This window comes from Cyanistes caeruleus, chromosome 1 (assembly GCF_971803275.1).
Source record: "Cyanistes caeruleus chromosome 1, bCyaCae1.hap1.1, whole genome shotgun sequence".
Taxonomy (NCBI): domain Eukaryota; kingdom Metazoa; phylum Chordata; class Aves; order Passeriformes; family Paridae; genus Cyanistes; species Cyanistes caeruleus.
In genome coordinates, this window is record NC_141701.1 from 96,500,793 (window position 1) to 96,747,558 (window position 246,766).

The 246,766-nt window shown below is 38.4% G+C and overlaps 3 protein-coding genes and 3 long non-coding RNA genes across 10 annotated transcripts; 3 read left to right on the forward strand and 3 right to left on the reverse strand.

Annotated features, from left to right (window-relative positions):
* The first annotated feature begins 61,807 nt into the window (after window positions 1-61,807).
* On the forward strand, window positions 61,808-203,281 carry ADCY1 (adenylate cyclase 1). Its single transcript, XM_086843586.1, has 20 exons — window positions 61,808-62,612; window positions 104,177-104,326; window positions 125,259-125,377; window positions 140,493-140,604; window positions 148,391-148,518; window positions 155,584-155,742; window positions 157,213-157,354; window positions 169,607-169,762; window positions 173,083-173,277; window positions 173,952-174,049; window positions 177,292-177,376; window positions 180,722-180,811; window positions 183,652-183,908; window positions 184,529-184,655; window positions 192,533-192,649; window positions 193,795-193,941; window positions 194,321-194,419; window positions 198,391-198,505; window positions 200,333-200,457; window positions 201,293-203,281. The coding sequence occupies exons 1-20, from the start codon at window positions 61,944-61,946 to the stop codon at window positions 201,629-201,631; spliced, it is 3,429 nt and encodes a 1,142-aa protein (XP_086699712.1). The 5' UTR covers window positions 61,808-61,943; the 3' UTR covers window positions 201,632-203,281.
* LOC111923699 (uncharacterized) lies at window positions 80,475-88,723 on the reverse strand. The gene is made up of 2 exons (XR_002861220.2): window positions 88,638-88,723; window positions 80,475-80,663 (listed from the first exon to the last, which is right to left on the reverse strand). It is a non-coding gene; the product is annotated as an uncharacterized LOC111923699 (long non-coding RNA).
* LOC111923698 (uncharacterized) lies at window positions 183,633-239,304 on the reverse strand. 3 transcript variants are annotated; one of them, XR_015274391.1, is made up of 7 exons: window positions 239,214-239,304; window positions 237,682-237,748; window positions 236,495-236,581; window positions 234,657-234,773; window positions 231,571-231,644; window positions 185,402-185,524; window positions 183,633-183,712 (listed from the first exon to the last, which is right to left on the reverse strand). It is a non-coding gene; the product is annotated as an uncharacterized LOC111923698 (long non-coding RNA). The 3 variants fall into 3 exon arrangements; XR_015274389.1 differs by lacking the exon at window positions 183,633-183,712 and adding an exon at window positions 232,705-232,875 and having other exon boundaries at window positions 185,447-185,524; XR_015274390.1 differs by lacking the exon at window positions 183,633-183,712 and having other exon boundaries at window positions 185,447-185,524.
* Window positions 215,667-218,527, reverse strand: LOC147655759 (uncharacterized). Its single transcript, XR_015274409.1, has 2 exons — window positions 218,441-218,527; window positions 215,667-215,768 (listed from the first exon to the last, which is right to left on the reverse strand). It is a non-coding gene; the product is annotated as an uncharacterized LOC147655759 (long non-coding RNA).
* Window positions 219,020-226,652, forward strand: CCDC201 (coiled-coil domain containing 201). 3 transcript variants are annotated; one of them, XM_086843608.1, is made up of 4 exons: window positions 219,020-219,090; window positions 220,347-220,458; window positions 222,145-222,714; window positions 223,603-226,652. In XM_086843608.1, exons 3-4 carry the CDS (start codon window positions 222,166-222,168, stop codon window positions 223,687-223,689), a joined length of 636 nt encoding a protein of 211 aa, XP_086699734.1. In that variant the 5' UTR covers window positions 219,020-219,090; window positions 220,347-220,458; window positions 222,145-222,165; the 3' UTR covers window positions 223,690-226,652. The 3 variants fall into 3 exon arrangements, with proteins under 3 accessions (XP_086699734.1, XP_086699741.1, XP_086699749.1); XM_086843615.1 differs by lacking the exon at window positions 219,020-219,090 and adding an exon at window positions 219,759-219,969; XM_086843623.1 differs by lacking the exon at window positions 219,020-219,090 and adding an exon at window positions 219,840-219,969 and having other exon boundaries at window positions 220,347-220,467.
* Window positions 237,063-243,156, forward strand: IGFBP1 (insulin like growth factor binding protein 1). Its single transcript, XM_086843600.1, has 4 exons — window positions 237,063-237,471; window positions 239,235-239,413; window positions 240,962-241,090; window positions 242,239-243,156. The coding sequence occupies exons 1-4, from the start codon at window positions 237,078-237,080 to the stop codon at window positions 242,368-242,370; spliced, it is 834 nt and encodes a 277-aa protein (XP_086699726.1). The 5' UTR covers window positions 237,063-237,077; the 3' UTR covers window positions 242,371-243,156.
* Window positions 243,157-246,766: the final 3,610 nt, after the last annotated feature.

Here is a 246,766-nt window from a genome sequence, read left to right on the forward strand (position 1 = left end):
CAAGGTTAAAATGACAAGGATATTTATGCTTATGAGTCTGTCACACTCCTTTTCTGTTAGAATCTGCGTTTACTCTTACAGCAACAAAAAAATGTTGAGAGGGAAGGAAAGAGGAGCTTGGTGTCATTCACCAAAACAAAAAAACATGTGTGAGCATTTCTGTCACTCAAATGGTTATACACACTTTGTGCTGAGCCCCCTATTTCCGAAACTTACACCAGCTCCAGGCATAGCAGTAGATTCTCAGCACACATTACCAGTGACAAAGGAGCATCTGTCTTCCATGGGGTATTATGAAAGGCAATACTTTCCTTGTAATATTGACAGTATTGCTGGTAAATGAGGGGTTTGATATTGCCATCTCATGTGATAAGACCCTGTTGTGGTTTTCCTAGAGATCTCTTGTACTGCAGTGAAAGGTTTGGGCAGCACATGAACAAGACATCAGGTTCTGGGTGGCATCACTATTTGAAGTTATACCAGCTGATGTTATATAGCTAAGCACATGTGTTGTTAAGTTCCTCTGCTGTAACCTATTTTTCAGTTAGAACATCATCTGAATTTCCAGAAACAGAGGGGAAAGAGATGGGGAGTGTTTCCTCATTTGTGTGCAGGGCCTCTTCTTTATCAGTTTAAATAAATAAATAAAAAAATAAGTCTTGTTTTGATCCCTGAAAGCAGGTGGCTTATTTACATTCAACAATCTGAATTACTCTGAGAAGGTTTTAAAATGTTGACAGAGCTATTGATAAAATAGGCAACCTTCACTGAGGAAAAGTAATTGTGGCAGGAATAAGCAGGCCTATTCAGGCTGCTGCTTTCGTAATTCAAGCTTTTTGCCTTGGCTGAATGATTTCATCAAAAATAAGTCATCAAGGGAGAGTCCTATGTTGTGCTTTGTTTGTGGAACCAGGTGCAGCACATGTTTGTAATTTTGAAGTGCTGATACTCTGGAATTTCTGCAGTGTAAGTAAAATCTGCTGCAAAACAGAGATTACTCTTCAGCTCATTTTTCCTTCTGCTTTTCAGTAAGGAGCCTTTCTACTTGGCTAGAGTCCTCTGAAAGACCTGACTGTCCAAAGACACATCATACAGAGCAAATCATTACAGTTTTGCTGGTTGTAGATTTGAATCGATTTTGTGTCCATTTTCTCTTCCCTTATTCACATGGATAATGAATCATGTTGAGTCAATGGCACTTTTTTGGTGGAAAGTGGAATGATTAACCTATGATATTTTAGAGATAAATAATCAAATAGTCATCAATAATAATCACTATTGATAAATAATTTAATATCCACAGTTTCTAATTTTCTGAACTTCATAATTAGTATTGACATTCATCTGCAACTGACATAAAATTAACACTGGTTCTTGAAGTCAAATAGTTAATTTCTGGCAATTTGTCAATTAAGAGTTATCCACAACAATGAATAGCACATATTTATGGAGTTATTGCCAAAATAATTTCATCTTTTTTATAGTAAACATCTTCATAATTAAAAAGAACACATAAATGCTCTGTTATGAATTGCTTTATTCTAGACTAAAGTTACTAAATAAGGAAACTAAAGGCTTCACAGCACCAGGTGGAATGGCTGTGGAGGTGTGGAGGCAGGGGGCTGCATGTGAGACAGTCCTGGAGTAAAGCCAGTGTGCAGTGGTTGACAGTCAGCACTGGGCTCTCAGCATCCTTTGGGAGCCATGGCTGCCTCTACACTCTGCAGCACTGTGATGTCCTCAGCATGGGATGAATAAATGGGGTTAGGAATGAGGAAAATGCAGCAAAATTTTATACCAAGAGCAGACACGCACCCACTTGTGGTATGTTCCACAACACATTTTGCTGCACCCACCTTCAGTTTTCCTCTCTCTTTAGTGAAGAAAATTGTTAATTTTATTTTAAAGGATGCCTTTAGAAAAAAAGAGAAAACTGGAAATTTTATTTCTTGTATTGGTATTAGTTACTAAGTCTGACTTCTAAACAAGTCAAGTGCACGGTACATTGCAAATTGTAGAAGAGGTAATAATGCCTGCTTTCACCTTGTGAATATTTATATTGGTGTTTGAGAGTCTCTGAATGGAACAAACTTGTGCGAGAAGCACAGCTGGGTGAGATTCTTTTTAATATTTACAATCATCCGGATATAATAGAAATAGTATTGCTAAGGTTTTCTGCACTTTGCACTGGCTGCAGGTTTTGGGAAAATACTAGAGAAGAAATATTGTAGAGACAATTCTGGGTCCTCAACATTCTGCTGTTTTACTGTGGGTCATACCAGTTTAAGGCTTTAACACTTCTAGGAATGTACCAGAGGGGTCTGTCAAATTGCAGAATAAATCACCTTTTGTCTGGAGTACCAGATATTTTTGACTGTTCTTGTGATGATCTCACTTTGCACCAGTCTGACATGCTATTGAAATAAACACTTCCACTTTGGCAAAGCACCTCCTGCTTGTTTTATTTCTTTTTCTATTTTACTCACAAATGAAGACATACATGCACAATATATGCCCCATATTAAGAATAGTGTTACAACACACTAGGGAGCATTTAAAATTAGTCAAGAGGTAAACATGTATTTTAAATTATCTAAGAAGAATAATTTTAAGTGTAAGTATACCTTCTAAGTACTTTTATAACTATTTCTAAAAAAGGAGTATGTTCATGAGGGCATTAATCATAGACAGTTAAGCACAAATTCCTTGCGGCTGCCAAGGTGTGTACAATTAGATCTGCAAAAATTTTGCAAAATAGGAAGCTAAAGGAAACATTGTCTGAAGCTTGTATTTTTATGCTCATTATGCCTGCTCAGTGTCTGTTGGGAAGGCTGTCTGTTGCAGGTGCTCAGAGAAGTCAGTATTCTAAATATTCACCTAGATATTGTGGGAGTCCAGATTTTTTAAATCCAAGCCCCTAGAAAGCTTCCTGAAATATTTAGCTTGACCAAAATACATTCTGATCTACTACAAACACATTATCATAGCAATTAACATATCTAAGACTCAGTTAAGATATCTAATTATTGAAATCTTTGAATAGTTTTATCACAGGTATGTCCGTGGATAAAAAAAAATCCTTTTTGTACCTCTTTATTAAGTGGAGAAGCAGAAGTACAGAGACAAAAAGGCCCAGTCTTTGAGACTGCTAAGATGTTGAATGTGTGTGATAAGAGATGAGTCTAAGGTCTTCAAAGCTTCAGAGAAGCATTGATTTCCTTGCCTATTCTTTAAGCAGATCTTAGATCTGCAATTATTTTCATCAAATCTTCTGCAATACACAAAAAGGAAAGCCTTTTAATGAGGTTTTTCATGTATGTCTATTTGTGAAACTCCTTATTTCCTTAACATTTCAACCTATTGTACATGTATATGGACTATACAGTTCTGTGGCCTGTTACTGATATGGACAGGAAGTGCTTTAAGTAGAGTGCATCATAGTGCCACAGGCTTTTGAGGTTTCTATTATGAATGAAGAGTATGACCATGCAGAATGCTTTGAATGCTATGCATTGAGGTAAACATCATGTCAATAACAACTCATAGTCAGAATCTTGCCTTCAAAGTCTTTAGGCCTTGAGAAAGACATGGGTTTTTAATCTAAATGTGAAAATGCTGTTATATCATAAAAAAGTATATTGCAGGTAAGTATGATGAGAAAGAACCTAATAAGACTGAAGCGATACACTGTGCGGTCAAAAGTTACCCTTCTTTGTAAGGTTTTTGTTTTGCTTTGCTTTGTTTTGTTTTGTTTTGTTTTGATAAAAGGAGAATTTGAAATTTGTACTTCACATCAGTCAGTCTATACCCACATTATCCAAAAACTGTGATTTCCATGCACAGGAGGTTATTTCCATTTTCATGATGCAATTCAGATGGAGTCCAAAACTCGTCTCTGCTTCTGTTGAATAGGAGTACTTGGCTCTTAGCTCTTTGCTTTAACAAGGCAAGGTGTTGTGGAGAAACCTAGGGAAAACATTTGACTTACAAAATACAGAATCACGGAATATGTCAAGCAGGAAGAGACCCAAGGATCATTGACCCCCACCTCCTGGCCATGCACAGGATACCCCAAGAGTCACATTATATACCCAGGAGCATTGTCTAAATGTTTCTTCAACTCTGTCATGCTGGTGCTGTGACCACTTCCCTGGGGAGCCTCTTCCAGTGCCCAACAAAGCTGTGAGTGAAGGAACTTTTCCTAATATCAAACATAAATCTCCCCTGAAACAACTTCAGGCCATTCCCTCGAGTGCTGTCGCTGAGAACAACAGAGAAGATCAGTGCCTGCCCCTCCTCTTCCCCTCACAAGGAGGCTGTGGACTGCAATGAGGTCTCCCCTCAGTCTCTTCCAGACTGAACAGCCCAAGTGACCTCAGCTGCTCCTCACACAGCTTCCCCTCAATGTCCTTCACCATCCTCACAGCCCTCCTTTGGACACTCTCTAACAGTTTAATCTTTCTTATGTTGCAGTCACCAAAGCTGCACACAGGACTTGAGGTGAAGCTGACCCAGTGCAGAGCAGAGGGGACAATCCCCTCCCTTGCCCAGCTGGCAGTGCGTGCCTGATGCCCCACAGGACACACCTGGCCCTCCTGGCTGCCAGGGCACTGCTGACTCACACCCAACTTTGTGTCAACCAGCACCTCCAGATCCCTTTCTGTGTGCTTCCCTCCAGCATCTCATTCCCCACATGTCTGTACACGCAGGGTTGTTCCATCCCAGGGGCAGAATCCAGCACTTTCCCTTGTCATATGGATGGTGATTGCCCATTTCTCTGATTTTCCAAGGTCTCTCTGCAGGGTCTCCCTTCCTTGGAGGGAGTCAACAGCTCCACTCAGTTTTGTATCATCAGTGAACTTGCTCCAAATCTCTTCCAGTCCTGCATTCAAATCATTTATGAAGATGTTAAGGAGAATGGGGCCTAAGATGGAGTCCTAAGGAACCCCACTAGTGACAGGATACCATTCTGATGTCAACCCCTTCACTACAACCCTTTGTGCCCAGCCTGTGAGACAGTGGCTCATGCATGCCATGACGTGGGCTGGACATTTTTGTCCCAGGGGATACTGTGAGAGAAAGTATGGAAAGCATTAATGAAATCCAAAAAGATTATATCAACATCCTTCCCTTGATTAATCAGGTGGGCTACCATGTCATAAGATGAAATCAGGCTTGACAAGCAGGACTTTCCTCTCAGGAAGCTGTGCCGTCTGTGACCAGTGACTGCATGTCTTTCAGGTTTTTTTAATCCCGCCAAGAATAATCTTCCCAATAACTTTACCATGCACTGAAGAGAAACTGACAGGTCTGTAGTTCCCAGGGTCCTCTTTTTTGCCCTTGTTGAAAATCGGGACAATATTCACCAGTTTTCAGTCAGCTGGAATCTCTCCAGATTCCCAAGATCACTCAAAAATCATTGAGAGAGGTTTTGCGATGACATCAGCTAGCTCTTTGAAAACTCTTGGATGAATCCCATCAGGCACCATAAATTAAAGTAGGGATCCAGCTGGAGCAGCAGATCCCGCACAACTTCAGGGTCAGCTGGGAGGTGATCATTCTCACAGTCATGGTCCTGCAGCTCAGGGCACTGAAACCCCCCTTGATCCGTCACCAATGTTAAAGACAGGCAGAGAATGTGTTAAGCACTTCTGCTTGTGAGGTGACCATATTTTACTTTATGTATGAAATTAAATTTGTTTAAAATCCAAGTAAACGCTCAGAAATTATGCTTTTCCCTTTCTAGTGAAATATGGTAGTGAGGTCTTTATTGTGACTCTTAGAAGCTTCTGGCATAAAGACAAAAGCCTGACCTTGCAGTGTTCTGCTGTTAAATCGCTGGCACACAAACATGCATCCAAAAAGCATCCTGTCAGTACTATTACATTTGTTTAAATTGAAGGGTTTGCTAAAGCATAGACTGATGGAGGCAAAAGTGAAGTATGTATTTGTTTTTCTAGGATGAGCTGAAGAATATCTCCACCCTTTCTTGCCTTCTAAAATGCTAATAAATGCATTAGTCTTTATTATGTAATTACTGTAGTTAGAGGCAAGTGAGTTAATCAAGTTCCGTCTGGCGTTATCCCAAGCCCTTGATCTGGCTCTGCTCCTTGTCCCTTTACAAATATGAATTGAGGACAAGAAGAACCAAGGCAGAAAAGCATTCAGAATTATATTGATAGTCATAGAGAATGGTCATGCGCCACACTCAGAATAAAGCTGTCCTCAAAGATCTCAAATCTATTTTGACTGTTTTAATCAAACTGGCAGAACTGTCACCCAGCCCCCAGTGATGTGCACTGAAACCATGCCATGCTCTGTAGGTAGCATGGTGGTGGTGAAGCTCTAATTGCCCAGTGCTATTTTAACTACAAAAAAGGGATGCAGGGCACAGTTTATTCCCATATAAACATCATTGCTGGTTTTAGGCCCCTGATCCATGACCTTTGACTTGTTGGAGGTGCAGATCAAAGCATTTCCTCCAAAATTATTTTGTCCTTTGTCTAAAGAACATCCCATTTTTTACCTTCTTACCTTTCAGATCGATTGCTCCTCCAAAAATTACTTAAGCAGCTTTTCTAGTTAGAAAGAAAGCAAGCTAAAATATTAAGTATTTCTGACTTTGTTAAGGTTTATTTTCTTTCTATTTAGGACTTTATGAATAATGAGGGGCTTACAGTTGTGACACCTATATTCTCTGCTGTGACTGAGCAGTATTCTGATGCTGGCCAGACAAGTAACTCTCTGACCACTTCAATATGCTGTCAAGGCAGAGCTGGTGTCAGGAGCAGGAGCATCCTAGAAGAAGAGATGAGGACAGAGGTGGAGAAGGCAGTTGTGTATGCTGTGGGGTTTTTCAGCAATGTATGGAGACACTTTCAAGTCTTAATGAACAGAACATATTTTTGAGACAGGAGAATATTGTGACCCTTTCCTAAACTGAGAGCTTCAGGCTCAGAAGTAAGACTGCACCCCCGAGTTTCACTGAATGCTGTCTTCTGTCTCAGAACACTAGCAGAATAGCTCAGCTTTCCAGTACCTCCATCTTAAGATCCTCCTGTGTAGCTTCATAAATTCTAGTAATAATTTATTAACTGTTTTTCTCCCATTTGTGAACAGAATTCAACTGTGCAAAATAAATGTTGCTTTTGTTGTTAACTGAACATACACATTCATAAAACTGAAATAATAATTTTGTTTCCTTAGAGTTAATTCCCTTTAAGCTAAATTCCCACATAAAATATTGCTATTGCTTTCTCATTGACCCAAAATTCTCATAAACATTTCTTAAAGTATGAGTTACATTCAGAAGTACTAAAAAATAACTCTCTCAGTGTCATTCTGGCAGCTGGCTCTCAGCTGATATTTCAGTTTTTTGGAAGTCACTGGGGATAAGTTGACATGTTTGTACATCTTAAAGATCTGTAGATGGTGTAATGGGAAACTTGATTTCCCACACGTCTTGATTTTCTTGAGGAGATTATAACACAGAGTACAAATGGTTCAACTTTCACATGTAGAAATCTCCTGTACCCTTCTGATTTTAATGTTAGGGTCTTGGTTGGTTGGTTTTTAATTTTCTTTTTATATTTTTTTTTCCTTTTTTCTATTTTTCTTCAGAAAATATATTTCCCTGTAAACTCTTAGAACTTTTAGAAGGAATGAAGAGGGAAATTGTTTCATATATTAGAGGGAAATCATAATTTAAAATTTCCCAGTTGCTAAATCAAATCCTTCTCTAGCTTTGCTCTCATGTTCCCATATAGGCAACAGACACGTCTTGTAATCATTTTTATAATGTGTTAATCAACATGAAGTTAGCTACTATAAAGGTTACATGACTTTTAATGTGTTCACTCTCGTTTAGGTTTCATTATAAATCATAAACAGAGTGGAAACAAAACAGCATATGGAAATACCTGGATAGAGGAGGTTTTTTTGTTCTTCTATTAAGCTTTCTTGGTTTCTTTAGTTCTTCTTTTTTTTTTGTGGTTTTTTTTTTTTTTGGGTTTTTTGGGGTTTTTTTTTGTGTGTGTTGTTTTTCCCATAAAGTTCACTACAAAGCATGTGGACCTGAGCATAATATATAGGTCTAGAATTTTAATGACAGGTGAGTTATTCTGAATTCTATAGGCTGCCTGTTTAATATTTTCAACTGATGTGTGTTTGAATGCATTTCCTATCAGTTGCCATTCCAGCCTCTAGTAAATGGAGACGAGCTGGAAAGAACTGCACGTAGAGACAGACACACATGGTGTGTTGTGTACAGTGAAAGCAGGAAGGAATAATTAATATTGTAATATTATAGTAGGATGTGAATTTAGGATCTTGATTATGTTTGCAGAATGTGGATTGATGCGTTGTACACATGGTATTGAATTAAAAATTATCACATTTGGACAAATAAATTAAGATCCACCAGAAAACAGGCACATTACACTTTGCATGGGGGATGTGTGGAGGAAGGGAATATTTTTAGTTTGCAGTCACATGCTATGAACTGTTATTTTGGCAAATTAGCCCCAGCAGTTTTAAGGGTCTTGCTGCTTGCTCTGATATTGTGTACTAAGCCCCTTTACAGCTAGTTGGCTGTGCATTATGTTGCTCACCACACATAATGATTACCTGTAGCTATGAAACCTGCAGTATATCAGAAAGCTCCAAGTAGCTTTTTTCTGCAATGAGCACCTGATAGAGCTACCTGTGATGAAAACAAAATTTTAGTCTGATTAATCTTCAAAAAATGCTAAAACCCTTCAAAGTGATGCATGGAAAATATGTACCCCGGTGACATCCTGTATCTTGTTCCTTCCATCTATTTGTAGCTGCTAATCTGTTAAAAACTGTGTTTTGGTAAAGTCTCTGTACACATCCTGAAGCTTAGAACTGGGGGAATTCCAAGAAAACAAAAATAATCTGCATTTTTTTCCATTCTCAGGAACTCTTATTGAATTATATTTGCGTATTAACCTGCTGGAAGTTCTAATTTGTTTATGAGGCCAAGATTTTAAAAAGAACAGATGTTGGATATTTATGCAGTCATTTCAAACCAGCTCTTGTAGATCCTACGAGCAAGTGCTTAACATTTAGAAATCAGACAGGCAGGTATAAATATAGCAAACCTCAGCTTTGTGCACCTGGTTATATGAAGGTATTAGTTACTCGATATTTGATGATTCCAATAATTCCATTTTTCTTGCTTCCCTATTGTGTCCATTGATGGAAATTAAAAATTGTACCCTCTTAGTAGCCAAATGCAGGAGAGTTGATTACTGGCAACCTTGTAGCCACAGCCACAAGCTGTGCTAATTGCCAAAAACAGCCTTGCCCTTAATAGGTCAGAGCTATATCCAGTGAGGATGAGTGTGATAAAAGGGTGGGTTAGCTGGCTGGGGGAGGACTGGCCAAAGGGAGAGAGAATTGCTGCTGTGAGGGGTCTGCTGTGAGCTCAGTCTGAGCCTGTGAGGGAAGCCTGCAGTGGGAATCTGCTGGAATCAGAGTCTGGGAGGAATTGGAGTCTGTTGGCTGAGCTGTGAGGAAGAGTAAACTGGGACCTTTTCATGCTGCTGAACAAGAGTGTGTGTCTGCTCTCATTTCTATCCCTGAAGTGAGGTCTGCTGCAACAGCCAAACGTTTTGGGAGTGTTTGGGAAACAAAAAATCCTTCTTTGCGTTCTGAGTATAAAACATACAATAGAAAAAATATGCAAAAAAAAATTACAAAAAAAAAAATACAGAAAAACCAAGGCAAAGCCAGAGACTCTATTTAGCCACCTGCCACTCAATCCTGAATGTATTTAGTCACACTAGTGTATGTTGCTGTGCAGAAGAGGTTGTGATGGACTCTCCAGTAAAGTAAAATGCTTCAGGGGGAGAGAGGGAGAAAGCAAGCTATCTTTCTGCCTGTCAGCATTCAGCGTACCTTGCATGACTGCCCTCATATGCTGGAAGAAACAGAAAGAAATCAGGCTGCCAAATATATTTGCAATTGCAATGTTCCTAAAAAAGGCTCGGCTCTGCTGTGTGCAAGTGAGGAAATACTCAGTGTTATTTTGTGTAGGTCACAGATGCAGTTTGATAGACTTGATGATATGGAGAAGAATTGCTTTTTATTTTCTTTCTGTCAATTTGATTAGTTTCTGATTTTAAATACTGTTTTATAGAAGTCTTTTGGTGGTGTATTTTTTTTTTTTTTGTTTGGGATCTTCTACCTTTCTAAACCACAAGAAAGATACTGAATTATTATTTGAAGAAAAATAAGCTGATTTTTTCAAGTCCATGCATTTCAAGTGGTCACATTCAGCATCACAGTTGTGTTGCTTTCTCTGTAAACTTACAGGAAATTTTTATAAGCAGCTCTTATTCAAGTTCACATGTTTTCAACACAGACTATCTGAACACAAAAGAAAGTTATCATATGTTTAACTATGTAAAACAGAGCTCTTAATTTTTCTTAAGACAATGCAAAGCATACTTGAGTAACTAGAAAACATACTCTACTAGCATTTTTGCTCCGTCCACAAATGCAAACTTAGACTTTACTGTTAGGAAGGGATGTTAGAAATAACCCAGATTTTTATTCTGGTTGTCTGGATTAAATCTCATAAATTCTATTTGGTTGCCCACCTCAATATTAATTCTAAAATAATCTCCTGTTCATCTGTTCTTAGTGCCACCTTTTTAACCCTGCACTGAGTCAGCTTCAGTTCTGTGGGGTAATTTAGCAGCTGGGAAAGGACTGATAAATCCATAGAAGTGTAAAAATAATGCCACAAAATACATGTGCCAAATTTGGCCAGTGAACTCAGATGCTGGTAAATGTCAGCTAAGGTTCCAATAAATTTTCACCAATTAAGTAATATTCACTTAACATATTGGAAGCACTGTGAAATTAAACATTTACTGGAACGTATAACCACAGAATGCTATGTTGTTCACAGTTTTAAAAGAAAAATTTGAAAAGTTAAAAATAGTTTAAATAATAGATTGTTGTTTTCTTTGAATTTTTAACTTCATTTTGCCTTTTAATATTTTGTTTTAATATTTTTGGATATTTAGAATTTTAGAAGGGCTTATCTGTCAGGTATGGAAATTCATCTTTAGAAAATCACTAATAGTAAATGATAACCACAGGCATAAAAGGAAGGCAAGGGAGTAACTTAAGAGTGTCTCTGCTATCATCAAAGAGACTGGACTAGAAAGTCATGATAGTGTTTTGTTAACCACCCCTCCCACACACACACATAGCTATTTCTGGCACTGAGAAAACTATGAATTGTCTTTATTGGAATTAAACTAAATACTGGAGAAGTATCTCAGCAGACATCTCTAACAGATAGCAATACTATAGTGGTTATGATATGTAACCATAGAGCATTTAATAAAAATATCTTTGATGGTTAAAATCCAGTGTATTTCCCTCCACCGGGATTATTTGATCCAAAAGGTGTAAATCCAAACCCAGTAATGCCAAGGACATCTAAAGTACCTCTACATAAGTATTTTAGCTTTATTTTGATATTTGCTCTTGAAAAAAAATATCCTTATCATCCTCTTCTATAATGCTTTCTTTCTCATCACCAAGCAGCCTCATGGTACATGCACTGGCTTTCTTTGGGGTTCTGCTGGTTTTGGCTGGGACAGACAAAGAAGTAATTTTTTTTCATAGTAGCTGGTATGGGCCTGTGTTTTGGATTTGTGCAGAAACCAGCATTTATAACATTTTCATTATGGCTGAGCAGGCCTTAAAAAGAGTTTTTCTGCCTCTCACACTAGCGATGCAGCTGGGGTGCAGGAGAAGCTGGGAGGAGACACAGCTGGGATTCCCAACCCCAAATGACCACAGAGTTATTCCAGACCATATGACATCATGCTCTGAAGATGAAGGAGGGAACCTTTGGAGTGATGGTGTTCGTCTTTCCGAGTAATCATTATGCACAATGGGGCTGTGCTTTCCTGGGAATGGCTGAACACCTGCCTGCCCATGGCAAGTGGTGTTTTGCTTTGCTTGTTTGTATGGTTTTGCTTTACCTACTGAACTGTCTTTGCCTCAACCCATGAGCTTTCTCACTTTCATTTTCCCAGTCCTCTCTGCCATTCCTCCATGGAGGTAGTAAGTGAGTGGCTGAGTGGGGCTGAGTTGCTGGCTGGGGTTAAACCATGACAGGAGTGAAACCTAACACCCTCCAAGCACCAACATCCCTTCATGAATGCAACCAGAATATGTAGGTGCTAAATAACCCTTCCCTCTCCACACCCAAAGCAGCTGTCTGCCTTAAGCATTGTTCTGAGAAGGGTGGTTAGACCTGAAAAAAGATCCAGGACTACGCTACATCACTGATGAATATAATTGTAATGCTACAATGATATAATTATGTAATAGTAATTATTATATTAGTTCCCCAGTCACCTCCAGGGATTTTGCACTTATCTTGTGCAAAATATATGCATAATAGTTGCAATTTTTTTTATTTTTTTATTCTTCTGTAGTACATTTAGGACGACAGAAAGTGGTCTCTTTCTCCTCACAGAATTCCCACATATTGAAGCATCTTATATTGCTTTGCTATAATTTTCATTAGCTTGTATCTGAGTATCAAGCGACTGAACTGTCATTTTCCTGTACCTTGTTTAAGCATCAAAGTACTAAAATTTTCAGATGGTGAAAGGAGCCACTGAGAAGTATTCACGCTATAGCTGCAGGGGGATTCAGTGTGGGATTGCTCATTGGGAAGTGGTAATTGTAGCAAGAAGTTTTGAGGGAAGCCAAGAAGTATTTAGTTAAAACAGACAATCTGACACTTGAGATTTTAAGCAGAGTTCTTGCAAGGTTTGGTCTGACCTTCACAAAAATTATCTCTGCCCCTGCAGATATGTTCTGCTGAAAAAGGCTTTCCTGCTTACAGAACCCACAAACTCTCTTCTGCTGCAGTGAGACCTGAACAGAAGTCTGAGGAGAACCAGTAAATGGTAGATATTCACTCAGTTTCTTAAAATAACTGCAATTCTGACAGCTCAAATGCAGGTATTGTATTCTTGCCCTCTGATACGGCTTACTGCTAGAAAAAATACATAGTAATACTTACTAGGCCCTCAAGATATAATACAAATTTTGAACTGTGAGAAAATAGAATTTCCCAAGCTGCTGTAGGTAACTCAGTGTGGCTACACTTTAAACCAAAACCAGCTAGCTCTTTAACAGCTCATTTAGTGAAATAGGGGAGAAAAATATTGATATCAGGTAATAAGAGAATATATAAGCTCGTATGAAGTTCATGTCACATTAGAGTGAAGCACTTTAAGACTGTAATGGTGAAGTATTAGTGGCTTATGTGTAATCATTTAAAACCAAACATAATTATTCCAGCTGGTTTTGATACAGAGTTTATAGGAGTTGAAGGAGCAAAAAAAATCACACATTTAGAAATACAGCTATTTTTTTTCAGTGGAATGACAGTGTTTAATTGCAAATATTTTCAGCTAGGTAACCTGGGAATCTCCTTTTAAGTCAGTAAAACTACACTGATTTACACATGTATGGTTGTGCATTTCGATCTTCCCCATCTTCTTACTCAGATATTTTCCTCCTTTTTCTATATTTATCTTGACAGATTTGTGTCTATATCTTTAAAGCATCATTCCTTTACTTGTCTTTCTTCACAATTCCTTACTTGTAGTCTGCTCTTGGAGCTTATGACTGCCGTGATTTCCTCACTAAGTTCATTAAGTGGCATCTCTTTTTTACCTGAATAGAAGTTCTCAGGGAGTGTTATTTGTCTCAGAGGTGTTGTGACACAGCATCGGTGTTTAATTATGTTACTCTTTGTCTTCAATTGCCCTGGGTACTTACCACTTGATAACAAAGCACTTTAAAAGTTACCCTAAATCAATACTCTTGTGAGCTGCAACAGCAGCTAGTGATGAAGGCTAAATTATCTCCTTTACTAGTAAGTCACTCATTTCCTCAAAGGCTTTGAGCTATGAGCTGTGTTTAGGCACAAGTGTGCCACTCTGTTTGGAGAAAGTAACTTTACCTCTCCAGCCACCTCTCACTGCAGCACAGGTAGATATTTGGGCATTTAAACTCACATTTCCCACAAGAAGTGTTGTAAGTATACCTTGCAACCAATTTTGACACAGTGGAAATTTTTTGTAGCTCATCAAAAAATATTTGGTTTAGTGCTTTTGAAACATAAACATGAGTGATTTTTATTTATGAACAAAATTCAGCATGACACAGAAGAACAACTGTTCTGTTAAATTTCCCTGTTTATAGCTAGCCAAAATGTTGAGTCCTTATTGCATGCCAATGTAGTCTTTCAAACCCACTGTGGAGTTAATGATTGCTGAGTATAAAGAACTAAACATTTTATTCCAAAATAGATTAAATACATCTGTATAGCATAGTCAGTCTGGATTAAAAATCAAATAATGTATCCAGAGTTGAGCAAGTGAACAGGAGAATTCATATAAAACAAAACAAAGTGAAATTTTGTTGTTACCAAGGTTATGTATCTCCACAGAGTAAACAACTTGTGATTTGTGCTTGCCTTCTAGTCCTATTGCTGGGCTTGACCTGTAATGAGATCAGTTTAGCATAAATGTTGGGGTTGTTTTTGAACTTTTTGCATATCTCTAAGTGCTGTGAGAGCTTGTGCACTGCAATCTCTGACCATAGCAACCAGAGCTTCACTTGTCTTGAATCAACTGGTGTCCATTTCCTTTCAACAGACAATTCAACAGACTATCCCAATAGACAGCTGAGAACTGTTTATATATATATACACACACACATACACACATATATATATAAACAAATAAATTATATTCTCATTGTTGATTGGCTTGAGTAGAATGAGAACTAAAATATTTGCTATGATAGGGCCATGTTACCAAGACAGAAGGACTGGACCAAGGGGAAGAGACAAATGTTTGTCTAAATCAATTCCTAGACAGGAGCAGTTCTTTCTGTTCCAGTCTACTCAGAAATCAAAACAAACTCAATTTGTTTGAAAAGGCAATTTATCTCAGAACTTCTGCTGTTATTTAAAGTTATTTCATCTGCAATAAGACACATAGTAAGTCTCATGATGAACTACTTCAACTCACTGACCAAGCAGAAAATGATGTGTAAGTTTTGAGCATATCAAATTGTATTTCTTTCTCTACAATAGCAGAAGACTAGAAATAGATATCATATTATCTAATGTTCTTATACAGGTACATTTTGTTTTTCTTTTTCCTCATTGCCTCCATCCAATAGATATTTGATAACTCTGCCTTTTAAAATTTATATAAAGGTTATAAAGGATGTAAAGAATGTAATACTGTAATAGAATCTCAGGTAGAATAAGCCTGTAGGACACGCTGTTTATTCAGGTGAAAACCTAAGCAAGATGTTACATCAATTCTTTCCTATAGCATGCAGTGGTCTAATGCTAAAGTAAACCCAGGAACAACTATGAAGTGTGAAACTGATAAAGTGTGTAATTATTTGAACAATACAAATACTGACACCATATTAATTTTATACAGATTTTATTAACTTTATTAATAAAAATTGATTCATTTTATTCAGTTAATTTTATTCAGACCCTGTTTCTGATCATATGCATATATTTTAATTAATTTATTTATTCATTCATTCATTCATTAAGCAGAGTAATGTGGATATAAATTCTCTCCATACACAGAAGAGTCACAGTGAAAATTAGGAAAGCGTGGGAAGAATAGCTAATGCCTGGCTGCTCACATGGAAAAGCTCTTAAGGAAGACAGTACAGACTTTTCAGGATGTTTTAGCAAAGTTCAGAGTGAAAGCTACAGGAGGGAAAGACAGCCCTCAGGATCAGTGTAACATTGTCTCACCATCCAAATAGCAACAAAAAGGAAACCTGATCACAGTGCATGGCGTTTCTAGAACAGGCTGTGTTTCTCATAATGTGAGACATCTGCTCATCTGAGTAAGCTGAGTCTTTGTAGTTGAAATGGTGAGAAATCAAGAGATAGAAAGGTTGTAGCACATATTGTTTCATTTTTTAAACATCACAACTGATTTAATTGGACTGACTGCTTGTTTTAGGATTTGTGTCATTCTTTAGTTTGAAAGAGGATTTATAAAAATTCCTTGAAGATTATTTACAAATAATTTTGTCTTGACAACACCATCGAAAGGCAAATACATAATAGCACTTCCCAGTGGGCTCTTCGTATTTAAAATCTTGATTTTTTTTTTCTTCTTTCTCCCAACAGATATGAACAGAACAAGCATATTTAGCAGTCAATAAGGCCAGTTGTTTGACTTCTCTTTAATAAGTTAAGCTTTTTTTTATAGACAAAGGAACTTTTACTTTCAGCAATTGTGCTCCTTCCAAATCACATAAGGGAAAGGAAGGAAATGGGAGAATGTAGAATCTCCTGCTGCAGGAGAAGATCAGGTCTGAGACCATTTAAGGAATCTGAAGAAGCACAAGTCCATGAAGTCCGTGGGACCTGGTGAGATCCATCCACAGGTCCTGAGGGAACGGGCCAAGGAAGTGCTAGAGACACTGTCCACCATATTTGAGAAGTCCTGGGATTGATCTCACCCTCAGCAAGGTTGTCAACACCACCAAGCTGTGTGGTGCAGTCAGCTCCCCATCCAGGGGAGCCTTTGATAGGCTTGAGAGATGGGTCTGTGTGAACCTTATGAAGTTTAACAAGGTATCCTGGTTTCAGCCAAGGACAGAGAGAATTTTCAGTAGTTGTGAGGGTGCAGACCCTGGGGCCCTGTGGTCATGTCATGTAGACATGTCTGTCTAGTTATTCTATACCACTTACATCATTGCCAGGGGACTGAGATAAGGGATTCTCCCAAGAATAAAGCGGGCCTGGCTTCAGATGGAGGAAACAGCATGTGGAGGGTCCTCTACCATTTTGTTGGTTTTCCAGGGAAGCAAGCAGTAAATGGAGTGGTGGGGTGGCACTCATTCCAGCTGTAAGGAATTTCCACCATTGTTTTTTGTTGTCTTGGGCTTGGGGGAAAAAATAGTGTGTGCAGAGGGTACAGGGCCCGTTTTGGTTTTTGTCTTGGGGAGCTGTGTGGTTCAGGTTGGCTTGATCAATCAGTGAGTATTTTCTGTATGCTAATCACCCTCTTTTTTTATAGCTTTGTTATTAATATTATTGCTGTTACTATTAATTTTCTTAGGTCACTGCTGTTTCCTGTAAATAGTTCTTATCTCAGCCTGGGATCCCTGCCCTTAGTCTCTCTCACCAGAGGGGCTGGGAGGAGGGGAGCAGCAGGGTGGGCCTTCACTTCCAGCTGGCCTTAAATCATGACAGGCCCAAGTGTAAAGGGCTGAACCTGGCTCAGGACAATCCCTGGTGCCAATACAGGCTAGGCAGAGACAGGACCGACAGGAGAGCCCAAAGGAGAAGCACAACATGTGAGCTCACAGCACAGGACAAACGTATTCTGGGCTGCACCAAAAGCAGGTGGAAGGAGGCGATTATTCCGCTTCACTCTCATGAGTGCTTCCCACCCGGAGCACCGGACCTGCCTCCAGCACAGGAAGGACATAGATCTGTTGGACCAAGTCCATAGGAGGACAACAGAAATTATTAGAGAGCTAGAATACTTCTGTGGAAAGGCTGAAAGGATTGGGATTGTTCATCCTGGAGAAGAGAAGGCCTTATAGCAGCTTTTCAGTACCTAAAGGAGTCTACAGGATTGCTGGAGAGGGACTTCTTACAAATGCATATAGTGATAGGACAAGGGGGGATGGCTTTAAACTGAAAGAGGGTAGAGGATAGAATTAGATTAGATATTAGGAGGAAGTTCTTTACTGCGAGGATGGTGAGGCACTGCAACGGGTTACCCAGAGAATGTGTGGATGCCCCACCTCTGGAAGTCTTCAAGGCCAGGCTGGATGGGCCATTGAAAAAACTGATCTGGTGGAAGGTGTCCAAAGCAGAGGAGCTGGGACCAAGTAATCATTAAGGTCCCTTCTAACTCAGCCCTATGATTCTATACATGTGTCACTGATATGCCCAAGATAAACGGTGCTATGGGACTCTTTACTTGTTGCCTCATATGTACCTCTTTTTCCCATAATAACAATTTAGAAGACCAATTAAATTAATTAATTTATTCTACTAAGGATGACTGACATACTGTAAAATATTTGAACTCTGTAATATTAATAAGGCAAATAAAGAAACAAAATGATAGCTCCTCTGTCTCCAAACTCTCTTCAGTCCTACAAATTGCAGGGAATGATGGAGCAAGAAACTGGTAAATAGTGCAGATGAATACTTGGCTTTGAGACTGGTGTTACCAGCAGAATTTGGGGGCTTTTGGTCATTGATCAGTTTATACTCTGAGCCTGCTAGCAACAAATGGGATCCACCTGTCTCAAACGGGGAAATGGAGCTTAGCTCTTGAGTTAGCAGGGCTCACTGAGAGAGCTTTAAACTATATTTGAAGGAAGCTGGGGACATAGCCAGGCCTGACAGAGCCTGGCACGGGGAGGACTATAGTGACCACCCAAGAAGTGAGAGGAGGCTTAAGAGGGAATACCTTGATCAAGCACAAGCAACCAAAGACATAAGCACAAGAGAAGAGCATCCCTGTGCACCCCTACTGGGATACTGACATAACCAAATGAAGTGCCTGGAGCAGCACATGGAATATGGGAAGCCACAATGAACTAGAGATTTTTGGGCACTCACAGGGCTTTGCCCTTATTACAGTGATTCTAAGCAGATGAACTGTCTTTCTGTCTCTCCTTTTTCTATTCTCAAGCTTTCACAAAATCTTGCGCAAGTGCCAGCAGAAGAGTAGGAAGCTCATGTGGATCAGAATTTACCATGAAATCATAAAACTTCCATATCCCAGCACAGATAGAAAGCAATATGTGCTTATGAGGTGCTACTGTGTCTTTTCATTATCTCTCTCAGATTGATGCCCACACCTTCTCACCCTTTCCAGTACAGTTCTAGGCAAGAGTAAAAAAGCCCCTATTGAGCTGTGTTCCAAAAAAGAATAAGTGCATTTCCTTCTATATATCTCAAATAATGCCCTTTTGGTATGTATTTCAAATTTTTATTTTGATGCTTATTTTCTTTGAAAGCTCAGGGTTCATGTTTTCTGTAACAATTTTCTCTAGCTTTTAGTAATTAGAAGAGGTCATGAAAAATGTCTCTTCAGATATTTTTAGGCCTTCTGTATATGTATTAGATGTAAGAATATGCTTCTCACTGATTCAAGAATAGGATTTGGGATATCAATGTTTTAGACACTAAATTATCCTATACATTTTTCTATCTGGCATTATCTATAATTTTTTCTATAATCAAGAAGTTGGGTGAAATGCATATATGTGCATGTATATGTGTGTGTGTACACACATATATATATATTTTATATACATATATATATATATATATATATATATATATATATATATAAAACAGTATAAGAGGGCTGTTTGGAATCAGAACTGGTCCTAGTGCAAGATGATATGACAGTGTGAACTTACAGGACAGGATAAAAATAGGCTGGAAATCAAGAGATTTGTCTATTTGTAGCCAGGAAGCAACTATTAAAATAAACACCTTTAGTTACAATTACGTAAAAAAAAGGAAGTATGTTATCACATTGTTTAGACCAGGGCTATCTCTGTAATTCTTAGTCAAACAAGTTTTTCTTTCTTTAGTGGGTACTTCTAGTATTTTAAATAGGACAGTTAATATGAGTATTATTTGCAGTACAAAAATTTCAAAGAATTTGATATAACATGATTAAACAGCTATAGATAGAATTCTTTTCTCTGTGTCCTTAACTTTGACTGTAATGATTGGGATGATCTTTTCCAGTGAATAAACAAGACAGCAAAGAGATGTTTTTATTGATGCATACACCGTTGAAAATGCATTGACTGAAATAGTACTGGGGTAACCTATAAAATCCCGATGCCAGCATTTAAGAAAAACTTAATAAATGTTGCAGCAAATGATGAAATATGATTTGAGGTTTGAAGAAAATACTAGCTTAAGAAGACCGACTTGAAAAATATAATCTGGAGAAGATACAGTGACAAGACTACATTCATACATTCAAGGGTACAGTCAAGCTAATAATAAGTACAGAGTTAAAATTAGGGATCATTTCTGGACACTTCCAGATCCAAGTCTGAGTGAGTGGAAGAAGGAAGAATGTAAAGTCCTTCCTATAAAATAACAGTCCTCACACAGGAAGTAGGAATATTGGGAAATGAATTTGTTGAAGGGAGGTTTTTAAGGAGACCCCTGCATGAACTAGGCCACCTTCTCTCCAAGAAGTCAATTCTGTTTCCATGGGGAGATGTCATTACCAAAGGCCTCTTGGATCTGTCAGGAAAAAGAACCTGAAGGTTTACAAATTCAAAAGGAAAATTAGCATATATTTTATTTAGCAATGGTAGTCTTTAGTCAGAAGAGGAAATGTTGACAGAATTGATGGATTCTCTGTCATTTGATGTAATCAGAGGCTGCCACCTCTCTTTCATCAGCACAAAGCTCCTGGGTTTAGTGTAGTGGCAACAGGTATAAAATGGCCTGAGATTAATTCACCAGATGGGGTAAACTGTGTAAAAATTTACCAGATCTGGACAAATAAATTAAACTTTCATTACTGGTTATTCCAGCTGGAAGAATTAGTGCTTCATTATTTAACAGAACTACTGTAAAATTTAATTCAATTATGTCTGTAAGGCACCTGGACTCTTTCCCATGCAAAGTACCCCAGAAACAGAAGAGATAATTAGCAGCAGATGACTGCACAAATTGGTACTTGAGAACATATCTCCCTTAGCGTGTCCCCATAAGAATAATGCTGCATAAGCATAATTTGGACAATGAGCAAATCATACAGAAGAATTCTTGTTCATGTCTTCAACAAGACACAGATATTTATGGAGACTGAAAGCTGCTCAGTGACTTTCATTTCACCTTTTCAACCAATTTTTGTGTCCATGCCAAGGGAATGAGGCACATTTGGAATCTCATGCTTAAGAAAAAGTGTGTGATTGATGCAGCACCTATTCTGACACCATATGTGCATTCATTCCCACTGTATTCTGCTTAGGGAAAATAAATCTTGACTTAGACAGTTTAAAACTATACTTTGCATAAAATTATAAAGGACATGCTGACTTTCCAATAGGATTACCATCTTTACCTCTTTTAGTGAAGAAGTTTTCCTCTCATCACTAACCACAGAAGTGTATGACCTCTGACTTGAGATCATACTACCTCTTGCCCCCATTTTTTTGGGGAGTGCAATCTATCTCTGTGTTCATGCCTACTAAGATACAGGAAGGTAGATTATTTGGTTGATATGAATGTCTGGAGATCCACCTCTTCTCTGTCAAGATGAAAGAAATACATTCACACATTATTTTCCATGCCCATTCAGTCATTTTTCTTTTTAAAATTCTGTTCCTTCTTTCCTATAGGTAGGTTAGAGGATATCTTGTTCAGGTCAATTGTTTCTGGTTTCCGATGTTCATATATGTTTATAATGACAAAAGTTGGTACTGACATTATTCAAGTAAAAAAACTCAACTCTTTTCTGCTTCACAGCTGAGTCAGTGATCTTTTATAAACATCACACTAAAAAAAGAAAGGGAAAGGTGACATGGTCTATGTCCTTTTACCTTTTCAATGTGCCATGGCAAACCAATGTGTCAATATGCAGTTAAGTAAAATATTATAATTATTTTGTTTTATTTTATACATGTTATAAAGCTACCCTTGCTGGATGTAGCTTGAGATGGCCTGGCACATACTTGGCATAAAGTGATAATTTTTATCAAGGCTTCTTCTGAGTGCTAGTAAAGGTGATGTCTTGAAAATATATTAGAGGCCTTACTGGTACTAATATTTCACAGAATGAGGCAAGGCCATTGCTGTTCATAGTCTAGTCTTTGCGTGATGTTAAATCACAAAGCCAAAAAAGGAAATATGATCTTTAATGAACACTCTTTTCTGGAGGCTCTAAGGGAGAAATCAGAGTCAAGGAGAGTGTGAAAGTTAAGGGGAGAAAAAAAAAAAAGAGGAGCTATCTGGCTTTTGCATAGCCTACCTCTGCATCAGACCCCCTTCAAAAAGAAAGCAGTGCTCCACGTTGCAGCAAAAGTGCAGACATCAAAATTGCAGAAAAGGCGAAGCGGAGGGAGTTGCACATGAAAGGCATCAAAGTAGATGTTTTCACATATAATTTTAGGAGCATTTAAAAAATGCTGCAAAAAACTTATCCAGCCAACTATTAAGATAGAGATAATTGTATGAGTTCAGGTAGATAGTTTGTGTGTAGGTCCCAGGTGCCTGTAATGCTCTCTCTTAACCCTCAGGCCTCTCCATCCAAACTGCTGCAGGCTTGGGTGTAGAGGGAGGCTTGGACTTCTCAGGTACAGTGCCTACCAAAGTCCTTTGGCAAGAATACAGGACTGTTTGCTGCCTGTACTGTATTTTATACTTGTCTCTAGTCCTCCACTCACAAGGCGCTGCAGCCTGGATGACAGAAGAGGCAGCTGTGAAGCAGCCTTTTGTTGCATTGCCAATGGCCACTTTAGTACGGCCTTTTTCAGGGGTGTTTGGATACAAGGTACCATTCCTCTAGGCATCTTCCTGAAAAAAAACATATGCTACCCATTCCAGATCCGTTTCTTGTTCATCCCTTCTGCACTTGACTGTAAGAAGGAGGCTTAGTCTTCTTTTTTAATAATTTAGGGCAAAAAGCTAGCAGAGGGCTCCACAACTGCAGGAGAAATGTCCTTGAACTTGTATGGCTGGATAAAAATAGGCCTTTAATACAGTAAGTCAGTCATCTGAAATATGCTTTCTGTCTGCCACCTCATCAAAGAACCTTTAAAATGGCTGCCACTGCCTCCCAGCCTCCTGTGAGCTGGAGGGGTCTCTTCTATGTCTTCCTGCACCAAGGCCAGCAGCAACCAGAGCAGAGGTGCCATGCCTGTCTTCATTTGATGCTGAATGGTGTCATTTCCTTCTCCCTCAAACTGTGCTTTCGTGATCTTTAATCTCCACGTTAAATCACTTGGGTAATCCAGGTGAAGATGTAAAAGAAGCAGAACACTAACCTGGTTTGTTCAAAGCCATGCAAGCACACACAGGGCAGAAGCTGTGAATAGATTCCAGGCCTTTCTATTCATATTTCCATGTCTGCTGCACCAGAGCTTGTTGCTTATGTTCCACAAATAAAAGACTTTCTTTTGGAAAATTCCCCACTCCACCCTTCTTTCTCCTCCTTTTCTCCCTCTTTCCTTATCTTCTCCAGATGCTGTAAAAACAAAGGTCCTGTACAAACTGTCCCTGCATGTATGAAATGGAGAAGAGTGTGCTCCTACTTGAGGGGGATGCTGTCTGATGTGGTGGCAGTGTGGACATCTTTTTCTGTCTTCAGCCAAAGCTCAAACGGATTAATTACCTTGACCAATACAAAGGGTCTTCTGTGACTCAATTTCCCCTCCTAAGGAATATAACAGGATTTTTTTGATGTTAAATTCAGTGATATTTGTGTGATAGCTTGTTATTAGCGGAAGTTAAGGTATGAAAAGAAATTAATCAGTTCTTATGCAGCTGTCTTGCTGGCACAATATTAAAGCTGCTGATTATGGGTACTTAAATGAAGGAAATGAGAATTACGATCAGTTAGCACAAAAGCAAATGTGTGATCCAAAGCCTGATGAGAATGTACCTCAACAATTCTCTGTTGTGGAAAGAATACTGAGCCATGACATGGACTTTTAATGTGACATGAAGATGCTTGTGAGGTTCTGCAATGCATGGCCTGCCCTGCAGAAAGAACTTGGGCTGCAAGTGCAAGTGCTGGGTGCACCACAGGGTGATGAGAGACAGACAAAATTAAACTGTTCGTGTTTGAGCAAGAATAATTGCTCTTTCCTTACTTGATATGCTACTCACAATCTGATCCCAATCAGTGATCATTGCAGGTAGTGAAATGGTCTATTCCACATTTTGTCTTAAATAAATTGATCTAAAACCTCATTTCCTTTGGTGCTTTCTAGCCCCTTGATTGTTTTCTCTGTGTTTGAGAGACTACAAGAGAAATCTCTAGCAGAGAAATAAGTCAGTGTGTTAGTCTTGTTTCTAGATATACCTGGAGAGTGTTCCAGAGCAACATTTGCCCCTATATAAACACTGTACCTTGCACTGTTGCTTACTGGGGTCTTAACATGACTTTGTCTAGTATGGCAAAGACATAACCAAAGTGTGGCAAGAAGTCTGGGAGCTGAAAGACACCATTCCACAGCTGCAACTTGCAGACTGGGAGTTTGATATCCTTCCCCTATATGAGTACCTGAAATAAGATAGCACTTTGTTTTCCTTTAAACTGCTAGTGAACCACAGGCATCTTTAAAGAGCACAAGAAGTTGTCTTTGAGGATGAAAGGAGGGAAAAAAAAGGCATAGATTGGGTTTTTTTCACATCACTTCTGTCAAGTAGGTATGGGCATTGATGGATTACAGATTGGCTCTGCTAGCCTAATACAGAGAGCATGAAAGCACGGCATTAGCATTTTTCTTCTTGTTTGTAGACCTTCCTACTCCTGTGTCTGTTATTGTCCTTCCTACTCTCCTTCATCCCTTTTGTAGCACAAGGCTATTTCATTGCCCTCTCTTCCTCATGCTTCTCTTAACACTAAGAAATGTTGCAGAGCAGGGACTACTTTAATAGGCTCCATGCTATATGTTTGCTTGTAACTAGTTTAATCCCAGAAAACTTTATAACATCTTCCATTCCACTTGTGTGGAATGCCAAAGACTTCTACCAAAAAGGCTTGTATGATACCTGGGGGAAGGCTTCCAGACACTTGCTGTTATTTTATTACAAAGAAAGAGGAAGGAGGAAAAGGACATTGTCAAGATCTTACAATGATGTTAGTGACTTTTTATCAAGGTAAAATTTGAATTATTTTTAGTCTTGAGTCACCACAGTCAATATTGCATCTGATAGCTAAAAATTCCTGAGATCTTATTTCCATAGTATGTCACTCTGCTCACACTCATTATCTTCAGATGAAACCTGTAAGCATCCCTCAACCTAATTTCATCATCACCCCACCTGTCTTGCATTATATCTCTATTTAACATTGATATAGGTGAGTGTCATGGGTAGCCCAAAAATATTATTGTATTCCATATAAAAATTCTGTCGTCCCTTCCCCCCCGCCCCCATTGGTACCGTCTCTTTAGAGATGGTGACCTGGTGCTATGGCCAGAACTGGAATTTCGGGGTAGGATTCTGCCTGACTGGTTCTTCCCCTGCCCTGACACATCCATGGCTCAGGAACATCAGCAGCCAACACCGTCAAAGCGAAGGTTGGTGGCACTGATGCCACACACACTGGCAATTCTCATCTGTCACTACAGCTGCTGTGAAAGCACCTGCTTTCCCAGGAACCTTGCCTCCATCTTTTCCCTTTGTCTCCCAGACCACACAATTGCATGGAGGGCACTGTCCTGGAGGGATGGTCAGATGCCATTTCTCTCTGTCTCCCCACTGAGGTCACCTGTGGTGTGCACCATCTTGGAAAGGGTATTTGTGCCATTATGGGTGTCTCTTTGTTCTCAAGGAGTTTGTGACATTTAGAAAATTGTATCTAATGATGGTTTACCTTTTGGGGTTGTTTCCTGTTGCTGTTTTGCTTGTCAGCAAACTTATTTTTTCACTTCTATCTACTTGTATTTCATTTCTCCTTGTTGGTGGAAAAAGATTAGTTAAAACTAAGGGGAGGCAACTCATTTTAGAGTGTTGATCTTTTTAAATTGTCTTAAACCAGAGAGTGCTCTTACATTCCATAATTTTTTTTTATTTTTTTTCCCAAGTATACATTCCAACAGGAATACGTACTTGAAAACTCTGAAAGCAAGTCAGTGAGGCACTGGTAATTCAGTGTCCTGATAGCTTTCCTATTGAGTGTGATAATCTTTGCTTTTGTGCTGGAATTCCCACAACCTAATTCCAGGGAGATGCAGAAGAGCAGAGGCTTTGATATTGTGGTCACAGACATGTGCATTAGGTGACATGCACAGCTCTGAATCCCTTCCATTTAATCGGTATGTATGACCATAATAGATGGAGATGGATTGAATTCCCATTCCAGAAACAGCAACTATTTAGAGGGAAGCTTCTGAGGGTCAGTATATCTTGGGCCTTGTTCCAGGTAAATCCATTTTCTTGGTGTTCTTTGATTTAAGCTCTACAAGGACAGCTTAGTAGGAACAAAATAATTATATTTTAACTTGCTTAAAGGTTCTGTGGGAAAAATACACTTCAAAATAACTCAGACTCAGCTTTATCTCTTGAATATCTTGATTTTTTTATATCAGTTGGATTTTCACTTAAGTTTGAGAACTTTTTGTTCAGGGTGAGTGATGAGTACCTACTGGAAGATAAATGCAGAGATGCATCCTAATGCTCTCCAATTTATTCAGGCTGCTGAGTGCAGAGCGGTACTAGAAACAAAGCTTCCTGAACTTGATCAAATGCTACACCTTGGCACAGGGGTAGGAGGAAATCTGCCCCCCTTACTGCAACTGTTCAGGTTTCAGGTTGATTCTGTACTTCATAAAAGCCTGGTGAGATACTAGAAAGATTTTGTTAAGGTTCAGATGAGCAAGCTGGATGAATTCCAACTCTAATTGTTTCTTTTCTTCAGAAAAATGTGCTTCCTTTAGAAAGCTGTGGGAGTTGATTCCCCATTCATAGGAGATTTTTGGCCTTCTGTTCCTCAAGTTTAGGCAGAAATGCTGCAAAATAGAGATTCCAAATCCAACTCTCAAACAGAAAACATGATCACAGGTTGACAAATCTACTAGTTTTCATTTCCTCTAAAAAACTTGCATGTGAAGTTGATGCATGTGCATAAATCTTGCTAGGAAAAACATCTTGAAAAAAGCTGCCTTACAACTGTTACTGAAGAAAGATCTTTTTTTCATTTGTCTTGGAAGTAAACCTCATGTGCTGCTATCTACAGTTTTCTTCCAGAATGTCTCAGTGTTGTGACCACCATTTGGGACAGCTCTCATTTGAAAGCAGCATTCTGCTGAAACGCCTGAATATCCATGGACATATTCCATCACAGCATCTGAACTTTCTACACAGCATTCATTTTGGGTTGGTGGGTTTGCAGAAAATCAAGAGAACGGACAAAGTCTGATTTCCAGTGTCATTTACCGGTGGTTCAAAAGGAAATGAAAGAAAATAAGGAAGGGAGTAATTGTACTGCAGTTGATACATTTTTAGCAGTACAGTTGTGTTTGAGATGGGACAAATGGGGACTGTAGAAACATTGAGGCCAGTAATCTTCTCTGTCTGGGGGAAGGGAGGGTCAGGCCTTGCCCTAGTGAGGGAGTGAACTGCCCTACCATGCCCCAGACCTAGAACCCTGTAGTGTCTGCCAGTCCTGAAACACTGGAGGTGGTGCTCTACTCTCCCCTTACCCCTCTTCTGAGTGGCCAAATGACTGGAAGTCCCACCTGGGGGAAGGGCACAGCAAGGCCAAGGGGTCGAACACAAGGACATCACCCTTCTCTAGGCCCTACCTTCCTCTTGGAGTTTGTATCCAAACACCCCTGGGACCCAGGATTTGGTAGCTATATGTCTCCTTTCCTAAATCTTTTCTGCCTTTCTCTCCTTCTTCTAATTCCTTCCACTTGGAATACTTTGAGTAACTCAACATCAAATGGATTTAAAATTTGCTAAGTTGAATGGGCCAAGTTAATGCTGTGACAAGTGTTTTATATTGATTGGATGTTGTTCTAAACCTTTTGCCAAACTTCTCTGCTTGTTCTAGTTTCCCAGTAAACTTTTGTTTTCTTCTGACCTCTTGGGAATATCTTGTCAGTGTTTCTCCTCTACATCCAACTCAGATTACATGAGCCATTGTAAGCCCTTGTGAAAGTCTCTCCAAACAAGTTGATTGGGGACATATATAAGACTACATTTTGCAAAAAGGGATTCTGGATCTCTCTCAGACTACTCTGAAAATTAGTTGCTCCATTAGTGGCAGAGTTGGTGCTATGTATACTTTTGTGCAGTGAAATCATGTTGGCTAGGTTTGTTGAAAATAGGTTGAGCATTTAAGTACAGTTCACATGCACAACTTTCTCTCCTAACCCATACCCCTCCTGTCAGATTATAACTAGAAGTAAGCTATGCAGAACAGGAATTGTCATTTTGTATAGTTCCTAACTGTGGTTAGATGTCTAATCTTGGTTTAGTAATATCAATCCCTGAATACTGTTAAAATAAATTGATTAAGGTCTGTTATTTCTTGAACCATTGTCATGAATTTGAGTGAAGCTTATTCCCTTCCCCCTCTGAAGTACTCAAGGAGACTGTGATTTTCCTTCTTTCCATCTCCATGTTCTTTCTTTTGGTTTTGTGTATATGCCACTTCATTAGGCCTTTGAGTTTCCTCCTCTGGATTTCTTCACTTCTCATACATCTTCCTTAAAAATGTGTTTTCCCAAAGTCAATGTTATTTTAGCTGAAATAGGCCAGAAATATCTCAATTTTAAAAGTGTGGTTTACAATGTCAGTCTCTGGGAGGAAACTTGTTGAAAATCTGAGAGTGTTAATTCATGTTGGACTTCCGTTCCACTGTAAACCCTGTCTGCTTGTATTGGCAAAACGACTCCCTAGCCTCATCCTGTGTTTATATAGCTGGAGATTCACAGTAACCACAATTTATGATAATACTGAGAAAGTGAAGAGCTTAAATATTACATAATTTCAATTAAAAAGACTAATGAACTGTTACAAACTTGGATCTAAACAAGGATATCTGCTCTGCAGGTACGTTTTGAGCTGCAAATCTCGTCTGTCAGTGGTAGAGTAGAATTTAGTAGGAAATAAAATTTTAACAACTCTGTGGCCAGCAAGCTGTACAAGCAAAGAGGGCAGGGGGAAAAGTGGGTTCAGTAGATCTTTCAGCCACTCTTAGCTCATTATAAGCAAAAATTTAAGGTGTCTTTATTAAGTTTCCAGCATGACCTCAAATTGATATCCCCATTCTGAAGAATTAAGCAATGATTAAGCTGTAATGTCTATGAATTACTTTGAATTAAAGCCTGGTCCAGATGGTCTTTCAAGGTCCTAGGATCAAAACTAACTAATTTTCTAGCTGAGCTGTTCTATTTTTCTGGGTTTTATGCCAATAGAGGATAAAAGAAGAAAATAATTTCTTCAATAACATTGGTGAGAAAGAAGGGGAAGAGAGAAGATGAAGACATCATTGCACTCTTAAGCCATATATAAGTTAGTTAGTTAGTTAGTTAGTTAGTTAGTTAGTTAGTTTGTTTGTTTGTTTGTTTTAACCACAAAGTTTTCTAGTTGCATCAGGTTCTGCTTAACAGAGGAAAATAGAAAATGGCCCACTGTCTGTGCTGAGCAGAGATACTGGTGTATTGATAAATGCAGAGGGATTAACCACTTTACCCACCTGCACATAACTAGTGGCATGTAGGCAAAGCACTGATTAATAGGACCCAGAAACTTATGCTCACCCATTAGGCAAGTAAGACATGTGAAGGCATCCAGCACTAAATAAACCTTGCATACCTCTGAAAAATGTCTCAGACTGCACATTCACTGGTTATCTCAAGACAAAACAGTACGTACTGCTGGGCTCCCAAATATCCTGGTTTGTCTGTCAGTACTGAAAGACTTCCACAGCATAATAATGTAGTAACTCAGATCTTTTGCTTTGTGTCTTCACAGCACAGTGTTTGTTGTTTGGGAGGAGATGGAAAAAAAGAGAAGAGGGAAACAAGATGTATGCTTCTGGAAACACATTGAACTAGAGCTGTAATGGCTGAGTATATGTCTGTGGCAGCTCCTGAAACAACAACACAGACATTGTCTCCACTGCAACTTAGCACAAAATACAGACAAAGCAAAAATCTCCTTCCCCACATAGTGTTACCAACAAAGAGAGGGAATCCCAGTATGACGTTTCTACCTTTTTGGGCTGTGACATGATATATTTATAGGGAAAGAAAAAGCCAAAGAGGTATTTCTAGGTTGAATTAGTCAGTTGTGTGACATTTCAGCAAGTAAGCGTGATCTTCTGTAATGAAGAAGAAATAAGAAGACATACATCCTCTCTGTTTGGGAATCCATTACAGTGTAGCTCATTTGGTTTATATTTTCTGTTTGTTTTGATTATTTTTTCTTTCTTGTTTTATTTCTCCTATTCTAGTGAAAGAACCAGCTGAGACATAAATATTATTCTAGGAGATGGTTTTTGATGTCTTCTTGTGGTATAATGGACCTAGTTCTGTGGCAGGAGACATAGGGAGGTTTTTCCCTCAAGCTCTTGACTGAGACTTGCTGGTGTATTTTTGTGGCTCGCTGGTAAATTGTCTCTGGGAACAGAGCTGATGAAAGGCTTTCACAGAGGAGATGCACACAGGGCGTCCAGCCGATGGATTGCTTTGACCCTTAGTGACAGTGGTGAGAGTGCTGGCCATTTGTCACAACTAATTCCCCTCTTCAGAAACCTTGCAAAATCCATCTAGTCATATAAATTGCTATAGAACCCTCCAGCTTGCCAAGCAGTCAAGGAAACAAAGTGAATGAGAGTAAGAGAAGTGACACATAATTGCCTAAACATGAAATTTCCCAAGTTCAGCTGTTCTTGAGTAATGGCATAAAAATTTCCAGATCAGGTCTTTACACTTACATTTCTAGTGCCTGTATTTCAGAAACATCTCTTGAGACTGCTCATAGACATAATTAGCATGCTTTTTTTAATTTTTGCTAGAAAACATGCTTGAGGATTCTGAGGCCTGAACGAAAATAAGAAGAGATTAAGAATACTGGAAAGAATTAGGTACTGAGTTCAGAATAACAAGAAAGATATTTGCAACAGACACAAGGTTTGTTTTTTTTTTAAATCAAGCTACTCTCTGAGTAAATTTTAATTTTTATTGATTTGGATACTATATCTCTCATATCATGACCTTTATAGAACTTTTTTATTCCACAAAGCCTTTTTAGACAGTAAGGGATGAAAGTATGCTGTAGATGCAAACTGAAGTATTGAAATTCTGAACAAAGTCCCATGTTCCCTTACTGACTATTTGTTTCCAATACAACCAATGACTCAGAAGACCAATCTGTAATATGTAATGCTAACTTAAAGTAATTGATGACACATAATGTGAACACAAGGATTTTTGCTCCAATGAAGATAATTGCATAATTGTATTAATATATGTAATTATACTTGAGTATCATAATCTGGATATTTCTTTTCTATTCCTTTCCTGACTTCTCTTGTTTATGCAACTTTTCTACTTCCTGCCCTGAGAAAAGGATAAGTCCCACTAAAGAACTGCTAGTAAAACACTGTTTCATTGTATGCAAATCAGCAATGATTCTTGGATGCTCACAGGAAAGAACAAGACATTTAAACTGCACTTCTGCTGTTACAGCACGTAAGTGTACTTTCAAGAAAAGTCTGCAGTCATCCAAAGAGAGTTAGCTAAGTCCTCCTTAGGGTAGGAGACTGCTTGAAAATGGGTATTTTTCCCTGCCCTCCACTTAGATTGTTGAGGGCTCTGCCAGCACTTAACACATTCACTGGTTTCTGTCATTTGGTTTGAGCTGGTTTGAGTTCTGTTCTTTGGTTTGAGTTCTGCAGGTTTGCAGGCAGTAGGAGCAGATCAGCTGGTACTGCTGGTGACTGACTGTCTGATAACCCTGGAAACCAAACTTGGGTCTGATATGGAACACCCATTTTGTATACATGTCTGTATGAAGAACAAAGCAGTTGATCCCCATGATGAACTAAAGAAAGGAAACCAGAGAGGAAGGATAGGCTGGGATGCCTGGGAGAGGACGTCAGCCAGAACACTGAAGCCTCTCACTAACATTGTAGCATTCGGTGAATGAAGGTGAGATGGATACCGAGCTGCACAGCCCACACCAGAGGCTGTGGCTACATCTCCCACCATCAGGAGAAGCAGGATTGGACTGTGGCTTGAACAGTCACAGACTTGAAGGAAGGAGGCTGAAAGAGATATGAAACAGGTATTTCCAGCCTGGAAAATTTCAATAATAAAATTGTACTCAAATCAGTGATGATTTTTCATTTTTCTGTTATTGTTGTTTATTTGATTGCCATTTCTCTACTTAAATTTGCAGAGAATTTAGGGCAGATTTGCAAACTTCCTTTGACACTATAAAGGCTAGAGTTTTGTGGTGTTACATTTAGTTTTGTTCTGTTGGGTTTTTTGTTTTGTTTTGGTTTGGTTTGGTTGAACAAACACTAATGTAAAGATTTTTATGCAGTCACTGAACTCCAGGAACTGTAGCTTTAAAAAATATTTGTAGCACACTGGCTATAAAAACTAAAAGGAGGGAGTAAGCAAATTTTTTGCCTTTGTGTTTTCTCTCCTTTCATAGCAGGTAGTCCAAACTGAAAGGCAAATCCTTACAGCTCTGGAATTAGTAATATACAGATAAAACTATTATCCTGCCAACAGTTTTATCTTTTGCACAACTTCCTGGATCAGCCAGAAAGTACTGTTGTAAGTTTTCTCCACATCTTTTATTATCAGCTGGAACACAGAAAGGAATAAGCAAGGGAACTTTGCCTTTCATAAATCTGTTCCATTCAATATCTACATAGCATAGTGTAAGCAATGCCATAGAAATTATGTGCTTTTAAAGAAAATATTGTTCTCCCATCTTTAATTTCTGTGACCAATTCTGGGTTGAGGTAGAACATGCATGTTACAAATAAAATCAGCGTTAAATTTACAGTATTTGGTCTAGATCTCAATTTTATCACACCTAGGAATCAAAGAAAGAGCACACGGAGAAAAAGAATATTCTTCTTGGTTTTTTTCTGGCATCTTTTCCAAGACTGTGCAATAAGTGTGCTGGGATAATCCATAAAGTAGCCAACATCCATATTCTGTTGTTTTGTTCCAATTCAGTGGGTAACCAGTATCATAGACACTTATACTGAAAGAGAATCCTTAAACAGAAAGGTTGCTGCAAGCAATGGAATGTTGTGACCAAGCTCCTATTTCCTTTTGTTACAGACAATATCACAGACTTTTCTTTCTGTAAAAAAAAACAACTGGGTTTTGGAGAAGACAACCAGAAAACACCTGAGAACTTTTCTATGTTACATTTCTGTGTTTCTATGTTATGTTTTCTATGTAACATGGATATTTTCTTTTAATTCTCTGCTATCAATAGTTGAGTAAATTCAGACAAAATTTTAAAAATAAGGAACAGCTGCCTTCAGGGAACACACAGTGTTCTTAAACATATGGTAGCATCATGCTCTTAAAGTGCAAGAAAACACAAGGAGCATGTTTACAGATTGGTACAGTGAAGTCAGCACCATGAAAAACTTCCATGCTGTGCTGTAACCTATTGCACTTTAGTCAGTGTTAACAAAAGTGTTTTTCTTGAGCTCAGCCCCCTCTTGTCAAAGGTTGACTGAGAGGGATAGAGGGTTTGTGCTAGTTGTGCCAGTGCAACCCTTTCAGAATACTGCATCAGGAAATGCAGCATTTTAGTTTGGATAAGAGGCAGACTATGAATAACTTAACCAAGAATACAAAGGAAGTGGGGAGCAGATTGGAGGCAGAGGGGAAGAATTTATAATTGGCAGCACTGATTGTACTGACATAAACAGTTCATAATTATTTGGGGGGTAGGGGTGTTTGATGTATTATCAACAATCGACATTTCTTTAGCGTCCTCAGTCCAGTGATGAAGAAGAACCAGACATCTCTTTGAAATGAGCAGGATTATGTGTTTTTGGCCTGTAAGGATGACATATATTTTTCTGATGATTTTGTAGATCCAGAAGATACAAATACATCTTGCCTGTCCAAGATGGGCATTTGGGAATGATGACTAACTTAATGCCTCAGATTTTCCTGAAAGTTGTAGCCTCTTTAGGAAATACTTCAATACTTTCATAAATCTTAAATTAATTGGTAAATCCTGGGAGACTGGAAAATAGCTACTTCTGTGATTATGCTGAAAAAGAACAGAAAAATGATACAATGAATCAAAGCTTGTCAACAGTTCAGGCAAGATTTGAAAAGCAGATATGGGAGTAATTTGATGAAGAATTAAGGGATTAGACTGTAGCAGAAACCAACCACATAATTCTGTGGAACACAGGTCTCCTCAAAGAAACCTCATTTCATTCTTTCAACTGTTTGGTATCTACAAGCAGACTTTAATAAACATTTGAATGATAAATTCAGAAAGCACTGCTGACTCTGAGTACTTCTAGAACTATTAGTGAAGCTTGTGCACCAAAGGAGATGTATATGCTGCTTGGGTTTCTTCTCTCTTTTGTGTATTCTTTGATATCTACTAAAATATGGGCTCATTTTGAGGCTTTTTTTTCTCTCAAACAAGCATTTTAAAGAAACTGTCTCTTTTTACACCTTAAGGGAGCCTTTCTCCCCCAAAGCTACAGAGTTAATAGAGTTAGAGCATTTTACCCCAGAGAGCATCAAAAATGGTTGAATGTTCCAAAATTACTACAGGCTGTGCACACACAGGCAGAAGAAAAACAGAGTGAGACAGAAGCCTTGTTCCCAGAGCCATGTTAGAAACAATAAATTAATACTAAAAAAAAAACCATACTGACAAATTAAAAAACAGGACAAATGAAAATACCAAATGGTAACCCATACCTGAATGAGATGCAGGATAGCAAATGGAATAGTTATAGTGGTATCCAGCTGTAATCTTTATATGCCAGTGATATTTTTTGTCCTCTTTGGCTACCATTTTCATCAGATCTATTTCTTTGCCTTACATGGTGGACTATCTCTGGTACAGGTGCAGCTGAAGATCCAATAGGCACAGGCATGCCTGTGATACTGCTATTCAAGTTGTGTCCAGGGCTTGACTGACTGGACTTTAGTTACCAATCAGGTGGAGGCTGCAAATTCTCATGAAGTCTGTCACAGTTTAATATGTGAAAGTGCTGATGTCATGATTACACATCCACACTGACTACAAGAATAGGAGGGATTTTTGGTTCTTTCACCTTCGGCTTTAAGTCTGATTACTGTATAGCAGAGGAAGACCTTTACCCCACTGTAGTTCTTCCAGAGGTTTACAACCATCAGATTTATCAAAAAAAGAAAAGGCACCGACCTAGTAATGTGGTTTGGTACCGAAATAATGCAAAAATAATAAAATAATGCAAAAAAAGAAAAAGCTTTAAAAAAGAATCTTGTCACTGAAGCTACTTCAAGCCCCTGTGAAACAAACAACAAATTTTGATGCATATACATATGTGCATATCTATATTGTTTGTAAATGTTTTTTTCAGGTCTATGCCATCATTCTACATGAAGCTGTCAAACAAGAGCATCTGTGACATGCTTTATGCCTGTGACAAAAAGCTCAGTGTAGGTTTGCATGCAGTAATGAGAGGATCACATATGACTCTGAAGGCTCCTGTTTTCTATTTTGAATTATCTTAGTCTTTTCTATAAATTGTAAGAAATAAAGGTTCTAATTTACATAAGAAGTTCAAACTTATTCTGCTATCCAGAAATAGCCAGGGTTCAAAGCTTATGCTGTCTTTACCTGCTAAACTGTCTATGCTGAATGGCACACAGAGCAGGGTTTATTCCTGCTGTTTAGGGAACTTTCTTCTGTTAATCAAATGTAGTTAGGAAAACCAAGTTTATGCCTATTTTTTTGTTATTTCAGCTTTAAAGCAGATGAATCAGAGAGAAAGCATCAGAGCATTTGGTCCACTGTTTCCTGGAATTCTCCATAACCTGTGTTTTCATATGGCTCCTAAGTATATTTTATTAGCAGACAATACTGCTCTGTAAAACCCAAATGTAACCAGCCTGTGAAATGCTTCTGCTGATCAGTGGTTAATGTATTAGTGTTGGCAGGGTCCCAGTAGATTTCTTCATGTGAGTCACTAGTGACAGTCATCCCTGCACCAAGCAGACATGCTGGAATGCATTATGCAGGTGCTAGTCACTGGAAAGATGCTTTGCATATAATGAACCCAGTTTTCCAGGCCAGAAGCTGAGAGAAAGGTATTTATTATTCAAAAGAAAACATATTTTAGTCATATGTTAACTCTTTTGACTATGCTGTGCAAAAAAGGAGGAGTACTTGTATGTTAGACAGAATTTACCTTCTTAAATTCTCTTCCTCTCTCCATAACCTTTTTTTTCAATGTTTTCTGAGTGACTAGATATTGCCAATGTCTGCTTGGCTTGTGCTGTCACAGTAGATTAGTGATGTCAATGAACTAGACTTGTTGGTTTTTTCCTTCTACTGAAATATACGGTGAATACAAGGATGCAGGAATTGTCTCCTAGGGGAATGGGTGGGATGCAGAGAAGCTGAATTTTGCTTGATGATTTTGTGTGTTGGGCTGCATCAGGTTCAGCTCTAAACTGAGTAAAATTATATGAAGCTACTCCAAATTTAGAGTGCTAAGAAGGAATTGGAATACTGGGGAGTCAGCTGAGGTGCAGCGGAGAGTTTGCTTTCAAAGATGGGGGAATTGATGGAAAGGGAAACTTTTCCAATGAGGGACAGTTCTTAAGGAAAATTTCAGCAACACAGAAGCTATCTGGGTTTTTATTCTGGCCGACAGCTACAGCTTCTGTGCAGCTTCTGCATGACTAGCAAATCATCTCACAATTTTTAACAGCCTATACCTAAAAGGAAGCCTCAGGGCTAAACTTCCTCAGACCTTTCCTTCTACTTCTTTTGCTCCTTTCCCAAACTGAGAGCCAGGCTTTCAGTATTTTGACACCTTGTCCTAATCACACTTTCACTTTGAATCATCCTTATACTTGGGCTTTACTCTGTTGATTTTGGGTAACTGTTCTTTTCACCACCGTTAATGTCTAAGTGAAATACTTTCCTTACTTCTTACTTTTTCATTTTTTTTCTAGCTCTCCAAAGGCAATAACAAGAAAGATTGGGATTTCCTGTTCTGTCTCATGAATCACTTTTCACTGGGTCTCACTGACGCATATTGCTGTTTTCATGGCCCTTGTCATAAGACAAAACATTCCTCATACTCAGAAACATCGCTTCACATTTTCTCTGTGATAGACTTTTATGTTAAGTAGCATGCATCTAAAGAAATAAGGATGATATGGTATCTTGACTAGGAAATTAGATTAAAACCTTTCCTAGTACTTTGATTTATTTTCAAAGTCAATTTTTTTTTCAAAAGGAAAAATGCCACCCTTGCCATAAGGATCATAAGTCTACTAAACTCATTCCAAGCATGTCAAGTGTGAACAGAGTGTTTTTGATGCTTAAACAGAGTGTAACCAAGCTGAACTCTTTCAGGAAAAGATCTCTGGCTGCTGACAAATCTGCTTCCTTAGTGTTTCCAATATTCTCAAATGCATACTCTTGATGATGCCTACTCTTATGAGAATTATGTACTCTTGACAACGAGATGCAGCCCACAGTTGATGAGATGCATCCCAGAGTCCTGAGGGAATTGGCTGATGCAGTTGCCAAGCCACTCTCCATGATATTTGAAAATTCATGGCAGTCAGGTGAAGTCCCAGGTGAATGGAAAAAGGGGAAACATTGTACCCATCTTTAAACGGGTAGAAAGGACAACCCTTGGATGCTAAATGCAAAAATCAAGCAGGGAACACAGCCTGTGCAAAACTAATTCACACAAGCTTCTCACTCTGGCCTGAGAAAGCATGAGAAAGAATCCAAACAGTCTTTTGTAAAGGACAACAATCTTTGCAGATGTTGTTTAGGAAACAGTCAAGGGGTGGTGTTCCACTTATCCAATGATGGTGAAGTGTTGCTTTAATGACCAATGAGACTTTTACCTCTCAGACCTTCTCGAACCTGTCTATAAAAGAACTAGGATAATAAACTTTGCTCTCTTGGACAATGCAGCTAAGAGAGTCATGTCGTGCTTCTCACCATTTCTAATATAGTGTAACAAACCCTGGGAACTACTGGCCTGTCAGCCTCACCTCTGTGCCTGGAAACACGATGGAAGAGATCCTCCTAGAAGCCATGCCAAGGCACATGGAAAACAAAGAAGAGATAGAGGACAGACAGCACAACTTCACCATGGGCAAGTCCTGCCTGACCAAACTAGTGGCCGTCTATGATGGAGTGACTACATCAGTAGACAAGGGAAGACTGTGATGGTTTTACAGTGAAAAAAAGACAAAGGTTAGGCATGAATCCCTCCCTCCTTCTCTCCTTCACAGCAGTGGAGGGAAAAAGAAAGGAACAAAAATAAAACTATGAAAGATTAAAAAAAGTTGGAGCCACAATTTTACTAAAAAATCAAAATAAATCAGCAATAAACACAGCAATCTAAATGTAAGAAAGAGGGAATGATAACAAGCAAGTTATCCTATTGTCCCCTTGGAACAAAAACACAAGACAGCTGCAACCCCTGGACAGCCCATGTGGCTTCCCCCAGAGAAAAAATGGGATGGCAGGAGCTTATGGGATGATTCTGATGGCAGATGGGGGGTGCTGGCATTGCCTGGAGCAGATGCTTGCCTGTGGTGCTGGTTTTCCTGCTCCCTCTCCGTGGCAGCAATGGTGATGGTGGTGGTGGGGGTGTCTACCTGTGGAATTCAGTGCCACCCTGATGGACTGTTTTTGGCTCAGCTGGTTAGTTTTGGCACTGTTGCTCCATGTCCTTGTCCCACTGGGATGTGGGGAAATGGTCTGACTGGCAATTGTAAAATTTTGCCCCTGCCCCATTGGTCTTGGCTGCCTCTCAGAGCTTAAGCACCACACCCCAGCAGCAGCTCCACTGCCTCTTCTCAGCCCCTTGTCCTGCAAAAACATCTCACAGGGATGGGAAAAACAATGGCTACACTTGGGATGCGATGTCCACAGATCCCTCCGCTTCCCAGAAAAAATGGCACCACTTCCGTTGGTGGACATGTTCTCCCTGCTGAAACCACTCCTATGGCTGTGATGTAAAATGGAATTATATAAACATCACTGAACACTCCATTTCTCTGTACCCAGGACAAAAGGTTACAGGTATCATTTATCTGGACTTCTGTAAAGCCTTTGACACAGTCCCCCACGGAGTCCTTCTCTCTGAATTGGAGAGAGAGGGATTTGATGAGTAGACTGTTAGATGGATAAGAAACTTTTTGGATGGACACATCCAGAGGTTAGTGGTCAGAGTCCCGATGGGCATCAGTGACAAATGGTGTCCCTCTAGGGCCTTGTGATTTGTACAGCCTGTTTTTTGGTAGCAGAGGGGACACAGAGGTGGTTTCTGTGAGAAGCTGCTGGAAGCTTCCACCATGTCAAGCAGAGCCAATCCCTGATGGCTCTGAAGATGGAAATGCTGCTCACCAAGCCTAGAGAGGCTGGTAACGCCTCTGTGATAACATATTTAAGAAGAAAATCAAACCAAAGTACACAAAGTTTTTTCTAGTCAGAGAAGAGGAGGAGGTGAGAACATGTGAGAGATAAAACATGGAGACACCAAGGTCAGTGGAGAAGGAGAGGGAGGAGCTGCTCCAGGCACCAGAGCTGAGATTCCCCTGCAGGCCATGGTGATGACCATGGTGCAGCAGCTGTGCCCCTGCAGCCCATGGGGATCCATGGGGGATGCACAGATCCACCCACAGCCCATGGGGGAGGTGCTCATGCTGGAGCAGGTGGATGCCTGGAGGAGGCTGTGATCCAGTGGGAGACCCAGTGGAGGGAGACAGGGGGTCCCTGCTTCCAGGCTGGAGCAGCCTGTCCTTGGAGGACTGTATCCTGTGAAAGAGTCACCCACACTGCAGCAGTTTTGGAAGGACTGTGTGCCTGTGGGAGGAACTCATGTTGCAGCATTTTTGGGAGGACTGCTGCTTGTGAGAGTGAACCCACACTGGAGAAGTTCACAGAGAACTGTCTCCCATGGAAAGGGGCTCCACAGTCTCACAAGGGAAGGACTCTTCCCCCTGAGCAACAGAAGAAAATCTCAGGTGATGAGATGACCAAAACCCCCATGCCCTGTCTCCCTGTGCTGTCGGGGGGAAGGAGGGGAGAGGGGTTGGAGGCAGAGTAAGCGTTTTTAAGGACTTATCTTACATCTCAGTATCCTCCTCTGATTTTGTTAGTAATAAAAGGTCATAAAGTAAAGTAATAAAGGTCAGTTTGTACCTTTAGGTTGAGCCTGTTTTGCCCCTGGTGTTTTTTTCCTGGTCCTTATCTCAACTCATGAACCCTTTATTAATCTATTTCCTCTGCCCAGCTGTGGCAGGGGAGGGTGAGTGAGTGACTTTAGTGAGTGCCTGGCTTTTGGTCAGTGTCAAACCACAACAGGCCTGTATTGGGACCAGTGTTATTTAGTATCTTTACTGATGATGAAGGTCATCAATGATGAAAGATGAAAGGCATCTAATGTTCTTGAGCAAGTTTGAAGATGCCACCAAGCTGAGTAGTGCAGTTATCACACCTAAAGGATGCAGTGTCATGCAGAGAGAACAACAAGTTACAAGTGGACAAGTTTGAGAAGTGGCCCCCTGGGAATCTCATGAGGTTTAACAAGACCAAGTGCAAGATTTGCATCTGGATTGGGGCAACCCCAGCTATCAGGGCTAGGGGATGAGCAGATCAAGAGCAGCCCTGCTGGGGGGTGCTGATGGATGAAATACTGAATATGAACTGGCAAAATACACTTGCAACCCAGAAAGCCACACGTATCCTGAGGTGCATCAAAAGCAGCATGGGCACAGTGTGAGGGAGGTGATTCACCCCCTCCACTCTGGTGAGATCCCACCTGCAGTGCTGCATACAGCTCTGGGGTCCCCAGCACGGGAAGGACATCAACCTGTTGGAGCAAGTCCAGAGGAGGACCACCAGGATGAATAGAGAGAGCAATCATCTCTCCTGAGGAAAGGCTGAGAGAATTGAGACTGTTCAGTCTGGAGAAGAGAAGGCTTTGGATTGACCTAATTAGGACCTTCCAATACCTGAAGGAGCCTGCAAGAAAGATGGAGAGAGACTGTTTGTAAGAGCATGTAGTGACAGGCCAAGGAAGAATGGCTTGAGAGTAGGTTTAGATTAGATGTTAGGAGGAAATTCTTCCCTGGTGGGTTTGGTGGGGCACTGCAACAAGTTGCCAAGAGAAATTATCCATGTCCCATCCCTGGAACTGTTTGAGGCCACATTGGATGGGGCTCTGACAAACCTGGTTTAATGAAAGGTGTCCCTGCCTATCTTAGGTTACAGTGTAAGATGTAACCAAAAGGATGTATTCTATTATGATCTTCATAAACTGCTAAAAACAGGTGGGGTGGTGTTCTTGATCTCTTCCATGACTCATCCCTGATAATTCCCTCTAGGGGATGTCTTCTGTTAACGGGCCATCAAGTCTCACTGCATGACTGATAAAATTACATCATCCCATTGTTAAGCGCTCTGCCCAGGGGGAAGAATAAAGCATTTGTACCTGGATATAATCTGAGTTTTGGAACACCATGGGAAGCCTTTTCTACTGAATTCCCAGAGGACAAGAGCTACATAACCACCACTGGACCTTCAGAGAAAGACCAGACCCTTCTACAGGATCACCTCTTCAACAGAAGCACATCTGTCCCTCCAACAGGACTGCAGCCACCATTTAATCAGACTGCTACCATCTCCCTGACCAACAGGGCATGAGGTTGTATCCTGACTCTGCCAGTTTAAGCCAGTGCTTAAACTTTTCTGTTTAAGTCAGTGTTTTCTGCCTTTATTTTAATTTTCCTATTAAATTGTATTTCTAACTTCAAATTTCTTGCTGGTTTGCTTTCGAGCTAGTATGCTGCCCAAGGCAGGGGGGCTGGATGATCTAGATGGTCACTAGATGATCTTTAAGATTTCTTCCACCTCAAGCCATTCTATGACTCCTAACAGTGTCTGTGATTGAGTTAAATAGTTACTATGGCTTCCACTCTGATACTTCTGACTGTAGGAGACATTGGACTAAGTTTTTTTTATGTTGATTTCAGTTGACTCCAACTGAAATGCTAACTATATGGTCGATAGCAGCATGCCATTTGTTACAGATACCATTTCAGTCTAGGTTCGTCTCTCCACTGTGCTAGTGAAAACAAGATCTGTAGCCTTGATGTTGCAAGCCATCATGCTGTACTCAACAGAAAACACAAAGTTATGATGCTCCAGGGCAAGTCAAAATCACCCACATACAGCCCCTTTTTCCAGGGAAACAACTCCCAATACAAACCCCCCTAAACTGCACTCGTGCTATGAAGAATAAAACCCAAGGTCAAAGAGTTTTTGCAGTGCCTTTGATTATGCAGAATGCGATGACTGCTGCTAATCAATGTTTGAGAAAATGACATCTGTTCTATTAGCCAACAAGAGGCAAGTTTTTTATGTCCTTAGAAAGGAGGCAAGCATGTAGCCTTATGTCCAGAAAAAAATAAAATTGCAAACAAATGGGGACATTTAAAAAAGACCTTCTAATAATATTGATGAGAAGTATTCTAACAGATTTCTCTCCTTGGATCACAATCAAGAACAAACAGCAATATAAATGGACGTATCAGAGAGAAAAAGATATCAAAGGAGTAGTTTTGAGACAAATTAAAGAAACATTTTAGTCAAGAGATATTGGAGCAAGTAGGAAAGCTCTGGAAATCTAGAAGTAAGTAAGTAATATAAGGAAGAAACTTTTTGGAGGCTTCATCTCCATGACCATATCTTTCTCACCTTTGGTTACTCAGCCTGGTTCCGACATGTGGACGCCTGAGCTTGAATTGCTTTGTAGTAATTCTTTCCCAAGATTTATAGTAGCAACCCTGTAACCTGAGAAAACTTTGTCCTTACTTGTCTACAAACACCCCCAGCTAGGCTGACCACTATTTACAAATTTACAGCTGTAAATTTACAGCTGTGTGTATACAAGAAGAGAACAGCAAAGACATAGTCTGTAGATAAGGCTTTGGGTACAGCCCACCTGAGAAATTATCCATACTCTGAATACAGAAGAATTTTAACTTCATAAGGATAAAGAGAAAGTCAGTGGTGCAATTGCAACTGCCACTCTTTTTTTATTTATGCAAACTGTGCTGTCTCTCAAAGTCATGGAATTTCCCAAAGGAATTTCATATGTCTTACCACTTTAAGGCATAGGGAATGAACTGTTCTTCAGCTGGAATGAGGCTGAAAGAAAAGGAAGCACTATGAATCTTCTGTAGAAGGAAAACATCAGTTGCCATCAGAAAATTCAATTTTTACCTTGTTACCTTGTGATTTTCCGATCATCTTTTTCAGAGATGAACTGTAGGATATTTTATTGGTCTCAACTTGGCATCATCAGATGAGTTGCTGTAGCTCCATCTCATTAGGAACACCATCAACACTTGTAGCTATGTTAATAGTCAATTAATTGAACCCTTTGCTGAGTTTTCTGTTGTTTCTTCAGTCAGATATGGAACAAGATGTGTATCTCTGCTCCAATAAGATAGGTCTGGCAAAATGGGAACATTTTTAAGGTTTAAGAACTGCATTTTTCATTAGGGAAAATGAAGAGAAAAACAAAAATTGCAGTTTTGACATCCAAACATTTGGACTATGTTAATTTTATCAGGCTGTGATATCAGGCTCTTTCCTGATATCACAAACTAACTTTAAATGTCCATTTTCAAGATAAACTATTAAAATTATAGAGATCATAACGTTCTGAATGAGATTCCCTTTTATGGATTCACTTTAGAATTATGTGCCAGATTTTTAATGTGGGTATGTGCCAGCCAGTGCAAATATAGTAATGTTAGTGAGTCAAAATAGCCATTGAATAGTAATTTTTTCTGTATATGCTGTAACCCTGTGAAATGCAGCTTAGGAATTTACTTTCAGTAATGTGGGCAAGTTAGTGTATTGATTTTCTTCTGGCAACAAAGCTTGCTTCTGATTGTAATGTTACTTCTTTGTCAGACACACTTGGATTTAACACATTTGAGATTCAGGTTTAATGAAGTCCCATTTGTCCAGTTACTACATGTAATCATATCAGCCAATTAAGTCCTTTCTTTCTGGTTTAGCCCTAGCATTTCAAGGGAAGTTTCTAAGAAGATTGTGGGTTGATGTGGGTAATCCAAAATGTTATTGTATTCCATAGCTATATATGCCCAAAATTGTTACTGTCTCTTTAGGACACCTGTAGGTGGAAAACAGAACTGGGATCTTGGTGTAGGTGAGGGGTCACCACAGTCCCTTTAAAAGATGGTAGCACCAGAACTGAACCCTCAGTCTTGCCTGGTGGTCTTTGCTCAAGGGAGGGACTCCGCCTCGGGTTTTTAACCTTCTCTTTTGTTCCTCCCTTGTGTTTTGGACCGCTTTGGGGTGAATTCTGCAGTGCCTGCCCTCAAGGACTGCCATACTGGGGAGGATGGGGTGGCCCTGCTCCAGCCCGAGTCTCTCCATTCCTCAAACAAGGCCTGGACAGAACACGAAAAGCACTGAGCCTGAGACGCTCCAGCCAACTGCTTCCATCATCTTCTGCCGTGAATTCTAGCCCCTCCACTGGACAATACCAGTCAGAGCTCCAGCTGCCAGTGAGATAGGCACGGGGGAGAAGAAGACAGTCTCCACCTTCCCCTTGGTCTTTCAAGCCATGCTCTGGGCTGCAGAGCACCATCATGTGTGGGGAAGGGATTATGACACCATTCCAGGTCTCTCCTGTGAGGTTTGTGCAACTGGCAAGTTTGTATCTAGTAGTTGTTTACTTCTTTGTTTGCCTGTTTCTCTTTTGCTTGTCAGCAAACTTATTTTTTCACTTATGTCTACTCATATTTGCCCCTTATTGGTGGAAAGGAATTGGTCAATACCGTGGGGGCAGGCAATATATTACAGGGTGTCTACCTTTTAAATTGTCTCAAAGCAAGCCATGGGTGCAAAGTGTCATGTTGGCAAGGGGCTAAAGTCTCCTTGTCTTCAGCAAGACCAGCACAAAATTCCAGTTGCTGTACTCTGAGCTGACAAACCTTTAAAGCACCGCAAAAAGTAAATAGCTGTGAGAAGAGGAAAGAAGGCTTCATTCTTCGATGCACCAAACAATGAGTGTAGTAGGGGGAATGAAAGGAACATGGAAGAAAAGGCATGCTTGGGGATTGCTAACAGTGCTGATCTTAAAAACCATCATAATTAGAGGAGAAAGGAAGCTTTAGAGAGGAATAAATGTGAATCTCTTTGTTGTCTTTGCCAGCAGACATATATGTGAAAACTGTCAGTATTTTATATTCTGATAAATTCATAAAAAACAGTACAGACATGCAAAATAATATGTCAGCTCTTAATAATATGATACATCTAGTTATAGATAAAATAATAGCATAATGGGATCTCTGCCAAAAAAAAACTTCTGTTTTAAAGAGAGGCTGCTTTGTTATCTGAAGTTTTTTGTGTGAGCTTAATAGGAATGGACACATCTCTGATAATTGTAATGTAATATATGCACATACAAAAATGAAGCAAAACCATCTCTTTATTGCTGGTAATAAACATTAGTGAGCGCATTTTAAGAATTGTCATTATATCAAACAAGTGTCCAAAGATTAATGAGCTCTAATTTTTCCTTCCTTTCACTGAATGGCTTGTAATACATTTATGAAAGCACACAGTAAAAGTGGCATAAATCATGTTGCACATTATTTTTGTCTGTGATCCACTCCAGCACAGATCTATACCCCTTTCTCTGTATTGCCCTTCCTAAAAACATAGTTTCTAGATCATTGCTTCTTGTAAATGTATGGATGCATATGAATTAATAGAAACAGGAAACATTTTTAGAAACCAGGAAGGTGACATTGAACTAAATATGCAAGCTGAGATAATGGGCTGAGTGGTTGTTGTGGCAGCCTAAAAATGCAGAGTTTTTATATTGAGGGAATGAAGAGAAAGATCAAGCGGTGGCGCACCACTACCTGCGAAGTCACAGATGAATTTTAAAAATCATCTCCCTATATCCAAAACTTAAATTGAAGTAAATTACTTCTTTGGTATAAAATAAATAAATGTTTTCCCTGTGTAAGATGACTTGATAGAGATTATTCTAAGATTTCTTTTATTCATAAATTTTCCAGCACTTAAGAGGTGCTGTTGGGAAAGCCATTGCTCTTCCCAGTATTTTAGTTTCTACACATAAGGAGATTTGTTTACCTTCCAGAACACTGGATTCTTAAAAGCATGATAGATATTCAGTTTGTTCCTGAATTCTTAAGCTGAGTTTCTAAGGAATAAAGTGCAAAATCACTCCAATATAATATACCATCAGAAATTCAGAACAGAGAGCAAAGTAATGATATTGACAGTGTCTTTAAAAAATGATGCATTAGTTTTAGTTCCCTGTAGTTCTGTTTCCTCAGTACATGAAAAAGACCATATTCTCTAAGTCCTTCCTCATTCACATAGCAATTGACCACAGTGAAACCAGACTTGAGTGGAAGATTTAATGCAGTGTGTTTATGGCAAATCTCACACTTATTTAGTAATTCTAGCCCATGGTTTTCATTGATTTTACCATCAGTGCTTGACTCTAAACAGCATAGACATGGGAAAAACAGAAGGCAGATTATTTGAAATCCCTTTTCTTACCTGTTTATTTTTTTTAAACAAAATCAATGGTTTAACAGAATATTCCTTCAGACACTTATTAGCTGTTGCAAACTGATAAGGGGCAACTCAAGGAGGAGATAGTGTTGGAACATTTAGATAGTTATTTAAATTATTTAAAGTGCAGTGAAGTATGTATGACCTAAGTTTACTCTAACCACTTGCTCACGTCTCTATATTTCTGCTTTTCATTATATATGACAAGATTTATAGACCTTGTCTGCTGCCATTAGGCTCTGGAGCATTGTTTTACCAGCTATAACACAAACAGCATATTGATGATTTTTGTCTTTGGGTTTTCTCCTTTATAGTCTATTATTTTGTAGTTCAAAATATTTCAAAGGAAAGCAAAGTTGATATCACTATGGCCTCGCTCAGCAACCAGCCCCTCAAACCCAGGGAAAACTCAATGCACCTCATTGTGATTTATATCTGCTAATTTCCATCTATTACACCTTTTCCTGAAAAGAAATGCCCTTCTGAAACACAGGTGCCCCAGATAATATGCAGTAATGTTTTGCTTTAGTAGCTGGGAGACACATATTCCTTCATCACAGGTTTAGCTTGTTTTCTTCTTTTAGCTCATATGGCCAAACATTTTGGTTATTCATGACAATGAATGTTGTATTTTAGGCTGTGTTGGTTGCTGGTTTGCTTAGTATTACAAATACTGAGAAGTTTTTTTGTAATTTCTTAGCAAGCCACTTGTTGGTCAAAGGATGAGGACCTTTCTCTTCTCTCTAAAGATACGTAAAACTTTGCAAATACAGTTTTCTGTATCAAAATGACAGAACAACAGACATAAATTTCAGAGATAAGGATTTATGATAGTTGAAAAGGAAAAATTCAGTATATTCTTTTCTGACTTGGGTGTTAACACAACTATTTCTGTCCATGTGGTTATGGCAATAATACCAGCAGTCTCTCAGTTCAAAAGCTACTCAAATGTTGATCTCAAATAAGGCTTTTAGATGTCTGCCAGTTGTGTCAACATAGAAGAACCTTTCTCAAAGTAGTACTGATAAACTGGAAATAGAAGAAAGTAAATAGATGGGGGTTAAAGTAGAAGAGATAAGCAACTTTAGCATATATTGAAAATAAATCTTTGCTGGAGGGAAAGGTTAGTCTTGGTGAGGCCTGAGCAGGAACAGAAAGAGGTTAAATCAGACCACTTTCAAAAATCCTATTATTCAATTTTTCTTATGTATCCTTGAAAATCTTTGCCTTGAGGATCCACTGTACTGCTTAAGTCCTAAGTGCAGTGTCAGTGCTACATACATTGCCATACTTCTTTCTTTGTGTTTATGGGCCATTAGTTAGTTTAAAAGTAGTGCTTTTAGATGAGATGTAACCTTACCCCGTGCAATAAGCAGGAAAGATATATTTAACTACTAACTCAGTCAGTATCTCCTTCAATGGTGATACAGCTATTTCAACAATTTTTACTTCTGATAAATCAAAACTGGATGGCTTCACAATGTTAGTTATGAGCAGTCTTCCAGGATGCTACTACCAGGAAGAAGTACAGGAGGTGAAAATGTGTGGTTAAATAGACTGACAATAAGATTAAATTTGGGATTTTAAAGGAGATTGTATAAACGTGCTTATGGTGACATATTTTTACAATGACAGTGGTGAAACACAGGAACAGGTTTCCCTGGGAGTTGGTAGATATCCCACCCCTTGAAACCTTCAGGTTGGGTGGGGCTGTACGCAGCCTGCCCTAGAAGATATCCCTGCTCACTGCAGAGGGAGCATTGGACGAGATGACCTTTAAAGGTCTCTTCTAACCCAAACCTTTTTATAATTCTATAGTATTAATTTTGGTATTATTAAAGTAGAAGTAATTAATCCCAAAGAGTAATATCTGCAAAAATGCCACAGTTTAATGTTAACATTTTTGTGTGAGTAAACAACATTCTATGTGATTTTTGCCAAGACTAAAAAAATAAAAATTATTTTTCCGACATTTCAGACTTCACATCATTCTTAGGAAGCTATGACATTTTATTATCCTTTACATTTTATTATTGCTGGATGTAGATGCTAAGGATTAAAGGAAATCCACCATTTCACCACTCTGAGCTATTTTTATGAGTCCTTTGTGTATTTGATGTGGGTGACAGTGGCAGTGTCTTAAGGTGGACTGTGGAAAAGAATATATGCTTTTACACCCCTTAAAAAACCTACAAATGGACCTACAAAGAGATTAGTGTAAGCAACAAAACAGCCACGTGGGAGTTTATTGGGCCACTAAAATAACACTTTTGGTCCCAAACCCAGCTACAAGAAACAGATGCAAGCTCCGGTGATTCACAAATGATAAGCTCAATACCATTTAGCAACCCCATTAAATATACATAAGGTTGTTCCTCTGGCAAAAGCTCCCAACAGACTATTCTAGTTTCTTATGGGAGACAGTAATGATACCAAAGCAGAAGGCAGAAAAAGGGCTTTGTTCCCCTTGTTGATATGTTGCATCTCTGTGAACAAAATTTGTTTGTTTCTTCTAGGCTATGGAGTTAAGTGAGCAATAAATGGATACATGTAAAAAGGCAACCAAATGGCTCTACAAGTCCTTTTTTTCTTGACTCAAGTAAAATTAAATTTTATGATGAATCTAACCACATGAACTTTGTAAACACAAGAAAACTGGAAGAGCAAAGGAAAATAGAAAAGGAAGTGGTTTTGAATCAATCTACTAGTTTCTAAATATGCTTTACATGTTCCTCCACGCAATTCTGCCATGATTCAGAGTTTCAGTTATGCCTGTTGTCCTCACCTTTGGATACAGAAGACCAAGTTTGATATTGTATGTAGTTATTAGAATCATCTGCTGGAACATACAACGAAGAAACCATAAAATAGTTTGTGTTCAAACAGACAAAAAGACAATCTAACCCCCTGCCATCATCAGGGACATACTCAGCTAGATCAGGTTGCTGATCAAAGCCATATCCAAGACTGCATCTTGATTGCAGTCTCTTGAGATATGTAGTATGCATGAACTCTCACATAAATTGTGTCTACACTCTATCAGAAGAACTTGTTCCAAACTGCAAGTGACTAAGATGATCTAGTTAAATTTTGTTTAAAAGGCAGAGAAGAAAAAGGTAGCAAGTTTTTATTCTAATGATCTTTAAACCTGAGTTTAGCTTGCTAACTCAAAATAAAACCCAAGTGTCTCATGTCCACTTCTATTTTAACAAAGTTTATTTAGATGAAAATCACATAGATTTTCCCTTCTTTAGTGACTCTACTATAATACTCCTAGCCTACACTGTAGGTGTGCTAGCTTTTAAATATTTATGAAGATAACACCAGCTGATCTGTTTTGTATTATGACAGGCATAATAGCTTGTACTCATTACTACAGATAAATGCATAAAACTCCTTAGGTTAAAAAAAAGTTCTCCTTTTCCAAATCTGTTCAAAAGCCACAACAATCCGTTTCAAAATGTGAAATTTTAAAAGGACATTTAATCTACTGTGTATAACTGAAATATTATAAAAGGCTGAAAAGAAACATTAAATATAAAGGAGTGTCTGAAAAATTTCACTGAAATCATAGAAACACAGTTAAAACGGATGCTACTGAAACAAAACAAATGCTCTTCAGACATTCTGAGGGAATATATATAATGTTGTTCACATCTGATTTCTTTTGATTATTCTATTAGTTTAATCACAGGGATGAATAAAAATGGGGGGAGAAGAAATACTGAAAATCTACAAGTGCCATATATCACAATATATTTAAAAGAGAAATAAGTAAATAATTTTCTCTGTAAAGTGCAAAGCCTACAAAAACAGGTCATTACGCATTAAAACTTTTGAAAGCTAGGCTATGGAATTATTTCCAGGCAGAATATTTCAGAATTTGTGAAGGTTAGCTTGACAGTTCTCAGTTTGATTATTTCTTTGCTCATGAACACAAATTTTCACACTCTAGGTCAGACCCCGTGAGTGATTTGACATCCAAGTTAGCCTAAACATGAGTTATAGTTCTTAAATCTTCCATTGAACTGATGTGTGAACTTGGAGTGCTAAAATAATATTTCCATACCTCGTTTCTTTTGGCATATTTTCTAGGGACCAGGGGTTTTCACCTGTTTTCTCAGAACTACCAGTTCTGAGGAAACTAGTTTTGACAGAGTCAAGGACTTTTCTTCACTGAAGCTATGAATATGAATGACTAGCACCTTTAAAGTAATTGGTGCTTTAATTGTTCTTTAATCTCATGAGAAGCTTGTAATACAGATAACCCTGCAGGATCAGGTGTATTAGAAAATGCAGCTGTACTTCTGTATTTTGCAATCGTTAGTTATGTTTTTTAGGGCAGAACATGCATTGCCAAGTCTGCTTTTTTATTCTACAGACAGACTTATTTTAGTTTTTCTTTTTAATATAGTGTAGAAAATGTAGGAGACACCTCTTGCACATACTAACAGCCTAGAACTTGGAATGGGCCAATGCACCAGAGTGCTTAACAGTCCCTTCCCCACATGTGTCACAGAATTGCAGCATCACAGAAGGCTGGGATTGGAAGGGAATTCTGGAGATCATGTAGTCCAACCTGCTTGTCAGGGAGGGCCACCTAGAGCCAGTTATCCAGGACTATGTCCATATGGCTTTTGGGTGTCTCCTAGGACAGAGATGTCACTATTTCCCTGGGCAATATGTGCCAGTCACAGTAAAAAACGTGTTTCCTGATGTTCAGAGGGAACCTGATGTGTTTTACTTTCTATCCATTGACTCTAGTCCTCTCAGTGGGCACCACTGGAAAGAACCTGGCTCCTTCTTCTTTGTACCTCCCTTCAGGTATTTATAGACATTGATAAGATACCCCTGGAGCCTTCTCTTCTCAAGGCTGAACAGTCCCAGGTCTCTCAGCCTTTCCTCACAGTCCCTTAACCATCTGTGTTGCACTTCACTGGACTCTCTTCAGTAGATCCATGTCTCACTTGCACTGTGGAGCCCAGAACTGGACACAGGTGTCCAGATGAGACCTCACCAGTGCTAAGAAGAGGGAAAGAATCACCTCCCTTGAACTGCTGACAGAAGTTTTTCCAGTACTTCCCAGGATACTGTTGGTCACCTTTGCCATAAAGCCATATCAAGGCTTATGGAAAACTTGGTGTCCAACGGGACTCCCAGGTCCATTACTGCCAAGCTCCTTTCCAGCAGGGGAGTCCCCAGCATATACTGTTTGTGAGATGGTGCATGAAATCTCTGTACCGTCAGGGATGGTAATTATCTACATCCTCAGAAAGTGCTATCATCACTTTTTGGATCATTGCTGCTACTTCTCCCCATCAGTTCCTTGGAAAAATTCCCCTGGTGCTCTTGAAGAAAATAAAAACCAGAATCTGCAGATGAGAGTTTTGCTTAGTCAATAGAGCATTTCTCTTTTAGGTTTCCTTGCCCCATCAGTCTTTGGACAAACAGACCTCTGCAAGCACCTTGCTAACTGTAGGGGCAAATCTCACTGAAGAGCTCCATCAGTCACAAAATATACCTTGAATGCAAAGGCCCAAAACTTATAAGCTAGGCATAAAATCGTATGGAGTTGTTTTTTTTTTCCATAGAGTTGATGGAAAATATCCAGTCAGATTCCTTAACCTCTGGATTCAGCCTTGTAGGATAAGTTACCACTGAAGCCAGGGAAATTTTTCTTAGGCAGTGCAATGAGCACAGCTGGCCACCTCGAGGCCATTCATCACTGGGCACTGAGGAGCAGCACCCCAGGCTAAAGGAAGTTGAAGTTTCCCATCAGCTTTCAGCTTCAGTAAGTTTGGTGTGAGGCCAAGAGAGTATGTCAGTGCTGGGAAAAAACTGTAAAATGTACTTGCAAAATTAAACACAAGTTTTATCACTGCAATGGTAGTTGGAAATTCCTAGAGATATTTTATTTTAATGTTAGTATTGATTAGTTTCCCTAAAATCCTTTGGAAACCTTTTAGGAAATTCTTTGGAAAACTGCATTTACCCTTTAGCATCCCCTGATACCTTTTAAGTAATCTTGCAGTGACCTTTCTCCCACTTAACTGGAATACTTAAACTGTCCAGACTACCCATTAACTTGCTAAACAGGATTAGGGGAAGAAAAATAGCATTTAACCTTGTTTAGAAAAGTGAGATGTATTTCAGACAACAGGATAAGACCCAATCCATAATGAATGTAGTCAGGCTTGTACTACTGTGTCTAGAGTTAAAAACACTAAGCTTTCCTTAGAGCAATGCCTCTCTCTGCTTTAAAGTGCCATCAGAGCTGAGGAGAGGAAGCTTTCTCAGGAATTAACTGCTAAGGTGCTAAAAATTTAGCTCCATTAAATATAAAATTAATTTTTTTAGGAAAGCAGATCTATATTTAAACTGCTAGATTTTTTACGATTTTTGCAAAAGAAAAATTGTGAGAAAAATGTCTCCTTTTAACTAAAATATAAATATTGTTTTTATTTATTTATGAGTTGTATCCAACCAGAGATATTCCATATTCAATGAGCTTTTTAATTTCACCTCTAGGTTTTTAAAGATATAACCTAATTTGCAAATACAAACTTGAAAGCAAACAGATTGTTAAGCAAATAAATAATAACACAGAAAACCAAAAGAAGACTGTGTGTAATGTATGAGATGTACTATTAATAATACCAACACCTGACTTGACTACATAACTCTCAACATGTGTCACAAGGAAAATGTAAAATACTTTTTTTCTTTTTCAAAAAAAAAAAAAAGAAAAAAAATCCTGCTTCTCATTTACAAACACATCCACTCGCATGCACACACACACAGGTATACACAAGTATACTAGAATCCCTCAGATATTTGGGATTGTTCTTTTGGCTCCTTTTTCATCAGTTTAGAAAATTTTGTTTCACCCAATAATTAACAAGAAGAAAAACACTTAGAAGTTAAAATTCCTTTTGAGTACATGATCTCTCTTTCACACCTTCACGCACAAAAACACATGCACAGTGTGTAGGCAGGAAGAAAGAAGGGAACAAGAAAATAATTAAGTTGCTTTGCTAAGCTGAATTTCCAGTTCATCTATATATAGTAGCAGTGCAGCATAAGCTAAGTAGCATTATGCAGGCTTATGCAAATTGTTTAGGATGAAGGGGGAGCACAGGTGATAAGGAAATAAATATAGCTTTGAAGTCCACCGGAAATCTGTCTTAATGTTGAGCAAGGCTCCGACTAAAGGAATAGTAAACACACCACAGCATGAAGTTGTCTTTTTACTTTTAACACTCAGTAGTTACCTTAAAGAGGAGGGTAGCTCCATCTTGAGGATTTAAACTCAAAATAGATCCAGTAACATATGTCCTGTTAATTTGACCTAATTAGTTGCTGCTAGTTGCAGGATTTACGTGAAGAATCCCATTACATAGATTAGAAATAAAATAGAGGGAATCTTGGCCCTTGGTGGAGATCATCTGGAGCAGCAGTTTAATGTCTGATACATTCTGTTTCTGGGTACTCTGTTCTTTGCAAGGAAGTGTTAGAGGAGGTGAATCTCTAATAAGTATTTTCTGTGACTTAGCCTTCAGTAACAAGCTTATCTTTCTATTTGAAAAGCATCACTAAGTTTTTTTTTTTTAATTCCACTGGATTTGGGGATGGTTTCCTTGGATTTCTAAAAACAGCAAAGGGTTATATCTGTATTCCATTCAGTGATGAAGTACAAGTGCTAACTGGCAGAGAACAATCTGGTTGTCTGTAGTGTGCTATGTCTTGAAACTATTGTTTGCTTTATAATTATCATCAGAAAACAATAAAATTAGTATAAAGAAGCAGTTATTTTCTCCAGTAGGGAGTGACTACAAATACATTTATTTCCACTGTTACTGTAAAATTCATATTGCCAATGTACTTTTCACTCTTTGACAGGAGGCTCTACAAAGGATGAAAATATGCAGACTTTCAGAACACTTACTCAAGAAAAACTCCCAAATGAAACCAGTGTGAAGTTCTGCCCAAATCAGAAGTCCAGAAGGGAGCCTCATGTCTGGCACTTGAGGCACTTGAGGCAGCTATTACAGAACCTCTAATGAGTGAACCGTGATGAAAAGTCATAGCAGAGCATATTCTGAACATTACCAATGCTAAAAACTTGGCACAACGAAAATATACATGGGATTAAAAAAAATCTTGAGCAACTTATAGGCTTCATTAAAAGAAAAAGAAAGAAAAAGAAAAAAAAAATAATTGTTTACTAAACTTTCAGTTCATAAATTATAATACCATGCTTCAGCATACGTGATTCAAGAATATGTGTACTGCATAACCTAGAGCTAAGTAAAATAGGAGGAAAACACCTCTGCTGAATATTAATTACTATTCAATATTTTTTAAAAAAGTGATATATCAGAAATATGGCTAGGAGTGAATTATGTATTATAAACAGCTATAATTTCTCTATTTTTGTGTACATCTTGTCTTTTTCTTTCAAGAGATTCAAGGGATTAACTAAAATGCTTGTCCTTAATACACATTCTGAAATGCATCTAAACTACATTTCATTAGGCAAACAAGAATAATATAGGCTCTGAACAGACCTTTTACCTTAGGCAACAGCAGTATTAATATAGAGAGGAACAGAAGCCTTCCTTGGGAAATAAGCATGGTTATAATACCAGGGCAAACATAGCTGCAATGAATATCAAAACTCCCTTTGATTTCATGGAACAGGATCAGGTTCACGTAATGTTGTTAAACATTGCCAGCACCCTGGTGCTAGACATTTGCAGAACTCCTAAAATGAGAATGGAGTGTTTGATCTTGGTCTGAATTTTACTGAGTTTCTTTTACAGCTAAGGACTTCTAAGAATGCTTTGGACAATCAGATCACCTGCATAACAGAATTTTTTACCAAATCTTCTAACTGGTCTGGGAATTTTCATTGTTCTACTGCAGGGATGGGTACTAAGATGTAGGGGAAGAAGGGTAGAATTTTGTTTTCTTTTCTTGGTTTTTCCGAAAGGATTTGCAAAATGAGGTCTCTGGGAACTCAACATTTGTATTTTGCCTGAGAACTGATCCAGCTTGATGTAATTTTGGGGGTTGGGTTTTGTTGTTTGGGTTTTTTTTTTACATCTTGACTGTGAATTCGGCTCAGGAAAAGTCTGTTAACCAAGCTGACTGGGAAAGTTACTTACTTTAGAGGAAACCCACACAACTGCTTGGGTGATTTCTTAGCCTGGGATGGGAATATGATTCTGAACATAACCAATGTATTGAAAGATCTACTGCACTGAAAGGAAACCAGGGAAGAGTTTGTCATCTGCTGAAGGCTAACACGATATTTCTAGTCTCCAGACTGCAGTGCAAAGGTCCTGTGGCAGCCCTGAACAAGCTGTCTCCAGACCTGGTTACTTCTCAAGTATGTAAATATAATATGAAGCCTGAGCTGTCAAGCTCTGATACAAGTGTAATGGCTTGGTGACACGGGTGTCAGTAACTGAGCTGGTTCCTCTCTGCATGGAGTGCCATGGCACTGTGAGATTCTACCTTCACTGTGGCATTCTCTGCTGAAAAAGAGTGTTCTCTAACTTACACATTTAAAATGAAATAACAAAAGCAGGTGCTGCAAGTGCTGGTTTTGCAGCTGGTTTGTGACTTCTTGTTTTGCTGATATTTTTTAATCAATATATATCACTGTTGTATACCCCTTGGCAAAGTGCACAACAAATTGTTTTAAAGAAGCTTTGAAACCTTTCCTGTGTCATTTCCACCCTCCTACCATCCACAGGCTCATGAAGGAAAAATCCTGACATTTCTCTGAGGTAACAGGGAGGATAAAGTAGGAAGTGGTGAGACAGAAGCATGGCCAGATGGGGTGTGGTATTTGGGAAAGCTCCTGAGAACTGTGGCTTACTAGAGAAAAAAAAAAAAAAAAAAGAAGCAGTGAATGAATTCCTTATAAAAATGCATCAACCTTCTTTCCTGAAATTTTGCCTTTATAATAGACATTAGATGGCTCTAACTTTAGATGAAGAATGAATAAAACAGAGTTGATACAGTATTGATGGAGAAAATGAATGACTGGTCAAAAGCTGGAAGGATCTGGCTGACCTGCTATGTGTCCATTCTGGCTGGAAAGCACACTGCTTTCTCACTGAAGAGATTCATTAGTATTAATACAGAAGTTCAGTAGGTCACACAAGTCTCATGCTCTCCTGGAAGGCTTAAAATAGAAGAGAGAGGTAAAGGATTAAAATGCTCTTAATGTTGGTACTCCCTGAACAGCAGAGGTCTGGAGAAAACCCATCATCTTTCTCTGCTGGCAAATTAGCCACTTTAGCCATATTATTTTTCTGTCAAATGTCCTAATTGCTTCAGCAGCAGCCTTGTCTGACAAGTGACTTGAGGTCAAGGCCTTAATGTAATTTTTTTCTCATCTGATTTTTTTTTTTTCTCTCCAATAGATTATACAGTTAAATAGATTTCTATACAGATAGGATAGTGATTAAAATAATGAGTGAAAAAAACACTGTGCAGTCCAATGGAAACTGAACAAAACTGCTATTGCTAGACCTGAGTAGAAGCTAAGGCACAGGTTTGTCACTGAGTGATTAGTATTACAGCCAAAATTAACCCTTGAAGGACTCAGCTCTGTTCTCTTGAAATTGGTTCTTGTATGAAGAAGCACAAATAAAAAGATAAAAACAAAACATGATTTTGGAGAGCACTGCTGAGGCTACAGCCAATGTCTCTAATGACTGAACTTGTGGTTGTTGTGAGGTTTTCACTTACAGTAGGTGGGCCAAGTTTATTTCGGCTCTGTAGTAAAAGTGCTCTAGTTAGGTGAATTCAAACTTGCAGATGAAGTTGTTTAACTGTGGAAGTGGTATGTATCAGAACTATTTCTTTCATTTCTTCTCCATCAAAATGAAAGCACCATAAGTCAAACTTTAAAATCACAAAGAATTTTAAGGAACAGTCATTGTAATGCTTAAGAGACCTGTTCAGACAATTTTTCAGCAGCCTCACAGAAATAATTTCTTGAAATAAGACTGTGAATGGAATCCCTAGATTGATTTCAGATGAAATCTGTGCATGATTTGGAAAAACACTTTCACTTTCCAAATCTTTCCTCAAAAATCTAGAAGTTGGGAATCTATTTCAGAGATGCATGAGAGGAGGAAAACACTGTTCAATTTTTATATTTAAACCTGGCCATTTCTACCATTTTGTGCTGGACCCTTTCTGTCCTGCTGCTATCACTGCTTTTCTCTCACTAGATAGATTTCTGTGGTGGCACTACCAAGCTGTGCCTGCTAGAATGAGTCTGCAGAAATTTCTCAATAGCTTTGTGCAGAGTCTTTAGTCTTACTGTCAGAGACAGTGAGAAGAAAAAGAGATTTCTATCCCTGTCTCAGATGATAGAGCATGGCATTCTGTTACAAAACAAGGTAAGCAATACTAAATATGGATAAAAGATGAAAATCTCTACAATCCTTACTCAGACAAAAATTACCACAAAATAACCAAAATCTATCAATGAAAACTTTCATTATGCTTAATTCTAAAATTGTCCTGAATTTGAAGAGCTCCAGTTTTATGAAAAGTATTTCTTTTCAAGATGATCTCCACCTAATGCACCAGGCAGTGAATGCTTGAAACTGTTATAGAAGATGAGATACAAAAAGCAAGTACTGATTTCAGTAAAGTAAAACAAGATTACAGTGAAAATAATTATTGAGTGGGGAATCTACAAGCACAAAGTAAATAAAAATAGATTGGGGGAGGAGGAACTGAATGGGAATTGAAACTCTGAGTAGCTCTTTAATTCCAGACTACGGTCCAGTAAAAGGCAGTGAGACTTGTACTTCATGTAACCAATATCCATATACTGTTTGGCTCTCCAAAAAATTGTTTTTCACTTCCAGTGACTCAAACAACCAAGACAGTTTGCCTCTTAGGGAAAAAAAAAAAAAAAGAAAATTGAAAAAGCAGATAGGTTTTGCAGTTCTAAAGATGATAAATCTGGGCTCTAATCACTCATTCCTGTCAATACTGCATTCATTCCCAGAGCAGTCTCTGATTACAAATGCAAGAGCATTCAACAGAAAGAAATCACTTGGTTCTGGCCAACATCCAGAATTTTGGGGGCAATAACTATCAAAATCAACCTCATATCTTTCTTAGAAATGAGCCAGAAATTCTCTACAGTCCACAAAGTGTTGTTCATAGTTCAAAAAAATCTAGGAAGACTACTGTCATCTGCAGCAGATAAGTCAGAAAATATGGTCCTGTGTCAAGTGCATTCCAGCATTTTTATAGCTGGTTATTTGCTTTAATGGCATGTTTGTCTCAGACAAAGGTTTTGAGGTTTCCTCTTCTTATTTGTGATATCAGGTGCTAAAATTTGGGCTCCTCACTATGGAAGATATGGTGAAGTATTTGCCCTGTGATGTGAAACAGTGTATAAAGGATTGCAGAGTTTCATTAATCACCTTGTGGCATTTCCATACTCCTACAATGTCTAAGGAAGATGAAGCTTCAACAGTTCACTGCTTCCCCTTGACCTAGCAAGAATGAAGATGTATATGTTTCATACACATCATCTTTCTCTGCTTTATGTATGCACTAACTAACCCAACCTGAGGCTGTAAGAAGCATGACAATAATCCAAACCACAGGGTGCCCTGTAGGGAATTACTCACCTTCCATTTCCTCAGCAGCAAGCTGAGAGCCAGAAGAAAGAAATGATAACTGCTAGCGTGACAACTCTTTCAGTGAATAGTTCCTAGGGCTGGGCAACTCAGTGCCACCTCTTATACTTTGTGAGATGGGAAATATTAGTTTATCCCTCAGGATATATGAGCTCAGAAAAAAAAGCTGAGGACAGGTAAAAACACAACAATGTGTGTTTGTCTAACATATGTGTGACCCAAGTGAATTTATGCACTAAAGTAAATAAGGAGATTAATTTATCAAGCTTTTCAAACACACTAGAGATCCCTCAAAACAAAGGAAGCCTCTTTTTGTTTGTCATATTTCATTTCATTTCAGCTAAACATCTCTCCCTGTTTCCAGTACTCAGGCCAGCAAATCCAAGCCCTTTACGTTCTTCTGGAAGGATGTTACGGAAGTCTAAATATCAGCTGTATTTACAGTTCTGCAGTGTTTCAGGGTCTAAGTCACAGGCTAGGAAACCACCACGAGCTGCATCCCGTGAACACAGAGTAACAGTCATTGTCCCAAGTGTGGAATATTTTGGATCTGTAATACACAAACTTCAGCAATGTTGATTAATTCTCTTTTCCTGATGAGGTCTGTTCAGATTCAAAAGAATGACTGCATACGGAGTCTGTAGGGCATGGACTAACATCAAATAGTAAAATATTAATATAAAAAATATGTCACCTTAGATTATGTATCAGAGAATTTTTTAATGCTTCTTTACCATCCAGAAGGGAAGTGCCAACATCATTCACAGCCATAACAAATCTTAAAGAATCCCTGCCTACTGTTGATTCTAACACTCTTCAACCCAAATCTGGAACCAGAATCTGACATCACTGGCACAAAAATCAGTGATTAGATCTCCAACCTATGCATGATAGTAAGATTTTGCTTTGATTCTGGGAAGTATCCCTGCCTTTGAAAAGCCAAATGTTCATAACCTTAGTCTTCCGTTTTGACATTTTTCTAGATCTGAATCTTACTAACGCTTGACCCAAAAGAAACTCTGAAAGAAATACTGCTGTCCTTTCCCTAGTCTTTGGTGAGTTTGAAATCAATCTCATAATCCCAAAATTAGATGCATTGGCTGCAAAAAAAGCGTATTGCAGGTATTCTTTTGTGACAACTTGGTAATAGTATCTGATAGCAGCATTAGAGGCAGAACCTAGGGTTTTTTTTCCTAAAAACACACCCAACATGTAGTGTTACACATTACTTCTTGCTTCTTAATGAGGCATGAAGTAGAATTTTTAGTGGGGTGATATTCAACTCCTGTCACAAGAGTAACCTTCCACATCCTCTGTCTGATTTGTGCTCCCAGACAGGCAGAAGTGTTCACAGAAATGTGTTTTCTCAAAAATTTTCTCATTCACTACACTTTCTCCCACTGCTTCAGAGCTAGGAGGCAAAACAAGTAACACCAGAATATTTATTCAGCCAGATACTACTTTATTTCTGAAAGGAAGCAGGATTCCTCTATATAAACATATATATATCTATATATTTACACATTTACGAATGTATTTATATTTCCATGAATTTCAACGTCTTTATAGGTAGATTTTGTATATTTTTATACACACATACACACATATATAGGTTTGTACGTACGTTTATGTGTGTATCTCTATATATATACATATGTATCCGTGTATGTGTATATATATATATACACATATATATGAATAGCTGCCAGGGCAGGCGGGCAGCAGGGGGTTCCAGCCGTCGGCCGATGCCGGACGCACCCGGAGGGCCGGCCAGCCCCGGGTTCCCGGCAGAGGGACGGCGGGTCCCCGCTCCGCTCCCGAGTCGCGGAGCCCCGCTGGGGACGTGTCCGGCTTCCCAAGCCATGGGCGCGCAGGCGCCTCTCAATCCCCAGCGCCGGTGAGATGCTCTCGGACCTGGGAAGGGGATAGCCCGGCCATTCCCTGTCTCCTGCTTTCTTTGCGGCCCCTCTGCAGCACTTTTCCTCCAGAGTCCTGGCTCAGATTATTTTTTTATTTTTTTTCCCCTAGTCGCTATTTTATTTTTTAATGACGCCCACCTCACGGGAGCCCGTTTGCTTTCCTCTAGCTCCCGCTCCTCCAAATAGCGTTATCTGAAGGGAGAGCCGCCTGTTGATTATCCCCGTCTCCCCTTTTCTGAGCTTCCACCCACCCTTTGCCCCCACCCCTCCCTCTGTTTGATTCCAAACCTTTGGATGGTGTTTTGGTGTCATTAGGAGATTAACATCCCTGGAGCACCAGGGGAGGAGGAGTAGGAGGAGGAGGAGGAGGGTGGAGGGGAAAGCGAGACTGCAGGCTGGAAGGTTGGCACATTAACACGAGTGAGACTCTCCTCCCGCCGTCCCTGCCAGCCCCGGCTCCTGGGTGGCAGCGGAGGGGGTGTGTGCGGGCGCGGCGGGCTGCGGACGGCGGCTGGCGGGTGCGCCCCGGGGCCGCGGAGCGGCGGCGGCTGCCGGCGGGCGAGCGGCCGCGGCTCCTGCTCGCAGCCCCCCTCTCTTTTATGAGCAGCGAGGCGGCAAAGCGGCAGCGGGGGACACCTGGAGGAGCTTTTCTTCCCCGGGTTTATGAATGGCACTGACATGGAGGAAATACCGTTTCAGAAAGTCAAGACCAAGAGGAAGAAGTGCTGCCACTGCTGCTGCTCCCCGCCGGCTGCCGCGGCGTCGGGAGCGGGAGCCGGTTTGGGGGACCCCCCTCCCTTGCTGCTGCTGGATGCCATCGCCTGCGAGGACGAGTTTGACTGCAAGGAGCTGGAGGCTCTCTTCCAGAGCTACAACCTGAAGCTGGAGCAGACGTCCACCCTCAAGGCGCTGGCCGTCCTCATCGTGCTCACCGCCAGCCTAGCCCTGGTGGAGCTGCTCTCCGGCCCCAGCCTGACCATCTCCAAAGGTTCGCACCCGGTGCACTGCATCATCTTCCTCTCCCTTTTCATCGTCACCAATGTCAAGTACCTGCAGGTCACCCAGCTGCAGCAGATCGTCAAGCTCACCTTGCTCTTCAGCTTCACCTTCTCCTTCCTCTGCTGCCCCTTCTCTCTCGGCGCTTACGGCATGGAGCCGCCCAGCGCTCCCGAGCAGGGCATGTGGCAGCTCATGCTGGTAACCTTCGTCTCCTACTCGCTGCTTCCCGTCCGGACGCTGCTGGCCATCGTCTTCGGGCTGGTGGTGTCCGTCTCCCACCTCATCGTCACCGCCACCTCCGTCAGTGCCAAGCGGCAGCGGCTCTGGAGGACGGTGAGAGAGGCCGGGCCGGGCCGGGCCGGGTCGGGCCGGGTCGGGCCGGGTCGGGCCGGGTCGGGCCGGGTGCTGCAGCACCGCAGAGCCGCGCAGCGCCGGCCCGCCGGGGGGAGGCAGGGAGGGAGCGGGAGCGGCCCGGGCGGCGGCCGGGGAGTGCCCGGAGCTGGCTCCGGAGGGAAAGGGGCGAGCGCGCACCTGTGCCCCAGGCTGTGTCTGTAGTTTCCGAAAGTTTCCGGGAGGCAGGTGGGGATGGGGTGACTCTGGGGAGACAGAACCTCTCGGTTCTCTCTCTGTCTCTCTTTGTCTCTCCAAGGAAAACCGGGGACAGGGCAGGGAAGCCCGCGATACCGTGCCTTACTCATGGGGCAAGTTCAGAGCGCCGCATGCACGGTCCGTGCAATACAGCGCGCATCAGTAGCACCACCTGGCTCTGTACAAACTTGGCACAGACAATAAGCTGCGTGTGCTAATAACACCTCCGCCGAGCTGGCTCGTATCCTCGCTGTCTGTCTCAGCCGTGGGCCCTTCGTGCCTATGCACAGCCCATCTGCGGGAGGGGCTCTGAGGAAACGATTTGAAATAGGTGGGACGCTCAAAGAGGGAACCCCACCTCGCTGCTCTCCCAGCAAGCGCGGCATTCCCTCTTCAGCCTCCCCAGGGCACCTGCTGCCCCCTTTCCACAGGCATTGCCTGCTACATCAGTGAACTTCCTAGCAATTCCCTTTTCCCTCTGAATTAATCCAGCAAAACCTCCCTCTGCAGCAAGCATCTTTGGAAACGTGCTGCTGCACTCTCCCCTCCTCCCCCGAGGAGCTATTTATATCCCTGCAGGGCTTTCTCCGGCTCTCGTGGCCTGATGGGCCGCACTGGCAGGGGGAGGAGGATGAGGAGATGCGCGTATAGGAAACGTGGGCCGGCACTCGGGGTTTGCTCCTGAAGGCTCTATTATGTGGTGCGTCTGAACCACTGGGAAAGAGGAATTGAAAAATGTTTGTGTCCTTCCTTGCACGCATTGATTATGCCTGCCCTCAGGAGAAGGACACCGCTTCTGTCGTCCAGATTGGTGCTAAACAACAATTTAATGCGTAATTGAAGTACTTAGTACATTACTACTGCAAAATGCTGGCATTATTCTCCATGACTGTTGTAAGGCTGTGTTGTGATGCTGGAACGTGCACAGTCGACATGGGCATAAACACGGCAGGACTGTATACCTTTGTGCCCAGAACTGCGAATTCCTGGATCCTTCTTCCGTGCTCACACAGACACACACGCCCCAGTGTGACACAGATGCACGGAATAGAGACACAGAGACAATCACTGAGTGGGGTTACTGAGACAAACAGGATTATTGATGGCTTCACGCTGCTGAGCTGGTGGACAAAATAAATTGTATATTTTGAAGGGGAAGAGAGAGATAAGCTGAGCTTTATGATTTACCCAGATAATCTGATGGTCTATTTTTAAATATGTGATTTAGAGTTTCCATGTGAGGAAGAGCTGATGAAATCCAGAAGCACTGAGAGAAGCCTTCCTAAAAAGCATCCGGAAGGATGCTAAAACCACTAGAATATTCCTTTTGAATAGGGCTGAAGATAGCTCTTTTTACTGGAGTACCAATTAGTCCTTATGGGAGTCCAGGCTATCCTGGCTACCCGGGCACATAGGCAGACTTTCCTTGATGCCAAGCTGCAGCTCAGTGTGGCATCTGCTCTTGTAGATGAGTAACATAAAGAAGCTGACAATAACGTCTGCTCGCTAAATTATCTAACCAAGGTCGTGAATGTGAAACATTTTGAAGGGGAAAAAATCTGCTAGCTCTCTCCCTTCACACTAGTTTAACTCAGTTATTCAACTGGCAAGAAACTGACTTGAAGATTCGTAGAAATAGTTGACTAACATCTGATGTAACATATCTGTGTTTCTTCTTCATCACCATCTCCCCCCACCAGAGTAATTTCAGTGGTTTGTACGCAGTCAGTCCCCAAAGCAGTGTGCCTTGCTGATAACAGGAGGCAGAAACCAGCTGATAGTCAAGCAAAATAACTGGTTTGTGAACTTGTGTCACACAGAAATGCACACTGATCTGTGGCTTTTTGGCAAGGAATAAGTCTTCTGGTTTGAAGACCGTCCCCATGTATGGAAGGGAATTTTCCCTTTCAAAGAAGGTTTTTTCCTTTTCCAAGGAACAACTTTGCAATGGTTGGAAGTTTAAAGATATGTAAAGGCCACATCATCTAAATTTTATGTGCTTGGCCTGAGAGTAGCTGAGCCTTTTTTATAAGGGTTAGAATGGACCTTTCCTCATGACTGGTATCTGCTTCCCAGACATTGGGTATTATCATGACAGCCCCCATGCTTGTAGACACAGCATGCAGTTGGCGTGTCAGGGAAGCAAGACTGCTCTGTGCAAAGCTGCAAGAGCATGAAGGGCTCTGTTCTCTCTCCCAACCCCTTGCTCCCTAGCCCCAAGCAAGTGAATTAATTTAAATTTTTAAACAGATATCTGAAGAATCCAGAAATGCAGAAACACCTGCCCCAATCACTGAGACCGGTATTCTGTTAAAGAACTCTGACTTTTTTGTGACTCGGGCAGGGAACCCACTTGGGAATCAATTTCATTTTTGCTTAGCCTGAGCTTTAAGAGACTGCAGGTCTAGTAACTTCCATTGAAGTTACACTGGAAATTTGTCAGCAAGACCAAATAGTTAATTTTTTTTCAAGTTCAATCCATTTACAGGCATAGCTAAGTTAAGGGATTTTTTCTGAAGTGAGCTTTTAGATGCGCATCTTCAATTTCACAAAGTCTGTGGAATCCCCACTTGCAAATCTTTGAATGCCAAAAGCCTCACTAGCTTCAATAGTGCCAGATCAGAACATGAGTGCACCTCATGGCATACTTAATACTTGCATTCTTTCATATGTATGAATTCTCTACATAGTAAAACCAATGCTCTTTTTGGCAGAAGTTTGTCATGACTTCTGTTGAGTAAAGCACATTTGATTTGCAAGTGATAGTTTTCTGACAGCACAGTATTGCCTGTGGAGATCATGCCATGCCATGCCATGCCATGCCATGCCATGCCATGCCATGCCATGCCATGCCATGCCATGCCATGCCATGCCATGCCATGCCATGCCATGCCATGCCAGAGGTGAGACATAGGTATGTCATATGTCATATCAAGGCAAGAGGAGAGCAGGAAAGCAAGTATGGGGAGGTGATGAGAGTCAGGGGAATAATGTGACAGAACTTGGGCTTCAACCTTCCACTCAATAAGTGTTTTGTTCATCAAATGAAAGATTCCAATCTACTAATACGTCATTCTCATTTCTAAATAGAAAAGTAGTAATTGATTATATATATAATTAATGGTGTATATAACCAATATCACATTCATCATATTAGTTGGACTCTTTCCTTCAGAATCGTAGAACAAAATGCTCCTGCCATATAAGGTGACAGGGTATCCATAAAAGAAGTTTTAAAAGCTTTGACTCTTGTCTCTTTTTTTTTTTTTCTTTTTTTTTTTTTTCTTTTCCCTTTACAGATTCCAGATACATGTTAGGTGCTTCAGAGCCCTTACAGAAATACAGAATCCTGCCCGAAGGATCTTAATATAATTTTTATTGTAATGCAGTGAGTGGGTGTTAGAGACATGAGGACCAGATGGGGTAAGGAAGGCAAAGGCTGCTCATAGAAATTACTCAGTGGTGGCATATGCACCATTTCATGTCTTACCATTAAATAACTGTTTTTGTCCCTCGAAATATTTTTGTCCCCTTTTGTTAAAAAGTATGCTTTCTTCCAAAAAATTAAAAACCAAATCATACACTACCAAAGTACCCTCTCACGTCACAGGAGTCTTTGTGAAAGAGCAAATCTTTCACAAAAAACCAGAATTACAGCATGAGTAGCAAAGAGCAGAAGAAAGAATAGTGCTATCATAAAGTAGTGCAAAATTTTTTCAGGATTGTGGTGAAAAAAGTGAGTTCTGGTTAATTTGTTTGGGTTTTGGGGTTTGGTTTTTTTTTTTAGTTTTTTTGTTGGTTTGTTGGGGGCTTTTTTTGCCTGCATTTAAAACTGATTTTATGCATGCATTTATTTAACTGTATGATAGTACCTTCATTGATTCAGCCAGTACCAAAAATTGTAGTTGGGATAGATAGATGTGTAAAGGACAGTGTGGGGGAAGTTGGTATAATTTATTTAAAATAATTAATTAATTAAAATTTTATTTTATATTCTTAACTATTTGCAGGTTGTGATGTTATTATAGAATATCACAAGGAATTGTCATGCCAAAGTTAATCTTATTTCTGCCAGTGTTTCAAAGGCAATTAATGAACACTTCACTGGCAGAACTGTTCATATCCACACCTTTGTCTCTCACATAGAAGGCAGAGTCTAGTAGCCTAATAAAAAGACTTGTACATCAAAGACAGCTCAGCTCCATTGTCATTATTATTCAGTGCAAAATTCCAGTTTTCTCCTTCATGCATATAAAACGCTGGTGAGGGACTGTACTAGTTCATTCCTTGTGATGCTTTTCAAATAATAGTATCAAGAGTATCTCTAGAATTGCAGATATATCTGTGCACTAATAATCTGTTTGAATTCACAATTTTCCTCTCTTTCCAAATACAGGGAGCTCTATTTTTAGAGTTTCTCAATATCTGTGTGTAACTCTTAAGTCTCATTTCATATTTAGTCCATATTGAAAGATTGTTAAAAGTTTGGGGGATTTTGGGGTTTTTATTCCTTCCTAGTCAAAGTGGTATCTTAATTTGTGGCATAGGTTTTGCCAGGTATTGACCAGAGTCACTTTATCTAGGGGCTGAAGCATAGGATTTTCTATGGAATGTAGAGTACAGGATCTTTCCCCACACAGAGATTAGTATGCTCTTGGGTTCCTGAGTCTGCAGACTGCTGACACTGCTGTTCTTCTTGGATTTCCAAAAATTGCTGATGGTTCTGCATGGTTGAGAAACAAGAAGCCTTTGAGAAAGTGTCAAGAATCATATGACTTGGACACATAGTCAACAACTTGGAAGTTTAGTTGTTGTTCATAGGTAATATCCCATTATTATTGAAGAAAAAGAGGACTTCTATTCAAAAAATATTCAAAAATAATAATAAAAAACAAGCTAATACTGTTATACACTCAGCTTCTACCCACTTTCTTTGACATTAGGCTCTACATTCTCCTGCGTCTACAGGTTCTAAGGGTGATAGCTTTCATTCTGCTGGTGGTGTTGCCTATATTGGCAACATCTGGAGTCTTCCACAGGAAGGAAGGGGATGTTTATGTTAATGTTGATAATATGTATTTATCTTCCTTTGTCGTTCTACAGCTCCATGTTTCATCCAAATTTTTAAAATAGTTTTCTTTTCATGTATGTTAAATACATGTTCTTTGTTCTCTTTGTTGCAACTAATACCAGATCTGTGCATCTTCATGTTCACATTTCTTTAACTGACCATTGCGGGGTCTTTTTTATAGCTGTGGGTGTTACCTTCCACACTAATTCTGTGCTGCACCTTTTGTAATCCCATGCTTGTACTCCTCTATCTCCTGTGTCTCCCCTTCTCAAGGTCTATACCATGTTTCCACAGGTCTACATTTCTGCCTAGTACAGTGTTATGTTTTAATCATAAAACTGTTGTGCTAACAAAGATAAGCAAAAGTAACATAAATGAGCTAGAGAGATCTGGTCAATTAGGGAAAAATGCTTAAGCCAGGTAAAACAATGTGAGCAGTAGTTAAAAACAAACAAACAAACCACAAAAACTCAGCCTGAGAAGCTTCAATTTTAGCCCAGAACAAGCCTGACATGACTGAGACTGGAAGCTTTGCAAAGTTAGTGAATAACTTACAGCTTTTTATATAGCAGTGGCAATAGAGTAAGAGCAATGGCAATGCAGTATTACAGGTCTGTATGGTTACGTTCCTTCTTAATGTGTGTGGTTCAGACTGTCTCCACGTGTCCTGTTACTGCTTTTATTTTAATGCTATTAAAGTGAGCCTAAGGGTGTTTTCATTTCAAAATGGCAAAATGTTATTGCCTAGACCCTAGTTTATAGCAAAACATTGCATGTAATATTAATAATTATGAATTGTATTAATTTACATGCTTACTGCATGGAAAAGTAGTTTTCATGTGTGTCTGTGCAGCTCTGAGCTCAAGGGCTGCCAATTTGGTTTAAAAGATTTTTGGTGGTTCTATGGGATAGAATACCAAGGGTTTCTATTCCTTTTTTCCTTAATTTATTTCTTCTTTTTTTTTTCTGAACATGTAATTTTGGATATATCCAGAGCTAAACTCCTATTAGAAAATGTTGATTACAGGGAGTATTTGTACTTGATATGTTCTGCCATTCAGGCTTCTAAATATTTTCCTAATCTTGTTTACCCCAGTTATTAGAATAGTGCAGTGTTTTGCTAGACAGAGCCAATGTAATACAACTAAGGTAGTGCAGATTTCAATTTCTTTTCATCTACTTTAAGCACAGCCCTGAATGTGTGCTTGTCTGTACATGGGCCTTACTAACTAGAACAAAAGTGTTCTTTCTAGCATCTTATCTCATTCTGTCAGTTTAGATGCAGTGCATTCCTTCTCCTGCTATTCCAGAAAACATTAGCCAGCATAAAATAATGTTTTCTGTCTATCATGGTTAGTTATTGTCTTTAACTTTCTCAGATGCAAAAGACAATATACTCCTGGCTTTACATCTCTTTTCTGTGTTAGCATAAAGTGGTACAAACATAACTAAATGTAGGTGGCATGTATGGAAAACCAGAGATGAGCCAGAAAAGCATTGTTTATCGTTCCTTCTAAACTTTTGGTGGTGCCAAGAGGGAAAAACTGTTAGAAAGTCTGTTATGAGTGTGGGAAAGGCATGGCTTCAGACAGACTTCATGTTCTGATTAATTCATAAAGTTATAAGCAAATTTCTTCTAGGACTTGAAATGTTTGTGTTTTATGACAGGAAGAACTCAGGCAATATGAACTCCTATAAACCTCTTGCGGTTGGGAAGGTGAGGAAGGAGTGCAAGCAGAAGAGACTTATTCAAGTTTTGGAGCTGAGCTTTCTGGCTATGATGGATGGGTCTAAAGTATTATCAATGAGTAGAATGTAATATTGTATTTTTTTTTCAAATTATATTACTTTCTTTCTTATTTTCTTCCTCTGGGAAATGTTTCATGGAAGAAATTTGCTTTGCTTCAAATTTTTAAGATAAATACCTAGAGGAATTTGAGGAAACAATATAGTTACTACTTTGTCCAGCTGTTTATATTCTACATGAATTTACCACATGATCTGATTCCTGAAAAAAATCACCAAGTGCTTTATCTATACAGAAAAGCTGTTTTCTCCATCAGTATTTGAAAGAGTGAAAAATCCCAGAAATATTGATCTAGTGTGTGGCTCTTAGACAAGCAATAAAGTGCAAAAAACCCACAAGAAAGATTGTTACTTCTTTAGCTGTAGTTCAGGAAATACAGAAATTCTTTGTCATCCAGAGATGTGTATTGCAAGAAATGTGTGGCTAGTATGAAAAATGTTATAGAGCAATATTTCACTTTAGCATCACCTTTCAGATATTTGTTCTGGAGCAAGATGTTAATTCTTGGGTTCAGTAACAAATGGTTGTATATCTCCTGTATAGAAGTAAACATATTTAACTTTTTACAGTGATTAACACATAAAATTAAGAAGTGCTTAACTTGGCAGTTGTGGGTTTTTTTCATAGGTTACTCATTCATACACTACAATGTAGAAATGTTTGTCAATTGCCATAAATCTGCTTATGATTACCTCTTAGAAGATGAAAGCAATTATCCACCCACACAAAATTAGAAAATTAAACAACACTAATAAACACAGTTTTAAAAAGAGATGTACATAAAGTATTTCCTTAATTTGAGTATCATCAGGTTAAAAAAGAATATTGTGCTTGAACAAGACTTATGAAATTTGTCCACAAGAAGTTGAAAAGAGGCCCTTCCTTCCTTCCTTCCTTCCTTCCTTCCTTCCTTCCTTCCTTCCTTCCTTCCTTCCTTCCTTCCTGCCTGCCTGCCTTCCTGCCTTCCTTCCTTCCTGCCTTCCTTCCTTCCTTCCTTCCTGCCTTCCTTCCTTCCTGCCTTCCTTCCTGCCTTCCTTCCTGCCTTCCTTCCTGCCTTCCTTCCTGCCTTCCTGCCTTCCTTCCTGCCTTCCTGCCTTCCTGCCTTCCTGCCTTCCTGCCTTCCTGCCTGCCTTCCTGCCTGCCTTCCTGCCTCCCTCCCTCCCTTCTCTGTCTGTCTGTCTGTATAAAACACAGTGTAGGAAAATTAATTTTGAGGTAAATTGATCCCTGTTCATTCAAAGGTGAAGGATTTTGGTGTGAACCTCATTTCACTTGAAATGCCAAAACCATCTCACAGGGCTTCAGAGAGATTTACCTGATGTGCCAAAAATTATTCTTGCCTGTAGTAATTTCTTCCCAGGATGTTTCAACTAAAGAGGTACATCATTTAATGTGAACTATATAGAAAGCCAGTATCTGCTTGTTTTTGAAATTACATGGAAGAAGTAATATCAGTGTAAAGTTATGGCCAAACAAGCATGCAAGAGACAGAAGCTGTACCAGGATCAAATTTCCACCATTGCACATTGTCTCTGGAGTCTGCTCTGCAGACTCTGTCATGGCTATCAAAGATATGAATGCTTCTCTCACCTGGTATTATGGATGCCAGAGCTGTGGTGCTATGCCCTGGAAAGTGAGGATTACTCCTCATTGATGTCCTGTGTGATTCCTGGTACTGCACCCTGCAAGCTGTTGTGCTGATCTCTCTGCTGATCCTTGCTGGTTTAGTGTAAATCAGCTGTCACTGCAGGGGCTGTGGGAGTTGAAGAAGCCCAGTTTTAAGTTCACAGTTGGATTAGCCATGGTGAATGTTCTGTCACTCCTATACGCTCTGAAATATTAGGAATAATGATGCTTTTCAAAACAGAGAAACAAACTGAGCACTCTCCATGTTCAGTATGTGAGTTCCCTCTTTCCTCCACCAGTTATGTAAATGACAGTGGTGAATGATAGCTGCTTGAGTTCCCCCAGATGGAAAGATTACAGCAGCTTATTTGGCCTTCTCCATGCAGCTCTCTCTATTTTAGGCAGCAGTAGATTGAGGAGATTGCAGCTGAGTTAATTTGCCACATCTGTTAGTCAAAATAAACTGCTTTATCAATAGTCCATTACTTCTTGCTTGCACTATTAAAAAGATTAGTCTGGTTTTTGCCTTTGAAGAGAACACAGCCTGAAGAGGGGTTTCCTATTCTAAACTGCTCTTCACAATACTGATTAATGTTAACACAATGGCTGAAATGGCTTTGGTAGGAGAGCAGTGTGATTTTCTATCTGGGAGTGCATACTCTTCTTATAATAGCTTCTGGAGTATCCATCACTGAAAGGGATAGTGATGTTCAAGAGGAAAGAGTGGGCATCATTTGCTGGATTTTCTTAGCTTGCCTATTGGCAATGACAAATGCACTTTTCTTACTCTTGAGTCTTAGAAGAATACTCTGAAAAAATCAACAGTTTTTATTTTACAGTTAGGATGACCAGAAGTACTGAAATGGGCAATGTCCACTTATAAAGCTGTGGGTTATTCTCTATCCCTAACTGATATTTTTGTAGCACTGTTAGTGTATCATCAGAGGATGTAATAATTTAATTTTTTTTTTGGTTGCTTGCTTTTTTTTTTATTTTCCTGCTGATGCTTCGGTGCAACCAGTCCCTGTCAGGTTTTTGCTGATTACTGCAGTTCTTGGTGTGGTACCCTCTACTGAATTTCCCTCAAAAAGGAGTATCAACCAGATACAAAAGAGAGAACACTCTTCTAGGGTGAAGATTACTGCAGAAGGAAGGATGATCTTTCCTAATTTCCCTAAGGGTACACAACATTCAGCCCCAAGGTTTTGTCTCTCTTGTCCATTAGCAAGTCTGCAGTCATCTCCTTTGTTCCAAATATTTTTGCCATCATTTGCAAAAGTCACATTTCTTCAGCACAATTGTATGCTGAAAAACTGAGCTTAGCTACTGATCACAAAGATTTTTCTTTCTCTTGGGATAAAGATGTAATACCTAAAGTAAGGAGAAACTGTCTTTCCTACAAAATGTCTTATATGCCCCTGAATATGTCTTTGAAGTTTATTAAGTTTCTGGCCCTTTTTAAATGTAAGGATTTGACATATAAATAAACCATTATCTAACATTCTCAAAGAAATACTCTTCACAGGGATATCAGCTATCCCAGCTCCTTTTTCCCTTGTGTATCACAGTTGCTGCCATTCCACTCATAAAAATAGAAAAAAACCTGAAAAATGAAAGATTTACAGCTACTTTGTACAGCTGAAACCCTTTTTCTGAAGTTGTAATTTAAAAAAAAATGCATTTCTAAAGCTGATATACTTCTGAGTTACAGTGATCTTACTGTGCAAATCCTAGATGGAGATGGCTCTATTCAATGGTGCAAAGCTTGGAAAAGATTTTTTTCTTATTGCAGCTCAGGGGTTCAAGAGTGGAGGTGTATGAGGGAAAAGTCTTTTCTTCTTTAGAGCCACATTTCAAATTTAGGTTTGCAAAGTTCAAGTTTCTGTGTATGTAACATGGCAATAAATGCAGAGTATTTAGAGGGTGTGGGTTTTTTCCTTCAAGGAATGCTCAAGCTATCTGGAAACAAGTAGGTATAGTAGCTTAAAAACTGGCACAAAGCAGGCTGTATGGGAGTAGACAAAGAAGGGAAAGCCATTAGGGGTGAGACTACTAATCCTCAAAAGAAATGTTTCTCTAGCATCTGACAATCTCTCAGTTGTTTTCAGAGTTGGTTAAACTATCTCCAGTTGAAAACATTCCTAGGATTGGTGTAGATGTCAGAGGTCTACCAGTGGCCAGGACATAATAGTGTATCACTCTATCACACGGCTATTGCAATTAGCAATTGTAGATGCTGATTGGTACTATCAGTCTGAGCAGTTTATGGGTTAAACCTTGGGGAGTTTCATGTGACAAAGGAGTACCATAGGAAAAATAGCACCTAGTTAGCTTTCTCAGTCTTTCTTCAGCAGATAGAACGCTTCATTTATTACACCTCTCCTGACCTCCCTAAATGAGTGAATTTCTAGTCTGGTACACGATGAATGGAGGAAATTCTTATCAAGACAAAATTACTGACATGTAAATGGGTAGTAGGTGTCCATTTAATGATTAGTAAACCGCAGAGTCTTCGTTCCACTATCCATTTTGAGGATTAATTTAGTCCTTGGACACAGTGCAATGTTAGTGTCGGTCAAACATAATGCCAAAGACAAGAAACAAACTGCATTTTTCACCAGCCTGTTGATGATGACTGTTTGATGATGGGCATCCGAAGCACACTGTCCCAGTGTTGGGCTCTCCATGTACAAACTGTGCCAGTTTTACAGTGTGTGCAAACAGAACAGGAACTCCAGGTAATACATTTTCTCCTCTGACTCAAGAAAACTGTAAAACAATTCTTTACATTCAAAAGAGGAGAGACATGCTGACACACCTTGGTGCACTCACTTTCTGTCCTGTGGAGTCCCTTTTGTTCTAGGTCAGTTGTGCCTGTGCTTTTCCTAAAGATGGGTAGCACTCTGTACTGTCCCACCTAAGGCATGATTTTGGGAATATGTCAGTCAAGCTTAGTCTGTGACTTTAGAAACTCTGTAACACAGCTAGGTGTATTTTGTCTATACAGCCTTCTAGGCTGTAATCTAATCTCTGTGTAGATCATAAAGTGGCATTAAAGTCCTAATACACAGATCAGATAAAAGGAGAGCTCATGAAGCCTGGTGGTAACTGGTGATGTCATCACATCTGCTGTTTATGTCCTGAACAGTAAACTTGGAAACCATTAGTAGATGTGATGACATGTGGTGCTCACGTAATGTTCTCTGAATAGGAATCAGAAATCTCTAGCATTGAAAAACAATGTCTAGACTTTGCCCAGACTCTAGGAATATCCGATATCTAGAGTCTAGTAGGAAGGAAGTTTCACAGGTGAATGATTTAGGTTAAACAATGTTAAAAGGCCAGCTGTTTCTTTATGGGTTTCCAGAAAAGAGATTTTAACAGCCTAATTTTGCTCTGAATCAGTATTTTAAATCATCATTACCACAAAAAAAAAGGTAGTCTCATACATGTGGGTACAGCCCCCTGTCCACTAGCTTTCACCATGCAATAGCAGTTGAACCCCTGTGCTGAGTGGAGTGGGAAGCCGCCAATGGGAATTAGAACCAGCCAGGTAGGATGGGCTCCTAGATGGATGCTTTCCAAAGTTGTCATCACACCTGCATGGGCTTCTGGCATGAAGAGACTGGGAATAGGAATGGACAGCCAGTGGAAAAAAAAGGTCCAGAAATGTTTTTTTTTTGCAGTTCTGTCAATTTAGGTCCTCATGTAACAGCCACATTGTATTTACTGCTTCATGAACTTCAGCAGGAATAGTGTTAGCCTGATTACATCTTTTGTAATGCAGCCTAACTTTTAACTTTATACTTAATCATATGCGCCTTAATTTAGGTAAGGATTTCTGGAAAATACTTGAAACTGGTGTTATAGCTAAGTGTTGGTTGATTTAGTATAGGTGTTGAAACAATGGCTTTCATCAATGGATCCTGGAACAGCTTTCAGCTTAGGTTCCAAACCTTATTAAGCAGTTTGAAAACATAAATTACTGTTAATGACCAAAAATCCTATTTTCTTATGTTTCAAAAGCACTTGAAAAGTAATCCAAGGACCCACCCTGACACCATGTATATAGGGGAACTAATTTTCTAAATTATACTGAAAAAAAAAAGTTACATTTAAAAACGGTTAGAAGCAAAACAAAGTTGTTGAAACAATTTGGATTTCTACTAGGTGCCATCTTTAAGTGCCTCAAAGCTTCAAATATTGCACCAGTGTCCATAAAGAAGTGGATCATTTATAATCAGTATATTTGCCTCAGTGCATGAGTCATGGAAGTTCTGGAGCAGGTTACATGCCTGGTATCAAGTACCAAAGATACTATATGGAATTTTGATATGGGAAATCAATGGGCTTTGCCATTTATTATTATTATTATTATTATTATTATTATTATTAGCCAAAATGTTAGTTTGGAAATGTTATGTGAATATGTTGTTTCTTTCAGATGGACAGAAACTATCTTCTCCCCACACGAAATAGGCAGATTCTATCTTACACTACTACTTTGGCTATATTTGTTTCTAAACACCTGAGTTACAAAGCAGACCCTTGAAGAAGGCCTTAATTTTGATAGCAAGATGATACCCTATAATAACCTATGCTTTTCAGCACTGTTGCATCCAGTCACAGCAGGAGCTGAAGATTTACAGTCTATTTAAACTTGTCTTGCAGTGTGTTTCAGGAAGAGGTCTTGCATAGTACTGTTGTTGAATGTATTCAAATAAAGATGTCATGCAGAAAATTCATTGGAAGCACAAAAGAATGCTTGCTGAAAATTAGTGGTAGAGTGCTATGAAATATACTACTACTATGTCCTGAAACTATTCTTACTTTGCAGTTGTGTTTCAGGAAGGATCTACCTGCTTAAGGTGCTTCTTCTCTAATGACTGTTTTCCCATTGCAGCAGAGAAAACACTAATACATAGCAAACAAGGCATTGTTTAAATTACAAACCTTACATATCAAATTCTAGGCTGAAATTCACTATGTCTTATTATTATTTAATATTTGACGTTGTGGTAGCATCTACAAGTGTCAATTCTCATGAGCATCTCAACTCAGTGCTTGTTGTCCAAGTGCACAAATAACAGGGACTTCGTATTGCTCTGCTAGACATCGCAAAGAACAGGAAGAAGTCTAAGATGAAGAGAAGTGAGATGATTTTCCAAAATTCACAGGTCAATCAGATTAGATTGGAAGTGTCCTGACTTCAGCTGCAGTTGACTGGGACAAGAACTTAATAAGTAACGACTCCATATTAAGCATCATAATGCCCTAAGGAATAGTTTAAAATATTTCCATTTCCTCTGGGCTAAGATACACTGTCTTGTTTTCCTTTCAATTACTTTGAGATGAAGCTTTTCCTCTGGTCTGCATGACTCGGGGCAGGATGTTCATAAAAGAGTGAGGAGTTTCATGTTACAGTTAAATGGAGCATGTTTATGAGCCACTTAATCTTTTTTTTTTTCAATGTATTTGCTTCAGTGATTTTTTTATTAACTGCAAAAGATGTAAATGAAAGGTTGAATTTGTTTACCCAAAGCAATGGCATGATTAAACACAAGTAAGAATAGCTATTCATCTATATATTTTCCAAAAACAATCAAAATTTTTTAATTTCAGTTTTTTCTCCCTTGGAAACTACAAATATGTTTTTGAATAAATTTCCATCTTGTTTTTTGAACAAAAGATCCACAATTTGTACATTTTAATGTCTATCTGTTGTAGACATTATTGTAATTGTTGTAGACAATCTGTTGTAATTCTGTAGGACATATAGTTTGAAAAAAATAAATGGCATTATACCAGAGCATATTGTGGTTTAATTATGATAATGGTAAGAAACTTACACTAAGCAACGGAAAATCTGAAAAATTCAAATGCCCCCTAAATGCTCACTATTTTATTTTCTGTCTGACCTTTCTAAAGAATTATTAGCAGGCTTTTTGGAGGCAGTACACTCATTTGTCTGCAGAGGATTTGGGCTTCATTTTGTTCCACAACACTAAAGAAGTAGGTATAAGATGGATGTACTTGGGAGAAAGCTTGAGGGTGCCACTGGTTAATCAAACAAAAAAGAAGATGCAAACTGTTCTGTATCCCATTGCTAACAGATTATAATTCCCAGGAGCAGCTTCACAAATCTTGTGAGATTGAAGAATTTTGCCATGTACACTGCAGACCTTTACTTGTGTCAGTATGTTTGGTAGTACATGATTAAAGCATACTTTAGAACAAAAATCAAAATGATCAAAAGATAGATAAAAAGTTTATGATGCAAGGAATATAAGTGACTTTGTTTTATAAAATATTGTGAAAAAATACCATTTTCCTCTCTTTCTATGATTTCATTTGTGAAAATTTCACTGTGCTTTCCTTTTGCAGTTTGAATAATACATTTGAATATTGCAAATGGTCTGTAGTGCACAATCTCCTTCACAGAGACAAAGCATATTGATTCTGAAAGTTATTGAAAGAAATATCCTTCCTGTTTTTTATTTTCTCTCTTTCCTCATTCAGTTTTTCTCTCCCAAAGGAAATGAGTCAGAGGACTCTCAATTTCTCATTCTGTCTGTCTCTTTTCCTTGTTAGTGTTCTTGCACAGACTTCATAAAAATTTTCCCTCAACTCGTCTCTAAGCATCTCTATAACCAGGGGAAGGTCTCTCTTTTTGATATATTTTGGTATTTTTATTACGCAAGTCATAAATATAAATTTCTGGATCTTGTCCTCAACTCCTGCTTGTGCAAGACCCTCAAAAGAGGATTCATCTTGGGGAGCTTCAATTCCTTATACTTTTCAAGAATAGAAATTGATGCAGAAATGAGAAAGATCAAACAGTATCTCTCTGACTGTTCTGCTTTATTCTGCAATAAGCATTTCACCCAGTAACTTCAGGGGTGGATTTGCTTAAGTGTGAGCATCAAGACTCCCTTATAAACTGTTTTTAAGGCCAGAAAACAATAAAATAGCTGGCACTTTCTGCAAGGTGTTCTGTACAAGGTAAGTTTGTGAAGCTGTGATAATAGCTGAAAAGCTGGGGTTTTTTCATAGTTCTTGGAAAATAAAAAGTTCTTTTGGATCTAAAACAAAGAACATTTTGTCACTAAGTATTTGAAATAAAATATTCAGTTTTAACTTTCTGCATTACATTTTCATAAATTTTTTCTAAGGACATCTTCTTAAATCTATGATTACAGAATATGTCCTAATCTGATGGAGGTTTCTGGATGCTGAGGAACCCGAGGGTCATTACTGAACAGCAGTTAACAGAAAATGCTGAAAATACTTAAACTGTTGTTATTCTTTTTATGAATTCTTTTTGCCTTATGTTTGAAGTTCTCTGTGCAACCCTGACCAGCCAGTGTAATATCCTAAGTGCATTGCTTGTGACTCTCTGCAAACATATCCAACTTCTTGAGGTTTTCTTTGTTTGCTTCTTGAAAGATCAGTTATCATTTGCCAGGAAAAAAAAAAAAAAATACACCACTCAACATTCTTAAAGTGAAGCTTGGGTTTTTGTGAATAAATACTCTCTGACAGTTCTTGTCCTCTGAAGCTTTAATGCAAATGTTAAAAGCCTCCAGGACAATATAAGTTACAGCCCTTTACAAATATAGTTTCCAGGGCAACTAAAGGGCCTGCTGTTTCATAAACACTGTTCTCTCAAGCAGAAACATTTGTCTGTCTGCTGGAAGATTATTTTACACTTAGGCATGTTAATTTCAAACTCATATTCCCCCTGTGAAACTATCACCTTCATTCAGATCTGGACCATTTGAAAGTAAGGCATGGAAATGTACCGAACAACTGCACTTGTAGGTGAGGTTTGGGCTGTAAGTGTGACTGGTGTGATATAAGAGAGCTGACAGAGTTCCTTGTGTGCTGCAGCAGCATCCTTCCTTTATCACCCAGCCAGGGACTGACACACAGCTCCTTCTCAGTGTGATGTGCTTTGTCACTCCTGACTGATGGGAGCTCACTGGTGGATCTCAGATCAGGCTTTTATTGCCATTGAGTTATGGAAAGGGGGATTTCTTTGGTTAACAGAATTTGTTTGGGCTTTGGCTATGAAAAAGTGTACACTTTGCTATTGAATTCAACATGTATACTTTCTGGGTGAAAAAGGTGATTGTGTTAATGACCTTTTTTCACAATCTCCATGTGCACTCACACACCACTTGACTAACAACCTCTTTGAACAATTTGTTTGTGATAACCAGCAGTATTTTCAACCTTTGGGCTCTGAATTCTTTGTTGTTGTTCTGCCTTTTTGTGACATACTATTCCATGTGATAACAGCATAACAAGCTTGCTTTTGTATGGCCTAATATTAATACAGCACCAACAGACTATGTGAATTCTACCCTTCTTATATAGTGCAGTCGATGTAGTATATGAGTGGCATAATAATTGACTCAAATGGACTTTAATGATAGACTAGAAGGTGACAGATTAAAAGTCAAGACCAAGAAAGAGATGAAAACCACTATTTGAGTGACTTTCTAATTGTGCTTTGAGTAATGTATTTCCAGTACTTGCAGTGTGATTAGTCTGGGTAAGATTTCGATAACACAGTAAAAACTGCAGTAACTTTATTATTATTTTTCTTGTGCAACTAAAGAGGTCTTTTAGGCACAGTAATTTTGGGAAATGAAGCAGATCTTGTCCTCAGCTCTATTTGCATAACTCTTCCTGATTTCTGCACCAAATGCATTCATGCATATCCAAGTACTATACCAAACAATGACCTAGATTAGAAGGTTGTTTTAATTATGTATACTCATTAGTACATTTTAAAGAGTTACTTCACCTTTTTGTTAATTTTAAGTGAGATGAGAACTCCTGCTTATCTGTTAAGACAATTGCCTCAAATAAAGTTAGTTTACACAGGTTTAGAGACTCCATTATTTTGTCATTATTTTCTGTATGTCTGTCCATCCATTCTTGCTTTCTTTAGGGGCTGGTTCGTTTGTTTGCTGATTTTGTTTGTTTGATTGTTTATCTTTCTTCCCCCTCAATTTTTCTTACTTGGATTCCCCCTTCCCACATTTATCTCCTCTCCTCCCCTTATCCCTGCCCAGTGATAGAAGAAAAAAACCCATTAGCTATTGTCTTCATTTATTTTCTTCCCTCAGTACAAATGTTGATGTCAGTCTGTTCATGCACACTGCTCAGATGAAGATTAACACAAGAACAGCACATTGGAAAATCTGTAGAAAATTGTGCAGGGCTAGACTCTGTATCATTCTGTAGGAATGTTTCCAGTATCATGAATTTTGAGTAGAAAAGCCTAGGGAAAAATAAAGTACAGATTTCAATAATTGCTCTTCTGGCTGCTTGTAGTGTTTCACAGATTAAAGCATTTTAATTTTTGAGACTTGAAACAAATTCCTTGGTTCTTTTCTCACAGAGAGGCAGACCTCTGTTTAGGTTTTACCACCAAACTAGTCAGTAAGTGTAAAAAACATTTAAACGTAAATTTGTAAAAGTGCCTTCTACTCACTTTTATGAAGGCTAAATATCCCTTTAGAAACGATTTAAGATGTGACACTGACTATATCATATATTGAATACTGCATCATCTATATAATCAGTGAGACTTAGACTGCAAGGCACAGGTTAAGGCACCCAACAGCACGTGTGGATTTGCACCCGTCAGCACATGGCTGAGTGCTTTCATCTGGTTCACACAACTACTCCATGATCAGGTCTTTACTAGCAGACAATTAGAAAACCCTGGATAATGATGGAAACTGGTTCACATGGAAGCAAATGCCAAGAATAGATGGGAAATCACATTTTTGTCGGGAAAGCTTAGTTTGATAAATGTCAACTCAGGAATCAGTTGCTGTTTCTCAGGCTCCACATGAGGAGGGCCACATAAAAGCTGTGAAGTACAAATGGATGCAGATAGAAATGGTCCAGTGTCCCTGTTACAGAGGGTTTATAATGGGCACAGCAAAGCAAAAGTGCCTACACCCTGACAAATGGATTGATTGCCTTTCCACTGCAAAGGGATGTCCAACTCTCCCCGTTCCATGCCAAAAAAAAAAAGTTGGGCTTCCTTCTTGCACCTGAGGTGGATACCCTTGGATCACTTGTGCCCCAGAAGCTGTGTTACAATAATGCTCCAGCTGTGCCAGGAGTGCCTTTCAGCACTGCACACTGAAGATGCCTTATCTGTCCAATTCAGTTAGGCCAAAACATCCAAAAGATACCTCATCATGCAACTCCCCATGACCTTGGTAGAATGAAGCCTTTAACTCTAGGCATCAATTTTTGAAATTGGTTAGAAAGGTTCAGAAAGAGCTTTATGAGCCTGAGGTCTTGTTTTGCATAGGAACTTTGTGGCAGGTTGATGGGACTGAGTTCCTGCTGCATTGCCATTTGGGCTGCCCTGCAGTCCCCACAGGAGTCTCCGTGAGCACCAGAGGCTGGTGATTCCCTTAACGTGAACATGAGCACCAGCTGTGCACTGCGGAAATACTGAGTTTGTGATTGGCCTTTGTTAATTATTAGACTGTAGTAAGATGTTGTGTTTCAAAGGTCAGGACAGGAAACATTGGTACCAAACAATCAGACATGTATGCTAAAACGGTACCAGCATAATTGTGCAACTGTTTGCTCAGGCAGTGGCAGTAAAAACATAATGATAGGTGCTTAATTAATTATGAGACACTATTGAAACAGGAGAGAAAGGTATATTTATGCAATCTATAATGAAGCATTTACCTTTATTCCCTGATCCAGAGTACACTTAACACCATAGTTCCAGCGACTATGGCTCCATGTTTGATTATAACTATAATTACATATATTATATTATATTTATATATTTATCAAATGTCAAATATATTTATCAAATATCCCCAGAATACATTGAATTAGTACGCTGAAAATATTTTAGAAGATTGTTTTTCTGGATGTATGCTAAGTAGCAAGAATAATATATTTTTCTATGCTAAGGTCATACAGAGAGGAAAGAAAGATTCTATCAAACAGAATCACACAGATTTTGATTGCTATTTCAAGGTACTATCTTTGCTACCAGGAGGGGTTGTGACTGGGCTAGCATGTGATTGCAACTGCACAGCTTATGCTTTTGTTCTTAATCACACTGATGAACACAAGCAATACAGCATCAGGGCCAGGGATTTCCAGAGCATTAGTGATGGACTGAAGACAGAGCATATGAGAAGTGCATGCTAAGTTTTTGTGCTAAAAAGTCAGACACTATAGAGGGAACTGAAGGTCTAGATGAGTTAATTTGGTATGAAGATGTTTTCCCTTTAGAAAAAGAGAAAAAATTGTTCTAAAATTTTATTTGGCTCCCCTTGGAAGCTGCATTAGAGCCTGTATGCTCCTGAAAGGGGAAGGTTTCTGAAATTGTGATAGAGAAAAGACAACATGGACTGTAGATTATTTTAAAATAAACAGAGGCTGTTCCTTAGTTGTGTCCCACTCAACTGTATATTGCACCACCCCTCATTTAGTAACCCCTATGCAAATAAACACCAAGAAGAGAAATAAAAGGGGAAGAGAAGGTCAGATAGACCTTAATCAGACAGAAAAAAACAACCCCCACAAAATCCTTCTACTTGCCTTTTTTCAATACCTCTTCAGCACTATTGCCCAGAAAACTAAATTTAATGAAAGAAATTTTAAAAATTCCCCAGCAAAGATGTGCATCAGAATTTTGTTGAACTGGGTGGTATGCTGCTGTGAACCAGAAAGATGGTCCTTGACTCTTCCTAGATATCTTCTGCCTCCTCACAGATAAATGTCTTATTCTTGTGCTTGGTGGTAAACAGTAATTGTTAAGGCACTGAAGTAAGATAACAAATTAACATGGTATTTGTATCATTAATGCATCTGTGTTTCCTTAAGGTACATGTACATACACATAGAATGGAACTGATTTAACAGAAGTCAGGAACTGTTCCATCTGTTTAAAAGCTTCCTGTGTCTTTTGGAAATAATTCTTCGTTAGTTTTATTATCAGTCACCATGACACCATGCAACACCACTCCTCTGAAAGTATGCTTTTGGTAGGGAGCACTTCAGCAGAGCACTGCTGGTTCTGATGAAGGGGTTGCTGCATGTGTATCTCTCTGGCACTGATCTGTTCCAGGAAAAGAACTTCTCTTTGTGACTCAAGGAATGGGCACAGCTGCCTAAGTACTAAGATTTATACAGCAGAAAGTGAGGCCAAACAGAGTGTAGAAGGACTGTAGAAGGAAGAAGGAAAGCTGATCCCAACCTGAGTGGTGTAAGGGAAGCATCCAATAAACCAGCTGATTTAAGGGATGACTGCAGTGCTCTGCTGTTTTTCTGTTTTGAATGAAGTGAATCTCACCTCAGGTATTTAAACTGTATGCAGCAGCTGAGGGAGATCTTTACTCACGTCTTAGAGAACAGGAAGCTGTACTTTCTCTGTGTGTCAATATTCTTTGGATATGTGTTTGGATATCTAGAATTTCATATCACAGTTACCTTAATGGAGATTATGGTCAAGAATATGGTATATTTAACTATCAAATAAACTCTTATTTTATGGTCTGTTACCCACTCACAATTTTGTGCTTGCTTCACCATGCCTAGTATTGGGTGAATCACAGATTCACGAGGTTGGAAGAGACCTTTAATGTCATTGAGCCCAACCCATGCCCTAACACCTCAACTAAACCATGGCACTGAGTGCCACATCCAATCTTTTTTTTAAACACATGTTTTTAAACACAGTGCTCAGTGTTGTTTTCAATAACGCTTTTTCCTAGGAATTTTACTGGTATCCATACTCTTGGGAGCAGATTTTGGAAATGGCTTCCCACTCCCTTCCTTTTTTTTTTCTCTTTTCCCCTTCTCTCAACATCATAGTGGGATGATCTGTCAATGAAATCCATTCAGATTCTTGGAATTATGTCAGGCTGTGGCAATTCTTCCACTTTGATCTACCACAGCAGCAAAAATAAGATGCAGTTATGGTTTTGTGTATTTAATAGCAAGAAATTACAGGTTTAGTGATAATCTTGCCCATAATCATCACCAAGGGACCATGTGCTGTGTGTGACTGTATGTGCTGACCATACAGTTCACTAATTAAAATGAGTTGTTGTTCCCCTTGCAGACTGGGCACACTGGTGCTGGTAGGGGCAGGGGGAGCAGGGCAGAGCGTGGCTATCCCCAGCTGCACCAAAAGCAGTGTGGCCAGCATGTCAAGGGAGGTGATTCTGCCTCTGCTCTGCTCTACAGAACAGCATCCAGCTCTGGAGTCCCCAGCACAGGAAGGATATTGACCTTTGAGGGAGTCCAGAGGAGGCCACCAAGATGATTAGAGGGAGAAAATAGAGTATGTCTCCTATGCACAAAGGCTGAGAAAGTTGGGATTGGAGAAGAGAAGGCTTCTGGGTAAACTAATTTCAGTCTTCCAGTTCCTAAACAGAGCCTACAAGAAAGATGGAGAGAAACTTTTTGCAAGGGCATATAGTAATAGGAAAAGGTGCAATGGCTTTAAACTGAATCAAGGCAGTTTTAGATTAGATGTTAGGAAGAAATTCTTTATTGTGAGGGTGCTAAGACTGGAACATGATTGCTAGAGAAGATATAGATGCCTGTCATAATTTAGGAATGGTTCTCTCCAATTTTGTACTCCCACTAAAAAGACCACGAGAGCTGCTCCCCTTCCCCTTCCCTCCAATATGAGGCACACAAAGCAAAGATCAAAAGTTGAGATAAGAACAACTTACTGGCAGGAGCAATGAGATTAAAAAAAAACAAAAATCAAACAGCAACAATATTAATAATGAAATGCATAAGACAAAGAAATTATGTTATGCAAAATAAAACATTACTGGGCTGTTTCACCCACCATGTTTTTTCCCACCAAAAGGAATCCCTTTCTCCTTTGAAGAGTCCCTTTCCCCTGCCCCTGGCAATGACATGAGGTGGTATAAAATAACATCTGGGTCCTGGCTGTGCCCCCTCAGCCATGCTTTGCTCCCAGCTACTGCAAAAAAATGAACCCTGTCCTGAACAAAACTAGGGCAATTCCCAGAAGTGTTCAAAGCCAGTTTTGATGGAGCTGTGAGCAACTTGGTCTAGTGAAAGTTCTCCCTGCCCACTACAGAGGTTGGAAATAGATGTTTAACACCCTCTCCAACCCAAGCCATTCTGTGATTGATTCTGTGATTCTATGAGTCTGTGATCAGATCTGTGGTGCCACATTGCTCACCACAGTCATTGGGGGAGTCAGTGGTGGGGAGTTGGGAGGTCAGTGGTGGGGTAGATACTGTCTGTGCCCTGCAGCGGCTCAGCTTCAAGGACTAACAAACCAGCTCATATTTTCATCATTCTGTGAACTTAGGTTTTTGCACTGTGAATTGTATTCTGTTCTAATTCAGAAGTTCTTAGAAAGACCAGCACAACAACCTCAAACTGGATGGTATACTGTAGACAATTCTGCAGTGCTGCTCTCTTCACCCTGACTACACATCCTCTGGATTCTTACGTAAGAAACAAGGGTAGAACTTAAGTGTCATAGTTTGTTAGAGTGAATGGATGGTTGTTGTGTAGAAATTGGACTTTGTTTAATGGTGAGTGCATCATAAATCCCTTGCCAATGGGTATATTTTTGAGTAGGTGTTTAAGCAGATTTATGTAAAAATTGTAGATTAAAATTTCTTCTATTTATAGTTTGGCAAACACTGCCCTTATTTTGCCTATTTTTTAATTAATACTAAACAAACATGTTGACAAAAATGTTAAATCCCTGTTGTAAACATTTAAATCCTTTCTGATTAATACCATCTGCATTTAGGAGCATAGCATGTGTATTTCCAGGAAGGTGAGAATCATTGCAGAAATAGAGGATCCTGGTGTACACTCATATGAACATATTACATGTGTTCCTACTGCTGCATGGATTGGCTAAGCACTTAAATAGAAAACCAAATAAAGCATGTTAAGGTGTATTGTATATGAATGCATTAGCATCTCTCACTCACTGGCAAATTTGTAAAACATTGGGCAATATGGCAGGGCAGAATGAAAATACAGGTTGAATTGTAATTAAATTAAGGGCTATTGCACTGATGGCTTATTTTTATATGGTTTGTTTTTATGATAGTGTTTGGAATGTCATGCTAAATTGGAGTTAGGAACATATAGGTATATATATACACATATATAAAACATACATGTATTTATACACAGAACACAGAGTCAGACAGAGACATATCACTTTGCAACGGATGACTTTGGAAGTAAGTTTAAATTTAAACTCCTTTAAGTAGGTTAAGATATTTCAGTTATCTGATCAGTAAAGTACAGTGACTGACCTACATTTGTGAGGAAGTAATTTTTCTGAAAATGCTGTTCTGACTTTAAAAGGATCATTAGTGGAACATATCTGGCAGTCTAATTTCCATTTTAGATAACTCAGAATTATTAATTAACATATTATACCCAGGCAAACTTCTAATTTCTGCAGAGAAGTGTCTAGGCCTTCACAGCTTGAAAGGCAATAGCCAAAACCAACTGTGTAACTAGGGATAACTGCACGGGATGAAAGGGATTTGCTCTCCGATGGATTTCCTAGTGTGCTATTTCAAATCTCTTGTCAGGGTTACTGGGCTGGCTTAAGTTCTTTCTCCCTGATCTCTTTTTGGCGTTGCTCTTGGTCCTTTCCCATGCAGTGTCTCACAGTGGCATTTCAGGATTCTAGCATATATTTGTATACATGAAAACTTCAAGCTGACGGTACAAAACACTGTGAAAGCACACTTGTTTACTCAGAGGTAGCGCCCCACACCTCCCTGTGCAGTGACTGACACAGGCCAGATGTGTTCAGCTACCAGTGAGCATCAGCCACGGCTTGCACCACCAGATCAGCCAACAGCCTGTGCAATAGCTTTAGTGCCACAGTTGATGGACATGACATTAACATTCTTCAGAGTTCCAAGCCACACTCTATTTCACAACACATCTGAATTCCTCACCAGGTTCACCAGAGTGCCACTGCACCGTAAAAACTTTCAGAGCAAACTGCTGTTTGGTGAAGAAAGCTGGAGATGTGGAAAAAAGTAAGGATTTTTTTTAAAATAAAAGTTTTACAGGAGTTGAATTAAATATTGCTGAATTGGAACTGTATGGCATATCTTTGCAAGAGACATTTGATTTTTGTACTCTTCTCCTGGGGTGCTTATTTAAATAGAAAAATGTCATCAAAATACTGCATGATACTCGTAACCTTCAGCAACTGCTAAAAACATTGATTTTGAGCTTTGATCTTTTGTGAAGAATTTCTCCATCTGGGAACTGTGGGTTTGACTGTTTCATTTCTTAACTCTTTGTGTGATCTCTGCAGTGATTAGGTGTCTGTCAAAATGTACAGCAGTTAGCTGGTCTTCTGCTCAGCTCTGACAGTCCTAGAAAGGGCTGGCTGGCTTGCCCTGTTTCCTAGCTAGCTAATACTGTTTCCTTCACCTTCATTGGATGGTTGATTTATGGGTTTTGGATTTTAGTTACTTGATTTGGTTTCTTTTTTTTCAAGTGAGCTCTAGCTATCTGACAGTGTTGCTCTTGTCCACCACCTGTCTTTAGGTCATAGGAGTGGGCAGGCTGTCTTGCTTGTCCATCTATCTATGCTTAGAGCATGGACAGGAACATTTCTAGTTTGTAACCATCTCTTTTAGTTTTTTACTTGTGGCTTCATGACTGCAGACTTGATTTAGTCTCTGTAGCTTTCAAATACTTTGGGCCCAACTGTACTCTCTGTTGAAATACAGTAATAAAATTCCCTTTACTTTCAGCTAGGGAAAAATGGAAGAAAACAAACAAAAAAAACCCCAAACAAAAACAACCCCAAACAAACCAACTAAAAACTACCCACAGACTGAAAACCTAACATTCTTCTCAGAGCTTCCTTCCCAGAGACATCTACATTTTTGTAAGGAAATCTAAGTTTTTCTCCCTTATACCCTTAGAACTGTGTAATTTCCCAAAGCTTTCTGCTGTAGCATTCAGACTACACCTCTGATACAAATTGTTAACTCTCTTTGTAGTTAACTATTTTATGTCTTTTGATTCTGTGGTTCCTGCATATTACAATCTTTCCAGAGAGCCTTTAGAGCTTTTCAGAATGTAGATCCAGTACAGTGTATCCAAAGCTTTCCCAGTCCATAGCAACATAGTGGCAGGAGATATTTACTGTACTTAGTTCATAGTTGGTGTCTCTTTGGAGGCTGGAGGCATTTACCTGCCCTACCTTTTTCTACACAGGCAGAATGGATGAGAGCTGTGCAGTCAGGGAACCAAATGTCTGAGAAATCACTGCCAGGTTCAGAATGCAGGTTAATTATTGATTCGAGACACTCTGGATTATTCTCCTGAAGAGGACCTTCTTGATAGAGCTGAGGCTTCACAAAGGCTATCCATTCCACCTTTCTGTTTTGCACCTGTACTGTGAAATAAAGCAGATGTTTGAAGCCCTTTTCTAGGTTCTTTTACCACTGTAACTAACTTAAACTAAGTCTACTTAAAGTCAGCATCTTCACAACTGTTTCCAGCCTCCCTATGGAAATAATCATGGACAACATTCTATGACTTAATAGCAATATCTGTGGCATCTTGCTTAATTCATTTTGTTTAGCTGGAACATATTTTCATACAGTGGTGATTCTCATGTTGCTAACTGTTGAAAAAAACATGACCTCTCATGGGATACAACTTTGAAAAATAAGATTATTTGTACACAGTGGGTTGTTTTTAGTCAGGTGAGTTCCCTGAGTCAATTAAGTTTGTGATTGCTGACTCAAGACAGGAACAAGAGTCAGCAGAAAGCAGCATCAGGGCAGTCTCTGCTTCAGCTGGCTCACATTGCCTTTGTGCGTCCCCGCCACCTACTCCCCATTTCATGTGTTCATAGCAGCACTAAAGAGGATGTAGCACACAGCTTCAAGAATCTGTTCAAACACTAAAACCAGAAGCAATATGAACACAGCACTGCACCTGGAAGGATAAACTCTCTTAAGAGAGAGTTTAAAGTCTTTTGGGCAGAGAGAGAGCTCAGCAGGTGTTGTCTTTGCAGCACTGGTCTGTCCTCAGGAAACATACAAGCAGAGTTCAACGTTATGACATGCACCTTTGAAGGCAGCTGGTGACTGGCTTTCTTGACTGTGCAAAGAAGTTGTAAGTCCCTAAATAAACTGGCTCCACTTTAGCTAAAATGTTGCTTTGCTAGATCAAATTATTGTTCCACTTACACTTGTATCCTATTTCTATCAGCAGCCCTGATTACTCAAAATGCTATGCCTTATTGTGTGTTCACAAAAAAAACCCAGAGAACTGATGATTCCTCAAAGGATGGCAGATGTGAGCTGGTGATGCATAATGTATTACTGGAGGCACCAACCACTAGGTTTCATTAATTGTGCAATTATACAGGTGATGAGTTAGATTTTTGGGGCCATTTGATAGCATTGTGAGACTTAACAGATTTACAGGAATTATTTTGCCTAGCGCGTTGCTGAAAAGCTGCTACTTGAGGCAAAACACAGTAGCTGCTTAAAAGCTGGCAGATTCCTACAATCCACTGAACCTACAGGGGTAATTTAGGCAGGCAAAAATGTAATTACTTGGTGTATTTCTTACACTGAGCTCATTACACAGTGCCTTACAGTGGAAATATATCTCACTCAATATCCCTATTAGCACAGGTCTTTAAGGGTGGAATTGTGTATCATTTATGTAATCGGAACACAATTACAGACATATTAATGTGAATAAAGTTATTCAGAGTCCTCCTTAAAACTTGAATCTTAGTTCTTGTGCTTAATTAATTATATCAAAATAGACCCATTATTTACTCAATATGGAAATTTGCCTCTTTCAAATAAATGTGTTTGGTTGGTTTTTTTTTCAACATGTGAAAGCAAGGCAATATAGTGAATGCAACTTAATAAAAGCCAGAATTTAAAATAACTTTCAAAATATTAGATACATGTGGATAGCCTGGCAATAATAACATAGCTATAATAATTAAGTCTTTAGAACACCATGTGGAAACCTAAGATATTAAAGCAGAAAGCCTGTTATCATTCTGACTTTCATGTAGATACAAAAGTGAACCAGATCATGTGAAGTGGCTGCTGTCATAATTTACTTGGTTATAGACTATTTAGTTGATTATAGACTATGCATTTGGGGTTTTAGTAGAAGTAATTACACTGGGACAATTTTCATTTATGTAATATAAAGAGTAGGGTTATATCTCCAAAACTGACATAACTTTGTGTGAACATCATGGATTTCATCTCTGACTAATGCTTTAGCTGGCATTTGGACTTAATGAAAGCTACTCCTACTTTTAGATGGAGACAGAAGTTTCTGGAGATGCCTAAAAGTGAACAGAAGTAGTGATCCTGTGATTTGAGCTAGTGTTAGCTTAGATTAATTTTCAAATAAAAATACTACAAAGACAGACTTCACGTTCACAGACACAACTTTCCTTTACACATTGCATTGCCTTTTCCTTGAGTATGCTATGTATACTGTAACACCTTCTGCCTTCTAATATGATCTTTCTTAGTCAGTCTTAACTCATCCCAGTTCCCCATTCTGTATTGGGATATAAGCATACACTCGTTTGGTCTGACTACCTACTTTCTACACTGTTTAGATGGGACTTAACTGGTTCAGGCTGTTGGTTTTATTGTTTCATTTGCTTCATTCTTTCTCCCTGCAACTGCTCTTATTCTATCTGTTTTTACTTCATCTGCTAAGGATGTGTACTCTTGAGCTGTGAACTGTACTTATTCTACCCCCTGAGCTGTGTGGTCTTCCACCTTGTCAAAATTCATAAGATTTTTTGTTTTGTTTTCACTCAGCTTTTATATCTTTGAATTTCACCCTGTTTGCAAAAACTCTTCCTGTTTCAAAATCACTAACTCAACACCTCCGATTTTTAAGGGTCTTCACTTACTTACACTGTCACCTCAGCTTTCAGGTACTGCAGGATTCAGTGTTTGATGCTCTTTTAAGAAGTACTTCAAGTGATTTCATTGAGGAAATGAAGATCAGATCACGGGTATTTAGTTCTGAAGGCAGGAGAACTATCACTAGTGAATCTGTGTAAATTAGGATCTCTCACAGAAGGGTTCATGGACTGTTAAAGAGGATACTTTGTCAGACCACTGGGACAATCACACAAGAAAATTTTTGAAGGTGTTGATGTAAAACATTTTTATATTATTTTTAAATACAATTCAAAATATACATAAAACCAGTCTATTAATGATAACAGTAAAGCAGACTTCAGTAGAATAATCTATCATGCACAATTCTCTTCAGTGTCATAAAAAATAATGTAATATGCAGTTGCTGCAAGAATGTATGATTCATATATAATTTTGTTCTTAAGTATAGAAAGGAAAAAATAATGAAAAAATTGAGAGTCTCTTATTTCCTGTGAAATAATAATTACTTATTTACCTTTTTGGTCTGAAAAATTCTAAATGTCTGCAAAATTATTGTGACGCTTTACTTCAGTACCACATATCTTTTCTAAATTCCCTCCTGCACATTTCTAATTTCCAGGATTGTTTCTGGTGTCATCATAAAATGATTTAGGAACTACTTATTTCAGGAATCTACTGTTATCAGCAGACATTAGAAAATATTAAAATGGTTGAAAAGTTTTTAAATTACTAGGTAAGAAGTTTTTTAATCTTCCTTTAGGTATCAAAGCTTTGTCATGGAGTAATTAACATCTCTCCGGCTCCTCTGTATATTGTAGGTTTCTCATACACACATAGCATAACCAACAGTCCTATATTTGCTTTTATTATAAACTCCTCTTAAACACATTTACATTAGCATGATTCAGCACATAGCTTTGTGATGTGTCATCTTTTTCTCTACCTGTGCAGTCTTTATGATGCAAGTCCTTTAAGACTTGTAGGGCAGTGGATGATTTAAAAAAGTGATTTCTACTTTTTGCTGTATTGGGAAGGGGGTGGAGCTGGTCCAAAGTAACCTCTTCCAAAATGCACCTGTCCTGAACACCTCCTCTTTCCAGATGCACATCCACACTTTAGCATTGTTGGGCATTTTACTTGCTGTTGTAAACATAGCTAAATACAGTCCTGGATTTATTCTGCAGCTTTGAGGTCAGACAACAAGCAGAGCCTGTACCAAAAGAAGGCAAAAGTGCAACAGCACTGTAGAGTACATGTCCTATTCTAAATTCATTATTTCTTTATTTATGCAATAAAGAGTGCAATCAGCAAGAAGGAATTTATGTACAGTTAAGGAAGATGTAATATGACATAATATGACATATTACAGTAGTTACAATTGACTTTTACTATTTTGTTACCGTGAACAGCTTGCTTTGGGGCTTAATATATCTCCTTTCTCATTTGTTTTGGAGCAGAAAAAGAAATATTCAGAATACTCAATAACTCAGTTAAATACCACTCTTGTCTTTTCCAGAGTATAAAATTCTGCTGTTTGCAATCTTTTATAACATGTACTTGGAAATAGCACCATTTCTCCTAAGATCATACTTACAATCTTCATTTAAGGGACAATCTTAAGCTAACCAGAACTGAAAAGACATTCAAAGCCAAAAACAGACCCACCAGATAGTTTTTAGGCAGGAGGAAATTAAGTGAAACTTGGGGTGAGTTTCTATTTTGGTATCTATTTTGATAGCTATAGGAGCTCAGAAAATCCTAACCAGAAAGGCACCTTGTTCAGAATTCAAAGAATAGCAGTCTGTAATCTTCACCTGTCTCTTTCATTTAAACAAAAGATAGCCCAAACACTTCTCTTACAAGGCAGACTAAAACATGACATTGGCAACAAAAAAGAAAATTAAAATAGGAAAATAACCCACATCAAACAAAAGAAAAAGAAAATAATAAAAAAATAGCACAGTCTTCAAAACTGTACTAATTTGGCACCATATCTCTAATTTTAGCCCCCTTATTATTCTTCTACTCTTCTGTTCAGAGTAGGCGTGTTTGAGTTCCACTTCACTGTCTTACTCTTTCTTTTCTTTTTGCCTTTTCTAATATTTAATCCTCCTTTCTCCTAAAAAAACTGTCGATTTGTATCCTGTTACACCTTCAAATTTTTGAGTTAATACTTCTATTTCAGCAATTCATCTCCATGTTTCTATAAGACTGGTATTCACAATAATCCGACTTTTTCCCAGAATATTTTTTTTTTTGCATTTAAATGATGTTACATCAAAACAGAACCAGGAAATGTATGCACAACAAGACAATTATGTAATGCAAGAATTTATTAGTCTTGTGCCCTTATGGTATGTCTTTCAAAACCCTCTGTTGCTGACAAAATTGGCTTACTGGTATTTCTAAGGTTCTGATCCAGTAATGAGGTTTGTATGAATCAGTTTGGAATGCTACTCAAACTCACAGCTGTGGAATCACACCTCCATTTTTTAGCACACACAGACTATTTTTATCATTACCATGCAGAAGTTCCAGCACCAAACTTGATTTTTAGGATCAGTAACTGAAAATCAGTAGAACTTGGTCCTTTGATCTTAAATCTTTAGAATTTCTTTGGTTTCTCTTGAAAAAATTGACCGATCGATTAAATTGTTAATTACAATAATTAAACAGAAGAATATTCTCTTGTGTTCTTAATCAGTCTGTCCATCAAGTGCAAATGTGATCAGAATTTGTTTTGTTAAATCTCCTATCAGTTTCTTGTTTAATCAGTTTCTTAGTGACATATTGCATAGATGGCTTCTCATTTCAAAATTAATCTTCAAAGCTGAACAAGAAAATGGCCAACATTCTCCATCTCTTCTTAAGCTGCTCCTTTACAACTCTGACAGTATTAAAGCTCTCAAATGCCAACACTGACAGAAGACACTGTAGCTTAAATGACCCTGCAGAGTGAAAATCTTATTATCTGTAAAGACAGCTCTTGCAAGCTGTAAAGCACAATGGGAGGAAAGTAACTGGGCTCTGTGCAATAGAACATGATTTCCTCAAGGCAAACACTTTCATCTTTTCAGGACAATTGACCAGAAGTGACATCATTCACCAACTGCACCAAATGTCTGCATGGAGACCAAAAAAAGTGATACAAGAGGACAGTTGTCAGGTCTAGCAGGCAATCTTTTTGGTGCAAGGGGAAACTGGCTGAGATCAGTTTAGTCCTGATGCAGTCATGTTTTCATTTTAACAGTTCACAGACAGCCAGGGCACCAGGACATGCACTTTTTCCTCTCCTTATCTCCATCTGGCTTCATTCATCTGGAAAAGGACCAGGTGTTTCAACAGTGAGGGAGAACCAAGTCCTCACATTTTAGTCATTCAATTTAATTTTGAGGTAATTTGTTAGAAGACTTCTGTATACTTCTGGACATTTTGGGAGCAAACTTTTTTTAGTGGCATGAAATAAATATGATGTTCTATACTTGGTATGGAACTGTGTACCTGACACTGCTTGAGTCACAAAAAATTGCTTGAATTTGCCATATAGGATCTTAAGTAATGCATTTCAGCATGATTTCCTGACAATGAGTTCATTACAGTGTATTATTTGGACAGCAGCTTGAGTTGAATCTGTGTTTATTTCCTCATCTGTGATATGTCTTTGATTATACCTAAATGACACACACTGACTTGGGAACCTGATTGTATCCATGGCTGTCTCACAGACCTTGAAAAAGTACCATGAAGCTAAATTCAAAAATGCACTTAAAGGTTTTAGGGATTGGTGTTGCATTTCCTAGGTTTTATGCACCCAGCTTTCTGGGTGAAAAATTCAAGTCCTCTTTGGAAATAGCCTGTGCACAACACAGCAGAGCACCATTTCAGTACCAGACAGAAGGTTCAGTGGCTGTACAGCACGTGGAGAAAGCCTGGGGATAGTATCTCATCCTCAGCAGCACAGGGCTTGACAAGTCCAAGCCTGTACACTAGAGAAGAGAGCTCAGACTCAGAAAATCCATTTTGTCACCAGCTCTGTCACTGGCTGGCAGAATAGCCCTCTGCCCCAGCACTCTTTATTGGCAAAACTTTGTATAGCACTTTTGGGTTTTCACAGAAAACACTTTGAAAACTAAACTAAAGCTGCTGACTGAGAGGACCTAAGTGAAAAGCTGGAAGTGCATTCCAACTGTCAGGACATGTAGGGGCTCAACAGAGTCACTTTTTAGAAAGCCAGTGGCTGGCTAGTCTTGCTCTTTGGGTTCTTACAGGTGCAATCTGAAAGTGCATCTGCCCCTTCTGAACTGAAACCATGGCCTCATTCTGCATCTGTACTCTAAGAGCTGTACTCTAGATAAGAAATGCTTCCTGTCTGCAGCAGCCAGGCGCCAGACTGAGGCCACTACCTGCTGTATCTCAGCCATGCACAGGACTCAAATGAAGAAAAATGGCACTTGAGATCTGAAGGTCCAGTCAGCTAGCAACTATGGTACCACTAAAGGTTTCAAACTATCTTGGATTGTATATCCCCAAAATCTTGATGTATTTAGTTATTGCAGCTTAAAAAAAAAAAAAGAAAGAAAAAAAAAAAGAAAAGATATTTAGATCAATTATCGTGGGGGAAAGGAACCATGTATTTCATATAGCAAATGCAAATAAATTTTGGACAACAGATTGCTGCACTATGCTCAAATTGCAAAACATAGCATTATATTAATAGGAAAAGGGCAGAAGGCTGAAAATTCAGGGTGATACAGAGTAGCTTCAGAGGCTGGTGACCTGGACTCTGTGAAGTTCATAGCATGCATAAATAAATAAAAATATCGGCTACAATTTCTACAGAAATTATTTGAAATTATTTTGGCAACATGTTCCAAGTATTTTTTGATACATAGCAACTATTCACAGTGCTTGGGAGCAATTGCAATGTCCAAAAAACCCAAACACATAGCAAACTCCCAGTGTACAGAAGTGCATACTAGTACACTTGCAGTATACTGAAGAACTGAGGGCTTATTCGTTCTGTGATGGCATAAAAGACACTGCAAGAGAATGCAACAGCTAAATCAGGAAATATAACTGCTCTGGTTCCAGCTAGGACAGGGTTAATATTTGCAGTAGCCTCTAGCAGCATGGCTGGGACCCAGAGGTTATCCTATACCACCCCCCATCATATCCAGGGGCAGGAGAAGGGTATTGCTGGTGGTGAACAATTGCCTGTGAATCATTTGCCTCTCCTGTGTACTCTGTCAATGATATTGGCGCTGTTACCTTGCTTATTTCATTGCTGTTTCTGGTAAATTGTTCTTATCTCTACCAATGATCTTTGCCTTTTGTCCAATTCTCCTCTCCAGCTGCTGCAGGAGGACAGGAGGACGGGAAGTGAAAGAGAGGAACGGGAAGGGAGAAGGAGGGAGGGAGCGAGAGAGCTTGCACACGGCTTGGAGTATTTTCACATGGTTTGGAGTGTTTCGGTGAGAGCACTGAATTGGGGAATCCCACTCCTAAACCATGTCAAGTAACATTTGCCTGTACCATTTCAGAACTAAGAAATACTTGGGATGTGATGTGTAAGGCAGTGGCAAGAATATTTTGGCATTTTTCTGGATAGCTCATTGCATCATCCTTCCACAGATGGAAGTGACTGTGACCATATCATTGCATTTAAGGTATGTGTTTTGCTGAAACCTGTTACACACTCTGAATGCAGTGCACAATATGAGCAAGAGAAAGTTACAGCTGAGGTATCACATCTGTCAATATCTTCTCTGAGAGGCATTCATAGCCTCTCATATACCGAAAAACTGTGGAAAGCCAGTTCTCCTGTCTACCCAGAAATTATTTTTCCCCTCACAGGTAATATTCTTCAGATATTCTCTTCTGAATAGCCCCACTACTGTGGGCTTCGGAGAGAGTTTTTCTCTATGTAGAAGTAACCTCCAGTTACCTATCTAAAGTTCTAGTTTGATATATGGGAAGATTGTCCCTACTAACATCAGTTGGGCTTGTGCATATAAATATGAGACCAAGAGAAATAACTAATATTGTTAACATGATGTCAATAACATCATGTGTATAAGTAGGTACACATTATGTAAAATCAGGGATCAGGTGGAGGTAAATAATACCATTTATTAATTATTTTTCTATCCAAAATGAAACAGCCCAGTGCTTACCTTTGGCAAGTTTCAAGCTGTACTGTTGCAATTTTGCCAACCATTTGTAAAAGAATATTGCTGTGTGTTTTGGTCTTTTTTCTTTTTTCCCAGAAGTACAGCTTTTATGAAGTCATTCATTATTTGGAAAGGTTTGAAGTAATTTAGCAGTTATGCTTAAAGGTATTTCAGCTTGTATTTTCCATCCAGTCCTTTATTTCTTTTTTTCTAAAATTTCACATATCACTGCTCGTTTATGGGTTACCTGTAAGTCTTTTGTATTGAATTTTTCCAATTCCTTAAAAATCAGGTTTCATTCTTCATTAAAAAAAGCAGAAAAGAACAAAAGTTCTTGTGCTTAAGTGCTGCTTTCTGTCTTTTTAACAAGAAAACAACAAAATAATATAACCTCCCAAAAACAACAACAAAAAAAACATAAAAAACCCAAACAATAAACAAAAACCCCCACCCAAAACCAAACAAACAACAACCCCCAAAACAAAACAAAAAAACCCACAAGAAACAAAACAAAACACAAACAAACCCACAAAGAAAACAAACAAACAAAAATACCCACAGAACCGAAAAATCAAAGCCCAGAAGCCTTGGTACCTCAAAATAAAGATTTAATACATTGCTATTGGGAAAGGTATAAATGATAAAATTGTGAGTTCCTTTCAGAAATTCCCTAAAAAACACAGGATTTAAGAATCCTGAAAAAAGGAGGCTGAAATTAATGTCATAGATTCGTGTCATATATTTGAGTGAAGGTATTGACAAGGAGAAAGCTGCCACTTTGCAACTTTGTCAAAATAAATATTTGGTGTCTTACATAACCTTGGCTACATTTATCAGAAATTTGTTTAAGTTTCAGTGTTAGATAAGGTTTAAGATTCAAAATTTATGATTCAATCAACTCTACTTCTGCTATTCCATCATAATTCTCTGCTACTTAATCTCAGAGGTAAATACTTTGGACAAGGCAAACAGCCAACAGTCTATAACATGAGAGGGAGGTGCATTAACTTTCCTCCCAGAGCATGCTTCCAAGCTAAAATGGCCTATCATTTGGAGAAAGATGGAACAAGTGACATTTTTAAGACTGGTATGTTTGGTGGCTCTCAGTGACTCTGCTTTTGTAGAGGGAACTTCCTTATCAAAGGTGCATGGCATGTACTTTAAACAATGTTTTTAAATTATGTCTTTTACTTTGGTCAAACAGGTATGCACACAGAGGGGATTTCTGCAGTTCCACATGCGTGTGTACACTTCAGAAAAACTGGCTGTGATTAGTGAACTTAGCATCCTAGATATCATAAAAAATTCTCTTTACTTATATGGTTATAGACATCCCAGTGCTACAGTGTTTTCCTCAAGAGTGACATCTGCACTCATTATCACTGAAACGACTGCTCACTAATCTCCTTTTAGAGTATGCTGTAGATTCAGGAGGTTACCAATGAACACAGAAACCATGGTGAATTGCACAGCAGAACCACATTTCCTTAGCATGTCATAAGCCAGCAGGAACCAAAACTTTACAAAAATAATAGAGGGATGTTCATTCAAAATGGGAATATGTTTATTTGGAGAAAAAATGTTTAGCTGCCTCCTTTGGTAGGAGGGTGTTCTTTTTGGGACACTGTCAGGAACTAAGGGGAAGTTCTCTTTCCTCCCTTACACTACTTCAGCAATTACAGGGAGCAGATTTAGTAATTAATCATGCTCAAAATGTTTCAAAGTGAGTTGACTAAATGAATTTCTGAACTTAAGAAAACCATGTCAGAATCAAGAGCTGGTTGTGTATTCTCAGTACAGTCTAGCACTGTAAATAAAGCACTGCTCTAATGGTAGTATTTTCCATAACAGGAGAAACTATTTTTGTTTCAACTCTTGTTCATGATACCAATAATTTTTATGAAGAGCACAGTCTTGCCTTGCTTTTCAAGGGTTTTAATGATAGAAGCACTGACTCATTTTTGTAGGCTGTTAACAACTTCTTTAGACATCCTGCACAATAAACACTCATATTTTAAAGTAATACATTGCATTGCCATATCTCAAAGTATTTTGACAGAATGAGTAAATATTGCATTATCCTAACAGGAACAAAAACTGGCACAGAAATTACTTGCAGAAAAATTTAATTAATGGAGAAAACTGAAAGTAGAGTTTAGACCTACCATACCTCTTATCAGGTATCTAAGGATTAAGTTATATGGGAATTGCATTGATCCTTCCTTTTCCAACAAATTTCAATTTTCATATGGAAATGTTGGCCATATCTCCTACATGTTGTACTCTATTTCATGGGTTGTCATCAGAACTCATGCTTCTGAGAATAAATCAAATATTGATATTAGCCACTAAATTATAATTTTTGGATTGGTAACTATTGAAATCCTACTTACAACACAACTCCACCTTTTAGAAAGCACAATATAATTCTGAGTGAGTCTCCTGAAATTTCCTTCCTTTCTTATTTAGCCTATGATTATTTGGGCACTTCAGTAATCATCTATATGAATACCACTTTGTAAAAAAAGTTCTCTGTGATCCAGAAGTCACTTACACCTTTGTGAAAAAAACACATTTTTCTGAGACAATTTTTTAGTACAAAAAGGAAGCTACTCTGCAGTGAAAATCTGCTTTAATTTTGAACCATCTACTATGCAACTGTTTACCTGATAACAGAGCATCTGCTGAGTAAACAGAGTCTTCTTCAAAGGAAAATAATATATAGAAAAATTTTTTCACCATTTATTTGAGAAGAAGCAAGTGCGCCCATGAATGCACATGTGAGCATTCTAGTTTTGAAAGAAAAAGGAGAGAAAAAATCCTATCTGAAACAGGGAAAAAAGTTTCAAAAGACTCTTCAAAGAGTCTCTCAGCTAATCCTGTGGGACTCGAGAAGAGGGAGATGAATCTGAGGAAAAAAAGGAGGTCTTTAATTAAACTCCTCAAGCCCTGTATATGCATATGCATGTTACATATGTCTACTGCTAGAATTATTTGCTCACTCCTTGATGGGTGTTGCTGTATTGCACAGTTCAAGATCCCTTCCAAAAGTGAGTTGAGGTCCAAAAAAATGCAATGGAGAAATAAACAGGACACAGAGAGAGAGACATTTGGTTGAAACAGCTGCTCAAGCCCCTCGGCATCTCACAAAGATTATCTGCATTGGAAGTCTGCCTTTGGTAGCACCCTCACACAAGTAACCACGCCAGAATTTATCCACTGACAGGGACTGTAACCTACTAAGGACTAGAGAATCTCAAAGGATTCATGTTCATACTGAAATGCTGCTACAGGCAGCAAACAAGATCCACTAATAGAGACAAAAAATAATCATTTTGGAAACATGCTTTCATGACCCTGATTGCTTTTTTTTTTTTTTTTGCTCTGGCTGAACTGTAATCTCATTATGGATTGAAAGAGTAACATTGTTTAAAAGTTTAAAATAGTCTTGGAATCATTTTATGTTGCATCAAGTAAATTGTTTTTTTGGTGGTTCTATAAATAGACGGTGAAACCTGAAGATCGCTTTTTTTTTCCTTCTAAGCAGTAGTATAGTAAATAATGTAGTAACGACCTAAAATTGAAACCCTTGATATTTCAGCAGCTCTGAATGCCTTAGTACCTCTTCAATATTCCTTAGTTTTAACAGCAAGTCTCACAATCTTTCCTGGAATTATGGGACATAATGTATGAAAGATATGTGTGTGTGTGTGTGTGTGTGTGTGTATATATATAAAATATGTATTTATGAGTGTAGATATGGAGGTACATATTAAAATGAAAGGTCTGGAAAATGGCACACATTTGAGAAACCTAGAGAGAAGGGCTAGTATTTAGTTGCAATTGGGGGAAAAATAGTAATTAAGTAGAAACAGGTTGTGGAGGAAAGGAGCTCTTACCTCAGGAGACAATCTGCCCTACTTCCTTTTCTCACATTTTGAAATCTATGAATCTTTTACTTGCTTTATCACTTTCCTGATTCCCTGCGGGCCAGAGCTGACAGCTAAGCCTCTGTTTTATCTTAAACTGTTCAAAGCATGTCAGAAAATGACTTACCCTGCTGAGCCTGAAAGTAGCAGGAACCCACCTACTGGTTACCCCTAGACCAGGTGATCACTGTTGCTTCAGTGAAATCATAATGATAGTCCCAGAACAGCTGGCAGATTGTTAGAATACACGGTCTTTTACTGTTTCCAGTTGAAATCCAGAAACACAACTGACCTTTTTTTTTTTTTTTATCATAGATGTAATTATTTATGTCTTGAGCCACTCTGATATCAGCAGAAAAAGACAGTTTTTCACCCTGTGTTGTTCCCAGCTGTTTTGTATATGGACAGGGTCAAGTAGTTGCACTGTCTGTAACTGTCAGCTCTGCTCATTCAGTGGGCTCTCTTCACTGTCTTTGAATACAACCTTTAAAAATCCTTTCTATTTTTATACCATTGCACTGTAAGAATTAGCTTTAAAATACAATGTTGTCACAATATTTTGGCATGATAAAATGCAGGGATATGTGCTGCATTTGTGGCTGTATTAATGTCTCTAAAAATAGGATTCCACGGGAATTTCTACAGTCATTTCATTTTAGTAGGTGTTAACTTGTGATAAAAATTGATGTATCTCAAACAGTTCTCTGTGATCAAGCAAAATAAAGCAGAATAGGAATTGCAGACTATGCTCAACCTGTGTCGTGAAATAATATGCTGCAATAGATGCATTTCATCTTCAAAGTTTTACTATTTGTGTTACCATCAGAAGTAGCATATAAGTAAGTGGTATATGAGATTGTTACATTAAAATTCATCTGAATGCAGCTGAACCCGTGTTTTGCCATTCTCAAGAGGAAGCCATAACACCATTCTTCACTTCTTTTATCTCTTGTGAAATAATTGTTTCTTTTTTGATAACTGGGGAAAAATACTACTAATGCTAAGCACAACTCCTTTTATTATGACAGGTTATCTTTGGATTTTGTGCTGATGAGAAGGTTTGAAGGGAATTTATCATTGGTGTCCTCCTAAATAATAATAATCAGGTTTTGAAGGTACAAGTTGGAGGTCTTGTGAATCCATGAAGGTCTGGAAAACTGACCCAGAATTAGTCTTTCAATTCTTCCCATTATTGTGAGGTCAAGAGAGGTGGGATGTTTATTACCTTTAGCTCTGTGCATCAGAAATTTCCTGCTTATTTTTTGTAGAATGGAACGTTTCTCGAAGTCTCTCCAAAAACATCAGGGATGTAATTTCAGATCTTTGTTTACCATATTGGTATATTGGCTTACCATAAAACCTTCAACCCTAGTCCTGTTAGGAAGCATTTCTCTACACAAAACAAAATCAGTGGTTTTATTTTCCTTTAAATTTGATTTTGTTGTTGGCACACTTTGATTCATTATAGTGTGCAAAGAAAAGAAATGGTGTCCTCTCCAATTAACACTAGTAGACCATGCAACAGTAGAGGTGTACTACCTTGAAATGTATCCCTTGGATTAGGAAACAAATGTCAGTTATTTGGGGTTTTTGAACCATTTCAGATGGATAGGAACTTAATGTGAATCGTGTTACTTGCTATAATGTCTTTCTTTGCTCTTATTTTGCTCACTCTTGGCCAATTAAATACCAGCTCACTTCTTATTTTTGGGAATTTGTGAGTCCCATGAATCCTTATCATGATCTTGTGGTAGGCTCTAGGGTATATAAGGATACTGTGACTGAAAAGACACTGGGTAAAAAGGTGCTATTTCCTGTTAACTAAAACCACATTGCATTGCAGAAATTATAATCTGAGGACGTTTCAGAGATGTGGTGAGAAACTTGGATAGAATTACCTTTGATGGGGAGGTTGTGTACAAACCACTGTTCTGTTATTTATGTTACTTAAGTAACTTTATCACATATTGTTATAACATTTAAAAAACCCAGAAGAGCAGTTGAGTAATTTTTGTGTCCTTCATAAAAGCACTGTTTATAGAAGCAGTTCCAAAGTGATTAATTGTCGCTGATTATTGCATAATGGTGGGCCTTGGCTTGTGCCGAGGACCATCATTTGAAAGGACTCAGCACCTTCTGAGAGGTCTGCTGCAGGATAGAATCAATGATATTTTGGATGATTTCCCAAAAAGTACAGTATGGTTGCTGACAGTGGATAAGGAAACAGATTATACAAATTCAAGTACAATATGAAAATACAATATGAAAGCTTGGGGTACCTAGGCACACATTTTCTGCAGTCATAGGTTTTTCAGTGCCCTTCCTCTCCACTATTAAAAAAGGAACAATAATATACTTACTTTATGAAGGCATAGGAAAACAATTTCAGTTTTCTGATTTGTTTTGAACAAATCCTGATGATATTGCTCTCATTATTAGACGGACAGATCTGCCAATGGGCTGATGAAAGAAATGAAGGTGAATGAAGATTACAAGCCACAGATCATTGTAAAAGAAATTAACTCCAGCAGATTCTGTATTATGCAATATTGCTTGTCCAGATTTGTGATAGCTGCTGTAATTGTTTCACTGCAGGAAGGGGTATCAGTGATGTGGCTAGCAAGGCACAGCTTTCAAACAGTTTTCTTTCAATATATCTTCGCTGAGCAGAAATATAAAATAAAAATCTGTATTTTAAAATATTCATTTATTTTTCTTTCTTTCTTACAGCTTGTGGCCAATGCAATCCTTTTTGTCAGTGTAAATTTGTATGGGGTCTTTGTGAGGATTTTGACAGAAAGGGCTCAGAGGAAGGCATTCCTTCAGGCCAGGAACTGCATTGAGGACAGGCTGAGACTGGAGGATGAAAATGAAAAACAGGTCAGTTTCTAAGCCTTATTTATTTTTCTCTGTTTCTCCTGAGATGACTGTAGTTATGTGAACCACAAGTTAGGACATTGTTGCCAAATTTATGCTAGGGCATGTGTGCATTTTCATTGTAAAGGAAGTGCTGCCTTCCCCCATCTGCTTCAGGTCTTCCTCCCAGAGCATGCACACTCTTCATCTGCAGAGCTCAGAGAAGGTGCAGGCTGACTCCACAGCTACTGTCACCTCCAGTGCCAGAGGAGATCTATTTTAGGGCTGAGTCAATTCTAATGTACTATTGTAATATAAGATTGTGGTTATTTATCTGCATGGATGTTTTTGGGTGGGTGTTAGATGCACTGTAAATATTTGTCTTCTTGCTGAGTGTGCTATAACCTGTTTGCCTTCATGACACCCATAAAAAAGTCAACAATTTGGGCACAAAGAGCTGCACTGATAACTGAATAATTATAATCGATAACAAGAATTTATACATTATATATTTGTACAACTAATAATAAGAATGACTGTGATAATAATCAGTATCTCTTCTCAAAAACCACCTCAATTATTTGATAGTTTACTTCATACAGTTTTATCAATCAGCCTTCCTAGCATATTTGGAAATAATAGAAAATAAAAAAGTGCTATATTGTGGACCTTGCTGTTGTTACTCACAGATTTTGATGCTGTTTGGGTTTTGCCTTATTTTTCTTTATATGTTCTCTGTATTCTTCACACTTAAGTTTGTAACTCTGTCACCTATTGTATTAGTGGCTAGTTTTCCCAGTACTTTCCCATGGCCTTTCCTTAAGCAGAAAGACAAAATAAATTCCAGAGCTCCAAGCCCTGGGAGGTAGAAGACTCTGTACTACCTTGGTTCATCCTGGGAGAACAACTCTTCAAGATACATTTAATGGACAAAGTACAGCTTGTGCTGAACAGGGGGCTCCAGAGAAAAGGCTTGACCTGGGGGGGAATTGTATCACCACTTGTCCTCCTAATTGGTGCTTTTTATCAATTATGTTAATTTCCTAAAACCTATAAATGTGTATTCATCCCTGGCAGGGGTGGGTTTTGTGGACATCTTTCCATAACTGCCTCTGAAAACCTTCAAATGAAGATTGCCTTTTATATTACCTCCTTACTAAAATTACCACGAGTTTCATTTCCAGGTTGCAAAAAAGGCAACAATCTGAGGCTTAAGCGTGTTATGATCTATTTGGACTAGCTTTTTCTTTCTGCATAGATGATAAAAGAGGGTGACACTGGAATACCTCTGTGGCATGGTGGTTACTTATGCCAAACAAGATATCAGGGTCCTCAAAGGTTATGTACCTCACACAGTTTTACCACTCCTCATTTGCAAATTCTTTAGCAAGTCTATTCCTTTGTGTGGAGCAGCGCAGGTCCATAAGTACTTTCTGTTATGAATTAAGTGAATACGTTTTTATGAGCTGAACATACTCTGTAATAAGTAGACATCACTTTGAACACTGCACATCTTTGCAGTGTTTTTTACATTGTCTGTGTAAAAATGGTATTAGTATCAAAGCCTTTAGATTTAATTTTGGTCTTTTGTAATCCAAAGCTGCAGATTTTTTAAAGGCACAAATGTGACGTGGCCTGCCATTTGTGCCTTTGGAAACTTACTTCAGGGCTCCAGCATGAAAACAAAATTGATTGTTTATGTTTCTCTTTTTAACACTTTAGAAATATGTCTTATTTTATATATTATCCATGCATATAGAAACACAACAAAGCAATAAACATTACACATAAATGCCATTATTGTTGATAGTATACCTAGATAATCCTGCAAATGTTTTTCCAATGCAGTTTACTGGTCAGGGAAGAGAATAAACTTTTCTCCTACACTTGTGAAATTACCTTTATTCATTACAGTGTAAAACAGGATGCAGTTGTGAAACGTGATAACTAGCTGTCACAGGTACCACCAAAATACTTTCTGTGGCTGCTCTCACACAATATTAGCATACCTCTAGAACAAGAGTGAGAATTAAGACACAATTGCAGGCTACAAAATTATTCTGCAGTTGCTGTGGCATAACATACCCTGAGTTTCCAGCTGGCAACATTCAAGAGAGTTTTGAGAGGAGAAGAAACGCTGCTGACCTAGTTCAGTTTTTGTGATCAGTCCTATATTTTTGTTCTCTGAAGTATCAATATTACATGTTAAAAAGGACTGAATGTTTTCATCACACCATCTTGTCTCTGCCCTAAAAACATAGCCCTTTGGCACTGAGAATTGTAACCCAAAATGATAAAACTATTCCCTTATATTTCTGTGAAAGTCTCTTACTGGAAAGGAAAGAACATGCTCTTGACTTTTGAACATACACAGCTTTCTGGAGTTAAAAGTGTTGACGGTGTGAAACAGATACCACAGCTGAAATTGCAAGTGAGATTTCTTCCTCTGTGTCCTACTTACAGTGAATTCTTCTCATGGGATATATTTGTAGTAATAGTCCCACATGAGAATTTTGATAAAACTATTTTTGTGAGCAAGAGTAAATATCTTGTTGGCACATTTTTGGATTCATGAAAGCAACCTTGAAAGTGTTGCTGGGGAAAGAGAGAGCAGATAGCTTCTGTTTATTTAAAAATTCAGTGTAATGTTATCTATCACCCTCTTATCTATTCTCTGTGATCACAATGAATAACTGGCCTTGATGGCCAAGAGTCATAGTTGATGGTAGCATCATCCATTTGTTGTGTTGCTGAATGTTAGATTGCAATTCCACCAGAAGTGAAGGCCAAGAACCAAGTAAGTTTTAGACAATGAGCAGATAGTTATAATCATCCTCTTGGGAGAAGCTTCTTCTCTTGTTCTCTATAAATCTCAGCAGTAAGCCATCCTTTGCAGAGCAAACAGCTGAGAGTAATTTTTGTGAGGTGGGTCCTTTTCCCTGGAATTCTGTTTTTTGTTCATGCTCAGTCAAAGCAGGTGAACACTTCCCCTCACTCTAACTGCACCATTTCTCTGTATCCACTTGTTTAATTCCAAATCATCCTTTTCCCATATAGCAAAAAAAAGCATTGTCACCTAGCTCCCTGAAGGACTGTTAAAGCATCCCAGCTGATCTTCCAGCAGTAGTTCAAGTGAGAAAGGAGCAAACAGGGATGGGGAATGGGGGATGTATTCAGCATAGAAAGAGTCTGCTGCTGATTGAACTGGTTGCCATCTGATTAAGAGCTATATGAGTAAGGAAGATGTGGCTCACCATGTATTATTAATTCCAGGTGTAGTAGCTCCTGAAGTGGAGCTGTGCTCCAAGGGAGAGATACCATTGTTCTCCTGAGGCCATCTTAACTTGAAAAGCAACTGGACCACTGTCTTTAAAGACCTGCAGGCTTCTGTTTTCCAAATGTCTCTTTCAGCATCTTTACAATTTTGTTGTCCCCACAGTTTTGTGGTCATTACTCTGCGTACTAATTAATATTCTAATTTTGTGCTGTGTAAAGCAACTTCCTTTTATTTGTCATGGACTTGTTGTCTGATGAATTAATTTTGTGCTTTCCAGATCTTGTTTTGTGGCATTGGTAATCATTTTTCAGTAATCTCTTTCATGCCACACTGTAGACTTTTTTAACCCTGCTCATCTATCTCTCTCTCTTTCCAAGCTGAAGACCTGTCACCTCTGGTCTTCTGATGTATGGAAGCTATATCTTACCCTGGTCTTGCCAACCTTGTAACAAATCTTAATCACATTCCCTCCTTTCTCTGCCCTGATAATAAGAATATTTTGATGCATATTCATGCATTGAATTTGGGGATAAAACACATAATTTATCTTGGTGAAATGCACTTGCTGTAGCACAGGTTGATATGAAAAGTGCCTGTTGCTTTCATATAAGACAGGCTGGGAAAACATTTGACTTCATCAAAACCTTCAAAGCCCACAAAACTACCTCAAATATCTTCACTGGTTATTTAATTTCATAAGTACATGCAAGTATGTTTGCAAAATAAAGACTGTCTTTCATTCCACTTGTTTAGATCTTTCCTTCCCTCCTAAATGTTACTTTTGTACTTCCTCACAATTGGAATTGGCAGTGGAAAATCAACTGGAAAATAGCAAAGTCCCCAGAATTTGCTATCTTAAAAACAAATTGTGAAATTACATCTTGTTTTTCAAACCATTGGGACTGGAGAAATGTATTTATTGGTGTCACCTATCTTTCAAGAAGTAGTTGTGTACTTCACTACAGTGCATGAAATTGATATCTATTTAATATAAGAAACTGAAAGAAGCACTTAAAAATGACCGGGAGTGAGGAAGCACGGAGCTGAGACATCTCTGTGTCTAGCTACAGGACCACAAGACTGCCACTGCAGCTAGACTAATCACATTTGCTGAAGTATTGTTCAACACCATGCTACTGCAGTAATGCTGATTCTGGGAGACAGACTAGAACTTTGGTGGTGGTCTGCAGTTCCTTCATACATGTTCACCAGATCATGTGCAGCTAGCTAAATTTTCCTTATGCAATGCTGAATTGTGTGTGCAAATATCTGCATACATATGCATCTGCATTCTAAGCGTCTTCTGCAATTTAGGGCAATGTCCTTAACATTGTGTGTAGTAACTGGGTCACCACTGAGTCAGAGATTTGATTAATAACTATTCATAGAAATGGAAAATGTGTCAACAAAAGATACCATGACTCTGACTGCACTTTGAACTACTGCTTAGGGTGTCTTGCGTTCAAATTCTCTGCTGCATTCAGATTCTCCTTCAAAACAATTTGATCTAGACATCACACATTTTGGATATGTGTACTACCTCTTGTACATTTGAGCAAAAAGATGACACCTACAGAAATCCTCCAGTGGTTTTGTCTGCTGTGATTAATGTCAAGCCCTTATGAAGAACAGGAAAAAATTACATTAACTTTGAATAAAGCAAATCATGTTGGATTTTGTTTTGGTAGTGGATAACAAGTTGCGGAGGTTTTCATCCTTTCAATTCAGCAACCAAACTGAGGAATTAGTTATTTGCACAGCCCTAGGCAGAATTAATTTCTAGAGTGCCTGACAACGTGTTTATCAGGTTCTCCTCACGTCTCCCATACTTTTTATTTTCAGAATCTTGCATGGGTTTTTTCAGTGCAGAGGAATATGTGAAGTTTATAATTAAAACTCACGCCTTTTTTTCCTAACCGTTCATACTGGCTGAATGCATCAGCAAATTGCCCTGCAGCAAAAATTTCACCTGGATGATGTGTGGATGCAAAAACATGTTCTTGTCAAATTATCTAGTGTGCAGCAGGGAAGTGATACTGATTTTGCACAAAGTGCAAGGTGTGTGATGATACCTGATCCTCTGTAAAAGCTACCCAGTGTGATCTTTAAAAAACATAGGTGGACTAATTTTAGCTAGCAGGGTGAGCCTTTACCACATTACCACTATGTTCAATGTGACAGGACAGCTTAAAATTGTATCTATTGCACCACCAAATCACAGTCTTACACAGGAAATCCTATCTTCAAAAACCTATTTGTTCTTTATTAGGATCAGAAAAACAAGAAATAAGAAGTGTTGCAATTCAGGCTGTCAGGTTGAACTACTGGACTTCAGGCCCCCTTGTGCAGGCTGACCAGTGTCTCTTAGCCAAATCACAGATTGGAAATTGTCTTGCTGTCTGCTTCCTTTGCCCCATTTGGCTGTTTAGATCCTTACACAGAAAAAAAATACATAGCATCCCTGGTCCATCTTCCACCTTTCTCAGGTAAAAAAGAGACATGCTCCCACACAGCAATAATTGACCTGAAGCTTTCTACTGACCATCACCTGTTAGTCTCTGGTCCTGCAATAATCGTGCATGTGTCTACGCTTCATAGAGCAGATAATAAAATTCAGGGCTACTCAGATGAAATGAAAAGCTCCAGATGGAAGGCTTCAGCTTCAACCTGAAGTCATCAGGAGTTGCTTGTAACCCCCTGCAAGGAAAGGTATAGCAAACAAATAAGTGTGTTTTAATTTTACGGATCTATTGCACCTCTTGGTTTGCAGAATAAACATCCCATCTGAATCCAGTTAGTCCAAGAAACTACACTGCTTGGCATACCACCAGGACTCTTCTTACCTGAGTTTGGCCAAGTAAAAGTGAGGCTTGTAATCTAACCCTTTAACCTACTGGCAGTAATCCCTAGTAGTAACAGGCACATCCAAGGGTAGTTCAACCCTTCTACCCTAAACTCTTTGTTAAACATAAGATGAGGTTTTTCTTTGGAAGTGGTTACAATAGGACACCTCAATTTAGCTGTAGGAGAAGAGAGAGATGCACCTTGCTACTAGACTTACAATTCCGAAGTGTAGAAACCTATAGTAAAGTGCGTAACATACAATAAAAACACACAATTGTAAATCATATAAAATTCATATATTTTAGTTGCCTTGTAATTTTATTACTCTAGCTGCATGCCTTTATTTTACAAAATGAAACTTTAGAAAAGTCTAAAAAAAAATTTAAAAACCACACACAAGAACAGGCCAGATCATTACTATAACTATTTGGTTTGACTTTATTTCATCCCCTGAAAGCTTTCTGTTGCTAGTAAATGTAGTGGTTTAACTGCAGGCACAACTAAGCACCACATAGCCCCTCCCTCCCCCTCTCCCTCCATGGTGGGATGGGGGAGAAAATAGAAAAAACAAAGGTGAGAAAACTCATGGGTTGAGATAAAGACACTTTAATAGCTAAAGCAAAAACTGTGCATGCAAGCAAAACAAAACAAGAAATTAAGTCACTGCTTCCCGTTTGCAGGCTGGGGTTCAGTCATTCCTGGGAAAGCAGAGTTTCATCACACGTAATGGTCACTTGAGAAGACAAATGCCATGACTGAATATCATCTTCCACCCTTCCTCTTGTTTCCTCCAGCTTATATGCTGAGCATGACATCATATGTTATGGAAAATCCCTTTGGTTAGCTGGGGTCAAGTGTCCCGGCTCTGTCCCCTCACAGATTCTTTTGCATCTAAAGCCTCCTCCTTGGCAGGATGGTGTGAGAGACAGAAAATCCCTTGACTTTGAGTAACGTCTTATCAGCAATAACATCCCTGTGTAATCAACACTGTTTTCAGCACAAATCCAAAACACAGCACCCTACTAGCCACTGTGAAGAAAATTAACACTATTAACTCTGTGTAAAAAAATAAAAAAATAAAAAAATAAATAAAATATGTCAATTAAATTGAGTCATTCATAATTTGAATAAATTGAGTCACATGTAGTCAGTCATATTCAGGATAAGCAGGAAGATGTCTCGGACTGTAGTTTGTTGCAGTTTGTTTTCTTTCCAATAGATGTATGCATGTTATACAGTCATGCCACCCATGTTAAGTTCTTATATACAATGTATGCTGGCTTACTTTGAGTAGAGTAGACAAATTTTTGGGTGAGAGTATTCCTGCTAGAGAACAGGAAGGATCTGCAAGGGGATCTGGACAGGCTGCATTGATGGATCAAGGTTGAACAAGGCTAAGTGACAGGACCTGCCCTTGCAGTGCTACAGACTTGGGGAAGACTGGTTGAAAAGCTGTCTGGTGAATAGGACCCAGGCCTGCTGGTCAGCAGCTGAACATGAGCCAGAGAGCGCCCAGGAGTCTGAAAAAGAAAAAAGGCAGGCTGGCCTATATCAGCAATAGTGTGGCCAGCAGGACCAGGGCAGGGATTGTCCCCAGGTACTCAGCACTGGTGAGGCCACACCTTGAATCCTGTGTCCAGTTCTGGGCCCCTCACTACAAGAAAGACATCCAGATGCTGGAGTATGTCTCGAGAAGGGCAGTGTAGCTGCGGAAGGGTCTGGAGAGTACGTCCTGTGAGGAGCTGCTGAGAGAGCTGGGAGTGTTTAGCCTGAGTAAAGGAGGCTCAGGGTGTAGATCTCTTATAGATCTCTACAACTGCCTGAAAGGAGGGTGTAGACAGGTGGGGGTCAGTCTCTTCTCCCAGCTAACAAGTGACAAGAGGAAATGGCCTCAAAGGTTCAGGTTGGACCTTAGGAAGAATTTCTTCATGGAAAGGTTTGTCAAGCATTGGAATGGGCTCCCAAGGGAGATGGTGAAGTCTCCATCATGGAGGTGTTCAAAAATACCAGCTGCACGTGGCACTCAGTGCTGTGGTCTAGTTGACAAGGGGGTGTCTGGCCAGAGGTTGGACTTGATGATCTCAGAGGTCTTTTCACACCTAGATGATTCTGTGATAAACTGTCAGCTTAAAAACTAGTGGTAATTCTAATTCTAATTCTATAATTCTAAGCATCTTAACACTTTGGCTCTTAGGAGTTTTGGCATAAATAATGGAAAATGTATAATATGTTCTCTTTCAAGCAAATGTCAATCAAATATGCTAGTGTTTGACTCTGAATTTTTCAGTTTATTTTTCCTACTTACATTGTGTATTTTCAATTAGAGAGAACTGAGGAGGAAAGATGAACAATCTCACACAAACCTGTCCTTATTAGATGATTAAAAACACACAACCATACGGTTTTCAGCAGATAATATCATTGATAACAGTTACTAAGGCAAATTATCATAATTAGGCACACTGGCTAGAGTGCATCAGATTCTGAAGTTAAATTGTAAGACAAATAATTCAAGAGTTTCTTATAGTTGATTTCTAAATTTAGAGTAATGTCCATGACAGAAGTGCTGTTTGAAAACTAATGCAATGTTATTATGCATTTTAGTAGGATGCCACAGTGTGAAGTAAAGCAACCTCAGTCGTGAATACTGATGTTCTTCCCTCAGCAGCAGGAATTCATAGAAAGCTTTAAAATGTCATTAGAAAAGTCCTCTTACATGTATTTTTACTGCTGTTCACAAAATTGTTTTCACTTCTAGAAGTGTATTGAGTATAATAAAAAAAGTTAGCTAACACATAACACAAGTTTGACACTTTTCCTGAGCCAGTCTTCAAACACAGGGTGGTTCCACCATAGACCAGCTATGTATAGGTGACCAACTAGGTGACAACTGTATTGTCACCTAGGTGTTTCATGTCACAGCAGCTGGCATTGACACATGTGCAGTTTGCCAAATGATATGTTACCACTTAAGCGCAGATTATCTTCTTGAACAGGATACTACTGAGCTGGGCACTTCCATTTCAGTATATGAATGAATATGCTGCTGGGACACGTGTTCTTGTGGATTTTTTGTCGGTTTCCTTCGGCCAACTGTCTGTGGAGGAAAAGAGTTAGACTACATCCCACTAAATGGCAAAAGAAATACATTCTAAGGAAGTATTTTTGTCAGGTTTGCCATTCTAAATGAAATTCTGTCTGTCGTGTGATTTAAATTCTTTCCAAGGTTTCTGTTCCCCATTACCTCTTCAATATAAACTTAGTTCATTTGGGGTTTAGCTCCCCTTCAGGCACATTTGATTAGGAATTTCCCAGTTTGACAAGGAAATAATGAACTAAATCTGAGTCACACTTGCTACTTTAAGTGGGTGAATACACTCATTGCTTCCTTAGCATATTACTGATTGGTCCTTGTTTTTCCATTCTGGAAGGCAATGAGATTTTTCCCTATGGGTTAGGGCTTACTTCCCCATTCTGTAAAGAGACATAATGAGGAAAAGTAACAAAGGACAAAGGCTTTTAGGTTTTTCTAATCTAAATTAGGAAAACATCCAGATTTTTCAAAGCAAACCATATTTATATCTTAATCTTTAGAGATTCAGACATTTATTTAATTTTACAGTTTTATGCCATGATTTTCTTTCCTATTGCTATATTAAAGGCATTTATAGCCTTTGAAAGAGAAAATGCTAACTGCTTGCCACTTAATATGTCTTAGGTTTCAAAATTGCTTTTATTGACTTCAGGTTCTTGGGGGTTTTTAATTCGTTAGTTAGTGCTTACATCCATTAGTCGGCTCAGTATCTATCTATCACTAGCAATCAAAAAGCTTATCTTTACTGAAGATTTCATGCTTTCTCTGCTACCAGCAGAGATCTGTACTGAAAAAGAGCATGTGCTGATAGTGAGTCGCTACCACAACTCTAAATGAAATATGTGATGCTGTACCAGACAGTAGCAGTGTGTGAAGCACTGGTGCTAGCACAGAATTGTATCCTCAAATTTCCACTGATTCTGGACTCTCAGCTGCAGACTGTGTCAGCTCCAGCAGCACGCAAAGAAGACTGAACTGAAGATGTTAGTGGCCTTTCTCTCGCTGCTTCTCTATGTTGGCTCCATTTCTCAACTAGGTGCCAGAGGAGATCACAGAGATTTGCCACATATCTGTGTAGAGCTGGTGGAGATATCTGGGGTTTGGAGAAGGAGTGGGGGGAAGGAGAATGCCATAACTCATGGGCTGGAAGAAAATCAGAGTGTGACACAGTCCCAGTACCAACTTGAGCTGTAACATGTAGCATGTTCTTCAAGAAAAAATTCAGTTGAGGGCTGGAGCATTAATGAGGGTGGAAGAGGGGGATGTGTCTGTCTTGCAGAAGGCTGAACTCTGTGACATTCCCTTCCTGAGGAATACATCCTTGCCTGATCAAGATATTCAGTGTTACATTAGTGGAAGAAACCAGACATGGATGTGGATTTGAAAGACGTGCTGTTGGAACCATAGAGGAAACTTAGTACACCATGGACAAGCCAATAAAGATCTGCCTGCTCTTCCATTTACTCTGGAAGGGGCAGCATTGGCAAAACTGACACTGCTTGTGAGTCCATCTGCCTAACATTTCAGAAGAAATCCAGGTTTGTTGTCCCAGTCCTGTTCATGATGGAACAAAGGACTCTGTGTGGCACTTAAGCCTCTAGCAAAGCTGAGCTCACAGATGTCTCATCTGCAGGCCAGCCTAGGAATTGCATTAGCACTTCTGTGTTCCCTCTGATCATGACATTAGCAGATGATTAGTGCTCTTTGTGATAATTTTTAAGACCCCTCTTTATTTGAATCAGAAAATAATTTCAGCAAATAGATTATAGTTTTTGAATTTGTGCTTTAAGTGTGTTTTTTTTGTTTTTATCATATATACTTAAACTACCTATGCATACAGTCAGTGCTACCATGAAGGGATATTTTCACTGAAAGATGAAAACTAGCCTTCCTGACTCTGCAGAACAAGAGGTAAAATGTTTTCTTTCCACATAGGAAGATTTACAAAAGCATGTTTGGTGTCTCTTCTGTGACACACAAAGTTTCATCTTCATTAATATACCCTAAAGAACCTACTTATAAAAATCCTACTGAAGCATGATAGAAACAAAGATATCTATTAAGCTAACACTGCTGGAGTTGAGAAATACCTGTCCCTGGCAATGTACTCCAGAAATGCTCTTCCTTCTTTCCTGCCAAGCATAAGGAATCTTTCAAATTATCTGCTCTATAGAACGGTTTGATTATATCTGTATGACTACTTGCCTGCGCTAAAATAAGGCAAATAAATATGCCTTAACTATAAAGGCACTATTTGGTTGTGAGAATTTAGCTTCTTCTCTCTCAAGTTTACTTCCAGTAAGAAGATTTCTATTAACTGAAATGAGTATAATCTTTTTCCTGTCAAGTTTCTATAATAGTTTTGTGAACACATTGGATATTGCCAGTGACTTTTCAGAGGGAGTGAATATTAAAGATGAAAGGTGAAAGTAAAAAGACTAACAGTAGCTTGGATTCTGCATGATTTATTCATTGCCAGTTTTTATCTGGTATCAACTATTGGATAGCCTTTCTAATGATTAATCTTTATTGATGTATTTCTAGAGCACTCTGATTTAATATATATGAAGATAACTAGGAAGACAGCTTTTGCTTTTTATGTTTTCTTGTATATTCTCATAACCTTTCTCAGTTTTTGTTCCTATTTGAACAAGATTTGTGGAGCTGATCTCAACATAGCCCACTATAAATCTTCTAGTCCATTCAGGAATCACACTTGCCTTTTTAGGATAGTGTCATATACATTTTCCATAGATATAGAGAGTATCTGTGTTTCTTTACATGCAGAGATTTCCAACTTACTGTTACAGTCCAGTTTTAACTTTATTAGAAATGTGTCTGCCTGTATTAAGGTACAAACAAGACTATATGTCAAAATCAATAGTATGGACTTTATTTGATAGCAAATATGAGATAAAGAGACAGAGAGAGAAAGAAAGGAAGAGGAAAAAATAGAAGAGAGGTTTGGGAACAGAAAAAAAATATCACCAGTCTGTGGATCCCACTGTCATCCTGTTGATCCTCTCCAGCTCGTCTTCTTGGTGGTGAAGGTCCCCCTGAAAAGCACAGAATCCGATGAATTAAGATGCTCAGGCCAGGTGGGAATTCCCAGGTACCTCCCTGGGGAGGGAGAAGGGGTGCAGTTTGACAGAGTCTCTTGCAGCAGACTGGATCTGTTGCATCACTTCACATCAAGTGCAGTCCTGTGGTGCCAGGCCTCAGGAATATGTCTGGGGAATGCCTGGAGGGTCTTTGATGGATTATGACACCTCCTCAGCTGCCTCCCAAATTAATATCCAGTGTATGAGGCCTGTGGGATTGGGGGTTTCACAGCTGGGCTGATTCGTGTAAGGCAGGATGGGTGCTCAGTGCCTTCTGAGCAATTATGCCACACACCTGGAACCTCTTCCCCCACCCTCAGTTGCAGGGGGAGTCTGTGTAAACCTCTGTGGGCTGTGGTCTGTCCCACCCAAAACTCAGATGATTCTCAGCACAGCTGCTGAGTTTGGCTTTCCTGTGGGTGCATTCTTCTCCCTCAGCCTGAGATGATCGAACAATAGTGTCCCCTTTATCTTGTCTGGTTGGCTTAACTCACAGTCCAAAGTTCCAGTCAGGCATCTTCAAGGAGTGGTGGGCTTCTGTGGTTGTCTTTTTACAGTTTTTGTTATAATGGGTAAAACTTCTTCATAGCAATGTTTAACTCAATCCCTGATACTTATTTAGCTCATGTGTTTTTCTGGATGGTACCTAAAAAGTACAATGTACTACCGAGTTTTTCTCATTCTTATCATGCTACTTCTTGAATGCTGCCTTATGAATTGTATACATTCGAGCAGTTTTATGGTTTCTTAATGCCCACTCTCCATACCAAGACTTCTGCACTCCATACAGACCAACACCTTCTGTTTTAGCCAAGACTTCACATACTCCCAATTCTTTCCCAAGGCCTTACTATCTCCACTGTGACAAACAATGTTCTATGTGGAAACTATCATTGCCTCATTAAACACTATTTTCCTCATGCATCGTCCCTTTCCTTTATTTAAACAAAAAGAATCACTCCACCATAGAAAGATGTTAAAATGGTCAGGTATAGTTGTATTCAGACTGAATGCATCATGCATATAGAGTGTACTGATCATCTGCTATAACTGTGTTGTTAGTCATTCTCTTACTACTCAAAATCTGTGCATTATGTATCTGGTCTTTTAGGGATGGTCTTTTATGATTACTATTATAGTAATGACTTGCTGATAAATAGAATTTTCCAAGAAAACTCAGGACTGTTCTGAAACATTGCCACCTTGTGGCTTCTGGAAGATCACCGTCTTTAACAGCACTAATTCCTGTACTTAGTTGGAAGAAAGGACATGGCATAGTTGAATTTCTAATAATTCACTCATGAAACCCACTGCCTTTGTTTTCCAAGAAACAAGAAGTATAAATGAATCCTAATAGTTGTGCACAAAATTGTTCTTCCATGCATTGCATCAGGCTTCTCTTCACTCTACTTTTTTTTATTTTTCCTTAAAGGGAATTAAAATGGCTGTGAAGTGTAATGTAAGGGTGACAGAGACTGTGAACCCACTAAGATGTAGCTTTTAAAATTATACAAAATTGAGCATGGTATTACTAGGTAGCAGGTGGTAATATTTAGGATATACTTTGGAGTCCCTGCTGACTAACTAGAAACTGAATCTCAAAATTATATAGATGAGTTGACTCTGAAATTGTCTTATTAATGTTTTACATGCATGTGTGATGCTTGTCTTCTCTAGGGAGAAAAATTTGTTTTAAAATATGGTGGCATTTTCCTCTTAAGTATAGCAACAACAAAAGAAGATCTGTGATAGGCTGCAAAAATGGTTGGGTTAGATTTCATGTTCCATATTGTAAAAGGATTGTGTACAGTAGATGATCAAAATCTCCTTTCTTCATGAGCTCCTTTTCCTATTTCATCATTGTTGCACTATTACTATAACAAAAATATTTATGTTTTAATCAGCCAAGAAAAAAAATATGTCAAACCTGGTTTTGTCACATTTTTTATTTTTTTTTTTTTACTTTCTTCCTTCCTAAAGTTGCTATGAAAGTGCAGAAAACAAGGAACATGGGCATGAAGTCTACCCTGGATAATGTGGTTCAGTGCTAGGGAGGGTGAAAAAGGACCAGAATCTGGAGTGCCATCCAGACTTACTGCTTTCTCCAGCATGAGATTGGAAATCACCAAGTCCCATTTAGGGCAAGTTCCACAAGACAGAGCTCTCTGCCATCCAGGTGGGGCCAGACTCCCTGATGGGTGAAGGCAGTGCCAGCATGCTGGCTAAAGGAGCAGTTCAGGAGGAATTTAATGAAGCTGGCTGAAAGGGATGGAGCTGTGTCCATTACCACCCTGTTCTCATGGGATCGAAAAAGCAAAAGCAAAGCAGTACAGTTTTCTACATGGCCCTTCCAGACTGTAACTTCATTCTCAAAATAATTTCCAGCAGATGTGCATGTACAGTAGGATGAGAGGACAATGAGCAGTGAGATTCAAGGAACCAGAGAAATACTGAGCCTGCAGCTCTGAGGCAATGCTACAGTTCCCTTGTTTGCTTCTCTGAGCTTGGTTGGTTATCTCAGAAAAAAATGACAACTGTTTCCTTTGATAAAGTAGTCTGCTCTGACTATAAATAATATTGCTATTTTGTTTTCTTTATATCTCACATTATAAACTATAGGAATACAACTTCGTATTGGGAAGCACAGAAAGTGTAGCCAGTTTTTGGGTAGAAATTTGTGAGGAGTCTTTTAACTTCACACTGGGTAACTGGAAAGAAAGAAAGAGGATACTGGCTAGGAACATTTAAAATATTTATGTGTTTTTGAGCCTTCTTTTATTATGAAAGGTGTATGGATTCATTTGCAGTCTGCTGAAAGAATTTGAAAATGTATCACAGTCATTTTCCATACAGATGTCAAAATGAATAATTTTGTACAATAGGAATATCTGCATAATGTTTGGGCAACTGCATGAAATGATTCTAAATCAAGGTGAAAATTTCAAAGGATTTTCAGTATCATGAAAGTGTTTGGAATGATCAGTAAAATGAAAAAAGGGTATGATTTTCAAAATGGGAAGGGAACAGGCATCTTCATTAGGAGGCAAGCATGAGAAATGTTTTAGGAATATGCACTGGGGACTCCCATAAAAGCAGAGCCAGGATGCTGGTAGGAGGGGCTGTCCAGGGCAGGGATGGGAATAGAAGAGGGAATTGTGGTGAGAAGCCTCCAAATTGAAGAAAGTTGAAGAGAGTGTTGGGGCAGAATAAAGCATGCAGATGATGGGGAGTTTTTTCTTCAATAATGTCTTCTTGCTTCTTTCCTCTCCCTTCTCAGAAATGAAAAAATCACATAACTCCTAAAGGGTACTGAGCCTTGAGCTTCTCTTCTATTTTAGAAGCCCCACTTGTGTGTGGTGAGATAGCAAAATAGCTTCAGGCCTCCCCAGGGGTCTTCAGGCCTCTCCTGGTCCTTGTGTACCAAGGGAGACACCTTGATACACAATGGTCAAAGTGGACCTCTGGAGATCATTGAGCTCAACCACTCCCTCAAAGCAAGACTGCCAGCAATACCAGGTCTTGGCTTTGTCCAGTCAGCTCTTGAATAACTATTAAAGTTTTTCTTTGGGTCCAACCCAGAATGAAAATTGTAGTCCAGGATTAGGTATTTGAAAATAGGGTTGAAAGCGTTCCAAGTAGTCATATAGGGTCTTTTTGTCCATTAACAATGGGAAGCACTTTTTTCCATTTTGCTTGGCTTATTTGCATATACCTTGGCATATTTGCCTTATTTGTCACATGCATAATGGTACTAGTTATTGAATAGGGCCAAGGTAGCAATCCCTAATTGGTTTGGTATGCACATTTTGACTTGCCTTAACATTCACAAAATGAATGTTTGTTCGTCCTCTATTTTCAAGTGATGCTTCATTGCTGTGGGAGAAAGAAATTTGAATGTTTTTCTAAATTGACTGTTCTTTTCAAAAACAGTTAAGTCTCCATTAGTAGTGCAGTAATCATTAATAATCAGGATGATGTATTTGGCAAAGGAAGTCCAGTTTGGCATTTGAAATCCCAGAACAGGACTGGGAATGTAAAATGTTGTGAATGAAGGAGATCTAGGTCCTCATCTATAATTTTTTTTTTTCTTAGTGAGATTTCTGCAGGTAATATAAAATCATTGACTGACAATTACAATCTGTGAAAAGAAATTTTGTTTTCAGCATATGATTTCACTTTAGACCATTTTAATGCTGTATGAAGATTTACAGCAGGAGAAGAGTGTACAGATTCCTAAAATAGTGTAAGCTGGTTGTGTGACCAAAATTTAATATTCTTTATAGAAAACAGCTGAAATAATCCTAAAAAACATTGTGAATAACTGAAAAAAAATGTAGAAACATTTTGTTTCTACTAGACCTTGTGTTTAGGAATATATCATATATGAGGCTACCTCAACACAAAATAATTTGTGACCAATTAGAAAGTTTGCAACATGGGTGTTGTTTAATTTTGGTAAAAGTTGTTACTGATTGAATAGTGTTCCCTGTGTTACTCTTTCTATTTTTTCTTGTAATCACCCTCTCTGTTAGAGGGGCAACAACCATGCAAGCATGAATGTCACCATAAATGTGAGCGGTCTTCCATTAGTTTTGTCACTTGTTCCATTTAATTCACTATCCTACACACCTAGTTTTCCTTTTAGCCTGGTTTCCAGGTTATTTTTGTAATCAGATCAGCCATATAGGAACAAATGAAAAAAACTGGACAAAAATTGTAGGACTTGCTGAATAGGGATCCAGGCAGAGCCCTTTCCCAAACCCTCCAGCTGCTATAATTTGTGTACATGAATTCACTCTTGCTACTCCAAAACTGAGTTCTTCAGCATTCCTTAGGCTGACCTGAAAGGAAATACTGCTTTGCTTGGCAGATGAGATTTTGCTGTAAATAGAAGAGACTTTTCTTACATTCTTTCTAGAGAGCTGGATGGTGTCTTTCATTTACTTTCAGTGTTTTGATACTTTGTATTGCAGGGTTCTTTCTTACATTTCCCAGTCTCCTCTTCTGGGATAAATACAGTCAGGATGCGGCTTCCCTTCTTGGTATGAAAGGTTGAAAGGTCAGCAGTGGCTGCCCTTTGAGAAAGCCATAACTGAGTCTTTCCTCACTTGGTGAGTCTGACACTGCCAGCCCTCTTTGTATAGACTCTACAATTATTCATCAGTAATCTTTTTTTCTTTTTTTTCCCTCATCTTTAATAAAAAAAGCAAGCCATCACAATTTGATAGAGGATTTTCATATGTTCCCTTCAGGTCTTGTTATAGTCAACTTACACATGTATAGGAATCATTATTTTTGTAGCCTCCCTTAATAAATCTGACATCTGCACATTTCAATGCTGCCAGGTGCTGCATCTTACAGCTCTCCAATGCTGCCCTCACAGTAATGGTTCTTGTTACTTCCCTGGATTCCATATTACTTGCCATGCACTGCAGCCACTATCTGTGAGCTTTTTATTCAGGTATTGTAATTGTGTTTGCAGGCCATAGGAGAACTATTCAGTTAGCCCTGCACTCTGGAAGAGTCTGCCAATATATTTTTTGTTTGCTTTTTTGTCTGGTTATGTCTGACTTTCTAGGAAACAGAAGTCTAAAACCCACTCTCTCCATAACAGTTTTGAAATTTACTAATCCATTTCAGCAAAATGGTGAAGATCTTGTTTAATGTGTTCACTAAAAGAAAAGCTACAAAGAACATTTAGTCCTTATCAGACATTGTAAATTTCTCATCCATAGCAATACTCATGAAATTCCAGCATCACTTATGCCATCTTAAGTACCAGAGAATTTGGCCATCAGTCCAAATTCCTCTCTTGTATGGATTCTCTGTTGTCTGGGAGGTGGTCAGCTCACTTTATAACACCAGTTTATTTCCTCTTAAAACAGTAAATCAACTTTAAAACACAAGTAGCAGTCAACAGACCATCATAACATCCACTGTGGACAAAATACGTGTTTTGGATTATTACCCAAAATTTGGGTTACCCAAATACAGTTCTGCTGCAGAAATATACTTAATTAAATGTATTAAATACTGCAGAGTATACTTAATTAAATCAACATAAAATTTACAGTGAATAACCATTTTTAAGTGATGTGAAATACTTTGGTTAATTGGAAATTGCTATATGTGTAAAGTGTGAACAAATATTTAATTCCATAATATTATTTGCAAGATTCTTGTACATTGTTAAGAATATAGAGGAGAGCTTAAACAAGTCCTGCCTTTGGCTCAGATTTCTGGCAGTAACTCTGTTTGGGGTAGCTTGCACCCCAGATCACTCTCACTCATAGGTTCTTAACGATGGTTGATTAGGTCTATTACAAAATGAATTATTTATTTAATTGACACAAATTTAACAGCCATAAGACTTTAACAGGTGACTTACTACACAGGATAAACAAAAGAAACACTTAGTAGATAACACAATAGTGTTATCTAGTAGATAGTAGAAAAAAAAAATAGTAGAAAACACAATAGTAGATAACACACAGTGCACAACTGAGGTACCTAACATTACAGCTAGTGAAAAAGTAGTATAGATTAGGATTCCATGTAGTTTACCATCCAGTCGCTGATGGGGCACACATAGGATCCTTCCTCTCAATTCCCTGGAAAATAACCTCAGAATTTGCATCTGAACTTGTGGGAGAAGTCCTGCACATTTCCAGGGTGTGTGTAGGAGGCTTCTACCTGCATGAAAATTTGTGTAGCTTTTATAGTTAGTAATGTGTCTCTCAGTTAGGAATTCCTAGCTTATCTCTCTACATCTTGCTCTCAAGACAAGATGTTTATTGTCAGCTGGAGATCTCACCTCCGTTGTGCCAGAGATAACTCACTGCTGGACATCTGTGCAGCCTGGGTTACCTCACCAATTCGAGTCGGGGGTGGAGAATGTCCAGAGCAATGCTCCAGCTGTTGGACAGAGCAGATAAGCTCTTCTTTGGCAGGGAAGAATGTCCTGCTACATATATATAAGAGTAGGAAATAGAGTTAGCTAATGATCCTTAGTCTCAAGACAATGTGGCCACCACAAACATATGACAAAATTTTAGTCTAAAATTCACCAGGACAGCTCTGCAAAGTTTTACTTTTTCTTTCTTTCAATGTGTCTTTCAGAAGAAACTGTTAAAATAAAAAACCCTATGAATAAATTTTGAGTATTATTTGATAGCTTTATTTGATGAATATGTGCATGTTAGCAACACAAAAGCACTTGCAGATACCCTCTTCTCAGTGTTAATTTTTTTCTCCTTATTTACTTAATATGAATTAAAGAAAAGGAGGATGTGGTTGGCCCAAAATATGCACTTCTGTGACATCTTGCAGCTGCCATTACAGTGGGTCTTGACTGTCAGATAACAGAATCACAGAATAGTTGAGGCAGGAAGGGACACTCTAGAAGTCATCTAGTCTGACCACCTTGGTTTCAAGGATGAGATGCTTCATCATTTTCAGGACCAGAGATGAAACCAACTGGCCTGAAGCTCCCTGTGTCCTCCTTTTTGCCCTTCTTGGCTAGAGAAGTGACATTTGCTTTCTGCAGTCTTATGTCACTTCTCCCAGTCACCATGGACTTACATCTATCCAGTTTGTTTAATTATTGACTGACCTAATCCTGTTCCACCAAGGGTACTCCTTCCTTGCTCTAGGCTCATCCCTTATTGTCTGGAAACTGAGATTCCTGAATCAGATTTGATGTGGTTATATGAATTCATTCAGATTCTTGCCATGGATGAAACTAGCTGGTCTGATGGATAGACTTGGAAATGCATTTTAAAGGGAAAGCATTTTCTGGGTGAAAACACAACTTGTGTAGGTATCTAAGGATACCTTACAACACCTAAGAACAGCAGCTGCAGATTTTCCAGATGGCACTTGCGAATGGGCCAGAATATGTGGAAAAACTACATGGGACTTGATAGTCAATACTGACAAGATCCATAATATTAGAGACCCTTTTTATGCAGGTCAGTGACCCACGCTAAAAATTTGTCTGTGGCTATAGCAAGAAGGCATGTTTAGCCAGTTTTTTGTACTGATGCAGTTCATTAAAGACACTGCCACACTGGCTAAGATGCCATTAAAACTGTGGCACTGTTCCACTGAATTTGACAGTGGATAAATCCATCATCCACTCTCACTGCTTAGTAACCAGCTGTCATAGTCCTTGTAATATAACACTTTCATTATATCCAGGAAGAAATAAGACACACAAAAGGATAACAAATGATCCTGGGAAGTCTTTCCCAGACAGATAAATGCTGCTAAGAATAAAGTAAGTTGTTATTATTAGAACTGTGATGTTAATGAAAAATATAGAGAATTATATGCTCTTGAAGCTGGCTTTTTCTGTCTCGTTTTTTTTTTTCTGTTTTTTTCTTGGGGGGGGTTGGGGTTTTTGGTTTGGCTTGGTTTTTATTTTTGCTTTGTTTTGGGGTTTGTTTTCTTTTAGTGCAGAAGACTTAAAAAAAGGTACACAGTTTGCAGGAATTTGAGACAAGTGGTTCATATTATTTATGCAGCAGACATTTTAAAGAAGCAGATTAAGAGGAGATTGTCCAGTTTGGTAGTTTAAAATTTTGGGAAAATGGTCACACACTCTACCATGAAACTGATGTTGTTTATGTTTTCTTTTAGGAACGTCTCTTGATGAGCCTTTTGCCCAGGAATGTTGCAATGGAAATGAAGGAAGACTTCCTGAAGCCTCCTGAAAGGATTTTCCACAAGATTTACATTCAAAGGCATGACAATGTTAGGTAGGATTGAAGTAGCCCGTGAAATAACTAATGAACTAAGAATATTTAGTATAAGGACAGTGATGTATAATTGCAGTCAGGTTTTAGAGAAAAAAAAAACATGCAATATAGTGAAGATTTATAATTTATACAGAGTAGAAGAATGGGTGCACTAGGATGATTTAATAATATTCTCAAGAGATAATTAATAAATGTCTTAGAACAGTAGTGCTGGGAGACTGACAACTTTTTCCAAATGACTAGTCATTGGTTTTGGGTAAATAAGAGTATTTATTCTACATGGTAGTTTTTACACATTTATATTTTTCTGATAGTAAGATGAATTACTTCTAAATTAATAAATTTTCCTGGGTAATAGCATGGAAACACAGAAAGAAGGTGTGATATAAGCTTAAAGAAATGTGTATTTGTCCACATCACATGAGCATTACCTCCCAGAGATTATTGACTCAGGCTCAGTTCTACATGCTCTTGTTCAGCAGTTGACTGTGTGCAAGTGCTGTCATTTATATTGCTTTTTCTTAAAGCACATTCTCATTTGTTATTCTTCTTTGCCTCCAGAACAAATTCAGTAAAGACCTTGTCTGTGTTTTATCACACTACTGCCAAGTGCCTTGCTTCCACATCAAAAACAGCATCAAAGAAGTTCAGGTGGTGTCACCCTTTTACTAAACAAGGTGCAGTGTTAGGAAGAAATGCCACAGAGCTGCCTTGATTTGCATGGTGTACTCATGTAGCAAAGAAATAAATTTCAGCACCTCCTCCTCTCCCTCATTCACTGCTAAGTTTCTTCTCTCAAGATTTAGTCTACCTCCCATTGAGCTGGCTTTAATATATGCAAAGACCACTTCCTAGTGACTAAGTTGTTGCAACTAAAAGCATTTCTGTCACTACGGAAATCAGAGGTGTCTGTGATGGAGTGTTCAAAAAACTGCCAAATTAGGTCAGCTTTATGCTGTAAAATTTGACACTGCTGAATTAAAAACTAGTAGTTTACTCCATGTTAATGGCTAAATGTTGCATAATATTCATCTCATCAGCTTGCATACAAAATTTTAATAATCAGTTTAAAGTTGGTTGTAAGTGCACACTACCCAGAGCTGATGCTGAAAATGACGATGTTGTTTACAGTATCTGATGGTTCTCAAAGTCTCACTTGAGAGCTCCTGAAGGACACATTCAAAATCCAAGTGAGCTGTCTTACCCCTTCGCTTTTCCTTGTTTATGACACATGGTTTTATTCTGTTGCATTCCTCACCAACTCCTCACCAGAACTGCTTGAACTTTTTATTTTTCTTGCCAGACTTCCATATTTGAATGATAACCTGTCTCTCTATTTGCAGTCAGTTTTGCTAATCAAGTCTCAGGTATGCCAGGTTTTGGTGCTTGGGTGTCTTCTACTTTGACCATTTAGTGATAACATTCCTTAATATACTTATAAAAGTTGTGTCTAAAAATTATGTCCTCACAGTGCTGTGAAACACTGTTGGTTGCCCTTATATTCAGGGTCAAGGTAACACTATTAATTATATCATGATTAGTATATTTATATCTTGTATGTGACACAAGTCTCTGCATTTGTTACACTGTGTATAGTCATCTTAGACAGTATTGCTCTGCAGTTGATTAGAGTGCTTCTGAGTCCTCTCTTTTGCTAACATCTTTGAAATGTAGCCTCAGGAGTAGTCTTTTTTTCTACATGACACATTTTTTTCACATAACTACTAAAACTTCTGTGGCTTATTCACTGCTTTGATGCGGAGTTCATACAAGTTTTTTAATCCAAACATCCTGTCTGGAAAGGTGAATTCATTCCCTGACATTAAGAAGGTACTTTTTGGGCAAATGAAGCTCAAGTAAGACGGGATCACTTTAATGTCACAGGTAAGATCTTCAGGGAAGAGAACTGAAAATAGCAGACTCCCTTCACTGTCTGTACTTATAAGAAACTGTATTGCCTTTTATTTCAGTAATGCAAATACTCTACAATTATAATAATGTAAAAAAAAAAAAAAAAAGGGGGGTGAAATAGTGTCCAATAAATACCCAACAATCTGTGGCTAGCATGTGCCAGTTGGCCAGAGTTTCACCCTGGAGTTTTTGTGGCTCTGTAGATCTGAAGGATGAAAGAGAACTCCCAGCAGGTGCCACCCTGACACCAGTGTGAAGAACAGCACTACAGCATCCCTTTGGCAGGGCTGATGGTGCTCAGTGCCAATAATAAGTGCTTGCTTTACTTTCTTAAAGAGATGAAAACAACTTTTTTTTCTTCTGGGAAGTGTCAGTCCAGTCCTATAGCAGGTAAACCTTAGAGACCATTCCTATATTCTTGTGAATTGTCCTCTTCACCTCAAGTGTTCTGTAAAGTGCTGCTATTAAAACAAACCAACAGAAAATCCCTCTATAATTCTACATTCCAGGGGTTTTTTAACTCCAGAGCTACACAGTGGAAAATAGAAAATGAGCTGCTCTTTTACTTTTCCTCTTGCAATGCTTTCTTTTTCTCCCTGCAAATACCTGGAAGTATCAGAGCATTATTCTTCAGAAAAGACAGTCTGAAGGAGGCAGACATGCAATTAGTAAACTACATCATTTTTCCATTCCTTATCTGTTGAAAAACCAACAGCAAAAAAAAATACTGTCATAAGTATCAGAAAGCATCAGTTTCAGTTTTCTAAATAGCTGCCTAAAAAAGGACAAAAAATATTTAATCGTACACGTGAAAAATGTGACATTCATACAGCTACCTTCTTTACCTCCTCCCACAGAAAAGCACATTACCGTGTAGATACATATACCTCTGTAGGAAGTGGTTGATGGACTGAGAAAAAGTACTGATGTATTTCAGATAAACATGACAACAGTCCTGGTTTATCAATTAGTTGGTGAATATCTTTCCAGCTACCCAATAGTTGATGAATGACTGCTTGCAACTCACTGTGCCTCTGGAAGGGAATGTGTCGTGCTTTGATCAGCTCTTCCCAGATCTGCAGTACACCTGCTATCTTGTAAAGTTTTTGAACAGAATTTCTGTGCAGTAAGAAAGGAGGACATGTGTTTTAAGTGGAGACAAATAACGTAATGCAAATGCATTTTGCAAAACAAGATATGCAAATACACATCCAATACAGCATTAGCCCATTGAGGACAATAAACTCAAAAATCAGGAAACTAAAATAATTGCAACTAATATGGTATCTGTGGTTTATCAGAATGAAATAACCTGTATATAGTCCACAAGCTGTTTCAACTCAGTACAAGTATTATTTTACTGGGGTAGTCCCAGACAAGGACACCATGAAAGATGTGGGAACCAGATGTCAAGTCATCCAACAGACCTTCTGTGGTGCTCAGAAATATGTTTTGTAACATGAAGGAAACATGCTTTTTCTAAGATTAGGTTAAGAAATTTAAGATTCATATTTCCTTGTTTCCATATTCCTACAGGGCTGAGAAATTTACAGATCGCATATGTAGGTGGAGTGTCAATTGCAAAAACTCACTAGTCCTGGCTGAATCTCTCCATGGACCCATAATTCAATTAAGAAAATTTCAAATTGAGTTTCAGCTCAAATATATGCCCTGTATGGAAACCTCAACACATTTTGTTGTTCATCTCTTTTGGAATGGACATGGGATATTCATGAAACTGTTTCAACTCATGGATGGATAAGGATATGGCTGACTTCCTATATTAACACACAATTTTTGCTTCATTCTGTGAACAAACAATGTTCTCAGTGTTGAAGAGATAAAAACAAAGTGAACATTGAACAGCTAAAAATTTCTTGGGCTTCTGGTACAGCAGTTTCATTTAGCCTTAATTTTACAAGCATGAAATAGAACTGGATGCTTTGTAAGAAGAGATATTAATTTTAGGAAGCACACTGCCTGATTTCAAAGCTACTAATAAAAAGATTCCTTCTGGCATTTTAGAGGTTCTTGAGAGTCAATCTGAAGCCAGAGCACAATCTGCAGATATTTATGAGCAAATATTTCTGGTCTGTCCTGTCTTTCAGAAAACATTAGAACAAGTAATCAGAGTAAAGGCCATCATAACAAATAATTTTTTAATTTAACTTACCCATTCCAATGTTTAAAAAAACTGTGATCATGATGCCTGTGAACGGGTATATGTAGTCTTTCAGAACTTGTAAGACTTCGCAGTGAACTACTTCTCATAAATTATCATTATGTAAATGTAGTGGTTCAGGTTTGCTAATCTGAGTTTCTTGGCCAATGTACTAAATAATGTGGGTGACTAAAATTACTAGTGCACTTATGAGAATTATTTACTCATTTCCTGCTGTGAGATATGAATTAGTAGGAAGGCAAAGCAGGCTCAAAACTTAAAAGGTATGAAGAAAACATTATTAACATAACTAAAAGAATAATAAGAATCGGAATAAAATTTTTAGAACACTTCTCCTCCCTTTCCCACAACTTCTTTTCTTTTCACAGACAACACAAACCTGGGATTTTCAGATTCACAATCTCTTAGGGGGAGGAGTTTCTCTCACCATGTCATGGAGACTTCACAAGAAACAGCTCTCCCGTGGCTTCAACATCGCAGTCAATCAGCTGCCTGGGAAAGGAAAATCTGTTTGCAGTGTAAAAGTCCCTCTCATGCCTTGCAGCTTTCCCAAGGCTGCTTTCATGGGCCATGTCAATTTATGGGATACTATTTCAAGGATGAGGTGTTCTAGCATAAAAACCCCCGAAGTTCTCTTCTTCTGTCTCTGGCAATAGAGGCTTTTCTTCTTCTATCCATAGGGTAAAGTTTCTTCTCTGCTCAAGCTTCTCATTGGATTACAGCTTTTCAGCATCCACACGCTCCAGCATGAGTGCCCTTTTCTCATGGGCTGTGGGTGAATGCTGCATCCCCCCATGCACCTCATGAATTACAGGGAAAAAATGAAGTCTGATACAACAAAAATATATCTTTACCATAGCTTTACAAAGGGGATTTCAGCCAAAGGCATCTCCTCAATCCCCTCCTAACTAGAATTTGACTCCTTTATTGACCTCAGAGTTCCATGTTGTTTTCCTAACGTGTCTTCATCCTTTCCTTTTCCTGAGGTGGGAGAGAATTGCTGCTCATAGGTTGATTTGTTCTCAAGCTTTATCAATTTAAACAGTTTTTATAGAGTTCTGCAGTGTTGAAAGGTTGCTCTCATCCAGGCTGTGCACTGGGGAGATCGCTCCCTGTGCCTCTCGCTGCTGCTCACGGGGTCTTGGCCAGCACCCTGTGGGCCATGCTGGCCACCAGCTCCACTCAGCGCTTTTCTTCATGTGGAGTGTGGGAAACAAGGAAAGCTGCTGCTGCTGCTGCTTTTGTCCTTCTGTCTGCAGCACCACCGGCTAAAAGCAGCTAAACAAACCAAGTTCATTGCGAGCCGTGCCGAAGCAGCCACGGGCACCTGCGGCTGTCGTGGTTGCACCGATTCTGGCCATGTGGCTGCTCCCGGTACAAGATGCCATGGTCACTCTTGGCCCTCGACTGCTCCTCCAGTGCTGACTGCAGGGCCACTCTCAGCATTGGTCCTGGCTGCGTGGCTGTTCCTGGTGCTGATGTAGCCCTTGGCTGGCATGGCCCGGCAGTGCCGCTGGAAAAAGGACCCGTGGGCTCTGCCAGGAAGGAGCCCAGCCCCACTGGGAAGGAGCCCCAGCTGCCCACTGGGACAGGGCCTGGTGAACTCCCCAGTGAGGGGCTCAGCAGCCCGCTCACCACCCCTCGGGGGCAGAAAATCTCGTCTGGGCTGCAAGGGGCCATGTGGGGCCAGTCCAACCAGCACAGTTACCTCTGCAAAAGCCATGAGCCAAGTGAGCGATTTCCCACGTGATTGTTTTTCAAATGCGAATCTCACAGAGGCAGTGCCAGCTTCTAATGGTTTAATAGGTTGTCAATTCTCAGAGCTAGCCAGCTATTGGTTTTAGCTAGGCACAGAGGAGGCTCTTAGCAGCTTCTCTCAGAAAAATCATTTCCGTGAGCAGCTTCTTCCCTCCTCACCAAATGTCAGTGCAAAATTTGACAGTAAAAAATACAGCCTCCCTTTGTTTATTAACAAATTAAAAAAAACTGGGTTTTAACAGTTCTCTTTAATTTTAGAGAGCACTTTTTTGAAGTGAGTCATACGTAAATTTATTAATAAACTTCCCTTATGTTTGACCTTTGAGGCAAAAAGGGTCCTACAGGTTCCTTTCTGAAGCAGCATGTGCCGTTAAAACATCATTTTACTGTAAGTTGTACTTTAATTAAACAAATGGCTCAAATGAAAATAAAAAACAGAGCATACAACCCCTCCTTATTTTGCAGAGTACTTGTTTATACAAGTGGCTCTATTGAAAACAGCAGGACTATTCAAGTGCACAAAGCACATGAACGAGTACTTTTAAAAGTGAACATTTACTACCTACAAGCTGTCAAATCTCTTGTGTAACTTGGCAGGATTTCTTCTTCTGAATGCCCCATAGAGTGACATAGAAAAGAGTTGCTGTGTCAATACTCACACTTGGGAAGCAGCTTTAATCTCTTAAACCAAGCCACAGGCTCTCTGCTCTTGGTTCTAGCAGGTGCAGCTACTTCCTGCTGTGGTGCAGGAGGTTTGCAGTCACTGCATAGGTGCTGGCTATGCCTGCCTGCAGGGATCACGGGGGGAGAAAACAGGAATACAGAAGGTCCTGGAGTGATAACTCTGGGCTTGTTAACACAGAAAGGTTTCAGATTGTCAAGGAGTATGAGATAATGTTGCATGTAACTTGTATGCCAGTGCTGAGCCAGCGTGTCTCTGTGACGGAGAAATGTCTATTAATACTGTTTCCTTTCCTGAACTTATTCACTGTACTGCTGCTTGGCTTTTGTTCTGAATTTATATACCAGAACAAGTTAGAAATAGCTGTTGGTGTTTTGAACCAAATAGTCCAGGTAGCTTTAAAAAAAAGTCTTTAGGAAGCTTCCGTTAAATATTGGAATAATGAAATCATAGAATGGTTTGAGTAGGACGGAGCCTTTAAAGATCGTCTAATCCAAGTCTCTGTGTCTGAATCACATTCATCTTTCACTACATAAGTTTGCTCAAAAGCCTGACCAGCCTGAGCTTGAATATTTCCAGAGATAGGGTATCCACAGCTTCTCTGTGAAACCTGTTCCACCCTCATAGTGAAGAATTTCTTCCTTGCATCTAATCTAAATCTACCCAGTTTTAGTTTAAAACCATTCCCACTTGTCCTATCAGTAGAGACCCTGATAAGAAGTGCATCTCCAGCTCTGTTGGAGAACCCGTTTAGGCTCTGGAAGGCTGCTAGCTGGAGCTCTTTCTTCTCCAGGCTGAACGACCACACTCTAACAAGTCCATGTCTTTCCTGTGCTGAAAATCCAGGTGGGGTCTCATGGGAGGAACAGAATCCTGTTGGCCATATTTCCTTTTATGTGTAACAGGATACATTTGGCTTTTTGGGCCACAAGCATACAGCACTGACACATGTCCAATATTTCATCCATCAGTACCCATGAACTCTCCTCTGCAGTGCTGGTCTTAATCTATTTTGGCCTCAATTTGTATCCATGTTTGAGATTGCCCCAACCCAGGTGCAGGGCCTTGCCCATGGCCTTGTTGAACTTCATGGGCCTCACACAGGCCCACACCTCTAGCCCATCCAGGTCCCTTTGGATGGCATCCCTGCCCTCCTGTGTTGTCGACCACGCCACATAACTAGGTGTCATTCACAAACTTGCAGATGGTGCACTAACTCCTGTCTGTGTCATTAGTAAATAAGAAGTGAAATGAACAGTCAAAAGAAAAACACTGCATTTCAGTGCTTATAAATCTGCATTTACACATTATCTATCATACGTGTTCTGTTGCAGTAGTCTGTGGGGAATGCAGTTGTACAAAATTTATGTTAATTTTAGTTCAGTTTATGTTTTAGTCTATATGTGTTTTCTGTGTGTAGCGTTTAGCAGGAGCCCTTCATAAGTAACTGTAGCTGTAATCCCTTGTAACGCTTTATTTGAAAGAATTGTCTCTGCAATATTTTTTTTTAAAGTTATGTTTTCAGAAATACAGATGCATTTCATTAAGAAAGAAGGAAGTATCTTAAGATCAGAGGGACAGGCATACTGCAACAAGAAATTATATATAGAAAACTAAACTCCTGAAGAAATTTATTTGTAATATTGTTGTCTTTTGCAGTTGCATAATCCCATTCTTCAGATTATGCATATTTCAAAAAGTTTGGGTTATGATTATTTTAAGATCATTTTGTTTTATTGATAAGTAAAACAAACTACTTGTGTATAAAATATTTTTAATGAAAAAAATGTGTTGCTTTCTGTCAAAAATAAACTAATTTTCCAATAAAATGTAGAAAGTGATTATGCAAAACAGGCCATGTTTTTAGCAGGAAGTATTTAAGCTAAATTCTAGGTATCAATTAAAATTTGATTTAAAAAATTATAACTAAATGCTATTACACATATAAAACCTCAACACTCAAGTAGTTTTTCACTTATTTTACTAGATGAGAGTAAGAGCAGTAAGACTGGAGAGTAAACTTTCATCCCTGCTGTGGTTGTGCAGAGGAAGAAAGGCAATACTAATCCATGTGCAGCTGTATCAACAAGTGGTTATTGTGGCTATTACCTATAATAATAGCAGAAGGTGTCAGAGAAGTAATGGAGATTTTAAGTCACAGAAAGAGTAACCATTCTACCCTGAGGGAGAAAACCAGTGAAAAAAGTGTGCCTTGGATCTCAAATAAAGCAATCAGAAGGAAATATTTCTAACTAGTCTTGTTCTGCTGCTCTCTTGCACTTCAGTAACATGCAGAATATGTTCTCTCAGTTTTTGTAGGCAAGCAGGCAGCAATAGGAGCAAGCAAGTCTCTAACCCAAGACTGCATTGCTCTGAAACATGATGGCATCACACAGGCTTTAAAATCAAGTGTACAGCAGAAGTTTGAGAAAGTTCTGCTCAACAACTGATTATTTTTCCACCCGGGATATAATTAGAATATTAATGTGTTGTTGCACTTTATGATTGCTAACAGCTTGTCTGTCTAAAAACCAAAGTGATCTCAGTTTTTACCAGATTAGCCAAATTTTTTAATCCTGTGAATTTACTGATAAAATCATGGTATGATTGGTAAGTCATGGTTTTGCTTACTCAGACCATGGGACTCAGTTTGCCCGGCATGGTTTACTTGGGGATGATGGGGTTCATCTGACAAAGAGAAAAACCATCTTGGGTCAGAGACTTGCCAGACTAGTGCAGGGAGCTTTAAATTTGATTATTCTGGGAGGGGGGCACCTATCCCTTCCAGTCCTGACATTCAGGTGTCAGCACCTCTAATGGATGCCTGGAGCAGTGTGAAAGCATTCCAGATACTCCATCCAGCGAGTCAGCTTTATCCGGGTTCAGGCTCAGATGCCTCTACACAAATTCACGTAGTGTGGCAAGAAAACAAGAGGAACTATAGATGTATGTGCACAGGCTGGGGTGGATATGATACCATGGGCATCATGGAGACATGGTGGGGATGGCTTCTGTGACTAGAGCTTTTAAATGAAAGGTTTTAGGCTTTTTAGGAAAGAAAGGCAAGGGACATGAGACGGGGATGTAGCTCCTATGCCAATAACCAGCTGGAGTGTATGGAACTCTGACTGAGGAAGGAAGAATGAGGATCCAGCTAAGAGCTTGTAGGTGAAGAGTAGGGGGAGGACAGGGAAAGGGGATGTTATAGTGGGGGTCTGCTACAGGCCACCCAGTCAAGAGGATGGTGTGGATGAAGCCCTCTATAGGCAGACAGAAGTGGCCTCATGCTCTCCAGCCCTGGTCCTCATAGGTTTCAACCACACTGATATCTGTTGGAAGGAGAGCACAGCAGGACATAATCCCTGAGGTTCCTCACATTGTTAACAACAATTTCTGTACACAAGCAATTGAGGAGCCAACAAGAAGGTGCCATACTGGACCTAGTGCTCACCAAGAGGGAGGAGCTGGTAGGGAATGCAGTATCAATGCAGCCTTGGCTTCAATGATCATAAAATGGGGGGCTTCAAGAACCTCAGGGCAGTAAGGAGGGTACTCAGAAAGCTCACTTCCCTGGCAGACTTTGGCCTCTTCAAGGACTTCTCAGTACAGAACCATGGGATAGAGCCCTGGATGGCAGAGGGGCCCATGAATGCTGGCTGAATTTCAAGTATCACCTCTACCAAGCTCAGGAACAATGCATCCAACAGGGGGAAAATCAGGCAAAAATGCTAGGAGGCCATCATGGATGGGTAAGGAGCTGCTGAGCAACCCCAGATCAAAAAAAAAAGAAGCTTTCAGGAAGCTGAAATGAGGACAAGTGGCCTGGGAAGGAAACAGGGGAATTGTACAGGAAGTTAGGGACAAGGTTAGGGAAGCCAAGGCCCTGATAGAATTGAGTCTGGCTGTGGATATTGAGGATAACAGAAAGGTCTTCTATAGATATGTTGGAAGCAAAAGAAATACTAGGTATCCCTAGTTATCACTTGGACTCTCTCCGATAGGAAATAGGAGACATGGCTACCCTGGACAAACAGGCTGAGGTTCTCAACAACTTCTACACCTCACTCTTTAACAGCAAGTGCTCTGGCCATGCTGCCCTGGTCAAAAAAGACAAATGCAGGGCTGACAGAATGAACACCTTGATCCCACTGCAGGGGAGGATCAGGCCCAAGACCATCTAAAGAGCCTGAATATGCGCAAGTCCATGGGACCTGAGTAAATTAATCTGTGAGCTTTGAGGGAACTCGCAGATGAAGTTGCTAAGTCACTATCATATTTAAAAAGTCATGGCAGTGAGGTAAATAGGGAACTAACCCTCATTTTTATAAGAGGGAAAGCAGAAAATCTGGAGAACTACAGTCTAGTCAGTCTCATCTCTGTGCCATGCAAGCTCGTGGAGCATTGCTGAGCCCCTGGGCAATGAGGCAGCACTGCAGTAGCTACCTAGCCTTCCTAAGCGACACATTCACATCACTTGTAGGGAAGGACAGTGCCTGAATCATGTGCAAGATATGCTGCTGAGCAGACAGAAGGATCATGTGTCCTTTGTTTCCAGTTTCTTTCCACTTTCATTTCTCTTCTTTCGTTAATAGTTGTAGTTTAAAGGAGATTGGAGGGTTTTGAGTTTTTTTTTTTTGGTTTCTCACCAAAGTGCCCAATGGCATTATTATTTCTGTGGAATAAAATTGTTTAATTGTGTGGAATTAAAGAAGAGACAGTTACATCCTTCAGTGATCATTAAGAGAAACAATTGTTAATTGGTAGCTTCTCACTTCTTGTTTCTATATATGCCAACATTTTTAAAAATAAAATTACTTGGCAATCATTATAAAGTGTTCATTTGTATACCATACCATTATGAGGAGTCTTTCATGCATAAATAATGTAGCCCTAGTTTACTCCAGTTTAATCCTCTCCGAGGATGTGAACCTCCATAGCAATTACAGATTGATTTACTGTGAAGCAAGACTATTCTGCTCTTGAATGAGTGTATCTGCAGCAGTGATTAATGTGCATTAATGCTGATGTCACTCCTGTAGCTACTTTGGTTTAACTTTTCTGAGTATTTTAGACATGGCTTTAATTTAAAGGTTTCAGTACTTTTGTATCAATAATATATCCAAAACAGACGAAAGGGAATTTCGGTGCCGATGTGGGCACTTGGACTCTGAGAATATTTGAATATATTTGGCCCTGGCAACAGTTCAGGTTTATGATGGGAATTCTGACAGCATATATCTTATAATTTCTCTCTTTAGTACCATTATGATTTCATGGCCTTAGTGAGAATTCCGATCTCTTTTCTGTTCTCATTCCCTGTATCTGACTCTGCCTTTTCCTCATAAAGGCCTGTTTGTCCTTTATTTTCCAAAAACCTGAGCAGAACATAAGAGGGAAAAAAGTTTATTGCAACAGTTGGGTAATTTGACTCCACATCACAGACTAAGACGCTGCTCTAATTTCTTTTAGATGTTGTAAATGAGAGTACATGTTGGTGCTGCCCAAGAATACTTGTAGTACAAGTATGGGAAGAGGCTATAGATGGAAACAGATGGGTGAAGAAGTAGAAGAGATAATATTGGTCAGTTCACCAACTAAAATAAAATGAACCAGCTGTTGAGTTTCACTGCTATGTTTTAGAATAGTAGAGCTGTGTGTGTGCGTGTGGGAGGGTCACTCTCCTCAGCATTGCCATCATCGAAGCAGCAGGCTTGCAGTGCCAGCTGCACTTTGGGTATGGAAATGCCCTGCTTCTCCACTGGCTGTTTCCTACCATTGTCACTGCAAAGCCAGGTTTGGTCACTGGCATTTCAGCCTACTTTCAAACAAAGTGCAGCAGTTACTGTGATTGCAACATTTCATGCTGGTAAAATGGAGGAGATTTTTCATTACTAAAAGGCAGAACTTCTACTCACAGCATTTCTCCATCTGTGCCATGTCCAGACAAGAGAGTTAGACTTTGCATATTTTAAGAATATTGTATTAAAAGACTTTGGAATTTTGTAAAAAGAAAGGAAGTGTAACAATAATCATATTACCTAACCTATTCCATTAGCTTTAAAATGTATACATGTAGTTAACTGCAGTATTAAAAACTTCATAAGCATAACTGAACATCAGTCTCTCAGCATATAATAATTACATATTTTACCTAGATTTGCAATGGCATTTTCAGTTCTGTATTGTGGGTGCTTTTATGGACTTCACATTTTGTACAGTTACCAGAGTTTTGAATCAAGTGCTGAGGAGTAATTATTCTTTAAATGTTTAAAGGATTAGCAAGAATCTCATACTGACCTACTAAGGTACCCATAAGTAAAGTAACTTTCTTCTTAACTGAATGATTATGCAGGAACCTGTTTCCTATTTTCTATGTTTCACTAATAGAAAGGTTTTGATGTGTTCATACATGTCAGTATTATAACGGTTGCTCTGTTAACTGTCAAGACATATTTTTCACAAACACAAAACATCTCTGGTTTCTGTGTATACTGATGTTCCTCATTGCTAAAGACCTAGGTAAAGAGATAACATTGTTATTACCTTAAAGGCCTAACCCACTCCCCACCCCATGGGGTTTTTTTTTGCAAGTGGGCATTGATAGTGCTGCTGGAAATATGACTGCTACTGTATGTGCAGCTAGACAGTGAAAAAAAAAAGTGCACTGCCATATTTGAAACGGAAATAGAACAATAAAACCAATCAAAATGTAAAATGTGTAGAATATATGAGATGTAAATGGCAGAGAGGCTATCAGAAGCTATTATTATGAAGTGACATCCACACTCCCCCTCCATATTGATAGTATTGAATTAAAACCAGGAAACTACATGACAAACTGCATTGCAACAGTTATAATTGTTGTATTTTCCCCTCTGTTTATTTTTAAACCGTAGAAGTTCTGATGTGAATTTAGGTCATAAAGAAAAACATCCTTAAAGCAAAATGTATGAAAGACATTAATACACATTTAAGTGCTTTTGAAAATCTTCAAGGAATTTAGGAAATTTGAATTTCCAGAAAGACCAATCTAGGGCCATCACACAACAAGGATGTCAATAAAGAATTAAGAGATTAAGTAGATCTTTCAGGGTAAATATGCAGGTCACTTTGCTGGTGTTATTGAAGTCTGTTAATGCATTTTACTTGAACCGTAACCTGACTGGTTCACTTTTATGATAGCAGAGATGTGAATCAGTAAAATTAACTAAATGCTAACTTTTTTTATTGTAGGAAGCCTTTTTGTTATGTTTAAACAGCATGGGAATATAATAACTATTTTTTTCCTTGAGACAGGGCCATCTTGAGCAATGTTTTCATAATGCATGCTCCAAGGAGTACTGAGTGGAGACACTGCCCCAAAGATTGACATGACAACGTAGAGGCTTTGTTTGTAGACCAAAGTGATTGAACTTTGGATGAGCTGGTTTTGAGCTGGGATATGCTATTTATCTGCTGTGGTGGACAAGGGATTAAAACAACTGGATTAAATGAAATTATAGAAGCAGGGTCTGAGTCAGGAGTTGCATTTACCATTTTTTGTAACATATTAGGAGCATTGAGACTTGCTTATGAAGGATGAAAAACAGTAGACTTGTTAGGCCTGCCTTTCTAGCATTGCTTTTTTATCTAAAGAGTGAAGCTTTGTTGAGGTGAATGGTAGTGCATAATGTTTAATTCAATTTACAGTTAACAACCTAAGTTATACACTATGTCAAGTATTCCTAGGCTATATGTCATGGGACAGTTTATTAGGGCTTTCCTAAATTAGTTGACATTTCTAGTCTGGATCTTGGAGAAAAATGCAGTGTGTTCCTGCAGCTGATTCTGTGCTTGTACCAACAGAAGGAATCTAAAGAGTTGAAAGAATCACAGCACCATACTCTTTTGAGTTTTCTGATTTACACAAGAATTTTTATTCTCTCAGACATGATGGTACCTGCACTTATTTCAATTATCTCCCTTGATCAACACTGACTAGCAGGGATTGTTAAAGCAGATTAAACTGGGGGACATTAAAACCTTGATAATAATGATGAAAGCTGGACACTTACCTGAGGTGGGCAGCACAGTGCAGAGTACTGGCTTGACATTGTAGATTTAGCTCCTCACAGGGAGCTACAGTAAGACCACATCACAGAGCTTCTGCACTTAAGTTATTAACCCCTCTCCTTCAGTACATAGTAAACCTCATGCAAGGTTTGTCTGTTTGGCCGTGGAGCTCTATCAGTACAAAACCACCTCTGAAGCCAATTTAGCTGAGGAGGTCCTTGCTGCAAAGAGAATGAATTATTCACTATGCTCTTACAGTACTCATATGAATGAGGTGCTTGCCTCATCTGCCAGGTACATTTGTAGCAATTGAAAGTGTCTGAGAGTTCTCTACAACAGCTCACAGCACCAGACTGATGACTGTTTTTCTGAATCTTCTGCATTTTTTTTTACAACTGGCACTTATTGATAATATTTCAGGACTTAATGGAGTTAGTGCTTTGGGCCACATTTGTGCTATGAAAGAGAGTAACAAGAATGTGAAGATATCTCCTCTGCTGATTTATCTGTGTCTTTTTCTTTCTTTACAGTATTTTGTTTGCAGACATTGTGGGGTTCACTAGTTTGGCATCACAGTGCACTGCCCAAGAGTTGGTGAAGCTGCTGAATGAGCTTTTTGGGAAATTTGATGAATTAGCTACAGTAAGTACAACCCTGATATTTCAATTTAATATACATTTCCTCCTGAAAAATGATGCATGAGTTACACATGTTAGAAATCTGTAATAGACTGATGTAGCCCCACATGTCATGAATTTCTAAAGCTTCAATCTTTTATTCTAGAGGAAAAACAATCTTTTTAAATTGTTTAGGAAAGAAGCGTAAGTCCTATTTTAAAATATACTTTTCTTCCCCCTTCATGCAGTCTATCAGTGTTCTTCGTTGGTTTCGTTTGTACAAAATAGAGAAAATTTTTCAATATTTACATTTTTATCCTTCATTGAAAAAAGATTCAGAACAACGGAAAATATGTATATTGACAGTCTGGTATAAAATTTTCTGTGATAATAGGAAGCTAGAGAGTAAAATTCATTCCTGAGAGAGAACACTCCTTAAAACAGAAATGATGGTAGCTTTTCAGAGGGAGGTTATTGTAGGCAAAATAGGATCCATATCATCATTGATACCTATGTTTTTGGTGTTGCACTTATATTGTACTAGATTCCCCAAGGAAGAGAAAATGGCAGAAATGTTCCTTGCCTGTAACTCCAAGCAGCCGTATTTGACAAGAACCATTTGATGGGAAATGAGAGGAATTGCTGTGCCAGAAAAAGTCACACATCTTGTTTCAAATTACATTTAACAAGATGCTGAAAATGTGTTTTCCCCCTGAACAAAGCAGAACTTCATCAAATCTATCTTATTTGCCAGCGGTCCTTAAAACCTTCATTGCTGAGAAGGAACTCTTCCACATAAATTATGATCCTTGACTGTCTAGCTATTTTGTCTTCAGACTCTGTGCAAAAAGCCTGAGTTTTTCTATTCAGCCTGCAAGGATTCTTTTTCAAATTAAAAAATAAAAATAAAAATAAAAATAAAAATAAAAATAAAAATAAAAATAAAAATAAAAATAAAAATAAAAATAAAAATAAAAATAATAATAATAATAATAATAATAATAATAATAATAATAATAATAATAATAATAATAATAATAGTATAAAAAACCAATAACAACAACCAAAAAAGACATCTCATGGTTTCTTTCAGCTATGTGAGGAAGATTTGCTCCTTAGGGGTACTTCTAGTTCAGACTGTGCTTCACTGAGGTGTGATAAAGGACAGATATACAAGCTTTCCTTAGTGCCTTGTGATGTGATTAAGGGAGACTTGTAATTGTGTCTTCTGCTGAGAATTACAGTTTTTCAGAAGGATTCTGATCTCTTGGTTAAAGCAGCTTCTAGGTATTCATTATTAGGTCAAAACAGAGGACAGGGCTGATTTTAAAACTGTGTTGTGCTTGAGTATTCAGAATGATTAAGGAGGAAATTGCAGAGACTTTAAAGAGTGTTAACAGTGATAGGTAGGATCCCTCTGTTTAGTAAAGTGCAATCTGTGAGTGTTCCTGTTGTGTGCTGCTGTTTCTTGGGAAGCAATGTCAACTGGAAGGTGCAGTTTATGATTACTATTCTTGAAACAATTGCCCTGTCTTAAAAATATAATGCTTTAAAAGAATCCCTGTCACCACTGTAGAAAGTGTAATAAGTATAAGGCAGCATGTATTTACATTTATTCAAGTTGAATCTTGGCATTTGGGCAGATTGACACATTGTAGAAATAATGGGTCTTTGCTTTTTGACAGTACAGTTCTGCTAAAATTTGTCCTTCTCACATTTAGAAGCTGGTTTTTGCTTTTTATATCAGTTATTTCTCTCTTTCCATGTGCTCTGTCCTTAGACGATTTTTGTTTTGTGGGTTTTTGGTAGTTTGTTTTTGTTTGTTGTTTTTTTTGGTAAGGCACAAAGTTTTACTCTCTGAAATGCTACACCTTTTTTTTTTTTAAATCACAATAGCTTCAGCTATAGTTGCAACTGTGACAGGGAATTCTGAAAGTGAACCTTAGGTTTCAATATAAAGTCATTCAATTCCTTTGAAAATGTACTTCAGCATTCAGTTAGTAGAGAGGGGGAAAAAAAAATCCTGATCTTACTACTCCCTCCTAGAAATAATTTGTACTTTTATCATGTTCTTTCATGTCTATTCACCTCTAGAGGAAGTGTGTTTTTTAAAAACTTACCTTGCACAAGTTATTTTACCTTGCAAATCACCAAGTTTGAGAAGAGTGCTAGGGAAGATTTGATCAGAATACAGTACTTAAAATCATAAAATATCTTGAGCTGTCAGGAACCCATAGAGATCATCAAATCAAAAGCCCTGCTCATTGCAGTGCTACTAAAACTAAACTATATGACTAAGAGCATTGTTCAGATGCTCCCTGAAAATGTTGGCATGATTTACGTTTCATTTTTCACAGTATTACCATTTGGTTTCCTCAAGGAACAGTCCTCAGTAATCATACAGGATTTTGCAGTCTCCTCAGTTACTTTTGAGCCCTAAGGCCAGCTTCAATCACTTTGAAGGAATGTGAGTTTCAAAAATATAAACAAAAAGAGTGTCATTATTAGTGTCCTTGCAGGAGTGTGACTTCATCCTAGACAGACATCAGAGAATCCACACACAAATGCCTCAGGGTTCATTTGTATGTCTGGTTACAAGTTTTGTAATGTCACTGTCTTTAGGCACCCTGATACAAGCATTTTGGGTTTCTCCATGCAAGGATTCCCTTGGGACACAACAATAGCAAGCCACCTTTCTGAACACAGAGTTGATGAAGTTTCTCATAAGGCCCATGAATAACTCAACTAAAAAGGATTAACTTCTATCGCATTTTATCTGCTGCTCAGACTTAGTTTACTTCGTTCTGGCTGCTATTATGAATTTCTTTGGTTTCCTTCCATTAAACAAGAGTAGCTTTGTGCAGTCTTAAGATTTGGCCCTGCTGATAGACATTACATCAATAGATGCTCCAATAAATGCTTCAAACAACTGATCTTTGAATGAGGTCTTCAGATGCCTTGCAATCAACCTTTGATACTACAGCTGGCTTTCAGTTTGTCGCTCTTCAGCTTACTTGTAAGAGTGACAGATTTTAATGAGATATAATCATTTGCATGATGCTATCATGGTCAAAGTTCTATTATGTTTTGAGGCAGTTTAGACATGTCCCAAATATTTTACTGGTAATATGTCATTTTAATAGAAAAAAGGAGGCAGTTCTACAGCATCCTGAATTTTAATGAAACAGGTTTGATTTTTAGAAAAGTTTCTATTTTCTCTAATTGCTCTTTTCTTTGGTAGATTTTTTTTTTTCTCACACACTTCCTGCATCTAAACTACATGGAGAATTAATTATTTGTCTTTAGAGATTCAGATATTTCCCTTTCAGCATCCATCTTTCTGCATCTTGGGCTTCTAAGACTTTTCATTTACAAGCTGACAAGGATGAAAGAATTTTAGGTGCTTTTCAAAGGACATCTCTAGAAGAGGGTTTTGATATTTTGAATTAAAGTTCTTATTTCTTCATGCCACTTTTGGTATCTCATCTATGAGGTAGACTGGTATACACCATCTCCTGTTCCTTCCATTTACAGTTATGTATACCTCCAGGCTTTGTCAGGCTGAGTCTATTTTTATTTTTTTCCATTTTAATTTAGTATCCTTCCCTGATTGCCTTCTTAGCATTTAACAGTTTTTACTTTGCATATTTCAACATTACTGAAGTGTCTCTTTCCGCCAGTTCAAGCTCAAAGATACTGAACTGAAAAACATTGTTTCTTAGCCTTAGGCAAAGAATCAGTAGATAATATTTTTATCAGCTTGTGTGTTTCTTAACTGTGTCAAGAACAGTTAGTTCTTTGCTGAGCATTGAACTAGATTTTCCTAGAAGTAATCACTCTAAAAAATTGTTTATATTGCATCTATAGAATACTTTTAATTTATATTAAGATAATTATGATGTATTTTTAAAATAAAAAATGAACAAAGTTTTGTGGACTGTTTAAGATGGGAAAATTGGTGCCAGAAAGCTTAAGTATGAACTTAGAGCATGTAACCCTTCTTTGTGAAAATTGGTGTGCACTGAGGGGCAGGATATTTAAAAAAGCTAATTTTAAGGAGACTTGTCTCCTCAGTTCCCCTGGAAAGTCAGCACAGACACAGGATCCCACTGAGGCAGATCACCACATAAGTTTACAGTTTTCTAGGGGAAAAGTTAACTTTACACACTCTAAGTACTGTAGGAACATATAAATGGGCAAGTACCCCAGAGAGTAGGTCTTGCCTATTTTAGGTATATATTTTATTTTAGGTATATGTATTTATAGTATATTTTAGGTAAGAGGATACTGTGCTTGGTATGCTAATTCTTTGTCACAATTCTTGTCATAATTAATATGCTTGTAGTAAATTTCCAAATGGTTCCTGAGTTTGTATACTGCAAATCTGAAGTTTGCATCTTTGTACAGGACTGTATTGGATTGTTCTAATCAGCCTCAGGTGCTTGAATTGTGGGCATATGTACTGACACTTCTTGTTTTGACCTGTTGTGTAGTTACCATCGAGAAAAGTACTTCTGAAATCTGGAAAAATAACAACTATTTTAATTTAGAGCTTAATTTTTCATCATTTTATAGTGTATTTGTTTTAGGCTTTCTTCTCCTGGAATATACCTTCATAAAAGGACAGAATCTAAAAGGATACTTAATAAATACTAGGAAGGAGACAAGCATGTGTGTCAGTTATGATGATTGTATAAAATGCTCTTGCTAAAATCCTTGTTCATTTCCAAGTAAATTAATATATATTACTGTTGCATAGGTTTTCACTCTCCAGAAATAAAAAACTTTTATCATTCTAGTTTTGTAAAATTACACTCAATGTGAAGTAAGGAATGAATTGATCATAAGAGTGAGAATGTAGACAAAAGTTAGGTCATTTTAGGTCAGCATATATAATTGCTAATGAAATTGAGGGAAAGCATTTAAAGCAAATGTCGTCCTTTTTATAGCTAACCTGGATAATTCTACATTTGTTCATGCATAATGTGGCTCCTATGATGGTGGATAATTTGTAATGACTTCACAAACACATCACTAAATTAAAAGCTTACAAATTCTCATCTAGAGATGGTCAGCTTTCCTCAATCAAAGCCTATCAAGTAATTTTCTGTGGCACTTCCTATTCATCCTATACTGCATTTGATTGCTTGTTGTATTTTCTGCCACGGTAGAAACTCTTCTTTTTAAGTCTATGCTAATTCTTAGTGCAATAAGTGTGTCTCCATTACTCTGCTAAATCAAACTCTATGGAGTATTGTAGTTAGCTAATTCTCAAGGGTTTTTATGCTGCACTGTGGCTCCTTCCTGGAAGTCTACCTCACATGTCAAGAAAAAGAAAACAAACAATTTTTCTAGAGATTACTGCATATTAATTGATAAATCAGGGCAGCAAGGCTAATATCTGATAGGGGACAAACAGGCTGGTGATTTCAAAACCAGCAGGTGATTTAGACATATGTCTTCCATCAAGTAAGTGTCTCTTCAGAAAATACGGTTGCATTTATTTTCTTCTTTTATTTTTCTCCTGCACAAATAAGAAATTGACTTGGAAAAGTGGTAATGGAATAAACGTTGTTTTGTTGGGTTTTTTTCTTTCTTTAACTGTCTACCAGGCTGTTATCAAGCCATTAGAAATGAGCCATTTGTGAGGTAGACACTAATAAGAGAGAGCACTGATTGATTAACATTTATGTGTGGTTCACTCCAGATTACTGAAATGGCTTTTCTGAATAGCTTTCCTAAGGGTCAAATAGGCATTGTCTGGACACAAATCATGCTTACCAAATTTGAAGATGAAAATGGCCTTATAGAAGATTTTGAAGTATGGGCTGAAACTGAATTTATTTTGGAAAGCAGGCTTCAGCTTTAACTACTGAGTATACTCTAGTGCTTCAAGTTCTGCCCTAAAAAGGCAGGGGGGGGAAAGCCTTTTTTTGACTGTATAATCTAGTAAAAAAATTTGTGGTTTCCATTAAAAAAATATATTAGTGTCCAAAAACCTTGAATTAAAAGGACTGTTCTGTGTCAATGTAGATTTTGAGATCTACATATTACTTTATGTGTATCAATAATTATTTTACTTATATAACAGAATTTAGCAAAGGATTTCAGAAAAGTCTGAGTAAAACTGGTGAGGCATTTTTGGCTATAGGCTGTGGGAATACTGCTAGGGCCCTGGTGATAATTCTCCTAGAAGAACTATGCTTGTATTCATTAACAAATATATATATATATATATATTAATAATGATAATTGGTGGTATATTTAAAATCCTGCTGCACAGAAGAACAAATATTAAGTAGTCACAACTGGAAAAGCCTTTTGTACTACTTAAGAATAATCAAAAAGACAGCATTTTTTATTTGAGATCTGAATTTGCTGGTTAATTTGTAAAAAGAAGTAGACAAGCCAACTTTCCCAAACAGTATCTTCTTCCATGCATGAACAGAGGTAGTTCTTATTTTATGGTACTTGTTCAATACTGATTACCATTTACAAAGAAGAGAGGCATGGGAATGCCTGCAGCAGGAAGTGTGTGCAGCAACAAGTCCCAGATGCTGGCAGTACATGGTGAAATGTCAGAGAGAGAAGGATCACTGTAGGCATAATCATTGCTTCTGAGCTGGAATGTGGGCAATGATGTGGAGAATGTGGTCAGCTCAGGAAGGCTTGAATTCTTGTAGGCAGGAGACTGGATGAAAATATATATATGCCTGCATAAGAATGAACAAGTATGATTATATGATTAGGGATTTATTTCCCAGAAATTTTAAATTCCATCATCATCTCTTTTTTTTTTTTTTTTTCCCTTTCTGTGTTGCTGAAGTCAAGTCTATATTGCACACTGCTGGGAAAGTAATCAGACTTTTGTGAATTCCCTCCTATCATATTCACAACAGTTAATTTTTCATGGTGTTTACTGGAATAATCCCAGCTTTGTAAGTTGGATTCATTTAATCAGGTTATTTACTTTTCTGTGCCAAACTCTAAATGTTGCTGTAGTCTAGTTACAAAAGATACCATCATCTCTTCATGTATCCTTATAGTTTATTAGTTAAAGGTACTGCTCTTTTGAAGACATTTTGTTATGTTCTCTCTGTTTAGAAATGACCTTACTGCTCAGGTGGAGGTAGCAATTATCACATGCCATCATTTCTGTTTGTTTTTTTTTTTAAATGGGAGAGACCTCTTTGGCTGTAGAAATTAAACTTCATGCAAACAGGTGATAAATTTGATTGTAATGCAAACTGACTAGCTTCTCATCTGCAAGTCTGTCATACTGATCATGCTGTATTGCAAACTATGGTTTATGAGTAGGAAATGCAAAAATGTGTGTACCTTTACAGATAAATAAACAATCTTTCCTGGTGAATTGGAACTGAACTTGAAACAAAAGTTTTTCAGAATGCAAACATTTCCCAATATTCAGCAGTGGTTTGGCCTCAGTCCTTTGTTTTGGGTCCATATAGAAATGAAGTCTCATTGCAAATCTTTAATTCATAGTAACCAAGCATGAGAGCAAGGCAATAATATTTGTTCAGAGCTATATCATTAAGCAGTGTTAACACATGTGTGTTGAATGATACAGGGCTGGTCTCCAGTATATATGTGTCTGTTTTTAAATAAATAAACAAATGTGTGTGTCAGTTGTTGTGTACAGGGAATCCAGATTTCATGAACTGTAAATTACCTCATTTGATCACAGAAAGGTTCCCTGAATTATTGCATAGTATCAGAGAAGATTTTTACCCTGCTAATATTGGAATATTTATATAAATAGTAAAACTTTTCCCATTCTGTTTTTATGAAAGGAAAATCACTGCAGAAGAATAAAAATCCTGGGGGACTGTTACTACTGCGTATCAGGACTGACCCAGCCCAAAACAGATCATGCCCATTGCTGTGTTGAAATGGGACTGGATATGATTGACACCATCACGTAAGTACCAAGCTTGGTGAGCCCAGACGGGAGTGCTGCAACAGCTCCCGTGTGGTGTTCATGAAGTGTGCTCTTAGGAAAACATCTGTGGCTGCTAACATCTGTGTCACCTGGCAAGTCACACTCTTGCATCCAGGCCACAGGACCCAGATTTCAGGAATGGCCACTCTAGACATTGATTCTCCACTCCATTTAATCACTGCAAGGAGTAAGTGTGTAAATTGTGCATATAGGCGGCACCTACATGTACTGAATAGGTGGCAGAAAGATAATGGAAAATAAAAAAATACACCCTATTGCCTATTGCCACAATGAAAGAAGTCAAATTTATTGTTTTGCTGTGATAAACATTGCTCATTTTGCACACCAGTATATAAACTCAAAACCAGCCCTGATGTATGCCTGTTGAATATATGTTTGTAGTCTCAAAATCATAGCCTGCTGATTATTCCTTTTTTATGTAATGTTTAAAACTTCATTCTGCTTTTCAGAAATGTAATGTGAAATTTACTTTGCTGCTCAGAATTTTGTTTATGCTTGAGAGGTCTACGTTGATCATTATTTTGCCAAGTCAAAAAATATGGATGTGAGAGAACTGTGAATGAGTTTTTTGGTGAAGCTGGAGACCTATTTAATTTTCCAGGACAAAAAGGATAAAGATGGAAAATTTCTTCAGTATTCTATTGCCCACTTCTCCTTTTCATTTGCTAAACATACTACAAAATCTCTCAGAGTGTGAAAAGTTGGGTAAATTCATTAATTTTCTCCCTTATTCAATGCAAGTTCATCACGCTTGTAACCATTCTAAAATTGATAAAATTAATAATTTCTTAATCTATAATTTGTGATAGTCTATGATAATATAAAATCCTTAAAGAATATGTGTATTCTTTCAGAAGTATATGGATATGCCATTTATAAGGAAGCCCTGACCTTTAGAAACATAATTACATGTACAGGTCTTGTACACATTTTTCAAAAGCCTTTTGGTTTGTTTGGGTTTGTTTTTTTTTAAATCTCTGGAAAGCAATAGATGATGCTCTCATCGTCTTTTAAACCTAACATTAATGTTTAATTCGTTAGTTGTGCTGTATTTTAAGTATACAGATAAGGTATTGATATAGCTGTTGGAACTTTCCTCTATAGAATGTCTCAGTTTTATTAGAAATTAACATGTTCCCTTTTTAGGGTATATTTTATTGGCTAATGACAATGAGGTAAAGTTGAAAAAGGAGTTGAATTAGAAAAGAATGAACTGTGACTGTTCAACCTGCAGAAGAGAAGGCTCAGCGGAATTCGTATCAATGCAGATAAATACCTAGTGAGAGGGAGTAAAGAGGATAAAGCCAAACTTTTTTCAGTGACATTCAGTGCCAGCACAAGAGGAAATGGGCACAACCTGAAAAGAAATTCAATTTCAATAGAAGAAATGCTTTTTTTTTATTGTGGAGGTAGTTAGATACTTGAGAGATTCCACTGAAAAGTTGTGGCATTTATGTCCTTGGAGAAATTTAAGCCCAGCTGGGTACAGTTCTGAGCAGCTAGCTGTTCTCTGAGAAAAAAAATGTTAGTCTAAATGATTTCCAGAGGCCCCTTTCAGCATCAGCAATTTTGAGATTTTAACTGGATGAGCTGTAGGATGTTATCTAGACATGTTTAGTCAGAAGTTGTGGTAGGAGATAACTGGCCATTTCAGGATTTTACTTTTTTAAAGAATTCATAAATTTTAGGTCTTTTGTGTAATTACTGGTCAGAGCAGGGTGAGAGGGTAAGATGGGTAAGAGGCAAGGTTTTAAGACAATGGCAGGTTTACTTAGGGTTGTTTGATAGCTGAGGACCTATTCTGCATTCTTTGTGCATAAGCACAATTAGTCTCTCTTCTTCACAGAAACCAAAGTAACAAGATAGATTCCCCAAACTAACTTGTTTCAAAATGTGTTTAGTAAATGAAAAGGAGAAGTCAGGAGCTTCTGAGAATGAAGTTGGAATGCAGCATTTTATGTTGTATTGGTGTGATTATTAGGTTTTGTTTATCAGTTCCATGAGATACAAAGTCACTTTTTTAAAACTTCCCCCTTTCATGCAGAGGTGGATGCCAGATGGTAGTCTTTTTAAAGTCTATTCATTTTACTGTAGAATTCAAGTCTTGGCACTGTAAATTTATGCTTGGAATTTGTCATCCCTAGTGATAGGTTTGTTATTTTACCTGGGATGAATAAATAAATAGATAAAATCTTTTGAGCTGTGGTTCATGTGATGGATCTGTTTAAAGTGCCCATCCCAGAGATATGTACTAACAAGAGGTGGGGTTTTTTTCCAGAAAAATCAAGGAATAGAAACTTCTATGTCTGACTGATGGTTCTGTGATTGGACTGAGTTGAATGTGTTCAGATAAACTGATACATTCCATTCTCTTCATGTTCTGCATAACTGTTATTTAAGTATCCTACAATATGGTGCTGAATGTATCATCTGAGAACATAACTTTCAAAGTATTATAAAATAATTATAATTTTCACAATTTCATCCATCTTCCTCAAAGTGTTTTCTTCAAGGGAACAGAACCAAAATAATTACAGGAGGAGCTTTTTATTCTTAAAAACAGACAAAACAAATAGTGTTATATTCTGCTTCTATTCCAAAAGAATTTCTACAGCCATTGTGTCAGTACCTCAGCACAGGCCAGCTGTTTGTTCTACTTCAGAGTCACTTAAAGCGCCACAGCAATGAGTGAAGTGTTCAATACCACCAGTGTTGCTCTTACCACATGAGTTTTGACTGCCAGGCTTTTGTTAGTAATATTATTAAAATGACCATATTCATTGGTGCCTCTAATGTGGCAGACGTCCTCACCTTGGTTATGAATATTGTGTTAGGCCAAGTATTCACTTCACCTTACTTAAATTGATTGCCACATTTGAAAGTTTGTCTTTTACAGTGTTTTACCTTATAAGCAGACACATTTGTTAGCTAATTGCCATGTAGAAAAGTTTTTTCCCAGCTAACAAGCTCTTCCCTCCCTCTCTCCTCCAAAAGCTGTCTAGAGTTCTGTTTAAAGCAAGTGTTATGGGGAAAATTTTATACATTCTTACTTGTTTTGCCTTTCCTTAGGCAGCACTTTATCAGTGGATATAAATTTTATTTAAAAATTCTTTGGCTCAGCCCAGCAACTCTTCTTAGGAGATAAAATGTGGTGAAATGACACACTTATTTAACTGCATTCAATAATGTTGCAGAGCAAGAAATAATCTGTAATGTTTCCAATTGGCAATAAGGAAAGATTCTGAGTGAGCCGTACATAAATACTAGATTTTGGACTGCAGAATACTCTGGTTAACGTTCATAAACTTATCAAAACATGAATGGAATCTGGAATCATTCCTGCTGTCACACAGACAGTACATTTTCATGATGTTAACACCTTACTAGGATGCCATTTTAGTGCTGACTCAGAGGGAATTGCATCACTAGCTGCATCACAGGCCGTGTGTAGTAGCAGGGAGCAAGGTGTGGTAGGAGCACATCTGTAGGTCACAGCAGCTGCTGCTTACTGCTTTAGTTCAAACTCCACTTACTGTGGTCAGGAGGGGAAGGATTACTTTAGAATAAGTCTCATCTGACCTGACTGAGTGCTGCTGCTGCATGTGGGCCTTGAGGAGGTCTGAAGTAAACTGTCCAGGAACCCCAACTTCCTGAAAACTGGGCAGCCCAGTGGGGTTTATCAGCTGTGTTCTGTGACATGTAGGTGATTTCATCCCAAATGGATGACTCCACCAAATGGGAATGACTCCACCAGTCATCATGTAAAACCTCACAGATGGAAGTTGGGCTTATTTGCACCTGGGGAGGGTTTTGCACTGGGGAAGTAGATGCTCGAACTGTCTCCCTCCGATGGGTTTGGTCACTGGCTGACCAAAAGCACCAGGAAAGGGAGAGGATCTACAGTAGCTAGTTTTCATAAGTCCAGTGGAAATACCAAGTTTTCCTGTGTGTTTTTTGTCTGAGGAAATAGACAGATGCATTAACTTCCCTAATGTCAACACTCTTGAAACTTTTCCCCTGGTCATCCAAAAGTCCAGAGCCTGGAAATGTTTGAACTGGCAGAAGTGAACCGACTTCAAGTTTTTAAAGAACCAGCAGCTGCCTTTTTAAGAAGCTGTCTACCAGTGGTGAAAGCTTGGTCAGCTTGCACCTCTGCCAAAACAAGCCAGCAGCCCTTCAACAGCCCTGACTCTCTGTCCTAGTGCTCTGAGCAATACCCTGGAGAAGTGTATGTGATTGAACCAAAAATCATATCTATGCCTTTAACCAGGAAACATTAATTTCTGCAGATACTTTTAGACCTAAAGAAAATATCTAAATAATTATAAGAAATGTCATGCACAGATTTCTTGTTTCCCTCCTAGAGTGCTCAGGAGCACAGGTCTGGAGCTGTTCTGCAGGCGATATAAATTACTTTCATGGCTTGTAGCAGTACATAAAATATTTGTAGTTAGGGAGGGAAATAAAATTTAAAGGCTTTGTAGAAAACTCGAGCTGACAGAGTATATGCTTTTATTAGTCAGTTGCATAGACTCTGAACACAATTGGAAAATAAAAGAAAATGGTTTTTAATTTCCATTTGTTTCTGGACCTACTATTGTGTTAACGTTGGGAAAATTTTAGTATAGGAACTTATGAGAGAATAAGTTATAATGAATAATTTATATGAGAAACTTCTTTTTCCTATTTCTCGCTTGTTTGTGAACAGGTGATATTTTCTCAGAAATGTATTTATAATTTAAAATAACTCAGTGGACATTTTTGTCATATTTTATTGTAGAAATGTTGAACATTATCATTGTACTGCTCTGAATTTATATTTGAAGCCTCTTCTTTCTATATTACCTAATATTCCTCATTTTTGATAGTTCAGTGGGGTATATTTATGGAAATCATCTGCATAAAGAACACAAACGTCTACAAGACAAACTCAAAAAATGTAATGAACTGTTCAGGAGCTTTTTTTTTCCTACTCAAATTTAATAATGATGAAAGCATCTCTGAAACACATTGTAGCTTCTGGGAAAGATGTAGAAATGCATTCTCAATTTAGATCTTGGACAAAGTGACTACTTATGGAAATTTTTTGTTGAAACACAAAGTGTTTTCAGATTCTGGTTTATATGGTTCATTGGTGCATTATACAGTTCAGCTTATTTAACAAGGAGCATAGTCATCTATGTTGTATTTCTCTGTTCATCCTTTTTCATTTACGTTTTGTTATTCTATTAAAATTTCTAAAAGGAGATTAAACTTACCACAGTCAGAAAAAACAATGTCAAAGCCTTGAATGGACTTCACCTGTGTTTGAATTTCACTGTCCTTCCACATACATTTAGTCTGAGGTTTTATTTTTTTTAAATGGAAAAAGAGGGAGAGAACCAAGAAAAAAACCCCCCACACTCATCTGTGAACAGAGAAACTCAAACTTTTGCGGGTTCATTAATCAAGATTATTACATAGATTCTTAATTATGCAGGACAATATAGCAGGCAAGGTGTAATCCTGAACGGCTTTGTCTTGCAAGGTATAGTCTTGGTGTAAGGTCAATCTGTTAATGACAAAATGCACATGCTCAGGTGGAGCTACAAAGTGTAGTCCCTTATTGATAGGTGGCTTATGTTATTGGGGTCTTTCATTTCCTCAAAGCCTTGTCAAACAGTGGGCACAACAAAGCTTCCTAACACTAGAATCCTTCTAGGATGCCTTGAAGTTATATTCGAGGCTTGACTGGGAACAGATACTGAGTAAGGGAGAGCTGACTTGCAGTGAGTAGGAATAGGACAAGGCAATATTTAATCTTTCAGAAAGCTGTGCATAAGCCTTTCTGTGCTGTTGCATAAAATATGACTGAAAAATGTGTTATGCACAGATTCTTTGTGGGGACAAAAGAGATCTCCTTGCTACTCACATTAGTGATGGCTGATATGGTATGTACTTCAGCACTTCATAGGCGCATATTTAAATTGCATATTTAAATTGAGGCCAGGTATCTTTTCTGCATATCCCACATCTTGATCTGTGCTGACCTTTCTGTTAATTGTATTTAAACAAGTATGACTTCTGAAATAGTTGAAAAGTCTTTCTAAAGGCTTCTCTGGAAAATCCAGTGTTACTGGATGATACTTGAAAAAAAAAAACTGGTCAATGAGGGTCAAGGGAAAATTATAGCTAGAGTATCATTTTAAGGTCTTCTTCTATTAAATGCATTGGAAAATTCAAATCAGGAAAATCAAGTGAAAATAAATTCTTACACTGAGTAGTCAGTTTCCTTTCTTTAACAGAAAGGGCTGAAAAAAATCTATGTACAGTTTTATTACATAACATGTAATATTTAAGTTAGTTTCAAGGTGCCTTTTCAGTGCACAACTTTATGCAGAGTTCAAGTCATAGCATGCCCTTCATTTACAGAAATGAAGAATCTTTCCTTATTGTGGCACTAGAAAAAATTATTTTAATAAAAATTCTGCAGATTAATTCATCCTTTACCAGCTAGGCAGTGAAAAACTCTGAACATTGAATTTAATTTACAGGTGCAAAACTAGTTACAGGCTGGTTTGGTACCACTCTTATAGGAGATTTGGGAAGATATTAGCGTTTATAATCACTCTGTAGTTCTTACAATTATATATTACTTTCATCATTTTCTTTGTCCTGTACTCTGGTAACTGGGTAATTGAACCAGTAGAATGAGAATGAGTAGAATGGGAATAATTACTTATACATTGGCCATCTCAACTAGTGCCTCTTTGTACCTCTTTTCTCACAGAAATGGTCAAGAAATTTAGAAATACTGAGATTTTGGTTAAACAGTAATTAAAATATAACCAAGAAAATTATTTTTTTGGAATTACAATTAAGGCTTTGAAACTAGTGAAGGTAGAGTACCTGAATATACCACTTCAGGTTTTATAAGACCCTTTCTATTCAGTCATGTATAAATATATGTGTTCATTTGGGGAGGAGAGAAAATGAAGAGCAGTCATCATCTAAATATTAATATTCTGATGCTGTCCATTACAGATCTGTTGCAGAAGCCACAGAGGTTGATCTCAACATGAGAGTTGGATTGCATACAGGCAGGGTGCTTTGTGGGGTCCTGGGTCTCCGAAAATGGCAATATGATGTCTGGTCAAATGATGTGACGTTAGCTAATGTTATGGAAGCTGGAGGACTGCCTGGGTAAGTCTGAAAAAGAACTGTAGCAAAAAAATTAGAAAACTGTATGGGTGAAGAATTTCTTTCCTTTTTTGAGGCATTTGCACTGTAATTTCTATTGATGAAAACAATTGTGTTTGGCAAGAGCAATCAATGTATTATGTGATTTATCCCCTGTAATTTTCCAAATGATATTTTTGTAATAGGTTAGATTAGAAACAAAACATTTTCAAACAAAATCATTTTTAAAAGTTGTTGAATACAAAAAGTAGGAATGAGACAAGATTAGGAAAGTAAGAATATTAGACTTTGATCATTTCATGTTACAAAAGTGAAACCCTGTGGCTGTTCCAGGATTTTTTTACCCTTAGACATTTCTAAACTTTGAGGGGAGAGAGGGGATGCCTTGCTCCTTTTACATGGCAAGATTTTCAACACTAGCTGTGTGCTATAGAAAAGATATACCTGTTTATGAACTCAGATAATTATGACATTTTCAAATGATACAGGAGCACATAAACCTGCAACCAACCCATGGGGCATTCCTGGAACTTTAAGTACTCATTGCACAACCTTGGACACAATTTAAATGCACACAGTGAACATTTGCAAAGGTGCACGGGTGTTCTGTGTGTAGCTCACATTTGGACTAGGACCTTCCATCTTCTTTCTGATTTTTATGAGATCTCAATTTCTGTACAGAAGGACAAAGGAACTAATTAAATTTTTGTAGTAATGATGAGTGGATTTCTATGTACTGCATACATCTGCTTTAGATAATTTTGGGAGTATATTTTATGTGCTCATTATCCTAAAATTACCTCATGGAAAAAAATCTGAACACATTTTTATTAGAGGAAAGCAGTAAAATCTTTTCAGATATCTTCTCTGAATTTCAAATATAAGGGGTCTCTCAGAAGAAAATGTGAAAATTTTTTCAGGATAGGAAAACTCAGAAATAATATTAAAGATAGGCGTGTTTCCAAAACAAAGTGAATCAGAAAGCTGCCTACAAAATAGTGGATGAATGATATGAGTCAGAGATGTGAAGTGAAAAAGAAAAAGAAGTTTCTGCTTTATAAACAAGAGAGGTTTGGAGTGGGATGTCACAGGTTTCAAACAGCAGGATATTTTCCCAAGCAGCTGTTGAGGTAAAAACTGAAGAAAGCCACACAAAGTAGAAGATGATGTGGAGACATTCACTTTCTACATATCAGCCAATCTGCAAGTGTTTGGATAATCAACAGTTATCTTTCTGTTCACTTTGCTCAAGTTTAGAAAATGCATGTAATAGAATTTTTTCTATGTTCAATTTAGCTAAAAGTACAAAAAAACACTTTTTTTTCTTTTTATTTTTACATCAAACCTGTAGTCTCGCATGTAAATTGTCCTATTGACCTCTTTATGAACTTTTGTACAGGAGTGTATTTCAGTAGCAAGTAGCTCAAAATGTATCTTGGTTTTAAACAATGATGTCTAATTTTTTCTCTCCAGGAAAGTTCACATTACAAAGACCACCTTAGAGTGCCTAAATGGGGACTACGAGGTAGAACCAGGATATGGTCATGAAAGGAATAGTTTCTTGAAGAAGCATAATATTGAAACTTATTTCATTGTGCCATCCCATCGTAGGAAGGTAAGCTTATTCAGTGATACATGTTCATAATTTAAAAACTGTTCTGTGCTATTCTGAAAGCAGAGACAGTGCTAGATTGGTTTTGTTTTGCTTTTTTTTTTTTTATGAGAGCTCTTCAAACACTCTTGAAGGCCCAGCAGTGCAATGGTAACATTCTGTCTCAGCATGTGATGAGGTGGTGACAGTGGTTTTCCAGCAAGTGCAGCTATAGTCACACCTTTCCTCCTCAACCAATTACTGAGACCAGCCTTTTGTTCTGAAAAACAAAAGCCTTCTGTACTGAAAAATGTTTCTTGTGACCTCAGCAGGAGTCTTGAAAGCCCATAACTATTGTTTAAACATATTCAATTTGGTAAGCCTTTTCTACATCAGATGAGGCTTATCTTTGAAGTTATCTAGCATAACATGCTTAACAGGCCAAGACAAACTTTATTGCTTTTTATCTCCGACAGAGAATTTGGGATACAGATTTTTGCACCCTTAGCTTCTGCAACTCTGTGCAAATAAGTTTAATTCAGGGATTTTAACCTTCAGGGGAAAATTAATACCCAATTCTGAAAGTATTGGTCAGGTTTTAAAGTGATGTCTTTATACACACTAGGTTTTTAAGCTGTAAAAATTCCATATTTTAGCCATCAAGTGTCTGAGAAACACGTAGCCACATAGAAACAGGTCATCTTGAATTTCACACATGCAGTCAGTTTTTTGGTTTTAATTTGATGACTCTGTGAGTTTTTATGGCAATCTTGGGAGTCCAGTCACCAGGGTAATTTGATTCTGGGATTGAAAATCCTGTTGTTTTATTCTGGAAAGGCTCCTGCAAGAGTGATTTTATGTGCTTCCTCTAAAGCATCTTCTTATTAGAGAGATGGAATTTTCTCATCCACTGTGAAAATCATGCAATTTCACCTTTTGTTCCTCTGGTATATATGATTAAATTCAGTTTTAGATAATATGAAAGAAAACAGGTGAAAAAAAAACCGAGTGGGTTAAATTCTGTTTTGACAGTCAGTAAGAGTGGTTTTTGGTGGGTTTCTTAAAATCAGGACTAGCATTTTTTTAGGAAATCAGTATTTCCTAAATTCATCAATCCCAGTAAGGATGAAAATGCAAGGAAGTTTATTTAATGTAGGTGTGTTGCTTATTGCTGCTAGAATGTTTGTCTTGGTTTCCACTCCTTCAGCATTATGTACAATCTAATTTTTACATTATAATGTATCAGGTTTCACTTCATATTGAGGAAATAAATAGAGAAATTTCAGGAAATTGTTCCATAAGTTGGTACAAAAAGACAAGCAGAGACAAAAGGGAAATATTTTGACTTTTACACAGAGAAACTGTGTTATGTCAATTCTGCTATAAAAACCAGTGACTGAGGAACAGAAGCTTGACAATCGCATATGGAAGGAAGCCAGGTCAATGCATGCTCAATGTGCAAGAGTGAGAGTGTACTGCTGTGAGAGCACACATTTCTTTGTCTTTGCAAGATTGCTGAGAAACTACTGGTGACTGCTGAGAAAGGACTGCTCAGTTTGTCATCAGCTACATAAACCCAAATGCCACCTTACCCATGGGTGTCACTGATGAGTCTGGAAATGGCAGATGCTGCTCTACAGCTTGACTAACAGTAGCTCCCCAGCACGCATCAGTGGCGTGTCAACCAAGAAAGAAACACTTCATGAATTTTGCTGGTGTTGCCTGGCTTCCCCGCTGGGCTCTCAGGTCAATCAGCATGCCACTTTGCTGTTTGTCACAGTCCATCGCAGCCGTCCCCAGCCTTCGTATGCTTGCATACTGATCGCTGACCACAAGCTACATAATAGCATATTTGCCTTCTCAGTAAACACCTGCTGGTCCCTCCTAGCCCAATTCATTCATTGCCTCTTCAGAGACATAAAAATAGAAGGTTACCCATGAAGCACTGACAAGACAGAGCTTTACCTGGTGAATTCAGGTAAATCTTCTGGTTTAATGGTGCACTCCTTCCTCTTGAACCTCAGCAGCTGAAATGCAGTTTTTATTCTTTATATATCATCACTGACAGCAACATGAGCTGACTCAGGCAGGTATGATACCAAGTGGAATGAAAATCAGTGTTACGAGCAACAGATGATCAAGAATACGTTGAATTTGAAACAAAAATAAGACCACTTGGAATTGTGTTAAAAATTATTTGTTTAGAAGACACATGCCCCACTTTCTTCTATATTTGGTCTGACAGGAAAATTTTTCATCACTGTCACTCTAGCCAAGAATGATAATAACAGTGACTCATTCATGTACCAGTTACATTGTAAATATGAAGAAATTATAAATTATTCCCATTTTTTAAATCTTCTGTTAAATCAGCTAACCTTTGTGATCTGCTTTCTGGTTTAATGTGAGAACACCTCTACGCAGCCACTGAAGGAATACATTTATTTTTGCTTTGTTACAGTTTTTGTTTTGGTAGAGAATATATTAGTCGATAATTATCCATTAATCTATGCAGTCAACAGCTTATTGTGCACCTGGAGACCAGTGAAAAGTGTGTCCCACAGAGGCCAATATTGTTCAGCATCCTTGTCTATGACACAGACAGTGCACCCCCAGCAAGTTTGCTGATGACACCAAGCTGTGTAGTACAGTCAACATGCTGGAAGGAAGGGATGCCATCTATAGGGATGGCACCTGGACATGCCTGAGAGGTGGGGCTGTGTGAACATCATGAAGCTCAATAAAAAGACAGTGACAGCTGGGTCAGGGCAATCTTAGGTACACCTACAGGTTGGATAGAGAACTGAATGAGAATACCCTATGGATAAGAACTTGGGAGTGATGGTTGATGAAAATCCAACGTGAGCTAGCAGTTTGCACTCACAGCCCAGAAAGACAACAGTGTGCTGGGCTGCCTCAAGAGGAGAGTAGCTAGCAGGCTGAAGGAGATGATTCTGCCTCTCTGCTCTGTAAGACCCCACCTGGAGTACTGTGTACAATTTTGGTACCCCCACCATAAGCACAAGGAACTATTGGAACAAGTCCAAAGGAGGACCATAAAGTTGACAAGAGGACTAGAGCACCTCCCCTACAAAGACAGGTTGAGAAAATTGAGGCTCTTCAGCCTGGGGAAGAGAAGGTTGTGTGGAGACCTCACAGCAATTTCCAGTATCTGAAGGGGGCCTACAGGGAAGCCAGAGGGAGACTTGCACAGGAGCTGTAGTGATAGGACAAGGAGTAATGGCTTCCAACTGAGAGTTGGTTAGGTTAGGTTAGTTAGAAAGAAATTCTTTACTGTGAGGGTGGAACAGGAACCTGGAACAGGTTGCTCAGAGAATCTGTGGATGCCCCAACCCTGAGAGCGTACAAGGCCAGGTTGGATGGGGCTTTACAAACCTGGTCTAGTGGAAGGAGTTTGGAACTAGATGATCTTTATGGTCCCTTGCAACCCAAACCATTTTATAGTTCCATTACTATTATTATTATTATGTAATATTTATGCATAACTGACTGGATTACATTCAGCTCCTAAACACACTTAAATAATTAATCTGATTTCCAAAGACAATTTTTTTAATTAAAATAATTTTTTTGCTGACTGTCATAAATTAAAAAACTTATGCAAATGTGCTTTTTTAATACAATGTGTTCCCTAACACATACCCTGATGAAGTTACTAGTTTTTTAAAAGCCATCACATTTCTCTTAAATAAAGTTGGATTATATCTTCTTGATATTTGATATTGATATTAATACTTACAGTCATGTGACCAAAATACTGCCCTGAGAGAAAATTTTAAAATTTTGATTTATGTAAGTAGAGACAAGTCTGACCATACTGATTCATGACCAACGAATGTCTTGGCCTTTTACAGGAGATTTGATCCAGATAGAAAAACAGGTATATTTCTGCTTAATATATAAAATTTAATGTATTAAATATTCACGAGATTCATACTCCATGCTTTAGGAACATGATCATTCTCTTAGTTTCAAAAAATTCTAACTTTGTGAAGTACAGTAAATATTACTTTATATGGATTTTATTTCAAGGAAAAAAAAAATCTAGGCCATATCTCTTAATCTCAGAACCCCTTAAAAGAACTTTATTGCTCTTCTTAGACCAGCTAAATAACTTTTTCTACTAATTATTTTTTGGTAACCCACCTGACTTATCCAGTTACAACTTTCAAATTGCTTGCCCAAAATTTCATTTATTTTAATTTAACTCTTTTTTAATAGAGTGTATTTGGTTTTCATCAGAATCCTTTGTTCTTTCATTGTCAGCACTGACATTAGTCAAAGTATCTTTGCCTCAGTTTTTCTACTGGCTTAGCTGACTCCCAGAAGCACTGCAGAGGTAGGGGCCTTGCCTGGACTGTCTGCTACATTTTGTTGGTTGCTCTGGAAAGTCTGACTCTCCTGAAGTATAACAGCTCTAAGGCTTGTGTCCAACCTCAGTGATATCTAAGTGGTTTTTAACTTGGCCTCACTTCCTCGTATTTATTACAGCAATTCACTCTGTGGTGGCACCTCTCTAGTTTTTCAGCTGAGAAAACAGCCCAGCACAGCCAATTAACTAAAATTCCTAAAGGTACTTCTACAGATAGCCAAGCAGTGATGAGAAGTGCTCAGCTTTTCATGATGGGAAAGATTTCTCAAAATGAGTTAGATTTTGCCTTTACAGAAGTTGGCCTGCCATCACTGTTACCCATTGCCAGCTTTAAGGGCACCTGCCCTGTGTTGTAACTTTGCTGGTTCCAGAGACAAAGCAAAGACAAATAGTGCTGTGTACCATTAACAGCAGTAGAGCTGTGCCCAGGAATGGAGGTCATAGGGTGCAAAATTCATAGGGAAGCACTATTGATGCAACTTACAAATTTTTTCGGTATATTCATAGTGTCTCTTGAGGTGTCTCAGTCCACCTCAAACATAATCAATAATTGCCTTCCAATGGATTGCAAATCACCATCTGTAAAATTTCTTCTAATGTGCTGGTTGAGTTACTCACCAATGAGGTGTTCAAATATATCAGTTATCATTTATTTGTGGCTGTGTAAATCACAAGCTATCTGCAGGTACTATTTGAATAGCATGGAAAGATGCACAGTCATGAAAAATCCATGAAAGTGAGTAGGTATCTGTCCTTTGGAAACTAGCTGTTTCTCTGAAGAGACTGACATTTCTCTTTCCTACCTTACCATGTACATACAAAGCCGTGCCAAGCAGTCTCAGAAAATTCTTTCTGTGGCTTGGATAGCCCTTCTTTCTTGTCTGAAGTCTCTAAGCAATACTATGACCATTCTGAAAATCCAGGTAAATCCAAGTGTTTTTTCCTGAATCCTTATTTAGTTATCCAGCCAGAGGGAAGTGGATGCTGGTTAGAGGTATGGTGCTCTGTGTCCTAACAGGTTTACTGTGTTGAATCATGCTTTAAATGTTCCAACGCAGATGGCTAAATCCACAGTTTTATTTGTGCCCAAAAACATTCCTAGAAAACAAAAACAAAAGCAAAAACAAAAAAACAGAAACAAAAACAAAAACCAAGAGGACCAAGTAGTTTATTTCAAAAGAGAATTTAAAGCAATATTTGAGGAAGAGGAAACTACTATTTTCAGTCTTTTGAATTTCAGGAAAAAGCTGAAAGATTGATGACTCTTAATAAGCAAATGCAGCTTAGGAGCATCCTTTGTAAAATTTTATTTAAAATGTAAAAACTCTTGAAATGTCAGAATTATCTAGAGCAATTATCTACATTACACATCTGTGGCATAATTTATTGTCAACTGCAGATGGATTTCCAGCTCAAAAGGTTGATCACAATTTTTCTGACTCATGATCAACCAGGGAGTTCAGCAACTTGAGGTTCACACAGAATCACACAGAATCAGCTAGGCTAGAAAAGACCTCTGAGATCATCAAGTCCAACCTATGACCACCATCTCAACTACACCATGGCACTGAGTGCTACATCCAGCCTTAAACACCTCCAGGGAGGGTAATCCCACCACTTCTCTGGGCACCCCACTTCAATGCTCAGTCACCCTTTCTGTATTTGTTCTAACTTGCATGCCACAGCTGCAAGGAAAGTGGCAAAGGCTGTCACATCACTTTAATAGTAGTTTCATCTAGCATAAACTGATGAGATTTTAAATATCCATCATAGCAGTCCTATTACTATGGAGTAACAGGAAAAGAAACAAAATTTTAATCACTCTTCTTGAAAAGGCACTGTTTTTGTCTTGGAGTACATCCTTCTTTACTGATAACTGATATAGTTTTGTTGCCTGGAGCAGATTATTTGCCTTCTATATTATAATAAATTACTAGCTTCTGTATCTTTCCATCACCAGCCAACAGGTTTTGTCTGCTTATGTCTTCCCTGTAGCTGATTCAATTCTTTTCCCCCCAGCATGGAGTGAACATTACGCAATATAGCAGAGAGAAAACAACATAGATTCATGTTGACTTTTTTGCTTTGTATAGATGAAATACTTAGTAACTATGTGTGCTTGTCTTTTCATTTTATTGTTAATTTACTGTTAGCAACTGGAATGTTTCACAAGTAGAAGTGCTTTGGGGGTGCTTTCTATCATGCCTTAATAGTACTCTAATTGAACTTTTAACAGTGAAATAATTTTATGCCTATAATCCATATATTACTAGGAGGTTTTAGTAGAAATTTTTTTGATTTTGTCTGACCTGATTAAAAGAAGAAAAAGAAGGCTACAGAAGGAAGTAATTGAGTGATACCATAGGTCTGAAATTGCTGCACCTAATCTTTTTAATTTATTATTTCCATTCAAAATGAAGTATTTGTGGGAAATTTCTTTCTCTGTAAAATTAATTTGATTTAATCATTCTGGTTATGTCTGGGGGAACATACAACACTGTTCTCATATTGGCTTCTTTTTCCAATCATGTAAAATTTGTGTTTTCCACAGAGCACTTATGACTCAGTAAATCCACCTGTATGCCTAACAGACCCCTAAGATTTTTTTGGTGTCTGACTTTTCTAAAAACATTCTGTTTACTTTGTTTCAAGGAAGTTTTCATAATTCTTGTAAGTTGTGAATTTTCCAGACAAATAGATCCTGGTGATATTTTTGCTTAGGTGACTGTGTGCTTACCAGCCCTTATGGAGTGCTAGAGCTCTGGCTCTTAAACTGTAAGTAGTGGCAAAAAAAGACAGCTTCCCATTTAATGCAGGGGATGTAAAAACTTTACCCACTATTCACAAAAAATGCTTTCCTTTATTAGCACATTGGAAGCAAAAATGTATTTGACAAAATTCTTCTAATTTGAAATGCCACACATTAGACATCTGAGCCCATGTCTGGGCACACACTGAGGATTTCTTCCTTCAAACTGACAGCTACCTGCAGCTGCCACTGCTACCATGACTTTGAGAGTCCAGGGGAGGTCTTTCCACTCAACAGGTCACAGCTTCTTCCAAGGAATTTGACTAGAGATCTGAATGCATAATTCAGGTGTTTCAGATTTTAACACCCTAGATATACCTTAGCAGACGCAATTTAACAGATGGGCACACAGCCTTTTAGTGGAAGCTCTAGCTTGTATCTGGGCTGTTGTGTGCCTTTGCATTGCCCAGGTTGTTGGAATATACTAACCCAGACACTGGAAATAAATTGCTGGTGTTACTACCCAGCGAACACAAACAGAAGAACGATGTCTGTGTTGCAGAGTGTGTTGCTCTACATCCTTAGGATTGCTCCTGCAGCAGCTAAGAAGCTGCTAGTGCATCATCATCATTGTGAAAGCCTGCAATTTGGGCTGTCACTGATAGAATTAGTTGTGTGTTCTAATATCATTCTCTCATTTTCTTCCTCCATAAATGTGGAAACTGTACAAGGAAAGATGTAGGGCACTGGTATAAGATTTTTCTCTGTTGTTGGTCTCCTAGACATTGGTTTAGTCTTTACAACTGTTAAAAACTTTTTCTACATCTGTGTCAAGAAATTAGTCACACTACTCTGAATTTTAGAGTCTTCTGCCTTAGTCTGACAGAAGTTGTATTTTTTGGTAAAACTCTAGTATATTTTTCTATTGGATAGCTGAGGTGTGATAAGTAAAATGTATCACAAGGGCAGTAGAAAAGGATAGAAAAACAAATATCTGACAATGTTAACTGTAAGAAGAAAAAAAAAAAGAAGTAAAAATTCCCTCATCTACCTTACGACAAAATGTCTTGAAGATAGTCATGGAGCAAATACTACCACCAAGAGACATGGTCCTGCCTGCCTGAAGACAGAAAACACAGACAGACATAGTGCTACAGAATTTATGGTTTCTGTAAATGTGTTTTAAATTACATTAGTATCTTATTTTCCTTGCTACTTTATGCACTGAAGCGGAATATAGTCAGGGAAATAACAGTCTGTTGACATTTCTGAGAATCTCAGATGAGCAACAGTTAAATACTTATCAGAATATTACATGACATTCAAACACTGGGGTGTTTTCCCAGGATTTGAATCAGTGCTTGTTTGTTTTCTGCATTCACAAAGCTGTACATAGTCCTGGATGCTTCCTGAAATTATGAGCTAAATGAAAAGTGAACAGAATTAGAGATGATGCCAAAGGTCAAAAAGACATGAGAAAGTAAAATGCATTGGAAAAATCAACTGGAATGGGAATGCTGCAGTCCAGTTTTCCTGTAATGCTAGCCTGGAACAAAATCATAGGGAATAACTGAGTGAAAGACACTGGTGTTGAGTTTTTCATTTGGAGAGGGTTTTAAAGTCTGTTTTAGTAGACTGTTTTGCATTTCCTGATTTTATCATAGACTGAGAGCAGTAGTTGGGATTACTTAAATATTTCACTGAGTTTACTGTGTCAAAAGTATTGTTCTGCTGTACAAGCAAGAATAAAAAAGGGATAAAAGGGATATGATTTGTGAGATGAAGGTGAGAGATAATTCCTTTTTTTATTTTTGATTTTGTGTATATATAGTAGTAGAATGAAAAATCCTCAGTCCTAGTACAGAATCTACATGTCCTGAAACCACTAGCTTAAAAAAAAAACCTAAAACAAACCAACTAAAAACACCCTTAACCAATCAACCAGAATAATAAATAAAATTATATGGATCTGCTGAGTGCTGAGTGTGCCCAGCTTGTGTGTATGCAGTGAATTCTTCAACCATGAAGAACAGTAGCTACACAGTAGGTGTGTTCACAAATATTCATAGCATTGCATGTTAGCTGAATTTGGATGGGGCCTTTGGAGGTCAAGAGGTTGACCTTGCTCAAAGCAGGGCTGGCTTTGCAGTTAGATCCACCTTTGAGTAAGTGCTGAGTGTTGCCTTGACTGGCAGCCTCTGGAGGCATGATCATCCTCACAGCTAAACTTCTTCGTATCAAATAGGAATTTCCCTTGATATTCATTGCCTCTTGTGTTTTTTTCTGAGTACTATTCAGGGTTATTCTAGCTCTCTCTTCTCTGTATCTACTATTTAAGTGGTTAAAGACAGCAAGTGGATCCCTCATGAGCCTTCTTCCAGCTAAATGAACTAAATTCCCTCAGGTTCTTCTTGTATGACATACACTTGAGGACCCCACTTGTTTTGGTGAACCTTTGCTAACCTCATTCCAGTTTGTCATTGTTTTTCTTTGATCAGAGATCTCACACTACTCCATTTTTTTCAGTGACTTGAGCTGAAATTTTTACTGAACTCCGAAACAGCTGGAAAAATTCACTGTATTTCCAACACATAAAGGGTGTATACTGTTGATATATTATCTGCCTGTAAGATTTCTAAACAAAAAAGAAACCTATTGATGGTAAGAGCTAAAATGTTCTACATCCTGATTTGAAGATAAAGTCAGGAAACTGAATGAAAACATGTGGCTGGAGAAAAGTCATGTTGGTGGCAGGGCCACAGTCTGGAGTCCATTCCAAGTTTTCAAGTTGCAGGTTGTACTCAGAAACACATCTATTATAAGAAGGTTGCATGGAGGAAAGTCTAAATTCTTCTCTATTTATAGGACTCCAGATCCTTGTAGGGGGATATAGCCATGCACATATGCTCACCTTCCACAATCATGCCTCCTTGGATCTTTCACTAGTAAGATGCTCTACCTGTTCTTTGCCACTCTTGCATCTATACTGTGGCATTTCCATAGTGAAGGCTGTCAGGAAGCTTTTGTAGGTCTCTGAACTTATTTATAATCATCATTTATTTAAAATCATCAAAATTATTGACTTAATTAATGCAATGTCCACTGTGAAAAGTTTGAGCAAAGAAAGAGCTGATGATCTCTTGAGATATGGTCCACCTGTAAATTTCTGAAAATAAAATGAAATGCAGAACTGGAGAAAGTTTCAAGAATGTTGCTCAATTTTGTTGTAGCAAAAGGTTGATAGAGAGACTTTGTAAAATATGTAGAACTTCTAGAAGGATTATGTATACATTAAGAAGATTTGTAAGTGGAATAATTCTCCAAAAAGTATGATTTAGCTGTTGGGAATGGTAGCTCATATGATCATATCTGCCATACTCAAGCCTAAAACCTATCCACTTGGTGTCCTTAGGAATACTTGAAGGATGTGAATATCCTTGTACAGTATCTTCTGTGCAATTCAGTGATAAGTCTTCTGCCAGAAATCTCTTAAAAGAAAGGGTTCATATTGGGAATCTCTTCACTCAGGCTATTGTAAAACTACCACTTACACAAGTAACAAGCACTAGATACACAAGTGTCCTTTTAGATTTCAGCTGCTGACCAAGCAGTGTAGTGCAGTGCAGTGATGCTAGCTTCAGTCAGTCTTCCAGTGCACGATAAAGCACCTAGACACCTTTGCACATTTAAAGCCCATCACATGTTGAGAACATGTCTGCTAGGAAAAAAATAACAAGTGCAACATTGTGGTCATTATTGTGTTTCATAGCCAGAGTGTAACTGACTAAACAAGGTATTGAAAGTTCAAAATGTATAACCTTGATTTTCCAGAAAAATGCAAGTGCATGGCTGTATGTGTTAAACATAACAACAAGCCAATATATGAGATGCCGTTCAGAATATAATCAGTGTCATTTTCCCTGTCTATCTAAATTTAGTTGTCCAAGAAAGCATGCAGTAAACAAATGCTTTCAGTTTTTATTTCATTCTTTGATCACTGAAGTGATGATGTAAACAGCTCTAGTAAATCATATTATTGTGAATAATGCACATCAAAATTCTCATTGTCATTTGTGGACTTTAAGACCATTTGAATAAAGTTTTTGGAGAGTGATTTGCTCTGTCTTTTGCACCTATGAAAACTAAGGACCATATCCTATATGCTTCTTTATTTTGTTGATCCAGAAGAAATTAATTTTACAAGCTTGAATTCCTATATTGAGGAGGCATGGAGTTCTGCCATGTTTCTCATTAACACTTTCCACATGCCAGAAGCATGAATAAGTTTGGTATAAATACTGATAGAATATCCTGAACTGAGAAAGCATCTGAGCATGTGCTAGGGCTTTACTGAAGTCAGCAGTAGTTAAATACATGCTTAAGAGATAACCAAGAAAATATTTGTCTTTGCCTAACTGGAAAAACTTGGTAATAATATAATAAACATAATAAATAGATTATGTTTAACCCTTTGAGAGTATTTCTCTGTGGTATACTCTATGGTATAACACTTCTTGCTTTGTAGAAATAAGATATGAGTTATAGCCTCAATGCCTCACACCCTCCTTTTAAGGCATATATATATATCTTTAAAGGAAAAGTTATCCTCTTCAGATTTTAATGAACTTACCTATGGCTGAAACAACAAAATAAGGAAAGAAGACTGAAATTATATTTTTAACTTCAATTAATAAAAATGCCAATTACCTCCTTATTTTTCCTGTATTTTCAAAAATTTATTTTTATGTTAAAGAATATTCTATATAGAATATATAGAATAAGAATTATTATTATATATAGAATATATATAATAAGAATATAAAGAACAAATATTGCCTCTTCTATGAGTTTGTCATTAATGCACTTCTTTTATAGTCCACATTTCTGAGAAAATAACAGTTCCCAAAATGTTAAGTATAAGTATACATGAAGTCTGTTCAATAGGTTCTTTACATCTTATGTTGAAGATGAAGTAATCTTCATTGCAAGTGTGAGATATTTATCAAAAAGCTTTGCTTCTTGACTAGAATATTGTTTTGTTCTGACCATGAGGGAGTGCAAATGCCTGCAAGTGTGTATACCTGCATGGGAAATACAATGTCCTGGTTATAAATATTATTTTTCTCACCAACAGATATTTCCTGGACTGATTCTCTCAGACATTAAGCCTGCCAAAAGAATGAAGTTCAAGACAGTCTGCTATCTTCTTGTGCAGCTCATGCACTGTCGCAAGATGTTCAAAGCGGAGATCCCTTTCTCCAATGTCATGACGTGTGAGGATGATGATAAGGTATTCCATGTGGGCCAAGTGCACTCTTTGGGCATCAATTCCAGGACTGCATCAAGCAGACCATCTTTGAGAGCATAGGGGGTGATGTTACTAACTGATAAAGAAGTTTATGGTGTTCCTGCTGGAGCTAGAACAATCCAATTCCCACAGTAAAGACAAAATTTAATTATAAAAGGCCTCAAATTTGGAGATGCTATTGGAAAAGCCAGCATAGGTGAGCTAAGGGCTTTTTTCACCAGGAACTAGAATTTCTGAAGCTGTTTCCATTCTTTTAAACAAATAATCTTTTGCATATTTTGTCCATCCCCATCTGAAGCTGATGGTGGCAAATGGAAACCAACAAAATAATTTTGTTTCTCCAGATGGTTCTCTGAAATATGAAAGGCAACTGATTAACCAAAACCCCTCTTTGTCCGTAATACAAATCTTAAACATAAAAGTCCCTAATACAAATATAAATTCCACTTTCTTGGATGCCAGGTAATTCCATAAATCAAAATTTCCTTACATACTAGTGGCCTGGTTTGCTTCTTTTCTGTATAGGAATCTGCCTGTTAATTTATGGACAAAAACCATGAGAGGTGCTCATTCCATTTCCTTTGACAGCAGGTGGCAATATTACACAGGTCACTCCACCAGTGAGTGGTGGCATGTAAACATTGGAATCAGCAATTCAGCTTGACTGATTTCTTCACCTGTTTGGGTTTTTTTTTCCATTTATTGAAGACTCAGTCTAAATCTTACTTTCAGAAAGCATTCAAACTTTCATATTTTATGTTGTATATGTGCTTGTGTTTCCTCTGCAGGAAAAGGGGAGAAAAGTAAATTAGTTCATTTAAAACACAGTTTCAGTGAAGACTTTCAGAAACTCCAGATTTGATTTTGAAATTGGCCATGTACAAAGCTTTCCAATTGGGATTTATTGTTATCTTTGAGTATTTTAAAAAATATCCCACACATTCTTTGAATCATATGCAATACTTTACAATGTAGATTCTTGTGTATATGTATGTATAAATATGGTAATATACACAGAAAATCTCCTTGTGGATTTGTTAGTGATCTGATGATTTTTTTTTTTCATGCCAGAACCTTAGCAGTAAAGTTCCACAATGCTATCAGTAATGGAAACAGTTGTTCTGGGCTTTTGTAACTTTTATGTACCACATCATGGATTTATAATATATTATACTAATATAAATACACTGTATTGCAACGTAGAGTTTTCAGTCCTCAAATCATGTAAATAAAGGAAAACGAGTGGGGTCTTTACAGGCTTTGAAGCCAGTACATTTCTGAGAAACATAAATACTGGATCTTGATCATATGTATGACATGATATAATATACTGTGCAAAATAATAATAGAGATACAAATAAGAAACGTAGAGGAAATTAATTATATGTAAGAAGCAGCTATTTTGATTCATAATAGAAACTTTAACCCTGTTTCAAAATGGCAGAATAGATAATATAATTTATTCCATATATCAGAATAAAACCCATATTCATCTACCCTCATTTCAGGTCTTAATGCAAAGAAACATCTATTTAAATGCTGTTTTTATCCTCCCTGTTGTTATGCTCTAGGCTTAAATCTGAATTGCAAAAAATCCTTGAAGATGTATTTCTGCTGCAACTAATGCAATATATATGCTAACTAATTGTACTTTATTGAGAGCAAAATAGTCTATTTCCGACAATATTCCTAAAAGCACTCAATTTTCCTACAAATTATTGATACAAATGTTTCTTCAAGAAAACAAATTTCTCTCTGTTTAGAAACACTGAAAATGGTTGTTTGGCTGGCAATTTAAGATCTCTAATCAATGTATGTCCCTAAGATTAGTTTTCATGTTGAAACAATTAGTTCTTTGCACCACAGACAATGTAATCTTGATCTGATAGCTTGAAGGAAAATGTAGGCTTATAATTGTTTACTGCTTGTGTAACCTCCTCTCAAAGTCAGCAAAGCAAGGCTTGAAAAGTTAGCTTTGCTAGGGTCCATTTTTCTTCACAAACAGAAACTAAGGTATCAGTCAGCAGATAACCCTTCTCACTATTCCTAAGGATTTAGATATAATATACATATAAATTTTGTAAGCTAATGAACTGCTGTAGTTTACAATTTGTTCACTGATGAGGTAGTGCTAATAATTTCTTGTGAAATAAAAAAGGAAAGTGCCATTCCTGCAAGTTTATTTAGATAGTGATAACCATCTTTTTTGCCACCTGGATTAAAAGGATTTGTTGTGGTATAGCCTCTAGAATGGGCTATTTAGCACCGAGTGTCTGAAGAGAGAAATTTTGTTTTCTTCTTCAACACCTTTCTGACAGACTCTACTAACTGTATCCTGAGTAGACTTATTATTTCATAATGTTTTGAACTGTCTTGAACTCTGCAGATGAAGGATAAAAAATATTCCTTTAACTTTACAGAAATAGCAGGACTTGCTGAGTTTTGTTGTCAAATCTCTTCTGGGAAGTAGGTTTGACACCTGTCCAGTCATAGAACAGATACATTCTAAACCATAATGATTTAGATTTAAGTGCCCTCAACTGAAGGTTGAGTGTTGCTGAGATGCTGCTCACGGTCTCCTGAGCACTCTCTGTGAAAAATGAGACAGCTTATCCAAAATCCCTTTCAGATATGCTCACTGGAAAGGACTATGAGTAATCATTTTGTAGTTGTGCTGTCTCAGCCGTGGAGGAGCCATTTAGGCACAGGTTAGTTCTGATAATTTGTTGGATGGCTCCATCTGGATCTTCAAGTGCACTTGAGGCATTACTCAAGAGGTCTTAACAAGAGAGCCAGTTGGGTGAGTTAAAGATAGCAATATTTGAGGTGTCAGACCCTCTTAGTCACACATGGTCATTGCCCAAGACTTGAAGGTAAACTATTGTTTTGAAATATGTATTGTCACCTAGACAGTAGGACTTGTGTTATGAAGGCTCTGGTTATCCTGTCTTCAAGATGTCCAGAGCTCCATGTCTTCTGTCAAGAAAACAAAGAAAAATAAAACCATTTTGCAAGGTAAAGTCACCTTGACTGGAAAGTGATTATTTCCTCAGTGGCAGAGGAGTGTCAGGGCCGTATGTGGAAAGAATTTCTAGAGTTTTCTCATTGGTTTAAATGATACCATGATTTCAGGCAAGGAATTTTAAAAAGGTGATATTCACACTGAGATAAGAACTCTGTCTTTTGTAGTTGCTCTGTTTAATGAATTCCACATCCTCTCTGTGAGCTTGAAGTAATATGAACAGCAATGAAAAATCTCACTGCTAATAAAATCTGTGCTTCTTTCTTCATCCATATTATAGAGGAGAGCATTAAGGACAGCCTCTGAAAAACTCAGGAATCGCTCCTCTTTTTCTAACAATATTGTATACAACACTCCGGGAACTCGAGTGAACAGATACATCAGCCGCTTGATAGAGGCCCGGCAAACTGAGTCTGAGATGGCTGACTTGAACTTCATTACCCTGAAGTATAAGCAAATTGAGCGTGAAAATAAAGTAAGGGGGTTTAAATTTATTTTCACTGATTTCACTAACCATAAGCCAAGTGGCATTGGGATTTTTGTTTGGGCTTCATGCAATGTTTAAATTCTACTCACTATCTTTAAATACCCCACTGGACTGTCTCTCAGTTAAGAGGGTGACATAATCTCTACTAATCTAATAATTTTCCTATGGAAACACTTGAAGGGGATAAAAAGAAAGACTGGTATTGTCCTACTTGTCAGGATCCTACTCCATGTTATATATCCTGTGTTTTGGTATTTCTTTTGCCTCTCCAAACTGCCTGAGTCACTTGTTTAATGCTGTCTCATTGCAATGTGTCTGCCTACTCACTCATCTGCTTTGGAGAGGTGTTAACGACAAGAAGATGCATAGGTAGCCTGATAAATATTAATCCAGAAATTCTAGAAAATATTTTAAAAAACATTAAAATTTTGGAAAAGGTTGCACTATTACACCAGTGTGGCAGTACTGAAAGCAGGGAATTTACTCCAGTGTAAAAGCATGCATACCAGTTATCAATTGTTCCTACTTTGTAGGGTTGTGGGTTTTTTTGTGAAATACAAATTAGTTGTATTTACAGCCTTTAGTTTGTGTGGATGAACAAGTGTGGGTGTCTGGGTATATATAAAATATTTACTGTCTTCATTTTTTCCTTCCTTTAACAGTACCACCAGCTTCAGGATGAGTACTTCACCAGTGCTGTAGTTCTCTCACTAATTCTAGCTGCCTTATTTGGCCTTGTCTACCTTCTAATAATACCACAGTAAGTTTCTATCTTTCACCATCATAACTCAAAGTGGCACATCCTCAGACATCCTGCACAAGTCAAAAGTTAAAGTCTTGGGAATGGGCACCTGGGTCTGTATCTTCTCACACAGGAGATTCTCTGTTAGTATACCCCCAGTCCAGTTGTTATCTCTTTTACTTGTCCACAGAAGACACTTTTCATTATCTTTTTTTTCTTTTGTAATAGTATGCACTTAGAGGAAAAAAATACATTTCATATTTTGTTTAAACTTTCAGTGGTTATTTTAAACTTATTTAAAGCATTTCTGCATTACAAAGGTGTTACTGCAACTTTTCTAAATGTGTTTGTGCTAATTTGGATTAAGTATTTCAGGTATTGATAGCTACATAGATAAAATAATACAGAGTTTAATGGTAACAAAGCATTGAAAGTACTCATCCAGCTGCACTGAGGCCTGCATTTATAACATTCATTGAAGATTTTGGTATCAACACTATCCCTACATAAACTGCCTAGTGCTTATATTGGCTATGCACACATTACTTGCAGTCTGACCTTGACTGTGCTAAAGCAAACATAACCAAATTATGTGTTTGGAAGGTCCTATGCCTATTGTTGAGTGATTAGTTAGTTAGTGATTACCTCAGATTTTGTCAGTTCTATATGAATGCTTACTAAATTAAAAATAATTAGACCACTTTCAAATCTAGAGGTAGACAGAATTTTGTGCAAAGTATAGAAATTATTAATAATAAACTTTTTCAGATTACAATATAAAAACATTAAAAATAAAATTTACTCACTTTTACTAATGATAAGGATTTCAATGGGAATAGAACTAGACACAGGATAATGCTTTTGAATATTCCATTTAAATTATGGTCTTTTCACAAATCCCCAGTTAGAATAATACTTCTATGTTCTATTATTTCGAGTTGAAAGATTGAAAAATACTTTATTCACTTTAATAAAATAAAAATACTAATTTGTAATATAGTAACTTTCATCTAAAGAATTCAAAGTCACTGGCAAGAATCATAATTTACATCATCATTTTCAGACTAATGACTCTGCTGACTAATTGGAGCATGATTAAGAAGTCTTTCAAGTTCTTCTTCAGTAAGCCACAGCTGTATATATAGCTGTACACAGGAGTTTTGAATAAGGAGAAACAACATGTATCAGTGCAGTTGAAACTAGAATGAATTTCTAAGAATCATATAACAGCCTTTTGAAAAACCACTGTCACTTAAAAAATGCTGGACAAAGATTCAGTTTAAGTAGTGATCTGACAGTCACACAAGCTCCAGAAGAATGTCACCACAGAAAGTCATGAAGATGGACTGGGTTAGGTAAAAAAGCCACCCACTGAATGCACCTAAGTTCTTTCTTCCAGTGTCTGAGTGGTGGCTTCTTACAGCCAAATTACTATTCTTCTTGGGCTCTCCCCTTGCTGTGACACAGATGTAAACATGAGCTAAATTAAAACTTTGGAAGTATAGGAAAATATCCACTCTTTCCAGAGTTTGGAGCTTTAAGCTGCTATTTAGATTGCCAAAGTAGTTATAGGTATGGCAAGAGAATGCAAAAGCCAAGACAAGGTTTGCAATATTTTACCCTAATGGGAGAAGTGATATATCACAGTATTTCAAGGAGGAGGTTGATCATCTAGACAAGAAAATGTCATAGGAAAGTCAATTACTGCATAAATATACAGAAATCAATGGCATTGCCATTCTCACAATTCCTATCATCATCTGAGCAAAACAGTTTCTCAGCTAAAGACATATCTTATATTCCCAGATGGAGGTGGTCAAAGTAAGGCTATATTCCTGTCAACCTAAGCTGTCCAATTATGGAGGCACATACACAGCATAGCTGCTAAAAGTCCTGATTATGAGCCCTTCTAATGCCTGATTCTGTGTTTATTTAAAAAAAAAAAACAAAACAACAATGTAGCCCTTTTTTGATGCCAACCCAAATGTCTGTCAGGGTCCCACTCAGCATCACTGTCAGTTGTCAGCTATTGCTGCATTACAAAACGTTGTTACAGACCTGTCCCTTGCATTCTTTTCTAGCATGCTACCATCCTGAATACAAGTGAATTCTCTAAAGGCACAAGATCCTGCCTTGATTAATACTTGTATTCAGAATCCACACTAACAGCACCCAGAGTCACCTTCCCATTCTGGGTACGTGTACTACACCACTACTCCCTGTTCCTATATCAGCAGGAACTGTTACATGAATTTGAAATCAAAGTCAAATAGTTAGAAACTCTACAGGAGAATTGCACGCTTCTGCTGTTAGAAACCCTGTATAAACAATCTTTCCCCAGTAATTGTCAAGGGCACAGATACATATATGCCTGAATCCATTGCTCACATGGCTTCTGGACTGACTGGTTTGTTCTCACAAGTTAGAAAAGAGGGTGTGAAGATCATGTTATACTGCTGTCATACAGCCCTGATTCCATAGTTGGCATGGGGCCAGGCTGCCCTTGAGCAGAAATCAAATGTGCCAACACTGGTGAAATAATTTTTGGTCACATCCACAGGGTACTTTTCCAAGAGAAGTTTTCCAGAGAAAGAAAGTTCTAGGTTTGCACCCCTCTTTTCATTAAGAACAAGCCTATTTTTATAGATCAGAAGAGGGAAGATTTAGAATCTAAAAATTATTACAGCATCTTTGTGAAACTTAAGATTTGTCTAACCATCGAGGAAGAATCAAAAGGAGGGAGTTTTTCTGTTTCATTGGAAGGCAGTCTGGTCTGATTTTATTTGACTGGCAAAGTGTCTGAATTGAATGATTATTGATTTCTGAATCTTTGAGAAAGAGAAATGAGATAGAAAAGGCATCTGGTAACTGTTAACACAGCTGCCAAGGCCAAGTAATTGAGTTACACACTCCCCTTACAAGAGTCATCATGCTGATTACTCTGCACTAGCCTACAATTAGAAAGTGTCTCTCCTGACGACCACACATTTGAATTTTTGAGGTGCTTTGATATCATTGGTCAGAGTGGGGACCATTTACAGCAGCATTTACTTATTTCATAGTCTTGAGAGCAGTGGACATCACTGCTAAATTTGTGATGGTTCGTGTAAAGTGAGGTAGAGGGAGAGAACCTCCACCATTTATTTAAAATGTATTTATTTAAAATAGTATTTCAGAAGGAACCCAACAGCAGTTTGTTCTCATCTATTACCCTGTTGCATTGCATTACTTCTCTTACTTCTATTGTGTTTTGATTCTAGGAGTACCGTAGTTCTCGTTCTCCTGGTGTTCTGCATATGCTTCCTAGTGGCTTGTATTATGTATCTACATGTCACACGAGTACAAGTAAGTGATTTAAGATTTTGTGACTGTTCTTCCTTTTGGTGGCCATGCTATGTTTGTCCTTTGGAATATGAAGCCGTCAGTGTATGCTTCACAGATTCACAGAGTCTGAAATCTATGTGTTTTAAAGTTCCTTGGTAAGTAATGTGTTAGACACTGCAAAACCAAAGATCAGTCATCTGAAAGTAGGCATTTTACATGAGTAATCATTACAGCAGTCTAGCATTCAGTGCCATTAATTCTATGCTTTCTTTTTTTGCTAAATCTTCCTTGAACACCTACCACTAAATATTGTGCTTAGATAAACTGCTTTAGCCTGACTTTTACTCCTTTCTGACCACAGAGCACACAGGTTCTCCCTTTCATTCCAGCTGGTCTGGGTGTAAAGTCCTGCTAACTTCCCCTCTGTTTTCAAAATTTTTCCTGCCAAAACAGCAGCTGTTTTGATAGTAAAGCACAATGTTTTGCACACACAATCCTTGGCCTTTTCCAAACCTTTAGTAATGATTAATTCTCCTGCATTATATTTTCACAACAGTAATGATGCAGAAGGACGTTTGGTTATTTTAGGGGAGAAATAGGTCTGCCAGAACAGAATAAAGCATCTAATTTTTATTAGATTAAAATTTTCTGATGAAAGAAATCTGTATTGGATTAATAAAAATTTAGTCTTTTCAGAAAACACACCTACACAGTTAATCAGCTTTGCTGATTAGCACACCCTAATTTTAGTTTTAAAAAGTGCGCTTTGGCAGAAGAAAAGCATGTGTTTTCATGGAAACATAAATTGTATATTAGCAAAGTGTCAGGTACTGAACAGAATTCTATTCATGAATTTACAAAATTATTTGGGAATAACTTTGATGATTTTTTTTTTATTAGGGCAAAGTAGTTTATAATCTGTTTTTCTCTCTATAGATGATAGAAATGCAGACAAAGTTTGTAGGATGTAACTGCTCTTTATACCACTTCCCTGGGGCTAGTGCAAACATAAGAAGTGTTCCATCTGTTTTGTCAGTCAAGAAAATTTGTATTTATTCCAGGTTCCTCCAGAGATTCAATATTATACAGGCTCAAATCCAGCATTAGAAAAATTATTAGAAAATAAGGAAATATAAGACCTTAGAATATCACAATTTAAAACTTTGTGGCTAAAATTTCTCTTATTATAAATAAAATTAATGTGATGTGGATAATGGATATACAATCGTAAAACAATCGTTTCCCTATTTTAATCAGTCTTATGCAACTTACTTGCTCTTTCACACTGCACAAATGACTCAGCTTCTCCATGCTTTAGCATTAAATACTTCATCCATAAAACCACTTTGACAATATTCCACTTACCAGTTACCTAGAATTTTGGTAATCTGACACTACTTAATTAAGTACACACTATTTAATAAAAATTCAAATAAAATAAAACAAAGAAAATTAAGCCCAAAATTCTATGCTCTAAGAAATGTGCATATGCAGTCTTAGAATTATTTAAAGTCAGAAGTATAAATCTTATTAGTCTCATAACTTATGTTTTAATGGTTTCTTTGCCATTTTGACCAAATAACCTAGCATGTCAACATTTAAAACATATATGTATAACAAAAATCAAAAATAATTGTGTAATGTGTCAGGACATGTAAACTGTGAATCTGTATTTTGCTTTGTCCCTATTAACCATCCAGCATTATCTTCAAACCATGGGTATTATCTCTTTAATAAGCAGTAGACAACTTATTTTGCTGCAAACTGAATCAGTGGAATTGATATTGTTTCTTCAAACAAAATTATTTTGTATTTTATCTATATGGATAAAACCACACATGTTCCACTCCATTTGTATACAGGATTCTGATCTAGTTAAGTGGACAGTTTGATGGCTAATACCATCAAAGCATTGAGGATGAGACCTCAAGTATGCCAATCTGTTTCATTAATTGCTAGTACTTATACTGTATGGAAAATTAGCTCAGATCCATAATACAAATCTACTGTTGATATATTGATTGCTCCACACCTACTTTTACATGAACTTAACCTATAATAACCTTAAGCCAGAATATATTTGTAGATCATAGTTCCTTTTTTTTTTTTTTTTTTTTTCTGTAATCTCCGTATTCTCATGTGTCCCAGCCCATAGGAAGTTGATTCATCTATAACTATCTCAAACTTTTAATAATGTGTTTGCACATAGAGGGAAAATGTCTCTGCATACGTGAAAGGGGTTGAATTTCAATGCAAGATTTCTCTTTTGCCAAGGCTACAGTAGCCTCTCTATATGATTACTTTGTTGCCTGCTGGAAGTGATGCTTTTGAGGCTAGTGATACCCATGAAGTGAACAGTTTTTCATCAAAACTGTTGACTTTCATCCAAAAATCAGGTGTTTGCTTGTTCCATTTGACCTTAAGTGAAATTCAACCTTGATAAATCTCAGCTTCCTCCACTTAAAGGGCACAGGATAGTGCCCACTTTAAATCTGTTTCTTGGATTGGGTTCTTGACCCTTGAAGTCTCTAGAAATCCTGTGGTTTGAAAGATACATCCAGATAATAGATGCCCCAAACATTCTTAGTGCAAGGGGAAAGGAAGCAGCTTTACCTGGAAGCAGAGTGGATCAGAATGACTGGAATGGGCCTAAGTAGGCAGCCTGACAGACTTACCCTTCCTCTCTCACATTCTATCTCAGGCTTCATAGCAGCGAGATCTTGACACTTAATAGTGTGATAAATGGAATCAGGGTAAAAGTGAAGATAAACAAAATGTTCACATGACTCCATTTCACCAGATATTTTTGTTCTCTACTGCTGTTTCTGGCAAATTCAATATTTCTATGGGTCACAATAATTAAAACTACCCTGGCTTTTAACCTGCCTTTTATAACAGAAGACATATATACACCACTCCAACAATCTATGCTATCACTGTATGTTCTCTTGGATCACAATTTACAAGGCAAAGGAGAAGAAAATTTGCAAGGCAAAAGTTGCTGTGGGTACTTTCCCCATGAGAGCAAAATCAAATGCCATCCTAGAATATTATTTGCATCATGAGCAGACATACAACTAAAATTTGTAAGAGTTTTAATTATAGTGTGAAATAATGTATAGCAATAGTAATTTCACATTTATTATCCCCAAAACTGTGATTACCATTAAAATACACCTACACTGTAACAAGTGTTATGTCATGTTACTACACAACAGTAACTGCAACTTCATAATTTGCAATATAGGTAAAATTCCTGTTTCCCTTATTCACTTCTCTTTATAGACTACTAAAATTAACAACTCCACTTTAAAAATATTTTAAATATTTTATCAATAAATCCTTTTTTTTTTCTTTCTTTCTTAGTGTTTTCCAGGGTGCCTGACAATACAAATTCGTACCATTTTGTGTATTTTTATTGTGATCTTAATATACTCTGTGGCTCAAGGCTGTGTGGTGAGTATTTGAATCAAGTTTCACTTAAGTTAGCATTCTGTTTAAAGAATAAGCTGGTGGGGTTCCATTAAACACATACCATATTCTCATCTGATGAATTCCTACTTGTTTTATTATTCGTACTTGCAGATCATGCTTCTTCAAAATTAAACCCCTTTGCTGCAATTTGAACTTGGCTTGAGACAGTGTATTGAATTAGGAATGGCAAAGCTATTAGCAAATTACACAGATAATACCTATTCAAAACCAATATCAATTTATATGTCAAACCTTATCATCGTGTAGATTACTGGTGTCATGTAATTTATGGAAAAACTGTTTTTAAATGTTTAACTAGTTTTAAATGATTTCTAGTTCAATGGCTAATATTTTGTGACAGACAAAGTATGGTCAAAACAATATTACTATTTGTGTGTGGCAATTTATAGAACAGACTTCTGTGTAATAATGGGGATATTTTTAGTCCAGGCAGATCAGAAACAATGGAGAGATCTTAAAATCTTGACAGTTTTGTGTAAAGAGGTGTTTACTCTGTGCTACTTATATGATCTATTCACATCTAATGTCTAAAAAGTTTCTGTTGTATTAAACGATGTGCTCAATACTTCTGAAAATCTGAAAACTGAGCTTCCTTTACTGTACCTTAGCAGAGAGTTCAACGTGGTGGACCTCTATTCAAATGGTATTCAAACTTCCACCTAAGTATTTGCCAGTCAGTTGCCTTGACAAATTTCTTAGTGCTCAATTTTAGCATTTTGGCTGCTAATGCTAATGAATTAAACATGTTAGGGTACTCAAAGGAAAGAATTCATACAAAAATAGCACACAAAACACAATTGGAAATGCTGAGAAGGCAGATGTTTCGAATCATGCCTCTCTGCAGGAATTCAACAGTATGTTCTGACCATTCAGAGGACGTGGGTAATTCTCAGTGCCGAGATGCCAAGAACCATATTTTGTATTTTGTATTTCATATTTTATATTTTGTGTATTCACTCGTCCCTGGATCTACCCCGAGAACATAATAACTAGCTTATCCCCGTGAGCTGACTGGGCAGAGGATCCATTTTTTGTAGATTCCAATGTCCTGAAAGGAACCAAGAATAACTGATGTTGAGACATTTCTGGGAATTCCTGAACATAATCTGTGTGAGTAACACACAGCCCTAATAGCACGCAGATGTATATATGGTTCCTAATGTGGACATAAGCACAAATTGCACAGAGATTTGCAGTGATTCCAGGCTAGCTTCTCAGCAAATTCCGTGTGTCTGGCTTCGTGAACCTTTGTGAATCAGCCTCCACACTTACTCCTGACACTTACTTTGACCAAATGAAGCAAGCACCACTGTTGCCACTTAAAGATAGCAAAAATGAGAAACAAACATCATAAGCCCTAATGCAATGCTGAACAGTGGAAGACAGATTAGGATTCACTCCAACAAGGCAGTGATCATTCAGTTACAATTTAGAAAACAACTTTATCCATTCCTGAACATTCCTGAACTTTTAACCTAAGGAGAAATGTTTAATCAGTAGAAATTATTAGTTCCTGCAAAGTAATGCCTCTGGAATTCTCATCTGTCAGAAGAGCTAGGTGTTGCTGTTCCACTACTGGTTGTACGGCATATTATGTTTTCCAATTTATGATGGATTGCACATCACTGATGAAGCCCTCTTGCATGTGTATGTTTTTGGATGAGTTTAATATGAAAGCATTTTAAGGATATTGAAAATCCCATTAAAGGGATTTTTCATTTCACTCTCTCAATCTCATTTCATAGTGTTACCCATTATGAGTTTAACCCACTTTTTTTTATTTATTATGTCTCATCTTTCTAAGTTAATACAACCCCCTCTAAAATACATAGTTTAATCACCCTTCAGGATGTCAGTTACTTTTACAGCATGCTATAAAATGTCATTGTCAGTGGTTGGGATGAAATAAAAAGGTCTTATAACACACTTCAAAAGAGATGCTTAAGTACAGGGCAGGGTTTATGTGATGGTGCCTGTTAAATCAATTTCACACTACCATCCCACTCTCCCCTACTTATACTAACTCTTATCCTTTTCCTTTGTAAGGGGTGAAGGTTGGACTGCAGTTAAAACTGGAGCTCTAGGGACTTGCACTATTTGCCAGAAATTCCTCTCTTCCTTGGGTAACAGCTCTGAGATATGTACATGACATTGTCTTTAGGAAAAGCAGGTTAGACTTCCCCAAATTTCCCATAAGAAATATACTAAAAAATTTATTTCCCAGTGTAAGAAGGAAATGGAATTCCTTGGATAACTGAAATGACAGAGGTAATTAAAGATGAGTCCTTGTATTTGAAACATATGTGACAGCAGAAGTAGCTGTGAGATGGAAAAAGATAGTATGTTCAGTTTTTCACTCAAAATGTGTTTTACTTCATATTTAAGTAATTGAAGTTTATATGATTTATACAGTCAATAAAACAAACATTTATTCCTGTGCTCTGACAAGAACCTTTTTCACCTGCATGGCCACAAAAAAATGTTAACTGAAGTTTCTTAATTTTGCAGGAATATCCTGGCTTGAGAATCATTTAGGTTTGAGCACTGAGAGGGAAATTGTTCAAGTAATCCCAAGTTGGTTGCCCTTATTGGCATCTATTTAACAAATCGTGTCTCTCCCCTAAAACTCAGTGGAGGATTGCAGGAAAAGGAAATTTTAATACAACATTGAGCTGAATGGGAACTCCTCAGCCATATTTTTTCCGATTAAAAATGAACTACAGTCAGCCTCCATAGCAACTACATTTCTATTTATTTCATATTTAACTTTCTTCCTTTCTCACCTCTCCTGTCTTTTCTAGGTTGGCTGCATGCCTTGGGTTTGGAATACCAATTCCAGCAGCTCAATAGTTATAATTTCTCCTGGTGGAACGAATAAAACAATGAATGAACTTCCATGTGAGACGGCCCACTATGCTTTCCTTTCCTGTGTAGTGGGGACTCTCACCTTGGCAATATTTCTACGCGTATCTTCCTTGCCAAAAATGATTCTCCTGCTTTTTGTTACAATTTTGTACATAGTTATTCTGGAACTCAGTGGTTACAGAAAAGCAGTGGGGTAGGTATCTTGAAAAATTAAACAATGGGTGATTTTCTATAGATAGTCACATATTGACTACTTATTTCTGAATTGTCCTCTAGTGTTCAGTGCTGCCTAGGACTGTAGCCTCAGTAGAGCATAAGAAATACATCAGTCATTCTCTCCCCAGCAATTGTAGGATCTAGTAATATCCATCAACAGGTGATCAGCTTTTGGGAGCTGGCAACAGTTGCCCCGTTGTTCCATAGTTTTATGCTAATGCACCCCAGCTGAACACACTGCAGTCTAACTATCATATGGAAAAACACAGTTAAAAACTTAACTGCAATATTTCAGCAGACCTCAACCAATCCCGATTTCAACTAAGCTTTTGAGCTTTTGGTGTTTTTATATTTCCTAATTAAAAGCATGCACACGCATTACAATAATGCACAGTATCTAAAAAGCCTCAAGAAGTTGTATGTTTGTGTGATGCAGTGATCAGATGTGCTATCACCCATCTCCCTGCCCAGATGAGCCTCTTCAGAAAAAGCTAGTGATTAGGAGGTACCCATGTGTTCTAAACTAAACATCTGATATTAAAAATGTGCAGTGTTGGGTATCAGATCTGGAATAACCCATTTATTCTTATTTTTAAGGGGCGGCTCCTTTTATATGCGTGGCTATGAACCAATACTAGCTATTTTGCTGTTCTCTTGTGCTTTAGCACTGCATTCAAGGCAGGTGGATTTGAAACTGCGTCTGGACTACCTCTGGGCAGTGCAGGTAAATCACAGGACTTTATAGTATCCATGCACACAAAATAATGTCTGACTCTTTGAACTGGTTTTTAAATACTTTCCGGACAAATTACTTGGACTCAGACACTCAAACATTTTCATATTTCTTGGGGTTCACAGAGAAAGATTACTTTAGAGCTTTTTTTCCACACACTTATAAAATTCATTTTTCCTGGAGAAGTGATTTTTTTGTCTCTTTGCAGTTGCTTCGGTATATCATCAATCAAATCATACATTTATATCTAAGATGCATTAGGAATAAACTGTTATCAATATAAATTTTAGATAAAAAATTAAATCCATGGGATTTTTTTTATTTTATATTACAAAAAGGAGTGAAAGTAAATCAATATTCAGGCAGAGTGAAAAGAAGCAAATAAAACTGATAGAAGGAAATATTTAAACCTGTATTATACAAAGAAACTATGGACCTCTTTCCCAGAGGAAGATCAGAAATTTATTTAAATACCAAGTGCAGGGACCTCTATTGAAAATATATTTCCTAACTATCAGACACAGCAAAAACCTATAGAAATAATAATAGCCATAACACGGGCCTCAGGATATTTCTACCTCCTGTCAGCAGTCTATTCCCACCTCCAAACTGCTTTACACTGGTCCCCAAGGGAAGGAGAAAGTTGAATATTTAAGTTTATTTTGTGGAATTTGTAAGTTATCCTTACAATAAAGCTTACACACCTGTAGTTGACAGAGGCCATATTATGTTCTCACCTGCACCCTGTTAAGTATTTTGTCAAGAGGACCATTTAAATCTTCATAGCAGTTGCTTTTATACCTAACATCAGGACTGGAATACATGGGTTGCTGGCTGACTGGAACATATCCCTGGCTCCACTGTAAAACATAAAATGGAGAAATGAGTTATGACTTAGTTCTATTACCTTCTGCTTGAAAAGTTATCTAGCAGTTAAGCTGTGTGAGGATTTCTTGTTTGACTTGATGTCCATGTGTTTACCTCTTTTATGCCTTAAGATTATCTTTTTCTATAATTTACATGAACTCTGTTGAGTATGATCATCACTTTGCGTATGATAATTTTATTTTTTGTCCTATGGCCTGCAGTATTGATAACTGCTGTGCCTGAAGCTTGTTTTGGATAAGCTGACACTAGTTTCTGTTTGCTGTGGTGCCAAATACAATTTTCAGATGGAAAAAAAGATCGCCTGATTTTGAAATTCAGTGCAGCATCTGCCTTGATGGAGAGTCACTAATTTTATATGAATTGGCACACCATGGAAGTATGTGAGTGCCATATGATCCATTAATACAGAACCTTCTGTATGTTATTACTAGCCCTGAAATAGAGTAGGAGCAGAGTAATGTACCAGTTTTGCTGTCCTGTGACCTTTCAATGGACCAAGAGTGAGTTCCAGCATCTTAAATACTTTTCATCATTCCAGCTACTGTGACTTGCATGGCAGACTGTGCATCCCTGATGGAAGTGGTGCTTAAAACTTAGTTTGAAGTTAGCTTTTAATTAGAAATTAATCAATTTAAAAAATTGAAGTACAGGAGTATAACATGCATGTCTAATGAAAGACCAGAACTGGACTTGGACGATGGTAAAAGAAGAAATATGAACTTTTTCTGTTTTACTGAAGACAGGCTATGTAAAAATACCTAGTCATCATCAGTGTTGTTAAAACCATTGTGCACTTTCTCCAAGGGACAGTAAGGGGAGATAAGCCATGAAATGATGTGAAAGCATCCTGAAACTAATCAGTAGGAATACATAGATATATATTCAGTGGTCTGTGCTAAGGTCTGAGGAAAATACTCTTCCACACATTTTTTCACCCCACTGGGGAAAAAAGTGCTTTGAAGAAGAGCATTTCAAACAACAAAAACTGATTTAGAAAAATTACACAGTTTCAAGACATTTTAATCCAATTTCCATTCATCTAGGTTTCCAGAACATCTAGGTTCACCAGAACAGTGATAATATAGAACTTATGTACATTGTGTGGAAAATAATTATTTTTATGTGTGATATGGTGTTAAAACATTTATATTTGTACATTCTGTTCACAAATCAATGGTTTTATAGGCTCTTGTTGATTTGCTATGGCTTTTTTCTGTGTCAGATTTAACCTTTCTGAATATCACATTATTTTCAGAAAACATCTGTTGGTTGTTTTCTTGATATTTTTAATAGGTAGTGGGAGGAGAATTTCATTTTCTGCATTACATCGCCGAGTAACTCTGTGTTTCCCATATGACAATAACTGAATAGCAAATATAGGAGATTTTACTTATTTGTGACTGATAATCACTTTTGATTATGCAAATTATTTAACAAAACTGGGAGAAAAAAAGAAAAAAGCCTGGACAAATAAATGCAAGTAATAAATTCATGAAGATCCTAAAACTAGCAAAAAATGCAGTTGCTCACTTATCCAGGATTTGTTACAGGAGGAAAACAAGAATAATACAATGATATGGCTTCTCTTGATGCATTCAGTTGGTGCATTCTTTAGGGAATACTAGAATATCGTTCTGCTGTTTTTCTAGCCCATTACACTTGTAAGAAATACGAATTTTGCAATCTACAGGCAAGACTTACTAGGTGTCTTAGCACTTCCACTCAAAAACCTGGCCCTACAAAAGCAGTCTGATGTGTTTGTTCCCTGTGGATCTAGTGCCATCTTCAGGTACAAAAAATTATATTTCCATGGCACTGGTGCCCAGCTTCTTTTTAACTGAATCTTGAAACTGTATTTTCATGCAGTGTCTATTTAGACAGTGACTTTTCTACAGCATTTTTAGGCTTATTAAACTGTCAGGTGATACAACTGTTCAGACCGCTTCCCAGACAGAGGATGGGTAACCACTTACCAGCATTTGTAAAAACTGTAGGATTATGTGTAACTATGTAAAATACAGTAGTTGTTAATTAGATTGATATAAAAAGTACTAAAAACATTTTAAATTTTTTCACCATGTCCAGTGCAAAAATAAAACCTGCTTTTAAATACTGCAGCTCTGCAAATACAGTTGAATTCCGCAAAATGACCTAGCTGCCACAAATACCAAACAGGTATAAGCAAACAGCAGAATGTGAAAAATTATATTGGTTATGCCAATGCATTTTCTTTCTTATTTATTTTTACAATAATCTGTCTTGTTTTTTGAACTAGTGGCTATTGCATAAATATCATGCTGCAGCTTTCCTTAATTAACCAATGGGAATAGAGGCAAATAGATGAAGGTTTAAATGCCTTTTAGCTGTTTGGATAATATTCCCACCAGGAATGTAAATACCTGTGATCTGTGCTATTTTAATCTTTCAGCCCTAAGTACTCCTTCTCCCCTCCCAGTGTCTGTTTTTCCTGAGAAGGAATTATGCCTTACGCATCCTTTAATCTCAGCTGCTCAAGAGTAAGCATTAGAAGCTCATGAGTCACAAGAAGGGACAGTTTTCATTGCAGTTCCCTGAAGGGCAGAAAGCAGGGAACTGGAAAAAGGTCCAGCAAATACCAGTAGTTGGCTTACTTCCCTCCCATATTATCTCTGTGATGGGATAGTTTTGGAGTCCTCACTGTTGGATGTGACCATGTCTTTTTTTACTTCACCTTCCCCCCTTTATCTTCCCTTGTGAGAGATGCAAGGACACATTTCCTCTTTCCCCAAGCAGCTCCTGAGGAATTGAATAAATGAGAGCTGTCTTAGGCAGTGCAAGGTAAGAGGATAAATACTCAAGCTCTGTGCAGCAGTAGCAGAGGAGGTAAACTTCAGTTTATATTCCTAACAGATCACTTCAAAAATACAGCAGGATGTTCAGCATGGTGTGTGCATGGGTGAAGTGCAGTCCATGCAGAGGCTGTCTCAGGTACCAGCAACAATACAGCAGTATTGACCCAGTATGTAGTCTGAGATAATATGCCTTTGCTTTTCAGCATGAGGAAGTAACACAAAAAGAATGCTATTCTAATTCCATCCTTCTGGTTCTGGGGCTAGGTAAGGCACAGCTAACACAGCTTAGTTTTCAGGGCACTACATTCTTCCCTGTGGGCATTGTCCATGTAAATTTCTTCCAGAACACGTGGAGAGAGTGCACTCCTCTCTCTCTCTGTTAGCCAGGAGGTACTTGACCTCAAATAGGTCAGGGGACCAAAAAAGTAAGAGCACTCCCCTTTTCCTGTTGTTTGCATAATTTGCCCCTATTTTGGGTTTGCTATCATTACCCACCACGAATCACAGAATCACTATAGTATTATTTAAGAGCTTTCCAGGGTTTCCAAGAGCTTTTAAGGTTTTTTTTCATGTCAAAATGATGATTTTCTCAAACCCTTAGTGTTTGATTAGTCTGCCCACAACCCAGAAAAGCTGAGATCCTTGTGCCCAAGCAGTCTGCCAGCACCTCTGGCTTTGGGGACCCTTCACAGAGTAGTCTGCCAGATCAGAGTGCAGTTCAACTGATTTCTTCAGGGTCACATGCCAAAAGAGAAACCTCCTTCTGGGTCTTCACACCTTTACCCACTGCCATAGACTACTAGCACCCTTGAAGAACCCACATTAATTCTTTGTAGATAAAAAACTTTATAAATTAAAAAAAAAAAAAAATAGTGAGAAGTTCAGGTTTTAGGATTGCTGGTGATAGTATCTGACTGCAAAAATGTATTCAAAGCAATGTACAGACAAGCTCTAATCCCCAGTGAGAGCTAGCTAGAGATAATCATTCAGCATGCATAGAGTATACTTCTTACCCCCTAGGTGTCCATTTGGGGCAGAAGAGAGGTTCAGCCTACCAGCTAATCCCAGGTTACAATGGGGTCTTCTCCTCTTTCTTAACTCTTCTTTACATTTATACAAAGCCTGAGTGACATTAGTCATACATCACACTCAGTGAGAGGTGGTTGTGCCTTGGAGGCAGGTAACATCAGTGTAGTATCTGAGATAACCCTGGGATGGGGATATGTGTCAGTCCAAGGAGGCTAGTTTTGCCATGATTCTGATTCAACAGCAGGACATCTTCCACCATCTCCCTTGGCTTACACCTGCTGTACAGTTTACCAACTAAAAAGTACCACCAAGTACCCTCTTCTGCAAGGGTTTCAACAGAACCTGGTTGCAATGTCTCCACTCCGCTCCACTCTACATTTAGTCCCCCCTAGTTTGTACTGTGTGTGGAAAGTTGGGTGTGCTGACTGTGTTACACACAGGGAGTAGCAACCATGCTTCCCCCTATATTTTCCATACTGTTATCTTTAATTTTACCTCAAGTCTTTTTCCCACAATCTCATTTTTGGCAACTGAAGCCTCTCAGAGCCAAAATTGTAGTTAGCAGTTTTGCATCCAAAAAGAGGAGACACTAATTAGGTGTGTTGAAAATGTAACTTTCTATTATTAGCAAAGGTGACATCATTAATGCCTTTCCCTGCTCTTAGATGATTTTGCCACCACCCCAGACGTGACTCTGATAGTGTGATTTGAGTCACTGGCTCTTCACTCAAGAGCTCAGTTCTCTACTTCTTACTTCTACTTCTTACCCTGCTCTAAAACCTTTGTTATGGTTCATACATAATGATGGATGTATTGGAGAATCTTTTCAATAATTTCTTCCAAAATGAACAGTTTAATTCACAATTGGGCAGGGCAGAGGAATGTGATCACATGTTTCCACGTCAGAAATGAACATCAGCTACCAGGGACTGAGTAACACCACTATCCATACAAAGCTTCAAACTGACTACTCCACTTTCCTACTCATACTTGATTCCTTCGATTAGACCAGAAACCTCCATACCTTGACTCAAAAGAGAATTGTTTAGGAAATTATTCTGCCCCATATCGTATTGGTAGGTTAACTGAGAACTTTAACATTCCTAGGAAGAAAGTAACAAGAAAATTTCTTGTTCAAAAAAATAGACAAATGGATAAGGAAGACCTGAATGGATATTTTATTAAGATCATCAATTCAGTTCGCAAATCTCTTTGCTCTTGTCAGAATAAAACTTCCCATGTTCCAGTATGATGTAAAATGGAGCTGCAAGCTTGGTTTGGATTTTCAGCTGAAGAATATTTTTATTTTTCCCTATTAAAACATTAAAATTCCAACAGTCAAACTAAATGCCAGAGGCCATTTCACATGTTTATAGAAAACAGTAAGTCAGAGTTATACCACCTAAACAGGGGAAGCATATTTTAAGAGATGAGCATGTGAAATTTAAACAGTGAAAGAAGTGTTAAGAAAACAGCTCACAAACAGGAAATAGATACTTAGAATAAAAGCTTCAGGTGTATTTCTTGCAAAACTTAATTGCTATTTAAAGTTTACTGATATTTCACCTCTGAAACGGGTTCTGTTTTTTATTACCCAAATTGGAGTAGGAGCTGAAATTTATTTTAAAAAGCTACAATTCCTGAAGAATTTCCATTTATAAAATTAGTTCTCTTTCAGAATTCTTTCTACTTGTAAAGAAATTTAAAAATACAGAATAAACTGCAGGACAAAATAGATTGTGCAACTTGAATAAAAATGTTATTTTCTAAGTTTTGTATTGGAAAATAAAACTTGGCTTCCTGAAAAAAAAAATCCCATTAAATAATAACATTAGACTATATGAAGGCAAGAGGTGACTGGTTTTCTCCTACATAGACAGGAATGGATACTGAGAAATTATGTGGACTTTGTAATAGATCAGGATACCAAATTTCAGCTATAAATGTGACGCCAAGAAAGGTTAGACCAGGTTCATCAGTGGTTTATGTGACTGGGTTTTCTCAACAACACCTGAGAATTTGGCCTTCCAGTCTTCTATTGAATATGATTAGATGAACAAAATCACATTGGGATCACAGAAGAAGATTTGTGAGTGTGATTAAGGAACAAAGGATAAGCTGTGATTTCTGTGAGGTGAATATGATACTGATCGAGTGTTTTCTAATTGAAATCAGTGCAAGGCCAGAAGTCACTCCAAGAACAAGGAGAAAATTCTAGAAAAGTAATTTTGCAGATGAATCTGCAAAAGACTAGGCTGGAATTTTCAAACCTAGGAGTCACAGATGAGATTCCTAGATATTCAGTATTTTTCAGATAAGTGGTCTGATTTTTGAAAGTGTTTCCTATTGCATGACTCACACTAACTCTGTGAGTCAGGCACTTGTAATACTTGTAAGATACTCTTGTATCTTGGGTTAGTTATGCCAGTATCTTGGATTAGGGACCTCAGATGTGCTCCTAAGCATTCTTTCTGAATGCTGTCATTCACATCAATAACCGAATTTCTGTTGCATATTTTCATGACAAACACCAGCATAATTAAAACTATCTCTAGAAATGCTAACTATTTTTATATCATTTTTTTTTTTAATTGTACATCATTCTTAAGGATGCTCAATACTAAATTTTTTTTCTCTGTTGAAGTTATTGTCTTACCAGACTTTTTTCAATTTTACTGCTAAGTACATAGGCTTGCTTAAAACACTGGAGATTCATACTGGCTTCTCTTGTTTGAAAGATGGATCAAATACTGCTGTCACTGCGTTGAACTACCTGGGAAGTAATTGTCCTCCAAGGCAAATGTGACTTAAGTGGGATTATTCTGGTTTAGTCTGTAAATATATCAGGCTTCTATTTAAAAGAACAGAGAACTATAGAAGATACCAATACACTTAGCTGATCAAACCCTGAAAACAGCTGAGAGACTTTAGCTTGAATTACTAAGGATTTAAAGGGATTTTGTGTAATGTAGAAGCATGGTACAGGAGAACTCTTCTCAATCTACATTGCTACTCTACATTTTGTTCATTTTAATTCCAAAGGATCAAATAGAGGCTATTTGATAGGCTCAGTTAATTTTTTGCTTTTAGGTAAGGTTTCTCTTTTCCTCTATTCCACAGGCAGAAGAAGAGAGAGATGATATGGAGAGAGTCAAGCTGGATAATAAAAGAATTCTTTTCAACCTGTTGCCAGCCCATGTTGCACAGCACTTTCTTATGTCTAATCCAAGAAATATGGTAAACCAAGACAAAATTTAAATACATGTTGTATGGGCCTGTGTTGTTTGGGCCACCTTCCACTTGTGTTTTCAAGAAAGGCTTAAAAAAACTTTGCTCATGCAAAAATAGCAGCTTTGCAAAAACATGTTCAAGAATTAGTTTGAGATTATTTCTTTTGCTGTATGGTCCTCCTTCTCTGAAGAATTTTAATAAAATTCAGGGTAAGGAAAGGTTGCCATTCAACATCCATGAAACCAAGTACCTGAATGTAAATCACTAATTTTTTTTTTTTTTTTTTTTTTTTTTTTATTTTTAATTTTATTTTTCAATCAGTGTAGGCTATTGGAATTTATCACAGTATTGCATGAGCTCATTTTGGTTCTGAATGGTGAAATGTATGAACTGGCAGACACTTATGTATTAACCACTCTAGTTCTGGAAAGTATGCTACCATTACCAAAACCATCTATTTAAAGTCAAAAACAGAGAATTGCACTCAAGGAAGACACAGATTAACATAAAGGGCTGCACTGACAAAATAAATTGGTTAAAGAAGCCTTATGAGAGTCCTGGCCATCTGAAAACCTTCAGCACTGGAGTAGGCATAATCTCCATGCTACTGCTCTTGAGAGTTTGAGTCAAAGTATTTGAACCATAGCAGCATGATTTTACTTTCTTTGAGCTTGCCAAATTTTTAAGAAGAAACCTTACCATACAGAACAGCATTATATTATATAGGGCTCTACAACACATAGAAAGACTTGAAGGAGTGAGGCCATTTATGTACAGCAGGATAAAATTGATCCATCTCTTGTTTTGCTTATAAAACAAGATTGAGAAAATGTAATTATTTTTCTCGTACAATAGAAGATCTATAACTTTTAAAATTTTCTCCAAATTTTGTCTCACTGCTTCTATGTCCAAACAGAAAAAAAACCTCTAAGTTGTTTTAAATTAGTTTAACACCTTAGGTGTTAATTTTCTATTGTAGTCTTGAATGAAGACATCTTTCAGCATTATTTTAAGAAATCTGGTTTTCCCTCTAGAAAAACAGTTGGCCTTTCTCCTAGCTATTGCTTAGCAGTAGAATAAGTATTGTAATAAAGATGTTTAGTTCAGATTAATCTTTTAAAATAAAAATTACATCTGCTTGTGAACTGCAGGACCTTTATTACCAGTCATATTCACAAGTGGGAGTGATGTTTGCTTCCATCCCAAATTTCAATGATTTCTACATCGAACTGGATGGCAATAATATGGGAGTGGAATGTTTACGCCTGTTAAATGAAATTATTGCTGATTTCGATGAGGTAAGGTCTAAACACTTTGCCTTTTACCATACTCATTATACCAGATAACTATCAACAAGATTATCGGAAGCAAATCAGTGTATCTTGAACTATTTAATAAAAGAGTACCTAACCTCTTATTTAATCGTAGTTTGTGTCCACTGGGCTTCTCCAAAGTGCCAAATTTGTACCTTTAGGCATGTGATTCTGATCTAAACTTTCGCTAATATAGGAAAAGTATCAAATATGGAAGTTAATGGCAGTTTTTTCAATGACCTCAAAGTGGGCAAGACTTAGCAAATATGATATGGTTTAATGAACTTGCACATATTGTCTGAAAACTATGGTAGCTTGTCTAAAATATTATGTAATATTTAACAGTTTTATGTTTTAAACAAAGCTTATGGACAAAGAATATTATAAAGATATTGAAAAGATCAAGACAATTGGAAGTACATATATGGCAGCTGTGGGACTCGTACCTACTTCAGGAACTAAGGTAAGAAGATATTACTAACAATCTATATTACATTATATAACTAACAATGTGAAGGAACCATTTTCCTTCCATTTCTAGAGGAACATCAGAAACACAACTAATTCTGCCAGATTGTTGATAACTTGTATGACTTCTTTACAATATTTTGAATCTGAAATCCAAAGAAAAGCTGTAGCTTGAAGAGGAAAACTGACACTTGCTTATGTGGCTTCACTTGTAATTTCATTGTCTGAAGCTAGGGATTCCCTGCAAATTGGTGTATAAAAGCCTCTAAATCAGAGTGGTAGTCTTTTAAACCTGGTATCTTAAATGGCCTTGTAAGATGCAGGGAAAGGGAGACTCCAGGTGTAGTGAATGGCTGCAAAACTAGCAGAAGAATAATAAAGTACAATTTTTACATATATATTTTTAACACTCAAATCTGGATATAATCTACAACTCCCAATCCCCATCATGGACAGCAACTTTGTGCTAGGTACAGTGCTTCTCTGTACCTGATACCTCAAAATCAGCTCTTCTTTGTCTCTACCATTAGCATTCTATTTTCTGCTTTGATTACTCAGCAATAAAAAAAGTCAAAGTCATTTCAAACCCACTAACTCTGGGGCACAGTTCTTCTGTATCCTCATCACTACCCCTGAGTGTTACTCTTAAGTTATTGTCTTGGAACAGAGGTTTCCTAGATTTCCAAGCAGCATCTGGAAAGTCAGAATACTCTATGGGCATTATATTAAAGGTATAGTATACACAGTACTATGCACTTTAGTAATTACGCTAATAAAACTAAATTATTAAAATTTTATAAAATTAATAATATAAGAATAGAATGAAAATTAAAGCAATCCATTCATCTCATCTGCCCAGAGTTTTCAGACACTTCTCCCTTGCTCTGATATGCATGTACATATGTGGTAGACATATGTTGAATACATTAATGCTTATAGTTTAGCATTGTAAAATAATACAAAATTAGAAGGCAAAATCAAAAAAGGCCAGAAGATGCCCTGCAGACTTTTTAGCAACAGCTACCCCTGCTAAATAAATAAAAAATAAGACCACATTTAAATCAATGGTTAGAATCATGTTGGAGTACATCACACAGCTAACCCTTTGGTCTGCAAAGTATTTCCTGCCGTATCATTCCTAGAAATCTATTCATTATTTAGAAAAAAAAAAAAAAGGAAATGTTTTTAAAAATTTGTTTATCCTAAAATGTTTGAGTCATGGGTTCTGAGACAGGCAAGAAACACTGATCTTTAGAATTCTTTTCAGTGTGTGATCTGAGGCAAACAGGCAGTGGCATACTTTTGTGTCTGCTATAAATGCTCTTTGAACTATAATCCTCAAAACAAGTGTGTTATTGGATAACTTTGGCAGCATATGTTCCAAAACCTAAACATGTTTGTCTCTTGTATTTTATAGTTATTGAGTGAAGGGTCAGCTGAGTCAGTCCAGGACTGAAGATACTGCTCTGAGCTTATGATAGTAATGCATTTAAAATCACTGTAGAAAATCTCGTAGTGTACTCTATCTTCCTTTTTAAATCTTGGGGCAAATTTTGATCTTTTCTATATATGTACAATTTATTAAAAATTCTGTATTCCAGAAAAAACAATCTCATATGAAACAGACAATAATTTTTACTTTAACTTAGGGTTTCAGCTGTTCTGTGATCTCTCCCTACTGTTCATTGATGGAAATGAACAGAAGTTACTCACATCCTCTTGCCAGTTTCCCAGTAGTTCTTCAGCATACAGCTGTATATTAGAAGTCTGATAATCTTGGCTGGCCTGTCAGGCACAGACAATCACTGCCAGCTTCACACACTCCCTGGGCTGTCCTGTGGAGGTATATGTCTCCATGGGGAATTAAAAGACACCCAAGTGCCTCTGGTCTGCCCTCTGCCAGGAGTGTCCCAAGTTCAACAGAAAATCTGGCACAGCCTCTGATTGTGAATCACTAATTTCATACTAGGATTTAGACATTAAAAGAAAGCAGTGGATGGGGTTAATTGTGCTCTTAACTGAGGATACTTATACACTTAAGAACACAGTAGCCTGATGAAGTCAAATATTTAAATCCCATATTTTACTGGACTCCTGTTTCTGCACCTTGACTTCAGCAGGTGACTACAGTAAATGTACATTGCCTCTGTCACAGTGACTTTGTTGTGATGCTTTGGGCAGTCTTTCCAATAACTACTCTGATGTTTAAGTAAATAATTGTTTGCCTGTTATACCAACAGGGCAGCACACAAACCAAGCCTTTGTAGATCTTTTGCACAGTATAAATTCATTGTATCTGTATTTCACCAGGATCCTGACTTCACCAGGGTCCTAACTTTGGGTGTTCTATAGTGCAGGATCAAAAGAGTTTGCCCTTATTCTATTGAGAGGCAACTGTCACCTGCAGCACACTCAATATTTGTCACCAGTCCTTTGTCCTGCAACCCTGAAGGGCACTTCAGGAAAACCAAACATTCATCAGAGAGCAAAGAAATGGAAAAGAGGAAACCTAAAGAAGATTAGAAATCAAAACTGTGCACTGCTCTTTCCCTGCTCAAAAATATTGAATATTTTTTTCCTTCTCTGTTGGAAATATCAAACCATAAGCTGTATCCATCAGCTCTTTAAGCTTAATTCTTGTTCTTCCTTTGTTTTGGTGATTCTGGAAAAGAGTAGAACTAGCTAGTTCACACTGCAAGAAGCAGAATTCCAGACATCCAGGCAGGTAAATAAAAGTATCCTTCCCAAAAGTTTGGACTGGCACACGGATGACTTTCATAATTTTTTGTAAATTTCCTAGCTACATTAAGCAACCCTTTCGAACTGAGGTGAATGAAGGAAATAGCAACCTGTTTCTCAGGTTTTTCAGTGACTGTTTAGTGCATTTATAAAATCTCACTATCATGGCAAAATCTCAGCAAGCTTTCATCTCATGCCAGCTTGCACAGTCCTGTTGTGTAACACCCTTCTGAAGCTGCCACTGACCCTGCATTTCTTTCACCATATCCTACCTTTAGCCCACTTTCACTTTGCAAATTTGTTCAAAAATTCATATTTCTTATTCAAATAAGAGCAGAACATAAGAGCAGTCACACTGAGTTGAGTCAAAGGTTTATTCTAGTAACCTGTCATTAACTAACCAAAGTTAGATCCTGGGGGGAGAGCATGAGTTACAGAACAAATATGAAAACCTCTCTTTTCCACTTTCTAATAATATGCTGCTTAGATTTTTACTACATTGTAGCAAATATTTCTTTCATGATCTTGAAAATTATGTTAGAAGCTTGCTAAGTTTTGGAATCCACAATATCCTCTGAAAATTAGTTCCACTGATTAGACTGAAATTGTAAAAAAATTATTTTCTTATGTTTGGGATTTTATTTACAAGTTAATACTTCACCATTTTATTTGATCCCTCTTGGGCAAAAGGCATTAGTTCCTTTAGATACATTTGATAACAGCTCCCTTTAACTTGCCTGGAAAGGAAAAACATAGGGGTGTTCTGCACCTCACAGGATTAAATGTAACAGGAATTTTGTCAATGGGAACAGCATGCACCCCATGGAAGCTGGGAGCTAGCAAAAGCCCCAAAGGGAGAAGAGGGCAAAAACGATAGTTATTAATAATCATCAGGCAAAGTAGTTTTGTAAGAAAGCAGGTTGTATTCCCTGCCACACTCAAAACAAACATCTGCAGCTCTCTAGCAACAGAACCACTTTACCATGGGAACTTTGCTTTCCATTCTTCCCAGAAATCAAAAGGAGACAGAGAAGAAAAAAAAAAAATTAGCAGAAAAAAAGAAAGCATTTGATGCATCTACCAACAAAAGTTTCTTTTTACAAACAAAAAAATTGGTTAGATTCTTTTCCTAAGGCATCTTTGAGCGTCTCATTATTTTTCACTTTAGTATTTAACCTGCATATCAGTACCATACAAACCTAATGTGCAACACTATTTTGTTTCTAGGCTAAAAAATCAATTTATTCCCATCTGAGTACACTGGCAGATTTTGCAATAGAGATGTTTGACGTTCTTGATGAAATCAACTATCAGTCTTACAATGACTTTGTCCTACGTGTTGGTAAGTCATGTTTCTACAATTATCACACAAGCAGAAGATTGTTTTTCGTTGGCTTTTCCTGTGCTGTCAGCAAAGGATTACCTGTCCTGCACTCATGATTAAAACAGAAAATTCTCCATTAGTGAGAGAGTCACATCCATGTAAAAGGCCAGCAGTCTGGATGGTGCGCATTAGTATTAAGGAACTGTAATTCCCTCCAATTCCAGTGTGTTTACTTAATCTGTGCACCCCTAAAAGGAAAGTGCACCATTAATTTGCCTTGCCTTAAGTCTCGTGGCTTACACTGCTTTGCATCACTAAGCTGCTGAAAATTGGGTCTTACTGTATTAGGTTAAGTTGCATCTGCAAAAGCTTTGTTGGCATTAAAAGTGCAATGGGAGCTTTTTCCCCATAGATGCCAAATCACCTTAACCAGTCCTGTTTTCTCCAACAAATCAGATCCTCTGGTGGGTGCAACACAACCCTTCCCATGCAATCCTTTACATGTTATTACATGTCTTACCACTCATTTCTCTCAGCCTTCTTAGAGATCAAGTTCCCTGCTTCCCTTTCTTCATGTATCCTGCTCCTCTTCAGTGGTACTGCCACTGCTGTTGCCATTTCATTGCATATTCTAACACTGATAGTTTTCTCGGCTTCTTTCTCTATATATTTTCATGGCTGACTTGAGAGAATGAGCTGGACAACAGGAAAACTGGGGTTGCTAGCAGAATATTGAGAAAAACTAAAGACATCAAAGGCAGCAATAGGAGAGTTATACATCTTTGACCTCCTGTACATCCTAATAATTATAAACCCCAAATTCTCTTTGAACTCTGTTACAACTTGTCTTTCCAGGTTCATGAAGGATCAAATATCTAACCCTCATTCTTCTGCATAAATTGCCTAGGAAAGCCCTTGTACAGAATCTCATGCAGGGTTTAGTATCTGCAGCTCTTCAGGGCACTCAGAAGGAACATACTCTTTAATCCTCCAAACAACATGTTGAAATCAGAAATGTAGAATTGGGCTCTGCAGCTTCAAAAAAAAAAAAAAAATGCTTGAGCCATTTTTACATACTTCTGTCTTCTTCCACTGTTTCTGGGATCTGAGGTGTCTAGTACTAAACACTGCCCTGACACACTTCCCTTACCCCAATCCTTGTGCATTCCAGACCATTATATCTGTTCCACTTGGAAAACCTCCATTAAAAGGCTTTATATGTGCAACTGCAGTGGAAGTTATAGTAAAAAAAGATCCTTAAGTTTGTCCCATTTTCAGCTAAACTCTGCCCTGCCACTGCTTTTCTTCTTTTCTTTAAACAAACAAAGTCCACAGAAGAATAATTTTTTTATGTTGTCTGTCATATTACATTTCCAATAAGATATTTCAAGGAATGTCTTTGTTGTGTTTCTAAGACTTTTACAAATGCAGAAGTCCACTTGGCATTAATTTAATCACAGAACCATGAATATGCTGAGGGATCATAGAATATGTAAGGGACCCATCAGGATCTTCAAGCCCAACTCCTGGCCCAGCACAGGGCAGCTGAAAAGTCACACCATGTGCCTGAGAGCATGGTCCAAATGCTTCTTGAATTCTTTCAAGCTTATTGCTGTGACCATTTCCCTGGAGAGTTTGTTCCAGTGCTCAGTCTCCCTTTGGGTGAAAAACCTTTTCCTGACATCTAACCTAAACCTTCCTTTGACTCAGTTTTATGAGGTTAACATACATTACTGTATTACAAAAAAAAATGCTTGGATGCTTGTGTCAAATCTGTTTTGCAGGATTCATGTTTCCTTTGGATAATATGCTGTAGTGAAAACCAAACTCATTGTTTAATTTTAGGTATTAATGTTGGGCCGGTAGTGGCAGGAGTCATTGGAGCCAGAAGACCACAGTATGATATCTGGGGGAACACTGTGAATGTTGCCAGCCGGATGGATAGTACTGGGGTGCAGGGAAAGATTCAGGTAAGTGCATTCTAAGACAACTTTGCAAACTTTACATACCTCCTGTTTTATATGTGGTTACATTTTCAAGAACACTTAGAAAACACAGCCTCACTTTGTTCTTATGGAGAGGGCAACACTCTCCAGATGACTCACCATCAGAGGTATAGTTGTTTTCCATCTTATACACTTCACTCCTTAGAGACAATGAAATCCTCAAATAAATCATTTCCCATCAGAAGAAACAAGAGTTCTCTGCTTCATTGCACACAGTTGGAGGTAAGCCTGGGAATGCTAACACTGCCAGTCTTTGTGCTGTAGAATTTTTGCCTAAATTAGACCTGCAAGGAAAGTATCTATGCTCATTTGCATCTTACTACATTTTATGTAGCTCTAAAAATTGCTTGGATATTTTGGGTTGGAGAGGCAATGAAGACAGAAAACATTGTTGTTCTACTACAAGAACCTATGGTGTTCCTCTCAAAAGCTCAATGAACACCTGCAGTCATTTATCCAAAATACCTGTCTAATCTCCAGGGATTAAAAGGTCTTCTGCAATAAATTAACATCACTGGAACTGATACAGCTTACAATTTGGTTACATATTTCTGTTGGATGGAGCTTAATCTGTCTGTGTATTTATTTAACTCAAGACCAGAAATTCTGCTTCTCAGATTCCAGCTTCATCAGTGATCTTCACTCCTTAAAAAAAATTCTAAGTGAGCCTGAGAGCAGCTGTAGCTGCTAACCCATTCTGTTTATGCATATTTCATGACTGAGAAGTAAAATGGAGAAAGGGGTGGGAAATCACATGAACAGAAAAAAGTAAAGTGCTTGTTTTTTTTTCTGTCTTCAGGTGACGGAAGAAGTTCAACGGATATTAAAAAGATGCAGTTATGAATTCGTGTGCAGGGGTAAAGTCAGTGTAAAGGGAAAAGGTGAAATGTTGACCTATTTCCTGGAAGGAAAGGCTGATGGAAATAATTCCCAAACACGGTCTTTAAACTTAGAGCGGAAAATGTACCCTTACGGGAGAGCAAACATTCAAACAAAACTGGGCACCAGCTGTCCATCGGTGTCCTCAGCTGCTAGCTTTACTGTAAAACCTGGTCTTGGAGCAGGTCAAGCATCTGCCACTCACACAAACCAAACACTGCATTATCTTCCTTCTGTGCCAGCTGTGAAGGAGGCATAGAACAAAGGAGATTTGGTTGTGCCACTTGCAGTGAACTTGGAGAGCAATGGTTGCCTGAATTTTTACTAAGAAGTCAGAGGTCATAGGCCATGTCATTAACCAAGGACCACTACAACCCAACCAAAGAGAACTTGGGGACTGTGTAATGAACTCTTGGGATGGAACATATAAGGGCTAGCAATTCTGTTATGAAAAGTCAAAACGGGATTTTCTGGAAATGAGGAATATTTTCTTGGCATTTTTAAACAGTAAATGAAAAAAATTAGATAAATGTGCAAGCAATTATTTATGTGTGTGTGTGTATATATATATGTTTATATATACACACATACAAACTGTTCTGTGTAGACTTAATAGAGATTTATAGAGATTAATATAAAAATGTGTATTTATTTACACATCCACCTGCAGTGACATAGCAAAGAGATTTCTCTTTCTGTCATAGCCAGAATTGTTGGGCCTGGGATTAGCAAAGCTGCATTTAACCATGGAATGTGGGATGCCTGGAGATTCTCCAGGGCTACAGCAAGACTTTGAGAAACTGTGCTCCCAGTGCATGAATTTATGCAATGAGAACAGTGTTTACTGTGTCATCAATGGCAGATTAATGAAGACTGGATTCAGCTAATTACAGAACCCTACATATTTTTTTAAGTTCTCCTTGCATGCTCCAAAAACTTCCAAAAACTTTCAGTCAAACCATTACACCAGGATATAAAGTAGACTAACCACAGAGCTTAAAGTTTAGGCAAGAGAACAATATATATTCTTTCCATTATAAAAAAAAATACAAGAGTGGTAGAGCATAGAATTTGCTGCCTCTTTGTAGGTCATTTGACTCTCTGCAAGATAGAGGAGCCACCCTGCAAGCACAGCAATATGCTTATGCAATATAGAAACATTCCTGTATGTACAGTGCTGATTTTACTGAGGAGGAGAAGGATGGTATTATTTCAGGCTTTTAGAAATAGCACAAGTCCTGTGGCTCAAGTCCAGGATTTACCATTCTAAACAGCTCAAAGAATAGTCCTGTACTGGTGACAAACATGCCGTTGCTAGTTTTGTGACATTCGTATGTTTGCCAACACAGTTTTATATATTAATTTATTTTTAAATTTATGCCACAGTTTTATTATACCTTGATTCTATCCAGACTCACTCTTCAAAGCGGTACAATTATAGAAAGCTATAATTCTGAGAAACAAGCACAGTCAAACTTTGCCAAATGAGGAGCACTGGTAAATATGCCAGGAGAGAAAGGCCTGCTCTTAATCTGCATTAAAAAGGAATATATGGTGGCTGCTTTTTTTCCTCTACTGCTGCCCATATCATAATGTTTATGTTTTCACACTGAAATGATGATCTGGATCTGAAATGTGGAGTGCAACTCCGTAGTCAAAGGGGGAGCATTTGGAGGTCATCCTCCTGAGGGACATGTACTCCATGGACGTGTGCCATACTGTCCTGACAGGGAGTCACAGGCTAACTAACCTTGGTTGCTTTCAAAAGAGAAGTAAAACTTTACGTTTTCTAAAAAGATGCAAAACTTCCTTTGAATAAGCAAAACAGTCCAACCCCCTCAAAAAAATAAAAAATCAAAAACCAACAGCAACAACAAAAGATAAAAAAAACAAAAACAAAAAATAAAAACAACCCACAAAACTAAAAATCCCACTCTAGAATGCAGAAGTTGTATAGATCATACAACAGAAAATTTTCATGTATGAGGTGTCACACTTGCCTTTGGTGGGCCTATGTTGTTACAGATTCCAGTGAAAAGAAGGTTCTGAGAGAGTCCCCTCTTATCAGCTTTTTTGGATTTTTTTTTTTTATTATTATTATTACTTTGGAGCAGAATTTTTTTGTGCTAAAAGTATATGACAGCACTATGTCAGTAGATGCAACTGGTTAAAGAAATATTGCAGGAATTTCTGTTCTCCACATCAGGATACTGTGGGACTCCAGTGTTTTTCAGTAGAGTTTTAATTTTCATGTATCCTGTCTGCGAGGTGCTTCATTACAAAGCTGGCAAAGTTAGTTAGTATTATGATTAAAGTGACTATAAAAACCTGAGAACTGCTTCCTAATTGTACTGTATAAGTAATATGCACCCTAACTGAGCTAAACAAAGTCACTGTATTTCTTTATCTCCCTAAGAGCTACCCAGTTCACAGGTATTCCTCTAGAATAATTTATTTCTGGGTTTGAGACATTTAAATCTTTTAAAAAATATACATGTAGAGAATACAGATTCAAAATAACAAATATATACATAACTAAACTGAATAAGTGATATTCTTTCAAAGCACACTGCATAGTTATGTTCTCTAATAGATTTATAAGAACTAAATCATCACATGGGTAAGTTAAATATTTAACCAAGTTGAAAAGCATTATGTGCAATAGCATTAATCACTCAGTTCCTCTCAAAGAGCCCATGCTACACAATATTTTAATTCAGTGAATTTGGTATCATTTCACTGATAATAAAAAAAATAAAAGCATCTTCAGATCCTAGCCATAGATCTGGGAGTATGTGAACACATCTACCAAACACACCTGTTGGCCCACCCAAAAGCTTTCAGTGAAATTACTTATTTGTTACTTTTTTTATTAGGCTCAAGATATAGGCATCTTGCCATGGTTTCTTTGATCTTTTACTAGGTGGACAGTGAGCACAAATGAATTGTCCCCCTGCTGATACTTTTGTGACTGCTTTTCTTCCCAGACCCATTCCCAGCCTGGTAATGTCAGTGGAAGATCATGTAGCAAGGTAAATTTAGATTATTCATGTCAACATTTAAAATTATTAGCAGGTGATAATTACTTAGAATTGGTCCAAAGATTTTCAAAGCTGATCCTCTTTTCCAACAGCCAAAAAAGGCATGTGACTTTTGTAAGAATGTTTTCCATGTTGAATGGAAAGGACCAGACAGGCACAGTCCATCATCAGTTTCTCATTCTGCACTTTTGGAGGAGGTCTCTGCCTTCCCAGAGCAGGTTGAGTGGACCAGGATGGCTTCTTGGTACTGCAGGCAAGCTGGTGTGCGTGTCCTAGCTTACAGAATCAATGATGGTATATTTAGACTGAGTTTCCAGACTTTAAGTCATAGATTTATAGAAAGCTTTGGGTTGGAATGGAGCTTAAAGATCATCTAGTTCCAACCCTGTTCCCATAGGCAGGGACGCCTTCCAATAGACCAGGTTAATATCACTCTCATTACTTTCATTATCATTAACATCATTATCTTATCATTAATATCTTTTGTATTTTTATTATGGTTGTTGTTGCTGGTTTAACCATGGGGAAAAACTATATATTACCTTGTAGTCCTGGACTGAGCAGTTTAAATTATGAGGAAAGTTCAGCTAAGGCACAAATGAGTCAAATACAATGTAAAAATGATAGGCAGGATTCAGCAGCCATTTCAACAATGAAAGCTAAGTGCCCATTGAAATCATAATAAAATAAACCCGTGCTATTATCTTTATGCTTTCCCTCCCTCTTCATATAGTTTTTCCCCATTTTCCTGTTCTGTCTACATTTGTTTAATTTCAGCTCTTGTGTGACAGTTTTAAATAACATATTTAATCTCTCAGCTCTTCTGCATTCTTTGACACGTTTAATAAGTTTTATACATGGAAAGAGGGGAAATATACATGGAAGTAATACTTCTGAAAACATCATAAATTCACATTTTCTGACAAATTAGAGAAGATTGTAAGAAAAAATTTTATTGGCAATTGTCCTAAGATGGTATGTGGCCCACTGCAATATTCCTGAAAATCATCAGAAGGATTTCCCTGGATTTCTGTGTGATTAGTGTTGTGTCCATCTTACTGCATGCAGTTGTGTTTCCTGTCTTGCATATATTAATTTTCTGGTCTTGCCTGGGTAACCTTGCTGTAGCCCTACAGCAACCAAAAGTCCCTAGTATTCATCTGAGGATAGTAACTTGTTGATCTGTGGGCAGAACAGCTTCCTGTACTTCTGTTCACTGTTTTGTGCAGTGTTAGCTTGAAACAATTAACAGATACAAGTGCTACAACAAAGCGATGCCATTTTGGCATGTCAATGTCTGTCAATAGCAAGCACAATATTTCACATCTGTTTGCATGTTTTCTCTTTCAGATAATAGGAATAATTTAAGTCTTTCATTCTCTATATAAGCATATAAGTGTCAGAGATCTTTAGTCTTGAGAGCTAATTTCTAAGTGTTCCTATACTACCTTTATCTTCAAATGACTTTTAAATTATTTTTCTCTGCTGAGATTGTAAACTGGCATTCCATTGGATTACTGGCTAGATATTTCCAAACATACTCCATTTACATTGACTAGAAATCTATTTTACCCAGCCTGTAAAATGCGTAGTTTTTTGTAGCTGCTTTGCACTGTGGCTAGTGACACTCCCGTATCTTCACCAAACAAACAGAAATTTTCCCTTGCTTTCCCTGGGTGAGACTGAGAGCCAGAAGCTTCAGCTTGTTAGGGCTGAGTCTGCATCCCCTAATGTATCCACAAGGCCTGCAGCAATCACCAGTTTAGTATGCTTGTAAAGGTCAGGAGCTGAGCTTCTGTAGGCCAAGTTCTGCTTTGGGTTATAGCAATGTCTCATGTCAATACTGAACTGAATATTTTACAACACTGTAACCAAGATTACAGTGATTTCGGTCATGCACCGAAATCTCTTTCACACTGTCGCCTGTAATTTATCTGTCAGGCAAAATAAAGTAGTTGAGTGTCACTGTTTGAAGGGAAACAGTACGACCTGTGCCATTTCAGTGCTTTGAAGAGTCTGAACACATTAGTAAGTAGCATGAATCATTTTCCTGTTTTGGATTCCTGCTTGTAGCAGAAAAATGCATTTTCTTTACATTAGCAAGTCCAGATTCTGTATGTGTTCTGCCCAGGCAGGAGGACTATTTAGCCATAATATTCTTTCAAGTTAGAGTTTTGTATTACAGTGAAAACCAACATTTTTTTAATTTGTGATAAACCTGTATTATAATGCCTTATTTTTAATCTTGTACAGTGTTACAAAACAACAGAAAACATTGGCCTTTCATGTATTATTCACTTTAAAAGATGTATTGTACTATGAAATTTTGTAAATAGTTTTAGCTTGGACAGGTAATTGCATGTACACTTGTATAAAAAGAGACACACTTTTAACAAAAATTAATGATTTTTGTAAGAAGCATTTTACATGTGCATGGAGATTATATATCCTTTTAAAATGGATGTCTTTTTGGTTTTCCTTGCAATCTACTGCATGCCATTCATGCCTGACTTCAGTAAAACAAAACAGTAAGTTTTCCTAAATGTTTTTGACATATCACTTCTGGCACAGTTAAATCACTAGTTGCATGTGCATTCAGCAAATCAAAATACAAACAGCAAATAAAGAAGAAAAATAACTTCATGATTGTGATCTGCCAACCTCAGTGTTTCAAGGTCCATAACACAGTATATGAAAAGTGTTATCAACATCTAAGCTGTCTTCATAAGATACCTTCTGGTCATTAGAAGCAATAAACTACTCTGTAATATAAAAAGCAAACCAATACTCTAGTTCAAAATGGTGTAGTATCTGATATTCAGTGGTTATTCTCTGATACTGCAATTGATGTAGTATTGTCATCAAGAAGGACCAGGTGTCAAATCCATCTTTGCTGTATGCAGGTGCAACACTTTGGAAGGCAAAGAAGGTGAATTTGGCCCACTAACGTTACCCAGGGTATATTTCTAATGTGAAAATAAGTTATTGTATGTGAAAAGTACATAATGCAAATAGGTGGTTTTCCTGGATACATACGTGTGTGTGTGTGTATATATATGTATATACATACATACATACATGCATATATATTAATTAATTTTGTTGCCTTATTTCTATCAGATTTTTTTTTTTACTTATTTTCCAAATAGTTTCTATTGCTAAGCAGAAAGTATTCAACAAAACTATCCAGAGAAAGTTAATTTGGTTTATCTGGCTTTGAGCCATCTGGGTTCTGTGCTAATTCCATTCTTCCAGAGGTGCCTCCCTTAGGCATCACAGCCTAACTCACAGCTTGAGGCTGATGTCACGTAGTGCCATTAGAATAAGAAATCAATATCCAGTCCTCTGATTTTTCCCATAAAGCTGATTAATAAAACTTAAAATTCTGAAGGAAAACTTCAAATTCTGAAGGTATTTTGCACACCTCATTTTTAAAGTGGTCAAATCCATGTCTCTGCAACTCAGGATTACTTCTCAAATTACTTATATAATTGCTGTATGACAAATAAGGAGTATTTGAGGAGCATAACACTGAGTCTTGTGGCAAAGGGCAAAGGGTGTGGACTGTGAATACTTTCTGCTTTGGATACGGATTTGCATTTTACAATTTGAGCTAGTTTTATAATAGGACTCAGAAATCTGTTAATTTGTTTGTTTAATCAGGTGACTGTAGGGTTAACTAAGCAGTAAAGCTTCTGCAAGTACTTTTGTCATCCTAAGAGGCAGGCTCATACAATATATCCCTGTTGCCTGCATAGAAAAACTGCTACTTTGTACTGACAGTTGTCTTCATTATAGTAGTTAAGGGTTTCTAACAGTCATAAACTAATTCATCTCAGATTCAGTGGGTTTTACATCTTAGCATAGTGTAATTGTTGTGAATAATGACAATCTTGACACTGCTCCTGTACCCCAACCCTGTTTATGATCTCTGTTTTCCAGAACTCTCTATAGGCAATTTTTTAGATCATTGTTCTTTTTAATCCCATCTCTCACTGAGTTCTCAGGCCAAATCTAAATCACTAGTAAATGTATTAATGTAAATAATGGAAAAAGTACATATAAGGGAGTGGCTGCCTGTTGCTCTTTAATTCCTCTCAAAAATATCACACTGCTTGGGTGGCCTGATGTGAATTCCAATCTGATCGGTGCAAGGATAAAAAGAAGAAAAGAAGAAAAATAATGGGCAAACTTAGCAAGAGTACAAAACAACAACAACAAAAAAAACTAGCCTGTGAGATAGCACTTGCTGAAAGAAAAAGGTGAAAAGCCAGTATTCTTCTGAAGTCAGTGGTAAAACTCAGTGACATGGGATAAGTCTCAAGTGTCTGATCTGGGAGTATTTAACCAGATTTGTAGTGCAACAAAAATAAGGCTTGTGTTTAATTGCATGGTCAAATCAGTTTCTGAGGGTTTGTGTCAGTTCAGATTTGCAAAAATGTTCATGATGTCCCGGTGAACTACTTCCAGAATTTCAGAAGGAATTATTACAAATAATTAGGTGGGGGTTGTCACCTTTAATGCCTGTTTTTTGATCCTAAGGAAGCACCTTGGAATTCGAATTGGCATCGGTTCACGTACATAGTGTATGTCCTGAAAGGATTTGGTTTTCGCTTGTGCCTTACTGCATGCTCGAGGATCTACTTCTTTATATTAGGATCCCATTTTATGCCTTCTGTGGCATCAGACATGACATACCTGCATAAAACAGGTTTTGAAGGAACAAAAAATGCTGCATCACTGTGAAGATTTTTTATTAATTCCTTTCCTACTTTGGTTTACTACCAGTACAGCTATGTGGATGCAAGGAGTGCTCCATTTGTTTGTGGAGGGAGGCTGGGTATATGTGGGTTCAAGCTGAAGAAGAACAGGTTTCCTAGAAAGCTCAGCACATACAGAGAGCTGAGTTCTGAAGAAAATATTTTCAGATAGTTTGGGGCTCTTTTTACAAAGCTGTCTGCTCTCCTCTCCAGAACACCTTGTAACTGCACTTCAAGGTTTGCTAGATATTAGTTAGCCTGCTGGTGGTAAAACAGCTAACAAACAGTTCTTGTTGTAGGCTAAAGTGGGATTTAATTACTGTGGTTGTGCACACTATTGTGTCTTACTTTCAAGTGCCTGAGCTTCTGCTTTAATCCTAGACCTGTCTGTCAGTTACAAAAACCTTCAGCTGGCACACTGAAGTTACTTAGGTGATTTCTCATGTCTTTTGCTCCTTAGTGCACATGGCTGCACAGGTTGTCTGTTCTTACATTTCAAATGCCATTCAAGCAATGTGTGAAGAATTTTCAATGAGATGTAAATGGAACTTAATTACCTGTGCCATCAAAATGGCTTCATGATAATTATATATTTAATTGCTACAGTAGAGATTTGTCTTAACTTAGAATTCCTGCTTTCTTTACAGTAACATTACTAGGGCTCAATAAGAAAAGACAAAAAAACCCAGATTGCATAACTTGCTCCCATTTACAAGTAAAATTGTCTGTACAAAACTGAATTCAGACAATGCAGATGGAGAGTTTCTTTTCTGCATTCAAAAGTCATCTGGTTACTACAGAGTAGCTTTGAAAAATGTTAGAGAATACAGTAAGAATGAAAGCAATGCTTGCTAGTCTAAAAACTAGAATCCAAGAACAGCTATCTTTTCTAGTATAATTAACTCAATACGGACAATCTTAGAGCAGTGATATTAATGGCTTTGAAATTCTGACAGAGGTTAAATTCTGACACACATTTCACAGTTTCAAGCAGATTCGGTCAAATTTGACCCATCTCTTAAAATCCCTGTCTTCAAAACTTGTGTTGCAAGTAACATCTGTCTGGATTTTATCCTGCTGGTAAGTCCTTGTACTCTCTGCTGCCCAGAGGTTAACTTCTAACCTGCTGGCATATGTACATAGGTTCTTCTTGCAAATAAGATGCTAAGCATTTTTCCAATCTGTTAATTGAAAAGATTTAAAAGTGTTTTATAATTAATGGTCAGCAGCCTATGGTAGGAAGCAAAAGACCACGCAGAGCTTGAGTTCTACAAATGAAATTAGTCTGCCCACACATGATGACAGAGACTCCTTTATAGGCTTATCCATAATTTTAAGCATCCTATAAATATTTTAATGTAATAAATACCACAGCAATAAGAGGAGATGGAGCTAGACATACCTGCCTGCCTCTAACACCACATAAGACTTCTTTGGATGTAAAATATGACCTCCAGCTCATAAAATACTGCTTCTTCATAAATTGATACCACTTCTGCCCTCAACTCACCCTCAGTTGTTCAGTGCCATCATATTTTTGTTGAGGTGTTTACTGTCCACTCAAACCTGCTTTACCATCTCTCTCTGTAGGTCCTTTGTCACATAGTTGTCAAACTTCTTTTTCGAAAATATATTTTAGAAAAATTCATTTTATTATCGATAATAGAAGTTTAGGGGAAAAGAAAATCGTTTAACGTAATATCATTAGGAAGCAGTACATGTGACAACAAAAGGACACATAAACATACCCTGTGATGGGAGTGCAGGCACCAGCAGCTGGCAGCAAGCTGGGCAATAACATCTGAAAGGCTTCAATCTGCCATCAGCAAGCAGAGCAGCATCTCTGCTCAAGGGCCTGAGAAAGAGACACAGACAAGAAAGAGTGGTGTAGCCTAATTCATGTTCCCTAGCAGTTTAACAAGAACCTGCAAACCCATTTCAAGAGCTGTCATTTTGTCAATGTCTGGATACCACTCTTTACTAAAATATTAGAGGAAAGATACAGGCTTGGAGTAAAATAAGGCTGGTTGAATTGAAACATTCAGTAAAAAGACTGTGCAAAAGGAATTTTATCAGCTACTTAATCTGCAGATGTTTGCAGCAAATTCTGCATTGCTTCTGAACTATTTTGAATATTTGCTTAGACTTTGTGGAAAAAAGAATTATTTGCATCAGGTAGACATATGGGAAAATCAATGTATTCTTCTCTGTATTTATTGGCAAAAAAGTTTCCAGTAGAGCTTTTAGTCTTGTCTATAGCCCAGTAAAATTAATGAAAATATTAACTTCAACAATTATTAGACTTTTAGATTAGGCCTTATTCTAGTGTATCTTCCTCTGCCATGTCAAATGGGGTGTGACCAGTGACTTCAAAAGGACCAGGAGGAGGCCTCCTGTATCACAAAAGAAACATCTACATAGGTAAAATGGATAGTCCTAAGTCTTTAAGGAGTGAACTAGTAAGTCAAGATGTCATTATTCCAACTGCCATAGCCCACTGAACCTATAAATAATTTTTTTATATTTATAGCTATACTATATATATATATATATATATATATATATATATATATATATATATATATATACATAGTACAATACAATAACTTAACACTGGGTAACTTCTAATGATAGATTTTCATTAATAATACGGGTCTATTTTTATGTAAATATATTATTGTAGAGTATCTTCCAGTCTTTTTCAGGATTGTTAAATTGAGAAGAGCAATTGAATATTTGTCCTATTTTTATGTTAAAAAGTGAATGGACTGAAATGTTAAATGTGAATGTAAATTTCTTATTGCAACTTTTATACTGAGTGTTTGCACTATTATAATTTCTGGAATCAAATTAAAAATAAAGGAAAAATTTGCTTGAATAAACAGCTGTTTGAGATTGTTGTTTTGGTTTTGGTTTGGCTATTGTGGGGTGGGGTTGTTTGGGATTTTTTTCTGTTTCATTCATTATTATATACCAAGCTGCCTCTACGAGGGTCCAGCTAGAGCTTCTCAGTTTTCAGGCTATGAACATGCCTCTAGAAATGCTGCAATTCTGCTTTCAGGATTGCTTTGAACTATAGAATCTCATGAGAACAATTGAGCTCCCCTGTGAGTCTTTGTTGATTTTCTGCATTGACTACAGTGTAAGCCAGCTTGGGCCAAGTGTTCCATTTGCTGTGCAAGCAGAGGAAAGTAAACATGCAATGACCAGCATAATACCAGCCACACAGACCAGAAGACACTGAGGGGAAGATTATCTCTCCCTTTCCACAAGACAGAAATTATTGGTCAATTTGGGCCAAGGGTAGATTTTGTAGGTAGTTTATGTTGTGCAAAGTACAGAGACAACCTGAGAGCAAAATTGCATAGGTTAACTTAAAATTGATTTTAAAACTGATACAGTTTTATCAGGTAATGTCCTCACAACAGAGTCACTAAGTTTGGGTAGTTCAAAGCAATTTGATTGTACCATTTCTAAATGACAGCAGACTCCAATCTGGCCAGCTCAGAGCAGAAGAGGTGCTCATGTGCCTCATCCCTGTCCATGAAGATATGCCCTGAGATAACCTGGAAATGCAGGGTCCCCTGTGATGTAGAACAGCCTGGGCTCACATGCAAGAGGCATTAATCCAAACGTTAGACAGTCTCTTCAGCTGTTTTTCTTGCAGGTTAGAGAGCACAGTGTGAGTTACACAGAATTACACCGTTGTCAGGGAGTGTGATGGAACTGTTCTTGGTTTGCCTTTTCATTAGTGAGATGTGTTTGAGGCCTTTTGTTGCCATTTTTTGCCAAGTCCTTTCCTTCTGAAAGACAACAGGCCAGACCTTCCTAAGTGTGAATCAGAATGACTCCACTAAAGTCAAAAAGACATAAACTGAAAATCTCTCCTTCACCTTTCATTGTGGCTATTCTGCCACATTAGTATTATAAAGCTTTCTCTTAATACTAAAATGTGTAACCCTTTGAGTGTTGTTTTGGGGACTCCTATGTACATGAATACACACAGAGCTATTTATACTTGTGTATAAAATATGTACACTCACAGACACGTATGTTAACGAGATAGTAATGTTCTGGATTAATGACTCAGGACATTACTTGGAGACTTTTTTTCTGCCATGCCCCACTACACAGCCAAATCACTTCAGAGACAGGAAGAAAATTAACTTTGCTTAAAGAATGAGGCAGTATCAGCATTAGATTTTTACCCCTCTGGTAACACTTTTGGACATGAGGAATTCCAGACAGCATTTCCATAGCATAAACCACCCAGGACTGAAACTGAGGTTCTTGTCCAAAAATATCACCACAGGATATTGTTGATTTCAAACAGGCAGAAGAGGAGAATAGAAAATGAGAACATTGTGTACATTGTCCGTTGTGTACTTTGGTGCATTGCCATTGTATCTATGTCAAAGTCTTCCAGTTTTGCAGCCATTCCCTAGAGCAGTGGGTCACCTAATGCTGTTCCTGCTGGCAGAACATGATGTTCAATGGAAGGAAACAATTATACAGGTATCAAATCATGGACTATATTCTTGTTTGGGCCATTCTGATGGAAAAAAAAAAAAAAAAGCTGTAAAGTAAGCCACGTATTAGAGATTGTCTGTGACATTTTTGGCTCTCATGAAACTCTCTGAACTGTCAAGAGAGCATTTAAGAATGGGGATCTTGAGGTATAGTCAGGCTGCTTAGGAGTCCTGGTCTGATTGTAATATCCAGTCTTGTGCAGATTATTTCTGCTGCCAGCTTCAGAAGTAGTTTGTATAAGTCTTCAGGCTCAAAGTTCAGAGAACAGAAAATGTCTTTTAATATTACATTAATATGAGTCTCCCAGGCTTACACTGTTCTTATATTTATAACCAGGCATTGGTTATACTGCTATTAGATTTAGCCATAATGAGATATAAAGGAAGAAGCTAGTGATGAAGTAGTCATTATTACCAAGAATATTTACCTTTTCATTTACAAGGCACACTCTGGAGATGTCAATGATGGCTTTCATAGAGGCAATGTAACATAAATTACAACACCATTATAGATGAAGCAGATGAGGCTCCCTACCAGAAGTACTCTGCTTCACTAAGTCATTGGGGACCCTGATTAATTAATTAGCATTCCCTCAACTTAGACTGCCTGGGGATTCATCTGCACAATTCCAAGAAAGAGCCGGTTGTATTCACGTGGCCTTACTTCCCGCACAGGACTATACTCAGTCTGGCCATGCTACTGCACTGCACAAACACTGCACTTTTAGTTTATTATTGGATGTAATAGAGTAAAACAAATCCATCACTTTCTGGCTGCTGAGAGATTTGAAGCTAGACGTTTGTTTGGCATTGGCCAAGCTGGGTTCATACTATTGCTAAAGGTCATGAAAGCAGCGTGGACTGTTTTCCCCCAAACTCTATAGTTACTCTGTATGTTTATTGAACTTTGGCAATACTGTTATGTGCTCCTCAGCAGCTCTGCCAACATAATTAAAAAGGAGCAGTTGTATCAGAAAAGACACAGCAAGTTACTGAGGAAAGGTCCCAGTTGAATATTAACTCAGATTGACTAGCAGGGTGTAGAAACACGTAGAAAGTGTATAGGACACCGACTAGTGAATAAACAACATGCAGGCTGAACACATAATGGCATTCTGGTAAGACAAGAGGGTAATGAAGAAGAATCATTGACGCAATTACAAAGGCAGTGGTAACACACCGATTTTATCAAGGTCAGTGACCTCTGCTGCTATTAAAGTGTACCTGACTTCTTACTACTGAGGTAATTAGATATTTTTGAAGTTAAATACTGATCCTCCACATTTCTAAACAAAAAAGTTAATTGTTTTCAATTTGACATCCCCCACAATGGTTTTAGACTGGCTACTTGTATATTATAACCTTGTTTAACAGAGAGAGACAACAATTTTTAATGCTTTAAGCTTTTATAATTGATCTTAATATTGTAGCATGTTTATTTGCATATGAACTAATCTTCCTTTCATATAGACACCAAGCACTCTATCTGAGGGCAGAGCTGGTCTAAACTGAGGGAAGATGTGGCATTGAACTTTTCTGTAAGTTGTAAAGGTATGTTCCTTAAGGAGTTTGTTTCTTCAGACCTACTATTACACTAAAGCCAGAAAAAAAAAATTGGCTGTTAGAATACTACTTCAAATTGCCTGCAACTGGTGGACCTTGGTGAAAAATTTATATCAACACCCATATTAAAAGCTTTTAAGACTATTTGAAATGGTTCAAAGAGACAAGTCTCATTGTTCCTCAAACTCTTACTGAAATGTATCATATGGAAGAAAATTTAGACATTTAAATAAGGGTTTGACTTTCTGAGCAGCCATGAGACCCAGTAAGTAGTTCAAGATCACCGTTTTGAATGCACAAAATTGGATTTGTTGTCCAGCTGGACAGGTCCAGTCATAGCAGTCATAACCAGAACCTGTAGAAACATACAACCTGAAGCATACATCATGACTCAGTGTATTGATAGTTTAAAGCCATTTTTTTACAGAAAAGTTATGAAATCACTACACCTGTTTATCCAGGATTCCCTGAAGCCTTCCTCTCAAGCTCCTTATGAGGTGCTCCTATGATCAGATTGGAATGAAAATTATGCCATACATAAGTCTGTTCCTGGATGCTGTAGACAAAGACATTGATCTTGCCTCTGGCCAGAAAAAAGTTATTGCCACACTGAAAAATGGGAACCTCCAACCCTTGCAAAGTGTTGAACACTTTCACATTACCACCATAACACAAATAACATGTGAAGAAAGTCCTCCAAAAGGCAAAAAAATTAAAATTGTTGAAGAACAAGACTGTACATAATGCTTTTCAGGCACTGAAAAGTTTGTTTAACAAAGGATTCATATTGTCCTTGTTTTCTGAGGGTTTCAGCAAGGGTTTTGCTGGAGAAGGAGCCTACAGACATGCTAGCTGAGGACACTGGTTTTGTCTAGTTTGGAGAGAAGGAGGCTGAGGGGTGATGTTCCTGCTCCTGACAGCTTCCTGAGGAGGGGAAGTGGGGAGGGAGGTGTCAATCTCTTTTCCTTGGTACCCAGTGCCAGGGCATGGAGGAATGGCTCAAAGCCACATTTGTTGGGGGAGGTTTAGACTGAATATTAGGAAGCACTTTACCAAGAGGCTGGTCACACACTGGAAAAAGGCTTCCTGGTTGATTCCCTCTGCCTGTCAATGTTTAGGAGTCATTCAAACAATACCCTTAAATATATCCTTTAGCTTTTGGTCAGTCTAAAGTGTCAGGCAGTTGGACTGGATGGACATTAAAGATCCTTTCCAATTGCAATGTTCTATTCCTTTCTATTCTATTATTTTCTATTCTAAGATGTCTTCCAAACACATATATAAAATGCCCGTTCCCACTGTTTACCCCATCACAAAACTCAGGATCCTCAGTGGTGTCCAGACATGTAATTCCTACTGAAATAAGTGAAAATAGTGCTCAGATGCTTTTGAAAAGTTCCACTGGCTTCCTCGGTGCAGCTTTATGCATTTGAAGAGATTAAATCCACAGAATGTGTTGCAGTGTTTCCATTTCAATGTCTATGGCTGCCAAAGAGCTTACTGGGACAGAATCTCTTCTCCATTTGCCCACTGCACCATAATGTTTTCTAGTCCCAAAGGATGAGCTGTTCTGCAGAGATTAGCTCATGATGAGTCTCCCTGCTCATTTTAGACTTCACATTAGCAAATAAAAAGTTTTGCTTCTATTTCCACTAAGGAGCTCAGTCTGATCAGCAATCTTAGAGCATTCCTGATTGACTTGCCCATATACAAAACTCAGACACAGGAAGAATAGTTTATGTGAATTTTAATCAGATTTGTATTTTTATGGAGTTTCATCCATAAAGAGCTTGCAATTTGGTCCCAAATCTTCTAAATCACTTAGGAAACAATTTCATTTCCTTCTCCTTTTTCATTTTTTATTTTGTCTTGTCCACTCCTTTTATCTTTTTTATTCTTTCTACATGAGACTAAATTTAGGAAAACATTTTCACATTTGGGTCCCTCTCTTAATTTTTTCTTTTCACTCTCCTTTTGCTCCTCACCACCATTTCCATGCTTCCTCTGGCTCTTCCTTCTTCCTTATAATGCTTTGAACAAGGGTTGTCACACAGAGCAGAATGCCGAGATCTACTTACCAGCCCCTATTTCTTTTTACACACCTTCTTGTGGAATCACCCTCTATGCCTAAAAACTTCAGACTAGTTGCAAGAGCAGGGAGAGAGCCTCTTGGTGTTCTGCATTGGAAGGACAGCACATAGCTCTCAACACCTAGGTTGGAGACTTATGCAAGATTTGTGACTTCACAAACTAGAACTGTATATCCAATTCAAGAAAATATGTTAGGGAAGCATATGAGCTAAGGATAGGTTCAGAATACAAGTTCTCTTCAGGAGAACTGTTTGGTGACATTCTCAGAGTAGAAAATGAAGAAATTAAAAGAGCAGCAATTGAAGAATTGCAGTCTCTCAAAACAAACTAGAAGACAAAGGAAGACATGCATCCATTTTTTTCCTTCTGTGTATATTATTCCTTGCTAAACTGAAAAATAATTCAAATATTACCCTTTTCCAGATAAAGCCACCTCAAAATTTCATGTCTTTGAAGTGCATTCATGTACTTGAACTGGAATGAAGGGAATGAGCAAAACACTGTGCTGCTATTATATCCCCCACTCTTGTTGGTTTTGGAAGTAAAAATTTTAAGAATTAATGTTTCTTTTAAGGGAATGCAGTAACCTAAGTAGGTTTTGCATTTTTGGAAGAAATTTAGAATGATTAAATTATCTCCTAAAATGAGATCAACAAAAGAATCTTTCAAGACATAAACCTAAAGCAGTGGGAGTTTGACGTAATATATATGGAAATATATCACGTTGTTAGAGCTGAGTGCCATCTTGCATTTTGCAACAAATGAGAGGAATTTTGTATAAATGCAGGCCAAAAGGCTGTATCCGAACCTTTGAAGTTACTGCTAAAAATATCAAGTAGACAATGCTGAGGATAAAGACAATCTTTCCAAGGAATGTAAATTTAGTGAAGGAATTACTCATAATGAACAGGTCTGAATGCAGGACGCAGTATGTGTCCTTCTTTGAAAGATACAAGAAGCTTTCAAGGTGTCACTCAAGTCACAGTTTGGGTGTCTCTTGTTCAGATACAGAACATGGCTACAGATACACTGAGAACAAGGCAATATCATCACTGCAAATGTTCTGCTGAGCTCTGATTCTTACATTAATATTGGACTTTGTCTTATCTCTGTACAGTTCTGTCTTTCCAATTCTCTGTTACATCCTGCCACCACCTGATAAAGAGATGAATCTGTAGGACATAAGATAAATCATTATTAACAGCAAGAACAATTTGTAAGTCTCCTAATTTGTATCTAGAGAATATTTAGCAAGGTTCTAGAAAAAAACAGAAAGTAAAGGCGTTTTAGAGAAGGGGAAGATTGGTTTTTAAAGAGTTTTGCAGAAAAGGCCATGGAAGGTAGACATAAAGGTGATGGAGCTAGAGGCAGCACTTGCAGACTGTGAGATACCAATGGAAAATGACACAAAAAGTAAGGACAAGCACAGCAAGAAGTGCCAAGCACTAGCTGGGAGGCAAGGCCATGAGGTTTTGAAAGGGTCCAGTGAAATTATGTTAGTTTCTTCAGTACCCCAAAAAGCCTCTCATGCAGGTTCATGCTGCTCAGCGTTGTTTGCATGGCTGCCTTGCTGGGAGAGGTGATATTATGTGCCATGGTGCAGCAGGACAGCACAAACATTGTGACACCACGTTAAGACATCACTCTGTGCTCTGTACTATATAAGGAACTGGCGTGCCAGGCCTGCAAGGCACAGTATGGCTGACCTGGTGGGTTTGTTCACCAAGCCACAAGGTATGAAAACTAACTACAAATATTCAAAATGAGGTAAAGATTGGTCTGTTTATAAAGGACTGAGACTTTTTTTTCTTTTTTTTTTTCCCAGCCACAAGTATCTCAAAATAGTTTTTGTTTAATTCTCAAAATATTCCTGTAGGAACTTCCCCTGGGAGTTTAGGAAATAAATAGCTTATCCTGGACAGACTATTTATTTCCAAGATGTTTACTCATGCAATCCATGTGATTGTAATGTGCCTCCATTTCTCAAGCTCCCTTTCAGCTCCTCAGGGGCACATAACTTAAGCCTAGCAACTTTATCCATATACTGACAGACTGTTACTTCTAAATATTGAACTGGTAGCTCCAATTCTCTATTCATAGTAGAACCATTAATGTGGCAAGAGAGAGCGGTTTATGATTAGGTTTGAAATACCCAGACTCCCTGGAACCAAAAGTTCAAATTCCTGCGAGATCAGTGCTTTTGCCCCTCTGTCTGTGCTAGATGCACTCTACAACCCCAGGTCATCTACGTAAAGCCGTGAAATTAGGTCTGTCTGATCAGCTTAAAAGTCCACAGGTCATGCTTTGCAGAAGGGGCTACCCCACTATTTATGCACATGCTCTCTCACACCTGTTCTTGCTCTGCAGCATTGTGATAACAGCTGTTTACTGTCAGCTACCACAGAGCTGACTTGCAATTCAGAAGGACTGGTGTAGTCCAGCTGCTTTTCAGTTGATAAAAATTACAGTCCTCCACCTAAACCATACCATTTCAAACCAATGGAATTCTAATCTAAGAGCTGCTACTTTGAAAACACTTCAAATTCTTCAAGATAAAATGCTGTCATTAGCTGTTAGCTGCAAACACCGTGAAATTCACGCTGAAACTTCCAGGTTTTCAGTTTGTTATCACTTTCTATTTTCCTAAAAGAAGAGATTTTTATGGCAGATTTAACATTAATTTCCTATTTATTATTTGAGCAAGAATAGCAGTGAGAAAATAAAATCAGGATGGCAATATACTCCACCAACATACATTCATCTTGCAGCAGATCCTCAATGTGCCTTATGCAGCCATGTGAAGCCAATTAACCACCAGAGTATTTTTGTGATTGAAATAGGCAGCAAACAGCAGAGATAAAATAGAAATAAACATAGATAAGTTAGCTATCCTATTTTCCTATGATTAATCCTAGGTTCCTATTTAGTTAACTATTTGTTTAAAAGCAATACTGCTGATACTCCCAAAAAATGCTATTTGTGTTAATTAGGGAGTGTCTTCAGCAAAGGGTGGCCAGGACGAACAGGCCTATAAGAAGGGAAGTAGCAGCTGAAGCTAATTTCCTTAGAAAACGAAGGAAGGAAGATATCAGATAGAACTTGGTAGGTCTGGTAAGCTTTCTATATTTTATCAAATTTCCTGCAAGATGCATTCTTTGTGATCCACTTTTATATTCTCAAATAGTTTATATAACTGTTGTTTTTAGACTTCTGCCCTTTATCTATAGTGGTGTTAGAGCAGAAAAAACTGTTGCTTATACCTATTTATCTTTCTAAAGCATAGAGAAATGTGAAATTAAAAGAAAAATTATTGTTTTCTACAAAAGATTTGGTTGAAAAAAATTGTTAAAAAACAATTTAAGTAAGAAATAATTGACCATTTAATATTTGAGGGGAAAGCATTAAAATATATAACTGAGGTTAGGTTTGGGGAAAGAGTGGTGGCTGTAAAATCCTTCTTATTCCCTTTCTAAGCTTAATCATGTAAGCTTCTATGATAAAGACTAAAGGAAATCAATCTGCCTAAACAGCAATGGAAAAAGGGAATCTCTGTAGACTAAGTGCTGCCAATGTGTCACACAAACTAGCACTGCTAAGAAGTGAGAGAAGAAATGGGTATCCAAATAAAAATTATTATGGAGTACTCCTCCCTCTTTCTAAAGAGAAAAACACCCTATAAGACATCTGAATTCTGCTGTATTGAAGAGTCAGTGCTCTATCTCTTGCCACTTTTGTGTTTAGAAACACAAAGTGGATGTGAAACTCTGCTAGAAAACTTAGATGCTACATAGGTGCAAAACCTTGACAAGGAATGGAGTACTAATACCTTTTACTTCAGCAAATATACCTCCCTGTCTTCTTGTGTCCTGCTTTATGGGAGTCCTGTTCTCATGCCCCTCCAAGGCCACAGTCCATATACAGCTTAGAGTATGGGGCACTCAACCTGCATGAAATATCTGAACAACCTCATGAAAGCAAAGAGTTCAACAATTACTAGGAGTTCTTAACTGCTCACGTGATTTAGTTATTTATCTTAATTGCACATCTTTATCTTGGACTTTTCTACCCAAGAAGTAGCAAGTGTAAGAAGCACAGTTTCTTTTTTTGGGTGGGGGTTTGCAAATGAATAAGAATAATGCTGCTAGCAAAAGCAACCTTGTAATTGTAAATTCAGTTGAAAACAGACTTGCACAGAACATGTATTTTTTAGAATTAAAGCTTAGAATCAGCTGAAGTGAGACAAATGTTAAGTAAATAGGAGGGAATTAGGGGTTTGTGAGCCCCCTTTCAAGGAATTAAGGGAAACAAAATGACAATTTGATTAAGAGATCGTTGGTGAATCCAGAAATTCTCTGCCCATATCTTTTGAGCACTTGATTTTTTGCTCTCTGCCGTCTAATAGTTTTCAACTACATATGGCGTGTTAGCAGCTGAAACACCAAAAGTATATTATTTATATACTTGGAAAGAGAAAACACTATCTTAATGATGTTCCAGTTAATGAAAGGGCTTTAAAAATTCTAGCATACTTGGAGTTCCTTATGCAGAAGGCTGGGAGTGGAGTAAGTGTTGGATGTATGACCACCTGTGTTCTCATGTCCTGTTTTCAACATGGCTCTTCCAAATGCTTGAATACTGATCTATATAAAGGATAAATTCCATGTAAAGACAGAATACAGACATGAAAATAGGAACATGTGGATTTGATTTAACAGCTTGCTGTTAAAAAGCAGCTTTCATTGCATCTCTCACAGTGTGAACAATGACACAATCTTCTTATTTTCTTAGGGCAATAAACCTGACTTCAAGATGTCAGAGGAAGATGATTCATATCTGAATGTAAAAAGATCTCTGAAAAGGAGAATGGTGAAACACAGCACCCCAGTGGACTCAATGCTTTCAAGAGCAACTCCATCTCTTATAGATCTGACAAATCAGTCAATCAAGGACCAAGATGCCACAAAGCGAGTTTATGGATCTCCAATGCCAAAATCAGATCTAAGCAGATCATTATCTCAAGTGTCATCAGTGCGTGTTGATGCGTACATCCCTCACGTGTCCCCAAAAAGACTTTCAACAGCATTTGATTTGCAAGAATTAAATAAAGAGAAAACTCAAAGCTCTCAGCTTGTATTTTCTAGAAGGAGGCTTTCTACTGTGTTGGCCTCTGATGAATCAAGTCAAGAGCCAGCTCATAAGGTTGTCCCAGATACAGAAACTCAAGCTACCACCAGAGCATCTGTGGATGCTGCAGCAACTCCCAAGAGTGGACCTTCATGGCTTGTTTCTGGCATACCAGGGATAAAAGATCCTCTGCCAGCAAAATCCAGAAAGAAGAAAATTGATAAAACTCTTCAGGTAAAGGCTTTAATTTAGCTATTCAATACCTAAATTACACAAATTTCTACCAATGCTGAAGATATACAGATCTTTCTAGTGAAGTGGGAGTAGTTTACTAATAGAACATTTCCATAACTTTAGCAGTGAGGACATCTATTTATGAATTGGGTCATAACCTGGTAGACTCTGTGATACCATTCCTAATTAGAGATGGGATGCCATGCAAACTTCCAAACTAGCATTTGCTTCAGCTTGTGAGCTGGCATTGTTTACCCTAGTGGGAAAGTATATTTTTTAAAATAGATCTTTATTTAGAAGACATTTAAGAATAGGACAAAATCAGTAATTGAAATTCCAATTTTTTTTAATGTTAGCAAGTCAGTTTAAACTTGATAAACAAATAATCTGCTCCTTTTTCTTTTAAATCCAAATTTTTGTGCTTTATAAAAAGAATGACAGTCATTGCAAATGGGATCAAAAGGTGAGCAGACCTTTTGTAGGGTTTCCTGAGGAAAGCTTAGATTAATAGATGCTCTGCAGGTGCTGGCTGTCTGTGGCACACAAGAACTCAGTTTTCTGAAACTTTAATTATTTGCCAAGGGCCTGTGGAAAGCCCATAGAAAGGACAGGAAGGCAGCAGAATTGAAGGTGGCCATGTCCAGGTGAAGCCATCAAATTCTGTTCTGGTTTGGGTTTTTTCTCTGTACCATATTTTCTTGAGTGTGTCGAAAACTCAACAAAACTTTCCAGCTCTGAGAGCAAAAGCTTCTTTGCATAAAACAAATGGAGAACTTCAGCCAAAACTGAGTTGGGTCGTAAGTGCTTTTTGTAGGTGGTTTGGTTTTGAAAGCAGGTGGTACCTGAATGGATTTGGTTGATTAAAAAATATTTTTTCTTCTATAACAGAGAAAGAAAGAAAGAGAATGGCTGCTTCGTCAACTTAAAAATATTGAGGAGGCAACTAAACATGAACTGACAATTGAAGAAATTTGATTTGGCTACCTGTGGGATAAGTGCTGTCACATTCATCATGTAGGAATGACAAGTTCCAATCAATCACATTCTTCATTATATTGCCTGTTATACTTCCTCTTTCCTTCCAAAATGTTATTTTTCTGTTTTGTTTTTTTTTTTTGTCATTCTTTCCTCTTAAATCTAGAAGTCAGGTATAACTTAAGAAGATCCTCTACACAAGAGTCAACGTTAATTTATAAAGGCTGAAAGGCCTAGAACAAAGGGAGGAAGAATTTAATGTGTAAGAATCATTCTTCATCCTGCCACAGCTCTTCCTGGCCTTAATCTTTTGTGTAGCACTCAAGTCTTGTAGGGTTGCTGATCTTTCTTAACAAGAAGTCACTCGACAAAGTCCTAGTGGCCACATAGAGTGTAATCCTAGTTAGCCAAAGGAGAATCTCTTCATCCTAAGAGTAATCAAAGCTGATGCAATCTGGAATGTTTTTGCTGCTACCTGCTGAGATGAGGAAATACTGAGAGGCAACAAGGACGGAGACCATTCTTTAGAGATTACTAATTAATGAGAGCTTATTTTGAAGTTTTGGTTCAAAATCAGTTTGTCCCAGCTTTAGATTAAAAATGCAACTCACTGTTATATTGGAGATATTTATTCCTTGCCTGTGTGTTTTGAAGGAGTATGGGGTTTCTGTTTGGAAACAGTTTCTGTTTTCCTCTGGAGCTGCTGCATGGAGGTGAAGAAGGGTGTCTTACCTGACAGCTGTATTGTCAAAATTGTAATTTAGCTCAAAGGAACTTTGTGAAGCGCCAGTCAAGAACTGATGCAAAATGATGTTAGTTAACTGATGTCAGTTCCTACTGCTGTCTGTTATTTCATCTTTAGATCAAACAAGGCAGAGTTTATCACTTCTAAATTTTCTGTGCAGTGTCAGCAGCAGGAATCCAGAACAGATTTAGCACCTACATACACATACTTCTGCACTTGTGTGGCTCTAGCATGTGCACTTTCCTGGCTTGTACTGGTTTTGCAGTTGTTCCAGGCACTAATTACTCAAAGGGGAGAGGTCCCATTTAAAAGAAGCTGCCAGTTAAGAATGGAGGCAAGGGACACTTTTGCATTTCCTTGCCACAAACTGTAACTTGTAATATCTTACATTCAAGGTGGCAGAGAAGGAGAAATATGTCCCGTGCCAACATTATGAGGCAAGGCCAATCAATAGCATCTCTGTTACACTCCAAAATGTAGGTGAGGAGTTGTGGTTTTACAACCTCTCTCAGGCTTTAAAAGGAATTAGGATGTTTTTGCTAATGATTCCTGAAGTGAAATTCCTCAGAGTTTCTCAGGAGAACAGCTTTATCCTCAGACCTGGCTTTCTGTGTAGGCAGGCAGTGGGGTGATGCTGTCCTTTGGGTCATGAGCCAAGTCACGCTCACTTGGTTTCATGTTTAGTTAACGTTCTGGAATTTGTTTGTGTGTGTTACCTGGACTGCTTGTCTGGTCTCCACAGGTTCCTCTGGCAACCAGAGAGCTCCTGGCTGGTGTAGATCCCAAGCTGCTTTTGAGATAAAATAGGCATGGTTGCAGATGTGCTGCTATTCCCCTTGAGCCTGCAGGCATTTCATCAGTATCTGTGATTTGTGCCAGGGGCTGAACTAAGATCAGGCAAGTGCAAGGTTAGCGTAAAACCCTTCTCTACCCCTGGGAAAAGCACAGATTAGTCTGGCTGCATGACCCAATGCTTAATCCAAATGACCCAGTTCTGCTTCTTGTTTATTTGTACCTTCCCAGATAGTCAGTTCCAGTTGTTCCTTCTTCAGGTTTCTCATCCTCGTCTCAAGAAGTCTTGATACTGTTTCTGCTGTTCTTTCTTACTACTGCCTCTCAAAGTCACTCTTGGCTCCTGACCATTCACTTTCTTGGTCTTCAAATGTCTTCATCTAATGTCTTCTCCAATCTGGCCTCTAGCTCTTTCCTTCCTTATAAGACACAGATGTGTTTTGTCTTTAGTGCCTGCTCTTCACTGCTGGATTCCTTGCCCATCTGATACCCTCTGATATCTGACACTGGCCTTCTGCCAAAACTCAGACTGTTGTCATGCCCCAAAGTGCTGCTTGGGTTGATGCCCTCCATGATGCTAGGCCAAGTGGAAAGGTCATGTGGGACAAGTTCCAGACCTTAGGAGGCCAGGGGTGTAGTTGCTGCAAAGTTCCTTCTAAGGCCCTGCTTAGGGCTACATTAAATGCAAAAGGAATCCAGGGAATACGGCTACTAAATGTCTAAGGTATCTTTGGTTTCATTCCAAGTGCAATGCAAAAGTTCTGAAATTCAGAATTCAGTAAAGGATGGAAAGTTTTTTCAGGGAGCAAGGCTGCCACCCTGTCAGGTTAATGGAACTAGCTGGTGCAAATAAAGCCCCAAAGACTTTCCTCACTGGAGGAAAACAAATTGTACCTAATGGTAACACAGAACTGACTTTGGGTCTTTCCAAGTTTTCAAGCTATATCAGGCAGACAGATGCAAAAAACCAAGGGGTCTCATGGTTTTGAAAACTACTTCTATTCCCTCTCTAGAATGTTTAAAAATAAATAGAAAAGATTATATAGCATTTGTTTTGGAATAATTTAGGCATTCATGCAGAACTTGCAGAAGTTATAAAACTGCTCATAGTATTTAAAGACAATATTAATACAATCAACTGGTTCTTCAGGGGTTCTCCAACATGTGTCTGATGTTCTACAACCACAGTATCAACAATTAATTACATGTTACAATCCTCAGGGATTTCAACCAGGCCTATATAGCACAGACCTTAGTGAATGGTGTTCCCAAAGAAAGGTTGGTGTCTAATTTATAAAGTCAAGATGTTGAAAAATGTGAAACTACACATATCAAGTTGCACTTACAAAACTGTACTGCTGTTATTATACTTCACATATAAAAATATCCATAAGGCAAAAATAAATTAAAAAAAACCAAACAACCACCAAACTAGTATTTCTTTTGTTTACAGAGCTTGAATTTAATTTCTCCCATAGACTCACAAATCTACTGGAATTAAATTTTTAAGTTTAAAAGATACAGCTACTTTTCTGTCATACTATGTATGTACATTTTGAAAGGAAGAGATTTTGGGAGGAGCACTACTAGTATGCAGTTTCACTCTTGTTTAATGCTCATCCTCTAGTGGCAACAATGGCAAATTACTGTTTGGTTAATGCTTCTCTTCATGAATAAAGTTCCTTTATGAATATTTATATTACAATATCATCACAGTGAAAAAAAAAATTCTTAAAGGGAGGTGTAAAATCCAACACCTCTAAACAAGAAATCTTCCTAATAATTATAGACCTTAAAGATGGATTTTGGGAGCTGAGGCTGAAAAAGGTTGGTGGCTACAGACACCAGATTCCTGTGAGAAGATAATCCCCAAGACAACCTGTTCTGTAAAATAAAAAGCCCTTTTCCTGTGTGAATGAATGTGAAGCAGAGTTGCAACATACTCTTGAGCTTTGGTGTTGTCCTGACTTTCAAATGCAACACGGACACATTTGTAAGTTCAGAACAGCCTTCCTATTGAGAGTGTTCTTTTAGGGCAGTATTTTTCCTTTTGGAGTGAAGCTATGACCTTGACCTATGGAACTGTTTTCAGTACACTTGTCCCTGAATAGATATTACACAACCTACCTGCTGATGGTGACTAAGCATGATGTTGGAGGGAGAAGAACAAAAACATTACCAAGAACAGAGGGAAGAGACAAAAATGTCTTCATCCTAGATTTATGAGCTCGGCCTTGTTCCCACTGAAGCACTCTTCTGTTGACAGAGTTGGGAGTGCTCTGCCCAGCTGTGGTGCTTCTGTAGGAGGCCAGTTTGAAGAGAAAAATGTTTAGCAGATGTATTTAGCATATTTTAGATTTATGTAACAGACAAATGGAAACTAGATCCTTCCTTTGCTCATCACAGCTGAACAATTTTAGAATAACTAGGAAAAGTGGAAAACTTCTAAATAAAAACAGATTTTATTTTTTTCCCCTCTAGGTTACAACAGTTACATTCCTGCTATGGACAAAACTCTTGACTAATAAATCACACAACAGCATCACTGACCTGTACTTGGTTGTGTTTTGTTCTGTAAGACATACAAAAGTCTCCCTTAGCTCCATCTGTTGATGAACTCCACCATGCCTATTAAAACAGCTCCCTCCTCAGTATTTCCAACTTATTAGAAACAAATAAACAAACACTGAGCCTAGCAGCACTTAGAAAAGTTAGACCAGTTGAAGAAATTGGGTAACATTTTCAGATGTTGCTAAAAACTTGAACTAAGGATGATCCTTTAGGATGTGGACCTGAGCTGCTCACCCTGCCCAAAACTTGCTCAGGATTTCTAATACTTTGTAGGTACCAAATACTCCTATGCAATTAAATGGTGCTTAACAGTGCAGTCAGTAGACATGCAAATCCTGTAGAGTTTGACAGCTGACAGCCTCCTGGGTACGCTCGCACGTGCGGCTTTGCAGCACTGACAGCATCCCCAGCCCTCCGCCGTGAAACGGTGTGCATCGAGTGCATGGTGATGCACAGCAGACAGCAGTGAGACAGGAGTCCCATCTGATTTCAGTCCCAGCAGCCCACAGTATAAAAATTTGGAAGTACAGATTGCGTTTCAAATCCCCTTCCCATGTAAGATAGGAACTTGAAACCAAATGTCCTAGCTCACAAGGCAGTAACCTTTATTTCTAGCCTTCCTGTGAAGTCAGTGGCTTTGTTACCTGTCAAAGTAGCTCCACTTTGCCTAAGTGTTTATTAAAAATAGGACTGAGCTTGCATCATTGTTCTGTCGCTCACTGTCCTGCATCTGTGGGATTTTTTTATTTCTTCATGGGTTTGTGGGGTTTTTTTCCTGTTTTTCTTCATTTTTATAGGAGAAATGGAAAGAAGAAAATACCCTTCATATCTTTTCTGCTTTTTACTGTTGCTGCCATTTTGATCCCTTTTGTTGTCCTCCACTTCATACTTTTGGCCTTTCCTAGCTCTACATGTCCTACTATAACTGTCTTCTGCTTTCAGCTCTTCATGTCATTGCAGGTTTGTCCTTTGCAGTGACCTTCTCCTACGAGCAGATATCATAATCCCCCTAAAGCTTACAGCTTCTTCTAAAGAGGAGGTGCCAGCAATGATAGGGGAAAAGAAAGGTTCTCTTCCTAGAAATGGAGTAATTCTATTTTATAGTATGGAAAGCTGATGGAATTCAAATATAAGAAAGTATGCACAGGATTGCTGACAAATTCACTTGGAGAGAAACTGGATCCGAAAAAAGCACTTACAAGATGTCCAGGTAAAATGGGTTTCAAAGCATGCTGCCCAGCCAAGAGAGCACAAGCAATTCATTGCATCATTTGGCACACACTCAAATCAAATTGGTGTTGAGTGATAGTTTTCATACAAAGGTCATGGATGCTTTAGCATTTGTTACTCCTCTAAATAATACTCCTCTAGAAGAAAAAAATCACACAAACCCCCAAAACCTGCCACAAACCATAGCTCAGCAACAGCAAGAAGCTTTGCCACCATGAGAGGGAAGACACTGTAATTAGATGGAAGGCTTGCAATTGCAAACAAAAACTTTATTTACAACATATATGCAACTTTGGGTATGTGTTGTAACTGTGCTAGAAAGAAGGGCTGCAACTGGAACAGTAGAGAAAGAAGTGCTGTATGGCATCCTGAATACCTCTGGGTAGCTGAGAAAAAGTTCACTAAGACTGTAGGATTGGCAATTATACCATAAAGGTAATGATGCAAGCATGCAAATCAACAGTGTATCCTGACCTTTACTAGTATATTCAGTAGCAGACTTTTTAGCCACAGCTGGGAGGTGATAAAAATTGATAAAAGAAAACAAATCACAGAGCAAATTCCTTGTGTAAGACCAGCAAAATGAAAGTCTGTGATGATCACATTTGGAGAAGAGATTAATAAGAGAAGTAAAAATACTGCAGCAGATTCATGACACCAAAAAGGTCTAGTATAGTTTCTCAGAATGCAAAATCAGTGAGTTAAAGGAAAATAAATCTTGAACTTTATATTTTAAAAGGTGTCCTTTATTTGCATATACTTAATAAGTCTGCAAAACAGGTTTTTTCAAAAGATAGATATCTTTGAAAAAAATATCACCTCATAGGGGAAATGTACTATACATGAAAATGTAGAAAATTACATTTAAAAGAAGGAGGTGCTGAGGGGGCTGTTTATTTTTGTTATGTTGACCTTTTCATGGTCAAGCAGTCTATGATTGTAATTTCAGCAGCAACAAAAATCAAATTTAAGTCCTATTTTTATAGTTATCCATATAAGCATTTCTACATCAGCTTGATTAATCAGATTCCTCAGGAGAAAAGCTTTTGACACATCTAAGAGCTTCTCTCTGTGTCTTAGTTTTTACAGCTGCCCTATCATCACCAAGCTATGGGTCCCTAGAACCTTAATTCTTTTCCACCTGACTTTTTTATAGAAGGCAAAATCATGGTGATTTACCAAAGGTAGTCAAATCTTATTTGAAAAGAGAGGCAGCCTGCTTTCATCTGTAACAAAGTGCTTTAACGGTCTAATCTTTGCTTTTTAATTTGTTTCATTATACATTAATTAAATTGATTTTTTTAATCCAATAACTCTGCATGATCTTTATATTTGATGGCAGAATTTATTTATGCAGTGGGTAGGCAAATATTCATGTGACATTCAATCTTATCTCCAGTGTGATTTTGATATAATAACAACCATTTGTATTAACCCCTTGTGTTGGTTTTGGTAGCAGGGGGGCCACAGAGGTGGATCTGGTGGAAAGCTGCTGGAAGTTTCCACCATGTCCAGCAGAGCCAATCTCTGATGGGTCTGAAGATGGACATGCTGCTGGCCAAAGCTGGGCCAATGAGAGATAAAGGTAACATCTCTGTTATAACATATTTAAGAAAAAATCAAAACAAAGTGGCGGTGCAGTTTCAATTCCAGCCAGAGAAGAGGAGGTGAGAACATGTGAGAGAAACAACATGGAGACACCAAGGTCAGTGGAGAAGGAGGGGCAGGAGCTGCTCCAGGCACCAGAGCTGAGATTCCCCTGCAGGCCATGGTGATGACCATGGTGCAGCAGCTGTGCCCCTGCAGCCTATGGGGATCCATGGGGGATGCAGAGATCCACCCACCCACAGCCCATGGGGGAGGTGCTCATGCTGGAGCAGGTGGATGCCTGGAGGAGGCTGTGATCCAGTGGGAGACCCGGTGGAGGGAGACAGGGGGTCCCTGCTTCCAGGCTGGAGCAGCCTGTCCTTGGAAGGCTGCAGCCCATGGAAGAGTGACCCACACTGCAGCTGGGAGGACTGTGTGCCTATGGGAGGAACTCACACTGCAGCAGTTTTGGAAAGACTGCTGCTCGTGAGATTGGAACTACACTGGAGAAGTTCACTGAGAACTATTTCCCATGGGAAGGGACCCCACAGTCTCACAGAGGGAGGACTCCTCACTCTGAGCAGTGGAAGAAGATCTCAGGGGAAGACCTGACCAAACCCCCAGCCCCGTCATCCTGTGTTGTCAGTGGGCCAGAGGGAGGGGCTGGAAGAAGAAAAGGTGTTTTAAGGGCTTATTTTACTTCTCGTTATCCTCCTCTGATTTTGTTAGTAATACATTCACTTTGTACCTCTAAGCTGAGCCTGTTTTGCCCTTGGAGTGTGCTCTCACAGCCCTTGTCTCAACTCATGAGAGTTAATTTTTTCTCTCCTCTGCCCATCTGTGGCAGGGGAGGATAAGTGAGTGACATTAGTGGATGCCTGGCATTTGGCCAGTGGGAAACCCGACACTATCAGACACTAAAGCTCAGGCAAAGCTGATTTCCAGCAGCAGCTTACCTGATTCCAGATCTCTGTGCAAGCCTCAGGCTGTCTAGAATTGACTGAAGTCCCAGAGTCCTGTCTCTTGACCTCTGAGAAAACAGTAGAAACCTGAAACAAGCACTCTTGGTATTACTGTTAACAATATAAGAATAATAATAATTATTAATACAAATAATACTGCTGAAATCGGAAATGCCCCAGGACAAAAGGCAAGGACAGATTTCCTGACAAAAGCAGCTGGGAAAACTGTTTTATTTTTGTAAGAACCAGTGCAGAACTGAATAGCCTAAACGTGAAAAACAATTTTAATTGGTAAAGAGAAATGTGTCCTCCTGTTCTAACAGCATTTATCAATCTGCCATCAGTAAAACCCCTCTTGCTCTCTTCCTAAGAATTCCAGGCTGCTGTCTTTCTCCCCTGCCTGCAGTCCAGGCCATGTTCCTTTAGCAAGCACAGTTCTGGAATGTTTGTCCCCCAGTTTTGGCCTCCCACTTCATGGGACTGATGACCAGAGAAAACTGAGCCCTTGACTTACTCTGGTCTGGGTCCAATGTCTATTCCTATTTTTCGTTAGCATTTTTGAAAAGATGAAAGAATGGCACTCAAGATTCAAGTATTAAGAGCCAAATATATTCACAGAAGTAAAAAGTCTCCATAAAACCTCAGAAGATTAGGAATTTGAAGCACCAGGGGCTCCTCCAGTTTTGGGTTAGCAGTAAGCTTCTTTCAACATCCAGTCTATCTATCTACTGTCAAAGAGAAAATCCACTGTTGCACTTGATAAGGAAGAAAACCTATATACACTAATTATTGCTGGTTGTTGTCCTCCAGGCACTTTTTCTCTGAGTTGTGCAACTGGCTGTAACTATGATGGCTCTAGTCTGGGTCTGGATCTCCCTTTTTCTCCATCAGTACTGCCTACTTTTCTCCCTATCACATGTAGTAATGCTTGTGCCTAGAAAGTCATGCATTAGTTCAGGGAGAAGGGGGAGTTTCATGTGAATCCTGGCACTTAACCTGTATGACAGACCCAGACATTAATGATAATCTTTTGCTACTGTCTCAAACCTCACATGAGATTCTTGAATATGTATTTGAAAGTGCTATTATGTTTAAATTGCTTTAAAAGTAAATGTCTGAGGAAATCACCTTTTCCTTTATCAGCATAAGGTAGCAACAACTTCAACAAGTAAACCTGATGGGGGTGAGGGCTGGAGTCTCACTCCATCAGTGCCTTCAGCCCTCAGGGACTGCAGTAAAGGGCATATCATATGGTTAGTGGTGTTCTTTTCTGTTTCTGGGCCTGGAGAGACACAGTGTCTGAAAAATACAAAGAGATTTAAACAGCTTATCCTGGTTTAGATGCCTGGAGCCAGCACTAAGGGGGTAATTTACATTTTTTAAAGTCCCTTCTAAGCTATAGCTCACTGCAATAGACACTGAAAACCCTTTATTTCCATGGCTGGTCACAGAAATACCCCTACCTGGGCTTAGCAATGCTGTGAAGCAGAAGGGGTTTTTTATATTAACTGTCCACACAGGAACTTGCTTTCTGCAACATGCTTTCAGCTTTGTCATAGCACAGTAAGTCAAAATGTTTTTGTATTATTTTCCAGCTAGGCAAACTGAGAAAGCAGCTGGCCTGTGGTAGGATGACTAAAGGACTTTAACCTCTCTTGCCAGAAAAGTGCAACAGTTTGTAGAAAATAGTTTTCTGGCTGATCTATGTATGCACAACATTGCAAACAAGGTGTTTTACTCAGTGCCCAGACACCATGAGTGCCACCAAGGAGATAAACTACTTTTTTCTCATTTTTTTTCATGACCTCTGATTTAATGCAGAACGTCCATAGAAGCCTTCCCTAGCTAGACTAGCCATGAGACAGCCTCTCACTAGAATTTCTGCAGATTTAGTTTTAGGTATTTATAAGCTATTTCCTACATTTTAGCCAAATTAATTGCTGGGGCAAAATAGCAAAAGTCAGTCTGCATCCAAAATAGCAAAAGTCAGTCTGCATCCAAAAGCTAGTGCAACACAAACTTGGAACATCTCCTTCTCTGCATCCAGAATTTAATCCTGAAAGTCATATTTACCTGATCAGAATAGATAAATAATATCAAACTGCTTATATGCCATTGCTACAAAGTGACATCAAGAAATGTGTGAATCAAATTATTCATCAATAACCTAAGTGCAGTCAGTTGACTGGAATTCCTAATAATTCACACAGATTAAATAAAGCATTTTTTATATGGAAAAAATTCAGAGAAGAAACTGAGGGGTTTATATTTCTATCATAACTGTTTCTTTTTATATGCTTGATACCATTTGTGTGTGGTATGTGTGTGTGAGTGCATGTGCATCATAGTGGTTTTGGATATTAAGCTTAAAATTCAGAATTAGGTTCTTACCTAAAAAAAAATATAATGAGGATATTCCACTGGATATTTGGGTTTTTTAAAAACATATCCATATAAGCAGTCTCAGTAGGAAATTATTTGGCAAGTTACTCAAATTTTTGGTAACTAGTGGATAAAAATTTCTTATACACTCATGTATATAAAACTTTACATTCTGTAAGTCACTCTGTATTACTTTAAAGAAAAAGAATTAGAAAATCCCAGACATTATTTATCATTCAAAGTGAGGTCATTGACTAAGAATTATTGAGAAACCAATGGGACAATCTTGCAGAAAAAGTAACCCTTGCCTAGGATTCATGTGTTTTCTTTTGACAAGTGATTCAAGTTAGTAGTCACCAGTTGGAACACCTAAAAATTACCGTCAAAAGTCTTTAGTAATCACAACTTTACATCATGGGTGTTTTTAACCTCCTGACTCTTATCTGTTTGTGTTCTTTAAAGCAATGTCAGGGTCAGAGATGGAGATTGGTAGATGAGTTGTAGTATTACATCAAACAGTTTTCATAAACCTATACACTACTTTCACTTCATTGATGTCCCATGACCTATAAAAAAGCATTGCCTGGTTGAGTGATGCTGCCCTAAGTTATCATTATTTGTTCCAACATATGTTCATTACATTTACATAAATGAAATATGAATATTACATAAATTATATATGATTTTTGTGGGTCTACCTTTTGTCCAGAAGAACATCTCACAAGGTCTGCTTTAGCGGACTTTTAGGTTTCCTCAATTTGATTTCACAAAAGACAGCAAGTGAAAAAAGGGCTGGGCCATGATTTCAAGTGGACCTGGAACCATAAAGAAAACAAACCAAAACACCTTCAAAATGTTTTATAATCCATGGGGAGGAGTGTTGTTTATCTTTTGTTTATCTTACTGGGTACTCTGAAAAGATCTGACTTGTAGAAGGCTGCAAGTTGTTAGGAACTGCCTGAGCAGTTCAGATACTGCCAGCTGCCTCACAGCAAGGGAAAACTTGCCAAAGACCTGAAAACAAGATGGTGCATGGGAAGAATAAGATTTTATTTTTTTTTTAACTAATGGGAGTTTTGTTATGTAGGCCTGTATGCCTACATATGTAGGCCTCAGACAAGCATGCTGTTCCTGCATTAAGTGTCTTTATTTGGTTACTTCAAAATGATGAGTTAAAAAATCCTTTTTAAAAACAATTTCCCACATATCATTAAAAGCTGTTTACTCTCAGTTCACCTCAGTTTTTTTAGACAGAAAAACTGCAGGCAGGACAGAGGCAGGCTGGAGTACAGTAATTTCAGAGGCAAGTAGCTTATGTCAAGCAGTCGGTCAATGATCCTCAATTCTGTTCATAAAAAGCTGTCTCTACAGCAAAATCCATAAATAGATAAGTGAATGAATACATGTGTACACATACACAAATGCATATGAGTTGTTTGGGTCTTTGTCATTTTACAACTTGGCCTACTTTCCATTCCTATTCTTTTCCATGTTTCTTTGTGAAAGAGAGTTGGGTTTACATCGTTTCCTTTTTCTCTATGGGAGAGGAAATAGACATATCTCTGTATATTTTTCACTTCATTTTGAATGGTGAGAGACATTGTGAAAGAAAAATGTACAACAAAAAGCAGAAATTGAAGGGGGGAAAGAGTTTGAAAAGTCTAATTGCAATTGTTGTGCCCTAAATTTTCAGCCAAAATGTACTCCCAGTCAGACATGCAAAGTCCACAGAATTGTTTTAAAAACTGTAAAATTAGACTTCTTTGCTAAGTACTTAAAAATGCTAATGAGTTTCAACTTTGGTGTATCTAGATAGAAATGCCCAAAACTATCTGAATTTTTTTTAAAAAAAAGTAGTTAAGTGAAAATGTTTCAAGTCTTTAATCAATGAGATTGCTTGTAAAAACTGACATGAATATAGAGTGGTAAAAATTCACTACATTATAAAAAACATTGGCATCAATATCAGAGAACAGAGTGAATAACAACATTAAACATGCTCTGCAGTTCTGCTTCACTTTCTTTCACACAAATGATGTATTTACAAAAGAAGATAAATAAATGCAGAGAGAAGAAAAACTAAATGAAAAATCATGCTGCATTAGATGACTTTGCAGTGGAATGTGCTATTTCAAGCTTGGTACATACTGTGAATACCAGGATAAAATAATCTGTTCAGCACAGTGAAGTTTGAGTACTTTTTCTCTTACTGGAGCGACAACTGTTGCAGGCAAAGGAGAAAAGGAAAGATTTCCCACCTACGCCTCCCCTAGGTGATACGTGAGGAGAAGGAGAGGGTTAAAAGGACAGACAGAAACGCAGGTATCTCGTTTATTTTTGAACTGTTTGACAAATACTGGTTTCCCTGAAGCGCATGTTTTGAAGACTGATCCTCCTCTCACCCCCAGGAGCAGCAGCAAAACTGAGCCCAGGCACAGGAGATGCCGCTTCAGCTGTGCAGCCGCTCCCGGGGGTTAATGCAAGGACTCGTACGTGCATGTGTGCAGTAGTTACAAGATCCTGATGGCTTTATTACCCTTGAGGCCTCCTCTTCGGTATGTCAATGTACTCCTAACCTGCAGCCACATGACGAAAATTAAACAAGGGTTTGTTGCATTTGTTGCTGTGGAAATATGAATTCAGTTGCTTCAGTTTCAATGGGATTTCCCTCCTCCCCACACACCCCCCCCCCCCTCCCCCCCTTGTTTTTTGAACATTTACATTTTTATGAAAAGTCAAGAACAGGAGACATTTGTGACAAGCAAAAGGGGAGGGGGTAGCCCCCACCCATCCATTCCCTTCTGCCAATTTTGTCTCCAGCCCCCACCGCATTTTTCCTTGTTAACCGTGTTGGGGCAAAGAGGTGGGAGCGAGGGAATAAAAGCATTCCTGCATGTCTGGAGGAAACAAAACAGATAAAGGGGGAAAGTGAAAGGGGAGGGGGAAGAGTGGCCGGGGACTTGAACTGCCAGTGAAACGATGCTTCTCCGGCCCACCCGTTCAGATAATAGTTAACTCGGGGTTAAAGATTAATACCCAGGCAAAGCACCGTATAAATGGCCCGGGCAAGCCGAATGTATGTGAAGCGTCTCCCGCTCCCCCGGGCCCTGCTCAGCGGCATGAGTGGCCCGCGGTGCTCGCCGTGCCGCGCCCGCCTCCCGGCGCTGCTGCTGCCGGCGCTGCTGCTGCTGCCGCCGGCTCTGCCGGCCGCCCGCCCGGCCCGCGGGGCGCAGCCCCTGCTCTGCGCCCCCTGCGCCCCGGAGAGGCTCGCTCTGTGCCCGCCCGTCCCGCCCGACTGCCCGGAGCCTGCCCGCCAGCCCGGCTGCGGCTGCTGCCAGATCTGCGCCCTCGGGCCGGGGCAGCCCTGCGGCGTCTACACCGCCCGCTGCCGCCTGGGGCTCCGCTGCCACGTCCCCGCCGGAGAGCCCCGGCCCCTCTCCGCCCTCATCCAGGGGCACGGGACGTGCCTGCCCGCCAGCGAGGCGGGAGGGATGCGCACGGAAGAGCCGGCAGGTACCGCCACATCGCGTCTCCCCGACGGGCCGGGCCGGGCCGGGCCGGGCCGGGCCGGGCGCTGCCGCTCTGCCCTGGCGGGACAGCCGCGGGGATCGGCAGGGCAGAGCGGGCCCGGCGAGCCGGGAGCTGGCAGCTATCGGGGAAGTTAGGCAGGCGTCTGAAAAGTAGGGGGGCTGGAATGCACTTTCCAGGGAAACGTGCTCTGACCTGTTCGAGGTGAGGCGTATCCTGGTGCCGGGCCTAAAATGTTCGCAACCAGCTGGTACGCTACAGTCTGAAAGCACAAAAACCCTAAAGCAGAGTGATGGGACTGTGTAGAATAACTACAATAAAGTGTCTGGGAGGCTGCAGACAGTTTTTCCTTAGCAGTAGGCAGTAGCTGGAGAAGGACAAATGTTTTATAGGCTTTGGTTATGTCCATTTCCAAAAGTCACGACAGAGAATGAAAAGGCTTTGTGCCTGGGTTTATTTAAGGAATAAAATGTAGCTGAAGTAGTGGAGTGCTAGCCAAATTATCTTGAGGCAAAAAGGCATCTCAAGCAGCTTAGACTATATAATGGGCAGGAATTTCTTCAGTGTTATTTCGTTATTTTTCAATTTATAACTGTTATTATTATTTATTATTATTATTATCATCATTATTATTTTCATCATCACTACTGCTATGTCCATGAAGTGGTGATTAAGGTAACTTGGTAGCATTACAAAAATAATCATCACTGACTCAACAATAGCCATTAGTAGAAATAAGTGGAGTTTCTCTTGTACTTGGAGGGGTGGGGAAGGCAAGGAACAGTGACTAAATGAGTATTTAAGCTACCTGCATTCAATTTGATTTGATTCTTTCCAGAGTTTCGTTTCATTTTGTTTCCTTCCTTCCTTCCTTCCTTCCTTCCTTCCTTCCTTCCTTCCTTCCTTCCTGCCTGCCTGCCTTCCTTCCTTCCTGCCTTCCTTCCTTCCTGCCTTCCTGCCTTCCTTCTTTCCCTCTTCAATTTCTCATCATCATTTCTTCTTGAACATTGTTAAAGGGTGTGTTTTAGTCCACTGCCTGTTTACAGCCTTGATCCAGCAAGTAATTTAGACACGTAAAAATGTTATCCTGTGTTGAATGGCCTGCAATTGCAGAGAGCTCCTGTTGCTTTCAGTGGAAGAGTTCACACATTCTGATTTAGGCACTGGCATGAAGGCCATGATCAGGCAGAACCAAATATTTTCTGCCAGTCCTTTGCTACTTGGTCTACTGCAGGCCAGCATGAGCTACTTCTGGCTCCTGTGAATTGCAACCCCTCCTTATTTATGAGGCAAGAACAAAGTACAGGATGCCATGGGATGAGGTTTTGACCATTCCCTCTCATAAATAAAACCAGAAATACATCACGCAGACAAAAATCTAAATTCATTACAAGTTTCACTTCAGTCTTTTCTCATTTAGCCAAGTTTCTACAACCCACTGTAGTCAAGAAGGTTTTTTCACTTCTAACAGACTGGCTGCAGCTTCATCTTTGGGATTGAAGTAATTTTGAAGGATCATAAAATAACCAACTTGTTAGAGAATAGCTGCTCTGCCCTTCTATGATTTTATTACCAAAGTATAATTTGCCATGCTTCACATGTAATTTATTCCTACAGGATCCACTGTAATGGATCTTATATATTACTTTTTTTTCTTTTGGTTGATCTTTCTCTTCACCTTTTTAAACTATGAGAAATAAACCCAAAATTTCACTGAAGATGCTCACCTTAATATCATTCATTTCCAGATTCTATAGAACCTGATGATATGCCTTTGGAAAGCACTGAAATAACACAGGATCAGCTGCTGAACTATCAGTTGATGTTTCCCATGGGCCGGGATAAATCCATTCCCTGGAATTCCATCACTGGATATGAAAACATGAAAGCAAAGAGAATATCTGAACTCAAGAAATTGAAAGAACAGGTGGGTTTTCTTTGTAAAACTTTCAGAGACCATTTCAGTAGAGCCTTGCAAAAAAATTCTAGCAGCAACATTGAGATATCAGTATTTTGGGTAGCTGGCAAACCAACTTTTAAATGCTCTCCTCAGATGCTTGAGGAGCAGCATATTATTGCTGGAGCAATAATAACAGGCATGTTCTACACAGACTTCATGCAGAGGCTAAATGTTTCACCATATCTATGATCAGATTATAACCTGGCCCCTTAATTTACAGGAATCTATATAAAGTTCTTGGATTCCTTCTTTTAGTTAAGAAAAGTTTAGTTTAGTTAAAGAAAGGCATTTGTCAATACTCAGCGAAATACAAGGGAATCCTTCCATGTAGTTATTGATGAAATACCAATGCAAAACAAAATGTGATTCTCTCTGATCACAAGGAAACACTGTTAAGTACACTCATATAGAAAGACAAAAAGCTCAGCAATTGAGGTGAGGTTCGACACTGCAAAATCCTAGTGGCCAGTGAGGGTTCAGGGCCTTTGCAAGCAGGTTTGTGTTCCACTTGAGGGCACCAGAGAACCACGGCTACACCGGTGCCGGGCAGCAGCACCCCTCCGTTATGGAGCTGGGTGAGTCGGGAGGCACAGCATCCGGGGCTAGTCATGGTCACTGACAAAATGGAAAAAAAAAAAGAAAAAATATACTGATCATCACCCTACCTTGGGAAGCCTTATTCCATATCCAGGACTTAATCACTGATTTAATTTGAACTGTTATGCACATGTGCTGTTAGCTGCAGTTCTGATTTCTGAGGCTTCTGCTTTTCTCATCCGGAGCTGCAGATAAACCCACAGACTTGAATAAGATAGCTTATACGAGGGGCTAACATGGGGAGGTTTTGCAAAATCAGAGGTTATGTTTTCACTCAAAAGTAGAAGATTTGTTCAGTCACTTTGCCTTTCTTGTACTGATTGAAACTTGTTAGGTATTAGTAATGTACAGAAATTGTGACTTTGAAAAAGAAAGCCAGCAAATTGTGAAAACAGTGAATATTGCAAACAGTTCTTCATTCCCAGTTCCAAGAACTTTGGGGTTTGGTTCCAGAGCTACAGAATGGCTCCATGTTGCTTTGGCAACGGTTCTGTCCTGTACAAAAGATAACAAACATTCAGATGTTTGTTCTTGCACCATCTATATGTGCCTTGCACCTAGCCTCTATATATCAACAGAGCACAAGGCCATGGCAACCTGGAAAACGTGACCAATCTCACGTACCAGTCTTCTAACGTCCACCTCCCCATAACAGGAGAGATTGTATCCTCAGGACTAAAATCCCCATGTTTATGAGAACGGAAAAAACCTCAAAGAATAAAAACAAAAGTCTGAATGTAACACCAGAGTTTTCTGGCTGTGCTCCTACTGAGAGAAGAAAAACTAAATGCAAAACAGTCTGGTGCGGACTTTGTGCCTAATAAGTATTTTCAGGTTTTTACTGTCTACATTCTGATCGCCTTTTGTGTAGCTGATTTCTTTGTGGTTTGGATATTCACTTCCCTGATATTCCTACAGGGTCCATGTCAGAAGGAGCTCTACAGAGCCCTGTATAAATTGGTGAAGGCTCAACAGAGAAGCAGAGGGGAGATCTACAAATTTTACTTGCCCAACTGCAACAAGAATGGATTTTACCACAGCAAACAGGTGCGTGCCTTTTCCCCCTCTCTGCTCACAGCAGTGCTGCGGCTAGCCTGATACAGCCAACCCTTTGACAGGCCTCTGCTCCCAAACTCACAAGTTTGCAGCAGGTTGTGGAAACAAGGATACTCTTAGTAGTGAGAGCAGATGGTTCATCCTTCTCTTCAAGGTGAGCTGCATGCTGGTGGCTGTCAGCAATAGAGGCAGGAGTCTTTTCCCTTCAGAGAACAGGTGCACTCGAAGCCTTTTCCAAAATATTTTAACTCTGTCTGCTCTCATGTACTTGATTTGTTAGCATGCATTCAGTTGGTGTTAATTCATAGTATCTACCATACTACCTGCCAAAACCCATTGAATATATAATAATCACTATGTAAAAAGTGGGCTCTCATCTCACAGGCAGTGGAAAACCTACATAGGGACTGAAAAAAAACCAACTCATTGGAGCAAAATTAACCTTCTGAAAGCCTAGCAAAAATACAAATTTGTGCCACCTGTGGATTAGGTTATTTGCTCATTTTCATTACACCCTCAAAAAAATCTGTTTCAAGTTACAGTGAGAGAAATCTGCAAAACTAACTAAAGCTCTGAACCTCAAGCCACACCCTGTAACCACAGGTCATGCATACAAATTTAGTAGGTCTACATAAATCTGTGTCACCAAGACTCCTTGGTTTTGGGCATGGCATCACGGTGTGATTCGCAAACACTGTGACCTGGGATCTAATCAAGAGCAAACACAAACCTGTTTAAGCCCCTCCCCAAGAAAAAAACCCAAAACATACTACCTTATTTGTCTCCTTGTGTGAAGAGACAGGCAATTCAGTCACTGCTCTCACCCTATGAGATTGTATATTCTGCCATCCTTACATTTCTCACACTGGCACTGGAAGATACTGCTGCTTTCTACTGCTGTTTACCAAGGACTGGACAGTTTAAAATCTGCTCTTGTGATAGCTGAGCTTAGGTCTTGGCTCCCTAACCAAGTGTGTTGTTTAGAGGCTCTGCAGACCACTGCATTCAAAACAAGCCTGTGCATGGCAGGTCCCATTCTGATTCTAATTCTGTCCAACACTTCTATTGACAGTACCTCACAGGTAATCTTAAAGTTACTTATTGTATTTTTTTTATTTTTTTTGCAAATAATGTTCTAGTGTGAAACTTTACTGGATGGAGAATCTGCTGAATGCTGGTGTGTCTATCCAAAAAATGGCAGAAGAATTCCTGGATCTCCAGAAATTAAAGGAGACCCAGAATGCCAACAGTATCTCGGCTCACAAGAATAAAACTAAACCCCACGGTTTCTCACACCGAGTTTTCTGTGGGGCCTGGAATAGCCAGGAACCATTCCAGTCAGGAGCCATTTCACTAAGGTAGTCTTGTGCACCTGATTTTGAGTGTATGAGTAAACCCATAAAGTAATATTTTTACTGCACTGAGATTGCCTAAATGTTTAAGTGACAAACGCGAGCAACTTCAAGATCAAATTCTATAACCTTGTATATTTTGTTTGTATAATATTATATATACCCTCATATGTAAAGCTGATGAATTATTTATTTCTCACTGCATGTATTTTTGTCTCTATGTATTGTTACTAATTTATATTCTCAAACACTTCATAACTTTATATTTAAATACTTAATATTATTATGCTTAAATATATGCATCATGTTGGAGGAATGTTGCAGCTTAAAACTACAAATGGCATAGATATTGGGAAAAATGGCTTGTAAACTTGCATTTTTGTACTACCTATTTATAGATGTAAAACTGAATTTTTAAAAATAGATTTCAGTAGCAAGCATGCTTAGGAACCTATTTAAAACCTGTTTTGTGAACATATTATGTTACTTTTGCACCTCTGTTTCAATGCCAAGCTGTTTGTTAAAAGAGAGAGATTATATACTGAAGCTCCTGATGGGATAGTATTTGTATCTATTTTTAAAACATATGCACTGGATAAATGGCAAAACACAATATGATATTCTGCACCACCTTTGACAGGTGTAAGTTGTTCACAATGTTGACAATATTATTTAAAATGAGCTATTAAAAGTCTTCTGTTCTGCCCTCGTCTCTTGTTTTCTGCTTGTTTCCCTTCAACAGTCTGACCGTAGCAGGAAAACAGGCAAAAGTCACCAATTTGCCTCCTGAATTACACACTCCTTTTGCCTTCAATGAACTTACTGCTTTTGGTCTCCCTGCCCTGTTCCCCTAGTTCTGTCCTCTCCAGTCCCACCTGTGCCACGCACGCCTCTGCCTTAGGCAAAACAGCAGCCTCCAAGGGAAGTTATTAAAAGATTTTCTGGATAGGAAAGCTGGATGCTTTTCTCCACTCAAAAGCCCAAGGCAGCAGTATTAGTACATTTGCAAGATAACATCAAGACTAGAAAGAGCCACTTCCTGCACAGCAAGTCAGAGGTTATAAAAAGGCGACTGGGAAAAACCCAGCCTTACACTTTTTTTCTGGAAGTAGAGAAGAGGGTACTCTTGGCTTGGGATATGGTCCATTTCCCTCCCCTACATGTTCCTTTGACTTAGTGATTGCAGAGAAAAAGAGAATGCAAGTGACTGCCATTCTGGCTTCAAGCTGGTTTTGTCCATGGAGAAACTGGTGTGGGAGTAAGCAAGTCCCACAGGTGAAAACAGTCTGCAACAAAACTTCCTATGAAAACAGCCAGGGAGGAGAGTGATAACATATTCTAAGGAGTCTGGCAGAAGTGAAAGCCTAAAATCCTCCTGCCATTTTTTGGTATAAATTTTAAGTGAGAGGGGGAAGCTGCTTGTTGAAACTGCAAAGTGAAAGTGTGAAGATCTCTGCTCTCCCTGTCACGGTTCTGTGCCCTTCATACCTTGCACATGCTGTGTTGGCTGTATCTGTGTGCCAATGTCTGCCAATCCGATGGGGCTCTGGTAAACTGCTCCAGATTTAAAAGTATGTATATACTACTGACCTCCTTTGTGAAGTCTTTTGAGATCTTCCCAAGGAAAGCACTGCAAAAAAGCACCTGACAGTACTGGTATTGTAAGTAACTGATGTCTAACATGCCTGTAATGAGCTACTCTGAGACCTGGCTTAAACTGTGTTGCAGTAACACATTCACTATGTCCAAAGGCTTGGCAGTCACTACATCAAAACAATGAAGAAACAGCAAGTTTTTGAGTTCTTTTCAGGGAATCTACTCAGCACTGAACAATTGTCATGGCATTGCTATGGGAAAATAGTGAAGAAAGGAGGGGAAATCATAGTCTCACAGCTACAGCTCCCTCTTAACTGTACTCTGTAGACCTTGTGTAAAAGTTTATCTCTAAAGAGCAGAAATTTTTTCCTTTTGTTGGGATAATTATATATATAGGGGTAATATTCATAATTATATAATATTAGTCTATTTGCAGAATAACAATCCAGTGGACAGCTACTTCCAGTGTTTTGCAGGGTGGAAGGTTCCTATCCTAGCTGAAACAAATGGGACTTTTCAGCAGAGACAGCAGTTTAGCAGATACTCTTTCCTCTAAATGTTGAGTACCAGAAGCAGAAGTTACTTTCACAACATTCAGGAACAACAGGCCAGTTTCTAAGAAGGGTTTAGCCCCTTCCTTCCCACTGAAAGTGGCAGGGGAGGAGTGCCTCATATCTGCAATCTGGCCGCCTATGACATCTTGCCAGGACTCACCAGGACAGACATCTGCTCAGCTGCTCTGGGATGAGCTGTCTCACTAGGACCAGACTCTTCCATATACTGGGATTAGGACTAATGCAAGGAGGCAAAGCAGGCAAATTTTATCTTCCCTATAAAAATGCTGCTGGGAACTTGGGACTACATTTACACCATAGATGACACACACCTTGCTTTGTCCTAGTTTTTAAGATCAGCCTCAAACATCAGGGTGAAAAATCAAAGATCTTCAGCTTCTTTTTGTATTTTTTTTTTCTTTTCTGTATGTAGAGCACTTTGGTTTTGTTGTTTTGTGTTGTTGTTGCTTCCTTTTTCTCTCTTTCCCCTTTCCTTTCCCCTTTCCTCTTTCCTTTCCTCTCTCCTTTCCTCTCTCCTTTCCTCTCTCCTTTCCTCTCTCCTTTCCTCTCTCCTTTCCTCTCTCCTTTCCTCTCTCCTTTCCCCTTTCCTTTCCCCTTTCCTTTCCCCTTTCCTTTCCCCTTTCCTTTCCCCTTTCCTTTCCCCTTTCCTTTCCCCTTTCCTTTCCCCTTTCCTTTCCCCTTTCCTTTCCCCTTTCCTTTCCCCTTTCCTTTCCCCTTTCCTTTCCCCTTTCCTTTCCCCTTTCCTTTCCCCTTTCCTTTCCCCTTTCCTTTCCCCTTTCCTTTCCCCTTTCCTTTCCCCTTTCCTTTCCCCTTTCCTTTCCCCTTTCCTTTCCCCTTTCCTTTCCCCTTTCCTTTCCCTTTCCTTTCCCCCTTTCCTTTCCCTTTCCTTTCCCCTTTCCTTTCCCTTTCCTTTCCCCTTTCCTTTCCCCTTTCCTTTCCCCTTTCCTTTCCCTTTCCTTTCCCCTTTCCTTTCCCCTTTCCTTTCCCCTTTCCTTTCCCCTTTCCTTTCCCCTTTCCTTTCCCTTTCCTTTCCCTTTCCTTTCCTTTCCTTTCCTTTCCTTTCCTTTCCTTTCCTTTCCTTTCCTTTCCTTTCCTTTCCCTTTCCTTTCCTTTCCTTTCCTTTCCTTTCCTTTCCTTTCCTTTCTTCCTTTCCTTTCCTTTCCTTTCCTTTCCTTTCCTTTCTCTGCTAGCACTCCTGGCTTTACTGTGTGCCTGTGCTGACAAGCCAAGCCTGGTGGGAATGAGTGGACAAACAAGGAAGGTGCCACAGGATACTCAGGCCACCTGGTGCATAGCTGGATGTGTAAAGGGGATGTACTGATCCTTGTTATTTCAGCTCCATCCCTTCATATTCACTTGCATTCCTCCTACTCTACCTAAAAAGAAATGAGTTGGTGGGAAGGTCTTAGATGAGCATCTGTGATGTTCATTCATGTCATCTGAGAACCCTACCTACCCAGTTTGTGCTTCTTTCTGTCAAAACCCTGTAAAGTTTGGTGCAGCAGGGTTTTTTTCCAGCCATGCCTCCTCCTGCCCATGGCCTACTGCCAGCTGCAAAAATGTTCATAGCATAGAAATGAGGCCCCTGCCTTCTGCACTTCATTTTCTATCCACCATTTCCCCTAAAGCTGCCCAAAGACAACCAAAATCACCTGGTATTGGGCTCTGCTCATACTGAGTCAGTTCTGCTCATTGCTTTGGTGTACAGCAGAGACACACTTGTATCAGCTAGAGCTGGCAGAAAGTGAGGGGAGAGAAAGGAGGAGAGACAGAAAATGGTGGTGAAAGGCAGCCAGCCCTAACAGTGAAAGTTCATCAGCATCTCTGTCACTTCTCTACCATAAGAACACATGCTTTGGAAAAGAAAAACTTAAGTCAGGGCACAACTTTCTGCAGACCCAGTCCAAAATGCAATTAGATATTAAGCACATGAAAATTGAGCCTTTTACTTTACAAACAAATGTGTTCCTTTGATCTTGCACTTGCTAATGTGAGTCTTAAACACAGACAAAAATTAAAAGGTAAATGGAAAATGCATCATATATAGTTTTCTTTCCTCAGGGAGAAGAAAAGTGGGATGAAAAGGAATGGCACATGGCAGAGACTTGTCACAGGATTTACTGCATTTCTGGAAAGCACTCAGC

What these genes read in the sequence shown, in the direction of transcription:
- CCDC201 (XM_086843608.1), top strand. Translation starts at nt 222,166, where the DNA reads ATGTCAGAGGAAGATGATTCATATCTGAATGTAAAAAGATCTCTGAAA. An exon ending in AAATTGATAAAACTCTTCAG is followed by an intron (nt 222,715 to 223,602) that starts GTAAAGGCTTTA and finishes CTTCTATAACAG; the next exon opens with AGAAAGAAAGAAAGAGAATG.
- ADCY1 (XM_086843586.1), top strand. Translation starts at nt 61,944, where the DNA reads ATGAATGGCACTGACATGGAGGAAATACCGTTTCAGAAAGTCAAGACC. An exon ending in CAAAGGCATGACAATGTTAG is followed by an intron (nt 125,378 to 140,492) that starts GTAGGATTGAAG and finishes CTTTCTTTACAG; the next exon opens with TATTTTGTTTGCAGACATTG. An exon ending in TTATTGCTGATTTCGATGAG is followed by an intron (nt 193,942 to 194,320) that starts GTAAGGTCTAAA and finishes TTTTAAACAAAG; the next exon opens with CTTATGGACAAAGAATATTA.
- IGFBP1 (XM_086843600.1), top strand. Translation starts at nt 237,078, where the DNA reads ATGAGTGGCCCGCGGTGCTCGCCGTGCCGCGCCCGCCTCCCGGCGCTG. An exon ending in GCGCACGGAAGAGCCGGCAG is followed by an intron (nt 237,472 to 239,234) that starts GTACCGCCACAT and finishes ATTCATTTCCAG; the next exon opens with ATTCTATAGAACCTGATGAT. An exon ending in GATTTTACCACAGCAAACAG is followed by an intron (nt 241,091 to 242,238) that starts GTGCGTGCCTTT and finishes ATAATGTTCTAG; the next exon opens with TGTGAAACTTTACTGGATGG.